Source organism: Salmo salar, chromosome 21 (genome assembly GCF_965601325.2).
Source record: "Salmo salar chromosome 21, fSalSal1, whole genome shotgun sequence".
NCBI classification, from domain to species: Eukaryota; Metazoa; Chordata; class Actinopteri; order Salmoniformes; family Salmonidae; genus Salmo; species Salmo salar.
In genome coordinates this window covers 23,550,406-23,838,763 of record NC_138311.1, presented here as the reverse complement: position 1 = coordinate 23,838,763, position 288,358 = coordinate 23,550,406, and the positions used below count along the sequence as shown (strand labels likewise).

The following is a 288,358-nucleotide window of genomic DNA, read 5'->3' as shown; positions in this document are numbered from 1 at the left end:
AGAGTGGCCAGCATGGAGTTTGCCAAAAGGCACCTAAAGGCCTCTCAGACCATGAGAAACAAGATTCTCTGGTCTGATGAAACCAAGATTGAACTATTTGGCCTTAATGTCAAGCATCATGTCTGGAGGAAACCTGGCACCTTCCCTAAGGTGAAGCATGGTGGTGGCAACAGCTTGTTGTGGGGATGTTTTTCAGCGGCAGGGACTGGAAGACTAGTCAGGATCATGGGAAAGATGAACGGAGTAAAGTACAGAGATCCCTAATGAAAACCTGCTCCAAATCTCTCAGGACCTCAGACTGGGGCGACGGTTCACCTTCCAACAGGACAATGACCCTAAGCACACTGCCAAGACAACACAGGAGTGGCTTTGGGACAAATCTCAATGTCTTTGAGTGGCCCAGCCAGAGGACTTGAACCCGATCGAACGTCTCTGGAGAGTCCAGAATATAGCTGTGCAGCAACCCTTCCCATCCAACTTGACAGAGCTTGAGCGGATCTGCAGAGAAGAATGGGAGCAACTCGCCAAATACAGGTGTGCCAAGCTTGTAGCCTCATACCCATGGAGGCTTGAGTCTGTAATCACTGCCAAAGGTGCTTCAACAAAGTACTGAGTAAAGGGTCTGAATACTTATGTAAATGTGATATTACAGTAAAAAAAAATATTAATTTGAATAAATGTTTAACCTGTTTTTGCTTTGTCATTATGGGGTATTGTGTGTAGATTGATGAGGAAATGTTGGTATTTTTAGTGCAGGGCTGATAGTTGGTTGCAACTTTTGGGTAGAGCAGACATTTCCATATATTTTTGTTAACTGCATGTCTGACAACTCCACCAGTCCTATTTATGATATCATTTACAAAGATTATACTGCTTTAAAAACATTTTTATCAATTAGTATATTTGAGTTGAACCATATTTGGGTTTTTTTCTGGTGGATTAAACTGAAATTGCAACCAGCTTTCTATGGCTTGTTTTAAAAATAGCAATATTTTGGAGATTTCATTTTCAAATAACCGAAAGTGAGACATTGTAATCTGAATAAAGGGAAGAAGGCCATTCTTGAACACTGGGTGAGCCATTCTTACTAATCTGCTAGAGAACCAGTTTGTATTTAAGTATAGTTTTTGTATGTCTGAAGCCTTTAGTGAGAGGTCTGATGCTTATATATTTAGTCATTTCTACCCTCTGGATTCATATTACTTATATAAATATGCCTGTTTAATTTTGTCTGGCTTGCCGTTCCAAATAAAGTGGAATATTTTTTTGCTCATTTAATAAAAATAAAAAAAACAAGCCGTTCGGTGTAGGCAGGGCCTTAAGAAAATAGGTAAACTGGGATATGACTAAAGAATTAATCAGGAGGATTTTTCCACAAATAGACAGGTGTTGTCCTTTCCATGGCATCATAATGTTATCTAATTTGGCAAACTTTCTATTAAAATGAGTTGAAGTGAGAGAATTCATTTATTTTGGGATATGAATACCGAGTATGAACACACTTCACCATCGGACCATTTCATTGGTAAACTACACAGTAATGTAAAAGTTTAATTTTTTTAGATCCATAATGTAATATGGTGCACTTATCATAATTCGGTTTTAATCCAGAGAGGTTAGGAAAATTATCGAGATCCTCTGAGGCTGTGCAGGGATCCAAATTGCAGATTTAAAAGAACATTTATCGTCAGCTTACAATGACACCTATGTTTTTAAGCCCTGGATTTCTAGCCCCTTGATATTATTGCTAGATCTCCTTTTAATAGCTAACATTTCAATGGCCATAATAAATAGATATGCAGATAGTGGACAACCTTGTTTTACTCCTGTTGACAATTTAATGCTTTCTGAGAAATAGACATTATTTACTATTTTACACCTGGGATTACTATACATAACGTTAACCCATTGTATAAGAGACTCTCCAAAATTAAAATAGTCCAGGCATTTATATATAAATTCCAGTCGTACTTTATCAAAGGCCTTTTCAAGGTCAGCTATGAATACCAGGCCTGGTTTCTTAGTGTTCTATTGTTTCCAGTAATTATTTTATATTATCTCCAATGTATCGTCCATGTAAAAAACCTGTCTGATTAGTATAAATAATATCCGACAATACCTTTTTTTTAAATTCTATGCGCTATGCATTTTGCATAGATTTTGGCATCACAACACTGAAGTGTAAGGGGTCTCCAGTTTTTTAGGTGGACTGGATCTTCATATTTACCATCTGGGTCCTGTTTCAGTAATAGTGGTTCAAACATGTTAATAACAGACCTTTTGAGTACATCTAAAAATATTTCATACACCTCAACTGGTATGCAATCCAGCCCTGGAGTTTTTCAAGATAATAAGGCTTTAATTGCATCTAGATGTTCCTCATATGTAATTAGGCCTTCACATGAGTCTTTCTGTATAGCTGTTCATTTTACACTATTAATAGAAAAAATCCTTACAATTAACTTCAGTTAGTGGAGTTGGAGGAGACTGAAATGAAAACACATGTTTAAAGTACTGTGCCTCTTCTTTCAAAATATCGTTTGCTGAATCATGGATGACTCCATCATTCATAACAAGTTTCTGTAAATAATTTTTGTTAGCATTTCTATGTTGCATTTTCCCCCATATTCCATCCAGTTTGCATTATTTTTATAATATATTACACTTGATATTTCTTGAATAAGTTCCTCAATTTCATTTTGTTTTCTAACTTATTCTGTGCCTCTGTTAGCAATAAAAACGATCTATCTGTCCTGTTAGTTCCTCTATTTCCTTTTTTAAGATTAACTTTTTTCACCTAAGTTTGTTTTAAAGGTGAGTATTGAAATGCATGGCCTCTAAAGTCACATTTAGAAGTGTCCCATACAATAAGGGGGTGGGAAACTATTGCATCTCAGAAGCCCCAAGTCTCCTCCTCCTACAATCAATTTCTCCAACTGGTCTTTATGTCTTCATATTGGACATATTTCCGTTAATAAGATGTGTGCTAGATCTTATTGATAGTGTGTGTTTTGTTATCCCCCAGGTGGCGTACTCGTACACCTACGAGCTGAGGCCTTACCTGGACCTGCTGCTGCAGATCCTGCTCATTGAGGACTCCTGGCAGACTCACAGGTAGGTCAGACCCGGGGGACAGCATCATGTCTTTGCTCCTCACTTTGATCTGGAAAGGGTCACTCGGTGGACTCAGGATATCTGTCCCAACCTAGTGTGAACTAGGGCTGTCAAAGTTGATAATGCGTTAATAACGCGTTAACATGTGACATGTTAATTGGCGTAAAAAAAAATGTGCGCCGTTCGCTACACGGAACCTTTTAAGGTGCATGTGTTTCCACGCGGAACACATCTACAATCAATAGCTGAAGACCGTGTGCCTCTAGCCAAAATCATGTAAAAGTTATGCCAAATTATTACCGGAGCTATGTTTTTTCTTTCTGCTGTGGATTTGTGCGCCTATCGCAGGCTTTTTTAACATACACACAGGACACAACTTTTTGGTTTGATAACATTGTTTAGCTAGCTAGTCATGTTACCTAGCTAGCTAGCTACCAACCTGATAACTTGACCACTGTCTAGGCTATGCACAAATTTGGATGGCACAGGAACAACTGAAAAGGAATAGGCTTCTCAAAGAGATGCTTTAATGGTAGGCTGCATATGCAAGAGTGGGAGTGAGGGTGTGGGAGGGAGAGTGTAGGCCAATGTGTGTAAAGTTATCTGAACAGTACAGATGCTTACAGGGTTTTCATAACATTGTTGGACACGTTTAAAATCTCTTTGTTCTTTCTATCCATAGAGCCAGTTCTTTTTTCCTATAGTTACACTCATTTAGAGTGCCTGAAGTTTTAACAGTACTTAAATGGGTGTATGTGTGTGCGCGCGCGCATTGATAAGAGGGTGTAGGCCTACTTAAACATTGGAAGCATTGTATGTTAGTGACTTATTTTGGTGTTTAATATGGTTAAAATGCTATTAAAACATAATTTTGTGTTTCCATCCATTACAATCAAAGCATAGTTTGCCTGTAAGTCAATGCACTGCTTTTAAAATAGAATAGATCTTTATCTAGGGCCGAATTTGAGCAAATTCAAAATTTGTGATTAACTAATACCATTACCTCGATTTTAAATGATTTGAATTGTTTGACAGTTCTAATGTCAACACATCTGATTCATCTCATCAGACTGCTTAGTGCTGGGCTGGGACAAAACATGGCACACCCTGTGGCCCTCTAGGAATGTCTGGTTTCCCTGGTTGGATTTTCGTCTCTTGTTGATTTTCTGTTGTGCCAACATCATCCCTGTTCTGTTTTTTCTCTCCCTGCTTGGTTGTGTAGGATCCACAACGTGCTGAAGGGTATACCAGATGACAGGGATGGCCTATTTGACACCATCCAGCGCTCCAAGAACCACTACCAGAAACGGGCCTACCAGTGTATCAAGTGCATGGTAGCCCTCTTCAGCAACTGCTCTGTGGCCTACCAGATACTACAGGTATAAGAGACACAACTACATTATGCTACCATCTGAATTAGGGATGGGCATGAGTAATCTAGTACTCGACCCGACTTCAAAGCTCCATCTTTAACCAACGATCTAAATGTTTTTAAACACAAACTATTTAGTGGAATGTGCATTGTGGCTGCCCGAACGGGCAAATGAAATTTTGTCTTGAAGACAACATTAATATGCTTTGACTCTAGTGTTCCATTTGTGCATTTGCGGGGCATAACAAAAAAGAAACCAAGCCAAGCATTGCACAATTTTTCTCCCGGAAGTCCCTTTCCCCTCCGTGTGTCATTCACTCAGTTGCGTTCCGACTGCTCCCTACACACTGAGGGAGCAGTGAGTGCACACCCAAGCTCCTGTTAGGCTTACAGAAATAAATGCCTATAAAAACATATCTAACTGATGGGATACACAAGCTACATTCCTTGCCAAATGACTACAAATTCAAAATGGACTGGTTGATTGAAGTAGGAAAATGTGTTCCAATAACGTGCAGCAGTTTTGGAATAATTGCATCCCGTCTATTTTCCACTTAGGCTACTTTGCGAACTGCTAGTATATAATTGGTTAGCCTAGGCTATAACCCCCCTAAACATAGACAGGTTCCACACTGAAAATACACAAAAACATTAGTTTATTAAGACAAAGAGCATATTTTCGTCAATCATTAAGCATAGGCCTGCTCACCAAACCGATGTCGCAGCTGTAATTAATCACCATGCAGTGTTCAATGTGGAATTGTTCATCCATTTTAGAAAATTCCAAAGAACGGGCAGAATGTACAAAGTTGAACGTCTGTATATGTAACCCTGAAAAAAAAAATCTATTCGCCAAATTGAGCCCCTTTTCAAATGATCACTGTTTGAGAATAACAGTTACAGATCCGAGATGTGTATCACTTTGCACTGGCAACTTTTTTCATTTTGAAAAATATTCTGTTATATTACATGTTTTTTTGCTATAATATAGTGCATTCAGAAGTAATTTATTCCCCTTGACTTATTCCACATTTTGTTACAGCCTGAATTCAAAATAATAAAAAATGGACATTCTCACCCATCTACACACAATACTGCATAATGACACTGAAAACATGTTTTTAGAAATGTTTTCAAATGTATTGATAGTGAAATACAGAAATATCTCATTTACATAAGTATTCACACCCCTGAGTCAATACCTTGGCAGCAATTATAGCCATGAGTCATTCTGGGTAAATCTCTAAAACCTTTCCACACCTGGATTGTGCAACATTTGTCTATTTATTATTATAAAGTTCTTCAAGCTCTGTCAAATTGGTTGTTGACCATTTTCAGGCCATGCCATAGATTAAGTCAAAGCTGTAACTCGGCCACTCAGGAACATTTACTGTCTTCTTGGTAAGCAACTCCAGTGTAGATTTGCTCTCGTGTTTTAGGTTATTGTCCTGCTTAAAGTTGAATTCATCTCCCAGTGTCTGGTGGAAAGTAGACTGAACAAGGTTTTCCTCTAGGATTTTGCCTGTGCTTAGCTCCATTCCGTTTCCTTTTTTATTCTGAAAAACTCCCCAGTCCTTAACGATTACAAGCATACCAATAACATGATGCAGCCACCACTATGCTTGAAAATATGGAGAGTGGTACTGAGTAATATCTTATTGGATTTGCCCCAAACATAACACTTTGTAAGGACAAAAAGTTACATTTTTTGCAGTATTGCTTTAGTGCCTTGTTCTGCACAGGGTTCCTTCTTTTCACTCTGTCAATGAGGTTACTGTTGTGGGGTAACTAGAATGGTGTTGATCCATCCTCCGTTTTCTAATTTCACAGTAATTAAACTCTAACGGTTTTAAAGTCCCAATTGGCCTTATGGTGAAATCCATGAGCAGTTTCCTTCCTCTACGACCACTGAGTTGGGAAGGATGCCTGTATCTTTGTAGTGACTGGGTGTATTAATACACCATCCAAAGTGTAATTAATAACTTTATCATGCTCAAAGGGATATACAATGTCTGCTTTTTATTTTTTACCCATCTACCAATAGGTGCCCTTCTTTGTAAGGCATTGGATAACCTCTGGTCTTTGTGGTTGAGTATGTGTTTGAAATTCACTGCTCGACTGAGGGACCTTACAGATCACTGAATGAGTGAGGGACAAAAATTAGGTAGTCATTAAAAAATAATGTTAAACACTATTATTGCACACAGTGAGTTCATGCAACTTATTGTGTGACTTGTTAAGCAAATTTGTACTCTTGAACATATTTAGATTTGTCATTGCAAAGGGGTTGAATACTTAATAAGTAAACATTTTGATACACTATACTTGCTTGTTTTGTCTCACAAACTCAAATTAGGCTAACTATTCTAATTTTAACAACCAGGAAATGGCGGAGCGAGTTCTACATAGTGTATCTTTAAATGGCACTTGCTTATTTATTGACTGAATATTCACTGAGTGTACAAAACATTAGGAACACCTTCCTAATATTGAGTTGCACCCCCTTTTGCCCTCAGAACAGCCTCAATTTGTCAGGACATGGACTACAAGGTGTCAAGCATTCCATAGGGATGCTGGCCCACGTTGACTCGGGCTCATGGCTTTCCCCTGGATTCACCTGTACAGTCCATGTCATGGAAAGAGCAGGTGTTTCTAATGTTTTGTACACTGTGTATATATGGGGCAATTACGATTTATCTGTAATGGTTAGACAAATTAGGCATTGTTGGCATAGGCCTATAGATAAATATAGATAATTTTATTTTTTTATTGCGGGACTTGTATTCTAAAAATACAGGCCTTGTGTTCTATACTAAACAAAAATATAAACGCAACATGTGAAGTGTTGGTCCCATGTTTCATTAGCTGAAGTAAAAGATCGCAGAAATGTTCCATACCCACAAAAAGCTTATTTCTCACAAATGTCTTTACATCCTTGTTAGTGAGCAGTTCTCCTTTGCCAAGATATACCAACCCTGTCAGGTGGATGGATTATCAAGAAGCTGATTAAACAGCATGATCAATACACAGGTGCACCTTGTGCTGGGGGACACACAATGCCACAGATGTCTCAAGTTTTGAGGGAGGGTGCAATTGGCATGCTGGCTACAGGAATGTCCACCAGAGCTGTTGCCAGAGAAATTAATGTATATTTCTCTACCATAAGCCGCCTCCAACGTCGTTTTAGAGAATTTGACAGTACGTCCAACCGGCCTCAGAACCTCAGACCACGTGTAACCACGCCAGCCCTGGACCTCCACATCCGGCTTCTTCACCTACTGGATCGTCTGAGACCAGCCACCCAGACAGCTGATGAATTTTTGTAAATAAAAATAATAAATGTATCCTTTATTTAACTAGGCAAGTCATTTAAGAACAAATTCTTATTTTCAATAACGGCCTACTCCAGCCAAACCCGGACGACGCTGGGCCAATTGTGCGCCGCCCTATGGGACTCGCAATCACGGCCGGATGTGATGCAGCCTGGATTCGAACCAGGGACTGCAGTGACGCCTCTTGCACTGAGATGCAGTGCCTTAGACCGCTCGGGAGCCCAGAAACCGAGGAGTATTTCTGTCTGTATTAAAGCCCTTTGTGGGGAAATCTCATTTTGTTTGGCTGGACCTGGCTCCCCAGTGTGGTGGGCCTGTGCCCTCCCAGACCCACCCATGGCTGCGCCCCTGCCCATAGATTAGGGCTTAATTTATTTATTGAATGTCAAATGCCCATCTCTAGTCTGAATCTAGGAGTCATTTTATGAAGCCAAATTAAGGCAGAGAGAAAATTCTGTAAATAACCCTTCATTGATCTTTTTTATTTATTTAAAAAAATGAAATCATATTTTCAGGATTCAGAATTGCAATGGAAGGAAAAAGGTAATCATAAGCACTCTTAGTAATAGTATGTGTTTCTCTGTCCTGCAGAGTAACGGGGACCTGAAGCGTAAGTGGACGTGGGCAGTGGAGTGGCTGGGGGACGAGCTGGAAAGGAGGCCCTACACAGGGAACCCCCAGTACACCTACAACAACTGGTCTCCCCCAGTCCAGAGCAACGAGACCTCCAACGGATACTTCCTGGAGCGCTCGCACTCCGCACGCATGACCCTGGCCAAGGCCTGTGAACTCTGCCCTGAGGAGGTAAGACTCACACCAAATGATGCACACACACATACAACACAAAGGTAATACAGTAGTATCTAACATGGATGGATGGCCGAAATGGTAGTAGTTGAAGTAGAGAAAGGTCAGTATTGGAAAGTCCCTCCAAAAAAGTGGTGTCTTTTTGAAGGATGCACCATTCTGACCTTGTTGGTTTTGACCTACAGAGTTAAATTGATGTAATGTGGAGACGCAGAGCTTGCCTGTTGTAATAATAGTGTTAATGAATTTGTAGAACAGAGCAGTGTTGATTATGTGGGACCTCAATATGCAGCAATACATAAACTATACTATTTTCTTTGTCATGTGATGTATGGTTAACATGTTGACGCTAACCATCTGTTTTTTTTTCTTCACTTTTCTCGGTCTCAAGTGTTACTGGAACTGAATGTTTTTAAAGCTCCAGTTGAGAGTTCCAAGTTAGCGCAAAGGTTATTTTGGATTAGTAAACTGTTATCTGCTGAAAAATGATTTCTTTAGTATTTTTGTAATCTTCAGAATTTATGCATGTTTTTACTATAGCTAGGTAGGGCTTTGAGTTTTCGACACATTTTATTTTCAGTTTATACGCCCGTAGTATATTGTAAGCCAACATTATTATAATAATTTTTTCTATCATTTCCCTTATTTGTGTTACAAAGTTGTATTTGCTGAAGCTCAGTGTATATTATGTTCAGCCTAATTGATCCTTATCATAAATAGCGATATGATAGAAATGAAATGATATGCTACTTCAAAACTTTTTTAAAAAACAAAGAAATCCACCTAAAAGCATCGTTTATTGACACTTGTATATATTATGCAATGATATCAATTATGCCATTTCAAACTAGTGTCACTTAACGAAGCACGGTGAGGCGGTGTCTGAAGAAGACGCTGCCATGCGGAAATCATCCTCGCCACAGCAGCTTTTACCAGGGGAAGGGACAGGACAGCAGCACACTGTAAGCCCTCATATATAACCCCCCAGCCACAGGCACCCTTCTCCTCCTCCACTCTGGCTTCTCTCTAGGTGTTCCATACAGGGCTATGTTACTGCTGTCTACTAGCACAGTGACACGAGGAGAGTAGCCTGGCAGTAACAACACATACACAGTCTGGAGCATAGGAGCAGGACAATAACAGATGGCAGTGACGAGATGTCTGCTCGGCTGTTTGCGTGCTGCTCCCAAAAGCGATTTTGAAAGCTAGTGATGGTGCAAATGATTCAACCAAAAAATCCTTTGAGTATCCAGTGACTGACAATGCAGCCAACTCCAGGTTCGTAGGCAGAGACTGGAGATGACTGTATCCTAGTAGAGAATGAATAGAGCCAAACTCCAACATGTCAAATCTAATGTTGAACCATCACCAACTATGAGCAGCAAACAGAGAGCAAACGTTTCCTCTTTCCAGTCCGGTAGGAGTGTCCCATTGGTTACCTAAAGCAGCACTGGCTTCCTGGCTTCCCTTGAGTTTTATTGGTTCTCCATCTCAACGTAACACTGTTTATCCAATCGAAACCGTTTGTTCCTCCTCCCCAAAGCAAACTCAACCTGCGGTGTGACCGGCCATATGACACAACTGATCGAAAACTCTTAGCCTTGGCTATAGTGGATGATGAGGTGCTAGCCTAGTGTTGATGACATGTGTAGTGTACTTACTGTGTGTTCAAGTGATGTTGTTTTTGTGTTGAGACTAGGTCTACATAGGGGCAACCTGTGGTTTGTGCGTCAGCCATGTAATGGCATGTGTTAATATATTGCTAATCAACAGGACTCATTGAACAGGCCACGTCTTAATGTTGATTTTTATATATATATACATTTTTTTAAACCCCTTTTTCTCCCCAATTTCGTGGTATCCAATTGGTAGTTAGTCTTGTCTCATCGCTGCAACTCCCGTACGGACTCGGGAGAGGCGAAGGTCGAGAGCCATGCCTCTGAAACACAACCCAACCAGCCGCACTGCTTCTTGACACAATGCCCAATTAACCCGGAAGCCAGCCGCACCAATGTGTCAGAGGAAACACCGTACAGCTGGTGACCGTGTCAGCGTGCACTCTGCCCGGCCCGCCACAGGAGTCGCTAGTGTGCGATGGGACAAGGATATCCCTGCCGGCCAAACCCTCCCTTAACCCGGACGACAGTGGTTCAATTGTGCGCCGCCCCATGGGTCTCCCGGTTGCGGCCGGCTGCGACGGAGCCTGGACTCAAACCCAGAATCTCTAGTGGCACAGCTAGCATTGCAGTGCCTTAGACCACTGCACCACTCAAGGAGGCCCATGTTGATTGTTTTTATCGGAAACTTTGCCTTGCATACAGTTAGAGTTGTAACCCATCTATATGCATGTCCAATTTTATAATACATCTGGACAGATGGAATCACTAGTTGAGAAAAAGTATGTCTTTGGCCCACAAGTTTAATTGACGATAGGCAGCACCTACTTTACCCACAGGTTGTAGTAGTATTGAGTGCATGTTTTAAGGCACATTTCCAGTACAATAAGTTTATCATCAACCTACCTCTACCCCACTTAGACTAACACACAAGCTGTTCTCTGTCCCTGGTTTGTCTGGTCACACGTTGTAGTGTGTCAGTCTGTCTTTATAAGCAGACCGAATCATGATAGACACAGGGCCAGTTGATCCAAGCACAAAGATGCTAGTCTAAAGATAACACTGGCCTAACCGCCACAGAACTATCATGGATCGAACAAACTGAAAGCAGTGTGTTTAAATCCTTCAGTTTTTCTCAGATCCAGTGCATTTGCATCTAGTATTAGACCCAGCAAATTAGCCCATATCAACATTAGAAGAACAGCTCTGGCCCCAGTCCCATTGGTGTTATATGGAAACATAAATGCATGTCTCCCACCACACTGTGGAGAAGCTCGCTAGCGGAGAATAACACCCACTCACATAATGTCTCTTTTCTATTTATACGTCTGTCACACTCTCCTACACAGCGTGTGCCTCGCTTTCATCTCATTCAGTTAAAATAGGCTAAAGTAGGACAACGTTCCCATCCAGTGCAAAGGCATATTTAAGAGACTCTTTGGTCTGCTTTTGGGTCCATAGACTTGAGCTGTGTGTGAATGTTGGTGTTAGGTAGAAAAATGCATTGGGAATAAAACTATTCTTTGACTTCATTTCCCAGGAGCCCGATGACCAGGAAGCCCCTGAAGATCAGGACATCTCCCTCTACCCTCATTCGTCTCCAGGGACTACGACACAGTTTCAGCAGGTACACAACCACACACTATATTGTAGAAGCAGCATGATATTTAGACTTTTAAAGATCCATGTAAACAGAGACTTCTCAACAATTGAAGAACCTATGGCAGACATTTTGTGTCAAGTTCCACCGCACATCAGTAGTTTAACAAAAAACTGATTGTTTTCTCATTCCCCAGCAGAACAACCACCCCCACGGGCAGCCGTACACAGGCCCAGCTGCCCAGCACATGAACAACCCCCAGCGTCCCGGCCCTGTCCCTTCCTCTGCCCCAGGCCCTGCGCCCGGCGCAGGCCCACAAGCACAAGACAACTGGGAGAGCACTGAGGAGGTCCCCTCCACCACCTCCTTGGCCCCTGCTCCGCCTAAGGAGTAACATCGGCCCTCCCCTCTGCTGTGCCTCCATCGTCCTGCTCTCTCGTCCTCCAGTCGACCGAGCTCCTGATCGGGACACTCTCTCTCTCTGGGGCCTCAAGGGCACGGCAGGGCAGGGCCAGGCTTCACAGCTCCTCCCCAGGCCCCTACTGTGAGTCTCTCCCCCTCCAGCCTGCTCCTGTGCTGCCTGTCTGGGGGGGGGTGCTCTCCCCTGGGTTCTTATGCCCTGCAGACTGGGGCCTGGCTGCTGTCGACAGCAGTGGGGTAGTGTTGTAATAAACATAATGACCCAGGCCTGATGATGCTGATGCGCTTGTCTACATGACGGAAAGGTGTACATAATATGTTCATGTTTTGACTGTTCAAAAAATTAATCCCCCGCAATAGGGTAACTTTGTCAGGTTTGCTGTTGGGAGATAACAAAAAAATAAAACGCTTAAGAGAACTCCTTTTTGTTTTATCACCCATGCGCAGCAGTGCGATTTGGTCTGACATCAGTTACTGGTCATTCACCTTTGGGAGGACACATTAAGCTCCTTGACAACCTCTTGACCCATGCCAAATCAACTCACGTGCTGGGGTTTTAGTGTGAGACATGGAATGGTTGGGTGAACTTTTACTGTGTTTTGGTTGATGTGAAATTGTTCTGGAACTCTCATTGCCTTTTAATTTTGTTCTGGTAATTTAATTCAATCCTTTCGGAAGCTATAGTTAATATGCTGTAACATTTAGCATGGCTTCTCACCAGAATAGCGTAGCACAAGGGAAAATGTCATCATACCAACTGACATCCTACAGAGGACACTTCCTTTATTAATGCTCATCTACCCCTTGTTGAACCAATGTAAGAATAAGTGGCTTTTCAATTGCTCATTGTTAAAATCCTCCAACTTCACATTCGGCAGTCAGTTTATCTATAGGAATTGAGAAAATTAAAAACATATGCAACAGATTTGCTCTGCCAGGCTACCTGATGTGTACTAGACGGTGTGGTTTGCTTCTGTCTCTTTTTGGTAGAGCCTAGTCTTAGACGACCGCTACCATTGTTTCATGGAGCTCACCGGGCGGCAGCATCGGAGACCTCCCTCCAGGGAGAATGGGAACACAGTAGGGTTAGAAGATATCGGCTGGTTAGTCATGTTGCAACGTAAACATCAGTAAATACTGTATTTAATTGGTAAGTTTAACGCGTGTATTTTTTGGATTTGTCAAATACCAAATACTCCTGCACACCGTATTATATTTAAATATTTTGCTCTTATTTTATAGAATTTATTTTGTTGTATTTCACACAAATATTTGATTTGAGGAACATTTGTCCGTGTTATTTTTAATGGAGATATTGACTGAACAGAGTTCTGCGCCCAGTTTGCCGACTTTTGTTTTGGCCATGGTGTGACGTTGAATTCTGGAGCTACAGTCGATGTGAACTTTCAGAGGTTTTGTGCACAGAAATATAAAATAAAAAAAGCATTTCCCTTAGCAAATAAAGAACATGGAATCTTGACTGTCTTTTGTATATATGCACTTTGAAAATTAACTAATTTCTGGGTGCTCAGGATGTGCCTAAAACAAATGGCCAATACCTATAGGTAGCTTGAGGACATGCAGTGTATTGAACTTGGGCTTATAAAATGCAGCGTACTACATCGGACCTTGTGATACCACAATCGAGGTCTACATGATTAAGCTCCTCATTTTATCCATTGTTGGGAAAAACTATTTGATAAACGCCATTATGGTGATCTGAACCCCATCAACCGCACATTCAAATCTACACTTCTATAAAATGTAACCCTCACTGTTAGAAGCTAGATGAGTGCTACCAAAAACAGCCAAATGTCCTCGGTTACAAACACTGACGCTACAAAAGGAGTCAAAGGTCAGCTTCCTTGGAACATTTTATTGTAAAGGGAGTTAGTTCTCCTTCTCCGTGACGGTCTTTGTTCCACGCAGTCTGCCTGTACGACGGGCAGCAATGAGACCGACCTTGCGACCGGCGGGTGCATCCCTCCTGATAGTTGAGGGTTTTCCAATATGCTGGTGGTTACCACCACCGAAGGGATGTTCAACAGGCTAGAAAGAGGGAAGAAACATGTCAGCAAAGGGCCATTTACAAACCTATGAGGTGCAGAGAAGATAATTATTTTTCCAGAGATTGAGGTGGGACGGATGAAAATACCTGAACTTAACCAAAAATAATTATGCATAAGATGAAATGTCCACTTACGTTCATGGCTACACCACGGACACGTGGCCAGGAGTTCCTCTTGGCCTTGTACTTGTGGTAGGCACGACCGGCCTTCAGGATGGGCTTGTCAATACGTCCACCTCCGGCAACCACACCTGATGCCCAGAGAGAGAACTATTAAGCAGTTGGACAGGATTTCCTACACAGCCAATATGCTCTGAAAGCAACCATGTCACGTGTGATGACCTGTAATCTGAACAGCAAATCAGAATTGTAGCCGCTTAAGTTTCTGGTCTCTAGCTTAACCATCTGCCTACAAACGACCAGTCATCAAATCGATCCAAAATACTGCATACAGTGCAGCTGGAAATCAGATTCCTCACATTTCAAGGATCCAAGAGAAGGTAGTTAATTTAACATTGGACCCAGTTTATGAAAAACGATCTACAGATTAACTTTTGGGAACGGGGGGCAGTATTGAGTAGCTTGGATGAATAAGGTGCCCAGAGTAAACTGCCTGCTACTCAGGCCCAGAAGATAGAATTTGGATAGAAAGCACTAAAGTTTTAAAATAATAACTCATGGCAGGCAAAAACCAAGGTTTGTAGTTTTTTTTATAAGTGATTGCCTATCCAATATACAGTGTCTATGGGGTCAGATTGCGCTTCCACTAGATGTCAACAGTCTTTAGAACGTTGTTTCAGGTTTCTACTGTTAAAGGGGAGCAAATAAGAGCTGTTCAAACATTTGTCATTTAGCAGACGCTCTTATCCAGAGCGACTTACAGTAGCGAATGCATACATTTCATATTTTTTTTTCTCCGTACTGGTCCCCCGTGGGAAACGAACCCACAACCCTGGCGTTGCAAACACCATGCTCTGCCACACGGGACCACGTCTGGCTGAAAGCCTTGAGTTGTTTATTGCGCGCGGCCATGAGCGCGAGCTCCTTTCTAAAGACAAAGGAGTTGTCCGGTTGGAGTATTATTGAAGATTTATGATAAAAACATCCTAAAGATTGATTATATACATCGTTTGACAAGTTTCTACGAACTATAATGGAACTTTGACTTTTCGTCTGGACTTTGAGCGCGCCTTAATCATTTGGATTACTGGACTAAACGCGAACAAAAGGAGTTATTTGGACATAACGATAAACTTTGTCTAACATGGAGACCTGGGAGTGCCATCAGATGAAGATCAAAGGTAAGTGAATACTTTCAACGCTATTTCTGACTTTTGTGTCACCTCTCCTAGGCGCTGACCTAACATAATCACATGGTGTGCTTTTGCCATAAAGCCCTTTTGAAATCTGACACAGGAGAAGTTAATCTTTAATCGTATGTTAAACACTTATCTTTCATCAATGTTTATGAGTATTTCTGTAATTTGATGTGGCTCTCTGCACTTTCACTGGATGTTTGTTTGAGACAATGCATTTCTGAACATAACACGGCAATTTCAAATGAGGTTTTTGGACATAAAGATGAACTTTATTTAACACACACACATCTAACATGGAGTCCTGGGAGTGCCATCCGGTGAAGATCAAAGGTTAGTGTTTAATTATAACACTTTCTGTGACACCTTTCGAAAATGGCTGTATGGTTTTCTGTGGCTAGGCGCTGACCTAACATAATCGCATGGTGTGCTTTTGCCGTAAAACCTTTTTGAAATCAGACGCTGTGGCTGGATTAACAAGAAGTTCATCTTTAATGGTGTATAATACTTGTGTGTTTGAGGAATTTTAATTATGAGATTTCTGTTTGAATTTGGTGACCTGCCATTTCACTAGACGCTAGCGTCCCACATATCCCAGAGAGGTTAACAGAAGGTACATCAAAACATTCCACTGATTTTCAAAGCATCACTGTCAAAGGTTTGTGATCAAAGATCAAAATGTAGGTCATGCATTCACCTCTCCCCATTAAATCAGGAAACATCTTCTGAAAGCATCAGCTAACATTCACATAGCAAACATGTCATATCCTGTGTTCTTACCAACGACAGCTCTGTTAGCAGAAGCAATGACCTTCTTGGAGCCAGAGGGAAGCTTGACTCTGGACTTCTTGGTCTCTGGGTTGTGGGAAATGACTGTGGCGTAGTTCCCAGACGCCCTGGCCAGCTTGCCCCTGTCGCCAGGTTTCTCCTCCAGGCAGCAGATGATGGTTCCCTCAGGCATGGTGCCCACGGGCAGAACATTACCAATGTTCAGCTGAGCTGAGAAGGGAACATTTATTAAGGTACCAGGTATTCACATTGTAGTTGGAGATAAGATCCTAAAAGAGATGACAACTGCCATCTAACCAGCATAGCATAAAATGTGTTAAACACCTGGTTGTTAACCCGTAGGCTGCCAAGTATGTGTCAATCTCCATTCCTTACCTTTCTTGCCACAGTAGATGAACTGTCCGGTGTGGATACCCTCAGCAGCAATGAACAGCTCAGTCCTCTTCTTGAACCGGTAGGGGTCACGGAAAGCCACCTTGGCCAGGGGAGCACCACGGCCAGGGTCGTGGATAATGTCCTGAGAGAGACAAAGGTCAGGTCCAAAGCAGATAGTGTTACACAAAATAAACTACCTAAAAGAATGCACGACAAACGCAACTTTGGACCTTGTAGAAAACGTATATTTGTAAGAGCGCTTACCTTTACGATTCCCTTGATGTAACCATGACGTTCTGCGAAGTCAATGTGTCTGAGTTTAGCGGCACCTTTTCTGTGCTTTACGTGGGCTTTGAACACGGAGCCGGCACCTTTTCTCTGTCCCCTGATAACACGTCCCATCGTGACTGGAAACAAAAAATGGGAGTTCTGTTAGAGCCAGGATCAAAGTATAGAGATTTCTACAGTTCAAGAGATGCACTAACAATAGCATACATGATAGCAAGTTACGCTACATTCATGAATGTGTAACGTTATGTAGCTACACATTTGTTCTACAAATACCTGCCACTTGCCGCAGTTAGCTACTGAAGAAATGTACAGTATCTACCTAGCTAGTTAACCAACGAACTCTTATCAAGTGGGGATCTTGTTCTGCAAGAAAGGTGAATTGATAACTGAAAATGTTATAATAAATGGACAATACACTTGCATGTAGTTGTAAGGTTGCTAGCCAGCCAACATGCGGATTTTCCTAGCATGCTAACACTAGTTAGCTACCTATAAAACTTCAGACGCCAACTCAATCACTACGCTATACAAGTTCATCCAACTAGAAACCATGCAAATAAACGTTGGGTAAAAGCGATTCTGAATTATTCTACAGCAACTACCCGGCGGCTCTACGGTCGTGGATAAATACAGAACGTCTAAACAAACCACTGAACCAGAAAAATCGAGCTACTAGCGGCTAGTGACCAACTAATTTGAGGTACACCGAAACGACAGGCCATGTCACTGCACACCCATAGACACACACCACTCATCCAATAATTAAAACGCAATAATCACATTTTGTCGCTTAAATAACAAAACGACTATACTTAGCAGTGTTTATTATATATGTTCTAGTGACATTTTCGAGAGGATGATAGTATCTTAAACAAGATTTAACTCGGATTATGTGAAGAGAATAAAATCGCCATTCCCCTACCTAAACCCCGATGACGGAAAGAGGAAGAGTCAGGCGACTTCTTCCGGTAAAATATACTGTGGGGCTGATGGGAACAGTAGGCACGTGTTTTTTTGCTGCTGTGAATTAGATTGCCCAGCAGATGGCAGCAGATCATTAGCAGACATCTATTTGTGTTTGATAACGCTTCCATTGCTTTACACACACGGAGTACAGAGCAGGACGCATCCAGGGATGTCTCATCATGTAACTTCACGATTTAACTCCTTTTCACCTCCGTAATTACACTCATTTTCAAGTTTTAATGTCATGTACAAAAGTACAGTGAAATGCCTTACTTGCAAGCACTAAACTCAACAATACCGTAATCAATATCAATATAGTACTAAAAAGAACATAAAGTAGAACAAAGAGCGATGTTCCACTCTTCAGAAAATATGAATATTTTTTGCCCTTTTTGAACTTTTTTTTAACACTGAGTTCACTGCCAGGTCAAATAAGGTTGTTGACATTCCCAAAAAGAGGTAGGCTAAATGTCTGGTCTGGAGGTTTGACCTGTGGGATAGACAAGGTTTGCGTTCTCCTGCTCAGATGTTGCTGATGAATGCCAAATCTTACAATGCCTGGATAGGTATTTTACGCATCAGCTAACCACATCATATGGTATAGCAATCTGGTGAGCAACTGCACATTCAATGACATGGCATGCAATCATTGGTTGATGCATGCAACGACTGATTAAGGGAACACAGCCAATGATTTCTTCTTCCCAACTCCTGCTACTTCCCTTCCTCCCTGTCTGTGGCTTGCTATTATGCAAATCTTCCACAGCCAAGCTCTGCCACACAGCCTATTACCTCTGATTAACCTGATCCCCTCAACACAGGGCCTGACTAACGCATTTGGGGCCCGAGGCACCGGCCTCTTTTTTTGTCTGGAAATCAGCTAACTTCCTGAATTTCAACACATTTTGCCATGGTGCAGAGAGAAAAATGTGCAGTTTTATAACGCTATTCTAGACATTTTCTACACAATTTTAAAACAAATTTACTGCTATTCTATAAATTTTGCCATGAGGCTCAGAGAAAATGTTGCAATTTTAAAGGTAATTTCCTGCAAACGACACATTTTTCTATCATCTGGTATCTGGGGGCCCCCCGACTTCCAGCGGGGCCCTAATCCCGTCCGTTTGGTGATCCGGCCCTGCCTCAACATATGCTCCAGCTGGTCTCCTCAACCCCCTGCCAACTGACTGACTTGGATTGTGGCCTACTTGGGCTGGCTCACTGGCAGAGCTGTGTCTCAGTACTGTGAAATGGCTTCCTTGATCCTTTTCTTATCTTCTTTCCTTATATCACTGAGCTAGAATATAGAAGGGAGGAAGGAAGAGGTGAAGAGAGATAAAAAGGGAGTGGCAGAGCAAGAGAGGGGTGAAGAGGGCATTAGGCCATGTAAGAAAATAGCCTCTTGTTGTGTTTCGTTCTCTCCTTATCTGTACTGACCTGGCAGGGTAAGGGGGAAATCAAATCAAATCAAATTGTATTTGTCACATGCGCCGAATACAACAGGTGTAGACTTTACAGTGAAATGCTTACTTACAAGCCCTTAACCAACAATGCAGTTTTAAGAAAAATACCAAATAAAGAAAATAAATAAAAGTACAGTAACAAATAATTAAAGAGCAGCAGTAAAATAACAATAGCGAGGCTATATACAGGGGGTACCGGTACAGAGTCAATGTGCGGGGGTGTAACAGTGTAGGTTCCGTCCCTCTCTTCGCCCCAACCTGGGCTCGATCCAGGGACCCTTGCAGACATCAACAACTGACACCCACGAAGCATCGTTACCCATCGCGCCACAAAAGCCGCGGCCCTTGCAACGCAAGGGGAACAACCACTTCAGGTCTCAGAGCGAGTGACGTCACAGGTTGAAACACTATTAGCGTGCACCACCGCTAACTAACTAGCCATTTCACATCGGTTACACTTAGCCATTTCACATCGGTTACAGGGGCACCGGTTAGTCGAGGTAATTGAGGTAATATATACATGTGGGTAGAGTTATTAGTGTCTTATGTATAGATAATAACAAAGAGGAGCAGCAGTGTAAAAGGGGGGGGGGGGGCAATGCAAATAGTCTGGGTATCCATTTGATTAGATGTTCAGTAGTCTTATGGCTTGCAGGTAGAAGCTGTTTAGAAGCCTCTTGAACCGAGACTTTGCGCTCCGGTACCGCTTTCCATGCAGTAGCAGAGAGAACAGTCTATTTATTTATTTTATTTCACCTTTATTTAACCAGGTAGGCCAGTTGAGAACAAGTTCTCATTTACAACTGCGACCTGGCCAAGATAAAGCAAAGCAGTGCGAGACAAACAACAACACAGAGTTACACATGGAATTAACAAACGTACAGTCAATAACACAATAGAAAAAATCTATATACAGTGTGTGCAAATGATGTAAGATTAGGGAGGTAAGGCAATAAATAGACCGTAGTGGCGAAGTAATGACAATGTAGCAATTAAACACTGGAGTGATAGATGTGCAGAAGTTGAATGTGCAAGTAGAGATACTGGGGTGCAAAGGAGCAAAAAAACAAAAACAATATGGGGATGAGGTAGTTGGATGGGCTATTTACAGATGGGCTATGTACAGGTGCAATGATCTGTGAGCTGCTCTGACAGCTGATGCTTAAAGTTAGTGAGGGAGACATGAGTCTCCAGCTTCAGTGATTTTTGCAATTCGTTCCAGTCATTGGCAGCAGATAACTGTAAGGAAAGGCGGCCAAAGGAGGAATTGGCTTTGGGGGTGACCAGTGAAATATACCTGCTGGAGCGCGTGCTACGAGTGGGTGCTGCTAATGTGACCAGTGAGCTGAGATAAGGCGGGGCTTTACCTAGCAAAGACTTATAGATGACTTGGAGCCAGTGGGTTTGGCGACGAATATGAAACGAGGGCCAGCCAACGAGAGGATACAGGTCGCAGTGGTAGGTAGTATATGGGACTTTGGTGACAAAACGGATGGCACTGTGATAGACTGCATCCAATTTGCTGAGTAGAGTTTTGGAGGCTATTTTGTAAATGACATTGCCGAAGTCAAGGATCGGTAGGATAGTCAGTTTTACGAGGGTATGTTTGTGGTGATTTCGGCAGGTTACCTTAGTGTTCTTGGGCACAGGGACTATGGTGGTCTGCTTGAAACATGTTGGTATTACAGACTCAGACAGGGAGAGGTTGAAAATGTCAGTGAAGACACTTGCCAGTTGGTCAGCGCATGTTCGGAGTACACATCCTGAATGTTGACCTGGGCTCCCGAGTGGCACAGTGGTCTAAGGCACTGCATCTCAGTGCAAGAGGCATCACTATAGTACCTGGTTCAGATCCAGCTGTCATTGGGAGTCCCATAGGGTGGCGCACAATTAGGCCAGCGTTGTCCAGGTTTGGCCGGAGTAGGCCGTCATTGTAAATAAGAATTTGTTCTTAATTGACTTGCCTAGGTAAATAATGAAATAAAATAAAGGTCTTAGTGATCACACAGTTGTCCAGAACAGCTGATGCTCTCATGCATGTTTCAGTGTTACTTGCCTCAAAGCGAGCATAGAAGTAATTTAGCTCATCTGGTAGGCTCCAGCTCTCGGCTGTGCTTCCCTTTGTAGTCTGTAAGTTTGCAAGCCCTGCCACATTTGAGGAGCATCTTAGTCCTGTATTGAGCTTTGCCTTGTGGAACCTACTTAGTATGGTATGCTTAACCTGTAAAACATTTAAAGGTCAGTGTTGAATTGCAGATCATTGATACAAGGAGAAGAGGCCATTTCAGACAATTAAGCAATACCCAAAGTACCGCGGCACAAGGTTTTGCTTCCTTTCCTTCACCTTGTCTCCTTTTCTTATGTCCTATCATAATAGATGTTTACTACGATTTAATATGTTTGCTATTAGCAATATTATTTCCTTTACTATCATACGCACTTCACCTGAGCAAAAAGAAGGCAGATTAATATTTCCGCGCGGAAATTTACAAAATGTGGAACATCGCGATGTCTGTTCTAAAATAGTGTTATCTCGCGGTACCTGTGCGCGTAATTTAGCTTCATTCCACCACGGAGAAGCCAGTGGAAGGTTACGGTTACAGCTCGAGTGGATACTTTAATTTACAACCACGTAAAAACTGACAGAAAGGAACATTTATTTACACAATACACTTGTTTTATTGACTGAAAGGACATAACGTTAGGAACATATTACGGACTGGAATCTAGGAAGGATTTTGTGATCTACAAAGAAACTAGCTAGTGTGCTAACAAAGAAAATACTTTCCCTTGACAAATAATCCTCTCTATTCTCTTTAGTTATGAGTCATGTGGTCGTCGATAATCAACACGGTCTAGATCAGCAGGTGAGTGTTTACTTAATTTATTTAATACAATTATAACTTAGGAAATATGGAGTTAGGACAGCTAAAATAACGTTCCGTCAGCTAGCGAAGCTAAAGTGGGTTCGTAGCCAAGCTAATGTTAGCTAGCTAACTGCGTGGATGTGGCTGGTAAAATGGTGGTTGGTGTGTCGCCGGTGAAATTCACTGTATGGTGATGGCGGAGTTGGCGAATGCTGCCTAGCAATATTCAGTTTTGATAAGACTTGGGTAGTTAGCAAACTATTTGTCTCAGCGATTACATATAGTGAACACTTGCGATCAATAACTGTATATTAATGTAGTTAGCTAGCTGACAGTCGAAAATACATATTTTAGTGTTTATGTAATTAGCCAGGCTAGTTGGCTACACGTAACAGGTCGGTATCGATTGCGTAGTTGATCTCGCGGCAATCTTATCCAGGCTTGGTTAGGCCTTAACTAATGTTGGCTATCTAGCTACAGAACCAATACTTGTTAGAATAGAACATAGTTAACTACCTAGCTGACAATTGATATTCAGATAAATTTAGCGTGCTAGTTTACGTTAGCTAGCTGGTTGGATTGATGCAATTTTACCGGCCGGTAAAAGTAACTGCTGAGTCTTGAAACGTGGCGCAGGAAATAACAATCGCAAGTACTGTAGGTGAATACAGTAACCTACTCCAGACTGCGTTTACAAAGCCAAACTACTATTGGCTAGTTAGTGAGTTAATGTCGGGTTTTAGTTATGTAAAACATAGCTAGTTAACTTGCTTTTAATAAATGTTATGTGGATGTTTGTCTAGATAACGTTACTTCGCCGGTATAATCGTGTTTGGATATAACGTTAGTCAGCAGAATAACGCTTCGATCACACCGACAGCATCATTTGGATTTGTATGCAGCAAAAGTTAAACATTCACCTTCTGCTACCGCTTCTGTCAAGCCACCTACTCATACAGTTTGACGCATAAGGTCGATAAATCCAACTTGTGCACCACAACTGCCTCTGCAACGCAATGCTGCAAGGCAAACGCAGCGTTTTATCGGAAATGAATGTAATTCTGGTGTACCAAAATGCTGTGTTGGAAGCGTTATTCTCGGATATTCTGCACTTGATTCACTATGGCGGTAAAGCCTTGATCACACCTTGTGTCACTACATTTTGTTACACCAGAAGTACATTCATTTCTAATGGAATGCTGCGTTTGCCTTGCAGCATTATGTTGCAGTGCGTTAGATTTGGTGCCTATGTTGTATTTATCGAACGTATGTAACAAACCATATGCGTGAACGGCTTGACAGAAACGTAATAGGTGAAAGTTCGATAAATCCAACATATGCACTACCTCTGCAACTTAATGTACTTCTGGTGTATCAAAAATGCAATGACCTGTTCAGTGCATGTGTTGATTTGTCTATCCCCACCAGACACATTCATGGCAAGCAGGTTAAAATGCCAAAACCAACTATATTACTTTGGGGACAGGTGAAAATGCACATGAAACAATGATGGAAATGTAGCTAGTGTGCTGTTGCTAGCTAATTTGCTGTGGCAAAACATTTGGGTTGTTATTTTAGCGGGAATGCATATGGCCCTTTTTTAGCTGGAACTTTGTAGAATTTTGACCCATATTGGATCATACAAAACCGTGTTTCCTCTACTCTGACAATTTATCCATAAATATAAAGGGAAAACCTAGTGTTTTTCTGTGGACTTTATATGGCGGTTGGAAGCAAACTTTAAGGTTCATTACCGCCACCAACTGGACTGGAGTGTGTACCTAGTTCATCTTTCAATCCCCCACGTTATGCTCCTAAAAACCAATGAGGAAATGGGAGAGGTGGGACTCACAGCGCCTAAAGCATCTAAAATAGAACCCATTTCTGTTTTAGCGCTTGGCAAGCAGTTTGGGTGAAATGATTGACTAATGTGTTAGTGTACATTTATTTTGCAGCACAAGCAACTTGGGTGGTCTGGTCAGCATTTAACAGGCTGACCAAACCTGTAGCATTCCGTGCGTCTGTGTAGCTAGGCGCTAAAATAGAACTTGGTAATGCGTCTTAGTTGTTTGCCAACTGCTGATAAAATCCACAGAAGAAAGATGAACGGGGAATAGAGCTGACCCCAATTAGTCGACTGGTCGATTGTTTGGTCGTTAGGCTGTTGGTCGACCAAGGTTGTTTTAGTCGAGCAGTAACCACTATGTATGCATGTATGTGCCCATCTCAGTGAACTAATCCATTGCGGAGGACTAGACTAAAGGCCAATTTATGCTTGATCCGTAAATGTTTATATCCAAGGACAAATTAGCTAGCAACAGCAAGCTAGGTAAATGTTCAATGCATGTTTCATGTGTGTTTCGACCTGTCCCCAAATTAATATAGTTGGTTTGGGTATTTTAACCGGAGTGTCATAAAAGCGTCTAGTGGGGGATAGACAAAATCAACATGCACACGCAAAAACAATTTGGTCATGTAAGCCAAGAACGTTGGCTGTAACTTTGAACTTTCCCACACACCGAATCACTTCAGTAATGTAAACATTCGATTCATTGACTTAGTATACAGCGCATTCGGAAGGTATTCAGACCCCTTAACTTTTCCCACATTTTATTTTAGACTTGTCTAAAATGGATTCAATACTTTTCCCCCTCATCAATACCACATACTGACAAAGCAAGAAAAGGTTTGTAGACATTTTTGCAAATTCATAAGAAATAGCTGATTTACATAAGTATTCAGACTTGAAATTGAGCACGGATATGCACCCTGTTTCCATTTATCATCCTTGATGTCTCTACAACTTGATTGGAGTCCACCTGTGGTAAATTCTATTGATTGGACCTGTTTTGGAAAGGCACACACCTGTATATAAGGTCCCACAGTTGACAGTGCATGTCAGAGCAAATACCAAGCCATGAGGTCGAAGGAATTGTCTGTAGAGCTCTGAGACAGGATTGTGTCGAGGCACAGATCTGGGGAAGGGTACCAAAAAAATGTCTGCAGCATTGAAGGTCCCCAAGAACACAGTAGCCTCCATCATTCTTATAACGGAAAAAGTTTGGAACCAACAAGACTCTTCCTATAGCTCGCTGCCCGGCCAAACTGAACAATTGGGGGAGACGGGCCCGTGTCCCAGAACCCAATGGTCACTGACAGAGCTCCAGAGTACTTCTGTGTAGATGGGGGGGAACCTTCCAGAAGGACACAACCATCTCTGCAGCACTCCACCAATCAGGCCTTTATGGTAGTGACCAGACAGAAGCAACTCCTCAGTAAAAGGCACATGACAGCCTGCTTGGAGTTTGCCAAAAGGCACCTAAAAGGACTGTCAGACCATGAGAAACAAGATTCTCTGGTCTGACGAAACCAAGATTGAGCTCTTTGGCCTGAGCGTCACGTCTGGAGGAAACCAGGCACAACTCATCACCTAGCCAATACCATTACTACGGTGAAGTGGGGTGGCAGTATCATGTTGTTGGGATGTTTTTCAACGGCAGGGACTGGGAGACTAGTCAGTAACGAGGGAAAGATGAATGGAGCAAAGTACAACGAGAGCCTTGATGACAACCTCCGGAGTGCTCAGGACCTCAGACTGGGGCGACGGTTCCCCTTCCAACAGGACAACAACCCTTAGCACATAGCCAAGACAATGCAAGAATGGCTTTGTGACAAGTCTCCTGAATGTCCTTGAATGGCCTGGCCAGAGCCTGGACTTGAACCAGATCCAACATCTCTGGAGAGACCTGAAAATAGCTGTGCAGCGACATTCCCCATACAACCCGACAGAGCTTGAGAGGATCTGCAGAGAAGAATGGGAGAAACTCCCCAAACAAAGTTCTGAGTAAAGGGTCTGCATACTTATGTAAATGTGATATTTCTGTTTTTTTTCTTCTGTTTTTGCTTTGTCGTTAATGGGGTGTTGTGTGTAGATGTAGGGGGGGAAACAATTTAATAAATCTTAGAATAAGGCTGTAACGTAACAAAATGTGGAAACGGGTAAGGGGTCTGAATACTTTCCGAATGCACTGTACAGGCTATCCTTCATACTGAACTTGAACCTGTCCAATCAGTGCTAGGATCAGACTTGGCACTTTGCACCATCAGATTTGGAAGCATTAATTCACCCCATGGTTGTATTTGACCATGCTTGTTGTAAATTCACTTGATGCACTCCAACAGTATTTGTGTGTTTTCAGCTTGCTGGCCTAGACTTGAACTCTGACGGGCAGGGAGGAGGCACAGGCAGTAAGTATTAACAGCACAATAATTTGCATTCAGTGTAGCTCATTGTGGCAATCTTCATTAATGGCTTTACCATACTATTTGTTTCTCATTGTGAAAACTGATAGTCCTAACATTTTCCACTGTTCCTAGGGCGTTACATTCCACCTCACTTGAGGAACAAAGAAGTTTCCAAAAACGGTAAGCGTCATCTTTGACACCCAATAAATCACATACAAGTCATCAGCCCTGATTTGTAGTACCAGAGTACAGACTCAGCACTGAGCGAGATCTTCTGCCGATTCAGTTACCAGTTCCAAATTCTATAGGCCTACCCTTCTGCGTGTTTCAGGCCTGCCTCCCCAAAAAAACTGCCATGTTCTCCATTTTAATATTCAATGCCGTTAGAAATCAAAGGACCTGTCGTTAATGAAGGTGTGCAATAAGTTTTGGCCAGTGTTTTAATGGGGTCGGGACGGGTTGAAATTACAACTTCGACCAGAAATCCATGCGTTTGTCAGTTAATCCCAAAATTATTTGAGGCACTGTTGCATCAATCTAAGTTACATAAATAAATAAAAAATCCCATCAAAATCAGTCAGTTAAAGCTAGAGGTATCTGCCCACTGCATCCTGCAGTGTCGCACTTTCTCATCTGTTGTAAAAGGTGGCAGAGCTCCAGCTGTGTTTGTCAGACCATGAGACAAACGATATTCGGTATTTCTCGCGTAAACGTCTAGCATCTGAACGGTCTGACCTACAGCGCAAATTTATGACTACTCTTTGAAAAGGGGAGACTCACTAACACGATGGTGTTTTGCTCTACGACCCCCACAAGTGTGAACCGTTTGGGCTACAAACTAATGGGACCACATGGAAAGGGGGAATTCTCACAAACATGATGGCGTTCTCCGTTTTGCTCAAGGACCCCCACAAGGGTCAAGGGACTCATCTGAAGATAACCGGTACCGCTTTAAAATAAATAAATTGAAGAATACAGGTAGTTTTGTGACACCAAAAAAGGGGTTAAACCTGTTTTTTATATTTTTTATGACGTTTTTAAAAACAAATATCCTAGGTTTAGGACACGTCAACCTTGTATCTTGTGATTCATTATCTGTGTCTATTTATGAATGGGTTTTCTATGGGTTTTAGTAATAAAGGCCAAAATCAATATTGTTTTGATACCCAATGGGGTCTTAACCTCTCTGGGCTACTCAACAGCCAGTGTAATCCCGTGGCGCGATATTCAAGTACCTCAAAAATGCAAAAACATATGACTATTTTACACCATTTTAAAGACAAGACTCTCGTTAATCTAACCACACTGTCCGATTTCAAAAAGGCTTTACAACGAAAGCAAAACATTAGATTATGTCAGCAGAGTACCCAGCCAGAAATAATCAGACACCCATTTTTCAAGCTAGCATATAATGTCACAAAAACCCAAACCACAGCACTAACCTTTGATGATCTTCATCAGATGACAACCCTAGGACATTATGTTATACAATACATGCATGTTTTGTTCAATCAAGTTCATATTTATATCAAAAACCAGCATTTTACATTAGCATGTGACTAGCATTCCGACCGAACACTGCCGGTGAATTTACTAAATTACTCACGATAAACATTCACAAAAAACAATTATTTTAAGAATTATAGATACAGAACTCCTCTATGCACTCTATGTCCGATTTTAAAAGAGCTTTTCGGTGAAAGCACATTTTGCAATATTCTAAGTAGATAGCCCGGCATCACAGGGCTAGCTATTTAGACACCCAGCAAGTTTAGCACTCACCAAAGTCAGATTTACTATAAGAAAAATGTTATTACCTTTGCTGTTCTTCGTCAGAATGCACTCCCAGGACTTTTACTTCAATAACAAATGTTGGTTTGGTCCCAAATAATCCATTGTTATATCCAAATAGCGGCGTTTTGTTCGTGCGTTCAAGACAATATCCGAAAGGGTAAATAACGGTGACGAGCATGGCGCATTTCGTGACAAAAAATGTCTAAATATTCCATTACCGTACTTCGAAGCATGTCAACCGCTGTTTAAAATCATTTTTTATGCCATTTTTCTCGTAAAAAAGCGATAATATTCCGACCGGGAAAGCGTGTATACGTACAAAGAGAGAGAAAATAAAAACATCTTGTGCACGAGCCTGAGTCTGAGTACTCTGACCAGCCACTATCCAAACGCGATAATGTGTTTCAGCCTGGGGCTGCCTCGATATCATTCAGCTTTTTCCCGGGCTCTGAGAGCCTATGGGAGCCGTAGGAAGTGTCTCGTTACAGCAAAGATCCTCAGTCTTCAATAAAAAGAGCCAAGATGAACAACAACTTGTCAGACAGGCCACTTCCTGTTCAGAATCTTCTCAGGTTTTTGCCTGCCAGATGAGTTCTGTTATACTCACAGACACCATTCAAACAGTTTTAGAAACTTTAGGGTGTTTTCTATCCAAAGCCAATAATTATATGCATATTCTAGTTACTGGGCAGGAGTAGTAACCAGATTAAATCGGGTACGTTTTTTATCCGGCCGTGTCAATACTGCCCCCTAGCCCTAACAGGTTAACATTCTTAATCAAATAGTATGACTATGGATCATTTAGCTGTATTAAAACAATTCCATATGTCAGCCTAGCACCCCACCTCCCCTCAATGTCTTAGGCTAAAGAATTTAAACAATTTTATTTTGTTAAATACATTTCCCTAGTGTAGGAGTTTTGGAAAGAAAATAAACCCAGGGGTAGCGTTAGAATTCCGAAATCTGCATTTTCAATATGCTGTCCAATCAAAAAGCGGAACTTTTTTGATAAAATAAAGTCCTAGTGGGTCTTGTGGTTATGTAAGGCTTATATATGTATTTAGCCTTGGTGTAATTTCACAAGCCTCAAATTAATTTGATTATTGTGGACTGTCAACTGTAGTGTATTTTATTTTTACTTGTACAACAACGCCTATTTGGAGAACAACAAAAAATCGAGATGTGTATTGTGAATCACCAATACATTTGGGGGAAAGAGTAGACTTTTAAGCCATATTGCCCAGCCCTACAATGACGTACAACCTGATTGTTGTGTCTTTCTTGTCTAACAACTCTTGGCTCACAGGCGTGGAAATAATTAAATTATGTTCACATGACCTGGAATACTTAATGTTGAAATGTCGCCCTTCTACCTGCATAAGGAGTTTACCGCAAGCAAATGCTTCTACAGCTCTCGATAAACGTAATAGCGTTCCTAACAAGTAAGGAAACGTGCCGCCTGATGTCCTATTGATCGTCGTGGAAAGCTGGCACTTGTTGACAAGTACTTTCTACATGTCACCTACATTGTCACCCGATCCAGGGGAATGGGGACCGTATTGCAATACGGTCCCCACTGGAATGGGGACCGTATTGCTCATTGTCAGTCACAACCCCACTTCAGCAATCAGATCACACGTCAGTCCTTCTACCTGCTGTTTATAAAAAAATATAAAAAAAACTGAACAGCACACATGCTACAGTTAGGAGTGTTGATCCGGTTAGTTGCAACTGCAAAGGTGCCTTACGCATTCAAATGGGGATATAAGGACTTGTACAAGATATTCCGGTATCCTAGAACAGCGATTCCAAACCTTTTCCTTCCTAAGGACCAAAAGCTCAATTATTTTCCACAAATTCTTTGTGGACCGCTGGTTGGGATCTGCTGACCTAGAGAACGTTGAGGTTGCTAAAAGACAGGGCATTTGACTGGTGCACATAGAAAGTACTTTTGACTAAGTTAGTGGAATTGCCAACAGGAATTGCCAACAATGACTCCTCTCTCCCTGATGAGCTGAACTACAGTTAAAGCTTCCAGCAGCTAATATTATAATTTGCTCAAGCGTCTATCAAAAGACAATGTTCTGTTGTCCAATATTTTAGTCTAGCAGTCGTGATTTGAAAATGGTGCCGCGAGAAACTTTTGGGGGTTGCGCTTGGTTCATACAGCTTTCGCCTGCTAAATGCGGTTGTGATAAAAAGAGCGGTGTCTGTTTTCTTCCTAGAAATGTGGATATAACGGTTTAAGCTACAAAATATTGTGACCCCATGACTGAAAGATGAGGCTCTCAGGAACACTGTCTTCTGTTTCCCTCAGAATGTCTTAGAACAGAGTGGGCAGGAGCAGGCTGTAAACCAGACTGGTGGGGGGAAAAAAACATCTATGATCTCTTTTACACAGAAGATCATACACAATTGCCTGTTTTCCTCAACCTCCCAATACATTTCTGATGCATTTTAAACCATAATTCCTTCTGATTTAAGTATTATTACTAATCAGTCAATCAATTTTACTGTCATAGCTCCAAGAAGAAGAAAAAAAGTTACCACTGGTTGTTTATTACATCACTTTTTTAACATGGTGGGGCCAGGAGATTTCTTTTATATATATCTATCAAAATGGGGCATCTGTCAAAAGTCTGGGAATCCTTGAGATGCATACACCAAAAATTGCAGAGGATACTGTACACTTGATTCAGTCGTGGCTACTTTTTTCCTAGACCGGGCCCAACAAAAATACTTCCAGTTAAATCACAAGAGAAATCATCGACATTCTCTGAATAACTTGCACACCATGATTGTTGGATTTGGAAATTTACCAGTTGGATTTACTGCTTGTTGCCCATTGGGTCCAATGGATCACAATATTCTTAAGGGAAAGACAAGCCGGTGTCCTAAGAAAACATTCTCATGCTAACTAGGCTAGCACTGACTTGCCTCTGAGAAGTTCTACAAAATATGAAATGCCGCAGTATATCTCAATGGAACATCTCATTAATCATGGTAAAGCGTTTCTTGGGTTAGCTTCATCTCACACTTTTGTGTCATTGTCTTTTTTTTTATTCCACAACAGAAAATGCTTATTCCTCTGGTAGACAGTACGGTTATTCAGTGCCACCTCCAGTGAACTTCTGTAAGTGCCTTCCGTCTCCTTTGCTGAGGGCACTCTGCATTTGTAGTTGCATGAAATGGCCTTTTACACACCTGAAACACCAATGTGGGTTGTTCCAGGTGCACAGATTCCACAAACTTAAGCTGAATCTGTGTATATGGAACCCAATGTGAAGGGGCTTAGACTTTTGAAAAACAATGCGACACCCAGCTTCAAACCTGAACTGATTTGCTTTTCTCTGCTGGTTTTGCTCAGATGCTGCTTACAAATTATATGTAAGAGGGAACAGGATATGATAGCTCCATCTAGGCCAATGCGTTACATATTTGCTGACATTGCACCACATCTAATTTTAACATCTTATTATAGCTGCTTTCAATGATGAGCTAGCCGTATCGGGCACTTGCATTTTTAATCTTGTTTTGTGTGTATGTTTTGGGATGCACTGTATGTGTGATCTTGCACATATTCTAACCAACAGTATTTTCCGTACTGAAAGCCTTTACAATGTGTAGTGTCCCTGAAAGTTTCTCTTGAGCAGTACCTTCAATGCCACCAAAGACACAAAAATAACTATACACCTGGATGGGATGACTGTATGGCCGGTAACTATTAGTGTCAACCTACTCGTATTGCATCAGACAACTTATGGAAGGAGAATCTGTTTTTATAGCCTCCTTCCCCTGTACCTTTGCTTAAGTTACCCAAGACTGGCTTCTCAGGAGCTAGACTTTTACCACTTTAACAATGGGGTCTGGTCAGACAGAAATGGTATACCTATGTACCTGCATGACACGTAGGCTATTCCCCTAAGAGAACACCACACCCAATTCCCACTATTGGGAATGGGGTATCACTTGAGAATATGCAGCCATGGACTGGTATTAAAGCTGTGTGTTCTAGTATGCAGTAGCTTGCTTCTGTTGCATGGTTGTTTAAAATTGATATTTTTAGTGAGATTCTGTCCTGTGTCACTAGAATGGCTGTATTACTAATGCCAATGGGAGCTGCAGTATGCTCAATGCTAACATCCTTATGTTGTGTATCTGCAGTAGGAATACAGCTGTATCAAAATGAACCTTTGGGATGTAGTATTTACTACCTTCTGGTCGTTCTAGGAGTATACAAATTGAATGGAATCAAAGCAGGGACGCCTGTATGAAGGAAATGTTGAACATTTGATGAGTTTAAATAGCTATTAGCATTTACTTGGAAGCATTCCAATAGGCACTGTAATTGACCAAGGAAAACTGGTGACTGATCTGAATCCTGATTGGTTATGATGTGATTCCTGTATCCTTCCACCTTAATTTGGTCCGCTGTGTTAATAACTCTACTGTCCAGAAATAGTCCCTCTATAAAGAATAAGTAGACCTGCTAATTTTACTGTCTGATTGAACATTGGCTAAGCCACTCTATACATTCATATAGTATATTGCTTACTGTTGGAGTCTTCACCTCAAGTAATTTCGACAGAATTGTCTTTATTAATGTAGCTCATTCAGCCTGCATCAATTTGAATTACACGTTATTGCATCCCTTGTGTTAATGCACAGTTTGCAGCAACAGAGGACTAGGCTAAATGAACAAGTATTTCTGGACCCCTTGTCAAACATGAAACTAGCTGACTCAGTTTCTTAGCAATGCCTCTGAATGGTAGTCTTTGATCCTACAGAATGTGGCTACTGGCTAGCGCTGTTTGCATAGTGCACAGGGATATGAACAGTGTGTGTTTGTGCACATTTCTAGGCCTCGTCTGAAGCCTCAGCTGGTGTGTGTATTCACCACATTAGGTTTGCCCTGTGTGTGAAATCTGGTGTGGAAGGAGCCCCTGAGGACCCACAGGTGGATATGGAAGCTGCTGCTGCTTACTACATATTTAGGATCATCTCTCCCTAGGCTACCTTTATCTAAAGCTTTACCACCTTGAAGTGAAAGAAAAACCCTTTGGGTTGGAGCTGTTTGTCACTTCTGGCAGTGGTGAAGCACTAAACTGTCCACTGACCAGCCTGCTACCTAGCCCGCACTCATAATGGTGTTGCCGCCAATGGGGAAAAATGAGACGGCCAGCATGCAGAGATGGGCAGATCGCTGTAGTAAATGTCCCCACCTCAGACGGGGGCCTGAGCTTGTATTTTGTAAAATTGGTTATTGTAGGATTCTTTTGAAGTATAGGTATTCTGCAGAGATGTTCTGTTGTGAACTCATACTGCCAAGTTCAGTCAGTTGGCCTCTCTTTTTACAAGGTTGAATCTCTAAAATATAGTTTTATAAGTCCTTTGATCAATAGTCACTAACTTTGCCAAATCTGTTTGATTTCTCATTGAAAGGAGGGTGATGAGAACTGATATTTTAAAAGTGATGGGAGTATTTTCCTTTGTCTGTGGGCTTGGGAGTCCAATCTATCGCCGTAGTCTCTGATAACATGACAACTCCATAGTACACTTTCTCTACCTCCGTCTCATCATCCCCCTCTTCCTTTCATTCCCCTCCTCACCCTGTCCATGAAGACTCTCCAGGAGGATGGGACAGCGGACGCAGCAACGGCTTTGCCAATGGTTACCATGACAACCGCAATGCGGGCTTCGGGGGACGCGGCGGGCCTCCCCGAAATGACAGAGGTGGGCGTGGCAGCTACCGCGGTAACAGCATGGGTGGCGCCTCGTTTAATCAGCCAATGCACATCGCAGGTGGGGAAACCTACTGTGCCAAATTGTATTTATCTATTACGCAGTAATACTAGTAATTACCAATACTATTAGACTGATGCAAGTAGTAGGTATTGTATTATGCTCTAGATCTGGTCCTCTAGGTCCTACTGTGCATATAGACACATTTTTTCTCGGTAATACTAGTAATGACTACTAATAGTAGACTATCTGCAGAGGCAGAATTTCCTTGAGTCACCAGCAATGGAAATAATTTAAGAATAAAATACTTAATACAAATCAGACTCCTTTACTTAAGACATTTTATTGATAAAATACGCAGACAATACTTGAAAGATATAGAAAAAAACGCCCCTGCAGATTCTGTCTATCCTATACTCCAATCATTCGATCCAATCAATCAAATCCATTTACCAAAATGGCTGTTTGATTCCAAAGCAATATTTTAATGGTGGTATTCACTAAGCTATCCACTCTCTCTCTCTCGCTAGGGTTTAGTGGTGGACAGGATGGTGGAGGCTGGGGAGGTACTCCCAGACAAGACGCGGCCTATAACAGCTTTGGCGGAAGGGGCAAGTCTTCTTTCTACAACGACCGTGGATCATCAGGGGGCAGAGGGTAAGTACCAGTCAGCGGAATATATTTTGCCATACAAGTAGGTGTGTGTTCAGACAGCTGATGATTGTGAAGTGTGTTGAGCAGTGTCTCTGTTGTAGTTATCAGCGTGGAGGTTATGGCGGTGGAGGCAACAACCGCTGGCAGGAAGACTCCAGGGATGATGAGGACTGGTCCAAACCCAGCCCCGCCAACGAACGCCTAGAAGCGTGAGTCTCACAACTGTTACATTGGCCAAAATCAGTGTATCTAGGAGTTCTGCAACTTTAAGTGTGCCATTTATATAAGCATACTCAACCATATTGATCTTAGACTCACTCTTACATCTGGGAGTGTGCAATAGGAGTGTTCAGCAATTTTGGGTTACTTTTTAAAGAGTCATGTTAGGTGTTGTCTGTGACGTCCTCTAACCCAATCTTTTTCCGCTCATCCAGGGAGCTGTTCTCAAGCGGCAACACGGGTATTAACTTTGAGAAATATGACGACATTCCTGTGGAGGCCACTGGATCCAACTGCCCGCCACACATTGATAGTGTAAGTCACATCACTGGCTTTACAGTCAACAATTGTCTTGTAGATCAAGGGTAACACTATATTGGACACTTTCAAGTAACTCTTATTGACAAAAGTTAAGAGTAGAAGTGATCCAAAACTAACAGTGCCTGTGTTTTGGTATTTCAGTTCCATGATGTGGACATGGGGGAGATCATCATGAGCAACATTGCCCTGACCCACTACACGCGGCCCACCCCTGTCCAGAAATACGCTATCCCGGTCATCAAGTCCAAGAGAGACCTCATGGCTTGTGCTCAGACTGGTAAGAGAATGAATGAAGAAGCTTTACTTTAAGGTGGGAGACGGTAGCGGAAGGATTCGCTAGAGGATAAAATGGAATTGAGCCTGTTTAGAGACTTTTTAATTTGATTCTCTTGCATTACAAATTGAGCTAAATATATTATGAATTTAAAACATGTTTTGGGATTTTCTTTTAGACCAGCAAAAACGAATGATTATTGTATTGAGTAAATGACTGAATGTTCCTCCCCTCAGGCTCGGGTAAGACTGCAGCCTTCCTGGTGCCAGTGCTGAGCCAGATCTACACACAGGGGCCTGGAGACGCTACAGCGGCTGGCAAGAACGGACAGGTACACTCACATACATGAGCAGCCTGTAACGTTGAGTTTTTCCATCAATCTGAAACGCTGCTTTTCTATGAAAGCAATTAAATTGCTCCCCCCCCCCCCCCCGTCTTGCATGTGTGCTATTTATTTATTTGGTGTGCTGAGGTTGACCAACACTTGTTGCTTCCCCCCACAGGACAGCGGTAAATATGGGCGCCGTAAGCAGTATCCTCTCTCCCTGGTCCTGGCTCCCACCAGAGAACTGGCCCTGCAGATCTACGAAGAGTCCAGAAAGGTGTGGGCTAAAACTCCACCCACCCACAGACAGACAAAACCATACACGATGGACAGACCATGAATGGTGTTGTAGTGACACCAGTATAGTAGAGTAGCCTTGTTGTGGCTAAGGAAGATGGTGAGCTGAAGGTTACTGATTCCCAACAGGCTGATTGATTGCAACTAGATAAATAAAATGTATTTTCTTGGCATGCACACTTTCCCTGTACTAGTGTGTGTTATAGAAGGGCGAAATGCCCAGTGCCATGTCTTCTGGTTCCATCTTCAATCACTGGTACAATCTTATATCATGTCAAAATGAGTTCTATGTAACATAAGTGTTCTGCAGTCAGATTTTTATCTCGGTAACATCTGTTATAGAACGATACTCCAAAGACAATGAAAGGGTGCTGGTTAATACTGAATTATGGCTGTACTAGTGTTCTGAACTGTCCTGTGCATCTCTTAGTTTGCGTACCGCTCCCGTGTGCGTCCCTGTGTGGTGTACGGGGGGGCTGACATCGGCCAGCAGATCAGAGACCTGGAGCGAGGCTGCCACCTTCTGGTGGCCACACCCGGGCGCCTGGTGGACATGATGGAAAGGGGCAAGATTGGCCTCGACTACTGCAAGTGAGTGGGGCAGGCGCTAACACTAACGAATTGGCTAACGCTGAAGAGTTTGCTAAAGCTAACAAGAGAACTTGTTAGCCAACTCATTAGCACTGGTTAACTAGTGCTGACGAGTTGCCTAGTGCTAATGATAATGAGTTGGCTAATGTTTTTTCCAACACTAACATAAGTGAGTGACCAGAGTGCTAAGTGAGCTGTTTCTGTCATCCCTGTCAGCTACCTGGTGCTGGACGAGGCTGACAGGATGTTGGACATGGGTTTTGAGCCCCAGATCAGACGCATCGTGGAGCAGGACACCATGCCACCTAAAGGCATCCGTCAAACCATGATGTTCAGTGCTACCTTCCCCAAGGAGATCCAGGTACACACGCATGCACCAGTAGTGACACAAGCTTGAGAAATAGCGTAAAATCCTGGGTGCACGTTTCTGACTGTGTTTCTGACTTAGATGCTGGCGCGTGATTTCCTGGAGGACTATATCTTCCTGGCCGTGGGCCGCGTGGGCTCCACCTCAGAAAACATCACCCAGAAAGTAGTGTGGGTGGAGGATGGCGACAAGAGGTCCTTCCTCCTGGACCTGCTCAACGCTACAGGTAAGGAACGCACACACAAACGAACAAAGACACCAACTCTACCCCATAACCCTCAAACCCTTTTACGCATGCTCACGTTCTCACACCAAACTCCATCATTCACACAGGTATAACGTTCAATCCAATGATGTATATTAGCCCTGGATTGCTGATGCTATGTTTTGGTCATTGAGAGGCTCTGAAGCCACCGGTCGGCCATATTGGCACTCCCCAGAAGAAGCAGTCCTCCACAGGAATTAATAGCATTCTACAGTATTTCAATTAATGTTTCTAGGACAAAATTACATGTTAAGTATTTTGTGTTGTAGTGGGCACAGTAACATTAGTAATGTCAAATGTTTAAGGACAATGTTAAGTCTGCATTAAGTTGGTCAGTAATAAAATACATTTTGTTGAAAACATAAATGTAGACATTAAGAAATGCATTTCTATAGCTTCAAATGTTTTTTACAGTAGTGGGACAGTGCCAAGATGGAGGCACGGTGGCTTCAACACAGTGCCTCGTATCAGTCAACTAGTGTGTGTATATCTAAATCATTGGTTCAGTCACAGATGTATTGAAACTAATTGATGATACTTGCTAAGGTGTTTATCTAAAAGGGTACATTTGTTAGCCTTTTCCCTTGCCCCCACCCCCAACCACCTGTTAGTCTGTATGCCCAAAGTAAATGAATTGCCTCATGGACATGTCTCCTAAACTGGTGAAGGTTCATCATGTCAACTATTCTCCCCTGGGTGAAATGGAGGGTGGATGATTGGGAAAGCGCTAGTTATTACATATCTGTTAAGAACTGTTAAGTTACTCCACACTGCCTTTGGTTTACTTTACTGGGCGGTTTGGTTTTATTTAGTCATTCCCAGTGATGCTCCTGATGTTCAGGAGGCTGCAGTGACACCCGGTAAGTATTATTATGGTACTATAACCCCCAGTCTGACCCTCCCAACTGGCAAACATCCCACTCCATCCTCTTCCCTTCCCTGGTCCCCAACCCTCTATTTCTCCTTTCATCATTTCTCTTAAGAGCTTTAGGGCCAGACATAATGGTTGCAGTTTCAGGGCCAGGGGAATCCTACCCTTAGGTCAGGGGTGGGCAACTCGAGGCCTGGAGAGCTGTGGTGTGCAGGCTTTTGTTCCAGCCCAACACTAAGACACAATTTTAGTCTAAATTACAGCCCTCCAGGACCACGGTTTGTTAACCCTGTCATTAGAACCAGCGGTAACGCTTACCATCCTCAAAGGAGGATGTTAATTGGAGCACAGCTTTGGTGTTTTTGGCTTGGCGTTACTGTCTGGGTGTTACACACAAGTGTGGGAGATTAAGGACACGTTGGGCTGTTGCCTTTGGAAACTGAGCTACACTCTGTTAGTCAACTGTCTAAAGGAGCTACGTCTCCTATAAAAGTAGTTTTAGTCCATCTATGTTAAAGGTGGAAAAAAGATGATAAATTAACTTCATATTCATCTCCACCATCAGCATATATGAAAATGTCGTTACTATGTTTTGTGGGGGAAAAGATAGACGATGAGTTTCCAATGACCTCATCGGTGTTTGACCAATTATGAGTAGGCATTGTCATTGGAAACACTTGCCTTCTATCTTTTTTTTACGACAAAACATGATGAATATGAAGTTAAACATTTTAGAAACAGCTGATTCAACTAATCAAATTTTGATGATTAGTTGATTATTTGAATCAGCTGTGTAGTGCTAGCGTAAAAACCAAAACGTGCACCCCTTGAGGTCCCGAGGACTGAGTTTGGTGAACACTGCCCGAGGCGCTAGACCTGCATGTAGATATCCAAGCCCCGATTTTGAATATTTAGAATAGACATCACGCCTTCTGTGACATTAGCACAGATATTATGACTGGATAGGTGAATATTCTGTTATATATTCTGGTATGAGGACGTCGAGTTATGGGACAGCTGGCTAATTCTGTTATGAGGACATTTGGCATAACTTTGCAAAACCGAACCAATTGCACGTAATAATTTGTCAGTGAAAGGGATGATGCTTCTGCTCCCCTAATTTCCATTTTTCAGTTTCCATTTGTTTCGTTGCTCCATGGTGATGAACTGTCACACCACCATCGAGTTTATAGGGTGACCACATTTAAAATACCCAAATGCGGGACAGCGGCTTGATTTTGTGGCACATTTGCGGGACAGTGTAGCCTACATTAATAATTTAAAAAAATGCCCCAGATACACAAATCCCCCTTCCGCTGCAACGAACAAGCTAATTGAAGCACCTACTCTTTTGCCTTGTGCAAAATTTGGTGATGCAGTAAGAGACTGTGGCTGTTAATGAAAATCTGGTACTATTTGGCCAAGGAAACCATTTCTGGTTGGTCTCAGGGAATGTAAAACAGTTATGCTGCGTATAGACGAGGGACGCAAAACCATCATACCGGTTGACATAGCGGGACAAGAAAGAGAAAAAAAGCCAGCATGCGTTGCTAGGGTGACTTCAGTAACCAAAGAATGCTAATGAACATCGGGTAGAAAACGCTACGGCAAAAGTTGAAATATTTGAACTTCGGCGGCAAGTCCTATCTACTGTGGCGTTCACTGCCAGGCTCTACAGGATTTACCATGGGTGTCGTAGCAGCAAATGCACTACATGGCCAAAAGTATTTGAACACCCCCGTCAAATTGGTGGATTCGGCCATTTCAGTCACACCTGTTGCTGACAGCACACAGCCATGCACTCTTCATAGACAAACATTGTCAGTAGAATGGTCTGTGCTGAAGAGCTCTGACTTTCAACGTGGCACCATCCTAGGATGCCAACTTTCCAACAAGTTAGTTTGTCAACTCTGCCCTGCTAGAGCTGCCCTGGTCAACTGTAAGTGCTGTTATTGTGAAGTGGAAATGTTTAGGAGCAACAACTGCTCAGCTGCAAAGTGGTAGGCCACACAAGCCCACAGAAGGGGACCACTGAGTAGGTAGCGCTTAAAAATCATGTCTCCTCGGTTGCTACACTCACTACAGAGTTCCAAACTGCCTCTGGAATCAACGTTAGCACAAGAACTGTTCGTTGGGCGCTTCATGAAATGGATTTCCATGACCGAGCAGCCACACACAAGCCTAAGATCACTATGCACTATGAGTGCCATAAAGCTTGCAACCGTTGGACTTTGGAGCAGTGGAAACACGTTCTCTGTAGTGATGAATCACGCTTCACCGTCTGACAAACAAATCTGGGTTTAGCAGATACCTGGAGAAGGCTCGGTGGTGAGGGAGGAATATTGGTCTGGGACTGTTTTTCATGGTTCGGGTTAGGCCCCTTAGTTCCAGTGAAGGGAAATCTTGACGCTACATCATACAATGACATTCTAGATGATTCTGTGCTTCCAACTCGATGGCAACAGTTTGGGGTAGGCCTTCTCCTGTTTCAGCATGACAATGCCCTCCGTACACAAAGTGAGGGCCATACAGAAACGGTTTGTCGATCGGTGTGGAAGAACTTGACTGTCCTGCACAGAGCCCTGACCTCAACCCCATTTGAAAACCTTTGGGATGAATTGGAACGACCGACTGCGAGCCAGGCCTAATCGCCCAACATCAGTGCCCGACCTCATTGATGGTCTTGTGGCTGAATGGAAGCAATTCCCGGCAGCCATGTTCCAACATCTAGTGGAAAGCCTTCCCAGAAGAGTGGAGGCTGTTACAGTAGCAAAGTAGGGACCAACTCCATATTTATGCCCGTTATTTTGGAATGAGATGTTCGACGAGCAGGTGTCCACGTGCTTTTGTATGCAGAAGTAGCAAGTTATGAGAATTGAGACCTTTCAGTATAATATGGCTATTTAGGCCTGGGCCCACCTACTTTTGTAGCTCTTTGTTAGAAGCACAAGTTAAGTAAACTGTCCACTCAAAGTTTAGCTGGAATTTAGCACGAAAGGTTTTGATAAATGTGATTGGTTGAAGATGACGTAGGCCTACATCCCATCTTGTGCTGCGCAGAATATCAGATCTCAACAACAATTGAAGTGTTTAACATCACCAGTATCACATACTTATGATATATATCTTGTAATAAGTGCAACGTGACTGCAAAAGAGACTAGTTGGAATGTCTGACAAGGGCCAAAATGCGGGACTGTCCTGCACCATCTGGGACATGTGGTCACCCTACCAGCACCTACTCTGTTAGCGCAGCACCATTTTTTGTTTCTGCTCCCATCGCCCCTCTCATTGTCTGAAGTCTTTATCCTGCTCATAGCCTGTGAGCTAAGTACTCAACGTTTGCTTGTTTTTCTTTTCATCTCTTTCGCGCACTCTCGCTACGTCTCTCTTCCTCACTCTGTCTAGGTAAGGAGTCTCTGACATTGGTGTTTGTGGAGACGAAGAAGGGAGCGGACGCCCTGGAGGACTTCCTGTATCGTGAGGGCTACGCCTGCACCAGTATTCACGGTGATCGCTCCCAGAGAGACCGAGAAGAGGCGCTGAACCAGTTCCGCTCTGGCCGCTGCCCCATCCTGGTGGCCACTGCGGTACGGCAACACACACACCCCTTCTGTCAACAGACATAGTGATGTCATTTCCCCCTTTTTATCCTACATGCATCAAAACGTATCTCGCTTTGTATTGAATAATGACGATCACCACCTGAAAGGTTTTTGCCATTGCTGGTTGCATCATGTTTCCCCTCTGTCTTCATCATGTTTCCCCCCAGGTGGCTGCGCGGGGTCTGGACATCTCTAACGTCAAGCACGTCATCAACTTTGACCTGCCCAGCGACATAGAGGAGTATGTCCACCGTATCGGTCGTACAGGCCGCGTGGGGAACCTGGGTGAGTGGGACTAGTGTTTGAGGGGGGGTTCTCCCATCATGACCCATTATCTGTGTGTGTGTGTGTGTGTGTGTGTGTGTGTTCATGTAGGATTTTGACCCAGCTCTAACACATCAAGATTGTGTTCGAGGGCATGCGAAGGAAAAAGTTTTATAACATTTTTCTACAAAAACAAGAATTCGCTTTTTTTTGTTTGCTGCATAAGTAACATGACTCAGACTAAACAGATAAATCACCAAATGATTATTGGATTCACATATAGTTAGTGATAGCTAGGTCACATGCGTCACTCACCTTGTGCATCAGGTTCTGTTGTCAGTCTGACATTCGGTTGGTGTATAATGAAAATGGTGTGCTTAGCTCTGCACAACAGTAGATTGTCCTGTTGTGTTGGAGAGTGCATTACCACACTGGTGCCGGTGAATAACGGTTTGTGTTGGACATGCGCCTCGGCGTATCACATCTGATACGACTGGCATGGTAGCTAGCCCGAACAGACTCGGCTACATGTTGTAGAAACGAGAATAACCCAGAATAAACAGTAAAACTACACTATTATATTACTTAAGATCTCACACGGCATGAATTGTCTTTTTAAGAAGCCTTAAGTCTTTCAAGAACTGAAGTTGCTCATTCCACCGCATGCCCTGGAGAGTTGCGCTGCGTGATCTGTGTGTCGAGTATTGAGAGCTGTCTGCGTTTTGTAGGTCTGGCCACGTCGTTCTTCAACGACAAGAACAGCAACATCACCAAAGACCTGCTGGACATTCTGGTGGAGGCCAAGCAGGAAGTACCGTCCTGGCTGGAGAGCCTGGGTTATGAGAACCAGCACAAGGGCAACACAGGACGCGGACGCTCCAAGAGGTGCACGCACAACTTTTTCAGGGATGTTAATGGCCCACCAATGGTTTTTGATCAGAAAGGAGCTGTGTGTATCAACTTTTGTTCTCTCGCTCCGCTAGGTTCTCCTCTGGTGGATTTGGTGCCAGGGACTACCGTCAGACACCCGGTGGTGGCGGCTTCGGCGGTGGCGGTGGGCGCGGTGGCCCACGCACCGGGGGTTATGGAGGCGGCGGAAGCCGTGGTGGCTTTGGTGGAGGTAAGCGCTCGGCCCTTTTCTGAACCGTTTGAAGAGCGACTCTAAATGTCCCTTAGGTTTTATTCATGATATTTTGGCATTCCTGATTCAATCATGTGTGAGGGGTCATCCATATAGATTAATTCAGTAACTCGCATACAGCTATCATAACAATCTACTGACGCTCGACCTCTGTCCTTCCCAGGTGGCTTTGGAGGCGGGAACTCCTATGGCGGCAACGATGCGGGCTACGGTGGCAACTACAGCCACTCCGGTAGTGGAACAGACTGGTGGGGCAACTAGTCATAGAAACCTGGTTGCCACGCCAACCAAACCGATCCCCTCACGGAAACCACATGTTGACTACGCCAGACTAAAATACCCCCACTCACTCAACCCTGTGTAGTTTTCACTGACACACAGTACATTACACACATTGCGATTCTCTGCCCCTTCGCTTCTCTCACATGGAGAACGACGCAACGCGAAGATATAACCAGCGTGATGCCAATCCACTGGAGAAGAGCAGAGATTTGCACACTTAAGATAAAGAGTGCGCATGTAAGGATGCTGACATGTATGGTCTGATATAGCAACTCTAGACTTTCGTTCAAAACAGCACATCCTTTTTTCTTTGTATAAACAAAAATAAGAAACTAAAAGAATAACCTGAGGATCATTTGTATGTTAATGTACTGTGCCTTTTGAATTTAGACAGGACTAATTCTGTTGTCATTTCACCAAATGAATGTGGCCAAGAGCTCTAAATTGTATTTTATTTTTTGGGTGAAAAAAGAAACATAGAAGAAGAAAAACAAGCTTATACTTAATCAAACCTTGGCAAACACTGGGGGCATTGTGGCTCGCTCGAGTCATGAATCCATTTGAACCGTTCAAAATTGTCGCAGGGTCATCATGTAGCCTTTTATCGAGTTCAAACAGCTAACTTCACTGTAGCGTCCGACCTCACTGGGCCGTACTAGTTTGGCTAATAACTGTATTCTAATCTTTAAGGGACGAAGAGTTCGATTACTTTTTAATTTTTTCGCTCACTCTATCCTGGATAGGCTCCTCTAAGGATACGGTAGTCTTTCCAATAGCCATTCCAGTTGTGATCTCTTAACACGGAAAGTCGTTAAAATCAGTGCTAACAAACACACACTAGGGTTTAATTCAAACAGAAACACTCAATGAATTGACTTGACAGTGTTATGGCAGCTAGTAAGTTACCTACCACTAGCTACATTAACTGGGCAGTGTTTTTTGGTTTGTTTACATTTGAAGAGCAGGCGCATGCGCGTGGTATTGTAAAACTGGCAGTTTTTTGAGTGAAATGTTTCTTCTACAAACATGTATCAAAACAAAAAATGCCTGCCGTCTTGGAAGTGAAGTTCAAAATGGCTGCACAAGGGCCACAGCGTCGGGGGGGGGGGGCACGGTGTGGCGCAGCGTTAACATTAAACAGTCTTACCGCTGACCGCCGAGCCGGTATTCTACGCATGCTAGTGTTTTGTTTTTTGGTCAAGGAGATATAAGACAAATGAACTGAGTCGCAGGCTTAACTTAATTACAAACGTTTTCTCTTTTCAAGCTGTGTTGGAGGGGCATGGTTCATCTATCAGAGACAAGCAGTAGGAGGTCCATCACTAAGGGTTAACCAGTCAGAAAGCAAAGGGACTGGACAGCAGGACAGTTGTCGCCGGGGTTATGGGGTGAAGGTCAAGGGTTATTAGTGCACCGCCATTGCTTTGGTTTCCATTGCTCCTTGCTGTGAAGGTGGCCAAAGACTGGGGACTGTTGTCCCCTTCCTTATGGTACATGCGTACTGTCAACTCTGGGAGGTAGTCAGCTTTAGATGTGTATGAAGCTCTGGTTCTGACCGGCCAGACAAGGCTTTTCCCCTCAAAGAGCAGCAGCCAACGAGAGGAGGAGAGATGGGGCATTTGAGTATCTCTAAGTGCACTACGTTTCTTAAGTGTATTGTGCCTTTTGAAAACTTTTTAAATGTATTCACTTTAAAAGCGGATGCACTGACAGTGAGAACTTGGATTGAAAGGTGCTACTTGAGTTTTGGTGTGTAGGCCCTTGTTTGTTGTCGTGCCCATCAAGTTTTACAAAAGTTATTTTATTGCACATCTAGAGTTTTATATAAATGTCTTGAATACATGTCAGTAAGCTTCCAAATATTGTGTGTGAGGAGATTGTGGGAAAAAAAACGCAGCTTGTTTACAAAGGGGAAGGGTTCTCAACATTTAAACAGGATTTATTTGGGACCAGGGGATTTAGCAGTTGGGAATTTAGCCATTTGCACACAGATTTCTAGATTCTACTTTTGCTGCTAGTTTTGTGTAATTTATTAAGCATTTCTGAGAGATATTTATTTTTGTAAGCCTCAAAGTGATTCTTTGAAAGTTACAAGAAACTTGACCAAAAGACGGTAACAAAAACACTGGCACTTGAATGTTGAATGTCACCTGTATGCGTGAAGAAAAAAAATATATATTTCGGGGTAGTGTGAGCTTTTTAATGTTTAAGACATATTGGACTCGGTCAAAAATAATAATATCCACAGATGTCAGGGCCTGAGGCCTTGAAATATCTCTAAATATTATATAGTCAAATTGGCCTTCAAAAAGAGAAATGGAATTAATCAAACATGCCAAGGTTTGGAATTAAAGTTGTTAAAAGAGCAAAATCTAATTTTCCTAAATCTATTGGTGCAGAACTGTTTGGGATTCTCAAATTGTGTGCATTGTTTATAATAACTCTTTATTCTAATTTGACCTGATTTATATATTTTTTTTAAATCCAGTGAATGTCTGGCACATGACAATGTGGTTTATTCTCTATTGTTGCATTTGCATATGGCACCTCTGGGGATTGTTCCCTCAGAGTATTGAGCAGGTCTCAGCTGCAGTAGTGTTACCCACCGTAGCAGCACATTAACTGCTAGCCTGAACACAGGAAGAATAGGCTACAAGCACCACTTGCTCAGTGCCCTGAGGAAGAACAACCCAGAGCTCTTTAGACTTAGACTTTGCTTTCTGTACTAGCTTAGAGGCTAATGCACAGCATGGGAAAAGACTCAGCTGTGTGATTTATTGTATGATTTTACCTAAATAAAGTTTGAATGCAAAAGTACCGTATTATAAAAATCAAGCATGTTTTTTTAAGACTTGTGTTATAAATGTAGGACAGGCTATTGCCTAGTGGCTGTGGAGAGGAGCAGCGAAGTTGGCGTTGAGATTTGATGGGCTTCAGTTCATTTGAGAGATTTCATTGTTAACACCATGTTTCACTTGTCTCATTTATGGAATTCTTCTCTTATCAAATCAGGGTTGTGTTCAATAGTGCACAATTTAGCCAAATGTTTTGCAATTTAAAATTAAGATGCGCATTCTTATTGGGCAAGTTTGGGTAATACACCTGCGCTCTGTTTCAACATTCCTACTGAACACAACCCTGTTGTGATCAAGTCACTGGTTGAGTTGAATACCAGAAGCATTTAGGATTATCTGACCACAAATCAGTGGTTGAGGTTAAGAGCATGCTGGATGATCCCTGCAGCACATACAGGTTTTAGTGAGGGTGGTTTTTTGTTTTTGCCCTTGACTAAAATTCAAAAGTTTTTTTCAGAACACTGCTTATAAACTGCAAATAAATGACTAAGTATTTTGTTAACCATTCGTGATACAACCATTAGATATCTTTAGTTCATGTATTCACACTTAATACTAAACTATCCAATAAGGTGCCTGTAGTCATGTCAATGAAAAACATTACTTTTATGATGAACAAACTCCATGTATATAACGCTATTAACATATGACTGCAACAACATTTATACGCGTTCTGAACCGTTTATAAACAGACCTAGCCTGCATTGTTGGTGTGTGCATGGTTTCAGATCTTTTAATCTGTCTGGTGTCAAATCCAAGTGTAGAATGAGCACTATAGGCAGGTAGGTGTCTAGAAACTTTTTAGATTGGGCAGTTTCACTGGAGTGACGGACGCGCTAACAAATTCCTGCCATAGGCCAATCCAGTGTTGTGATTGGCTATTATGAGTCTTCTGTTAGCGATGCGCTGCAGAGCGGTCGATTTTAGAGACACAGCAGCTTGATAACAAAATTATAATAGGTATACTATACCTTCCGTTTGAGTGGAATCTATCTGCTAAACGTAGCTAGATTACTTGTTAGCCAGCAAAACGAAATGCAGACAGTCAGCACTAGCAAACACTATAAAACGAGTCACCTCATTTCAGGCAGTAGCCAATATTCAGTGAATTTGAATAGTATTCAGACCCATTTGACTTTTTCACATTTTGTTACGTTACAGCCTTAAACAGGCTGACCACACCGCGGTTGCAAAATACATTTAGAAATCTGTTATTCAATCATTGCACCCACACTGCTCGCGCGCGTCAACGAGCATCTGCCTTGCCAAGGTCTAAAATAGAACTCCTTTCTATTTCTGATGCAGATCGCTCTGCTAGTACTGCCTCTCCTATCTCCTCATTGGTTTATAGAAGCAGGTACCACGTGCCATCTCCTCATTGATTATACACACGTGGGTGATTGAAATGCGAACTCTGTTGCTGGTCAGTGTGGTAATACTATGAAAGTTTAGATGCCAATCACCATATAAGTTCAAAGATGAAAAAGCCTGGAAGGAGGAGAGATGACTAGAAACGATTCGGTTGGCCGTTTTATGTGTGGATTAATTGTCGGACTAGAGGACCTTGTGCATTTCAGGTAAAATAACAACTCAGTGTTTATATCCCAGGACAAATTAGCTAGCAACAGCAAGCTATCTAAATAGGACAAATTAGCTAGCAAGTGCAAGCAAGCTAGCTAAATTGCCATAAATGTTTAATGCTTTTTGACCTGTTCCTAAATTAATGTAATTGATTCAGAGTTTGTTTTGATATTTTAACCTGCGTGTCGTGATCACGTTTGGTATGGGGGGACAAAATACATTTATGCACGATGGCGCACGCGCACAGCCGGTTTGGGTTCTGTTATTCTTAAATTGATTTGTTCCCCCCCCCCTCTTTGATCTACACACAATAACCTGTTTTTGCTTTGTCATTATAGGGTTTTAGAACATTTAGCAAATGTATACAAAAACTGAAATCACATTTACTTAAATATTCAGAACCTTTAATCAGTACTCAAGTGTTCTTGGGTATGACGCTACAAGCTTGGCACATGTATTTGGGGAGTTTCCCCCATTCTTCTCTGCAGATCCGCTCAAGCTCTGTCAGGTTGGATGGGGAGCATTGCTGCACCGCTATTTTTAGGTCTCACCAGAGATGTTCCATCGGGTTCAAGTCCGGGCTCTGGCTGGGCCACTCAAGGACATTCAGAGACTTGTCCCGACGCCACTCCTGTGTTTTCTTGGCTGTGTGCTTAGTGTCATTTGTCCTGTTGGACAATAACCCTAATGGAAGCCAATCCTCAGTAAAACGCTCATGACAGTCCGCTTGGAGTTTGCCAAAAGGCACCTAAAGACTCTCAAACCATGAGAAACAAGATTCTCTGGTCTGATGAACGCAAGATTGAACTCTTTGGCCTGAATGCCAAGCGTCATGTCTGGAGGAAACCTGGCTCCATTCCTATGGTGACGCATGTTTGTGGTATCATCCTGTGGGGATGTTTTTCAGCGGTAGGGACTGGGAGACTAGTCAGGATCGATGGAAAGAGCAAAGTACAGAGAGATCCTTGATGAAAACCTGCTCCAGAGCGCTCAGGAATTACCTCAGACTGGGGCGAAGGTTCACCTTCCAATAGTACAACGACCCAAACACACAGCCAAGACAATGCAGGAGTGGCTTCGGGACAAGTGTCTGAACGTCCTTGAGTGGCCCAGCCAGAGCCTGGCCGTAAAGCCAGCCGGACCTATCTATCCGGACCTAACTATCTGTCAGGAGGACCTAGCTATCTTGCTGTACACCTCTCTCTTGTCTAACATAATGTAATGGAGGGAGTTTATCATTGCATTTGCCTCTTATGTACCTGATTCCCCTTATGGACTATGGGCCCGATTCAGACTTTCATACGCGTTTTGATTTAAGCACTTCTCAGTATTGGTATTCAGACTTACCTTACGCAGGTGCGCAACGAGGTCTTTAGGAGTGGCTCCCTTACATGCACTGAATACATTTAATTCAATCACTGAAAACCCTCCCACTTGCTGGCCAACATATTTCCTTACGGAGTTTCATTCAGTCCGTGCAATCTGGGATCCTTGGGATGTCCCTACCCCATTGAAGTTGACATTTTAAAAGGGTTAGTTTCATGTTAGGGTTTAGGGTAGGGACGTCCCAAGGATCCTAGGATTGCACTGGCCGTTTTCATTCAAAGGTTTTTTCAGTTAAATTTCCATTCAATTTTGAAAGGGCAGAAAACTGTAACTAAGGGTTGACCAATAGTCCTATAAATCTACCCTAATCATGGAACTGATATGACAACGGTCCAGTCATCATAAATGTAAACCATGCTCCAGGTTTAAACTGCCAGGCTTAGTCTGTGTTCCATGATGATTCCATGAAGTGGGTTAGATGTGCAAAATTATTGAGCAACGTGTAATAAATTAAATATGATCCACTATTGCTAGCGACCCTCAGGATCAACCACACAGACATGAGCCGGCATTTGCATTGTTTACTGTGCATGCAGTCTCTGCAAACGTGGGAACATTGCCTTTAAATTTCAATCGAACTATAATGTGGATCTTCCGAGATACGGATTGAGTTGAGCCTGCTGTTAACTTTTTAATGTGAGATTAGGAGGAGGACTAGGGGTGACAAACCCCTGGGCTGGGATAGAGGCTGCAAGGCCATGGTGTCATATTACATAACTGTGATTTACATTATGTATTGTATTATTTAATGTATTTATGTGGTTGATCAAAAATATACACACAAACTAAGAATTAGGGATTATTATTTCCTTTTGGATTGCACCACTACTGATCTGAAAAAACTGGATGATGGTATGGCCTGACCGTGATAATGATAATGAGCTAGGAGTTTTCCCCATTTTACTTGCACCCATCCAGCTCTTTCCTACATAAGGGATGCGAGTGGCATTTCCCGTATGGTTGATGAGGATCTCCATATTGCAAATGTACAGTCCCTTACTAGACGTCCACGGGTGTTATTAAAATAGGCGGACGGTCTCAGGTCGTCACCCAAGGCCCGGTCTTCCGGGAAGTCATCAAATAAAGTCTCTCAGGCATTTGGTTTCCGCGTTACAAAATGTAACTTTTTTTGACATTTTTCCGCTGTACCAGAAAATTCCACTAGATGGCGACTGGCTACTTATTGCAAATGGACAAAACATCACCAAACGGACATGACCGTTTCTCGTAAATGGAAAAGACTTCGAAGACAACTCTGTAAGCACAGGTTTGGCCAAATGTGCTTTTAGTCCAGAAAAAAGATGGCGTCAAGGCCTCAACGCTCTTTGAGTTAATGCCCATTTTCTGGGATTAAAGGTCAAACGGTAATACAGCGCTAATTTGACCGCGTCACATCAAACTACATAAACCTACGGCGTAAGGAAAAAAATAACCAACCATTTATCTATCGTAATTTGGTGATGGTTAAAGAAATGTTTTTTTTTCAGAAAAGTTATAGATCCAGTTACGGCGTGTTCAGGCGAATCCGTTAAGGCGGATTTCGGAGCTCTGCGTGATTTCTGTGATTTTTCTGTACTAACACACACACACACACACACACACACAAAAACAGTCAATAGGGAGTGACACAGTGAGAGGTTTACAGACACACAGAGCCTGCAATAGTTACCTGCGTTCGAACTATCAAAGAACCGTCAGACCTAGAGCTCTGAAACATTATATACCTGTTCTAGAGCTTAAGTAGATAATGCGCGGTGAGTTATGTGGCTCTAGAATGTTCTCAAGCCGAGAAACAGCCTCGTCCATTTGCAATAACTTCAATTCATTTTGAACGTCGCGAAAATAACGACATTTAGAAAACTCCCAGAATCACAAGACTAAGTGCATTGAAACCGCCTCGGCCCATAGACAGACCCTAATGTTTCTGTCCGATAGCTCTTTCAGGAACCCCATAGCAACGCCCGGAAAAAGTACATTTTTTGCACTAATTAAGGTCGCTGCTCGGGCTTTGAATGACCTATCAAGTCAAAATTCGAGGTCGCCTCAGCTAGACCGACACAATGTCAGATTGTGTACCTGCAGCTAGAACCCGCAGCTGGACCCGCAGCTAGAACGTAACTAAACTTAGCAAAAAAGGAAATGTCCTCTCACTGTCAACTGCGTTTATTTTCAGCAAACTTAACATGTGTAAATATTTGTATGAACATAAGATTTAACAACTGAGACATAAACTGAACAAGTTCCACAAACGTGACTAACATGGTGGAAGAGTGGGGTAACATCTCACAGCAAGAACTGGCAAATCTGGTGCAGTCCATGAGGAGATGCACTGCAGTACTTAATGCAGCTGGGGCCACACCCGATACTGACTGTTACTTTAGATTTTAACCCCCCCCCCCCCCCCCTTTGTTCAGGGACACATTATTCCAAGGCACCTGCAAGTTCCCGGACATTTCTGGGGGGAATGGCCCAAGCCCTCACCCTCCGATCCAACAGGTCCCAGATGTGCTCAATGGGATTGCGATCTGGGCTCTTCGCTGGCCATGGCAGAACACTGACATTCCTGTCTTGCAGGAAATCACGCACAGAACGAGTAGTATGGCAGGTGGCATTGTCATGCTGGAGGGTCATGTCAGGATGAGCCAGCAGGAAGGGTACCACATGAGGGAGGAGGATGTCTTCCCTGTAACGCGCAGCGTTGATATTGCCTGCAATGACAAGTTCAGTCAGATAATGCTGTGACACACCACCCCAGACCATGATGGACCCTCCACCTCCAAATCGATCCTGCTCCAGAGTACAGGCCTCGGTGTAACGCTGATTCCTTTGACGATAAACGCAAATCCGACCATCACCCCTGGTGAGACAAAACAGTGACTCGTCAGTGAAGAGCACTTTTTGCCAGTCCTGTAGGCGATGTTGTTGCCGGTGATGTTTGGTGAGGACCTGCCTTACAACAGGCCTACAAGCCCTCAGTCCAGCCTCTCTCAGCCTATTGCAGACAGTCTGAGCACTGATGGAGGGATTGTGCGTTCCTGGTGTAACTCGGGCAGTTGTTGTTGCCATCCTGTACCTTTCCCACAGGTGTGATGTTCGGATGTACCGATCCTGTGCAGGTGTTGTTTCACGTGATCTGCCACTGCAAGGACAATCAGATGTCTGTCCTGTCTCCCTGTAGCGCTGTCTTAGGACAGCTACAATTCTTTTTTTTGCTGAGTTTACGTGTTTTTAGTTTTTTTCATGGTTTTAACAGAAGGCGCTGTGAATTTTGGGCCTGCTCTGCAATATGTGATAGTTGTTTTCTAAAAGATTTGGACAAAGTGGGTTTGGTGTCAGTATGTATCAGTTTGGTGTCAGAATGTTAACTTATTGACTGATGGACGCTGACTTTTGTCCGTTTCCATTAGGTTTAAACAGTTAACCATCCATCACCAAATGGACAGACTGAAATCAACACTAAAAGTGTCAGCAAATGGCGTCACCGTAGTCTCTAGGCAGTGCCGAGTTCAAGGAGATGCCTCCCTTGACCGCAGCTTGTTCAGTCTGACTGCAGTGACCGTGCAAATAGCAGGCCCGGAATGAAGCCTGACTAGTAGTGATTTAATGATGCTTTGGACATATTGCGGCCTCTGGGTCACACACAGACGCTGATTTCGATGGGCTCATCGGGGGGAGGTTGGGGTGGATAAGCCACAGATTTATTCTAGCTGCGCTCGCCGGTTCATGTAGTCTGACACGTGAGTTTCTCCCCTAAGGATAACATGGGTTTACAGGTTATTCTCCAACTCTGCTTCTGTGCAGGCCATTTTCAAAATTCCTTTTGCCACGTTCAGGGTCACCTGTACCTCTACAGATATCAACATGAAAATATTGAATGGTCCCCTTCATATCCTAAAGGGGAAATGTGAACTTTACCATCAAATAGGGCTGGACTCCCAAAATGTGGAGGCTTAAATCATCACAGAAAGGGAAACAAATGGCATCACCATAGTCTCTAGGCCGTGCTGAGTTCAACGAGATGCCCCACTTGACCGTAGCTTGCTCGGTCTGACTGCAGCGACCGTGCAAAAAGTAGGCCCAAAATGAAGCCTGACCTACATTTGAGGTGCTTTTGGGTGGCAGTGGCAGAACCGTTAAGGTTAGAAGCACAATTCAACCACAGGAACGTTCCTAAGGTCCTCCCGATCTGTGCAAGCCTAACCTTGGTCGTGTGGAATTAACCCTTAACAGTGAAAACAGGGTGTTTCCTTCTAACAGTTTACATTGACATCTCTCCCCATAGGAATACATTGTCTGCTCCCTTAACTTCAACCTGATGCCTATGTGGGTTTTGATTGCCAAATCAAACTGTCTTTGATGACAATCCATCAGGCCTCTGAGGATTACCTGTGTTGATTCTAAGCATCCTGGAGCAACCGGAAGTGGTTAAATTGACCCTAAAAGTCGTTTTGATTTCACAACCTGCAGTTAGCGAAAAACACTGCATTCAACCAGTCAGTTCTTAACATAACGACTTGAAACTCAGGATTCTGTAATAGCCTGCCCCAATGAGGATATGTGTTTACTTTCAGTTTCTAGTGACAACCGGAAGTGCCTTAAATTGGGGTCATAGGGGCTGTGTCGAAGGGTTAAAAAGGTCACATCTTTCCAACATGTCATATGTGTGATTAGACAACCCTTATGAACTGTAAATCAGTCAGTTCTCCCATCAGATGTCCAAGAAAAAACATTCATTTTGAACATCGCGTAAATGACGACATTTAGAAAAGTCCCAGAATCACAATACTAGATGCATTGAAACCGCCTCAGCCCATAGAGACAGACCCTAAAGTGTCTGTCCGATAGCTCTTTCAGGGACCCCATAGCAACGCCCGGAAAAGGAGAATTTTCAGAACGAATTAAGGTCGCTGCTCGGTCTCCGAATGACCTGTCGACCCGAAACTCGGGATTCGGGGTTGCCTCAGCTAGGCCTAGACATAATGTCAGAACTGGACGCGCAGCTCGAATATAACTATAACAGAAGGTGCTATGAATTGTGGGCCAGGTCTGAAATATGTGATAGTTGGCTTCTAAAAGAGTTGGACCAAGTTAGTTTGGTGTCAGTATGTATAATTTTGGTGTCAGTATGATATCTTATTGACTAATGGCTGACTCAATGGCAGTATAATATATTGGCATTGTACATTTTATATTGCAAATGGACAGTGTACATTTCCAATGTATTTAATGAGGGATCTTTCATCAGACAGGCTGAAATCAACACCAACAAGCGATTGGACAGTGTCCATCACACATATGCTATATTGTCAAGTTGACAGTGTCCATTGCCAATATATATCCATAAGGACTTCCCATTACGAAATGGACATGCTGAATCAACATCAACGAGAAATTCTTACTTCCTATGATCAAACATGTAGACCTTCTAGGTTGATTCAGGGCTTAACATAGTGATATATATATATATATATATATATATATATATATATATATATATATATATACATATATACATATCTATATCACTATCACTATGTGTATGTGGTCAGTATATATGCCATTTGGACGTGGTTCACTGACTTTTGGGTTCGGAAGCCGACTTCCTTGATCATATATGGCAAATGGACAAACTCAATAAAATAAGACAAATGTATGTCCATACGGTTATTACATATATAATTGACTAAATAAAATCAAAACAATTTTGAAAAACGGTCCATAAAGCAATTTTAAGGAGGTTTTACAATTTGGAAAAAATATATATTTTCACCCTTGGGACCTGACTTTGTGACCATTTGCCATATGAAAATCTGCGGAGGATCGCGCTCGCCATCTTTAGGCTTTTTGCAGTATGACACTTGGCATATGCCATGTTACGCTTGCAATATGGTTTTGATGAACTGCTGTCCATTTGAGTGGAATTTAAGATTGTGTACACGGTTCGCCCAATGCCTATAAGTTGCCATTCATTTTTGTCAATTTCATGGGGGTCTTCCCTTCCTGATCTAAGGGGTCTTCAGAAAGTGTCTAGGGTTTTGGGGTTAAGTGTGAGTGAATCACTGGCTTATCACACACCCCACAGCTCCTGGAAGGCAGGGGGGCCCAGAGGGAGTGTTAGATTTTTTGGGGTTGGGGTCCCCCGGAGGTCGGGCCCCCCAGATAGCATATGAACACATCATAAGCCATGACAGCATGTTTAGAATTACAGGAAATTAGCTTTAAAACGGCAAAAACCTCAGCCTCATGGCAAAATGTGTAGAATAGCAGGAAATTAGCTCAGGGATTCTTGAAAGTCAGGACAATCCTTGTCCTGCAGGGAAACTTTATTTGTACGTTTTTTTTAAATTTAGATTTATTACTTGAGCTTAAAATGTACATTTAGGGAATTTTATAAGGTAAAATATTTGTTTTGGATTTTACTAAATACCTTCAATATTATGAATTTCCATGTAGGCTCCATGCCTGGAAATACCTTTGTCCGGAGCAAAGGATCCCAATTTCAAACTCCAAAAAAATGTTTAAAATTCAAAAAATGGGTAATAATGGATATTAACTGAACTTTTCATATGTAGTTACTTGATTTTAAAGAATATTTCTCTCAAACTTGTGTCCGGAGATTTGGTCAACTCCCTCATTAAAATGCAAATCAATTTATAACATTTTTGACATGCGTTTTTCTGGATATTTTTGTTGTTATTCTGTCTCTCACTGTTCAAATAAACCTACCATTAAAATTATAGACTGATCCTTTCTTTATCAGTGGGCAAACGTACAAAATCAGCAGGGGATCAAATACTTTTTTGACCCTCTTATTCATGTCCTCATTTACAACAAGACCACTCATGGTCTGTAAAGTTCTCGATTTTGATAGATTTAAACAAACAATATTGCAGTCACCATGGTCACAACCATAAACTGTCAACTCTATCTACCTGATAGATTAAAATACATTTTGGTTCAAATATGTTACATTTAATTTGGTTTTAGAGTCATAAAGCAACTGAGGACAAAACTAAATCGCTACTGTGTATAACACTTGAAAGAAGAAAAACGCAATTATCGTCAACTCCGTCAGAGTGCTGAAAGATCTGATCGAATGGTTGTTTTTTTGGGGGGGATTTTTAAATTAATAATTTTCCATATTTTAAAAATGTTTGTACTTAACTGTTTTGAGTATCTGTTGTCAACTCCGCCATTGATGTTTAACCCCTTTAAGATCAATATTTTCTTTGTGTCAAAATTCTGAAAACATATTGAAATCACTGTTCTGCAATATGCACCAATATTGCTCCGCCATGTCCTGGTTGCTAAAATCGAATAGTTGATCTAATTTCATTTTGTAACAAACAAGCAATGTGAGTGTAGAGAATCATTCATTGTACCATCTAAACTGCTGTGAAATATATTTTCAATCACCAAAATAGTATTTTCAGCTGTTTGAAGCTGGTGTACAAAACCAAAAGTAAAAGACTCAAAAATGAAACTTATGAACTGGAAGCATAGAAATAGCATGCATAAAACAGATCTACCACTTGTTAGACTTGTTTTCAATGAGTGACAGATCTATAACTCACATTTCTATGTGAAAAAATAATTGTTCCGAAGCCTCCCCTGCTTTATCTAGGTTGTGTGCTTAGAATTGCTGTCCTGAACCTTTACCCCAGTCTGAGTTCCTGAGTACTCTGGAGCAGGTGTTCATCAAGGATCTCTCTGTGCTTTGCTCCGTTCATCTTTCCCTCAGTCCTGACTAGTCTCACCATACTTCACCATAGGGATAGTGCCAGGTTTCCTCCAGACATGACGCGTGGCATTCAGTCCAGAGTTCAATCTTGGTTTCATCAGACCAGTGAATCTTGTTTCTCATGGTCTGAGTCTTTAGGTGCCTTTTGGCAACTCCAAGCAGGCTGTCATGTGCCTTTTACTGAGGAGTGGCTTCCATCTGGCCACTCTACCATAAAGGCCTGATTGGTGGAGTGCTGCAGAGATGGTTGTCCTTCTGGAAGATACTCCCTTCTCCACAGAGGAACTCTGGAGCTCTGTCAGAGTGACCATCAGGTTCTTGGTCAACTTCCTGACCAAGGCCCTTCTCCCGCGATTGCTCAGTTTGGCCGAGCGGCCAGCTCTAGGAGGAGTCTTGGTGGTTCCAAACTTCTTCAATTTAAGAATGATAGAGGCCACTGTGTTCTTGGGGACCTTCAATGCTGCAGAAATGTTTTGGTACCCTTCACCAGATCTGTGCCCCGACACAATCCTGTCTCGGAGCTCGACGGACAATTCCTTCCACCTCATGGTTTGGTTTTTGCTCTGACATGCACTGTCAACTGTGAGACCTTATATAGACAGGTGTGTGCCTTTCCAAATCATGTCTAATCGATTGAATTTACCACAAGTGGACTCCAATCAACTTGTCGAAACATCTCAAGGATGATCAATGGAAACAGGATGCACCTGAGCTCAATTTTGAGTCTCATAGAAAAGGGTCTGAATACTTATGTAAATAAGGTATTTCTGTTTTTCATCTGTGTGCAAACATTTCTAAAAACCTGTTTTCACTTTGTCATTATGAGGTATTGTGTGTAGATTGATGAGGAAATAAATACATGTAATCCATTTTAGAATAAGGCTGTGACGTAACAGAATGTAGAAAAAGTCAAGGGGTCTGAATACTTTCTGTATGCACTATACCTTGGTCTATCAAAATACACTGAAAATTATTAATATTAAGACATATTTGTCTCGATTTAAGGAATCCCGAAGCTCTATAACAGCAATATTTTCTCTCAGCCTCATGGCAAAATGTCAGAGCCCTTGCACGGACCTTGCAGAGGGCCCCGCGAAACTGCGCTACGCCACTGGAGTGTGACTAGAAATGCACTGTGGGGATTACAGTAATATGAATGACATTACTGAGACATGCTGCTTATGAACCTGAATGTCATCTGGCTGAATAAACATGTTTTGAGACTACTTGAGTCTGCGCGTGCAAAGACAAGAGCCAGACACAGGTTACTTTTTCCAACACATAAAAGGAAATATATGTGAAAAAACTGTTCATACTGAAGAACTTTATCATTGTAGACTATTTTACACTGGGGCAATCATATCATCAGTCATATTTCATATACACGGTTATTCAGATGCACAAACTACCTCCTATTCCTTTGCAAAGACTTCACCTTGCAAAACGTAGTGTAAATATCCTTTCCATATAGTTATACAGTTGCAGAATACAAATCAGCATTAGTCTTTCATTGATTAAACTTAATTGAAATACTCTCAGACAACACATTTCTGAAATGGCAAATCAGCAATCAGTTGTAATTTTATCCCCTCCCCTCTTGATTATCTTATACAACAAATCACAGACAATTTTGGTAGAACTTTATATTATCTACACGTGATAAAGCATTTAATGGATTAGTAAATAGTTTATTCATCATTAATCCATTCATAAGCTGTTTTAATATAGGTCCTTATGAACTTTAATAATAATAATTTGTCTTTTTGTGTGGCCTCATCTAAAGTGGGCTATTTATACTTTATAAATACTTTAATGTTTTGAGTGCAGTATAATTTCTCACAAGAAGATGGACATGCCATTGGTAGAGACATTCCAGCTGTATCTGATGCTCCTTAAGGCCTTAAAATGGCCCCTAGAACATATCAATGGTAGAAGAATAGGCATAAAACAAAGGGATGTTAAAAGAACTATATTGAACATTATTCACAAAAAACTGTTGTGACACAACTGTTGCAAGGACTTGAGGAAGAATTGTATTGTGAATGTTTTGCTAATGTTGTTAACCTTGCGAATGCAAACCGAGTTTATTTTTGCGAGGGTGGAGACTTTGCAAACCGGTACTCCCAATTTCTAATACATATGGACCCAGAACTTATTCACACAGCTGACGAAATTACACAATATTTAATACGTGGTTGGATAAATAGATGGAATAAAATGTTCAACATATTTTCTCTATTGTGTGCTTATTGTTTAACCATTGATATGTTCTAGGGGCCATTTTAAGGCCTTAAGAAGCATCAGATACAGCTGGAATGTCTCTACCAATGGCATGTCCATCTTCTTGTGAGAAATTATACTGCACTCAAAACAAAGTATTTATAAAGTATAAATAGCCCACACTTTAGATGAGGCCATGCAAAAAGAGTTACTAATAATTAGTAAATGGTTTATAAGGTCCTATTTTAAACAACTTATGATCTTATGAATCATGAAATACTTAGTTGTGTATGAATAACTAGGTTACTTTATTTGTGAATCATTACTCCCACCTTTAAACTATTTACTAATCCATGAAATGCTTTATTACGTGGAGTTATTATAAAGTTCTACCACACATTTGTTTTTACAAACACATTGATACCATGGTCGATTTGGAAAAATCTGTTTTTAGAAATGTCATCTGAAATGGCAAGGTATGTGCATAGGTGTCAAGGTTCTTTTTGTTGGTTATTTCCTGTTCCCCTTGCTTCCTCCCTTGGTCAAATGGAGTCTTCCATACGTGTGGAATGTTGGTTTTCAGTTGGGAGGATGTTACAGCAGAACACTGGGGGAACATGGACAGACGGCATGGAAGCTTGCGAATGTCCAACATGCATGGGACCTCATTCAAATGTCTAAAACATTTATGGATTCATTTAGAAGAGACAGTACCCCGTCTGAGTGTGTGTATGAAGGGGAGAAGGGGGTGGGGCTAGGGTTTTTCTATATATATATATATTTTTTAAGGCAAGTCAGTTAAGAACAAATTCTTATTTACAATGACAGCCTAACCCGGACGATGCTGGGCCAAATGTGGGCCACCCTATGGGACTCCCAATCACGGCCGGTTGTGATACAGCCTGGAATCGAACCAGGGTCTGTAGTGACGCCTCTAGCACTGAGATGCAGTAGCTTGTGCCACTCGGGTGTAATAACATGTACAGTCAAAATGAACCAAGATGAAACTGAACTACATGAACAATAAGACAGAGAAAGATTATGTGAATGAAGTAGACGATAATGGCTAATAAAGGAGAGGAGTAAAGGTGCAGATAAATAAAAGGTGTTGAGGATGAGATCCAGATAAAGGGAGGCTGTGGTGTTTCTCTTCAGTCTGTCCAGAGAGAGAGGAAGAGAATACCCACAAACAGCAATTGTAGTGCAGGGAAAGAACTACAACAGAGGGACAGCTAAGAACTACAACATCCATGATGGATGGGCTGATGGGGGCACAGACAGTCACATGATGTAGAAGGCTGCAGTGCACTACTGGGGAGGAGATACAGTACTGTCTCTTTAAAACAAACATCTGCAAAAATGTTGCCTCCTAGATAATACAGACATGACAATACTTATTTGTTTATACAACACTACGGCTAGGTAGTCTGTAAGGGCAGAGTTTGATTGGCTGCTGAAGGTCATGTGCAGTACACAGAGGTTTCTGATTGGTTGAGGTGCTTTTCTTTTCCGAAGGAATGATGGGAGTTTTCACAGAGATGCATCGCCAGTGAGACAGGGAGGAGGGAGGAGAGAAAGAGAGGAGTCATTGGAGGGGAGAGGGAGGGGGTGGTGTCTGTACAGGTACAGTGGACCCAGAAAGACACAGAGGGGAGGAGAGAAGGTGTTCTTTCCTATCCTCAGTAGACCCAGGACACAGGGATCCACTGTGCAGTGGTACAGACCAGGTCTATAGCCTCCTCTAGGTGTCTGATGGTCTCGTCTATCTCGTTGTTGATTATGGTCTGGTCAAAGTAATGGGCATAGGTCTTCTGAAGAATCTCTGACTCCTTCTGAAGACGCTGCAATGACTCATCCTACAGAGAGAGAGAAGGAGGGGTGAGAGAGACATATGTCTTACCAATAAAGCACCATTAAATGAATCTGACAGAGAACGAGGGAGGGTATAGAGTGGATGGGTAGGGATTCAGGACAGTTCTTTGCTTGGCCTGGTGTTAAAGAAGGAATAGTAACCCTCATTCAGAGAAAGGAGTGAGCTGGTTTACTGAGGCAATATACTGTACAACACAATAGAGCACTACTGACTATGGCCGGCGTTTTCTCCACTCATACTTACTGGCAGCTTCCTGCACCACCTGGGGAGCTGAGAGCCATGCAACGGAACGCAAGAGAAACGGAAAAACTGAATCTCACACACAGCATGCAAAATAAATGAATGAAGAAAGTGATGAGAGAAGAAAATGGAGGAGTGCAGAAAAAAGAAGAGTGGCTACAGCTGCAGACCGTTCCAATATTACAACAAAAAGGTTGACTTTGTGTGTGTGTGTGTGTGTGTGTGTGTGTGTGTGTGTGTGTGTGTGTGTGTGTGTGTACACGTCTTACTTCGTTGATGCCAGGGGTGATGGTTGGCGCGGCGATGAAAACAACATATGGAGCAAACTCTGCTGTCCGCAGGACCTTCAGGGCCTAATGGAGAACAGGTTACAGGTCAGCTGGCCTGTGTGTTTGTGACTGTGTATTATGCCTGAGAAGACCCTCTGTGTTCACAAGTGGAAAATACGCCCTCCCACCCACCTGTGGCTCTACGTCCAGTATGGAGATGAGTCCCTGCTCGTGGATCTGGCGAATGGTCTCTAGCCGCGTGCCGTACATGGCGTCCTCGTGACTACCGTACTCCAGGTAGTCATTGTTACTGATGTCCTGCATCATCTGGTCATGTGACACAAAGTAGTAGTTCTTCCCGTTCTCCTCGTCCTTCTTAGGAAGTCTGGTCGTATCTGGGGAGGGAGGAAGGGAGAGATGAAATGGAGGAGGGGGGGTTGAGTAAAAACGATAATCACAATGGATGGTCAAAGTGAGTCAGTGACTGTGTCGTCCGTGAAATGGGGTAGGCAAATCTGTGTGTGTGTGTCTTACGTGGGATGGGGTAGGCAAATCTGTGTGTGTGTGTCTTACGTGGGATGGGGTAGGCAAATCTGTGTGTGTGTGTCTTACGTGGGATGGGGTAGGCAAATCTGTGTGTGTGTGTCTTACGTGGGATGGGGTAGGCAAATCTGTGTGTGTGTGTCTTACGTGGGATGGGGTAGGCAAATCTGTGTGTGTGTGTCTTACGTGGGATGGGGTAGGCAAATCTGTGTGTGTGTGTCTTACGTGGGATGGGGTAGGCAAATCTGTGTGTGTGTGTCTTACGTGGGATGGGGTAGGCAAATCTGTGTGTGTGTGTCTTACGTGGGATGGGGTAGGCAAATCTGTGTGTGTGTGTGTCTTACGTGGGATGGGGTAGGCAAATCTGTCAGGGTGTTTTGTGATGAGTGTGTTCTTGATGTGTCTTCTGCCCACTCCATGGGCACCTTTGGAAGAGAGAGCAGTCAGAACGCAATAGGAGCACACTACCTAGTACCGTTAGCCAATACGTCACAACCCTCTGTAGTATGCTAGTATGGATGCCTCTACTTACCTAACAAGACTAGTGTTTTCCTCTTAAACGCAGGCAGTTTCACAACCTCTTCATACGTGACGAGATCTAGTTGGTCGAATACTGGAAAAAGAGGGCGGAGGAAAGAGAGAGGGGTAGTGAGATACTGTGAAGGAGAGGTGCAGACAGACTTCCATAGTAGTGGTTTACACTGGGAGAACACAGGACCCTAACAGTGAGGTGGAGCTATGGGACAGAGAGAATGTCTGTGACAGTTAGTTGTTAATGGAGAAAATTATAGCCTGGGTACTGTTTCAACAACACTATATCAACATCTGGGAATGACAAGGACAAGGTGGCTAAAAGAGGAACAGACTAGCACCCAGGCTAGCCATGAGATGAAGGAGTAGACATATTGTCTCTGACAGCTGGGAGATAATGAACTATGATGTTACAAGGATAGATAGAACCGGAACTTCTCCTTGGAGTCGTATAAGTTCAATGGCGTGTATGTCCTTAAACCTGACACCATTAAATCAAATAGCTAAATCTGAGGAGTAATTTATCCTAACCCAGGCTAATGCCCTAATCGAATGAGATGGAGAGATTTGGGATAAGACTGTTTACATTTGGCAAACAGGAAGGGAGAATATTCAATGTTTTGCTTCTACTCTGAGGCTACTTTGTAGCTGTTAGGGTGAACGACCATTATGTTTAAGCGAATAACGCAGTGACACCACAATGTATGTGTGTGTTACGTTTTTACATTTTTGGAAATAAACAATGGGATAGATGGGACAGATGGAAGGGGGTGAGCTGAATAAGATGGAGGAGAGAACAAAGCACAGTAGGACACAGTACTGGACACTCCTGGGAGTCTGTACAGCATTAGCATGTGTCCTTACCCTACCTACAGTGGAGGGTACTGCACACAGGGTACTGCTAACGTCACCTCTACGGTAACATGAACCTAACAGCTGTGTGTGTGTGTGTGTGTGTGTGTGTGTGTGACATGGGAAATACAACACCAGGAGCACCATGTATTCTCTCTGGGATAGAATGGTCTCTCCTGCTTTCTCTCCACTCCTTTTTCTCTTATCCTTGTTCTTTCATCCCTCTCTCTCTCTATATATATATATCTAATGGCTGAGGATGGCTCACTCTCTCCTGCTTCCTGCTTTCTCTGCTGCTCTGTTCTTATTGTCTGGCATGTGTCATTGACCTTAAGCCAACCTATAACCTTGTGCACCATGTGTCACATTCTGAGAAAGATATTCAGGGATATCAAATGGGGACTCTTCCCTGGGGCAGATGCACCATGTTAAAATACAACTGACTAGATCTGAAACACACAACACCAAAATAAACTAAATGTATGGGTGAGGAAGAAAACCAGAAAAAAAATGATCTATGTTCTTTCCGTTTTGTGCTGGATCTCTGTTGCTCTGAGCGGGAAAACAGAAACAAAACGGAAACGTTGGGACTGACACCTGGTCAACTAAAGGGTTAATAACAACGCAAATGGAAAAAGAGAAACAGAGTGAAAGAGAATCAGACCAAACCAAAAGAGGCGTTAGCTAGCCAGATACCGTCACTGGTTGTTACTTACATGCAGAGAGGCCATTTTGAAGGGGACAGCGTGAGAGATGGACAGGGTCATAACATGGTTCAGTTACACAATACAGTAGTTACTACACATACAGCAATACTACACTGCAGCAGCAAAGCGCTGATGCACTGACTTCTTTAAATTAGTCACCCAACGGAGTAGGATGAAGTTGCTCATAGACGATGATCTAGGGTCAGTATTGTATTTCTCCCCTTAATGGTTAAGGATTCGGATTTGGGCAGGGCATACTGACCTGAGATCTGTGTCTAAAGGGCAACTTCTACCCAGAGCACCACACTCTGGCCTCTTGAGGAGGGAAAGTAGGAAAGACGCATCTTTCTAGAATTAGAATGGGCCTGGAGTCATAGGCCTTGTACTATGAACATGCTGCTAGCTATCCACCACATCACTTCTCATCCTCACACCAACTGTACCTGAGGAGAATGAGACTACATTCAAAATCAGTCTATAGTTCATGCAAAAAAAAACTATATGAGCGACTCCGATATGAATGCTTAGAGAGCAAGCTAAAAATGTAAAGCAAAATGATAGCATGCTTTGCTGTTACTAGGAGAAGCAATATGAACATTCACAGTTGGTTCTTTACACATACAGCTTGCATGCATTTCTGGTATCATCCACTTGTAAGTTACAGATGCACAAAGATCATGCCTCCAAAACAGGCTAACCTCAAACCACCAATAACAGGGGAGGTTAGCATTCTTTTTTTTGGGGGGGGGGAGTTGATATTTTGTCTTTCTCACTCTTTATTCACCATTCATTCATGATTATCTGAAATCATGGTAGCATCCACATTAATGTAAAAGGGTTCAGAAACATATTCTGTTCTTATTTACAACAAAAGTGCCTCCAAAATGACAAAACATGATTTACTATTAATTTATTCTGGGCACAACATAATCCTAAACACAACCAAAACAAACTGCAAATGCATGTGTGAAGTCACAAGCTTGATGTAGTGCTAGGACTACGGGACCGAACACTTAAAAGGTTTAGCTTCACTGTCCAAATAAATACGGAGGGAAGTTTAAGTCAAGAGAAGTGGTCTTTATCTAGATCTGGACCTGAAACACTAATCCAGGTTCCCAGCTACATTCATCTGTGTGAGCCTGAGTTGTTCTGGGAGTGCCCAGGCTTCACCATCATTTGAAACCCAGTTAAAGGGCAAAGCCTGAGCACTCATGAAACTTAATGTGGGTCAGGTAGGTCAGGGCTGTGTCTATCTGCAACAGCTTAATGTGGGTCAGGTAGGTCAGGGCTGTGTCTATCTGCAACAGCTTAATGTGGGTCAGGTAGGTCAGGGCTGTGTCTATCTGCAACAGCTTAATGTGGGTCAGGTAGGTCAGGGCTGTGTCTATCTGCAACAGCTTAATGTGGGTCAGGTAGGTCAGGGCTGTGTCTATCTGCAACAGCTTAATGTGGGTCAGGTAGGTCAGGGCTGTGTCTATCTGCAACAGCTTAATGTGGGTCAGGTAGGTCAGGGCTGTGTCTATCTGCAACAGCTTAATGTGGGTCAGGTAGGTCAGGGCTGTGTCTATCTGCAACAGCTTAATGTGGGTCAGGTAGGTCAGGGCTGTGTCTATCTGCAACAGCTTAATGTGGGTCAGGTAGGTCAGGGCTGTGTCTATCTGCAACAGCTTAATGTGGGTCAGGTAGGTCAGGGCTGTGTCTATCTGCAACAGACAGTTCATGCTGCCAACTACACCGGTGGCCTGATACTCCTCCCCCTCCCTCAACCCATCTCATCCCAGCTCTATAGCTCAACTTCCAGGCTCCCACCTTCCTCAGTACCTCCCCCAGTACCTCCCCTAACCCTCTCTTTCCTTCTCTCAACCCCTCTTAACTCTGCAAGTCCTCTCCATGGCCCCTTCCCTTCCACCTCCTTTTCACCCTCCCTCCGCCTCTTACTGGTGTCACTTGAGCCGCTGCAGTCCTAACACAGACACACATGGCAGTGTCAGTTTCTCCTGCACATTGGCCTTGGCCTGGTCTGTTGAGACAGCCACCTTGCGATCACGGACACCCGAGATCCACAGACACAATGTTTGCTGCCCTCTACATCTCACACACTGTGTTCAACTATCCATAGGAAACAAGAGGCTTTGGTGGAGACACGAAGTAGGTTTGAGGCATTCAATGTGGGCTACTGTCTTTAATGTGGTGAGTGTCTAAGGCACTTTGGAACACACTCTCAATCCCAAACCCTCTCACACATGTATATTCACATGCAAACAAGACATTAATGTGCATGCACGCCACAGGGGGCTGCTGAGGGGAGGACGGCTGGGATGGAAAAAAAATCGAATGGCATCAAACACATGGAAACCATATTAAGGTGCCACCAACCTCCTGTGATACACACACTCGTACTGTGCATGCCAACTTGATAACTGCACACTCGCCCTCATATTTAAGCTTGCCCTTGTGCCCTAGCACCAGGTCTCACTGCTATGACTATGTCACTGGAGCCAGCGGAGGTTACAAGGTTCTGTTACCTGAATTCCCTACTCTCCATGCCCTCCCTGCCCCCAGATTCCCTCCCTCTCCCTCATACCCGCATGCCACCTTCTCACACATGTGAGACTCTCACAATCCATGCAGTAACAGCTGAGGAATGGATGTGAGTGAGTATGTACCTTCTTTGTGCTTGGTCAGGTATTTGTGAGAGTGAGTGAGTGAGTGAGTGAGTGAGTGAGTGAGTGAGTGAGTGAGTGAGTGAGTGAGTGAGTGAGTGAGTGAGTGAGTGAGTGTGTGTGTGTGTGTGAGTGTGTGAGTGTGTGTGTGTGTGTGTACCTGCGTTGTGCTTGGCCAGGTACTTGTCTTTGTACTGTTTCTTCTTCTTGCCAAACCAGGTACAGCTGGCCTGCTGCTCCTGCTTAGTCTTCTCCATGGCTATACATGCCACACGCCTGGAAACACACCCAATAAAACTCAATCATCTGCTCAAACATTCCAGGCTTTCTTTGGGTTCTTCGAGGGTTCATTCTGGGAGCTTAGATCAGGTTCTCTCTAAATATGGGTTCTGTGTTAAATTACTCTACATCCTAAAATGCTCTAGCTCGTCAGTTCTGGGGCTGGTTTCTAAGTCTGAATGATTCTCTAGATGGAGATCTGGGTTATATCACGATGTGTGTGTCTACTCACCACTCCTGGAGTTCTGGTGAGGGTATGAGCCCTGCAGTTCCATTTTTGGTGTTCTCCAGTTTGCCCTGCCACCAGTTGTGGTCGTCTTTACTGATGATCTGGATGATGTCACCGACCCGGAAGGGAATCCCGGCCTCCTTGCATGGGATGAGGTCATCTCTGGAGGGGTCATACTCAAACTGGGCCCTCACATAGATCTGTGACACACAGACAGGGGTAAGAGGTTAGAGTTCACAACGGAATGGGGTAAATGAGTCACTGATGAGGTAGGGGCGAGGGTGAGGGAGAGAGAAAGAGGGAGGTAGAGAGGGCTAGAGAGAGACAGAGAGATACAGCGAGAGAGAGCAGTTGTGTTGAGATGGGATGGGCATTATTTCCTGTGACGCCCGGTCGCCAGGTTGGAGACCTGGAGACGGAGGAGTGGCGTGTGGCTATATAGACTAATGGGTTGTCAGATTGGAGACCTTTCCCTATGGGTAGTTCTACCTCACTGGGGACAAAATATATAAATAGCTGAGTGCTATAAATGAGCCTCTCTCTCCGGTTGCCAGGTTGGACACCTGTCCCTATGGGCTGTGGGCAGTAGTGTGCGTATGTCGCTGCCTGTTCGTATCTCACAGGGGAATAATACAAAACATAAGTTGTGGTATAAATGAGCCTCTCTTTTCTGAGGCAGTATCCTGATATACAGTGCCTTCAGAAGGTATTCACACCCCTTGACCTTTTCCACATTTTGTTGTGTTACAGCCTGAATTTAAAATGGATTAAATTGAGATTTTGTGTCTCTGGCCTACACACCATACCCAATAAAGTCAATGTGAAATAATGTTTTTTGAAATGTTTACTAATTAATTAAAAATGAAAAGCTGAAATGTCTTGAGTCAATAAGTATTCAACCCCTTGGTTATGGTAAGACAAAATAAGTTCAGGAGTAAACATTTGCTTAACAAGTCACATAATAACTTCCATGTGCAATAACAGTATTTAACATGATTTTGGAATGACTACCTCATCTCTGTACTCCACACATACAATTACCTGTAAGGTCCCTCAGTCGAGGAGTGAATTTCAAACAGATTCAACCACAAAGACCAGGGAGGTAAAATAAAAATCAGACATTGATTATCCCTTTGAGCATGGTGCAGTTATTAATAACACTTTGGATGTTGTATCAATACACCCAGTCACTACAAAGATACAGGCGTCCTTCCTAACTCAGTTGCCCGAGAGGAAGGAAACCGTTCAGGGATTTTACCATAAGGCCAATGGTGACTTTTTAAAACAGTTACAGAGTTTAATGGCTCTGATAGGAGAAAACTGAGGATGGATCAACAACATTGTAGTTACTCCACAATACTAAACTAATTGACTGAGTGAAAAGAAGGAAGACTGTACAGAATTCAAATATACCAAACATACATCCTGTTTGCAACAAGGCACTAAAGTAATAACGCAAAACATTTTGGCAAAGCAATTCACTTTTTGTCCTGAATACAAAATGTTATGTTTGGGTCAAATCCAATCTAACACATTACTGAGTACCACTCTCCATGTTTTCAAGCATAGTGGTGGCTGCATCATGTTATGGGTATGCTTGTAATCGTTAAAAACTGGGGAGTTTTTCAGGTAAAAAAGAAATGGAATGGAGCTAAGCACAGGCAAAATCCTAGAGGAAAACCCGGTTCAGTCTGCTTTCCACCAGACACATTCACCTTGTAGCCAAATCGACACTGGAGTTGCTTACCAAGAAGACAGTGAAAGTTCCCGAGTTACAGTTTTGATAAAATCTACTTGAAAATGTATGGCAAGACCTGAAAATGGTTGTCTAGCAATGATCAACAACCAATTTGATGATTTTTGAAAATAATAAATGGTCAAATGTTGTACAATCCAGGTGTGGGAAGCTCTTAGAGACTTTACCCAGAAAGACTCACAGCTGTAATCGCTGCCAAAGGTGCTTCTACAAAGTATTGTGAATACTTATGTAAATTAGATATTTCTGTATTTAACTTTGAATACATTTGCAAACATTTCTAAAAACATGTTTTCATTTGTCATTATGGGGTATTGTGTGTAAATTGGTAAGAAATCAATTGAATCCATTTTGAATTCAGGCTGTAACACAACAAAATGTGGAATAAGTCAAGGGGTATGAATACTTTCTGAAGGCACTGTAAATGGCACAGGGATCGTTAACATGGGATTGTCTCTTTTAGAATTAGCCACAGGTCATGTTAAATCAAAATCTACATTTTCTGTATCCCTGACTGATTTAGCACACCTTTACGATCTGACTACCAGTCGTGTGTTACCGTTCTTGTCTGATAAAGTAAGATGTATGAGGCAATATGTTGATTTCATTCATTTTCTCAGAGAATTGTATTGAGACCTTATGATAATGCATTTTGAATACAGTTTGACTAGACTTTTTACAACAATCCAAACACTATGGTTTTGCATTGTAGTTTTAGTGGTCTTAGTTAGATTGTACTGTATGGGATGGTCTTTTGTTTACAAACTATTGCTATTACAGTCATCTAAAAGGAATATCTATGGTTTAGCCATAGAGATAAACATTTCCTAGGATGTCTGCTGTTTTTATCTCTATGGTTTAGCACTATGGAGGCTCCATTATATCTTACCTTGATGGACATTTTATCCTTGATTGGAGGTCTGGGTACGACCATCTAGGATGTGAAAGCATCACACACACATCATGCAGTAAAACGACTACGGAGTGTCTACACACACAGTATGGTGAGCAGAGCGCAGGGGAGATGGAGATTGTTAAGCCTTAACTCTACTTTGGTGATGGTGATGGGAGGGGATTGACATGGATGATGCCACTTCAGTGTTGGAGATCAATTCGACTTTACTTCAGTTCATTGCGATGAATTGAAGTTTTCATTTCTATTGCTGTCGATGAGAATTGTACAATTCAAATAAAAAAGTTCAATTCATCCCCTGAAAGGAGTTGAAATGGAATTGACCCCAACCCTGGTTATGACGACGAGACACGTCCGTTGGAATGCTTTTTAACACGCATTTCTTCTTTCTTCCTGGCTTGATTTTAAAAGATCTGAAATGACTGGATTGGACATGGAAGAGCTTTAACCTATCCAACACTGTCAAATCAGTGATCTATGTTATGGGTTTCAAACATAATGGTCATAATTGATGATTATGTCACATAGTGATGGGCGAGATTATAGGAGGCTTGGGGGGTCGGCACCCCCCCCCCCCCAAAACTCTCCAATCCCGCCTATGCATGCATCTTAGTTATCTGAGTAGAGAATGACTGTGTAATGCTGTGTAATGTGTGACTGTGCAGTTCAGTGCTGTAACTGCAGCCATGTCTCTGTGAGACAGTGCTACCGTGGGCGGCCTGTACCGGTGGAATCTACACACTGCATGTACGCAATGTCACTATCCTTGGTTAGGTTCAGCTTTGGTTAAGTTTATTAGATTAAGCTAAAGTCAAGTTGTTTGTTGGGTTTCCGTTGGTATATGGGTTTAGGATGGGTGTTTGAGTCTACACAGACAGACAGTGATGGTGTTGCTATTGGTTTGGGGTTCACAAAGACGACAATAGAGGAGGGTGATGGAGGGTTATGACCACTGTTTTAACAAGGCCTCTGTCCTTAGTTTACAGCTAGGATTTGATTTATCCTTACTAACTGGGTGTATACTCTTGAGTTACACAGTTACAGTTAGTCACCAGCTATCGTTCTATAGGCCCACAGGGTGAGCAGACATAAATCCCAAACCAGCATGTACTATATCTACTGGCCATCAACAATAATCATAGACACCTTGATAAGTAGAGTCAGGGGTGTTATTGCTGGGCTGGAACTAAAGCCTGTACTACCCTATAGCCATCAAGGACCAGGGCTGGTGATCACCAGTCTACTAAGTGATCTGATTTTGGGATGCCAATCACAATCTGTTATGTGTTAAGGGGAGGATCTGGGTGTTGGTGAGTAGAGGGGGACCACACAGCACTGAGTCCCTGGGCTAGGCAGGGGCGCTGGGGAGCGAGAGGAACCAGGGTGGGGGTAGTACTGGATGTCTGAAGCTCTGGCTTATTTTATTAAGGCTGTACATAGAACATAGACAGACAGACTGATGGACAACTCACTCCTCCATGCGACTATATTATGATCATTTCATTGGAAGGTAAAATAATATCCAGGAGAATATGAATAGAATGTGAATAGAATATGAGAACTGATTTAGGGAAAAAAAAGCTGGATTTTAATATTTACATTTACAGTCAGGTCCAAAATGTCTTGCAACATTTGAAAAAGACTATAACATAAACAATATAAATACTGATCTATATTATGTATGCAAAAAAAAAAAGGACAATTATATTATAAAATTGCTCAGAGAAAGAGATTTGTTTAACAATTAATACAAAAATATATTGGCACCCGTTTTCAATACTCCGCCACCCTCCCATTGTGAGTATAATGGCACTGAGCCTTTTTCGAAAAGGCTTTATGAGACTGGAGAACACATTGGCAGGGACCATTCCTCCAATCACAGGTTATTGATCTTGCTGGAAGATCTACTTGCGGCAAAGTTTCAGCCTTCTAGCAGAGACAACCAGGTTTGTGGCTAAGTTCATGATGCCGTTGACCTTAAAAGGGCCCCATGACCAGTGGAGCAAAATAACCCCATAACATCAAATTCTTTTGACGCCAAACCCACTATTGGTGTGCGTGACCAAAGAGCTGTATTTTCATGTAATCTGACCATAGCACCGGTTCCAATCAAAGTAACAATGCCGTTTAACAAACTCCAGGAGTTTACATTTGTTGGTTGCTCACAATAAAGGCATTTTTTTCTGGCATCCAAAGAGCCTATTGGCATAGAGGTGGCATCTAATTGTAGATTTGGAGACCCGAAGATGTGACTAAATTCTGTAATTCTCCAGCTATGGCCCTTGAACTGTTCTATGCCTCGCAAACCATATTCCTCACTGTGCGCGGAGACAAGATAAACATGTGTCCAATACCAAACCATATTCCTCACTGTGCGCGGAGACAAGATAAACATGTGTCCAATACCAGACCATATACCAGACCAATACCAAACCATATTCCTCACTGTGCGCAGAGACAAGATAAACATGCGTCCAATACCAGACCATATACCAGACCAATACCAAACCATATTCCTCACTGTGCGCGGAGACAAGATAAACATGTGTCCAATACCAGACCATATACCAGACCAATACCAAACCATATTCCTCACTGTGCGCGGAGACAAGATAAACATGCGTCCAATACCAAACCATATTCCTCACTGTGCGCGGAGACAAGATAAACATGCGTCCAATACCAGACCATATACCAGACCAATACCAAACCATATTCCTCACTGTGCGCGGAGACAAGATAAACATGCGTCCAATACCAGACCATATACCAGACCAATACCAAACCATATTCCTCACTGTGCGCGGAGACAAGATAAACATGCGTCCAATACCAGACCATATACCTCACTGTGCGCGGAGACAAGATAAACATGCGTCCAATACCAGACCATATACCAGACCAATACCAAACCATATTCCTCACTGTGCGCGGAGACAAGATAAACATGCGTCCAATACCAGACCATATACCAGACCAATACCAAACCATATTCCTCACTGTGCGCGGAGACAAGATAAACATGTGTCCAATACCAGACCATATACCAGACCAATACCAAACCATATTCCTCACTGTGCGCGGAGACAAGATAAACATGCGTCCAATACCAGACCATATACCAGACCAATACCAAACCATATTCCTCACTGTGCGCGGAGACAAGATAAACATGTGTCCAATACCAGGCAAGTTTACCCCAGTTCCAGTGGTTTTAAACTTCTTAATTGTTGCCATAATAACGGTAAGTGGTATATTTGTTTTTTAGCAATTGTTTGTACCCATTGCCTGATTTATGAAGGTCAACAACCATTTGTCTCTGTTTTTTGCCTTTTCCCATGGTGATGAAGGAAAAAGGGATTTTACATGCATGTTACCTCATTTTTATACCCCAGTGACACAAGAAGCCAAGGAAGGACATTTTACAGTTCCATAAACTGAGATTAATAAAAAAAAAAGTAGAATGTTAACATAGATGTGTTTTTATTAATAAGAAACTTTAGGGGTTCCAATAATTTTCACACCTAACTTTGAGGAAAAAAAAATACTTTGAGCAATTGTATTAGTATAAAATGATATTATATATATATATATTTTGTAGCGTACAATATTTTTTTTAAACGTTATTTTACCAGGTAAGTTGACTGAGAACACTTTCTCATTTAGAGCAACAACCTGGGGAATAGTTACATGGGAGAGGAGGGGGATGAATGAGCCAGTTGTAAACTGGGGATGATTAGGTGGCCGTGATGGTATGAGGGCCAGATTGGGAATTTAGCCAGGACACCACTCTTACGATAAGTGCAATGGGATCTTTAATGACCTCAGAGAGTCAGGACACCCGTTTAACGTCCCATCCGAAAGACGGCACCCTACACAGGGCAGTGTCCCCAATCACTGCCCTGGGGCATTGGGATATAGAATATAGCTCAGTATTGTATTATTTATGGTCACGGCAAATAGCAGTATTTGCCATATGACCAATGAATTAAGTGCCACATTTTAATGTTATTTAACAAAGATTTTTGCTAATCTTTATCAAGGGTGCCAATAATTATGGACCTGACTGTATATTTGAAGTCTAGTTCCATTCAAATGTATCAGCCTTTCCAGACAGAACATTTTCTCTACCACAGGGGAGTTCAACTGAGAGTTATGGGACCAGGTGGAATCTTTCAAAATCTTAATAACAACTCGGCAAAAAGCATCGGATCGGATTGAATCAATTTGAATTCAGCCTGTGCTCTTTTTAGGTCACATGTCTGAGCAGCTGGAGCAGATTCGGAGTCTAATGTGTTTTGGATTGAGGCCAATATCCAGTAGTCTTTGGGAGAGGTCATAGTTTACAGTAGTTCTACATATTTTCCACTACCCAGTCTAACAGACACTATTCTTTAAAAATATATATTTTGGGGGGCATTTTATTGTTTTACAGACAGTGAAAGTTGGAATGTAGAGGGGTAGACAGATACAGAGGGAAACAGAGATAAAGGGCTTAGACGGGATTCGTACCCATGTCGCCGGGTGTATATGTGGTCCGGAGTCTGGTGGGCTAACCACTACGCCAGACTCCGACACAGCAGGCACTATCCTGCTCTAAACACATGCAGGAACAGCTTGGAGATCTGTAGCCACAGAATATTAACAACACTGGAAGTGAATGGAGTGTACTCATATGGGTTGATCTTGGCAATTAGTCAATGGAGGGTGGCTGGTGAGCATGTGAACTCGCAAGCACACTGCGCGTGTGCACAAATGCTTACTTACGCACACACGCACACACGGGTGACACACACACAGACACAAAGAGGTGTAGAAGTTAAACGAGGGGGAAGGGATGGAGGGGTTGTGAGTTACAGTTCAGTGTGTGTATGTGTGTTTGTTTTACGGGGTAGAGAGCACTGGTATTCACCTGTCGACCCTTGGGTTGGATGGTAGACGGCAGATCCTGTAGAGAAAAGCCCACCAGTGACAGAGAGAGTTTACACCAGACACAGGCATGTAGACAACCATAACACTGTATACGGAACACAACAACACACAGACATGAACATTCCCTCCACTCCTGTCAACGCTTTAAAGAGAGAGAGGGTACAGTCAAACAGAGTTGCGCTTTAATGAGTGTTCGAGAAGAGCATTGGCAGTCTCTCTCCCTCACAAAGAGAGAGGAAGCAGAAAGCAAGCAAAGCAGCTTCAATACCAAGGTATACAGCTAGTAGGTAGGTAGGTAAGTTCGTAGTTATATAGGTAAGAGGTAGGTTCGTAAGTAGGTAGGAAGGTAGGTAAGTAAGTAAGAAGTAAGTAAGAGGTAGGTAGGTAAGAGGTAGTTAGGTAGGTAAGAGGTAGGTAAGTACGTGAGTGAGTAGGTCGTTAGGTAAGTAGGTCTAGCAGTGGATAAGGGTGGAGGTAGTTGTATAGGAACAGAGTTGTAAAGGACCTGAAACTTTTCTGTGACTGACTGAGGATTCCCAGTTCCTTTGCGTACTAAAAGGCTGTCAGCAGAAAGGCACAGCACACAGCAGCATTTTTACAGCACATGGCAGCGTTTTACAGCACACCAATTTGTAAACAGAGATATCGGAAATGTGGCTATAGTCAAAGGTTGGTCTGAACAACCAGTATCATAACTGAATGTGATATACAACTGAAAAGAAAAATACATAAAATATGGGAGAGGGGTTTCATCAAACTGGAAAAATATATACAGTACAATGATAACAGACAACAGCTGGGAAGGGAGTGAAAGGTCTGGGTTGGTCGACTTGAGGGAGAAGGGGACAGTTTCGGTGTTTGGTTGGGTGTTTAGGGGTTGGGGTCCTTACCAAGATAGAACTGTTAACACTGGAGTGGCCAGTGCCATTGGCAGGGGATTGCCTGGAGGTGGAGGGGGACTCTCTCTGTAACAAGACACACAGGTCAGACACACACTCACAAACGTGCGCGCACAGGGGCTTCATGCACCCATTATTTTAGAGGGGACAAGAAGTACGTGAGGATAAGGGGGGGGGGTGGTCCAGATTTAGCAGGTATATTCTTCTGCATAGGTCACCTCTTTACCTGTTCAATGGTCACGTTAATTAATGATGTACACTGATTCTTTAAGAACTGTTATGGCTTAGGAGTTTAAAAGAAACAAAAAATATTTGACACATGCTTCATAAACAACAGGTGTAGTAGACTAAATGATGCATGTCTATGGTGCATGTACTATGTAGGCACCTGAGCTGAACCATGAGGAAGACTCGGCATCAACCAACCCACTACCACAATCAGACTGGGGGGTGTAACCTGATACTCAAAGAACAACTTTGAATATCAAAATCGAATGATTTTGGCCATTGTAAAAGTGATTGCTGTCCACGTTGTGAAATTATCAAGCAAAACTACCAAAACTATTGCTGATGGTGAACCTGAACTCGACTCATAAGGCCTAATATCACGCTAGCCATTTCAGCATTTGAATGCTGAAGTTGTCGTGCAGATGTGCAACATCAGGAACAGTGTGTTGGTCAGCGTGCGAAGCTGGGCACTGTGAGCAGTTTGACCATGCAAAATTACTTGTAGAGCAGTGACTGTCAGAAAATGCATTTCGACACTGAAGGAGAGAGAGGACGCATCGGTTGTCACAAAAGATTAGGTGTTTTCGGAAGGTAAAAATAACGTCATATTTGTGCACCGACGATTCATAACGTTTGAATTTATTTTGTGACCGATGCATGCTACATTTGGATCGGTCTGGCGTCCAGGGAAAGTAGCACTTTTATCTTAGACATTAGAAATGGGGACCAATGTGTATCAATTAATCGTTACATCCCTACTTCATTGGTATATAGTATCATAACCCAAGAAGTAGAGCAATTTTCCAGCAGGCATGCCAGCTAAGATAGTTAGACAAGCTACTCTAACTTGGGATAGGGCTGTGGCGGTCATGACATTTTGTCAGGTTATTGTCACATAAAAGACTGCGCGTCTCACAGTAATTGACCTTTAATTAACGTAAACAGGTTCATCACCTCCAGGGCTCCATGCATACAAGCCACTGATGCACGCCTTTGGAACATCTACATCTAATAAATAAATTTAAATTACACCATCACAATAAATCCATGATGTGTTTTAGTCAGGTCTTAAGAAACATTATGATATGAAGAGAATGTATTTCAGAAGAACAGAATATAAGTAGGCCTATGTTACCTGGCTATGGTCCATGCTATTGGCTTGTTCATTTAGTTGACAAGATATGCTTGTAAGTCCCATGCCATTATTTGACTATAAATGATTTTAGTAAGAAGAATGAATATAATTGAACTTAGCTGAATAAAACTGAAATGTTTATTTTTTATTTTTAAGCGAGTGCACATATGAAGTGGCAATGTTGAGCATAAAAGTGATCATTTGAAACAGGTCCTATATGCTAGATTTGGAGTTTTTTAGCAACTTTAGTTGTGAATGATACAAACCTTAGAATGTCTTAGAAAATCAAAACATATACAGTGCATTTGGAAAGTATTCAGACCCCTTCCCTTTTTCCACATTTTGTCACGCTACAGCCTAATTCTAAAATGGATTAAATACATAAAAAATGTTATTTTCTAAAAACCTGTTTTTGCTTTGTCATTATGGGGTATTGTGTTTAGATTAATGAGGGGAAAAAAACAATTGAATCAATTTTAGAATAAGGCTGTAACGTAACAAACTTTGGATAAAGTCAAGAGGTCTGAATACTTTCTGAATGCACTGTATAAATATAAGAACACTTATTTCACTTCACGCATCAACCACTGTTTGAGGAGCATGCGCTCGCTGCCCGACAGGTGATATTCCGCCCCAACTCTGTGTGCCATGGGCTCTCCAACCTTGAACCTTCAGCTACCCGAGTGGGCTCCCGAGTGGCCCAGCGGTCTAAGGCACTGAATCTCAGTGCTAGAGGCGTCACTACAGACCCAGGTTCGATTCCAGGCTGTATCACAATCGGCCGTGATTGGGAGTCCCATAGGGTGGCGCACAATTGGCCCAGCGTCGTCCGGTTGAAGGTTTAACCAGGGTAGGCCGTAATTGTAAATAATTTGGTCTTAACTGACTTGCCTAGTTAAATAATAAATTAAATAAAAAAATACCCAGTGCTTAATTTGGGAAACCAAGTGAAATCTGTGCGGTAACATCAATAGTAACATGCAACAACGAAACATATTTCACTAAACTGTTGACAGCCCCTCTGCACGCTCCAGAAAGGAATACAGGAGAGAGAGGAGATGGAAATGCATGGTGGTGATGGTCTGTATAGCTGAATGTAATGAATGAATAATTATGAAAATACTAAAAATTCCCTATTACTAGGCTATTCAAAATCAAATACACTACAATTGTAGGCTAACTGTAAGCTGCCCTGCACAATCAATGAACCAACAGCATCGCCTAGGGCTATACGTTCTCACCCAGACTCATGGATAGACATTTCATTTACATTGATGTCAGAGTGGTTAGAGGAAGAATAGAGCCCTGAGTACCAGGCCATTAGAACCTGTTGGTAGTTAGCTAGTTGGGTACTACAAAGGCATGTCCAGAGGATACAAAAGGAGATTATGTGGAATTTTTCTGCGGTCATTACTGCCGGTGTGATGGTAATACAGTCACCGCAACAGCACTAGGGGGGTACTCTGCTTGCCTGGTCTAGTAGTCAGTGTGCCCCCTCCGCAAAATACAGTAGTCAGTGTGCCCCCTCCGCAAAATACAACTTTTATATAAAAAATTATGATAAAACTTTCATTTTATGTCTGAAAAATATAAAAAAGGACAAATCTGAGTGGTCATGTGCCCTTGAGCACCCTATGGGCATGAGGCCTCTGCGCGCACACACACACACACACACACACACGTCATAACTATGCCTACTGCATACACAGACAGACAGGTGCCAAAGCCACCATAACATAACAACTGTTGCTATTTCAGGAGAGGAGTGTGGGGGGGGGGGGTCACAAGTACTACACATCGACAACAGCCTTACATTAGAGATGGTGTTACACATCATCTAGTTACTATATAGTAACACCAATACAACAAAAATCACATTTCACACTCCACAATAAACAAGTTCAAATTACCGTCATCAATGTCTTCAATGAGCTCATAGACTGTGCAATCAAATCAAAATGATTATCCTACTTACTAATCGTAATAGCAATGATCCCTGCACATCTCTATCTCGCCACAGAGGGGCAGTAGACTCACAAAGACTTGCTCATCAAGGTCATGCTGGAATGTTATTTGCCAGGCTAAAATCATCACTAGCTCCCACTTGGCATTACAGAGTATAAACAGGGAATTCTGGTCTCTGTGTGACTGACTGGCCAGCGGGGTGGGGTCTGTGTGTGTGTGTGTGTGTGTGTGTGTGTGTAGTCGGTGCCAGATCACAGAGTTCCAGGGTTCAGGGGTCAGGGTGGGGGGCATTATGGGGGGGTTCCAGTATCTTGGTTGTGAAATTGGTGTGCAGCACGTCTGACCCAGCCTTGAGCAGAACACAGTAGAGCACACAGAACCTCACCCGAGAGAAAGCGTTAACACACACAGCCACCAGGCAGGCGGTTGGTTAGTCAAAGGGTCAGGAGTTTAAACATTCACAACATCAACAGAGGATGTGGTAAGGAGAGAAGGGAGGGGGAAATTGCAGTGCGTTACCTCACAGGAGGATCCTTGTGTCCGGTAGCTTGGCACTATCTTAAAGGTGATGCTGCCTCGCATCTCTTTCTGTGGACACAAACACACATACTCAGCATTTAAGTACACACGCACGCAGCACCCACACGTACACGCACGTGCATACACAATGTCCACTCACCAACATCCTCTGTAGTTGCTCTACGGTCTGGTTGGCCACACTGATGCTGTTGATCTCTCTGATCTCGTCTCCTACATGCAGTGTTCCTACAACACACACGGCATAGTCTTTGTTCCAGGTTGTCCTTATTGCAGTATTCATTATGATTCTCAGAGTGCTGATCTAGGATCAGGTTCCCACTGTCCGTATATTCTTATTTATTATTATCTAAAAAGGCAGAACTGATCCTAGATCAGCACTCCTACATGTACTCTGAATATACAGTGCCTTTGGAAATTATTCAGACCCCTTGACTTTTTCCACATTTTGTTATGTTACATTCTGATTCTAAAATTGATAAAATACTTTTTTTTCTTCAGCAATCTAAACACAATACACCATAATGACAAAGCGAAAACAGGCTTAGACATTTTTGCAAATGTATTAAAAAAAAACTGAAATACCTTATTTACATAAGTATTCGGACCCTTTACCTCATCATTCTTAAATGGAAGAAGTTTAGAACAACCAATATTCTTCCTAGAGCTGGCCACCAGGCCAAACTGAGCAATCAGGGAGAAGGGCCTTGGTCAGGGAGGTGACCAAGAACCCAATGGTCACTCTGAAAGAGCTCCAGAGTTCCTCCGTGAAGATGATGGGAGAACATTCCAGAAGGACAACAATCCCTGCAGCACTCTACCAATCAGGCCTTTATGGTAGAGTGGCCAGACGGAAGCCACTCTTCAGTAAAAGGCACATGACAGCCCACTTGGAGTTTGCCAAAAGGCACTCAGACCTTTTGGCAAAGACTCTCAGACCATGAGAAACAAGATTCTCTGATCTGATGAAAGCAAGATTGAACTCTTTGGCCTGAATGCCAAGCGTCACGTCTGGAGGAAACCTGGCACCATCCCTACGGTGATGCATGGTGGTGGCAGCATCATGCTGTGGGGATGTTTTTTAGCGGCATGGACTGGGAGACTAGTCAGGATCGAGGCAAAGATAAACGAAGCAAAGCACAGAGAGATCCTTCCAACAGGACAACCCTAAGCACACAGCCAAGACAACACAGGAGTGGCTTTGGGACAAGTCTCTGAATGTTCTTGAGTGGCCCAGCGAGAGCCCGGATTTCAACCCGATTGAACATCTGTGGAGAGACCTGAAAATAGCTGTGCAGCAAGCTTGAGAGGATCTGCAGAGAGGAATGGGAGAAACTCCCCAAATACAGGTGTGTCAAGCTTGTAGCATCATACCCAAGAAGACTCGAGGCTCTAATTGATGCCAAAGATGCTTCAACAATGTACTGAGAAAAGAGTCTGAATACCTATGTAAATGTGATATTTCAGTTCTTTATCTTTAACAAATTTGCAAAAATTTCTAATAACTTGTTTTGGCTTTGTAGTTATGGGGTATTGTGTGTAGATTGATGAGAGAAAAAAACAATTTGATACATTTTAGAACAAGGCTGTAACGTAATAAAATGTGGAAAAAGTAAAGTGGTCTGAATACTTCCCGAGTGCACTGTAGGCCCAGATTTCACAAAGTCTGGAGAAGTGTTTGACTTCTCAGGAGCCACATTAGTATGATCTAGCAATCTACAGAGACCGTCTACAGAGAACACCATGGGCCACGCAGCTGTCATACCGCTCAGGAAGGAGACGCGTTCTGTCTCCTAGAGATGAACGGACTTTGGTGCGAAAAGTGCAAATCAATCCCATAAAAAAGCCAGACTACGGTTTGCAACTGCACATGGGGACAAAGATCGTACTTTTTAGAGAAATGTCCTCTGGTCTGATGAAACAAAAATAGAACTGTTTGGCCATAATGACCATCGTTATGTTTGGAGGAAAAAGGGGGAGGCTTGCAAGCCGAAGAACACCATCCCAACTGTGAAGCACGGGGGTGGCAGCATCATGTTGTGGGGGTGCTTTGCTGCAGGAGGGACTGGTGCACTTCACAAAATAGATGGCATCATGACACAGGAAAATTATGTGCATATATTAAAGCAACACCTCAAGACATCAGTCAGGAAGTTAAAGCTTGGTTGCAAATGGGTCTTCCAAATGGACAATGACCCCAAGCATACTTCCAAAGGTGTGGCAAAATGGCTTAAGGACAACAAAGTCAAGGTATTGGAGTGGCCATCACAAAGCCCTGACCTTAATCCTATAGATTTTTTTTGGCCAGAACTGAAAAAGTGTGTTTGACCAAGGAGGCCTATAAACCTGACTCAGTTACACCAGCTCTGTCAGGAGGATTGGGCCAAAATTATTGTGGGACTTATTGTGGGAAGCTTGTGGAAGGCTACCCGAAACGTTTGACCCAAGTTAAACAATTTTAAAGGCAATGATACCAAATACTAATTGAGTGTATGTAAACTTCTGACCCACTTGGAATGTGACAAAATAAATAAAAGCTGAAATAAATCACTCACTACTATTATTCTGACATTTCACATTCTTAAAATAAAGTGGTGATCCTAATTGACCTAAGACAGGGAATTTTTACTAGGATTAAATGTCAGGAATTGTGAATAACTGAGTTTAAATGTATTTAGCTAAGGTGTAAACTTCCGACTTCAACTGTATGTGTGCATGTGAGGTGTATGTGTGTGTAAGGTAGACTGGTGCCAATGCTTCAGTATCGGGACAATGCAATGTATAGTTGGGCGATATGGACAAAAAAAACATATCACAATAAATTGACTGAATTATCACGATAACGATAAATTGAACGATACATTTATAACATTAATGTGCACCACAGTTGTTTTTTATATCACCCTTAAAACTACTACTTTGAATGTTGTAGCTATTGTGAACCATCCCGAGGGGCGGGGATCAATGGGAGTCAGAGGGGTGGGGGGAATCCTGGCCGACGTCACAGGACTCCCCAAACACACCCCTTACTAAAAAAGGCACAGGGCAATTGAAACAAGGGAGACGCGGGAGGAGAGGAACACATGGACAAAGAAACAAGGAGAAATATAGAACAAACAAGAAGAGGACATTGAGAGACAAAGAACGGATTAAGAGACAAAGAACGTGCATGAATAATGCCCGTAGCGAAAAGCCAAAGCCTAGCCTAGCCACAAAAGAGTATTTCATTGGTTATCTAAAGACTCTTTGGTATATAAGTGAAGTGCTCTAAACCAAGCTAGGATTTTGTTTCCCCTTTCTTGAACCGGCCGAGTGCCATTCTGTGAACAGTAAATATAACATTTTTATTTTTGCAACTTAAAAAAGACGACTCTTCCTCTGTTTATGCCAGACCTCGCTCCTGCACAGATCAGAACCTCTGGACTGATCACACTATCAATTGTCCCATTAACAATCCCATATTAGCAAACTTATTTCATGTAAACACCTTCTTCTAGTAGGGCCCTATAGGTTATTTATCGTGATGAACGATATCAGCGAAATGTTGACGATAAGTGGTCGGTGTGGTGTCCATTATTTTCGGTTTACCGTCCCAGCTCTAACGTAATGTCCAGATATCCCCTGCTACGTGCACATATTGGGGAGACGTTCTGAACAGTGTGTGTGATAATATGCAGTAATAATGTATATTAGTATAGTCTGATAACCAGTAATAATGAGAAGAGCTGCTAGTGTAATAGAAAGAGATGGCTGGCTACCTTGTCTGTGGATCATTCCTCCATGCATTATCCTGGCTACGATACAGTGGTTCAGATCGTTCATCTTCAGCGTGATGCCCTGGAGAGAGAGGACAGGGGTCAGAGGTCAGCAAACATTGAGGTCATAGAAAGGTCGTATAGGGTTAAGCTCAGGTTCAGGGACTGAGGCGCTAGGCTGATCTCACACAGACAAGGAAGAGAAGGGAGAAACAGCCACAGTCGATAGAGTGTGTGTGTATGTCTGTGTGTAAGAACAGACTGTGTATGACTATGCTTGTGGGACTGCTGTGCGGGATAATAAATACAGTCAGCGTTTGAGCGTGTAATTGCAGTGTCTAAGGTTGCAAAGCTGCCGGTAATTTACCAAAGTCACCAGAATCTTCGGTAATTTTGGTAATGAACAGAAAATCTATGGTAATATATGGTAACTTTGGTCATTTATACTTGTATAACGTAAAGGTTTTCATATATAGTATTAATTGTTTATAGATGTGTTCACCTTGTTCTTGAGTTAAGCAGAGTTGTGGACTCAAGTCACATGACTTGAACTCGATTTGATAGACAATAACTTGAGAATTGACTAGGACTTGGAACCTCAAGACTCGACTTTGACTTGAAATTATCTGGCCATATTTTGTACATTTTTGTCACTCATTTTGTGGCACAGATTCGGTGGATTACTCTCCACGCAGCCAGAGACACTAGTCGCAAAATCACCCATGCAAAAAAATGTATAATTCAACAACAGATTGGCTAGTGAAACGCACACTTGGCCCTCTCATTGCAAACTGTCAATCAACACAGGTCATGTAAGCTAGCGAACAGATTGCTGATTTGCTGTACACACACAAAAGTTTGGGGTCACTTAGAAATGTCCTTGTTTTTGGAAAAGCACATTTTTTGTCCATTAAAAAAACATCAAATTGATCAGAAACACAGTGTAGACATTGTTAATGTTGTAAATGACTATTGTAGCTAGAAACGTCAGATTTTATTTTTAATGGAATAGCTACATAGGCGTACAGAGGCCCATTATCTGCAACCATCACTCCTGTGTTCCAATGGCACATTGTGTTAGCTAATCAACGTTTATAATTTGAAAAGGCTAACTGATCATTAGAAAACCCATTTGCAATTATGTTAGCACAGCTGAAGACTGTTGTTCTAATTAAAGAAGCAATAAAACTGGCCTTCTTTAGACTAGTTGAGTATCTGGAGCATCAGCATTTGTGGGTTCGATTACAGGCTCAAAATGGCCAGAAACAAAGCATTTTCTTCTGAATCACGTCAGTTTATTCTTGTTCTGAGAAATTAAGGCTATTTATTCCATGCGAGAAATTGCCAAGAAACTGAAGATCTCGTACAACGCTATGTACTACTCCCTTCACAGAACAGCACAAACTGGCACTAGCCAGAATAGAAAGAGGAGTGGGAGGCCCTGGTGCACAACTGAGCAAGTTGTTAGATAGTTTCAATATGGTTTCTCAAGGGGAGACTACAGTTTTGCCCTCTACCTGTTTCCGTTCAGATAGGACAGGTTAAGCCTGATATAGAGACTTTTTCTTTTGGGCTATTCTCTGTGTATATTTGGGAAATCTACTTGAATATTTTGTATGATATGGAGCTTTCATCAGTGGATCATCAAGACTAGTAAATATATCTACTCACTGAGCACGTCAACTCGAATTACCCAATGTGTGTGTATATAGCCCGTGCATGTGCACGTGTTTGTGTGCGTGTCGTACCATAGGTTCGTCAGTGTTCTTCTGGAACTGCACCAGGCGTACTCGAGTCACGTTCTCCAGGTCCATGTCTCCGTTGGTGCTCTCGGGCGATTCTCCGTTCAGGTAGGGCGAGGTGGGCGGGGGCGTGACCCTCAGAGCCTCGTCACTGTACACCTCATGGGCCACCACGTCATGGGTCTGGAGCAAGGCCTGGAGGCAGGGGAACAGAAAAAGGGGGATTGGGAGATGGGGGGGGGGAGGGAGTGAGAGCAAGACAGAATATCATCAAGGGTCTGCAGCAAGGCTCACCTAGACACACAGCAAGTAATAGATTCTCACACACAAACGGTATATTCATGAAGGCTTCATAGCATACTATAGACAGGAGAAGACACTCCCTACAGCCTCCTAAAAACCTACATACAGACACCCATCACAGACTGCTAGCTTTAGTCAATGACAGAGAGAATTTCTGAGAGGCACTTTACCAAAAAACTAGGAACGTCCTAATGAGAGCAGGGTCATGGGTTTGAAGATAATTAATCCCCCCCACCCGAAGATAGAGGCTTTAAAGTGACAGTCCACCACTAACTTTATCTCAACACCCAGGTCTGAGGTGATTTCAGCACAGTTATAAAGTGCATGCTACCTTCAGTCTAACAATGCTATGGACACAACATAGACGTAACAGTGTCATAACTACTTTATATTAGGCAAGATTCAGGTAAGCAGAAAATGATTATACCTTCAGCAAACTACGCTACTACAACAGGTACTTAAAAGCTAGACTCTCCTGTACTCCAGTTACAAGAGAAAAAAACGGAATTCCCAAACAGATGCATTCTGAAGTCAACCCCAGAGTTCTAGAATATCTGGTCAAGAGTAAAGTTTGAGAAAAATAGAAAAATGTAATTCAACAGCTAGAATGAGAATGTTAGTTCCTCACCAGTCTTAGTAGCTGGTAGACAAGTGAGAAATCTGGGCTGTCTGTAGCATGCTCCTGAGAGACTGGTGGCAGGCTGGGGACACACATACCTTTCCCTTTGTGTGTGTGTGTGTGTGTGTGTGTGTGTGTGTCTCTAGGAATGTGGCTGCTTGTACCTAATGGTGCCTCCCTCCCTCCCTCGTCTCACCTTCTCTGCCCCCCCACCTCTCCTTTCCCTCCACCTATCCCCTCTCCCTTCCTCCATTCTTGTCAGACTGGGTAAAGCTTGGCCCCAGATCAGATACGACTCACTGACCGCTCCGTTCCTCACAGAATCTCTCCCTCTTTCCAAAACGTCCCTTCCGTCTCTCCCTCCACACTACAGCCTGTAGTGCTAGGCCCCAACGTTCTCCCTTCCTCCCTCGAAGACAGGCTCCGCTCTACATGGATACATTACATCAGACTCATTCTCCCCCTTTCTCTGTCCAGATTTACCCCTCAAAATCTCCACCCCTCTTTCTCCCCATTTCTTTCTCTCACTCTCTCTCCTGACTAATCGCTCACTCTACCCCCGTTCCAACTGCAATCTAATGTTCTTCTCCTCCAAATGTCCCAATACAACTCCAACATATACACCGCTCTCTCTCTCTCCCTCTCTCTCTCTCCTTTCTCTATCCATCCTGTGGAAGTGTGTGATTAATAATGCCTCGGTGATAAGAGGACGACTCCTCCCTCCTTGTAGTGTTGACCTCTTCATTGATCAGAGGGGAGGATAAGACACAGTGACGTGATGTGATGAGATTAACAGTGAAGCTTTTAAAGCACCTTGAGAAGTGAGACTGTTTTTCTGTCTTTAACACTGGGAACAAAAGACCAGGGAGGTCACTGATCTCGCACACACACACACACCCCTCCCTATAGAGTCTTCCTATCTCTTCTGTTCCCCTCTTTCTCTGTGAGGGTCTCTAGAGATGTAAAGGACCTGATTTAGAACACTAGTCTGTCTGGAGTTTCAGTCTTGCCTACGGCATCCCACAGGGGGATTGACATAAATAAACTAAAATAAATCTACCTCTTCCTTTTTTATTTTCTCTTTCTTTCGGTCACTCTACCACCTTCCCTCTCTGTCCGTCTTCCTTTATCTGCTCCCCCCTCTCTCTGCTATAGCTTCAGTCATGGCGCCTAAACACAGCCAAGTCGAGGCGTGTGTGTGTGTGTGTGTGTGTGTGTGTGTGTGTGTGTGTGGTTTCACTGACCATAAAGTGTGGCTGGGTCAGTATCCGCCTGAGCTCCTTGGCGTCGTGGTTCTCCGGGTAACAAGAGATCTCTTCCAGTACCTGTAAGGTAGAGACAACAGCGCAGGGCGTCAGTCAGGTGGCCTATCTGTAGAGTTAAAGTAGTCCTGCTCAATGCCTGTTCCAACCACACAAACACAGGAGAGTATGTGTGGACTATTGAGTGACACAGTACATCAACCTCTGACCTGATTATACACACATACATACCCTCTCACAGTTCCTAAAACACACCCCTTTAGAATCACTTCAACCAGTAAAAACGTCACTTTGAAATCCGTCAGCCCATGAACTCCCCCCTCATGGCTTCTCTTAACCAATCAGAGTCCACCTTAGGGCTTCGTCACGCCCCCTGCCTCTCTGAGTGACTTGATTTGGCATCAGGTTCTGCTATGTCCCATCTGCCTGCTGAATGAGGCGACGGAGAGGCCTGGCGCATAGAGGTGTGTGTGGCAAATGAAAGGTGTATGAAGTGTGTATTCATCGCAAAACATGAATCCAGTGCCATCGCCATTGATCAATCAGTATGTGTGTGTGTGTGTGTGTGTGTGTTCAATACTGTTGTATCCATTGCCTCATCATCTCTGATCAATGTAAAGACATTCACACCTCTCAGACCCAAACCTAAAATCATCAGATACAAACAGTTTACATACAGTACTAGTAGGATATTACCAACTTTCTGAGTTAAAACATGAACAGACCCCGAACTTTACGTCTTTTAGAGAGAACACACTCACAGCCACACTACAGACTCCTTTATAGACTCACACACTGAGCTACAGCCTCATGTATGCATAGTCACAGACAGCTCTACGCTTTGCCCAGTCTCCCACTGTCAAATACTAAAATGCTTTAAAACAAAACCAACTGGATTTCCTGTCTGTTTTGTTTGTGTGTGTGTTGGGTTGTGAAAGACGTCAGGGGGCTTACATATTCCAGGTGTTTCAAAGCGGCACTTGCGTCGTCTTGGGTGGAGCTCTTTAGACCAGGAGGAGGACACAGGGAGGGACAGTTATACATGTGACCTCTGATGATGTTGTTGGTCCTCATAGGAGGAGTCAGGGGTCATTAGGTCAAAGATCAGGGGATGTCAGGAGGGTCGGGGGGGTAAAGTTTGATAAAGGTAAAAGATGACGGCATCGGGGGGGTGAAAGGTTAGTGTCTATACGCTTAGTAGAGCCACAGAGACGAGGGTCAAATCTGTGCTAGTATAGTATCATTTTAAAGCATTTCAGTGTCGCCAGTGGGGATCAGTAGCAGGAAGCCAAGCAGAGTATTTCAGCGGAAGTCCCTTTAAGTCAACGGTGGGAAAGAAAGAATAGAGGTTTTGTTCTGTGGTGAAATACTGGATCAATGTGTCTAACTCAGGAAAAGAGTAAGGATTTCAGCAGAGACAAAATAAAAGGACCCAGTACTAGAGGAAGTATGGCAACTAAAGAAACATTACACGCACGCATGCACTCGCCCACACATCTGTTCAGTCTCCCTCCATACAACCTAATCCAACTAGACTAGTTTAAAAAGGGAAAACTACGACCCAGACACACCGATAAGTAGGCATGACTAAGTCCCCTCCAGGACCAGACTGGGTCAACTGGAGTTGGTTCATTACTGAAGTCCTTTAGACTCCAAAGCCACATAAAGAGTCCTAACACTACTCTAAAGGTCTTTTCCAGTGTTAATAGAACTGTGTTAGTTTTTCCACCCACTCCCTCCCTCTCGCTTCTTCTTCGTCAGACCTACATTTAAATTGCCCTCCACATACAAAAGAGCCCAATACAAACATTTCACACTTACGCTTGTTATGTCAAAGTCCATACACACGCTAACGATGCATGTCAATTTCCTGTTAAGTAGCTACTTCCACTCTAGGCTGGTTCATTGAGAGTGTGTGAGTGCAGCTAGTTGGCTTGAGGTAAACACTATGTACCAGAGTATGCGAGGCCACTGGGCTGTTTGGTACCAATGGTGCATAAAGGAAGTAATGGCGCCAGAGGTCACACAACAGCCCTCCCCAATACACTCCACTGTTCCACAAACAACTACAGCATAGACAACAAATAACGGGGAAATGTGTGTGTTGGTGTCCGTTTGATGTATATGCGTGTGTGTGTGTGTAGTTCTGACACACACACACAACTGAGAAAGTGTAAATAAACAAGCACTCTGAGCTCGTTATTATTTTAATATGGTCTATAAATGCTCAAACAGACTGTGGAATTGCTTCACTAACAATGGGTGTGGAAAACCCCCAAAATTAATAGGTCTTTTACGTTTGTGGAAAAGGCTACATACAGTGCCTTCGGAAAGTATTCAGACCCCTTGACTTTTTCCACATTTTGTTATGTTACAGCCTTATTCTAAAATGGATTAAATAAAACATTTTCCTCATCGATCTACACACAATACCCCATAATGACAGAACAAAAACTGGTTTTTAGAAATGTTTGCAAATGTATAAAAAATAAAAACACCTTATTTACATAAGTATTCAGACTCTTTGCTATGAGACTCAAAATTGAGCTCAGGTGCATCCTGTTTCTATTGATCATCCTTGAGATGTTTCTACAACTTTATTGGAGTCAACCTGTGGTAAATTCAATGGATTGGACATGATTTGGAAAGGCACACACCTGTCTATATAAGGTCCCACAGTTGACAGTTCATGTCAGAGAAAAAACCAAGCCATGAGGTTGAGGGAATAGTCCGTTTTTGGTGGTGAAGCATGGTGGTGGCAGCATCATGATGTGGGGATGTTTTTCAGCGTCAGGGACGGAGAATAGTCAGGATCGAGGGAAAGATGAACAGAGCAAAGTACAGAGAGATCCTTCATGAAAACCTGCTCCAGATCTCTCAGGACCTCAGACTGGGGCAAAGGTTCACCATCCAACAGGACAACGACCCTAAGCACACAGCCAAGACAACGCAGGAGTGGCTTCGGGACAAGTCTCTGAATGTCCTTGAGTGGCCCAGCCAGAGCCCAGACTTCAACCCGATCTAACATCTCTGGAGAGACCTGAAAATTGCTGTGCAGCGACGCTACCCATCCAACCTGACAGAGCTTGAGAGGATCTGCAGAGAAGAATGGGAGAAACTCCCCAAATACAGGTGAACCAAGCTTATAGCATGAAACCCAAGAAGACTTGAGGCTGTAATCGCTGCCAAAGGTGCTTCAACAAAGTACTGAGTAAAGGGTCTGAATACTTACGTAAATGTGATAGTTTTTATTTGTAATACATTTGCAAAACAAACAAAAAAACTGTTTTTGCTTTGTCTTTATGGGGTATTGTGTGTAGATTGACGAGGGGAAAAAACTATTTAATCCATTTTAGAATAAAGCTGTAACGTAACAAAATGTGGAAAAAGTCAAGGGGTCTGAATACTTTCCAAATGCACTGTATTCTATCTAATAGAATGCATTCCATTCCAAAACTGTTATCCCCCACTCTGACTGCCCTTGTCTACTTTTCTTTCAGGGTAGAAACCTTTTGGAATGAAACACAGGGCCTCACTGTTTGACAGTTTAGTTTAGTAGTTTCCAACTGTCTTGATCAAATGACTACCTCGCATATTGACTAGCTGTTGTTCCTTCAATCTTCTTAACAAATAAGCCATGTTGGCTGACCTACTATAGACCCAGTTTATAAACCCACCTGACCCCTAGAATCTGATTCAAGATCAGAGAGACCCTTCTAGTCAATACCTTCTTAATCTGTTTCTTTCAAAATCTGACCCCAGGCCAGATCGACCCAATGTTAAACAAACAGCAGATACCCAAAGAACGCTTAGGAAGTAGATAGGATGTCTCAAATTACACCCTATTCCCCATATCGGGCACTACATTAGTGCACTACATTAGTGCACTACATGGGAAATAGGTTGTTATTTGAGATGTGAACATAATGAATAGCAGAATGATGAGAGATGTGTTAATAACTAGAGCCGTGTTGTTAAAGAAGACTGATCAGGGCAGAGGAAGCAGCATGTGATCCATAGAGTTGATCATGTGATCAATCATATAGGTCTTCACAAGCATGGTGACAAGCACACAACATTATATCAGTGTGTGTGTGTGTGTGTGTGTGTGTGCGCGCTCACCTCTTTGGCTCTCTGCACAGCATCGCTAGAGGGGTTTCTGATCTGGGGGGAGGACTTGGTGTTGATCTTGTCGTAAAGCTGAAACAACACGACACACAACACTGAACAACAATGAATGGCTCATGGTGAATCATTTCAATGGCTGAATGATACATTTTGTTCCTTCTCTCTGTACTCAGAATGACCGGTTGTCTTTAGTGCCAGGCTCTCGCCAATGTGGACAATTGCTTGCTTTCATTTAAGCATTACATAAGATTTACAATGTAGGGAACATTTATTATATAGTTTATGATGCAGCCTGAAAGAGGAGCAACACTTTGGTTCTGTTTGCAATGAACCAGCTGACTATACAAGATCAACTGTTGAGGTTGTGTGCGTGCGTATGAATCAGTGCGTAAACACAATGTACACACAGTGAGTAGTCTCCACTAACCAACCAAGACAAGCAGAGGAGTTGTGTGTAAGACACAAAGAAAAGTCTGGTTCATTGTTCACACTATTGAGAGGAGAAAAAGGGAGCACGGTTGAAAAGTCAGAGATAAAATAACTTAGGATAGAAAAATGTAACTCATGATCTTCATAAGAATGTGTGTTGGATAATGTACAAATTATTCTGGACATCAAAGGAGAGCAGCTGACATCATGAGACAGCACGTACATGTACAGGTGCGCGCGCGCACACACACACACACACACACACCTGTTTCAAAAGAGGCATTTCCCCATAGCTCCTGACCAGAGACACAAGGCGAACCAATAGTACCAATAGTACAGTTCTCAGCCGCTGGTTTAGGCAACAATCAGAAACATGGTATGAAACCAGCTAACAGCGAAGCAGCTAACATTTAGTTAATGTGTATTTCTCATTTAGAAGTCGAAACTACAGCTGGGAACGGTCCCGTTTTTCCAGAAATGGACATTCTGTGGCTATCCTTCCGTGAACTTATTTGACTAAATATATGTGTTATTTGTAGGAACACTAACACAGTGATATTCAGACAGTATTATCATGCTAAGTCTGCTGTGTGTGTCATTTCTGAGTATGTGATGGGAAAAGGAGGAGAATATTCTGAATGTTTGAGATGTCTGTGGTGCCTGGGTCTGCAGTGGGAGATAGAGTCAACCATGTTTGGACAGATGTCTGTGTCATGTCTGTGTGTGTGTGTGTGTGTGTTTGTATGTGTGGGGAGTGCATGGGGAGGCTGAGCACTAGACACCTGCTGTTCCTGGGAAAGTTCAGAGGCTCTGTCTCTCTCTGTCTGCTCCTATTGTGGAAGGCTGACATGATAACCAGGGTCCAGGGTTTTTTCTGCATAGAAAAGTCTTGGGCGGTCCGCATAAGTGTTTTTTTCGGGCCGCCTATGTCCAAACAGTACGGTGATGGAAAAACGTTTTCAGTGTAAACTTAAACAACTAAAACCCAGATATAAAGTATATAGAAAGGATAATGGACCTATATATTTTTTAAATAAGATCTTTGAGAACTAACAATAACCAAAACAAAAGCTAGAATCTAAAATGTAAAACAATTCTGCATTCGGGAGTATTTTTGTCATGACATGGGGCATAGCTGCAGGAAGTAGGGGTGCTGAGGGTGCTGCAGCACCCTCTGAAAAATCTGAAGTAATAAAAAAAAGCAGACTGATATAGCCATCTGCAGGGTCATGGAAACCACACAATGACACCCACCAAGACACACACAGTGCCTGCTTAATTTGGGTAGGTGTGTGAAGTCTCGGTAGCTAACAGGAAATGCTATTTTCAGATCTGCTTGCTATGTTCAGATGTGATGATAAAAACTGTCTTATAAAACTGCCTCAAGTATAGACTGTAGGACATACTGTATGAACTTTACACTTGGCACTTTCTTCATACTACTAATGCGGCTACGTGCTACCATTATCAAAGATCTTACAGATTGCTTATTAAAAATTGACATTTTCAGAAACAAGTGTATATACATATCTTAAAATATTGTCATTTAACATATCACTCATTTGCCTAACTGTCAAACAGTTGTCTGAAGTTACAGTCAACAATGTTCTCCCTAAAAGGAGAGAAACAAAGCCTTACTCCATCCCAAGTAAGGACCATTGACACACACACACACAAATGTGTGCACACGCTCACACACACACTGAAACAACAAGACTTACTCACCAACCAGATCCCAAGCAGTACCCAAACACCCTAACCCAGAAGAGAATATGCACAACAAGCACTAAACTAGCTTAGCATCCAGACTAGGCTACTGTTACAGTACATCCATTCCGTTTCCTGTGGATCTGTAGTTTCCCTGAGCCTCTCTGTGTGCGAGTGGAGAGGATGGTAACATCAGCCCTACAGATGTACTCACAGATACCCTACTGCAGGAGTCTGGAGTCACACAGCAGTGAAAGGGGCTAAGGCCTGACAATAGCACCCATTGTTCACTCTCTTTTCAGTGCAGAACTCTGGGTCTCTCTCGCTCTCCTTGTTTCTGTCGCTTTTCAGAGCTGGATTGTGGGGGTCTCTCTTTTCAGTGATGGAGTCTGGGTCTCCTCTTTCTTTCAGTTTTCAGTGCAGCAGTGTGATCTCTCTTGCTCTCTCTAATGGGCATCGGCAGCAACAGGTTCCTAGTGAATGGCCTTCCCAGGGAGAGAGAGTTGGAGACAAGTCTTCCTCTCTTTCTCTTCTTGACCCATTCAGCCCCTGCAAATGGGGCAGGGTCCGTAAGCAACTGCCCCATCCTCCCTTTTCCACTCACCCTTTTCTAACACTCTATTCGGTAACTCCCTTTCCCAACACCCCTCCAAACCGCACATCCTCAACTTAAGATATTGTAGGCCTTATAAGTTCAGAAAACGCATGAATGCGCTCGCACACACACAACCAACCTAGATAACAGTTTGTGTTATGACTGTCAAGTCAGTTGCAAGAAGCTGCATAAGCTGTTATACTTTGTGATGAAGGGTGTGATTGAAGTGTTACCAAGACCCCTTCAGGATTAAGATAAGAGTCAACAGGCCTCAAGTAAGCCCTTTAGTAAAACCCAGTTTCCCCCAGCCAGATAGCCTTCAGTAACACACACACACACAGCTTCTCTCCTAATGTGGCATGAAATCATGAGTGCAGCATAGTTTCCCTCCGCAGGGTGTGTGTGTGTGTGTGTGTGTGTATGTGTGTGTGTGTGTGTGTGTGTGTGTGTGTGTGTGTGTGTGTGTGTTTTGGCAGTGAACTGCTGGTGCCTTCTGGAGCAGAGAGGTTTGGTGTTTGGCTGGCTGCTATGAGTTCTGGGTGACAGACAAAACACAGAAAACACTGGCAAGAGAGAGGGACAGGGAAAGAGAGAGAGAGTGAGAGAAATAGCGAGAGAGAGAGAGAAATGGAGAGCGAGACTAAACTATCCATCTTCCACTTCTCTTTCTGTAAGAACAACATGACAATATGTTTGTAACTCCACATAACCCTCTGATAAACTATATGGAGTTTGCACAATCTTTCTCCCACCTAAATCCACTTATTTTCATGTCAACGAGGGAAGGTGTCTACAGATAGCTAGCTAAAGGAAATGAGCAGTTAATGTAGTCAGCTAGGACCTACAGACAAATGGAGTTAAGAGCATTGGGATGCAGCAGTAGCCTAACTGTCAGAGGCAGAGCCATGGGAGTCAGCTGTTCAAGTTTCTGAGTGTCTGACCTGCAGCTAAACTCCCCTCCGCCATGAGTCAGTCAGAGAGAGGAGGTTAAAGATGACTCAATGACAGCTGGTGCCGATCGTCATCTAATGACAGAAACACCACATTTGTCTGACTTACATTTTAGTGGCCTGACTAGCAGCATGTCTGCCGATGTGTTGGTCTCATCCTGTGTGTGTGTGTGTGTGTGTGTGTGTGTCTACTCACGTCTAGTAGTGTGTGTAGATGCTCGTCTTGGAAGACGCTGTGTAGGAAGTCCATATCTTTCTCACTGCAGTCTGTCAACGCATGGATCTCCTCCAGACTGTCCAGCACCTGAGACACAGCCCCTGTATACACACACACACACACACACACACACACACACACACACACACACACACACACACACCGTCAAAACAGACAATCCATCATCAGTAAGGCAGTTATGTAGGCAACGCAACAGTACAATAAAAGAGAATACATTGAACAGGAAATGGAGAAAAAGGGACAAATAATGCAAGACAAAACAACAAATGGACAATCACAAAGCACACGCAGGCAGGATCTAGGTGTGTAAGAGGTGATTGCTAGAGAACTAGGGACAACACAGACAGATACAGAACACACACACAGAGCAGTATATACCTAGAGGAGGGATACCTACTTTCTGCTGCAAGTAGTCCTATCAGGAAGGCAGCATTAACACAAACACAGAGTTTAAGTTTAGACAAACTGACTAAGTTATCAGAATTATATGGGGACTACATGGACACAGCAATGGTAAAGAATAACTAGAATTGTGGCTGAAACATTCTCTGAAAACAGTGCAGCCCATCCAAAGATTTCAGAGGTGCTGAATTGACTTGTTAGTCCAACAAAGAGAACAGCAGTACTGTTTCAGAGGTTAGAGAAATTCTCAACTCGGTGTGTATGTCTTCAGTAGAGTCCATGTTTTACAGATAATGTTTAATCAAGTGTTGGGCTGGAACAAAAGCCTGCAAGCCCAGTACAGTCGGTCTCCAGGATGACGTTTCAGAAGCCGCTGTAAGAGTTTACAGCACTAGAGAAGATACTTTCTTTGTGAAAACAACACCTTGAAAAAGACATAAGACAAAGGGGGATACCTAGTCAGTTGTACAACTGAATGCATTCAACTGAAATGTGTCTTCCGCATTTAACCCAGAATCAGAGCGGTGTGGGCGACTGCCTTCATCGACATCATTGTTGCCCGGGGAACAGGAACCCAGAGTTGTAAATAATTGTGTGTGCGCTCGTGCAAATGTGTGTGTGTGTGTGTGTGTGTGTGTGTGTGTGTGTGTGTGTGTGTGTGTCACGACTTCCGCCGAAGTTGGTGCCCCTCCTTGTTCAGGCGGTGTTCGGCTGTCGACGTCACCGGCTTTCTAGCCGCCACCGATCTACGTTTCTTTTTCTATTTGTTTTGTCTTGATTGTACACACCTGGTTTCCATTACGTTATAATTTATTCCCTATTTAACCCTCTGGTTCCCACATGGTTTTGTGCGTGTTTGTTCTTTGTTAAGTGGTCGCTCTTTTGTGTCGAGCTGGATTGTTTTCCCTGTATGGAATTAGTTTGTGATTTATTTCGAGTAAAGTACGTTTTTACTCAGTTCTGTGTCCTGCGCCTGACTCCGTCCTACCCGCTGCACACAGACACTTGACAGCATGTGTGTATGTTCCTCCTACCTGAGGATGTGGGGTCTTCAGAGAAGTCAGGCATTTCCTCTGGTGGATCTCCGTAGAAGGAGTTAAACTTGTGGCTGGAGACTGCTGCCAGTACGGCTCCCTGAGACAGACAGACAGTTAAACTTTCTTCCATGTCAGAACCAAATGTTTTTAAAACATCAACACTCCTATTGTCATTCCAACCAGAAAAGGAGAGTAGAATTTGGGGAGCTTACCTTGAGCTTTCTCCTGGAGTTGAACTTCCTCAGCTGTTCCACCGTCTCTAGCAGGTGGATCTTGTAGGCGTAACGGTCTCTCTCCTGATCAACACAATCACAATCTCACTTTACTAGCCTTTCAGTATCCCAAGAAGACAATGTGTGTATGTGGACATGTTTAACTATTCTTGTGGGGACCAGAAGTCCCCACAAGAATAGTAAACTAACAATAATTTCACCAACTGGGGACATTTTGTTAGTCCCCACGAGGTCAACATGCTATTTCTAGGAGGTTTAGGGTCAAGGTTAGAATTAGTGTTAGAATTACTTTACGGGTTAGGGTTAGGAGCTAGGGTTAGTTTTAGGGTTAGGATCTAGGGTTAGGGGTTAGGGTAAGAGTACAGGTTAGGGTTAGGATTTTGAATGGGACTGAATTGTGTGTCCCCACAAGGTTAGCTGTACAAGACTGTGTGTGTGTGTGTTTGTACACTGTAAAGGGGTTGCGGTGAATTTGACCGTAACTTACTCATTGGCAAGTGACTGTATTCCATATTACAGTACCAAAGCAAGTACTGTGTAATGGCACAGTACAATACCTGTGAATTTACTGTAAAAACATCAATGCTCCCATAATACAACATTCCAGTTAAATTTGTACAGCCCTTTCACGAATGGGTGCAACAGATACAGCCTCTTACAAGGCACACCTCAAAATATGTTAATGAGCCAGACACAACAATACTATGCATCCACTCGGGGTCAAAACATTTTTGCCACTGTAAAAATACGGTACTGTATTCTGTGGGATGGAATTACAGTACCATTCGAAATACAGCCAATATCACCCCCCCCCCCCCCCCCACACACACACAAAATGTTCACATAATGCACCATCATTTACAGTATGCTGTGATCCAGTGGAGGTTGAGGCAGACAGTGTGTGTGTGTGTGTGTGTGTGTGTGTGTGTGTGTGTGTGTGTGTGTGTGTGTGTGTGTGTGTGTGTGTGTGTGTGTGTGTGTGTGACCTTGAGCCAGGGGTGGTTGAGTGCCTCGTAGACAGTGATTCTCTCTGCAGGGTCCAGCATGAGCATCCGTCTCACCAGGTCCTTAGCGCTCTCTGAGATATGGCCCCATTGCCTGGGGTTTAACTGCAGAGACACACGCACACGGAGAGAGAAAAGCACACACACATTTTCAGGTGGGGTAAGGCTACTAATACCATAGGCACAGACTGGAGTTATTATTGTACACATCATTGTGTGGTGGCGTTTTGTAAATCAACTACTACCTTGTATTTGCCTCTGCAGATGGCTTCAAACAGGCGTTCCTTTGTGCCGTAGAAGGGCAGGCAGCCAGAGAGCAGGATGAAGAGGATGACGCCACAACCCCACACATCTACTGGCTTACCATAAGGCTCCCTCTTCACCACCTCTGGGGCCATGAAGTGGGGTGTTCCTACACGACCTGTAGGGAAGAGACAAAGGGTAGACACACATTCAGTCATACACACGTGTGGACGAGTGGCCCTCCTCTGGGACTGTCACCTTGTCGTGGTGAGGGGGCTTATGTACCTCAACGACCCCTCAGAGCTATGCCGGTGGGAGGTAACTCCCAGCAAGTCTAACCAAAACGGGACAGGTCTAGGGCGAGGGGTCAGACGAAGCGCAGTCCGCCTATTGATCATGGAGCCTTACAAAGGAAAATTATCTACGGCCACTGCAGATAACAGTGGGCACAGCTGCCTGGGAAGGGTTGCGAAGCTACTGGTAATTTACCAGTTACCGGAATCTTTGGTTATTTTGGTAATTAACAGAAAATCTATGGAAATCTATTGTAACTGGTCATTTTTTGTATAATCTTATTTAATTACTTATTATATTTTACATGTGAAAAGGCCACAGAGGGTCAGAGATAATTACAGACACCTGTGAAAATCTGAAGTACCCGTCTTGTGATAGATTGCATAAAATCCTTGAAAGTTACCAAATATCTGGTAGTTTGAAAATTCCTAGTCACCCATTCAGTTGTTCAAAAACAATTTCAGAAAGCAAAACTATGGAAACACAACATCACTAAAACCTTAGCCGAACAGACTACTCTAGAAGGTGCCCATGAATCCCCTGGCCCAAACTCAACTGAAAGTCCAGGGGAAGAAGAGTCTTCTATAGCTCAAGTCAGGAATGAGAATTGGATGCTGGAATGTCAGTACATTTTACCACACAGGAAAGCTGTCACAACTAGCTAGAGAGATGAGAAGATACAACCTGAGCATTGTTGAAGTCTGAAAGCAGATGGAACACCTTTGGGGAAATGACAACCACCACAAGTGAAACTGTCCTCTTCCTCTGTGCTATGCTCCAACCAACTCAGCTGACTTAAAAGAGAAAAAGATGCCTTCTATCAACAGCTACAAGCAGTTATTCAAAAAGTACCCAAGAGAGACTGTGATCTAAATTGTACTGGTAGACATGAATGCCAAGATTGGAAAATAAAACGACAACTGGAGAAGCACAATTTTATTTCACCTTTATTTAACCAGGTAGGCCAGTTGAGAACAAGTTCTCATTTACAACTGCGACCTGGCCAAGATAAAGCAAAGCAGTGCAACAAAAACCAACACAGAGTTTTGGAGTTAGAGCAACAGGATGCACATTTCTGTTTGAAAAAGCTAGCCTTTGCTTTCCTAACTGACTGTGTGTATTGGTTCTTGACTTCCCTGAAAAGTTGCATATCGCGGGGACTATTCGATGCTAGTGCAGTACGCCACAGGGTGTTTTTGTGCGGGTCGAGGGCAGTCAGGTCTGGAGTGAATCAAGGGCTATATCTGTTCTTAGTTATACACTTTTTGAAAGGGGCATGCTAATTTAAGATGGTGAGGAAATTACTTTTAAAGAACAATTGGAGGTAGGCTCTTCCCACACAAACCCACCCACAAAGCCACATGGGTATGCCTGGCCCACAGAAAACCAGATTGATCACATAACAATAACCAGGAAATGGAGGAGTGTGCTTCTGGATGTCAGTTAAAAGAGGGGCCAACATTGACTCAGACCATCACCCCCTGATAGGAGAATTCAGGATGAAGTTAGCAGTAAAGAGGAAGGTTGGCAGTAGGACGCAGGGGCGATTTGAGACGAGAAAACTACAAAATAGCCAGATACAGTATTCCCCATTCCTGGCGTATCTCAAGTATTTTGAGTATTGAGAGAAAACATAGATGACAAGTGGTCAAGATGCAAGAATGCCATCACAAGAACTGCTGAAGAAGTACAAGGCCACAGGGAAGTTTGGAGAAAAGACAATCACAGGTACATTTTAGTCATTTAGCAGACGCTTTTAGAGACAAGTGACAGATGACACCTGGAAAGAAATAGAGGCAAGGAGGGAGACAAAATTCAAACTCAACTGGGAAATGGATGACACCAAGAGAGGAAGTCTGCAGCAGGAATACCAACATAGAAACAAGGTGGTCAGAAAGAGGGAAAAGAAAGCACACAAGGAACAGCTTGCTAGCGAGGTGGAGGCAGCAGCCAAAGCAACACAATTCCAAGGAGCTGTACAAGATCACCGGACAGCTGGCTGGGAAGAACAGGAGCCGAAGCCATCCCATTAGAGATAAACGGGAAACCCTCTGACAAAAAAATCCCAAGAAATGGAATGCTGGAGATAACACTTTGAGGAAATCCCAAACAAGCCTCCACCTGACTTAACCACAGACATTGTGGCAGCAAAAGACCTGCAAACAACAATTATTTGCTAGGATGTCCCCGGAACATCACAAAATGATCACCTAAACTGGTCAGGAAGTTATCAAAACACTTAGTTTAGAAAATCTAAATTCAGCAATTGCATTCTTCTCATATTACTCTGTAGGCTACTGACCTATTCAAAACTTCTTCTGGCATCTCACCATACATCTGTCAGTAGTTACTGAACTCAACTGGCAGGAGGTTTGTGTGCGTGTGGTGTTTTCTGTGATTGAGTGGGGGGAAACAGCTGCGGGCAAGGTTCTGACAGATGGGTGTGTCTTGGTGGTGGCAAGGATTTCTTGCTGGCCGCCCCCATTTCTTGAGGAGGAAGCCAACAAAAAAATGAGGCTAAATCAGCGGGTGCAGTTCCACTTTAAGTCAAGTAAGTCACAAGTGTGGACACATGAATACGCACACACATGCTCACACACAGGATATCACTTCTTATTTTTTCTGAACAGAATGTCACTTCTACTGAATATGAAAGAAGAAGTGGTCTTTCTTCTGGCTTCAGAAGTCACAAACTACCAAAGAAACCGGAACATCATTGATATTCACATTCTACTACAACTCTTTACTACGCTTTTGAGTGTGTGTTTTCAAGTTTGAAGTTATATGTCACATGCACACCTGAAGATGACGCCGAAGAACATGGCTGACATTTTACATTCTCCCAACCAATTGTGCAATTTGTAATTTTTTGTGTGTTTTGTGTAACTTATTTTTTTACTTATTGTGTACATAATGTTGCTGCTACCGTCTCTTATGACCGAAAATTAACTCTAGACAGAAAAGCAATTACTCACCGCGGACTGGAAGAAACTTTTTCCTTTAATGAGTCCGATGAGAAGGATATCCTGTTTTCAGTGGAACAGGCCCAGATCCACACCTTCTGCGTGAATAAAAGACGCTGGAAAAGGGGACGCAGAGCAGGAACTCCTGAGAATCCGTAAGCGAGCGAGTAAACTCCCAATGACTTTCATTCTTCTTGCTAACATGTAATCGTTAGAAAATAAAATTGATGACCTACTATTAAGACTATACTACCAACAGAACATTAAAAAACTGAAACATCTTATGTTTCATCGAGACGTGGCTGAATAAAGAAACGGACAATATACAGTCGTGGCCAAAAGTTTTGAGAATGACACAAATATACATTTTCACAAAGTTTGCTGCTTCAGTGTCTTTAGATATTTTTGACAGATGTTACTATAGAATACTGAAGTATAATTACAAGCATTTCATAAGTGTCAAAGGTTTTTATTGACAATTACATGAAGTTGATGCAAAGAGTGAATATTTGCAGTGTTGACCCTTCTTTTTCAAGACCTCTGCAATCCGCCCTGGCATGCTGTCAATTAACTTCTGGGCCACGTCCTGGCTGATGGCAGCCCATTCTTGCATAATCAATGCTTGGAGTTTGTCAGAATTTGTGGGGTTTTATTTGTCCACCTGCCTCTTGAGATTGACCACAAGTTCTCAATGGGATTAAGGTCTGGGGAGTTTCCTGGCCATGGACACTAAATATCGATGTTTTGTTCCCCGAGCCACTTAGTTATCACTTTTGCCTTATGGCAAGGTGCTCCATCATGCTGGAAAAGGCATTGTTTGTCACCAAACTGTTCCTGGATGGTTGGGAGAAGTGTTGAGGATGTGTTGGTACCATTCTTTATGGTCTCAGGATGCTTTACTGTTGGCATGACACAGGACTGATGGTAGCGCTCACCTTGTCTTCTCCGGAAAAGCTTTTTTTCCAGATGCCCCAAACAATCGGAAAGGGGATTCATCAGAGAAATTGACTTTACCCCAGTCCTCAGCAGTCCAATCCCTGTACCCTTTGCAGAATATCAGTCTGTCCATGATGTTTTTCCTGGAGAGAAGTGGCTTCTTTGCTGCCCTTCTTGACACCAGGCCATCCTCCAAAAGTCTTCGCCTCACTGTGCGTGCAGATGTACTCACACCTGCCTGCTGCCATTCCTGAGCAAGCTCTGTACTGGTGTTGCCCCGATCCTGCAGCTGAATCAACTTTAGGAGACGGTCCTGGCGCTTGCTGGACTTTCTTGGGTGCCCTGAAGCCTTCTTCACAACAATTGAACCGCTCTCCTTGAAGTTTTTGATGATCCGATAAATGGTTGATTTAGGTGCAATCATACTGGCAGCAATATCCTTGCCTGTGAAGCCCTTTTTGTGCAAAGCAATGATGGCACGTGTTCCCTTGCAGGTAACCATGGTTGACAGAGGAAGAACAATGATTCCAAGCACCACCCTCCTTTTGAAGCTTCCAGTCTGTTATTCGAACTCAATCAACATGACAGAGTGATCTCCAGCCTTGTCCTCGTCAACACTCACACCTGTGTTAACGAGAGAATCACTGACATGATGTCAGTTGGTCCTTTTGTGGAAGGGCTGAAATGCAGTGGAAATGTTTTTTGGGGATTCAGTTCATTTGCATGGCAAAGAAGGACTTTGCAATTCATTGCAATTCATCTGATCACTCTTCATAACATTCTGGAGTATATATAAATTGCCATCATACAAACTGAGGCAGCAGACTTTGTGAAAATTAATATTTGTGTCATTCTCGAAACTTTTGGCCATGACTGTAGAGCTGGTGGGATTTTCCATGCACCGGCAGAACAGAGACGCTACCTCTGTTAAGACGAGGGGTGGGGGTGTGTGTCTTTTTGTCAATAACTGCTGGTGCGCGATATATTAAAGAAGTCTCGAGGTATTACTCGCCTGAGGTAGAGTACCTTATGATAAGCTGTCGACCACACTATCTACCAAGAGAGTTCTCATCTGTATTATTCGTAGCTGTCTATTTACTACCACAAAGCAAAGCTGGCACTAAGACCGCTCTCAACCAACTCTATAAGGCCATAAGCAAAGAAGAAAATGCTCACCCAGAAGTTGCGCTACTTGTGGCCGGGAACTTTAATGCAGGCAAACTTAAATCAGTTTTACCAAAATTTACCAGCAAGTCACATGTGCAAGCAGGGGGAAAAAATCCTAGCCCGCCTTTACTCCACACACAGAGATGCATACAAAGCTCTCTCCCTCCCTCCATTTGGCCAATTTGACCACAATTTTATCCTCCTGATTCCTGCTTACAAGCAAAAACTAAAGCAGGAAGTATCAGTGACTCGGTCAATACGGAAGTGGTCAGATGGCGCGGATGCTACACTACAGGACTGTTTTGCTAGCACAGACTGGAATATGTTCCCGGGATTCATCCAATGGCATTGAGGAACACACCACCTCAGTCATCAGCTTCATCAATAAGTGCATCGATGACGTTGTCCCCACAGTGACTGTACATACATATCCCAACCAGAAGCCATGGATTACAGGCAACATCCTCATCGAGCTAAAGGCTAGAGCTGCCATTTTCAAGGAACTGGAGACTAATCCGGACGCTAATAAGAAATCCCGCTATGCCCTCAGATGAACCATCAAACAAGCAAAGCATCAATATAGGATTGAGATTGAAACTACACTGACTCTGACGTTTGTCGGATGTGGCAGGGCTTGAAAACTATTACGGACTACAAAGGGAAACCCAGACACGAGCTGGCCAGTGACGCGAGCCTACCAAACGAGCTAAATGCCTTTTATGCTCGCTTCGAGGCAAGAAACACTGAAGCATGCACGAGAGCACTAGCTGTTCTGGATGACTATGTGATAACGCTCTTGGTAGCTGATGTGAACAAGACCTTTAAACAGGTCAACATTCACAAAGCCACTGGGCCAGATGGATTACCAGGACGTGTACTCAAAGCATGCACGGACCAACTGTCAATGGGCTTCACTTACATTTTCAACCTCTCCCTGACCGAGTCTGTAATACCTACATGTTTCAAGCAGACCACCATAGCCCTGTGCCCAAGAAAGTGAAGGTAACCTGCCTAAATGATTACCACCCCGTGGCACTCACGTCGGTAGCCATGAAGTGCTTTGAAAGGCTGGTCATGGCTCACATCAACAGCATCCTCCCGGACACCCAAGACCCACTCCAATTCGCATACCGCCCCAACAGATCCACAGATGACGCAATCTCAATCGCACTCCACACCGCCCTTTCTCACCTGGACAAAATGTACACCTATGTGAGAATGCTGTTCATCGACTACAGCTCAGCGTTCAACACCATAGTGCCCATGAAGCTCATCACTAAGCTAAGGACTCTGGGTCTAAACACCGCCCTCTGCAACTGGATCCTGGACTTCCTGACGGGCCACCCCCAGGTGGTAAGAGTAGGCAACAACATGTCTGCCACGCTGATCCTTAACACTGGGGCTCCTCAGGGGTGTGTACTTAGTCCCCTCCTGTATTCCCTGTTCACCCACGACTGCGTGGCCAAACACAACGCCAACACCATCATTAAGTTAAGTTTCAGGTTCCTTGGTGTCCACATCACCAACGAACTATCATGGTCCAAACATACCAAGACAGTTGTTAAGAGGGCACAACAAAACCTTTTCCCCCTCAGGAGACTGAAAAAAATTGGCATGGGCCCCCAGATCCTCAAAAGGTTCTACAGCTGCACCATCAAGAGCGTCCTGACCGGTTGCATTACCGCCTGGTATGGCAACTGCTCTGCATCTGACCGTATGGCGCTACAGAGGGTAATGCAAACGGCCCAAGCTTCCTGCCATCCAAGACCTATATAATAGGCGGTGTCAGAGGAAAGGCCATAAAATTGTCAGACTCCAGTCACCGAAGTTATAGACTGTTTTCTCTGCTGCCGCATGGCAAGCAGTACCGGAGCGCCAAGTCTAGGATCAAAAGGCTCCTCAACAGCTTCTACCCCCAAGCCACTAGACTGCTGAACAATTCATACAAATCGCTACCGGACAATTTACATTGACCCCCCTGTACACTGCTGCTACTCACTGTTTGTTTGTTACCTATGCAGTCACTTCGCCCCCACCTACATGTACAGATTACCTCAACTAGCCTGTACCCCTGCCCTGCACACTGACTCGATACCGGTGCCCCCTGTATATAGCCTCGTTATTCTTAATGTGTTACTTTTTATTATTACTTTTTATTTTAGCCTACTTGGTAAATATTTTATTCTTGAACTGCACTGTTGGTTAAGGGCTTATAAGTAAGCATTTCACGGTAAAGTCTACACTTGTTGTATTCGGCGCATGTGGCAAATAAAGTTTGATTTGAAGTACAGTGAAATGCTTTACTTGCAACCCCCCCCCCCCCCCCCCCAAAAAAAAGGAGATAAGAAAGAAAGAAAACATATAGACAGTGTAAGCTATATACAGGGTGAGTACCAGTACCAAATGTGCAAGGACACTGGAGTAGTCGAGGTAGATACAGTAGATACTAATATATACATGTAAACAGGAATAATAGTGACCAGGAGCAGGATAAATAGATAGGAACAATTGTAATGGCAATCAATAATCAATTACCAGCAGCAAAATGGTAGTAATACATCTAATCAATAATCATTTTAGCAGCAGTGTAGGTGTAAGGGGTTGTGTGCGTGTGGTGTAAGCAGTGGTGGAAAAAGTACTCAATTGTAATAGAGTAAAAGTAAAGATACCTTAAAAGAAAATGACTCAAGTAAAAGTGAAAGTCACCCAGTAAAATACTACTTGAGTAAAAGTCTAAAACTATTTGGTTTTAAATCTACTTAAATAGATTTTAGTGATCACATTTACTTTTGATACTTAAGTATCTAAAGTAAAAGTATAAATAATTTCAAATTCCTTCCTCTACGGGACAGTTGAGCTAATGTTCGCAAATGTGATTAGCATGAGGTTGTAAGTAACAAGAACATTTCCCAGGACATAGACATATCTGATATGGGCAGAAAGCGTAAATTCTTGTTAAACTGCACTCTCCAATTTACAGTAGCTATTACAGTGAAAGAATACCATGCTATTGTTTGAGGAGAGTGCACAGTTATGAACTTGATAATGTATCAATAAACCAATTCGGCACATTTGGGAAGACTTGATACAACATTTTGAGCAGAAATGCAATGATTCATTGGATCAGTCTAAAACGTTGCACATACACTGCTAATTGCGTCTAAACGGCAATAATAAACTCAGCAAAAATAGAAACGTCCCTTTTTCAGGACCCTGTCTTTCAAAGATAATTCGTAAAAATCGAAATAACTTCACAGATCATTGTAAAGGGTTTAAACACTGTTTCCCATGCTTGTTCAATGAACCATAAACAATGAATGAACATGCACCTGTGGAACGGTCGTTAAGAACTAACAGCTTACAGACGATAGGCAATTAAGTTCACAGTTATGAAAACTTAGGACACTAAAAGAGGCCTTTCTACTGACTCTGAAAAACACCAAAAGAAAGATGCCCAGGGTCCCTGCTCATCTGCGTGAACGTGCCTTAGGCATGCTGCAAGGAGGCATGGGCAAAAAATTGTGGCCAGGGCAATACATTTGCCATGTCCGTACTATGAGATGCCTAAGACAGCGTTACAGGGAGACAGGACGGACAGCTGATCGTCCTCGCAGTGGAAGACCTACGTGTAACAACACCTGCACAGGATCGGTACATCCGAACCTCACACCTGCGGGACAGGTACAGGATGACAACAACAACTGCCCGAGTTACACCAGGAACGCACAATCCCTCTATCAGTGCTCAGACTGTACACAATAGGCTGAGAGAGGCTGGACTGAGGGCTTGTAGGCCTGTTGTAAGGCAGGTCCTCAACAGACATCACCAGCAACAACGTCGCCTATGGGCACAAACCCACCATCGCTGGATCAGACAGGACTGGCAAAAAGTGCTCTTCACTGACGAGTCGTGGTTTTGTCTCACCAGAAGTGATGGTCGGATTCGCGTTTATCGTCGAAGGAATGAGCGTTACCCCGAGGCCTGTACTCTAGAGCGGGATCGATTTGGAGGTGGAGGGTACGTCATGGTCTGGGGCGGTGTATCACAGCATCATCGGACTGAGCTTGTTGTCATTGCAGGCAGTCTCAATGTTGTGCGTTACAGGGAAGACATCCTCCTCCCTCATGTGGTACCCTTACTGCAGGCTCATCCTGACATGACCCTCCAGCATGACAATGCCACCAGCCATACTGCTCATTTTGTGCGTGATTTCCTGCAAGACAGGAATGTCAGTGTTCTGCCATGGCCAGCGAAGAGTCCGGATCTCAATCCCATTGAGCACGTCTGGGACCTGTTGGATCGGAGGGTGAGGGCTAGGGCCATTCCCCCCAGAAATGTCCGGGAACTTGCACGTGCCTTGGTGGAAGAGTGGGGTAAAATCTCATTAAGAACTGGCAAGTCCATGAGGAGGAGATGCACTGCAGTACTTAATGCAGCTGGTGGCCACATCAGATACTGACTGTTACTTTTGATTTTGACCCCCCTTTGTTCAGGGACATATTATTCCATTTCTGTTAGTCACATGTCTGTGGAACTTGTTCAGTTTATGTCTCAGTTGTTGAATCTTATGTTTATACAAATATTTACACATGTTAAGTTTGCTGAAAATAAACGCAGTTGACAGTGAGAGGACGTTTATTTTTTTGCTGAGTTTACTTTGTGGCCTTTCTCTTGCATTTCAAAGATGATAATAAAAATAATATTTTTTTCTTTGTATTATCTATCTTTTACCAGCTCTAATGTGTTATTTTTTTTAACCTTTATTTAACTAGGCAAGTCAGTTAAGAACAAATTCTTATTTTCAATGACGGCCTAGGAACAGTGGGTTAACTGCCTTGTTCAGGGGCAGAACGACAGATTTGTACCTTGTCAGCTCGGGGATTCAAACTTGTAACCTTTTGGTTACTAGCCCAATGCTCTAACCACTAGGCTACCCTGCCACTAGACTACCCTATTCTCCTACATTCATTTCACATTTACACAAACCTAAAAGTGTTTCCTTTCAAATGGTATCAAGAATATGCATATCCTTGCATTAGGTCCTGAGCTACAGGCAGTTGGATTTGGGTATGTTATTTTAGGTGAAAATTGAAAAAAAGGGTCCGATCCTTTTAAGCAACCCAGACGGCACAGTTTTCTTGTTTTTTTTAATTTATGGATAGTCAGGGGCACACTTCAAAAGTTAAACTTAATCTACAATCCGAGCAATTGTGTTTAGTGAGTCTGCCAGATCAGAGGCAGTACGGATGACCAAGGACGTTCTCTTGACAAGTGTGTGAATTGTACAATTTTGTGTGTGAATTGTACCGTTGTCCTGTCCTGCTAAAGCATTCAGAATGTAACGAGTACTTTTGGGCGTCAGGGAGAATGTATGGAGTAAAAAGTACATTATTTTCTTTAGGAATGTAGTGAAGTAAAAGTATAAAAAGTAAAGTACAGATACCCCCAAAAAACGACTTAAGTAGTTCTTTAAAGTATTTTTACTTAAGTACTTTACACCACTGGGTGTAAGCATGTGGTAATTAGTAATGAGTCTGTGAGTGAGGGTGTGTGTATGTGAGTAGGTGTGTGTGCGTGTGAGTAAGAGTGGCAGTGAGTGGGTAGAGGCCTGTGGATGGGCATAGAGTCAGTGTGGATAGTCTGTGGGAGAGGGAGAGCAGAAGTTGTTAGCCATTTAACAGCCTTATGGCCAGGGGATAGAAGTTGTTTAGGAGTCTGTTGGACTGAGCCTTGATGCACAGGTACTGCCTGCTGGACGGGAACATGGTGAACAGTCTTGGGTGGCTGGAGTCTTTGACAATTTTTTTGTGTGTGCTAACATGAGGCGTTGACCAGACACAGTCAGGTCTTATTCCTATTCTAAGGTCAGACCATGTACACAGGTGTGTAGTTTCAACGCCCTGTTAAAACACACGTGTCAGCATTGTTGGTTAAGGGCTTGTAAGTAAGCATTTCACTGTAAGGTCTACACCTGTTGTACTTGGCTCATGTGACAAATACAATTTGATTTGTTAGTAAGAGGAAATTTGATTATTGGGTCAAACCAATGTGTGAAGAAAGCTGATAGCTGAAGTGTCAAAAACATGAGTAATGCATTACAATGCATCAGGGATGAAGATAAATATCTATTCCTCCCTGATTCAGGGTGAATGGATAGCACTGGGGAGCATAGTTTGTTGGTTTATCTTGTCTGCTGTGAAAACACTCATTCAAATGAAATGTTAACCTAACAATTCATTCATACATCTGGTACCCTACATGTGGCATTACCCTTGGAGCGACTGAACACACTGATTACGCATGTGTTTCTCTGTTGCTCATTAAGAACAACTTGATTTAAGTCTTGGTGTGGTTCAATGTGGCAGTTACTGATATTTGTCCCCCATGAGACACCATAGGAACAAAGCCAGTATTATTTCCACAAAATATTCAGAATGAATCTAATTTAAGAAATCTGTAATTCATTTGAACTTTTTCGCAGAGGTTTTAGCCATGCAATTTTACATATAGCTAAGGTGTTGGTGCAGTATTTCTCAACTACTGTAAGCCGCTCTGGATAAGAGCGTCTGCTAAATGACTAAAATGTCAAATGTCAAAAAAATGTGAGACCTGTTGTCCTATGTAAACAAAGTGTGATCCTCTGCGCTGATGGGCAGGTTTGTCTCACTGTCTGCGTGTTCTGCGGTAGGATTGGATAGAGCACAACAACTGCCGCTGTGTATCATATGTTAGTGGGTAAGAGAGCATTGTCGAAATCAAAACCAAACCATCAAGTCATGACAAACTCACTTACAAAAGACAGTTTTGTGAGGGAAAAACTGACTTTATGAACAAAATGAACCTATTTACACTGTAGTAAATTTTGACACTAGAATAAATGTTTCTGACTAATAACGATGCCACATAGAAAACAGCATATCAGATCAGTTGTTTATGGCCTTCAGTTGCGCTTTAAGGGGATAGTTGACCCCAGAAATCTAAGTCTGTCCAATGAAATGGTGCCAATCTTTCCCAATTATTTGATTGTATTATTAATTAACTATTTGAATGTATGAATAGCAGAAACAAGCTGATTGCAGGTACTAGTTACAAGTACCGACTACAGTACATTGATAAAAGTTGTATCCTTCCTGTGTGAGAGAGCAAAGTGAGAAGAGAGCGGCTACGCTCCAATAGCCACACTAGCATACCACATGGAATGAAGCAGAATGTACTGGCCATGCATTCTAAATGGTATGCTAGTGTAGATATTGGAACATAAACTCGATATAGCCTCTTTTCCAATATCCATAGTAGGTTACCATTTAGAATGCATGGCGAGTACATTCTGCTTCATTCCATGTGGTATTCCAGTGTGGATATTGGACGGGGCCTGACAGCCAGTCCCAATTCAGATCTTCAAACATCTGAGTGATGCACAGGGACATTCCCAGCATGCAGTGTGTTGTGTACCTCCAGCCACCAGTCCTGACTCGCCCAGTTGGATGGCCACGCCGAACCCTCCCAGCTTCACTGGAGCGCTGTTCTCTTTAGACGCCAGGAGGACACAGTGGGGCTGGAGGACAAATGGAAAGAAAGGAAGAGAGAGAACAATATATTACATTTTTGATTAAATAACTAGTATAATATTTAAACTGCATCCAATGGCTTATCATAGTGATCTACGCTTTATTATGGGCAATAGGTTCAGTACACATCATTGCATTCTGTATCAGAAAATAGGCTGGCCCTCGCTTAAGTCTCGTAGATCATGCACTGCTCTCTTTTTGTTTATAAAGCCCAATTGTGCAAACTTCCGCCATATTTTACTTTACCTTAAATTACAGACATACGAGCCACCAGACCTGATCACAGTGATGGCTAACTCTAGGAGGTCCCGTTGACCACTACAGAATTAGGGAAATCAGATTTTTTTTGCACTCCGTATATGGAATGATCTGCAGAGGCTCTGGCGCCTCTAGGGCAGTTCAAGTTGTTAATGAAGGACCTCATTGTTGAAGAATGTGTTTGTTCTTATAATTGCTTGTAGTATGTTCTATTTTAAACCATTAAAGGAGACACCCACCAATAAAATATAATCTAAATACGAGACACACCCTCACACCCAGCCTAAAACCCAGAAGTACCCCACTACAGTGGAAAGTCAGACATAATATTGTACATCGGGAAGCAAAGAAAAAAGTGTGAGTGAATGAGAAGCTGTATAGGATCTAGGTATAGGACTTGCTAAGAATTCTGTCAGCTCTTGTCAAGCTGTAAGCGGAATCTGCAAGTGTATCTGTAGGGTTAACATTTTACTTCCAATAAAATAGGCTCTTTTAATATGAGCATATTAAAACAACAACATAATCATAAACACTGCAAAACACCCTGGTAAATCCATTATCCCTCCACCCTGTGTCTGACAGACTGACTCCTGTGCTGTTCTGTGGTGTGTGTGTGTGTGTGTGTGTGTGTGTGTGTGTCTATCTAACTAACTAAATCCTTTGAGTATGTACACTACATGACCAAAAGTATGTGGACAACTGCTCGTCGAACATCTCTTTCCAAAATCATGGACATTAATATAGAGTTGGTCCCCCCTTTGCTGCTATAACAGCTTCCACTCTTCTGGGAAGGCTTTCCACTAGACGTTGGAACATTGCCGTGGGGACTTGCTTCCATTCAGCCACAAGCATTAGTGAGGTCGGGCACTGATGTTGGGCGATTAGGCCTGGCTTGCAGTCGGTGTTCCAATTCATCCCAAAGGTGTTCGATGGGGTTGAGCTCAGAGCTCTGTGCAGGCCAGTCAAGTTCTTCCACACCGATCTCGAAAATGTCTTTATCGGCCTTGCTTTGTGCACAGGGGCATTGTCATGCAGAAACAGGAAAGGGTCTTCCCCAAACTGTTGCCACAAAGTTGCAAGCACAGAATCGTCTAGAATGTCATTGTATGCTGTAGCATTAAGATTTCCCTTCACTGGAACTAAGGCCCAGGCCCCAACCATTATTCCACCTCCACCTAACTTTACAGTTCGCACTATGCATTGGGGCAGGTAGCGTTCTCCTGGCATCCACCAAACCCAGATTCGTCCGTCGGACTGCCAGATGGTGAAGCGTGATTCATCACTCCAGAGAGCGCGTTTCCACTGCTCCAATGGCGGCGAGCTTTACACCACTCCAGCCGACGCTTGGCATTGCTCATGGTGATCTTAGGCTTGTGTGAGGCTGCTCGGCTATGGAAACCATTTATTGACGCAGTTCTTCTTGCTTCCAGAGGCAGTTTGGAACTCAGTGAGTGTTGCAACCAAGGACAGATGATTTTTACACGCTACGTTCTTCAGCGCTCAGTGGTCCCTTTCTGTGAGTTTGTGTGGTCTACCACTTCGCGGCTGAGCTGTTGTTGCTCCTAGACGTTTCCACATGACAATAACAGAATTTACGGTTGACCGGGACAGCTCTAGCAGGGCAAAAATTTGACAAACTGACTTGTTGGAAAAGTGACATCCTATAACAGTGCCATTGTTGAGTCACTGAGCTCTTTGGTAAGGCCATTCTACTGCCAATGTTTGTCTATGGAGATTGCATGGCTATGTGATCGATTTTATACACCTGCCAGCAACATGGGGGGAATAAAAGATTTCCCTCTACTTCTCAAATTAGGGGTGTCCACATACTTTTGTATATATAGTGTATGTGTATATAGTGTATGTGTGTGTCTAATTTACTATGGTCTGGGTAGGGCTACAGCCATGAAAACATCATTACAGAAACCTACACATCAAAGACAGTTTGAAGACTTGCTCCAATGAATCGCTGACACATACATGTGTAAATCTGTTAACAAGAATTGTACATGACGCCACCACCACCACCAGACTCTTGCATTTTTCTCTTTAAAAGACAAGTTCCTGTCTCATTCTGAACACATTCTGAAGTTACTTTTGCCTCCATCTATTACTAGTTTTCAGTTTTACCCAAAATGCTGGGTTGGGCCAAGGGTTAGGCCAAAGATAGTTCTCCTGAGTGGTAAATTAAAACTGGGTTGAAGCTTGAACCATAGTGCCTACAGATTTTTTTTTGTTGACAACCTAATAAAAATGAGAAAGCCTATACGTGGGTCTACCGCTGTCCTGTATAAGTAACATGTATACTTCAGGTATGCTATATAATCAGTGTATACATTTTATAAATTGTGTTAAAGCAGGGTTCCCTGTATACATAGGCGGTCTATGCTCTGCGGTCCTAGCGGTTGCTCTAGCATGTGTAATCAGCAGTGGGCTGGGCCCTGCCCTGTGTGTGTGTGTGTGTGTGTGTGTGTGTGTGTGTGTGTGTGTGTGTGTGTGTGTGTGTGTGTGTGTGTGTGTGTGTGTGTGTGTGTGTGTGTGTGGTGTGTGAGCAAAAGTGTGCGCGCGCTCTGCCCTGTCTCTCGTTCTCTGTGTAGTCACCCCCCCCCCCTTTTCCTTTAAGTTTTCTCAGTTAATAAGACTCAGATTCTGTACTTTGGAATTTCACAGCTTTCGAGAGTAGATCGCAGCTGAAGGGAATGCAGAGAAGGAGAGGAAAGAGAGAGAAAGTGAGAGAGGAAGAGGGGAGAGAGATTCTGAGGCTTTTACGACCTGTTAGTCACAGCTCTCCAGAGAATAGTTGAAGTCGTAGAAAGGCAGATACTGAAAACCTAGAGACCTGGAACCTTCATCTACAGGCATCGATTTATGGCAGCTCCAACTTTCTATGAAACGGGGAGAAAAGCTGGAGCAAAACAGACTGGATTAAGAAAATACAATTTATGCTAAAAACAGAACTACAAATCTGAGAGAGAAAGAGAATGAAAGAGAGAGAGAGAGAAAGAAAGAAAAAAGGAGAGTTTTCATTCTCTTTTGCCACACAAGCACATTCACAAAGAGTGAAGAGAAACAACATCTCCAATGGTCACAATTCACAGGGTGAGTACAGTGTGTATTCAATGAAAAGCTGTTTCCAGATTAAGGGTAAGGCAAAATCCTTTTTATGTGCTGTGAGTGATTGTATTGTGAATTCTTGTGTTGCCATTTTTGTTTCAAACCGAACGCATTGATTATGTAAATTCAAATTCATATTCTCACAGTGCAAAGAGCAAATTATTTCCATATACTGGATAGAGCCCAGAGTGATGGAATTACAAAATACCACCCGCAACATTTCCAATCATGGTTTAACTGGCAGGTCTCTGAAGTATTTTGCAAAGGAGAAAAGTATCACTGAGATAATTTGAGAAGTAAAGGAAAATCTATGTTATTCCCCGCATGTGCCTCTATACTGTAGGCCAGGTAGTGTAGTCTGTCGTTGTTTGTCAGGTGGTCAATCAGCTGGCCAGAGATTTGTACAGGACCTGAGTAATGTACAGTATAATTAATTATTAGTGGATTAGGTGCTGATCTGGACCTAAATCATCCAGCTTGGCCTCCTGCCATCAAAACAGACCAGAACTAATTAGAGCGAATAACTTTCCCAAGAGAACATTCTGGAAGAACCAAGAAACACTTTTGGTTGATTTAAGGAAGTAGATAAAAAAAAACATGAGCTGTCTGACTTTCTTTATTTTGATAGTTTATGATTTGAGGAAGTAGACAAAGTTTCTGGATGAAACGTTATTTTCCCTGACTTTCTCCCTTATGCAGGACTAAGGATTGAAGAGGGAAACCGATGCTATGACAACCAACTTCCCTGCCAACGTCACATTCTTTCCCTTTCCCAAGTCCTCCCACTCACACATCGCCACGGAGACTACCTTCAAGAACCTCTTGACAGCCACAACCCCTGACCCCAGGGAACACTGTCAACTTGACGACAGCTCCCTCCAGATCCCTCTAGCAGTCCTCTACTCTGTCCTCTTCGTCTTGGGCCTGGCCGGCAACATACTGGCTCTCTGGGTCTTTCTATACGTCCACTCCAAGAAGAACTCTGTCCGAGTGTTCCTCATCAACATAGCGTTAGCTGACCTGCTACTGGTCATCTGTCTCCCATTCAGAGTCCTCTACCACAGTAAAGGGAACCACTGGGACATGGGCCCCACCCTCTGTAAGGTCGTGGGAAACCTCTTTTATATGAACATGTATATCAGTATCACCTTATTAGGGTTGATCAGTGTGGATCGCTATCTGAAGATCCAGCGTAGCGCCGGGGGGCAGTATCGCCTCCAGGCCACCAGATGGAGCTCCACCGTCTGTGGGACCATCTGGATCCTGGCCCTCACCGCCGTCATACCCATGATCCTCCTCTCCGAGGGCAACGAGGAGTCGAACAAGTGGGTTTTATTTTTCAAGGAGAACTTTGTTGATATGCTTTATTTGAGTAGGGTCCAACATTTTGAACAATTACACTAATAGTAATTTTATTTTCTCCCAATCCCCCAGGTGTTTCCAGTATAAGCAACGAAAGCATGCACAGGGGAAGGCCTATTTCAACCTCTTCCTGGTTGCTGTGTTCTGGTTTGTGTTTGTCTGCCTTGTGGTGTCTTATGGGAAAATTGCACTCAAGCTGCTGAGGGCGTCGAGAGATAAACCGGACCTCCCCAACGCGACCCGCTACAACCGTACTGCCAGGAAGTCCTTCTTCGTCCTCTTTCTGTTTACCATCTGCTTCGTCCCCTATCACATGGTCCGGGTGTTCTACGTCGTCTCCCAGATCAGGGAAACTTCCTGCTTCTGGAGGGGAGTGGTAGACCAAGCCAACGAAGTGGCGTTGCTACTCTCTGCCCTCAACAGTTGCCTAGACCCCGTGATGTACTTCCTGTTGTCGGAGTCCGTGAGGAAAGAGACACTCCGATTGGTCAATAACATGTTCCGACTGAGTGACTCGGGTGGCAGTGGGAGTGCCTCCAGTGTGGATTGTGGGAGGAGCCTTGAGGAGCAGCCAACCGTTAGTTTCATCAGTAATCTGAGAAGAAAAATAACTGTCCAGCCCTCCCTCCATCAGATATAAATAAGATGAAGTTGTCACTAGACACTGATCCGAGGTCAGTTTTGGACTTTGTTGGGCCACAAAATAGCAGCAAAGTCCATCCTCCTTCTGGTATCAGGACCAGCCAGCATAAGCCATTTTGTGCCAAGAACAACTTGAAGAGGGACAGTCCGGGAGAGCATGAACACGACTCCATGGAATTGGGGCATTAACTATTAGAGTTTTATATCATAAAGGAAGCATTAGCATCCAGTCAGATGACAGCCTTTGCAGGGTATATGTCATGTTAAAGGACTGCACAGACAATGAGAGGACCATACAGACACCACAGTGATATTACTTGGTCATGACATGCTGGTGGAAAACAACAAAGACAATACCCAATCTCACTTAGAAAAGCCATGAAGGCACGCTATGCTAAAATAAAATATGTGGGACTGTGATGACAAAACATGAAATATTACTATTCATTGTGAATAGGCTACTGGATGGTTGTTGAGTGGTTTTGTAACAGCTTTTTGCCTGTTTCAATGTTTCATATATTGCCTGTAACAGAGACATTTTGAGACATTAGAAACTATATTGAATAAATAACATGAAAAAATGAATAAATTGAACAATGTAATGAAAATGGCATTGTTTTTATACTACTGGTAAACTGTACATATTGCAACATTGGGCCTTGGTTGGCCCTCAGTAAAAACCAAAGCATCGATTTGTCATATACTCATATGAATGGATTTATAAAGACTTGTTACACCAGACAATGCAAATGACAGACTACAACAAGTAGACACTCAAAGTGCTGAATAGCAAAATCCCAAGTTCAGGCAGGTCTAGCATGGACAGGGACGAGCACAACAACCTCTGTATGAAGCCACTATAGGGTGCCCTCCACTTTATTATTCATTAAGGTGGAGTGTGTAGCACTGGTATTACCAAAGATGATAAGAAGATTTAAAGTCTTTGTCCACAGTAAGATAGGATGTGTTCTATGCCCATAGTAACACAGGATGCATGCATGAATGAGAGAGAGAGAGAGACAGAGAGAGAGAGAGAGAATGCTACAGTGGTTCCTCATTATATCATTAACAAAATGTGTTTATTTGTTTATTAGGCTACTGTGCAGTCTACAATACATACTGTAGTAAACATGGGAAACTTCCTAATTTCTTACATAAAAGGGAGAGCAGGCCATGTCTGTACTACAGAATGCAGGGCACGCAGGAGACCGGTGTTATTTCATAGTTGTGATGTCTACACTATTATTCTACAATGTAGAAAATATAAAAAATAACGAAAAATCCTGGAATGAGTAGGTGTGTCCAAACTTTTGACTGGTACTTGCTTAATTCATTTGATTAATATTATGGTGTTTCTATTCCATGAAAAATGAAAAACGTGACGCTCATAAATTCAGAGTGTTGTCAGTTTGTAAATTCAGACCGTTTCGCTCTCGGAGCGCATACTGGACGTTCGAGCCGAGGAGTAGGGTTGATTTGAGCGTTCTGGCCTTACAATGGCAGTCAAGCACCCAAGCTAACGTTGGCTAGCTACTTCCAGACACAAATGAGACCACTCTGACCATTTTACTCGGCCTAGCAGAGGTGGTAAGGCAGTTTTCATGTTAACCAGAGCGTTGGTGACTGTAACTGTGCTGCTGGAAACAATTTAATTACCCTTTTTCCCGATGTTATCTGACACCGGCCATATTCAATGGGTGTTGGGCGCTCGTAAATGAATTATTCTGCGCTCTGGTACACTCAGACGAGAGTGCTCTGAAATCCGTGTAGATAGTAGGCTGGACACATGAAATGTTTTTTTTTTTTCCTGATAAAAACGAGTTCATTGCATCCGCCGTGGAGCCCAGTTTCATAATATGACCATATTTCCCAGCTGCTTGCTGTCGTTTTGAAGTAATTGCGAAAAACAGGCCTTATTTTAGAGCATTTTTCACCCTGCCAGCTCCTATTAGTTCTATTGAGCAACATGGCACCAAATCACCTTCCGAACGTTCTATTCCCAGTTTATTGTTCAACGTCACAATGCCTGCTTCGCTATTGTTGGCAATGGTGTTCACGTCGTTATATTTTTTTCTTTATTTCACCTTTATTTAACCAGGTAGGCTAGTTGAGAACAAGTTCTCATTTGCAACTGCGACCTGGCCAAGATAAAGCATAGCAATTCGACACATACAAAAACACAGAGTTACACATGGAATAAACAAAACAGTCAATAATACAGTAGAACAAAAGAAAACAAAAAGTCTATATACAGTGAGTGCAAATGAGGTAAGTTAAGGCAATAAATAGGCCATGGTGGCGAAGTAATTACAATATAGCAATTAAACACTGGAATGGTAGATGTGCAGAAGATGAATGTACAAGTAGAGATACTGGGTTGCAAAGGAGCAAGAAAATAAATAAATACAGTATGGGGATGAGGTAGGTAGATAGATGGGCTGTTTACAGATGGGCTATGTACAGGTGCAGTGATCTGTGAGCTGCTCTGACAGCTGGTGCTTAAAGCTAGTAAGGGAGATATGAGTCTCCAGCTTCAGAGATTTTTGCAGTTCGTTCCAGTCATTGGCAGCAGAGAACTGGAAGGAAAGACGACCAAAGGAGGAATTGGTTTTGGGGGTGAGCAGTGAGATATACCTGCTGGAGCGTGTGCTACGGGTGGGTGCTGCTATGGTGACCAGTGAGCTGAGATAAGGTGGGGCTTTACCTAGCAGAGACTTGTAGATATCCTGTTGCCAGTGGGTTTGCCGACGAGTATGAAGCGAGGGCCAACCAACAAGAGCGTACAGGTCGCAATGGTGTGTAGTGTATGGGGCTGTCGTGTCTTTGGGGTACCATTAAACTGAAGACATGTTTATCAATTAACTCCCTGTAATTATTATCACACGATTAAACTGATTAATCGTTTAATTGTAATTAACTAGGAGATCGGGGCACCAAGGAAAATATTCAGATTACAAAGTTATAATTTTCCTAATATAACTTTCCTATATTATAACATTATATATTATATTCTATTATAGTATAGGCCGATTATCTTCTGGTTTAAATGGTGTATTTTACCTCGCGTCCAGTCTCATTCCAAACGTCGTAAATTGTTGTATCTGCGCGAACCCAGCCTTTACTAAGAGTCATCCATAAATCAATTGTCTTAAAATCATTTATTTACTAAACTAAGTAATTCACAGAAAGCATACAAACAGTAATTATCGTCACAAAGAATTGGTAGAGGAATGTGCCCTAGTGGGCTAAACAGGCATGGCGGCCTGTTGAACAAAGGGTCATAAACGGTCAGCTGAGGAGACACACAGAGTTCATTAATATTAACAATTGATATGCTAAACCTTTGTACATGAACGCTCACTCATTCGGGAACAACTGCAATCAATTTACGCTCAGTGTGTCATCGGGATCCTTGTTGAAGAGTCGTTCTGTTGGAGAGTTCTCTCTCTCTCTCTCTCTCTCTCTCTCTCTCTCCGGTTAGAATGGATCTTTCAAAGCGACATTCATTAATGTCGTTATAGAATGGATGTTTCGTTGGTCTTCGCGTTCAATGATATAATTTCCAGCCGCAGACTATTAATTAATATCAAAGACTTGTTCTTATTCTGTCGGTATCAATAGTCTAAAAGTTAACCACGTGGTATAGTTCACTTTCAGTATAGGAATTGGATGGTCAAACCTATTGGCCAACTCACAATGGAGTGGAGGCCTGGTCTGTTAGAAAGTAAATCAGGGTGGGGTTTTATAGTGAACATAGAACAGGCTTGTCACATGACGCCTGGTCCTGTCTGTGTCCCTGGGGGGCGTGCCGATGACTGATTTAATCTTTGAACATAAATACATTCTATCACATTAACATCAGTACACAGCATCTCAATGTATCACAAATAGCTTTATCCTTATTAATACATTCTATACAACCATTTGGATGCAAGTCCGATAGCTGAGGCTATTATATAAACAGTTTTATGGTAATATGGCTATATCGTCTCTTCTGAGTATCACAAAATTGTACCAAGCGGACCAGTTCGTAGCTGGATTCTTCATCAATCTTCCATACCTTCTCCAGAACATACATGTCATTCGGTTCTGTGAGTTGGAAGAATTTCCTGTGTCTCTCTATGAACCATGTGGCAAGAGATTCTCCTCTAGAATTTTACAACCCTTCACACAGGGCCTGGGTGGGGGGAGGTAGGTTGGGGGATGGTGCAAGGGGGGAGGGGGTCAACTGTCCTCCCTGTACTCAAAGAGGGTAATGTCATGACAGGGCTTTGGTGACAAAACGGATGGCACTGTGATAGACTGCATCCAGTTTGTTGAGTAGAGTGTTGGAGGCTATATTATAGATGAATCACTGAAGTCGAGGATCGGTAGGATGGTTCAGTTTTACGAGGGTATGTTTGGCAGCATGAGTGAAGGATGCTTTGTTGCGATATAGGAAGCCGATTCTAGATTTAATTTTGGATAGGAGATGCTTAATGTGAGTCTGGAAGGAGAGTGTACAGTCTAACCAGACACCCAGGTATTTGTAATTGTCCACGTTTTCTAAGTCAGAGCCATCCAGAGTAGTGATGCTGGACGGGCGAGCAGGTGCGGGCAGTGATTGATTGAATAGCATGTATTTAGTTTTACTTGCGTTTAAGAGCAGTTGGAGGCCACGGAAGGAGAGTTGTATGGCAATGAATCTCGTCTGGAGGTTAGTTAACACAGTGTCCAAAGAGGGGCCAGAAGTGTACAGAATGGTGTCGTCTGCATAGAGGTGGATCAGAGAATCACCAGCAGCAAGAGCAACATCATTGATGTATACAGAGAAGAGAGTCGGCCTGAGAATTGAACCCTGTGGCACACCCATAGAGACTGCCAGAGACAACAGGCCCTCCGATTTGACACACTGAACTCTATCAGAGAAGTAGTTGGTAAACCAGGCGAGGCAATCATTTGAGAAACCAAGGCTGTCGAGTCTGCCAATAAGAATGTGGTGATTGACAGAGTCGAAAGCCTTGGCCAGGTCGATGAATATGGCTGCACAGTAATGTCTCTTATTGATGGAGGTTATGATGTCGTTTAGGACCTTGAGCGTGGCTGAGGTGCACCCATGACCAGCTCTGAAACCAGATTGCATAGCGGAGAAGGTACGGTGGGATTCGAAATGGTCGGTAATCTGTTTGTTAACTTGGCTTTCGAAGACCTTAGAAAGACAGGGTAGGATAGATATAGGTCTGTAGCAGTTTGGGTCTAGAGTGTCACCCCCTTTGAAGAGGGGGATGACCGCGGCAGCTTTCCAATCTATGGGAATCTCAGACGATATGAAAGAGAGGTTGAACAGGCTAGTAATAGGGGTTGCAACAATTTCGGCAGATAATTTTAGAAAGAGAGGGTCCAGATTGTCTAGCCCGGCTGATTTGTAGGGGTCCAGATTTTGCAGCTCTTTCAGAGCATTAGCTATGTGGATTTGGGTGAAGGAGAAATGGTGGGGGCATTGGCGGGTTGCTGTGGAGGGTGCCGGGCAGTTGACCGGGGTAGGGGTAGCCAGGTGGAAAGTATGGCCAGCTGTAGAGAAATGCTTATTGAAATTCTCAATTATGGTGGATTTATCGGTGGTAACAGTGTTTCCTAGCCTCAGAGCAGTGGGCAGCTGGGAGCAGGTGCTCTTATTCTCCATGGACTTTACAGTGTCCCAATGGTTTTTTGAGTTAGTACTACAGGATGCAAATTTCTGTTTGAAAAAGCTAGCCTTAGCTTTTCTAACTGCCTGTGTATATTTGTTCCTAACTTCACTGAAAAGTTGCATATCACGGGGGCAATTCGATGCTAATGCAGAACGCCATCTATTCCTAGTTCAACATTTTTTGAGTGGGGCATGCTTATTTAAGATGGTGAGGAAGGCACTTTTAAAGAATAGCCAGGCATCATCTACTGACGGGACGAGGTCAATGTCATTCCAGGATACCCCGGCCAGGTCGATTAGAAAGGCCTGCTCGCAAAAGTGTTTTAGGGAGCGTTTGACAGTGATGAGGGGTGGTCGTTTGGTCGCAGACCCATTACGGATGCATGCAATGAGGCACTGATCGCTGAGATCTTGATTGAAAACAGCAGAGGTGTATTTGGAGGGCGAGTTAGTTAGGATGACATCTATGAGGGTGCCCGTGTTTACAGATTTGGGGTTGTGCCTGGTAGGTTCATTGATAATTTGTGTGAGATTGAGGGCATCAAGCTTAGATTGTAGGATGGCCGGGGTGTTAAGCATGTCCCAGTTTAGGTCACCTAGTAGCACAAGATAGATGGGGGGTAATCAATTCACATATGGTATCGAGGGCACAGCTGGGGGCAGAGGGAGGTCTATAGCAAGCAGCAACAGTGAGAGACTTGTTTCTGGAAAGGTGAATTTCTAGAAGTAGAAGCTCAAATTGTTTGGGTACAGACTTGGATAGTAATTCAGAACTCTGCAGGCTATCTTTGCAGTAGATTGCAACACCGCCCTCTTTGGCAGTTCTATCTTGGCAGAAAATGTTATAGTTAGCGAAGGAGATTTCAGGGTTTTTGGTGGATTTCCTAAGCCAGGATTCAGACACGGCTAAGACATCCGGGTTGGCAGAGTGTGCTAAAGCAGTGAGTAAAACAAACTTAGGGAGATGGCTTCTAATGTTAACATGCATGAAACCAAGGCTTTTACGGTTACAGAAGTCAACAAATGAGAGCACCTGGGGAGTGGGAGTGGAGCTAGGCACTGCAGGACCTGGATTAACCTCCACATCACCAGAGGAGAAGTAGGATAAGGGTACGGCTAAAGGCTATACGAACTGGCCGTCTAGCACGTTCGGAACAGAGAGTAAAGGGAGCAGGTTTCTGGGCACGATAGCATAGATTCAAGGCATAGTGTACAGACAAAGGTAAGGTAGGATGTGAGTTAATTGGAGGTAAACTTAGGCATTGAGTAATGATGAGAGAGATATAGTCTCTAGAGACGTTTAAACCAGGTGATGTCATCACATATGTAGGAGGTGGAACAACATGGTTGGTTAAGGCATATTGAGCAGGGCTAGAGGCTCTACAGTGAAATAAGACAGTAATCACTAAACAGGACAGTAATGGACGAGGCATATTGATATTAGAGAGAGGCATGCGTAGCCAAGTGAACATATGGGTCCAGTGAGTGTTTGGGCTGACTGGGGACACGGCAATTCAGACAGTTAGCAGGCCGATGCTAACAAGCTAACAGTTTGTAGGCCGGGGCTAAACAAGCTAGCAGTTAGCAGACCGGGGCTGGCAAGCTAGCAGTTAGCAGACCGGGGCTAGCAGTTAGCAGATCGGGGCAGGCAAGCTTGCAGTTAGCAGACCGGGGCAAGCAAGCTAGCAGTTAACAGACTGGAGCTAGCAAGTTAGCCTTTGGGGGACGTCGCGATGGGGGTAAGTCTGTTTTTGCCTCTTCGTGCGGTGACGTCGATAGACCAGTCGTGGAATTAGTAGGGTTCCAAGTAGCTCTAGGTAGCTAGTAGGCCGCTAGTAGTTAAAATGTAAACACAAAAACATTTGATTGGAACTCTGCGGTCTTCCCATTGTTTCCTATGGGGATAATATAGGCATGTCTGTCTATTTCGCCAAATATCTCGCAATGTGTATATTTCGATTTTTTTCAAGTCGGGCGCCATTTTAATCATGAGAATCTCTTCTTTCTAATTATGTAAGCCTGCTAGCTCAGTTGTCATCAAATGCTAGCTCTAATATACTTTTTGCCCTTGGAACGCTGAGCGCCCCCCATTGTTTTCCTATGGAGAGGCATGCTGGTCTATTTCGCCAAATATCTCAGTGTATATTTCGATTTTTTCAAGTCGGGCACCATTTTAATCAGGAGAATCTACTCTGTAATTATGTAAATTTGGGCAGCGATCGCTAGACCAGAAATAGTCCATTTAAATTTTTTCCCTACTTTCTCATTACGCAGACATAAGCACAGTTGACACCATCGAGGTGCGAATGTTTACTTTCTACACAAGTTGTTTTTTTCCAGTTTTGTCCAACGAATAGATTGTAGTGGTAAAATAAAAAGGGATACATTATTTTGTGCCATTTAGGCAAAATGGAATTCTAAGCACCACTCCAATCAAAACAGGCTCTGTGAACGTTCGATCCCATTAATTTGCTATGGGCTCGCGCTAGTGTTCCAGTTTAGTCAACGTTCTTAAGCCATTTTTCAGCCTTGGGTGAATTTTGACTCGTTCTACTGTCCAGCCTATAGATAGCCAGAGCAAATTTACAATAGCACCCAGATGTCCATTGAGAAAGCACAACGACTGCACCATTTAACCTGTCTGGGCTAGGGGGCAGTGATTTTCACGGCCGGATGAAAAACGTACCCAATTTAAACAGGTTACTACTCTGGCCCAGAAACTAGAATATGCATATTATTAGTAGATTTGGATAGAAAACACTCTGAAGTTTCTAAAACTGTTTGAGTATGGTGTCTGTGAGTATAACAGAACTCATATGGCAGGCAAAAACCTGAGAAAAATCCAAGCAGGAAGTGAAAAGTCTGAGAATTGTAGTTCTTCTTTTGATTCTCTATCGAAGCTACAGTGTCTGTGGGGTGACGTTGCACTTCCCAAGGCTTCCATTGGCTGTCTAAAGCCTTCAGAAAGTGGTTTGAGCATTTTCCTGTCACTGGGCAGATAATAGGAGCTCAGTTACTGAGTGGTCTGCCTGGCAACAAAGGGATTGGATATGCTCGGTCCCGCGAGCGCGCCCCTCCAACTTTTTCTTCTTGAATGAATATGCTATTGTCCGGTTGGAATATTATCGCAATTCTACATTAAAAATACCATAAAGATTGATTTTAAACTGCGTATGACAAGTATGGTAATGGAACATTTTGACTTTTCGTCTCTCGTTCCGCCCTCGCGCGTTATGCCTTTGGATAAGTGATCTGTACGCACAAACAAAACTGAGGTATTTGTACATAAATATGGATTATTTCGAACAAAAACAACATTTCTTGTGGAAGTAGCAGTCCTGGGAGTGCATTCTGACGAAGATCAGCAAAGGTAAGAGAATATTTCTAATACCAATTGTGAGTTTAGATTGCCCCGAACTTAGCGGGTGTCTGAATTTCTCTGTAAAGCTATTTTAAAATCTGACACAGCGGTTGCATCCAGGGGTAGTCTATCTATAATTCTTAAAATAATTGTTATATATTTTGTCAATGTTTATGATGAGTATTTTTGTAAATTGATGTGCACATTCACTGGACGTTTTGGTGGGAATACATTTTCTGAACATCAAGCGCCAATGTAAAATGCTGTTTTTGGATATAAATATGAACTTTATCGAACAAAACATACATGTATTGTGTAACAATGTCCTAGGAGTGTCATCTGATGAAGATCGTCAAAGGTTTGTGCTTCATTTAGCTGTGTTTTGGGTTTTATTGACATGTCCTTGCTTGGAAAATGGCTGTGTGATTATGTTTGTCTATGTACTCTCCTAACATAATTTAATGTTTTGCTTTCGCTGTAAAGCCTTTTTGAAATCAAACAATGTGGTTACATCAAGGAGAAGTGTATTTTTAAAACGGTGTAAAATAGTTGTATGTTTGAGAAAGTTGAATTATGACATTTTGTTGTTTTTGAATTTTCCGCCCTGATATTTCACTGGCTAGCGTCCCACCTAGCCCATAGAAGTTAACTAAGCCAAGAATGACGAGAATAATCAAGTCAATAAACGTTGGGTTAGCCTATAGCTAATATACTGGCAAGTTTGATGTATAACTACTAACGTTAGGTAGCTAACATACCGGTACATACTGCTGTAATGATATGCTATGTGGTTCGTAAGGACAGCGCAGCTAACAAATTGTCAGCCAAAATAACGTGTAAGGTCATTTATTTGAAAAGCCATTATATTGACTAGCAAGCTACCCCTTGGTCGTTAGGGCAAATCTGGTCTGTGATGGGGGGGGGGGTTCACACCTAGCTCGGCTATTCGACTATTCTTTAGTAAAGGTTGAATAGTCAATTCAGCTATTAGCCCCCCTCCCCAACTTGCAACAAATTGTTGTTGTTCCCTTTTTTTATTTTTTTTATTAACAAGAAATCAATACAGGAAGTACATGTGGGAACACAAGTGTATATATAAATAATATACAAAGGACAATTGGGCTAGGGGGTACAATATCACATTACACAAGGACCTTAAGGGACATACATAGAATTATAATTCTAACAGCTTTTTTGTTAGTAGAGTATTTAATTGTCTTAAAATATAGTTAGATTTATTTTTGTAAAGGTAAGAAAATGTGTGGTTTTGTTTGTAAATTTACATTTGTGAATATGAAATTTGGCCTAAAGAATAATGAAATGAATTACATGAAATAGTTTCATCTTATTTCTATCGTAGGTAAAGAATCCAAGCAGTACATCTCTCCACAATTGTAACAGCCGTCGTTGAAGAGAGAAGGGGACCAAAGCGCAGCGGGTATGTGAATACTCATACTTTACATTTATTTAATTAAAGTGAACACGAAAACAATAAACAAAGAACGACAGACCGACAGTTTCACATGCTAATAATAACAGCAGTGCAAAATACAACTACCCACAAAACCAGGTGAAAACAAGCTCCCTATATATGACTCAATCAGGAACAACGATGTACAGCTGTTCCTGATCGAGAGCCACACAGACCAACAAAGAAATATACAAACTAGAAAAACCTAGAATACCAAAACAAGAACATACACCAAAACCCTGGGACACATAAATAAAACACCCCTCTACATACACATAACCCCCGAACCACATAAAACAAATACCCCCTGCCACGTCCTGACCAAACTACAATAACAAATAATCCCTATTACTGGTCAGGACGTGACAACAATGGAGTAAAATCTTCATAAATGTGTTCAATTATAAATCTACTGATGTCTTGCCACAGATTCCTTACATGAATACAATGCCAAAAAAGATGCAACACTGTTTCTGGGTGGTCATTATAAAAGGTACAATTAGAGTTTGTTTTCCTTACATTTCTTCATATAGTGGTTGGCAGGATAATATTTATGAACAATTTTAAAGGAAACTTCCTTAATTTTGTTAACAAGTAGGTATGTGTGTGGCAATATCCAAACTTTTCCCCAACAGATATGATCAATAAATCCGTTCCAATAAGGCATGACATAAGGTATAGATACATCCTGCTGAAACAAGGTTCGTATCGCTCTGTTGTTGAATGGACCTAAAGAGAAACAAATCTTTCCTACTGATGAGTCAACAGGGTCAATAGAAGGTAGGCTCTGAGGTTCAGGTCTTGACACGTTCCTGAATAATAAAGCAACACCTGAGGGAAAGGCATCTAAAACAATTGCAAAATCTTTAGGTGTTACAGGGACCTGTGATAAGTGATAAGAATTCCTTATAACTAAGTAAAAAACCCTCTGCATTTACCAGTTGGCTCACCAATAGGATATTATTTACCAGTTGGCTCACCAATAGGATATTATTTACCAGTTGGCTCACCAATAGGATATTATTTACCAGTTGGCTCACCAATAGGATATTATTTACCAGTTGGCTCACCAATAGGATATTATTTACCAGTTGGCTCACCAATAGGATATTATTTACCAGTTGGCTCACCAATAGGATATTATTTCGGAACCAATATTCTAAAAACAAATAACTGTTTTTATACAATATATCCCGATTATTCCATATATAATATTTGTGTAGAGAATAATTCTGCTTATAAATTAAGGACCATGACAAGAAAACCTGCCGATGAAAAGCAGGAAGTTTCACTGGAACTTTGTCAATATTATAATTGCAAACCAACATGAAGTTAAGGCCACCAAAAGTAGAGAAGACATGATGAGGAATAAAATTCCACATAGAAGTGGGTCTTCTTAGGAATTGTTTTATCCAACTGATCTTAAAAGTATTATTTAAGGTAGTAAAGTCCAGAAAATTCAGCCCACCATACTCATAAGTGTTCATTACAACAGTTTTCCTAATGTAATGGGTACGGTTTCTCCACAGAAAGTTGAAAAGCATCTGGTCTATCTCCTTGCTTATTTTACCGTCAAGATATAAAGATGGAGCGCCAGGTCTCATTCCATTCCCTCTTCCAGGCATCATCATTCTGTGCCGGGGTGGCTCGCTTGTGGGCGTGCTGGCAGGATGTGGCAGCATCTTCGGTTGTGCGTCAAGCATTCTACATACAGTAGCACGTTTGTATGAAGGTGTGGTTATTCACGGGCAAATTTTTATATGCTATGGAGGTACATGTGTCTTTTTTGTCGAGAGCAAAACCTTTTTTATTTTCAATCAAAAATTATTGTTCTGAAAGCAACTTTTTTCCGACACAAAGGAAGTCATAGCGGACCCCTACAAAGGACTGTGTGATGATGGCATCTCATGTAAGCAGCACTGGGCGTTCTTCCGTTCAACTTCTACATAGCTAGTAGTTAGCTCTTACGATTCAGTGTCGGTTCATAACATTCTACTATATTACATGCATACATACCGTAGAATGATAAATCATGCAATTATTATTCTCAAGCTAACCAAAAGCATTTAGCTTTCTCGGCATTTTCAGTTGAATTAATCTAACTTTCTTTCATGGCAACTCATAAGCAGGTCATGTCCTATTTGTTTCATAGTCGATATATAGTCATATTTCATAACAGTGTAACGGTTAGCTTTTTTACAGAAAGATGAAAGAACACAATGTCTGTGTGTCTGTCACGAAGAGTTAGGGAGTCTTTGCAGCGTGTAGGTGGTGCAGGTATCATTGCATATTTCCCATCACCTAATGAACAACCACAATACCAGTCTGGTGTTTCTGTGCTGTATTGATGTATCCTGAAAATGACATCTGCTGCTTTAGTTATTGTTTTCATATCTACAAAAAATAAGCCATTTTCTTTACTTTCAGAGAGCCAGCTGATCAAGGGGTCAAAAATGTAGATATTGCCAGATGTTCACTGTCCGAGGAACAGGCCGTGGAAGCTGTATTCCTGGCAAAAGTGTCCATAACTAGAGGTAATTAACTTGTTCTGTGTTCTTTTTCTCTCTTCCTCTCTGCCTGACCTTGTTGTACATGGAACCTGTCTCACATGCATTAATTAAAAAACCCTTAAGATGTCAGCTGCTAATTTTCAGATTTACAACACATAAACACAGCCATTTTCACTGGACTATGTGTTGCTGCCAAGTCATGATTTCCCTGGGGGTTAGCCTTGCAATAACCAAGTGGTGAGACACATAGCCCTCTATATTTAAATGTTTCAGGTACACTCCGATAGGTGTCAGCGTCACATACAGTATCTTCTATTGACATTATCTTCTATTGTTTGTCCTCATGTGTCTGTTTTTCAGCATAAAGTACTCTAGCCACTTAGTGTGGACACCAGGTGAGACAATACACACACAATAACAGTCTCTCTTCTTCACTTCATCCCTCTCCCCTTCTCCCTAAATCCTCTAGGTTATATCAGCCGTTTTGGTGAACCAATCCCTCATCTAAACTGGCTGACACAGAGGACACAGCATGATCATAGGTGAGAGGTCACTTGCTTGGATCAACAGGAAGTATTATTAAAGAGATGCTTTACATTGAAATACAGAGATGTAGTAGTCCCAGAGTTAATGATGCAAGGTCAGTTTTCCATTTCACCTCCTGATGATTATGATGACTGACCGTGTTAGAATAAAAAAACAAGGTTTAATCATGCACTGTCTCTGTCCATCTGTCACTCGTCTGCAGGTATGTTTTGATGTGAGAGGAAACCAGTTCCGTTATCGCCACCTCACCCGCTCTTAAGATAACCTTCGGGCCAACTGGGGGCCCAAGGCTGGTTAGGAGTCACCGCAATTGTGATGAACTGAGAGAATATTAGGGTAGCACTAATTCATGAATCATATGCTGTCTGCCGCTGTTCTTACCTCTTTCCCTTTCTGTCTTCTACACCTCTCTCCCCATCTCGTCTTTCTTCCTTGTTTTATAATGCACATCATATGTGCATTGAAGTACAGATTGAACTTGTATTTATTACAATTATGATAATTATAATGCATGTATTATGTATTTATAACACCTGGATAATGAACTTATTTCAACAAAGCGTCTCACATTCTCCACTGGTTGAAATTAAGTATCTCATTGAAATAGTATCCTGTGTCCTCAGATTAATGCAGATGAAGGGAGTCAGATATGCATATTTTTTTTGGGGTAAATATGAATTACAAATCAATCATGTTTATAGTCTATTGCATAGTTACAATGTGTAATCATTGATGTCCCAGGAGCAGGAGTGGTAAACACTGCTGAAGTGTATAATTTTCAGGACCCTGTCTTTCAAAGATAATTTGTAAAAATTCAAATAACTTCACAGATCGTCATTGTAAAGGGTTTAAACACTGTTTTCCATGCTTGTTCAATGAACCATAAACAATGAATGAACATGCACCTGTGGAACGGTCGTTAAGACACTAACAGCTTACAGACGGTAAGCAATTAAGGTCACAGTTATGAAAACTTAGGACACGAAAGAGGCCTTTCTACTGACTCTGAAAAACACCAAAAGAAAGATGCCCAGGGTCCCTGCTCATCTGCGTGAACGTGCCTTAGGCATGCTGCAAGGAGGCATGAGGACTGCAGATGTGGCCAGGGCAATAAATCACAATGTCCGTACTGTGACATGCCGAAGACATCGCTACAGGGAGACAGGGCGGACAGCTGATCGTCCTCGCAGTGGCAGATCATGTGTAACAACACCTGCACAGGATCAGTACATCCGAACATCACACCTGCGGGACAGGTACAGGATGGCAACAACAACAGCCCGAGTTACACCAGGAACGCACAATCCCTCCATCAGTGCTCAGACCGTCCGCAATAGGCTGAGAGGCTGGACTGAGGGCCTGTAGGCAGGTCCTCAACAGACATCACCGGCAACAATGCCGCCTATGGGCACAAACCCACCGTCACTGGACCAGACAGGACTGGCAAAAAGTGCTCTTCACTGACGAGTCGTGGTTTTGTCTCACCAGGGGAGATGGTCGGATTTGCGTTTATCGTCGAAGAAATGAGCGTTACCCCGAGGCCTGTACTCTAGAGCGGGATCGATTTGGAGGTGGAGGGTCCATCATGGTCTGGGGCGGTGTATCACAGCATCATCGGACTGAGCTTTTTGTCATTGCAGGCAGTCTCAATGCTGTGCGTTACAGGGAAGACATCCTCCTCCCTCATGTGGTACCCTTACTGCAGGCTCATCCTGACATGACCCTCCAGCATGACAATGCCACCAGCCATACTGCTCGTTCTGTGCGTGATTTCCTGCAAGACAGGAATGTCAGTGTTCTGCCATGGCCAGCGAAGAGCCCGGATCTCAATCCCATTGAGCACGTCTGGGACCTGTTTGATCGGAGGGTGAGGGCTAGAGCCATTCCCCCCAGAAATGTTCGGGAACTTGCAGGTGCCTTAGTGGAAGTGTGGGGTAACATCTCACAGCAAGAACAGGCAAATCTGGTGCAGTCCATGAGGAGGAGATGCACTGCAGTACTTAATGCAGCGAGTGGCCACACCAGATACTGACTGTTACTTTTGATTTTGACCCCCCTTTGTTCAGGGACACATTATTCAATTTCTATTAGTCACATGTCTGTGGAACTTGTTCAGTTTGTCTCAGTTGTTGAATCTTGTTATGTTGATACAAATATTTACACATGTTAAGTTTGCTGAAAATAAATGCAGTTGACAGTGAGAGGACATTTCTTTTTTTGCTGAGTTTACATGCAGACACAGCATCATTCAAATAATGAATGAGTTTGATATGACTGAAAAAGAATGTCTCAGAGATTCATACCTGAACCGCACCAAGGAAGAGTACATGATCAGTGAATATATTCAATGTACAGGCTACAATGTGGGAATCTCATGCGCGGTAATAACTACTGTACATGTATATAGGACTTGCATCCTTGGCACAATAAAGTTATTATATTCTACTCTATCCATAGGCTTCATTAACCTCAATAGGGTAGGGGGAAGCATTCGGAATTTTGGATGAAAAGCGTGCCCAAAGTAATCTGCCTGCTACTCAGGCCCAGAAGCTAGGATATGCATAGAAAACACTCTAAAGTTTCAAAAACTGTTAAAATAATGTCTGTGAGTATAACAGAACTGATATGTCAGGCGAAAAACCTGAGGAAATCCATCCAGGAAGTGCTTTTATTTTGAAATGCCTGTTTTTCCATTGAAAGCCTATCCACCATACAAAGACTTAGGACCCAGTTCACGATCTCTATGGCTTCCTCTACATGTGGCCAGTCTTTATGCATTGTTTCAGGCTTTTACTCTGAAAAAGTAGGGAGAAACAGCACTTTCAATGAGAGGCCAGTGGAAATTTCCAGACATGAGTCCAGCGCGTGACCGGGAGCGCACCTTTCTTGTTTCTCCTTTTCTATTGACGAAGCTTTTGTCCGGTTGAAATATTATTGATTATTTATGACAAAAACAACCTGAGGATTGATTTTAAACATCGTTTGACATGTTTCTACGAACCTTTATGGTACTTTTTTGATTATTCGTCTGTCTGTTGTGACCGCGCTTTGTTCCAATGGATTACTGAACAAAACGCACCAACAAAACTGAGGTTTTTGGACATAAAGAGGGACATTATCAATCAAAACAAACATTTATTGTGTAACATGGAGAGTGCAACCATATGAAGATCATCAAAGGTAAGTCATACATTTGATCGCTATTTCTGACTTTTGTTAATGATGATTGTTAATCATTACTGTTTGTAATGATTTGTCTGCTGGGCGCTGTTCTCAGATAATCGCATGGTTTGCTTTCGCCGTAAGGCCTTTTTGAAATCTGACACAGTGGTTGGATTAACAAGAAGTTTATCTTTAAGCTGGTGTATAACATTTGTATCTTTTATGAATGTTTATTATGAGAATTTCTGTTTTGTTGAGTTTCACGCTCTGCAATTTCACCGGATATTGTTTGAGACAGTGGATTACTGAACAAAACTGAGGTTTTTGGATATAAAGAGGGATGTGATCGAACAAAACAAACATTTATTGGGTAACTGGGAGTTCTGTGAGTGTAACCATATGAAGATCATCAAAGGTAAGTGATTAATTTTATCGCTATTTCTGACTTTTGTTACTCGTCTACTTGGCTGGTTACTGTTTGTAATGATTTGTCTGCTGGGCGCTGTTCTCAGATAATCGCATGGTTTGCTTTCGCCGTAAAGTCTTTTTGAAATCTGACACAGTGGTTGGATTAACAAGAAGTTAATCTTTAAACCGATGTATAACACTTGTATGTTCCATGAATTGTTATAATAAGTATTTCTGTTTTTGAATTTGGCGCTCTGCAATTTCACTGGATGTTGGCCAGGTGGGACGCTAGCGTCCATAGACATTCAGTTATTTTTATCCTCCACTACACAATAAGCAAGCAAATAGTTAGCTAGCTATGTTACTTCAGCTGCATTGCAAGGCAAGCTTACACAATTGTACATTCAATTTGCAGCAAATGCTTTAGCTAGTTTGATTCTTTACATCCACTGTTTCACAAGATGACAGCCTGGTTTGCTGGGTTTCTCAGGAGTCCCTACAACATTAAACAACACAAATTACAAATTCATTCTCCTGTCATAACACTAGCTAGCTAGCTGGCTAATGTTAGCTAGTCATAACTTGCTAAAGATCGATTTTCGTAAATTAACTTTATAACAAAAATATGCACAAACGTTTGTCTACATTAACTAACATATTCCTCTCAATTGTACATGTTTTTGCTTGACTCGTTATGACATTTTAACTACTTACATTTGGTTCCACCATAATGTTTTGTCAGCCGTATTGTTGAAGAACGCCACCAGGGATGGATGGCTCGCGTCAAAATTCGTCATTGGAACCACTCGATATGATTAGTCAAATAAAAACCGTGGGACCCAAATGCATAATGAGTGCTCTAACTCCCCCTTGTGGTGGTATGGAGCAATGAAACCGTGACGCTGGGTACCTCTAAGTCCCGCGGTGCAAGCTCGCAACTTTTAACCTGTTATGGCTAGGGGGCAGTATTTTCACGGCCGGATAAAAAACGTACCCGATTTAATCTGATTATTACTCCTGCCCAGAAACTAGAATATGCATATAATTATTAGCTTTTGATAGAAAACACTCCAAAGTTTCTAAAACTGTTTGAATGGTGTCTGTGAGTATAACAGAACTCATTTGGCAGGCCAAAACCTGAGAAGATTCCATGCAGGAAGTGCCCTGTCTGACAATTTCTTGCCCTTCTTGATTATCTCTATCCATTACAGGGGATCTCTGCTGTTACGTGACACTTCCTACGGCTCCCATGGGCTCTCAGAAGGCGGCAAAAAGCTGAATCGTGGCTTTGCAGGCTCTGGCTGAATAAAAGTAGCGCGTTTGGATAGTGGCTGGTCACAGTACTGTGAGACTCAGGCTCGTGCCCGAGTCGACCCCATGCTTTATTTTCTTTCGTCTGTTTACCTAAACGCAGATTCCCGGTCGGAATATTATCGCTTTTTTACGAGAAAAATGGCATAAAAATTGATTTTAAACAGCGGTTGACATGCTTCGAAGTACGGTAATCTTTTGTCACGAAATGCGCCATGCTCGTGACCCTTATTTACACTTCGGATAGTGTCTTGAACGCACGAACAAAACGCCGCTGTTTGGATATAACTATGGATTATTTTGAACCAAACCAACATTTGTTATTGAAGTAGAAGTCCTGGGAGTGCATTCTGACGAAGAACACCAAAGGTAATCAAACTTTTCTAATAGTAAATCGGAGTTTGGTCAGGGCTAAACTTGGTGGGTGTCTAAATAGCTAGCCGTGATGGCTGGGCTATCTACTCAGAATATTGCAAAATATGCTTTCACCGAAAAGCTATTTTAAAATCGGACACCTCGATTGCACAAAGGAGTTCTGTATCTATAATTCTTAAAATAATTGTTATGTTTTTTGTGAACGTTTATCGTGAGTAATTTAGTAAATTCACCGGAGGTTTGCGGAATGCGCAAACAGTAAACCGATAATCTCATAGATAACCTCACCTGAATACCATATTCATAATGTATCAAATATTGTTATGATACATTCTGAACGTCACATCCTAATGTAAAAAGCTGGTTTTTGATATAAATATGAACTTGATTGAACAAAACATGCATGTATTGTATAACATAATGTCCTAGGTGTGTCATCTGATGAAGATCATCAAAGCTTAGTGCTGCATTTAGCTGTGGTTTTGTTTTTTTGACATTATATGCTAGCTTGAAAAATGGGTGTCTGATTATTTCTGGCTGGGTACTCTGCTGACATAATCTAATGTTTTGCTTTCGCTGTAAAGCCTTTTTGAAATCGGACAGTGTGGTTAGATAAAGGAGAGTCTTGTCTTTAAAATGCTGTGAAATAGTCATATGTTTGAAAAATTGAAGTTTTTGTATTTTTGAGGAATTTGTCATTCGCGCCACGCCTATCATTGGATATTGGAGCAGGTGTTCCGCTTGCGGAACGTCTAGATGTAAGAGGTTAAAGGAGGAACCACTCCAAACTTAAGGAAATCTTTGACTATGTACAGACTCAGTGAACATAGCCTTGCTATTGAGAAAGGCCACCGAAAGCAGACCTGGCTCTCAAAATGAGGTGGAATCTGAGCTGCACTTCCTAACTTCCTGCCAAATGTATGACCATATTAGAGACACATATTTCCATCAGATTACACAGACCCACAAAGAGTTTTAAAAAAAATCACATTTTGATAAACTCCCAAATGTATTGGGTGAAATACTAGTGTGCAATCACAGCATCAATATTTGTGACCTGTTGCCACAAGAAAAGGGCAACCAGTGAAGAACAAACACCATTGTAAATACAACCTGTATTTATGTTTATTTATTTTCCCTTTCGTACTTTAACTATTTGCACATCATTACAACACTGTATGTGCACATAATATTTGGAACTTTTTGAAGTGTAATGTTTACTGTACATTTTTTTATTGTTTATTCCACTTTTGTTTATTATCCATTTCACTTGCTTTGGCATTGTAAACATACGTTTCCCATAACAATAAAGCCCTTGAACTGAATTAGAGAGAGAGACTGAGTGACAGTTTTAGGTGAGAATCTGAGGTTAGTAACAGGAAATTAGATATAAGCATCGAGAGAGGGTGACAAAGTTAAAAGGAAGTGTTTATGTTTGACGCTAGTCAAAGATGGCTCTAACAACAGATAATACACAACACATGTCCTCTGTCAATCTCTGTTCACAGGCTCAATGGAACCAGCAATCATCCACTGGTATGATTTCTTCAGTGCCTTCAGAAAGTGTTGCTACCCCTCGACTTATTACACATTTTGTTGTATTACAGGCTGAATTCAAAATTGATTAAATTGATTTGTTTTCTCACCCATCTACACACAATACCCCATAATGACAAAGTAAACATGCTTGAAAATATGGAGAGTGGTACTCAGTAATGTGTTGTATTGGATTTGCCACAAACATAACACAAACAAAAAGTTAACTGCTTTGTCACATTTTTTGCATTATTACTTTAGTGCCCTGTATTCTGTACAGGCTTCCTTTTTTTCACTCTGTCAATTTGGTTACTATTGTGGAGTAACTATAATGTTGATCCATGCTCAGTTTTTTCCTATCACAGCCATTAAATTCTAACTTGTTTTAAAGTCACAGTTGGCCTCATGGTGAAATCCCTGCGGTGTAATTAATAACGTCACCATGCTCAAAGGGATATTCAATGTATTTTTTACATTTTTACCCATCTACCAATAGCTGCCCTTCTTTACGAGGCACTGGAAAACCTCCTCGGTCTTTGTGGTTGAATTGGTTTGAAATTCACTGTTTGACTGAGGGACCTTACAGATAATTGTATGTGTAACGAGTGCGCTGAGAGTCGGGAAGCAAGTTCAGGGAGTGTGTTTTTGTCACGCCCTGACCATAGAGAGCCCTTGTTTCATCTATGGTGTAGTAGGTTAGGGCATGACGAGGAGGGGGTGTTCTAGTTTCAAATTTCTATGTTGGTGTTTTGGTTTGGTTCCCAATTAGAGGCAGCTGGTAATCGTTGCCTCTAATTGGGGATCATATTTAAGTAGCTATTTTTCCCACCTGTGTTTGTGGGATATTGTTTTGTGTTTGTGCACCACGCAGTCACGATTCGTTGTTCGTTTATTTATTTGCTTTTGCTTAAAGTTTCAATTTGAAATAAAATATGTGGAACTATACGCACGCTGCGCTTCGGTCCTGTCCTTTTGAAGAACGTGACAGAATATCCCACCAAACCAGGACCAAGCAGCGTGTTCACCAGGTAAAGGAGTTTTGGACATGGGAAAAAGTGATGGGTGGATGCGAAACCCTTCCTTGGCGGCAGACGGAAGGTAATAAGAGAGGACAGCGACGAACGCCAGGGTTCGCGGCCACAGAAAGCCCAAGGACAACCCCAAGATTTTTTTTGGGGGGGGGGGCAAAAGGGGTGGCCGGTCGAGCCGAGGAGAGTGCCAGAGCCTGAATGGCAAACTCTGGAGGAGCGTGTCGTCAGACCACGGCCACAGAAACCCCAAGATTATTTTTTTGGGGGGGAACATGGAGTTGGCGGCTGAGCCGCAGGAAGAGCCAGAGACTGTCAGGGAGGCAATGGAGAAGTTGGGGGAGAGAGAGGTGAGAGAGTTGTTGTGCAAGTGTGTTCTGCTCAACATCCGACCAGAGGATCCGGTTAGCAGTCTGGTGCAACCTGGGCCGGATCCACGCTTCTGGCCTCCAGTGCGCCTCCTCAGTCCGGTACGTCCTGTGTCTCCTCCTCGCACTCGCCCTGAAGTGCGTGTTCCCAGTCCGGTACGTCCACAAACACAGGTGGTTGGATTAACAAGAAGTTCATCTTTAAACCGATATAACACTTGTATGTTTAATGAATTGTTATGAGTATTTCTGTTTTTGAATTTGGCGCTCTGCAATTTCACAGGATGTTAGCCAGGTGGGAAGCTAGCGTCCATATGCATTCAGTTATTTTTATCCTCCACTACACAATAAGCAAGCAAATAGTTAGCTAGCTATGTTACTTCAGCTGCATTGCAAGGCAAGCTTACACAATTGTACATTCAATTTGCAGCAAATGCTTTAGCTAGTTTGATTCTTTACATCCACTGTTTCACAAGATGACAGCCTGGTTTGCTGGTTTTCTCAGGAGTCCCTACAACATTAAACAACACGAAGGGCAGGAGCCTTCCTCTGCGCCAGTGCCCAGTCCAGGCACGGTGTCCAGTCCCGCTCCATGGCCGGCGCCTTCTTCTGCGCCGGTGCCCAGTCCAGGCACGGCGTCCAGTCCAGCTCCATGGCAGGAGCCTTCCTCTGCGCCGGTGTCCAGTCCAGCTCCATGGCAGGAGCCCTCCTCTGCACCGGTGTCCAGTCCAGGCACGGCGACCAGCCCAGCTCCAGGGCCAGAGCCTTCCTCTGCGCCGATGCCCAGTCTAGGCATGTCATTCAGCCCGGCGCCATGGTCGGGTCTGGGGGGGGGGGGGGGCTACGACCCGCCACTGACACTAGTCACCCCCCCAAACCCTCCCACTTGGTTTCAGGTTTTGCGGCCAGAGTCCGCACCTTTGGGGGGGGGGGAGCACACGTGACAGTAGCCCCTCCCCGACGCACGGCTCCAGCCGCAGGACGCAGACCAAAATGACGATCCCGGGGATCAGGGAAACCTGACAATCCAGCTGAGGCGCGGAAGCATGGCGACCTAGAGCGTCAGAGAGAGAGCATACGTGACAGTACCCCCTCCCCGGCGCGTTTGGCTCCAGCCACAGGATGCCAACCACAGGGACGATCCTGGAGATCCGGAGCAGACCGGTCGCCAGAATCCTGACGAACAGGTAATCAAGGAGGTGATGGTGTGTGTCATAATGCGCAATTACACGTAACAATGGTGACAAGTGTGCGCCATGACGAGCAGACAGGTGACCTAGAGACCGGAGAGGGAGCACACGTGACAGTATGTGTGGGGTACAGAGATAAGGTAGTCATTCAAAAATCATGTTAAACACATTGCACACAGAGTGAGTCCATGCAATGTATTATGTCACTTGTTATAACAAAGGGGTTGAATACTTATTGACTCAAGGCTTTTCATTTTTAATTCATTTGACATTATGGAGTATTTTGTGCAGACCAGTGACAAAATAATCCTGCCATCAATAGTTTTTGAGCTATGATACTTTTGATGCTGATATTTCTGTGTGATCTTACAAATCTATGAAACGTGAGAATATATATATATATATATATTTTTTGGTTCATAAAAATACAGAGTTCCCCATGTGGAAGTTATCTACATGCAGTGTGATATTGTACTGGATGCATTGTTTACTGTACATCTGCTACCTTAATTCCTCGATATTACTAAATGAATGATAATTCCAAAGAAACCTATCCTGGGTGTTTTCACCAGATCTTAATAAGTGGAGAAATTTATTTTAACTCGTTTGTAGGCGTTTGTGGCGTCATGTCAGATAAAAATGTGATGTGAGAACTCATACAAGCATGAGCACGCACACACACACACGCACGCACTTTTTGCTCATCTACCTCCCTACTCTCTCCCCTCCCTCCAACTCCATCCTCCTCCTCTCCTCTCTCTCAAATCCTCCTCCTCCCTTCCTCTCTCTCCTCTTCCAGACAGTGTTGGCTACACCCTGACCCCTTCGACACACAAGTTAAACCCTGGCTCTACCTGGTCCTGTCACTCCTGGGTTTCCTAGCCAACGGCCTGACCCTGCGTGAATTCAGAAGTTCGGGGAGGACCCCTACCGTCATCCTGACCCTCAACATGGTGACCTCTGACCTCTTGCTGTGCACCAGCTTCCTGTTCCGGGTGGTATACTACCGGAGGGGTCACATCTGGTCTGGAGAGGACAAGGCGTGTCAGGCCGCCATGCTAACATGATGCTGCTTCTCTGGACCAGTGTGACGCGCTACGCCACCGTGGTATGGATGCCTACAACAACAAGTCTTCAAACCTAAATTGATTGATTTTGAATGAGGTTATTTTAATTGACCTCTTGTTTTAAAATACATTTTTTTAATTTATAAATTACTCAACCACTCAATTTTGCCCTCAAATTTTTCCCTGGTTATAGGTGCGGCCTCGCCCCGCCCTCCTTACTCCCCTCACCAGGCCCAGATGATGCTGGGTACTCTGCCTCGTCACGTGGGTAACTGTGGCAACGGTGGTGAGTGCCAGTGTGGTACTTCAGATCGAAAGAGGAGGAGACAGCTGCTTTGACATGTTGGAGAATCACCACAGAGAAGAGTTCAACAACCAACACTGGCTGGGGGTGGTGCTGTTTTTCATGATTCTCACCTTTATTCTGGTCAGCTATGGGGAACTAGTGTTGCATCTACAGAGTGTCAGGGGGGCCAGGAACAAACACACCGGTGATGGTGGGGGTGAGTTTCGGGGGGGAAGAGGGGTGTGTTTAGGGGAGAGGGAGGGCAGGGGGGAGAACATACAGGGTGTAGACTTGGGGGTGCATTCAGGGGCAGGAGAGAGGCAGGGGGTGAAGAGTGGTAGTCTGAGAGTACGAAGGAAGATCCTAGCTGTGGTTGTGGTGTTTGTGGCATGTTACCTGCCCTACCATGTCCAGCGTGCAGTGACCCTGCTCTCACCACATGGGGGAGACTGTGAGAAGTTCAGAACACAGTGGAAGGTGACAAACGCAACCATAACCATAGCAGCGCTGAGCTGCGTTGTACATCCCTTACTCCATCTGGCCCTGCGCCACCTATCCTGCTGCAGAAGACTACAATAAGAGATGCATGCATAGACACACACCACTGTGGGCAACTGTAAGAGGCTGTGGACCACAAATTCTCCCTCTGCATTCAGTACTGCTTCTCACCGATATAGCCCACAAACAGCTGATAATAGCGGTCACATCGCACAAACGTAACACTGATCTACCAATAAATACATTTTCAACACAACAATATGCTTTATTTTCTCTTCAGCTATATGAGTGTTTCTCAGCAGAAGTCAGTGGGTGAGCATTCAGCTTGTAAGGTGGTCAACCAATGCATGCACGCAAACAGACAAAGACCTGCACATTGACACACACGACCTGTTACATCATAGAATGAGAATACAATAAGTAGACACTGAACCAAAGTGCTGAATAGCGCAGTAGCAGTAGCAATACTTCTGGATTTTGGCAATTAGGCCCTTTATCTACTTCCCAGAGTCAGATGTACTTGTGGATATGTTTTATGTCTCTGTATCCAGTATGAAGGAAGATAGAGGTAGTTTCACGAGCCAATGCTAACTAGTGTTAGCGCAATTACTGGAAGTCTATGGGTATCTGCTAGCATGCTAGTAGATACCCATAGACTTCTAATCCTTGCGCTAACACTAGTATTGTCATTGGCCTTGTTTCACGGTGGAGCTCATTAGAATGAAACTCCACACGCTTTGCAATTGTTCATTTTTACAGACACTTATCACACCATAGTGCCATCAGACTTTTGATACCAATGTAGTGAAAGGGGGCCACAAAATTGTGAACCACTATAAAGAAATGGTATAGAAAAGTATTTTGCATTTTGAAAATATAAATTACGGCTTTTGAGATGATCTTGTTACAAAATACATTAGAAGTAATTAAAACATGTATTTCTAATACATGCAACAGAAGTACTGTCCATCTGGTCATAGCTCAATAACCCAACTGCTGGGTCAAAAATAACCCAAAATGTGTACTGTCCACTATTTACCCAGCACTGGGTTGCTTTTTAACCCAGCATTTTTTGGAGTGTAGTGGGTGCACATTGGTGGTGGATGAGGTGATTTTCCTCCACTTACAGAGCTTTGAGCATCTGGAAAGGCACTATATAAATGCAATAAATTATTATTATCAACACAGGATGCGTGAGAGAGAGAAAGCGACCCTGAGTGAGGTAGAGAAGTCGTAACAGGAAGAGAGGTGCACAGCCAGAGAGGTAGACAAAAGTGAAAGATGAATATAACAACAGATGATATACAACAAATGTCTTTCGTCAACGCATCTGTTCGCTGGCTCAATGTAACCAGCAACAATCCAGAAAGGTAAGATTTCTATATTCAACACATCTACAGTAGGTACCAGGCATAGCAGGCGCATGAGTGTCACGTTTGGGGAACTTCATTTTCACCATACACCTTTATAATAAAGCTTTCCATGCATCATCGCATTTTCAGACTTATGCAAGATCGCCTACTATTTGTAATATGATGAGTAAATTGGATAGTCATAATTTAGGCTAATAATAGGGGTCGGTATAATTTGTGGAACGTTCCAACAGGAATCTGTTGTAGAAACTTCGTAAATAACAAGGTTGCCAACAACAACGCATACAAAGTTGTATAGCGGCAGAATAAGATACCAGTTAGGGAGTGGGCTATATCATAAAATGTGTCACTCACCACGTTTATTCCGAAAAATGACGGTCTTCACTCTGTTAGCCTATTGACAAACATTAAGAATAAGCTACGTGGTGGGTTGATGCCTATTCGGCAGCTAGTTAGCTAGGTGAATTGATCAGGCAATTTTGTATGCGTTGTTTGTTGGCAACCTTGTACTTTACGTTTTTGGAACAGATTCCTGTTGGAACGGTGCACAAATTATACCCACCCTAATAATATAACTCAAACACTGTTCGCAAAAAAATACATTTCAATACATAGCTGAGCACGTGTAGAGTAGAGTAGGCCTAGGCTAGTATAGGCTATACCAGATATGTTTCTTCTTTCTTTGCACAGGAAAAATGTGGCATTTTAAAAACACATTTCATGAAATTCTACTACACTTTATATGACCGGAGACATTAGCAGACATTTTCTTTATACGACGAATGACTGGGTAGCCAACTCCGCTGACAATTACAAACATATCAATAAAACAAAACGTTGTCCATATAATAGGCCTACGAGAAGGGGAGACACAAATAGAATATGACGTCCATCTAAACTAGAGAAGGAAATTATTGGACAAAAACTTACTTAACTGGCACTAACCAATCAATGATAAAGAGTGAATATGCGCAGTGCGCACTCAACCGGGATATTACCGATGTTCTCCGCTGGTGCAATTGTCTTCTCTTTACAGCAATAACCATTTGATTTTCAAACTATGTTTTCCCGCAATTGTATTTTGAAATATTGTGATATTCCTGGCCGGCCTCTACTTTTCACTAACTTAACAATCATGTATTTGGTATTTGCTGCGCGTGCTGCCCAAATTGCGAGCGCTGCCTTCTGACTGTAACCAATTGTTTTTTTAATTTAAAAGAAGCTAATGATTCTCTGTGGCCAAATCATGCTTTTGTAGCCTATTTTAATAATTGTAATTATTTCTGTATAGACAGGAGTAGGCTAATTAGGCTATATCATTTTGGCAATTCAATTTAAAGTTTAGCTTGCCCTGCCTATGGTACCAAGGTGTCATGCACCTGAAACATGCTTTTCCTGCAACCTAGAGCCATAATCATTATGCCTAATTCTATGTAAATAAATATGTACATTTTTCTGCATATGTTATCTAAGCATACCTTTTAACCTGTTCATTTGTCATTTGAATGTAGGATGCACATTGGTTCTTTAAGAACTGTTATGCCTTAGGAGTTTAGTACAACTGGTATATAGTATCATAACCCAATAATTAAAGCAATTTTTGTATTTTCTAAAGTCTATCAACCTTGCCAGCAAAGATACTGTAGTTGAGGTTGGGAACCTGTTCAACAGCAGTAACAATCATCTGACAGAGCGCGACGTATGTTTGCTGTTGAACGCTGAAACCTGAACTAAAGACCTCGGTTTAAAAGCTGGCAGTGTTTTCATATACTTTTATTTTGAATCCTGAGGCTCTGTTGGGCTAAATTGCTGTGAGCGCTACTATCTGTCCCGGGATCCTACCAGATTCTGTATAGGGGGAGAGACGCGGAAGCCCAGCTAGCCTAGCTGGCTCGGCGTCTCAAATGGAGGCCGCTATTGAACGTTCCCAACGTTGCAGGAGCTGCGTTTACTTTGCTTTGTTCCGAGACAATGTGGACCGCGTTGACTTTTAATGTAGCAACTGCTTGCGGAGGACTACAGGAGTGAAGTACCTACTCTTAGCAAGCAAGTAGCAAACCTACACAAGCTACTGGGGAACCCACGCCCACCTACTTTTTATTTTTCTTCCACCCCAGTAGCTGGATGCCGCTTTGGTCTGGTGGAAGTTTCACCACCGTGTCGACTGGCCGGTGCTAGGCAGGGTTCCATCCCCGAAGGGGTCTCCCCCTTCCCTGGAGAACGGAGCTGATCTCGACCCAACCAATCAGCCATGAAGGTACGTCACTCGCCGTGGAAGTCGAAGAAGGCGTCCTCTGGCAAAGGGGGTCTCCGTGGAGATGTTGAGCCCGGAACTGACACAGACCAGAAACAGCTTTGCCGCCCTGGGTCCAGAGGTTCCGGCGCCTTCGTCTGTGGTGGCTTCCCAATCAAGATCGGATCCGGAGGTACCTGTGTCTTCATCCTCGGCTCTGTCTCCCTCTCCGGTAGCTTCTTCCTCGGGTTCAGATCCTCGGAGCTCGGCTGCCTGAGAGACTGGCCCATTCAACATCACCAGCTGTCATCATAGGCAGCTCTATGGTGAGAAACATCTCGGTCCCCAAGGCAAAAACCCTGTGCTACCCAGGAGCACGAGTACAGGACATAACAAGGCTGCTTCCGACTGTTCTACCACAGATGCCGGGAGCTGACACTGTCGTAGTCCATGTGGGGTCAAACGACATCAGGAGGGCTAGCTCGGAACATTTAAAAATGGATTTTAAAGAACTGATTTTAGCATTAAAAGACTCCCAAAAAACGGCCCATAATTTCAGGTCCGGTACCATTGTTGGGCCGCGGGTGTGAAAGATTCAGCAGACTACTGGCATTACACATTTGGCTAAAAGACCACAGTAGCTCTGCTGGAGTCACTTTTATTGATAACTTTGACAACTTCTGAAAACAGAAGATACTCTACAGGAATGACGGAGTCCATCCAAATCGTCTTGGTTCCTGGACTCTGTCCACGCATTTCAAGGCTGCGTTGAAACAATGACTGGTAAATGATCCAAGACCAGCTCAGTTAATCCCTACCATTGTGACAATGAGTCATCATAATGCTGCATCAAATGTACATGATCTTAGGGGCATTGGCAAACACAATGTAAGTCATTTCATTTATGTACCCCTAATTGCACCGAATACATCTGTTTATCCTCCAGCTATTGTAAGCAGTAATCATGAGCCTATAAACCAGAGCTACACTGTTAGCACTGAGGCGGTGTGCAATAGTAGGAAGACCACTTTATGCAGCTCACCCTGCACTATCAGCTCCAATGTAAATAACATGTGTAAGTCTACCTCTGATAAGCTTCCCAGTAAAGCATTAAAAACAATCAAGCAACCCAGAAAGGTGCTAAAAAATAGCCCATATTAACATATGTAGCCTAAGAAACAAGGTCCATGAAGTCAACTTGCTTGTAACATATTCATATTCTGACTATCTCTGAAACTCACTTTGATAATACCTTTGATACAGTGGTAGCAATACATGGTTATAACATCTACCGAAAAGACAGAAATGCCAACGGAGGCGGTGTTGCGGTCTATATTCAGAACCACATTCCTGTAAAGCTTAGAGACGATCTAATGTTAAATACTGTTGAAGTAATATGGCTACAGGTTCATCTGCCTCACCTAAAGCCCATTCTTCTGGGAAGCCGCTATAGACCACCAAGTGCTAACAGTCAGTATCTGGATAATGTGTGTGAAATGCTTGATAATGTATGTGATATCAACAGAGAAGTATATTTTCTGGGTGATTTAAATATTGACTGGCTATCATCAAGCTGCCCACTCAGGAAAACACTTCAAACTGTAACCAGTGCCTGCAACCTGGATCAGGTTGTCAGTCAACCTACCAGGGTAGTTACAAACAGCACAGGAATTAAATCAGAAACATGTATTGATCACATTTTTACTAACACTGCAGATATTTGCTTTAAAGCAGTATCCAAATCCATAGGATGTAGTGATCACAATATAATAGCCATATCTTGGAAAACCAAAGTTCCAAAGGCTGGGCCTAATGTAGTGTATAAGAGGTCATACCTGAAGTTTTGTAGTGATTCATATGTTGATGATGTAAAGAATATTTGCTGGTCTGTGGTGTGTAATGAGGAGCAACCAGACGCTGCACTTGACGCATTTATGAAACTACTTATTCCAGTTACTTGTGCTCTTTGCTTGGTCCAGTCAGTGTGCCTCCTCTGCAAAATACAGCTGACAGATCTTTTTATGAACAATTATTAAAAAATGAAGTTTAGTAATTAATTTAACACCTGAACATTTTAAAAACAGGACACATCTGAGGGGACATTTGTGCGTGCCTAAGGTAGGCAATTAAATTATGCAATGTGTGTTTGTTTTGTTTGTGTGGTTGTTTGTTAATAACAAGATTAAGTTCCCCATGTGGAAGTTATCTAGTCTGATATTGCATTGTATGCACTGACTTGCCTAGTTAAATAAAGGTTACTGTATATCTGCTTCCTTTATTCCTTGATATTATTAAATTAATGTTAATTCCAAAGAAACCTATCCTGGGTGTTTTCACCAGATCTTCATAATAACTAGAGAAATTAATTGGAACTCTAACTGGCTTTCGTTTGTATGTTTTTGTGGCTTCATGTCGTAGAAAATGTGATGTAAGAACCCATAAGCACACACACAAAGTTATCATTACTGTTTATGCCCCCATCTCACGTCGCTCATTCCCTTCTCTCTCCTCTCCCTCTCCCTCCAACTCCTTCTCTCCTCTCTCCCAAATCCTCCTCCCTTCCTCTCTCTCCTCTTCCAGACAGTGTTGGCTACACCCTGACCCCTTCGACACACAAGTTAAACCCTGGCTCTACCTGGTCCTGTCACTCCTGGGTTTCCTAGCCAACGGCCTGACCCTGCGTGAATTCAGGAGTTTGGGGAGGACCCCTACCGTCATCCTGACCCTCAACATGGTGACCTCTGACCTCTTGCTGTGCACCAGCTTCCTGTTCCGGGTGGTATACTACCGGAGGGGTCACATCTGGTCTGGAGAGGACAAGGCGTGTCAAGCCGCCATGCTAACCGGGATAACAGTCTTCTACGTCAACCTCTACTGTAACATGATGCTGCTTCTCTGGACCAGTGTGACGCGCTACGCCACCGTGGTATGGATGCCTACAACAACAAGTCTTCAAACCTAAATTGATTGATTTTGAATGAGGTTGTTTTTCATTTTTAAAATACATTTTTTAATAATACGTTTCTCAATTAACCACTCGATTTTGCTCTCAAATCTTTCCCTGGTTGTAGGTGCGGCCTTGCCCTGCTCTCCTCGTGCCCTTCACTAGGCCCAGAGGATGCTGGGTACTCTGCCTCGTCACCTGGGTAACTGTGGTAACGGTGGTGAGTGCCAGTATGGTACTTCAGTTTGGACGAGGAAAAGGAAGAGGAGACCGCTGCTTTGACGTGTTGGAGAATCACCACAGAGAAGTGTTAAACAACCAACACTGCCTGGGGGTGGCCCTGTTTTTTGTGATTCTCACCTTTATTCTGGTCAGCTATGGGGGATTAGTGTTGCATCTGCAGAAGGTCAGGGGGTCCAAGAACACAAACACCAGGGGGGTGAGTACGGGGATGACCGCAGGGGATAGGAGGGTGAGTTGTCGGGTGGAAGAGGGGTGTGGGGTGAGTTTAGGGGAGAGGGAGGGCAGGGGGGAGAACATACAGGGTGTAGACTTGGAGGTGCATTCAGGGGCAGGAGAGAGGCAGGGGGTGAAGAGTGGTAGTCTGAGAGTACGAAGGAAGATCCTAGCTGTGGTTGTGGTGTTTGTGGCATGTTTCCTGCCCTACCATGTCCAGCGTGCAGTGACCCTGCTCTCACCACATGGGGGAGACTGTGAGAAGTTCAGAACACAGTGGAAGGTGACAAACGCAACCATAACCATAGCAGCTCTGAGCTGCATTGTACATCCCTTACTCCATCTGGCCTTGCGCCACTTGACCTGCTGCAGAAGACTACAGTAAAAGATACAGACCGAACCCACCCACCCACCCACTCACTCACTGCTGTGGGCAACTGTAAGAGGCCTAGCTGGTTGAGAGAATGCCAAGAGTGTGCAAAGCTGTCATCAAGGCATAGGGTGGCTACTTTGAAAAATCAAAAATATATTTGGATTTGTTTAACACTTTTTTGGTTACTACATAATTCTATATGTGTTATTTCATAGTTTTGATGTCTTCAGTATTGTTCTACAATGTAGAAAATAGTAAAAATAAAGGAAAACCCTGGAATGAGTAGGTGTGTCCAAACTTTTGACTGGTGCTGTATATATACACAGTGCATTCGGAAAGTATTCAGACCCCTTGACTTATTTTATTACGTTACAGCCTTATTCAAAAATGTATGAAATAAAATGTTTTCCCTCATCAATCTACACTCAATACCCCACAATGACAAAGCAAAAACAGATTTTTTTTGCTAATTTATATAAAATAAAATGAATACCTTATTTACATTCAGACCCTTTGCCATGAGACTCAAAATTGAGCTCAGATGCATCCTGTTTCCATTGATCATCCTTGAGATGTTTCTACAACTTCATTGGAGTCCACCTGTGTTAAAATCAATTGATTGGACATGATTTGGAAAGGCACATACTTGTCTCTATAAGGTCCCACAGTTGACAGTGCATGTCAGAGCAAAAACCAAGCCATGAAGTTGAAGGAATTGTCCATAGAGCTCCGAGACAGGATTGTGTTGAGACACAGATCAGCGGAAGGGTACTTATTTTTTATTTTTTTATTTCACCTTTATTTAACCAGGTAGGCTAGTTGAGAACAAGTTCTCATTTACAACTGCGACCTGGCCAAGATAAAGCAAAGCAGTGCGACAGAAACAACAACACAGAGTTACATGGAATAAACGAGCGTACAGTCAATAACACAATAGGGGGAAAAAGAAAGTCTATATACAGTGTGTGCAAATGGCATGAGGAGGTAAGGCAATAAATAGGCCATAGTAGCAAAGTAATTACAATTCAGCAGATTAACACTGGAGTGATAGATGAGCAGATGATGATGAGCAGATGATGGTGTGTAAGTAGTGATACTGGTGTGCAAAAGAGCAGCAAAGTAAATAAAAACAATATGGGGATGAGGTAGGTAGATTGGGTGGGCTATATACAGATGGACTATGTACAGCGATCGGTTAGCTGCTCAGATAGCTGATGTTTAAAGTTAGTGAGGGAAATGTAAATCTCCAGCTTCAGTGATTTTTGCAATTCGTTCCAGTCACTGGCAGCAGAGGACTGGAAGGAAAGGCAGCCAAAGGAGGTGTTGGCTTTGGGGATGACCAGTGAGATATACCTGCTGGAGCGCGTGCTATGGGTGGGTGTTGTTATCATGACCAGTGAGCTGAGATAAGGCGGAGCTTTACCTAGCATAGACTTGTACATGACCTGGAGCCAGTGAGTCTGGCGACGAAAATGTAGCGACGGCCAGCCGACTAGAGCATACAGGTCACAGTGGTGGGTGGTATAAGGCGCTTTGGTAACAAAACGGATGGCACCGTGATAGACTGCATCCAGTTTGCTAAGTAGAGTATTGGAAGCTATTTTGTAGATGACATCGCCGAAGTCGAGGATCGGTAGGTTAGTCAGTTTTACTAGGGTAAGTTTGGCGGCGTGAGTGAAGGGGGCTTTGTTGCGAAATAGAAAGCCGATTCTAGATTTGATTTTGGATTAGAGATGTTTGATATGAGTCTGGAGAGTTTACAGTCTAGCCACTTAAAAATTATTCAGCATTGAAGGTCACCAAGAACACCGTGACCTCCATCATCTTTAAATGGAAGAAGTTTGGAACCACCAAGACTCTTCCTAGAACTGGCCACCCGGCCAAACTGAGCAATCGTGGGAGAATGGCCTTGGCAGGGAGGTGACAAGAACCCAATGGTCACTCTGACAGAGCTCCAGAGTTCCTCTGTGGAGATGGGAGAACCTTTCAGAAGGACAACCCATCTCTGCAGCACTCCACCAATCAGGCCTTTATGGTAGAGTGGCCAGACAGAAGCCATTCCTCATTAAAAGGCACATGACAGCCTGCTTGGAGTTAACAGTATTTTCTACAAGATTCTCTGATCTGATGAAACCAAGATTGAACTCTTTGGCCTGAATGCCAAACGTCACGCCTGGAGGAAACCTGGCACCATCCCTATGGTGAAGCATGGTGGTGGCAGCATCATGATGTGGGGATGTTTTTCAGCGGCAGGGACTGGGAGAATAGTCAGGATCGAGGGAAAGATGAACGGGGCAAAGTACAGAAAGATCCTTGATGAAAAACTGCTCTAGAGCACTCAGGACCTCAGACTGGGATGAAGGTTCACCTTCCAACAGGACCATGACCCTAAGCACACAGCCAAGACAACGAAGGAGTGGCTTTGGGACAAGTCTCTGAATGTCCTTGAGTGGCCCAGCCAGAGCCCGGACTTGAAACTGATTGAACATCTCTTGAGAGACCTGAAAATAGCTGTGCAGCGATGCTCCCCATCCAACCTGACAGAGCTTGAGAGGCTCTGCGGAGAAGAATGGGTGAAACTCCCCAAATACAGGTGTGCCAAGCTTGTAGTGTCATACCCAACTCAAGGCTGTAACCGCTGCCACAGGTGTTTCAACAAAGTACTGAGTAAAGGGTCGTAATACTTCGTAATTTTTTTTGCAGACATTTATAGAAACCTGTTTTTGCTTTGCCAGTATGGGATATTGTGTGATGGAGGGAAAAAACTATTTAATCCCTTTTAGAATAAGGCTGTCACGTAACAAAATGTGGAAAAAGTCAAGGGGTCTGAATACTTTCTAAACTCACTAGATGTAATTATTACTATTTAAAGATGTTTGCCTGTTCTGTGTGTTATTTTGCCATTAATACGTGTCACACATCATTTTGCAAACATTGTAAAAAATTATAATAATTGAGCTAATAAAGCCGCATACAAGCATGGTCCGTTATAGTGCAATTCATGTTTTGTTTAGTGTTGTGTTGTGGCTTTGCTGGCATGCATCTAAAGAAATTGGGGAAGTCTGCCCAATCAAGATTTACATGCTAAAACCACCACCACAAGCAACTATCCTGCACCATTCCCAGAAAGTTGTATGATGTTTGTATGCAAAATAACCATAGGACAACCACACTCTCATCAAGCTCTAAGAAACATATGGTTCTCAGAACGTTATGTGCTGGCTGGGAGTACTGCCTCTGACCGATATATAGCACAAGCACAGCTGATAATAGCTGTCACATCACAAAAACATATTAGAATGTAACACTAATCTTTTAACAATAAATACATTTTCAACACAACAACAACATGCATTATTTGGCTATATTTTCTCTTCAGCTACATGAGTGTTTCTCAGCAGACGTCAGTGGATGAGCCCTCGGCCTGTAACTCGGTTCCCTGTGGTCTTCCTCTCACCACCTCTCACCCAGACAACTGAAAATAACTCCCACAAATCACGCATGCAAACAGCGTCAGACACACTCAGTCACAAACTCAAACACACCAACTCGCACTCTACACTTTCTCACACACTTCCCCTCCTCAACTGTACACCATAGAATCACAGTCAATATCACAAACGCAAAAGCGACAAACAGGAAAATAGATGCTACACATACACCTTCCTCATTTCATACCAACATATCATACAACTACAGTGCCTTCAGAAAGTACTCACACCACTTGACATTTTTCCACATTTTGTAATGTCACAGCCTCAATTTTAAATGGACTAAATTGAGATTGTGTGTCACTGGCCTACACACAATACCCCATGCATGGACTCACTCTGTGTGCAATAATAGTGGTTAACATGATTTTTGAATGACTACCTCATCTCTGTACCCGACACAATTATACAATTAAGGCCCCTTAGTCAAGCAGTGAATTTCAAACACAGATGCAACCACAAAGACCAGGGAGATTTCCCAATACCTCGCAAAGAATGGCACCTGTGGGTAGATTATTAAAATAAAGAAAGCAGATATTGAATATGGTGAAGTTATTAATTACACTTTACAGGCGTAGTTCCTAACTCAGTTGCCAGAGAGGAAGGAAATCACTCAGGGATTTCACCATCAGGCCAATGGTGACTTTAAAACAGTTACAGAGTTTAATGGCTGTGATAGGAGAAAATTGAGGATGGATCAACAACAGTGTATTTACTCCACAATACTAACCTAAATGACAGAAGAAAGCCTGTACAGTATAAAAATATTCCAAAACATGCGTCCTGTTTGCAATAAAGCACTAAAGTAAAACTGCAAAAAAATTGGCAAATAAATGAACTATGTCATGATTACAAAGCATTATGTTTGGGGCAAATCCAACATATCATGGAGTACAGCTTCATATTTTCAAGCATGGTGGTGGCTGCACCATGTTATGGGTATGCTTGTAATCGTTACGGAGTGGGGTGTTTTTCAGGATAAAAAAAGAAACAGAACAGAGCTAAGCACAGGCATAATCCTAGAGGAAAACTTGTTTCAGTCTGCTTTCCACGTGACACTGGGAGATGAATTTACCTTTCAGCAGGAAAATAATCTAAAACACAAGGCCAAATATACACGAGTTGCTTACCAAGACGATACTGAATGTGATTGTGTCAGCTGAGTGGCCTAGTTACAGTTTTGACTTAAATCGGCTTGAAAATCTATGGCGAGACCTGAAAATGGTTGTCTAAAAATGATGAACAATCAACTTGATATAGCTTAAAGAACTTTAAAAAGAATAATGGGCAAATATTGTACAATCCAGGTGTGCAAAGCTCTTAGAGACTTACTCAAAAACACTCACAGCTGTAATCACCGCCAAAGGTGCTTCTACAAAGTATTGACTCAGGGGTGTGAATACTATAAATTTGCTAAAATTTCTAAAAACATGTTTTCACTTTGTCAGTATGGGGTATTGTGTGTAGATGGGGGAGAGAAAACAAAATGTATTTATATTTTGAATTCAGGCTGTAACACAACAAAATGTGAAATACAGTGCATTTGGAAAGTATTCAGACCCCTTCCCTTTTCTACATTTGTTACGTTACAGCTTTATTCTAAAATGGATAAAAAAAATGTAAAAAATCCCTCATCAATCTATACAGTGATGAATTACGCTTCACCATCTGGCAGTCCGATGGACAAATCTGGGTTTGGCGGATGCCAGAAAAACGCTACCTGCCCGAATGAATAGTGCCAACTGTAAACTTTGGTGGAGGAGGAACAATTGTCTGGGGCTGTTTTTCATGGTTTGAGCTAGGCCCCTTAATTCCAGGGAAGGGAAATCTTAACGCTACAGCATAAAATTACATTCTAGACCATTCTGTGCTTCCAACTTGGTGGCAACAATTTGGGGAAGGCCCTTTCCTGTTTCAGCATGACGATGCCCCGTGCACAAAGCGAGGTCTGTACAGAAAAGGTTTGTCGAAATCGTTTGGAAGAACTTGACTGGCCTACACAGAGCCCTGACCTAAACCCCATCGAACACCTTTGGGATGAATTGGAACGCCGACTGCGAACCAGGCATAATCGCCCAACGTCTGTGCCTGACCTCATTAATGCTTATGGCTGAATGGAAGAAAGTCCCCGCAGCAATCTATTATCTTAATGATACAAGAAGTGGCACTGTGTTTATAGTCATATTGGTTATCTTTTCTATCTCTGGTGCAACATTCGTATATAATACTTCCAGTCTCTGTTAGTCTCACAGATCGATGGCGAACACATCCCAACCCTTCCCATCTGTGTCTAACACCTCCTACCTCTTTTCCACCTCCATTTCCCCCTCCTCCCGCTTCACACTTCGTTCTCCCCTCCCAAGCTTTGTCCTCCCCTCCCTCTACGCGCTCCTCTTCCTCACAGGTCTCCTGGGCAATGCTCTCTCTCACTGGGTGTTCCTGAGGTGTATCCTGACCCAGACTTCAACCCACTCTACCTGTCCCACCTAGGCCTGTCCAACTTACTCATCTCCCTCACCACCCCCTTCCTGGCCACCTACTGCTCACAGGTACATCCATCTTTTACTGACATTTGGATTGATTCATATTTTTCTCATCTCATCAAAAGGGGATTGGTCATATATGTGACAAGATACGAAAATAATAATCTTAAAATGTATTTAAAGAAAAAAAGAGCCAAAAGATCCCTCGTCAATTCCTTCCCAGAGTCTGGTCTGCCTAGTCCTCCCCGGGGTCACACTTGTCCAGAATATCAATATCTACGTCAGCGTCTTAATCCTGACCTGGGTGCTGCTCACCCGCTTCACCACCCTCATCTAGCACACCCATGCCAACCGCCCCAGCACCTGCCCCAGCCCCAGCACCTGCGCCGACCCTGCTTCCCCACGCCTTCTTCACCAGACTGAGGAGAGTGGGCTTCACCAAGGCCGTGTGCGCCGGGTGGTGGTGCTGGCCAGAGTACCCGTTGCAGTTTACTATTTAGTGAGAGAGACAGAGGTGGGGGGAGGGGGCGAGGATGGAGGGAGAGGAGGAGGGGAGGGGAATATGTTACAGTGTGGCGGTGGAGGTGCGGGGCAGCCTGTCGATAGGGACGATTGTAGCGGCCATCGTGATCTTCTTTGTGTGTTTCCTGTTGGAGCTGACTTTGTACGTGGCCAAGCATATGGAGGTTGCGGCGGTGCACCATCGTCAATGACTCCCAGAGGCTGCTGGGAAAAGTGTTCCGGAACATTGTAGTGATCCAGGTGGGAGTTCTGCTTTCTGTCTGTTTTGGTTTTCATTTTTACGAATGAAGTAGACTTCAATTCATGTAGTTGTTCAGTTTATAACTTGTTTTATCCAGGGTTTTTACCTCTCATCTAAACCCTTTTCTCCTTCCTCCTCTCAGTTGGTTCTGATAGTGTGCCTGCTGCCTCATCACAAGTTCATCTTTATCTCTATGGTCCAGCACCAGCACAAAGTTGACCCAGCCACCACCACCACCACCACCACCAGGGGGCCCTGCCACCCCCTCTCTGCCATCATCTTTTATCCTTTAAATGAAAGGTGCACTATGCAGCATTTTCAATAGACTATTTGATAACTATAGGCAATATGTCAATTTTTTTTCGGTTCAAGAGCACTTCCAGAAGAAAATCATGTTTTGTGGAGTTAAGTTATCATCAGTCATTGGTATACATGAAGGAAAGTTTGAAGCCGTCAAACATCGTAACAGTATGTTGATTTTTGTTTCAGGTCAAGAACTTCCTGCTTTGTCTCGCTGCGCTGCGGAGTTCCACCGACTCGTAAATGTATTTCCTGTTGGACAAGACCCGCCCACAGAAGCCCAGCAAACAATCATCAGGCAGGCCTACCATGCAGGCCACAACCAGAGTCAATCCTGATTGTGTGAGGTTGGAGGTGACTGTGTCATAAGGGTCAGGGGCCATGGAAAGAGTCACCCAGGGGGAACTGGAGTCTGGGCAGTGCTCTGTAAAGGCTTCTTACATTGACCACCTTCATCACTTCAGGAGAAGTGAGTCCAATGTATTCATCATGTGCTGCTGTTTTTTCTTTCCTACTTTATTCAAAGAGCACCTTGTATATTTATGAGGGAGAATAAATGTGTAACTGATACTGTAAGGCCCAACGCAGGAGATGAGAAGCAGGTACAGGGAGTGAACCGTTTAATACAGACGGACATGCAGCGGAACAGGGACAGCGTCTGGACATGAACACGACAAACAATGCCACTACAGGGAACAACACAGAGGAGCAGACGTATATGCAGGGGCAATCGACAAAGTGAGGGAGTCCATATGAGTCTAATGAGTGCAGCTGCGCGTACTGATGGTAACAGGTGCGTATGATGACGGGTAGGCTGGCGCCCTCGAGCGCCAGGGAGGGGGAGCAGGAGCAGGCGTGACTTATACATTATGTGGTGTGCTTGTGTAATACATATGTATAAATGTATATTATAAATCTTATAGGTGTAAAGTGGTGTGTGTTTAATCCTGCAGGATGTGTGTGTGTGTATTGTTCTGTGAAGTGTGGGTCTTGCAAATGGCTGTCCCCCGGGAGGACTAGACAAGGGCAGACAGGCGAGAGAATCTGCCACACTCCACTGTATGTACGCACACACACACACACACACACACACACACACACACACACACACACACACACACACACACACACACACACACACACACACACACACACACACACACACAGAGAGATCGAGAGAGAGGATGAGAGGAAGGGAGGAAGAAAGCATCACTGGTATTGCCCAGAGGCAGCAATTATTGCTAACCTACACTAGCTTCAACAGGAGACTTCTACCTTCAATCTTTAACCTTTTCTCTTTATGCAGAGTGCAAACTGTTTGTATTTCCTTGTCTGAATATAATAGTCAAAGTGCTACCTTTCAAACAACAATAATCATGTCTCTGAGTTTATGCTTAAAAGAGTGACTACCACATTTACATTTAATATTTTATTCATTCAGCAGACACTTCTACTGTATATCCAGAGCTACTTACAATATGTGTACGGTTGCACGCGTGAGTGTGTATGCACACAAGCATGTGATTTTTTTTTAAATAGAAAAGTGTCCTTCAGTCAAGCATATGCACTTTCACACATATTAAGCTCAATTAAGGTAACCAACACAGCATTTTAATCAAAGGCATTTATTTTGGCTCCACTTTAAACCTGATTTATCCTGGCTGTTTATAGCAGATTAGTGCTGTAATTCACAATATCTCTACCATGGCTCACACTCATTAACTATGCCAGTGGTCCGGGGGATGGAGGGAGGGGGAGAGGGAGAGAGAGAGAGAAAGAAAATGTGTGTGTGCACTAGGGCTGGGCGGTATACCGTATTTTACTATATACCGGTATTGATGCATGGACAGGTTTGGGTTTTTACTTTACCTTCTATAACAGTGTTTGGTTTGTTAAAGAAGATACGCCGTGTGTAACGTCCATTTTTATAGTTTACTCTGCTACTTGAGTCATCTCTCGCCACTCTCTCTCTCTCTCCATTCCGCTTTCCACACAGACCTAGTCCCACCCCTGTCACTCAAGGAGCGTATTTGTTGTTGCTTGACCACGTGATACTTTCGTTCAGTCTGCATGGTCAATGCAGCACATGTAATAATGTTGATGACAACGATGTTGTTTCCACTTTAAATCCACAAGCATTCTATAATTACAATATTAGTTTGTTTCTTACATCTGCAAACAGCTAGTTTGTATTTTCTTAGCAAGTTAAGCTAAATCGTGGTAGCCACTAATGCTAATCGCTAGTTAGCTGGCTAGCTAAGGTAACCAACACAGCATTGTGTAGCTAGCTAGCTAACTAGCTAATAAAAGTACTGAGTCAGAGCAAACGTAGCTAGCTAATCAAATCAAAGTTTATTAGTCACGTGCGCCGAATACGACAGGTGTAGACCTTACAGTGAAATGCTTACTTACAAGCCCTTAACCAATAGTGCAAAAAAGGTATTAGGTGAACAATAGGTAGATAAAGAAATAAAACAACAGTAAAAAGACAGGCTATATACAGTAGTGAGGCTATAAAAGTAGCGAGGCTACATAAGGACACCGGTTAGTCAGGCTGATTGAGGTAGTATGTACATGTGGGTATGGTTAAAGTGACTGCATATATGATGAACAGAGAGTAGCGTAAAAGAGGGGTTGGCGGGTGGTGGGTGGCGGGACACAATGCAGATAGTCCAGGTAGCCAATGTGCAGGAGCACCCCTAGGAAACACTGAACATCACTTTGGTTCTTACCCTGTCACAATAACTCGTCCATGGCATTTTCATTCATTGTCATGTCAAACAACACTCTATTCAAAGTGCCCACTATTAACTAGAGAATTAGAATAAACATTATATTGCCATGATTCCAAAAGTTCACCCAAGTGTTTTGATCTAAATCGCAATTGCCACATTTGGTTAAAAATAAGTCCTAGTATTTTTGCCCATATCATGGCAGTGTGGAAATTATCTCAAATGAGTGCAGGAAATGCAGAAACTGATGGAAATGCAGGAAATGATTTTAGGTTGAAGTTGAATTGAACAGTATAAACCAATCAGAATGGAGAAAGACCCATTGAAATAATTTATAATATATGTGATACCACCCTAGGGTCACACACTACTCATAAAGCAAATGTACAACTTTAATTAATCAAAAACATAAAATACCGTCAAATACTGTCAAAAATGTGAAAAATAACATGATATGATATGTTGGCCATATCGCCCAGCCCTAGTGTGCAACACTACAGTGACTGTTGCCCATTTTCAGAGCTGGATTGTCTATATCCAAACGCCAGGAACCTTGGTTCCCATTACATGATAGTTATCAGTAGACACACCCCATTCCACTCAGTCATAAACAACATGAATCATACTATTAAGAAGAAGCTTCTGTGGCCACTAACACACATAGACCTGAGAGGGTCAATCTCACTGTACCAGCTAATGTATACAGTAGGAAAAGGAAAAGCCTATTAAGATCACTCTGCTAGTGCTGCCGCTTTTGTCCCTCCCTCGTTCTCTTTCGTCCCTCCCTCATTCTCTTTCGTCCCTCCCTCATTCTCTTTCGTCCCTCCCTCATTCTCTTTCGTCCCTCCCTCATTCTCTTTCGTCCCTCCCTCATTCTCTTTCGTCCCTCCCTCATTCTCTTTCGTCCCTCCCTCATTCTCTTTCGTCCCTCCCTCATTCTCTTTCGTCCCTCCCTCATTCTCTTTCGTCCCTCCCTCATTCTCTTTCGTCCCTCCCTCATTCTCTTTCGTCCCTCCCTCATTCGCTTTCGTCCCTCCCTCATTCTCTTTCGTCCCGCCCTCATTCTCTTTCGTCCCTCCCTCGTTCTCTTTCGTCCCTCCATCCCTCTCACGGTCTCTTTCTTCTCTCCATTCATATGGAGAATGTGACATTTCCTCCATATTGAGCTATCAGCCGTTACAGATAAGACCCATCTCTCTTCAATTCACTGTCTGGTTGTTTATCAGAGTGTAGACAGGACAAACACACAGGCTGCCATTAGTCCCACTGGCCCCTCTTACAGCCTAGTGAACAGAAAGAACATGACTTTCGGAAGCAGCAAACATTCACTTCTCTCTGTTGCTACAGTTTGAAGTAGAGTTCAGTTTTGTTATGTATTTCATGCCCAGCTCTTGCAAATAATTGTGTGTGTGGTGCTTGTGTGTGAGAATGAGAGCATGTGGTTGCTTGTGTGAGTGTGTGTGTATCAACAGAGCTCTTTTGCCTACCACTGTATTGCTGATCCAGTAATTACCTGTATAGTCTATGCCTCAGTGGCACACTGCCCACAGTGCTGACACCACACATAGCGAGGTGAAGGCTTTGTTATGTGTGTGCGTGTGTTTGGTCTTTGTTAGGAGATAACACCACACACACAAAGAACACAAACCAGAGACAAAATACAGCTTCGACAATAAACTATTCAGTTCAGTGGACATAGCGAGTATGCAGTATTTGAAGGGAAATATACAGTGCTTGCCATGGAACAATGCATATGGCTTGTTTCTGCATTACTCTACAACAAATAGAGCTTGCCAGCTTGTAGTCCTAAAACCCGGAAATGAGTTACTTCTGGTTTGTTCAGCCATCCCGATGAAAATGATTGTGGAAAGTATAGAGTTTTGGGATAAACGCTGAAAATCAGGTCTGAGGTTAACACAGGCTTAGGAGACCTAATACGTTTTGTTCTATGAGATAATATCAGTTAATTAACATGAGCCTTTTTGTGCTTTTTTTTAATTACATAAATGCTTCACAATTACGTTAGCTGGTGAAGATTATCTCGTAGAACAAAACATATAAGATCTCCTAAGCCTGTGTTTACCATAGACCTTATTTCGCCGTTTATTCAGAAACGGCATTCATTTCTCTATAGACTTTGTCCAACGAACCATGGCGGAGTTTGTGCCTACAAAAAATACGCTGTTACTATTTCTCTCTGTAGCCTGGAGTGCACACGGAAAGCAGACGTAGCTACTGGTTGATTGCAAGAGATACAATGCTTTCATAAAGTATTCATACCCCTTAACTTATTCCACATTTTGTTACAACCCGAATTCAAAACCCATAATGACAAAGTGAAAACAAATTTACTTAAATATTCACACCCGAGTCAATACATATTAGAATCACCTTTGGCACCGATCAACTACAGCTGTGAGTCTTTCTGGGTAAATCTCTAAGAGCTTTGCACACCTGGATTGAATTTGACATTTTTTTCAAGCTCTGTCAAGTTGGTTGTTGATCATTGCTAGACAGCCATTTTCAAGTCTTGCCATAGATTTTCAAGATGATTTAAGTGAAAACAGTAACTATACCACTCAGGAACATTCAATGCCGTGTTGGTAAGCAATTCCTGCAAAATGTGGCCTCATGTTTTAGGTTATTGCCCTGCTGAAAGGGGAATTTATCTCCCAGTGTCTGCTGGAAAGCAGACAGAACCAGGTTTTCATCTAGGATTTTGCCTGTGCTTAACTCTATGACAAGCATACCCATAACATGATGCAGCCCCCACCATGCTTGAACATATGAAGTGGTACTCAGTGATGTGTTGGATTTGCCCTGAACTTAATGCTTTGTATTCAGGACAGTTAATTTCTTAGCATACGTTTTTGCAGTTTTACTTTAGTGCCTTATTGCAAAAAGGATGCATCTTTCTTTTTTATTCTGTACAGGCTTCCTTCTTTTCACTCGGTCATTTAGGTATTGTGGAGTAACTACAATGTTGTTGATCCATAATCAGTTTTCTCCTGTTACAGCCATTAAAATCTGTAACTGTTAAAAAGTTACCATTGGGCTCATGGTGAAATCCCTGATCCGTTTCTTTACTCTCCGGCAACTAAGTTAGGAAGGATGCCTGTATCTTTGTAGTGACTGGGTGTATTGATACACCATCCAAAATGTAATAAAAACTTTGTATTGACACACCATCCAAAATGTAATAACTTCACCATGCTCAAAGGGATATTCAATGTATGCTTTAAAAAAAAGTTTTATCTACCAATATGTGACCTTTGCGAGGCATTGGAAAACCTCCCTGGTCTTTGTGGTTGAATCAGTGTTTGAAATTCATTGGTCGACCGAGGGAACTTACAGATAATTGTGTGGGGTACAGAGATGAGGTAGTCATTCAAAAATCATGTTAAACACTATTATTGCACAAAGAGTGAGTCCATAGAACTTATTACGTGACTTGTTAAGCACATTTCTACACCTGAACTTATTTATGCTTGCCATAACAAAGGGGTTGAATACTTACTGACGCAAGACATTTCAGCTTTTCATGTTTTATTAATTTGTAAAAATGTCGAAAAACACAATTCCACTGTGAGATTACGGGGTATTGTGTGTAGGCCAGTGACACAAAATCTTAAATGTAATCCATTTTAAAATTCAGGGTGCAACACAACAAAATGTATAAAAAGTCAAGGGGTGTGAATACTTTCTGAAGACACTGTGTCTGATAATTCTTTTGCACCATTCCACAATAAATATACAGTAAGGCATCCCTCCATCTACAGCGCCTATCTGAAACAGCTAGACATTTATCTGAGGTCTACAAGTGTTAATAGTCTGTAGTCTAGTCCATTATCAATCTGACATTCCAAACTGCCTTATTATCTCTGCTTCCAGAACTAGAATGAAAACAACATTCCAGAACTAGAATGAAAACATCAACATTTCGGAACTAGAATGTAAACATCAAGATTCCGGATTCTCTCCACAAAATTCACATTCCCATCATTTTGTCAACATTCCTTTTCAGAATGCCTTATTCGTTGTAATCAGGCATGTGACAGCTCGTCTGTGGTTCCAATCTCTCACTCGCGCACACGCGCAGCGTGATGAGTAGAAGGGGTTATTGTGAATAATAGGAGATAAAAGAGAGGCTCTGTGATTTATGCTTCTTGCGATTGAAATTAATTCAATGACTTGACTTTCACACATGGGGGACACACACGATACACCGAGGCACACAGGCTGCTCCCTATTCAACAAGGACAGCGTTGCCATACAACCCATGTGTGTGACCCCTGTTGAGTTAACCCGTAATCAGAGAGTAAGCTACATATGATAAAGTAAGAGCTACTCGATACCAATCTCCACCAATGAGAAACCAGAGATAGGCCTTGGTCTCTGATCTGTGCTCTTCCGGCATTAATCACAACCCATAGCCATTGAGCCAAAAGCTGGGTCACCCTCAAAGCATAGTTACAAACCAAGAAATGTATGTATATAACATATCTGAGCATCTTCATGCAGAGTGGGTACTGATGTAGCTGACTAACTATGCTGTGATCTTGTAAACCCCAACGTTTTATCAGTGCTGATATATAATGGCCAATGTGTGATAGTGAACAGTGTTTGTCAAGCTCTTAGAGAGAGAGAGAGAGAGAGAGAGAGAGAGAGAGAGAGAGAGAGAGAGAGAGAGAGAGAGAGATAGAAGGGGGGATCTATATCTGTACCCAGCAGTGTCTGGTGTGAAAACTGTCAGCAGTATTTTAACAGCCAGTGCTTTATATTCAGAACAGAGCTATTTCCGCCTCACTCTGTCTGTGCCTGCTGAGAAAAACACTTCTTTCTCTGAAAGGGATATACACCGAGTATACAAAACATTAATAACACTTTCTATTCCATGAATTAGAGTGACCAGGTGAATCCAGGTGAAATCTATGATCCGTTATCGATGTCACTTGTTAAATCCACTTCAATCAGTGTAGATGAAGGGAAGGAGACAGGTTAAAGAAGGAATTAAAGCCTTGAGACATGGATTGTGTATGTGACATGACAGGGTGAATGGGCAAGATAAAAGATCTAAGTGCCTTTGAACTGAGTATGGTAGTAGGTGCCAGACGCACCGGTTTGTGTCAAGAACTGCAACGCTGCTGGGTTTTTCACTCTCAACAGTTTCCCACGTGTATCAAGAACGTTCCACCACCCAAAGGACATCCAGCCAACATGACAACTGTGGGAAGCATTGGAGTCAACATGGGCCAGCATCCCTGTGGAACGCTTTATACACCTTGTAGAGGTGGGTGCAACTCAATATTAGGAAGGTGTTCCTAATGCTTTGCACATTCAGTGCATATGATAAGACTATTTGGGGTTTCAAACATAACTACACCAGCTTCAACTCAGAGGCTCGTACAACTCTGTCAAATAACAACGACTACACACTACTCATAGTTAATGCAATTTATCTCCAAAGATACTCTGACGTTGACTCATGGTTATGGAGCAATATAGAGTCAAGGTTGGAAAGTTTATCATCTAACCATTGCCAGGGCAACAATAACAACAAAACCTCCACCATATCATCAGCTCACATGAGACGTAAAGGAAGCTGTGGCTTTTAGCAGCTACATTTCAACGCTAATAAAACCACTGCGTCTTCAAGTTCTCACCTTGGGTGCCAGCTAGCTGCCTGGTTTCTCACAACTTCCATCCTAACCAGATAACACCAGCTGTGTGGTTCACCATTAACGAGCCTGATCAAACTAACACTTTTCTTTTCTGTAATAACATGAATATTGTCACAGAAGGTTTTTTATGAAATGAAAACAGAGAGAATTCCCTCCTTAGCTGTTGTAGTCTGGGTCATGATGGCTGAGGAGAGGACTGGGGTGAGCTGTGCACTGTCAGTAAAATCAGAACTAGTTCCCAACTCAGAGTAAACACACACACTATCAAAGACACACTCCGGCCTACCTTCACGTCTCGATGGATGACGTTGTTGTCATGGCAATATCGTAGTGCCTCTAGGATCTGTCTCATGTAGTGACTGGAGAGGGATAGAGAGCAATAAAACACCATGAGTGTTGATTTGATACAACATTGTTGTAATCAGTGGTTTATAGTACTTACAGTTAGTAAAAATACTTCAAAGTAATACTTAAGTTGTTTTTTGGGGTATCTGTAATTTACTATTTATATTTTGGACAAGTTTTACTTTTACTCCACTACCTTCCTAAAGAAAATAATGTACTTTCTACTCCATACATTTTCCCTGACACCCAAAACTAATCGTTACATTTTGTATGCTTAGCAGGACAGGAAACTGGTCCAATTCACACACTTATCAAGAGAACATCCCTAGTCATCCCTATTGCATCTGATCTGGAGGATTCACTAAACATAAATGCTTCGTTTGTAAATTATGTCTGTGTGTTGGAGAGTGCCCCTGGCTATCTGTAAATTGAAAAAAAAATAAGAAAATTGTGCAGTTAATATAAAGAATATGAAATTATTTATACTTTTGAAACTTAACTTAACTTTTACTCAAGTAGTATTTTACTGGGTGACTTTCACTTTTGTCATTTTCTATTAAGGTATCTTTACTTTTAATCAAGTATGAAAATAGGGTACTTTTCCACCACTGGTTGTAATGTCAACACTGTAATAGCAACAAGTGGATAATGTTGTTTTGGTATCGTGTGTGTTTTTCTATTCTTCTCTGTTCTTTTTCACTAGTGTTGTGTTTTGAAATGCCGAACGCCACATCGAAGTATGGCCTTGAGAGGAGGAACTCTTCAAGCAGAGAATCATGGGAAGTGGTCTTACCTGGCCACTGCTTCACTGTACACAAAGCCAGCATCTGCCCTCTTCACGATCTCAAAACACAGGTCTGCTCCATCCATACTGTAGGAGAGTGAGAGAGGCCGAGGGAGATAGAGGGGGAAGGAGAGGGAGGGAGAGAGAGCGAGAGAGGGGAAGAAGAGAGGTCAGTTTAGCATAAAGGTCAATGTAAACGTCCAGATTCAGGAGGTGAAAAGGCTATCCTTATTAGTTTGATGTGTGTGTTACTGTCTTTACTTTATCTATCCAATACTCCATAGACACCACTGCTATGGGCCGGGTTGAAAGCTGTGTGTCTGTCGCATGTGTTTGTGGGTCTGCATATTTGTGTGTGATAAAGCTATGAAAGTTACTCGAAATGAAACTTGTTCGTTTTTAATCGAATCCTTTGACGCACATGAGAGAGATGTGAAACAGGACATTTTTTGATATCTGATTTCACATAAAGGAATTTGTCATGGTGTGTGTTCGTGCACGCGTGTGTGTGTGTGTGTCTGTGGAGTCTTCAGGGACCTAAGGGGAGGTTCCTCTGGTGTGGAATCTTTGTCTTATCTCTGCCTCTTCATATTCCACATTGGTTGTGCTTTTTTTAATCATTCTCTCGTTCTCTCTCTTTCTAATTTTTCACCGTACACTGTCTCTTCTTCTACAGCCCGGCCTCTCACTAGGGCTGGGTGGTGTCCAGATGTTCATGCCGTCAGACTGTTCCTGTACCATACCGAGGTATACGCTATTAGTGGAAGTGCCCACAAGGGGTGCTATTTAAAACAAACTGCACAAGACAATTTAGGCAACAGGGATCTTGATCCAGGAGGGGATAGAATGTCTCTGACGTAACCAAGAAGCTTAATCTTGACATCTAGACACTTCGCTAGCAAGTTAGCAAACCAAATGCATAGCTGGAGCCCTGAGCTGGATATCATTTATTTGACCCATCTTAGATTTCTTATAGTTATACTTAACTTCTAAGAAATGGTATAACCCCCCAACCCACAATGTATATATTCTTTAAACGGTATTGAAAATCATACGGTCTGTATTTTGAAATAACCCGGTAATATGGCATTAACGCTCCCTCCCTTTCCCTCTCTCTCCATCTCTCACTCTATCACTTCTTCTACCACCTGGCCGCTCGGGCTCCTTCATCCTTTCAGCGCTCTACCATCTCTTTCTCCCTCTTCTTCTTTCGTCCATCTCTCTGCTTTCTCCACACCTATTATCACAAAAGCTCTCACTTCAACACATTCTAGAACAGCTTCCTACACTGATACACACACCCCTTTGCCCTGTACCCATATTTTGGCCTGATAACTAGCATAGCTACGCTAGCGTTAGCGAGCAGTAGGAATCCCATTACCAGCTGTCACATCAATAATACCATTCTAGCATGACTGCGCTGCAACAAAATAAAATACTTTGATATAAAAAAAATGCTTGCAGACTATATAAGTGAATGAGTGTGTGTGTGTGTGTGTGTGTGTGTAATAGATAAGTTACAGAGTGTGTGACAGACTTACAACTCGAAGACCATGTAGAGCATGCCATCTGAACTGTAGGTCTCCACCAGCTCTACGATGTGAGGGTGCTTCAGCATGTGGCAGATACTGGCCTCTCTCTTCAGATCTGTGGAGGTAAGTGAAAGAGAGAGAGAACGGTTCGCGGTCAGGGGTTAGAGTTCATGGTCTCTGGCTTTCTAGAAAAGCTTTCGAGAAAAGCATCAGAAGAACTCATGTGGGGTAAATGAGAGGAAAAAACTAGATCAGTAGACACGCCTCCTTGTCGCTAGAACTATTCAATCTGAAAAATACATGTGGTGAATATCATGTGAGAGCTTGAGTTTTGGGGAGAGTGATGTGCATGGGGAGAACATTTGATTGCTTGAACAAATCAATATTCTGAGTCTTCAACAGGGATGCAAATGGGGTATTGCACTGTCATCCTAAACGAGATGAATCGAAGGTAGAAACTCAAACAGGTATTATAAACCTGGTGGTTCAAGCCCTGAATGCTGATTGGCTGAAAGTCGTGGCATGTCAGACAGTATACCACGGGTATGAAAAATATTTATATATTACACTGGTAACCTGTTTATAATAGCAATAAGGCACCTCGGGAGGTTGTGGTATATGGCCAATATACCACGGCTAAAGGTTGTATCCAGAAACCCAGCGTTGTGTCGTGCATAACAACAGCCCTTAGCTGTGGTATATTGGCCATATATCACACCCTCTCGTGCCTTGCTTACATAAGCCTGAGTGAGTGAGTGAGTGTGTGTGTCTGCTGTTAAGACTAGCCAACACTAGGGGAGCTATCAGGAGCTTACATGAAGCTTCATCCAAACAGGCAATGTGTGTTACTGTTACTCTCTCCACTCCTTCCCTCTGTCCAATGTGAGGTCCTACCGTGCCATCTCCCATCCCCATCCTGTGTTTATATGTGTGACCCAGTTGGCAAACAGAAATACCTCCAGCCTTTTATACTTACATTTCAGTCATTTAGCAGACGCTCTTATCCAGGGTGACTTACAGTAGTGAATGCATACATTTTCATACTTTTTTTTCAGTACTGGTCCCCACTGTACTGCACTACACATTGTACAAAATATTAAGGACACCTTCCTAATATTGAGTTGCACACCCCTCCCCCTTTTGCCTTCAGAACCGCCTCAATTCGTCAGGGCATGGACTCTAGAAGCCGTCCAATTCGTTCCATAGAGATGCTGGCCCATGTTGACTCCAATGCTTCCTACAGTTGTGCCAAGTTGTCTGGTTGTCCTTTGGGTGGTGGACCATTCTTGATACACATGGGAAACTGTTGAGTGTGAAAAACCCAGCAGCGTTGCAGTTCTTGACACTCAAACCGGTGCGCCTGGCACCTACTATTTTGTCTTGCCCATTCACTCTCTGAATGGCATACATAATCCAAATCTTAATTGTCTCAAGGCTTAAAAATCCTTATTTAACCTGTCTCCTCCCCTTCATCTACACTAACTGAAGTGGATTTAACAAGTGACATCAGTAAGGGATCATACTGTAGCTTTCACCTGGATTCACCTGGTCAATCTATGTCATGGAAAGAGTAGGTGTTCCTAATGTTTTGTACACTGTGTATCCTGCAGAGTGAGAGAACCAATAGATCAACACAAACATGCTGCATGTTGTTTTGACTACAGCACTATCTTCATCAAGCACCGGAATGTTACACTTGCTTCTTGGTTCTGCAGACACATTGGACCAGCGTTGCTCTGATCTATTTTCCTCTCTCCTCTTTCCCTCTCCTGTCTTTGCCTCGCCCTGGGCTCTACGCTAACCTTTTTCTACAGGGAGCATGTGTGCGCCTACATTGGAAAAAGCAGGTGCAACACAAAGATATTTAGGAGCACAATGGAAAATATTTGAGGTAATAAAGTTAAAATCCTTAAAGGTACTCCTAAATAAAAATGACAGGTTGCACAGCATTATATTTAGGCGCATATGCGGGTGAAAATTGTGGCACTGAAGAGCCCCGTCTCCTCATCCATCCATCCCCTTCAGCAGGCACTTACCTTAACACCCACCTCCAGGCAACAGCTATTCTGGGAGGGAACATTGGAGCTAGACGAGTGAGATATCATATGTAATCTTACACACACACACACACACACACACACACACACACACACACACACACACACACGAGTGCGTGTATGATATACCTAACTTTTCGGCTTTATGCACACACTCCAGGAAAACACATTACTCCTCAATCTTAACAGCATTCACTTTTAATATCCTTCTCTGCAATATCACACACATAAAACCAAACTATGCAGGCACACAAATACCGCTACACACAAATACCGCTACACACAAATTCTCATTCATACAGTGCAGCCAGAGGACATTTAACATTCATCAGCAGTGCCAATGTCAGAGCGCCAGGAGAAAGAAAGAAAAAAAGAAAGAAAGAAAGAAAGAAAGAAAGAAAGAAAGAAAGAAAGAAAGAAAAGAAGGAAAAGAAGGAAAGAAGGAAAGAAGGAAAGAAAGAAAGAAAGAAAGGAGGAAAAGAAAGAAAGAAAGAAAGAAAGAAGGAAAAGAAAGAAAGAAAAGAAAGAAAGAAAGAAAGAAAGAAAGAAAGAAAGAAAGAAAGAAAGAAAGAAAGAAGAAAAGAAAGAAAGAAAGAAAAGGACGCAATGTGAAAGGAGATATCGGAGAGTGTCTTCCTCACACTTCCAAAAGAGTGTGGGTGGCATTCCGTACATGGGAGAAATAATAAGCCAATATCACAGCCAATCACAACACTGGCGGGTAATTAATACTGTGAAACACTATCCTTCCACTATTACTGCAGATATACTGTATTATGAACATTTTCTGAAATTACAATGCAAAAATATGTGTAGCACCTTTATGGGCAGGCAGGAGGCAAAGGATAAAGTACATAAAATAGTGATTTTGTTCATAGAAATAATGGCAGTGCAATGGCACTTAATGTTAATGTTGGCAAGTAGTCAAAAATGACTTACCAAAACAAACAATGAACAAAAATGTAAAACAATCCAAAATTGGACTTAGGTAACAGGCTACAGGTACTGAGAAAATAAAATACGGCCAACGTGGACACGCTCCCCTTCCGAGCTTACAGAACTCTGGCAAAGCCAGGTAGAAATACCTTGAGCCATGTTCTAGGCTAAACCATAGCCACAATGCGTAGGGGTGCACACTGCACATAACCAATTAACTGGTTAAAAATGTATTTACACAACACAGAGGCTATAGAAACATCTAATAACAGACCATCATAACATCACATTATTCATAGGCCTTCAAATCAAAACTGGTTCACATCTTCAATAGCAGTGATCTCAATCAACAGATAAACAAAATGACAGAACTCGCAGGAAAGAGGGGCGCACACTTCTTCAGCAAACCCATATCTACAAGGAAATGGCAGTGGGCGTGCCTTGTGTTGAGCGCGGATGAGCATGAGCTCAGAGAAGCGGCAAGAAACAGTAAGCACTGAAAATAAATCCCAAACTGAAGGAAAAGAACTTCACTTGATTAGCAAACGTAGGCTAATGATAAGAGGGGAATTTAATAGCAACCAATACCGCTCAAAAAATATCCTTTGGTATTTGTTTCATTAGTCCACTGTTGATACAGTCGCAAAAATGTTTTGCATGTCAGCAATCAAGATTTCCAGATATAGAACCTACAAAATAGAGAAAGTGTCAACAGTATGATGCGACTAATGAAACAAATACCAAAAGATACAATGTTTCAGCTCCCAGTAGAAGCTCTCAGGCCTCGTGTGTGTGTGTGTGTGTGTGTGTGTGTGTGTGTGTGTGTGTGTGTGTGTGTGTGTGTGTGTGTGTGGGGGGGAAGTGACTGAATGGAAATGATTCTCAGATCACTGCATCAGTATTACAGCTGACCTCAGAATAGAGGCAATAAATGAGGAGGGAGAAAACGTGAGAGAGAGAAAGAGAGATTGCATAAGTGTGGTTGAATGAAAGAGATTAAATGAATGAAAATTGGGAGGGAGAGAGGGAGATCGACATAGATCACACACAACAAGGCCATGTACTTTCTTCAAAGTCAGATCAAAACCCATAGCAGGAAAGCACACACCTCCATATGGCTTTGACACGCATGTACACTGCAGGGGGCATGTCAAACAGTGCCATGTTCAATGACTCACCACAGATAAAGCAGTTAGGAGGGGAGGGGAGGAGAGGGGGAGAGAGAGAGCTCTCAATAGAGGTCCCCGTTTCTCCAGCTGGGAGCTAAAGCCTGCTCTGGAGGAGGCCCTGATCTGTGTGTCTGTGTGTGTCTGTGTGTGTGCGCGCATGCGCGCTGTGTGATGTTTCTGCTGCTGGTAGTCAATGCCTGCTCCAAAGGGGCAGCAAAGAGAGGCCTCGGTACATGTAGTGGAGCTCTAGATGCCAGGTGCCCCATTACTATAGCTACCACCTGGAGAGGAGGAGGAGGGAGGGAGGGAGGGAGGGAGGGAGGGAGGGAGGGAGGGAGGGAGGGAGGGAGGGAAGGAGGGAGGCAGAGAGGGAGGGAGGGAGGGAAGGAGGGAGGCAGAGAGGGAGGGGTGGGGAGAGGGAGGGAAGGAAGGATGGGGAGAGGGAGGGATGGGGAGAGGGAGGGAGGGAGGGAGGCAGAGAGGGAGGGAGGGAGGCAGAGGGGGGGGGGGTGGGGAGAGGGAGGGAAGGAAGGATGGCGAGAGGGAGGGATGGGGAGAGGGAGGGAGGGAAGGAGGGAGGCAGAGAGGCAGAGAGGGAGGGGTGGGGACTCAAAGTGATGAATCTCTATGGTTCTCAGGGCTGCTTTTCTCTCTTATCTCTCGTGCAGTCTGACCTATTCATCACACACCACTGGGACAGGGGGCCTCGGCAAGTGTGTGTGTTTGTAGATGGAGAGAATGTGCAAGCATGTGTGTGTGTGTGAAAGCTTTAGTGTATGTGTGTGACCCCTGCTGGCCAATAGATCACCGGCCCACTCCATTTCTGGGTCCTTCAGGCCCGTCCCTAGGCGTTGTGCAGCAGTGTGTGTGACTACTCTCCTGTATTAAAGCTGCTCGTTCAAGAGTAACTGTTCTATTTTCTATCACCCAACAAATGTGAAATATAAAGACAAATCAACAAAGGGAACAGTGTTGCTGCCATCTAGAGTTTGTGTGTGTGTGTGTGTGTGTGTGTGTGTGTGTGTGTGTGTGTGTGTGTGTGTGTGTGTGTGTGTGTGTGTGTGTGTGTGTGTGTGTGTGTGTGTGTGTGTATCGGTTGATAGATTTCTCAGCGCTCCAGCCAAGGCCTGTGATTGGATACAAACAGGTGGGAGGGTGATGGAGAGGAATGGGAGGCCAAGGGAAAGTTTAATTTGTGTTTTTCCTCGGTCGTTTTCCATCCCTCTGTTTCCATCCCTCGCTTTATGAGAAGGGAGGGATGACAGAAATCCCTGGCTCTGGTAGAAAGGAGATATTTCTCCTCCGCGGAGCGGGGTACATGATCCCTCGTTCAGAAGGGGTTTGTAGGGGATTGTCTGTGGAGTCTGGTAGGAAGAGAAGCTAAGCTCAAATACTCATGCAGACTTAGAAAAGGACTTAACCTGACAGTGAGTTTTCATAGAATGCGCACACACACACGACTACAGAAGTAATAAATAATACTAGTAATAATAATTGGAACTGTTATGCCAAGCCGACTAGCACGGAGGGGGGCAGTGTTGTCTGGAGAAACCACAGATGTGTCCTGTGTCAGGGAAACAGGCCGGATCAGCTACCTAACAACACAGTCACATATCATACTTCACTGTACTGAAATCTACCACTCAACACCCATCTGTGACTACACCTAGCCACACACATATCTCTTTGTCAAATCTCCTGCTAGTCCCTATACACTCCAGTGGGAAGAAATGAGAATGGAGATGGAAACAAATAGAAACGTGAGACTGAAGTGACAAACTGTACAACTGTATGACACTCAGACAACAGACAAAAGACAAGAGGACAGTCCCAGTTTTACTCTGCAGATATTGGTCAGTGACATTTTTACTGTTGTCAGTATTCACACATATGAAAGCTTAAGTCTGACACACGCAGACCACACACACACGCAGACCACACACACACACACGCAGACCACACACACACACGCAGACCACACACACACGCAGACCACACACACTTAGAGATGGCATTTCTGATCAACTCGATTCATTACTGAAGGGCCAGAAATAGAAATCGATCTCCTTGTTTCACTTTTCTCATTTTAATTGTTCAGCAAAAAATGATATTTTCCAGCAATGTAAAAACATAGCAGCTAGTACCAATATAGCCTACATGAATGTGGAATGTGCTTTGAGATCAGAATCAGGCATTAAAAGTCAATATTTTTCAAGAGGGTTCCTAATGACAGAGCAGAGAGGATGTGATCAGCGGACAGGAAAGAACAGTCTCATTAGACACCCTTCATAGAGCACAGAAAGACCGATCTCACAGAACCTCCCTCTTTCTTTCCTTTTCTCTCTCTCCCTCCAAATTCACACCATTTCTCCCTCGCTCTCTTTATCCATTTCCTAATCGCTCACTCTACAGGTTTGCCTGCCTGTCTCTCTCTCTCTCCTTCTCATCGAAGGTAGAGCTGTAACGGTCACTAAGTATAACGTGCCAGTGGTTGAGGTAAAGGTAAGGCAGAGTTGGTAATGTAATATAATGTAGATGTATGATTCTCCATTGCAGATGAGATGCCATCAGTTACCTATGTGTGTGTTAGGCAATTATGCAAAGAATAGGCCCATACTCTGCTGCCAATTTACCCTCAATTGTCTCAGTGTGTGTGTGTGTGTGTGTGTGTGTGTCTTTGCCTGAGACAAGAAAAGGAAGATATATCATAATGGGTGGTTGAAGTAACTACAGTCCATTCACTGAGATTGAACCCTGCAATCTTCCCCTCTTAAAAACAAATACAACTCTATTTCTCTCTCTTTCAGAGTGGACGAATGGTGCTGCAATGGACAGCTGTAGTTTTACGAGCTGCTGACCAATTCTGATATGTTGTGGTGTTTTTTTCCACTGGTCTGAACTGTTTTTGTACATAATGTTTCCGCCAGTTTCCTATGACCGAAAAGAGCTTCTGGACATCAGAACAGTGGTCACTAACCTGGATGTGGATGAGGATTTCTACTTCAATGAGTCGGCGGCGCAGGACATACTGCTCCCCCCGGATTAGGCTCTAATCCCTGACACTCAGAACAGGAAGTGACGGTGTAAGAGAGGCCGACGTGCGGGCACCCTGGCGAAACTACGTCGGCGAGTAAATAAATCGCCAACGTAGGATCACCGGAGAACTGAACGAGCTCCGTTCATGGGACCTGAAGAACTGTAATATTGTGGCTGAACAAGGACATGGATAATATACATCTAGCTGGTTTTTCTATCCGCCAGCAGGACCGAACGGCAGCCTATGGTAAACTCAAGGGGGAGATGTGTCTCTTTGTGAACAACAGCCGGTGCGCAATATTTAATATTAAGGAAGTCTGGAGGTTCTGCTTGCCTGAGTTAGATAAGCTGTAGACCAGTGGTTCTCAACTGGTTTTGCCTGGGGACCCACATTTGACAAGGACAATTTATTCACAAACCAATATTATGGACTGTTAATGATTGCATTTTGTAATGTTGTATTGCAGCTGCCTTCTTGGGCAGGCTTCACTTGCAAAATAGACTCTGTCTCACTGGGCTACTATTATGGTATTAAAGACAGTCATTACACAGACATATTAGCTGAGAAAACATTTATGATCAATTCAAGAGAATAAGCCGTTGAATTAGGCGACCAGTTCAGGGGTGGGGTGTAATAAATGATCAGAATCAGAACATGATATCAAAACCAGTCCAATAATGTTAATGAACAGTAACACATACCAGTCCAATAATGTTAATGAACAGTAACACATACCAGTCCAATAATGTTAATGAACAGTAACACATACCAGTCCAATAATGTTAATGAACAGTAACACATACCAGTCCAATAATGTTAATGAACAGTAACACATACCAGTCCTATAATGTTAATGAACAGTAACACATACCAGTCCAATAATGTTAATGAACAGTAACACACCAGTCCAATAATGTTAATGAACAGTAACACATACCAGTCCAATAATGTTAATGAACAGTAACACACCAGTCCTATAATGTTAATGAACAGTAACACACCAGTCCTATAATGTTAGGGGCTAGGGGGCAGTATTGAGAATGTTGAAAAAAATATGTGCCCATTTTAAACTGCCTCCTACACCAACTCAGAAGCTAGGATATGCATATTATTAACAGATTTGGATAGAAAACACTCTGAATTTTCTAAAACTGTTTGAATGGTGTCTGTAAGTATAACAGAACTCATATGGCAGTCAAAACCCTGAGACAAATTCTTACAGGAAGTGGATATCTGATGTGTTGAATTACTTTTAAGCCTATGCCATTGAAACACACAGGGACTTATTAATCATTGAGCAATTCCTACGCCATCCACTAGATGTCACCAGTCTTTACAAAGTGGTTTGAGTCTTCTACTGTGAAAACTGCCCGAACAAGAGACTTGGAAAGTTGGTCATAAGCGGATGGCCTATACTACTCTGGCGCGCGAGTGCATGTTTGGGTACTCTCGTTCCAATACGTTTTAAAAGAGAATGCAATCGTCCGCCTTGAATATTATTGAAGTTCTGATTGAAAAAGGCCCTAATGATTTATGCTATACAACGTTTGACATGTTTGAACAAACGTAAATATTTTTTTCCCCCTCTTTGGTGAAGACAAGTCCGGCGGGCGACGTTCATGTTTTTGAGTAGCCTACAGGACGCGCTAACAACACGGAGCTTTTTGGACATAAATTATGAGCTTTTTCGAACAAAACTACATTTGTTATGGACCTGGGATCCCTGGAAGTGCCTTCTGATGAAGATAATCAAAGGTAAGGGAATATGTACATAGTATTTTTGATTTTAGATCTCTCCAACATGGCGCCTAGTCTGTATCGCCAAGCCTATTTTTCTGAGCACAGGACCTCGTTTATTGCAAAGTGTGATTTCCCAGTAAAGTTATTTTTAAATCTGGCAATGCGGTTGCGTTCACGAGATGTTAACCTGTTAGGGCTAGGGGGCAGCATTTGCACGTCTGGATAAAAAAAATGTACCCGATTTAATCTGGTTACTAATCCTACCCAGTAACTAGAATATGCATATACTTATTATATATGGATAGAAAACACTCTAAAGTTTCTAAAACTGTTTGAATGGTGTCTGTGAGTATAACAGAACTCATTTGGCAGGCAAAACCCTGAGACATTTTCTGACAGGAAGTGGATACCTGATGTGTTGTACTGACTTTAAACCTATCCCATTGAAAAACACAGGGGCTGAGGAATATTTTGGCACTTCCTATTGCTTCCACTAGATGTCACCAGCCTTTACAAAGTGTTTTGAGTCTTCTGGAGGGAGATCTGACCGAACAAGAGCCATGGAACGATGATGTCCCATTAGACACCTGGCGCGCGAGTTCATGTTGGGTACCCTCGTTCCAATACGTTATAAAAGAGTATGCATTCGTCCACCTTGAATATTATTCATGTTCTGGTTAAAAAAGGCCCTAATGATTTATGCTATACAACGTTTGACATGTTTGAACGAACGTAAATATATTTTTTCCCCTCGTTCATGACGAGAAGTCCGGCTGGCTTAGATCATGTGCTAACAAGACGGAGATTTTTGGACATAAATGATGAGCTTTTTTGAACAAAACTACATTCGTTATGGACCTGTGATACCTGGAAGTGACATCTGATGAAGAGAATCAAAGGTAATGGATTATTTACATAGTATTTTAGATCTCCCCAACATGACGTCTAGTCTGTATCGCAACGCGTATTTTTCTGGGCGCAGTGCTCAGATTATTGCAAAGTGTGATTTCCCAGTAAGGTTATTTTTAAATCTGGCAAGTTGATTGCGTTCAAGAGATGTAAATCTATAATTCTTTAACCTCTTGGGGCTAGGTGGGACGCTAGCGTGCCACCTGTGGTGCACTCCATCAACAGCAGGTGCATTTCAAGAGCGGCAAATTTGAATCCAAATAAATGTCAAAATTCAAATTTTTCAAAAATACAACTATGTTACACCATTTGAAAGATAAACATCTCCTTAATCTAACCACGTTTTACGATTTCAAAAAGGTTTTACGGCGAAAGCATAAATTTAGAGTATGTTAGGACAGTACATTTACAAGAGTTGTGTGTAATGTTTTGTCAAGTCAAAGACAGGGTCACCAAAACCATAAAACCAGCTAAAATGATACACTAACCTTTTACAATCTCCATCAGATGACACTCCTAGGACATTATGTTAGACAATGCATGCATTTTTAGTTCTATCAAGTTCATATTTATATACAAAAACAGCGTTTTACTATGGCATTGATGTTGAGGAAATCGTTTCCCTCCAATAACCGGCAGTCAAGTCAGCGTCACAAATTAAATAATTAAAATTAGAAAACATTGGTAAAATATTATATTGTCATTTAAAGAATTATAGATTTACATCTTTTGAACGCAATCAACTTGCCAGATTTAAAAATAACCTTACTGGGAAATCACACTTTGCAATAATCTGAGCACTGTGCCCAGAAAAATACGCGTTGCGATACAGACTAGACGTCATGTTGGGGAGATCTAAAATCGAAAATACTATGTAAATAATCCATTACCTTTGATTCTCTTCATCAGATGTCACTTCCAGGTATCACAGGTCCATAACGAATGTAGTTTTGTTCAAAAAAGCTCATCATTTATGTCCAAAAATCTCCGTCTCGTTAGCACATGATGTAAGCCAGCCGGACTTCTCGTCATGAACGAGGGGAAAAAATATATTTCCGTTCGTTCAAACATGTCAAACGTTGTATAGCATAAATCATTAGGGCCTTTTTTAACCAGAACATGAATAATATTCAAGGTGGACGAATGCATAGCCTTTTATAACGTATTGGAACGAGGGTACCCAACATGAAGTAGCGCGCCAGGTGTCTAATGGGACATCACCGTTCCATGGCTCTTGTTCGGTCAGATCTCCCTCCAGAAGACTCAAAACACTTTGTAAAGGCTGGTGACATCTAGTGGAAGCAATAGGAAGTGCCAAAATATTCCTAAACCCCTGTGTTTTTCAATGGGATAGGTTTAAAATCAATACAACACATCAGGTATCCACTTCCTGTCAGAAAATGTCTCAGGGTTTTGCCTGCCAAATGAGTTCTGTTATACTCACAGACACCATTCAAACAGTTTTGGAAACTTTAGAGTGTTTTCTATCCATATATAATAAGTATATGCATATTCTAGTTACTGGGTAGGATTAGTAACCAGATTAAATCGGGTACATTTTTTTTATCCAGACGTGCAAATGCTGCCCCCTAGACCCAACAGGTTAAATGACAATATAATATTTTACCAATGTTTTCTAATTTTAATTATTTAATTTGTGACGCTGACTTGACTGCCGGTTATTGGAGGGAAACGATTTCCTCAACATCAATGCCATAGTAAAACGCTGTTTTTGGATATAAATATGAACTTGATAGAACTAAAAATGCATGCATTGTCTAACATAATGTCCTAGGAGTGTCATCTGATGGAGATTGTAAAAGGTTAGTGCATCATTTTAGCTGGTTTTATGGTTTTGGTGACCCTGTCTTTGACTTGACAAAACATTACACACAACTCTTGTAAATGTACTGTCCTAACATACTCTAAATTTATGCTTTCGCCGTAAAACCTTTTTGAAATCGTAAAACGTGGTTAGATTAAGGAGATGTTTATCTTTCAAAGGGTGTAAAATAGTTGTATGTTTGAAAAATTTGAATTTTGACATTTATTTGGATTCAAATTTGCCGCTCTTGAAATGCACCTGCTGTTGATGGAGTGCACCACGGGTGGCACGCTAGCGTCCCACCTAGCCCATAGAGGTTAATCTATAATTCTTTGAATGACAATATAATATTTCACCAATGGTTTCGAATAGTAATTATTTAATTTGTTGTGCTGATTGACTGGCGGTATTGGAGGGAAAATATTTTCTCAACATCAACGCCATTGTAAAATGCTGTTTTTGGATATAAATATGAACTTGATAGAACAAAAAATGCATGTATTGTCTAACATAATGTCCTAGGAGTGTCATCTGATGAAGATTGTCAAAGGTTAGTGCATAATTTTAGCTGGTTTTCTGCTTTTGGTGACGCCTGTCTTTGCATTGACAAAACATTACACACAGCTATTTTCAATGTACTGTCCTAAGATAATCTAACTTTATGCTTTCGCCGTAAAGCCTTTTTGAAATCGGACAACGTGGTTAGATTAAGGAGATGTTTATCTTTCAAAGGGTGTAAGATAGTTGTATGTTTGAGAAATTTGAATTGTTTTCAAATTTGGCGCTCTTGATATTTCACCTGTTGTTGATAGGGTGTACCAGGGGTGGGACGCTTGCGGTTGACAGGGACACTCGGAGGTCATTCTGGCTGTCCAGTTTGTTTCTTCTTTTAGTTTTCAGCACGACCATAGCAGAGAAGCCACTTTCACACTGATATGTAGTGCTGAACGATAGCATGGTTCTGATTGCACGACAGACGAGAGCAGGATAGTCTCCCACTACGCTGCACCAGAACTGTGGCAGTGTCATTTCCTGCGCATGCTCAGTCCGCGATCAAATGACAGTTCCAACAGCTGTCATCTTAATTGCTTGGCAACATGACGCATCCCATCTCCACTCAAAATGGGGTCGCGTACCCAGTGATCTTGTCTCCTGTTCTCCTCCGGGGAGTAGTTGCAAAACCTTCCCTGCAGCTTGACAAGATACTGTTTAATGTTTTTTTCAGTGTGCCGCTGTGCAACTTGTTCATCAGATTCTGAATCTCAAAATCAGCATTGGGAAACATGTCAATCCTCCCGTTAGAAACATGCTTTGACAAAACGGTAAGCTTCATCTTAAAGGCATCGACTTTATCCATCTGTTCAAAACGATTGGCCCCCTCCCTTGCATTGACGCATTGAGAGAATTCAGATGATCAAAAATATCCGCCAGGTAGGCAACCTGCACCAGCCATTCCTCACAATTGAAATGTTCGGCCAGAGGTGACTTGTTTTCCGAAAGATACGCAGCAATCTCCGCTCGAAGCTCATAAAAGCAACCCAACACTTTACCCCTGGAAAGCCAGAGGACCTCTGCATGATAAAGCACCTGCTGGTGCTCGCTCCCCATATAACTGCAGAAAGCCTGGAAACACCTGCTTTTCATGGAACTCTTTTTGATATAGTTGACACACTTGATCACATCCTGGAGAGTGGCATGAAGGTCAGGCACCATGTATTTCGCTGCCAATGCCTCCCTGTGTAGGAAGCGGTGGTTCCACTTTGCACTTGGTGCTCTCTCCATGATCCGCTTTACTACTCCGGAGTGCTTTCCCATCATGGCAGCTGCCCCATTAGTGGTCACTCCAACTCACCCATCCCAGGCCAGTCCCACGGAGCCCAGGTACAGTACATGTCCATTGTGTTCAAGACAGCCTCTGCACAACTGAGCAAGAGGACAAGTACATTAGAGTGTCTAGTTTGAGAAACAGACGCCTCACAAGTCCTCAACTGGCAGCTTCATTAAATAGTACACGCAAAACACCAGTCTCAACGTCAACAGTGAAGAGGCGACTCCGGGATGCTGGCCTTCTAGGCTGAGTTCCTCTGTCCAGTGTCTGTGTTCTTTGCCCATCTTAATCTTTTCTATTTATTGGCCAGTCTGAGATATGGCTTTTTCTTTGCAACTCTGCCTAGAAGGCCAGCATCCCGGAGTCGCCTCTTCACTGTTGACGTTGAGACTGGTGTTTTGCTGGTACTATTTATTGAAGCTGCCAGTTGAGGACTTGTGAGGCGTCTGTTTCTCAAACTAGACACTCTAATGTACTTGTCCTCTTGCTCAGTTGTGCACCATGGCCTCCCACTCCTCATTCCATTCTGGTTAGCGCCAGTTTGCTCTGTTCTGTGAAGGGAGTAGTACACAGCGTTATACGAGATCTTCAGTTTCTTGGCAATTTCTCGCATGGAATAACCTTCATTTGTCAGAACAAGAATAGACTAATGAGTTTCAGAAGAAAGTGCTTTGTTTCTAGCCATTTTGAGCCTATAATCGAACCCACAAATGCTGATGCTCCAGATACTCAACTAGTCTAAAGAAGGCCAGTTTTATTGCTTCTTTAATCAGAATAACAGTTTTCAGCTGTGCTAACATAATTTAAAATGGGTTTTCTAATGATCAATTAGCCTTTTCAAATGATAAACTTGGATTAGCTAACACAACGTGCCATTGGAATACAGGGGTGATGGTTGCTGATAATGGGCCTCTGTACGCTTATGTAGATATTCCATTAAAAATCAGCCATTTCCAGCTACAATAGTCATTTAAAACATTAACAATGTCTACACTGTATTTCTGATCAATTTGATGTTATTTTAATGGACCATTTTTTTGGCTTTACTTTCAAAAACAAGGACATTTCTAAGTGACACCAAACTTTTGAACGGTAGTGTATGCATTGAGCTTGTCTGATGCTTTAAGCACACTGTTTGATGAAATAAGACACAAATGACTCAAGAGTGAGCCAGAGATCAAGACAACCAGAAGAAATAAAACTTTACCTGACCATCCTCCTCCTGCTCCTACTGGCTTTCGCAGATTCTGCCATTACTCTCCTGAAGTTTTCGGTAATAGGCTACACGAGGAGTCTGCGATCTTTCTCATGTGGAATGCCAATTTATCTTACCATTTCTACCGATCCGCCTGCCAGTTATGGTTTTCATATGCACATTTTCGTGGAACAGCTTCATTTCATTTATATCCATTGTAATTAATCAAAATGATATCCAAACCTAAATGAAAATGATTACAAACCTAAAAAGTGACTTTTGTTGCCAACTATGTAAAAATAGCCTATAAAGCCAACAAATGAAAACATTTACAGCCTGCAGGTAGAAATTATCCTGATAAAAATTAATTTCCTATAAATCACATTGGCTTTGCATGGCCTGTCTGCAACAAACTTGAAATATTGTATAAACTATTTACTAATTGGTCCGGCCCAAAGCTTCAACTAGCAAACTTGCAATATTGTATCAAATATTCTGCGCCCTCAGAGACTTGGAAAGATTCTCAAATACATTGAGGAGGAAAAAACAGACTTAGTTTGCTTGATGTTTGAGGTGAAGAAAACATTATTTTGAGAAGCGCCACAGCTCATTAGTGGTGGGGCGTTAAGCCAATCAGAAATACCATCAGATCCCCAAATGGGCTCATTTATTATCAGTCCCTCAGGATTCAGCGATTCTGCGATCGCATAATTCGATGCAAAATGAACCAATCAGCGCATATTGTGAGAGGGCTCGCAATTTTGACCAATCGCCGCACTTTTAGCGCATAAAAGGGTCCAATCAAAAGTGGGCTCGTAATTTTGACCAATTACTGCACTGTTCACGTGCGAAGATGGGTGATATTTGAATGATTTCTATTAATTGTACTGTCTGTCAGCAATCTCATTTTCCAACAAAAATAACAGCTAACGACCGTGCAAAACAATTTCCAAATGCAAAGCATATGACAATGCCAGAACAGTTCCCATGACTGAAGTGGTAGCAGGGAAGACTGGGGCAAGCGCATAAAGAATCAAGGTGAGTGGTGTTTTACTCAAACTTTTACTCTGCTAACCTTGGCTTTAGTAGGGTGGTCGGCACTCTGCTCTCCCCAGTCTGTCTATGGAGAGCGCTGCTCAAAGCACTGAGTGCAATTTGTCAGCTTTGCCGTTTTAAACTCTGTAAAACTTAATACGGATCACAAAAGCACAAGCTCTCTGGATTTTTTAGAAATGGTAATACTGTTTTAAAAAAGTACATATCAACCACAATATTACATTTTTACGTTTTCTGTTCTTTATCTCCCTTATGACCCTTTCAGAAAAAAATCACAATCTCAAGCAAGTTGAAGACAACTTATTAGAAAGAAATATCGATCCTCATCCATCTCTGCAGCACTCCACCAATCAGGCCTTTATGGTAGAGTGGCAAGACAGAAGCCACTCCTCAGTAAAAGACACATGACAGCCGCTTGGAGTTTTCCCAAAAGGCACCTAAAGACTCTCAGACAATGAGAAACAAGATTCTCTGGTCTGATGAAACCCAAGATTTAACTATTGGGCCTGAATGCCAAGCGTCACGTCTGGAGGAAACCAGGCACCGCTCATCACCTGGCCAATACCTTCCCTATGGTGAAGCATGATGGTGGCAGCATCATGCTGTGGGGATGTTTTTCAGCGGCAGGGACTGGGAGACTAGTCAAGATAGACGGACAGATGAATGGAGCAAGGTACAGAGAAAACCTGCTCCAGATTGCTCAGGACCTCAGACTGGGGTGAAGGTTCATCTTCCAACAGGACAACAACCCTAAGCACACAGCCAAGACAACGCAGGAGTGGCTTGGGACAAGTCTCTGAATGTCCTTGAGTGGCCCAGCCAGAGCCCGGACTTGAACCCGAGCGAACATCTCTGGAGACCTGAAAATAGCTGTGCAGCAACGCTCCCCATCCAACCTGACAGAGCTTGAGAGGATCTGCAGAGAAGAATGGGAGAAACTCCCCAAATACAGGTGTGCCAAGCTTGTAGTGTCATACCCAAGAAGACTTGAGACTATAATCGCTGCCAAAGGTGCTTCAACAAAGTAGTGAGTAAAGGGTCTGAATACTTACGTAAATGTAATATTTCTGTTTTTTATTGTTGATACATTTGCAAAAATGTCGTAAAAAACTTTTTTTGCTTTGTCATTATAGGGTAAAGAGACACCTAAGAAAACAACATAGCATGGTAGCAACACCACATGACAACAACATGTTAGCAACACAACATGGAAGCAGCACAACATTGTGGGAGCACAAAACATGGTACAACATTTTTTGGGAACAGACAACAGCACAAAGGCAAGAAGGTAGAGGCAATAATACATCACGCGAAGCAGCCACAACTGTCAGTAAGAGTGTCCATAATTGAGTCTTTGAATGAAAAGATGGGAGATAAAAGCTGTCCAGTTTGAGTGTTTGTTGCAGCTCGTTCCAGTCGCTAGCTCAAGCGAACTGAAAAGAGGAGCAATCCAGGGATGTGTATGCTGTGGGGACATTTAACAGAATGTAACTGGCAGAACAGATGTTGTATGTGGAGGATGAGGGCTGCAGTAGATAACTCAGATAGGGGGGAGTGAGGCCTAAGAGGGTTTTATAAATAAGCGTCAACCAGTGGGACTTGCGACAGGTACACAGAGATGACCAGTTTACAGAGGAGTATAGAGTGCAGTGATGTGTCCTATAAGGAGCATTGGTGGCAAATCTGATGGCTGAATGGTAAAGAACATCTAGTGATGCAGCCAGTCAAGATTCTCTCAATGGTGCAGCTGTATAACTTTTTTAGGATTTGAAGGCCCATGCCAAACCTTTTCAACTTCCTGAGGGGGAAGAGGCTCTCTGTCTTGCCTTCTTCATGACTGTGCATGTGTGAGTGGACTGTGCGTGTGTGAGTGATTTGTAAACAGAGGAACTTGAAGCTCTTGACCCACTCTACTCTGGCCTGTCGATGGGTGAGGGCAGTGTGAAGTGCAATTGAGATTGGGTCGTCTATTGATCTTTCGGGGCGGTATGAAAATAGGAGTGTGTCCAGTGTGTCTGGGATGAAGGAGTCGATGTATGCCATCACCAGCCTTTCAAAGCACTTCATGATTACAGATGTGAGTGCTACAGGGTGGTAGTCATCTTGAAACGTGGGGATTACAGACTTGGACAAGGAGAGGTTGAAGATTACATGCTCTGAGAACGTGCCCTGGAATACCGTCCGGCCTTGCAAGTGTTGACCTAATTAAAAACCTTACTCACGTCGGTGTCGGAGAGCGAGATCACCCAGTCCTCTGGGCGGTGGGGGCCCTCACGCATGGTACAGTGTTGTTATTGTTGAAGCGTGCCTAAAATGCATTGAGTTCACCTGGAAGAGAGGCATTGTTTGACATATCACGGCTGGGTCTTCCTTTGTAATCCGTAATGGACTGTAGCCCCTGCCACATTCCGCGGGCGTCGGAGCATGTATAGTATGATTCCACTTTATTCCTATATTGTCCTTTTGCTTGTTTGCTGACTCTGCGGCGGTCATAGCGTCACTTTTTGTACTTGTTCCTGTCCTCAGCCGTAGCTTCAGGATTGTCTGCGATGGACCTATGTGCAGCAGCCCTCTCCTTTAGTTTAGCGCTAAACTGTGTGTTAATCCAGGGCTTTTGATTGGGGAAGCAGCTTCACTGTGGGGACAACGTCACCAATGCATTTGCCTTATGAAGCCGGTGACGGAGGTGGTTAGCTCGTTGACGTTATCGCCGGTGTCTTGGAACATATTCCAATCAGCGCTAGCAAAGCAGTCCTGTAGCATAATCTCTGATTCTCATGTAGATTTCTCGTCACAGCGAGTCACGGGTACTTCCCGTTTGAGCCTCTGCTTTTAAACAAGAAGCAGGAGTACAGAGTCATGATCTGATTGGTCGAATTGCGGACGAGGGAGGGCCTTGTATGCTTGCTTGTGGGTAGAGTAACAGTAGCCTAGGACTTTTTTGTCCTTAGTGGCAAAGGAGACGTGTTGATGGAAGTTGGGCATCGCGTGTCTTAATGACGAGAAACAAGAAAAGGCGTCAAGAAAAGCAGCCTACAGAATGTACGTTTTCCTGCTTGTTTATAGCTTTGTACAGTTAGTTAAGTGCCAGCTTGTTATATTTATTGAGGTGGAATGTATACCCCAGTCAGGATAACAGCTGAAAACTCCCTCTGGAGGTAGACTGGTCGGCATTTAACAATCAGGTATTCCATTTTCAACCTCTCCCTGACCCAGTCTGTAATACCTCCATGTTTCAAGCAGACCACTACAGTCCCTGTGCACAAGAGTGTGAAGTTAACCTGTCTAAATGACTATCGCCCCGTAGCACTCACATCTGTAGCCATGAAATGCTTTGAAAGGCCGGTCATGGCTCACATCAACACCATCATCCCAGACACCCTGGACCCACTCCAATTCGCATACCGCCCCAACAGATGACACAATCTCTATTGCACTCCACACTGCCCTCTACCACCTGGACATGAGGAACACCTATGTGAGGATGCCGTTCATTATCTACAGCTCAGAGTTCCACACCATAGTGCCCTCCAAGTTCATCACTAAGCTAAGGACTTTGGGACTGAACACCTCCCGCTGAACCTGGATCCTTGGGCCCGAGTTCCCTGCCATTCAGGACTTCTATCCTAGCGGTGTCAGAGGAAGGCCTTAGAAATTGTCAAAGATTCCAGACACCCAAGTCATAGACTGATCCCCTTCCTACCGCAAGGCAAGCGGTACCGATGCACCATGTCTGGAACCAACAGGACCCTGAACAGCTTCTACCCCCAAGCGATAATACTGCTAAATAGTTTGTTAAATCGTTAACCAAATAGCTACCGGACTATATGTATTGGTCTTTTTGCACTAACTTTTTTTACTCATCACATACGCTGCTGCTACTGTTTATTATCCATCTTGTTGCCTAGTAACTTTATTCATAGTTATATGTACCTCAATTACCTTGTACCCCTGCACATCGACTCGGTACTGGTACCCTGTGTATATAGCCAAGTTATCATTACCGTAATTTCCGGACTATAAGCCGCTACTTTTTTCCCACGCTTTGAACCTCGCGGCTTAAACAATGACGCGGCTAATACATGGATTTTTCCCACTTTCAAAAAAATAAAAAAAATAAAAACATTCTGTGACGTGCTCAGTTTTTTGGCGGCATGAAGCTTTCATTAGACCAATAAAATTGCTGAACGGGTTAAGGTCAAACAACTTTTTTGTTTACTGTTTAGATTAAATCGAGCGCGCTCAAACTTCCCATCATTCTGATAACGGTAGTCATTTTGTCACCCTCATCATGGCAAAGACACGGAGGAATGCATATGATGCAGCTTTCAAGTTGAAGGCGATTGATCTGGCTGTTGGAAAAGGAAATAGAGCTGCTGCACGGGAGCTTGGTCTAGAGTAATGACTTTCTTGGTAGGCTACTGTTTACTGCAAATTTTTTATTTTTTGTTACAAGCCGTGTTTCGTTAAAGCCTATTTATTTTTGTTACAAGCCATGTTTCGTTAAAGCCTGTGTAAAGTTCATTTGTTTCAATGTACCGGTAGGCACCTGCGGCTTATAGACATGTGCGGCTTATTTATGTTCAAAATAATATATATTTTTTAATTCAGTGGATGCAGCTTATATTCAGGTGCGCTCAATAGTCCGGAAATTACGGTACTCATTGTGTATTTATTATTACTTTTATTATTATGGGTTATTACTTTTCTATTATTTCTCTATTTTCTCTCTCTCTGCATTGTTGGGAAGGGCCCGTAAGAAAGCATTTCCCTGTTAGTCTCCACCTGTTGTTTACGAAGCATGTGACAAATAATATTAGATTTGATATGAGGCCTGTGCGCTGCGTCTGGTGCTTTGTGCAGACAATTTCATGACTCACTGGCCTCTTTGTGATTAGTTTGCTTTCGGAAAAAACAAAGTACCAAAATGTCTATCGTGATAGTTTTTACCTCAGAGGCAGGGCTAAAGGGTTATTTGGAGTACCGATTCAGAGTGAGGAGAACACACACACACACACACAGGCCTCCCACATCACCTTACACCCAGCTGATAGTGCGTATATTTGTCTCTATAACCATCAGCATCCACACACAACAGAGAGAGAGTGATATATAGTGTGTGTGCGTGTGTTTTATTACCCTCTGTGCTGAGTCCAGGGCTGGAGGTAAACTGGGCCACGTCTACAATCTTCACAGCAAACTGCTGTCCTGTGTCTCTGTTGATACATCTCCTCACCACGCTGAACGGACCCCTGCACAGGAAAGAACACACACACCTTAACATCTCATACCTTCATACATAGGACAGAACACCTTAACATCTCATACCTTCATACATCTCATACCTTCATACATAGGACAGAACACCTTAACATCTCATCATTTAATACAAAAGAAACAAATAGTGGGTTGTTCCATTTTGTATATATTGTAATAACTTTTTAACTGTACCCATTTTGATTTACAGTACCAGTCAAAAGTTGGGACACACTTACTCATTCAAGGGTTTTTCTTTATTTCTACATTGTAGAATAATAGTGAAGACATCAAAACTATGAAATAACGCACATTGAATCATGTAGTAACCAAAAAAGTGTTAAACAAATAAAAATATATTTTATATTTGAGATTCTTCAAAGTAGCCACCCTTTGCATTGAGGACAGCTTTGCACACTCTTGGCATTCTCTCAACCAGCTTCACATGGAATGCTTTTCCAACAGTCTTGAAGGAGTTCCCACATATGCTGAGCACTTGTTGGCTGCTTTTCCTTCACTCTGCGGTCCAATTCATCCCAAACCATCTCAATTGGGTTGAGGTCGGGTGGTTGTGGAGGCCAGGTCATCTGATGCAGCACTCCATCACTCTCCTTCTTGGTCAAATAGCCCTTACACAACCTGGAGGTGTGTTGGGTCATTGTCCTGTTGAAAAACAAATGATAGTCCCACTAAGCACAAACCAGATGGGATGGCGTATCGCTGCAGAATGCTGTGGTAGCCATGCTGGTTAAGTGTGCCTTGAATTCTAAATAAATCACTGACATTGTCACCAGCAAAGCACCCCCACACCATCACACCTCCTCCTCCATCCTTCACGGTGGGAACCACACATGCAGAGATCATCTGTTCACCTACTCTGCGTCTCACAAAGACACGGTGTTCGGAACCAAAAATCTCAAATTTAGACTCATCAGACCAAAAGGACAGATTTCCACCGGTCTAATGTCCATTGTTCGTGTTTCTTGGCCCAGGCAAGTCTCTTCTTATTATTAGTGTCCTTTAGTAGAGGTTTCTTTGCAGCAATTCGACCATGAAGGCCTGATTCACGCAGTCTCCTCTGAACAGTTGATGTTGAGATGTGTCTGTTACTTGAACTCTGTGAAGCATTTATTGCCAGAACATTTAGGAGATAGATGTGCTCAAAGCTGACCCATTTTGCAAACCCCACCTTCCCATGAGACATCCATGTCTTCAACACTGGAAAAGAGAAATGTTTGAGTTTGAAGGGGTGCGGTCAAAAAGTGATTGAAATCAAATAGAAAGACCCTAGTACAAGTCTAATCTTTAACAGACTAATGTATTCATTCAATTGTCCCTTAACGTATCTGCAGTACCCCAAAGCAAGACATTGAGGCTGAATATGATTACACTATATAAAAACACACACAACCCAAGCGCTCTAGTTTAGCTACGAGAGTGGAGGTCAGTTCCATCAACTTCAGTCAGTTCTGATATTGAATCATTCTAAGATGAGGAAAATGTAAACCACAGCAGTGACCTTAACACAGATGGAGTTGACCCTGAGTCAGTGAGAGGTGTTTAGTAAATACAAGGTTTCCGCTGCCCTCGCAGACCTCTCACAGTAGCTTGGCAGTTGGCACAGAGCAGAAGGCACACACACACACACACACACACACACACACACACACACACACACACACACACACACACACACACACACACACACACACACACACACACACACACACACACACACACACACACAGAGAGAGAGAGAGACACACACACATTCCTTGGAAAGCAGAGCCTCTCCTGCCTCAGGTGTGTGTATGCTAGACAACGTCTGATTAAAGATGACCCAGTTCACACACACCCTCAGAGAATACAAAGAGACTGAATGGGAGTGTGTATGGGTGGGTGGGTGCGTTTGTGCATGCGTGTGGGACAGTTTGAGTGCATTGCTGTCGCTCTCCTTTCATATTCCCTCCCTGTCTCCCTCCCTGTCCGACTCCCCCATCTCTCTACCCCTCCCCAGCTTTCTCTCCCTCTCCCCACTTCTCTCCTCCTCCCCATCTCTTCAATTCAATTAAAAGGGCTTTGTTGGCATGAGAAACATATGTTTACATTGCCAAAGCAAGTGAAATCGACAAAACAAAAGGGAAATAAGATAAATAAACAATCAGAAATGAACAGTAAACATTACACACACAAGTTCTTAAATAATATAGACGTTTCAAATGGTATATTATCGGCTATATACAATGCGCAATGTAACAATGTGCAAAAGGAAAGGGAAAATAAGGGGTCTCTCTCTATGCCTCACCATCTCTGTCTACCCCCATCTGTCTGAACTGTTAGTGAACTGAGGGAGAGCTGTGAGCTGAATTCACCAGGAGAGCAGCTTTTAACCAGGAGACAGAGAAAACCTAGTCACACATACTTCCCGTTGAGCATTGGGAATATTCTACTAAACACACACAATCAGTGTCATCACCAAGCGGCAGTCAAAACTAGTGGTTATATATAGATGAACATCTCTCCAGCCTGTGTGTGTGTTTTACCATCTCTGGGCAGTGTTTCTCTGTACATCACCCCTCTGAAGCTAAGCAGCTTTAATCTGATCACCATCTGCTATACACACACACACACACACACACACACACACACACACCACACTTAGACAGCAATAACGCTGAGTAAAGTGTAATCATTTTGACCTGGCTGCCTGTCATTTTTTTTATGGAGGTCAAAATCCATTCCAATAACCAAGCTCACACACTCACACGTGCACGTTCAGGCACACAGGAACACTGTATATGAGAAGTAGTGTAGTGCATTTGTTCAAGTTCTTTATTCTCTGCTGGAGTTCCCTTAGAAACAAGGCAGCACCTTCTCTCTTAAGGAGTGAAACCCAATAGCATACAGTTACAGCTAATGAATAAACAATGACTCCACAGCTTCCCCTCCAAGAGAAAAGGAGATAGAGTCTACAAGAGAGAGGAAGGAAGAGAGAGAGAGAGGGGAAGGAAGAGAGAGAGAGAGAGAGAGAGAGATGGGGATTAGTGTATAGGATTGCTCCTTTTGGACGTTGGACATGGAGCAGAGACAGAAACACCTAAATCTTCAGAGGAAGCGGGATAGTGAAGTCTACATTTGTGTTTGTTTGTTTGTTTGTGACAGCAAGAGAGAGCTAGTGAGACAGAGGGTACTGCAGAAGTCTCTCTGAGCATAACAGGGACATTTATCATGCAATAAATAAAGAATATAAATACACACACAGCATAACTCCTGGCACAGCATAACTCCTGGCATAGCTCCTGGGTCAACAGCTTAGCGAAAGGAAACATTCAGAGGTTTCCACGGCTGAAGTCACATGAAAGACATTTAGATTTAACGGTTGTTTGATCGGTAATTAGCAACGGTGATAGCCACTGAAAACACACACTGTAAATTCCTCCTCAGCCCAGCTCATGCATCTGAAACCAGGCAGATGTGCTCTGATGTTGTGGCCAGAGAGAGGAGAGAGAGAGAGCTATACTTAAACTCTAACATCATCCTCAGCTCAAAACGGAACAAACGTCAAATTGAGACTGCATGCATAATTCTTCAAAAATATCCTCCATGTACAACGTAAATTCTACAACCACCAAAAAGGAAGTGATTCCCAAACCATCAGCTTCAGAGAGATGAACCTGGAGAAGAGTCCCCTAAGCAAGCTGGTCCTGGGGCTCTGTTCACAAACACACCCCACAGAGCACCAGGACAGCAACACAATTAGACCCAACCAAATGATGAGAAAACAAAAAGATAATTACTTGACACATTGGAAAGAATTTACAAAAAAACAGAGCAAACTAGAATGCTATTTGGCCCTAAACAGAGAGTACACAGTGGCAGAAAACCTGACCACCGTGACTGACCCAAACTTAAGGAAATCTTTGACTATGTACAGACTCAGTGAGCATAGCCTTGCTATTGAGAAAGGCCGCCGAAGGCAGACCTCGTTCTCAAGAGAAGACAGGCTATGCGCACTCTGCCCACAAAATGAGGTGGAAACTGAGCTGCACATCCTAACCTCCAAATGTATGACCATAGAGACACATATTTCCCTCAGGTTACACAGACCCACAAAGAATTTGAAAAAAACATCACATTTTGATAAACTCCCATATCTACTGGGTGAAATACCACAGTGTGCCATCACAGCAGCAAGATCAGTGACCTGTTGCCACAAGAAAAGGGCAACCAGTGAAGAACAAACACCATTGTAAATACAACCCCTTTTATTGTTGATTTATTTGCACATTGTTACAACAATGTATATAGACATAATGACATTTGAAGTGTCTCTATTATTTTGGAACTTGTGTGAGTGTAATATTTACTGTTCACTTTTTATTGTTTATTTCAGTTTTAGTTTATTATCCATTTCACTTGCTTTGGCAATGTAAACACGTTTCCCATGCCAATTAAAGCCCCTTGAATTGAATTGAGAGAGAAAGAGATACTTTTGACTTTTTGTCTTTCTTTAATGATACATCCTCATTTCATTACAACCTCACCCCCCCGTCCCCCCCCCCCCTTAAAAAACAAATATCCCCTGTGCTGCATACCCACCTTGCCCTCTACCCTGCGATATAACACATCACACATCACAATAACCAGACCCTCACCACTTCTACAACAATATATCCACCCATCTTACCCAGCTATACAGATGGCCTCCCTAAGACACCATATCTCCTGAAACATCTCCACAATTCTATCATTTTATAGAACTCAAATTCAACCCTAAGGCGCGCAGAGCCCATCCCATTAAACATTAGTAAAGGGTCTGTTATCCCTCCACCTTTGACCCTGTTCCTCCTTGTTAGCCAAATAGACAACTTTGCCTGAGCAAACAGAAAATTCAACAACACACATTTGGCCTTTTCCTTATTCGAATACCTGCACCCCATTATAAACACCCCAACAGTAAAAACCTCCCCCAACCTCTCACACAGACATTCCAACAGAGACATTAACCTGGCGCACACATGAAACACATGATGCACAGTTTCTCTCATAACACAGAAAGGACACCCCTGTCTGACTCCTGGTTCAACCCGTGCCAACCAGCTGTTAGTGGCCAGGGCTCCATGAAGAACCCTCCACTGGAGGTCCCCTGACCTCTTTGGTACTGGTGGTTTGTAGAGCCCCCTCCATCTAAAACCCACCATACTCTCCTCCCCACATACCCCCTGCCACTGATGTGCCTTCACTCCTGTTAGGCTCCTAATGTTCCTAACCTTAACACAGAGGTTGTAGAGGGCTTTACCTCCCACCCCTTCAAACTCTCCCAGGCTCGGAGTGTTAAAATCTAACAAGTCCTCCAGACCCCCTGGCCAGTCCCCAGTCTCTGCCGTCACCTGCAGTGGCGGAAACATTGGTGGCACCTCCACCTTTGGCAGCTCAAACACCCCCCTTACCAGCTCAGACAGTGCCTCCTGGACCTCCCCCAGGAATCTCTCCAACAGCCTAAGAAACATTATTCCTGTTTGTTGTGCCAGGACTTCCTGGGTTTTCCACCCCTCCCCCCCAGCAGCCACAGGTTACCCGGCCTTAGTAAACCCGCTGCCATCAGTCGCTTCTGCAGGGTGGCTGATTGAACCAATCTCAAAAAATGGGCTGGATTGTGGAAGATTATAGGCTCCTCCCACATCCACAGCCCAGGCTCCACACCCCCTTCTGGCAAAGAACTGGCAAATCTGGTGCAGTCCATGAGGAGGAGATGCACTGCAGTACTTAATGCAGCTGGTGGCCACACCAGATACTGACTGTTACTTTTGATTTTGACCCCCACTTTGTTCAGGGACACATTATGTCTGTGGAACTTGTTCAGTTTATGTCTCAGTTATAATATTTACACATGTTAAGTTTGCTGAAAATAAACGCAGTTGACAGTGAGAGGACATTTCTTTTTTTGCTGAGTTTACATATTACCTCAATTACCTTGCCTAACCTGTGCCCCCGCACATGGACTCTGTACTGGTAACCCCTGTATATAGCCTCACTATTGTTATTTTACTGCTGCTGTTTCATTATTTGTTACTTTTATTTTTATTTTTATTTTACTTATCTATTTTTTACTTAACACTTATTTTTCTTAAAACTGCATTGTTGGTTAAAGGCTTGTAAGTAAGCATTTCGCTGTAAGGTCTACACTTGTTGTATTCGGCGCATGTGACAAATGAAACTTTGTTCTCCCCCTTTTTCCTCCCCCACTTGACGCCCTTCCCCACTATACTCTCTTCATCCACTAGCATAACCTGAATAGACCCAGCCTCATCTACACCACCATCTATAACCTGACTAGACCCAGCCTCATCTACACCACCATCCATAACCTGAATAGACCCAGCCTCATCTACACCACCATCCATAACCTGACTAGACCCAGCCTCATCTACACCACCATCTATAACCTGACTAGACCCAGCCTCATCTACACCACCATCCATAACCTGACTAGACCCAGCCTCATCTACACCACCATCCATAACCTGAATAGACCCAGCCTCATCTACACCACCATCCATAACCTGACTAGACCCAGCCTCATCTACACCACCATCCATAACCTGACTAGACCCAGCCTCATCTACACCACCATCTATAACCTGACTAGACCCAGCCTCATCTACACCACCATCTATAACCTGACTAGACCCAGCCTCATCTACACCACCATCCATAACCTGACTAGACCCAGCCTCATCTACACCACCATCCATAACCTGACTAGACCCAGTCTCATCTACACCACCATCCATAACCTGACTAGACCCAGCCTCATCTACACCACCATCCATAACCTGACTAGACCCAGCCTCATCTACACCACCATCCATAACCTGACTAGACCCAGCCTCATCTACACCACCATCTATAACCTGACTAGACCCAGTCTCATCTACACCACCATCTATAACCTGACTAGACCCAGTCTCATCTACACCACCATCCATAACCTGACTAGACCCAGTCTCATCTACACCACCATCCATAACCTGACTAGACCCAGTCTCATCTACACCACCATCCATAACCTGACTAGACCCAGTCTCATCTACACCACCATCTATAACCTGACTAGACCCAGCCTCATCTACACCACCATCCATAACCTGACTAGACCCAGTCTCATCTACACCACCATCTATAACCTGACTAGACCCAGCCTCATCTACACCACCATCTATAACCTGACTAGACCCAGCCTCATCTACACCACCATCTATAACCTGACTAGACCCAGCCTCATCTACACCACCATCCATAACCTGACTAGACCCAGCCTCATCTACACCACCATCCATGACAGGACTGGACCCAGTCTCATCTACACCACCATCTATAACCTGACTAGACCCAGCCTCATCTACACCACCATCCATAACCTGACTAGACCCAGCCTCATCTACACCACCATCCATAACCTGACTAGACCCAGCCTCACCTACACCACCATCCATAACCTGACTAGACCCAGCCTCATCTACACCACCATCTATAACCTGACTAGACCCAGCCTCATCTACACCACCATCCATAACCTAACTAGACCCAGCCTCATCTACACCACCATCCATAACCTGACTAGACCCAGTCTCATCTACACCACCATCCATAACCTGACTAGACCCAGTCTCATCTACACCACCATCTATAGCATGACTAGGCCCAGCCTCTGCTGCCTGCGTTTCATGGCCCCCTGCACGGTGACCTCGATTTCCCCCACTGGCGCTTGTACCCTCACCTTGTCTATGGCCTTTATATGGGCATACAAAGCTCTTATGCCCCAAATCCCCACACTCAAAGCACCGTAGGCTATCTGTGCTGGCAAACCCCACATAGAGCCGCTCCCCATGCCTCACTTTAAAATGCACATTTAGCTGTTGCTCATTGTTATTCAGAAACATGAACACTTGCCTCCAGAACGAAACAACATGCTTAACAGCACCTGCCTGAAAACCTGGCGACAGCACACGAAAACCGCTAGCAAACTTACCAAACCGACTCCGCTCTTTCCGGATTTGATCATCCGTAATAAACGGAGGCAGTTTTGCAACTACCACCCTAGACAAAGGTGTCGAAAGAGGAGAAATCGGCACCATCATTAACACAACCACAGCCTTGTTCACTCTGGATGCGGAAAGTATAAATTCAGCTTCTACCTGTTCGCCGACCGCGAGCAGAACCTCCTCCACCTTAACTCCATTCTCAGGAACACACCTGAATCCATGCCGTATCGACAGCATCTCCCCCGCGCTATGCTGCGAAGCCAACGCGCACACCACACCGTTCAAACCCCAGGAAACTAAAACTCCGTCCTCTTCCTTCCTAACTTAAAAAAAAACATCTGTGGGTACCCCTAAACCAACAGTAAATAAGTAAGGACAGAGCCCTCCACACGGCCTCTCAACTACAAAACACTCCCAGCATGCACTGAAAGAGAGAGAAACCAATGCTTTATGATCAACCTGTAACTCGTATCATGCTTTATTGAGACACACAGAAAACAGGCAATGTTTCTGATATCTCACTGGGATCTTACGGGTCATGTCCAGCACATTTGTGGAGCAGCTTCGTAAGACAGATGCTGTGTCCTCCTTCCTTATCTGATGCAGTCTACCTTTACAGGCACGTCTCACCCCTTCTCTGTCTCCCTCTCCCGCCGTCCCTCGCTCGCTGTCTGACTGTGAGGTCTGCTGGAGCTACACGCTAAAATGTCAACTCTAGACAGAAAAACAACAGAGAAAAGAAAGAGCGCACAAGAGAAACCTCAGCATACCAATAAGGATAGAATTGTCTTTGGGAAAGACACCCGTAGCGTTAGATCTCTTATTCATGAGAGAAGTAGGCCAGACAAAAAACTAAGATGACTGAGTGATATACAGACAGATAAGAGTGTGAGTTCACACGCAGACCCAGAGAGAAAAGTGAAACGGTAAACCGCGTGTGTCTGTTTGTGTGTGTGTGTTGAGTGAAGATCTGTGAAAGCGGAGGAGACGAGGACTCAAGGAGAGACGCTCTCGTGTAACTGTCTTCAAAATGAAGATGTCTCTCACTTCACATTCACACACGAGTAGCCCGACTTTCAAAATTGGTCTGTGGAGAGGAAATCAGAGAGAGAGAAGAAATAAACAAAGGAGGGAGAGAATGAGATGGAAAAAGAGAGTCTTAAACAGATTGAGAGGCAGGAACTCTGTATCTTTGAGACTTTGAGACTGACTGTACATAGAAGCCGCCATTATGTGTCTGAATGGGGTTCAGCTGCACAGAAAGTCCACCACTCTGGGGTTGAATAGAGTGCAGCTGTGTACAGAGCCAGCCATTAGAGGTCTGAATGGAGTTCAGCTGCACACAGACTCAGGTCTAATTGATGCAGTATAACTGTTATCAGATGGAATTATACTCTTTCTCCTCCTTCACATAGGAGACAGGAAGGGAGGAGAGTGAGAGTGAGGAGAGAGAGAGAGAGAGAGAGAAAGGAGAGGTGATGTGCAGCTGCAGAGAGGAGTGTGTGCGTATGTCTGTTTAAATGTAAACATAATAGTGTGGGACAGGACATATGTTTGACAGGTTGAACCAAAACCCACTTTAACCTCCCGATGACCTTTGTAATGACCCCTGACCCGACCTCACAGGAAACAGACTCCTAGAACGACAGAACAGAGCCAGTAAGAAGTGTGTGTATGTACGTGTGTGTGTGTGTGTGTGTGTGTGTGTGTGTGTACACGTGTAGTGAAGGTGATTTGCAGTCAGTACTCCTCACTTACTTCAGAGTGCATCAATCACTCTGGGTCTCATTCGGTAAATGTCAGCAGTTTTACAACACACACACACACACACACACACACACACACACACACACACACACACACACACACACACACACACACACACACACACACACACACACACACACACACACACACACACACACACACACACACCCTCAAATGCACACAAGCGTGACCAACATCACTCACACACACTCATTACTTCACATAATGGGCTAACCCCTAGGGAAAGAATGACCCTCTGTGTATGTGTGGAAGAGAGCTTGTTTCAATATGTGTGAGAGGGGTAAAATATGTATAAACGGCATGAGCATGTTATTATGCGTGTGTGTGTGTGTGTGTGTGTGTGTGTGTGTGTGTGTGTGGATCCGTGATACTGCAGTCATTCAGTCACGGTTGTTAAACTCTTCCAACTGAATCCCTCTCTGACACAGAGTATAGGATCAGTCTATCAATATAAAGAGAAGTTATACATTATAATAGATCTATGGTAGGTTGGGGCTATCGAAGTGTCTCTGTGTGTGCGTGTGTGTGTGCGAGATAGACATGTAGTAGTAGAGTGAGTAGCGGCTTGAGGGAACAAGCTTAATGTGTTGTGAAAAGCGTTATTAAAATGTAACGTCATGTAATATTTGCAATTGTATTTAACTGCCTTAATGTTGCTGGACCCAAGGAAGAGTAGCTGCTGCCTTGGCAGGAACTAATAGACATCCTTAATAAATACAAATTCAATTGATAGAGTATGATTTCTATTCAAGCCCATGTGTGTATGGTCTCTGCCAGTAAAGTCCATGTGATCCGCTTTACTTTCTAAAGCCAACATCAGTTAAACTTATTCTATGTAGATGTTAAGTAGAGAATATTGTTACACAACTATGATAAGGTCTGATTCTGTGGATATAGAGACAGACAGAGAAGCCCAGGTGGCTTAACCCTGTTGTTGGTGGTGGCATCGACTGTGTGTCCTGTATGTGTGTCCTGTATGTGTGTCCTGTATGTGTGTCCTGTATGTGTGTCCTGTATGTGTGTCCTGTATGTGTGTCCTGTATGTGTGTCCTGTATGTGTGTGTGTTTCTCAAGTGTCATTCAATGCATTATAGTATAATTCCCTCTTGTTCTCCCTACCCTTTAGAAAACACTGGAGGTAGAGACAAGAGAGAGAGGGAATGAGGAAGAGAAAGAGAAAAACGAACGAGAGCGAGGCGAGATAGCAAGAGAGAAAGAGAGAGAGAGCGTGAAAGGGATAGAGTAAGTAGTGGTATTGTGAGAGAGATAGAGTGAGAGAGAAAGAGAGAGAGAGCGTGAAAGGGATAGAGTAAGTAGTGGTATTGTGAGAGAGATAGAGTGAGAGAGAAAGAGAGAGAGAGCGTGAAAGGGATAGAGTAAGTAGTGGTATTGTGAGAGAGAGATAGAGTGAGAGAGAAAGAGAGAGAGAGCGTGAAAGGGATAGAGTAAGTAGTGGTATTGTGTAAAGGCTGTTGGTTAGGAGTGTGTCTGAGATGTGATCCAGAGGGATTTGGTGGGAAGCAGTCAGACGTCAGGTTTCAGTCAGCTATAGCCTGACTAAGCCATGCCGAGGAGCGCGCACACACACACACACACACACACACACACACACACACACACACACACACTATAAAATGAGTGCGTTTGGAAAGAAATTTAAATTGACAGAAGAAAATACTTATTTCACTACAAAGGAAGACAGGAAATGGGCAAGTTGTTTATGAACTAAAAGGAACATAAAACAATACAAGCCTTTAATACAGTCTGTCAAGTCCTCGCCATTCACAGATGTTAAAGGAGAGAAAGAGGCAGGGAGAGAGAGGACTGAAGAAGAGAAGCGAGACAGGAAGAGGGTACTGTAACTTGGTGATGGGGACAGACATTGATGTAAGATGAACCCTCTAGTTACTATTACCATAACTCCACTGTAGAATAATGACTCCGTATGACTAGGCTAGGGCGATATATCGTTTATACCGTATACTGGGACATTTCGAAATACGGCGGTATGATTTTCAATACCCGGGGGCTGTGGAGGTGCGTGCTACTTAACTGCTTCTAACTATACTTTAAGTATAACTATAAGAAATCTAAGATGTGTCAAATAAATGATATCCAGCTCAGGGCTCCAGCTATGGATTTGGTTTGCTAACTTGCTAGCGAAGTGTCTAGATGTCAAGATTAAGCTTCTTGGTTACGTCAGAGGCATTCTGGCCCAGGGTCTCCCAAACTCGGTCCTGGAGACCACAAGGGGTGCACGTTTTGGTTTTTACCCTAGCACTACACAGCTGATTCACATAACCACCTCATCATCAAGCTATTATTGTATCAATCAGCTGTGTAGTGCTAGGGTAAAAACCAAAACGTGCACCCAGGCGGGGTCTCCAGGACCGAGCTTGGTACCAGCAATTCCAACCACAAAACCTCTTTGATTTTAAGCCTGAAAATACAACAACATGCCAAGCTAACAGCTAAATGTTTCTTTTTGACTTTGTTATAATTCTGATTCTATTTTCAAGGCCCTATAAATTGTCATGGAATATATTCATGTTATTTTCAACAACCAATGAGCAACTCCGCCCCAAATCCAACTGCATATTGAACATTGAGATTGCCGAAAGGCCAGTCTGTTTGGAATGGCAAGGAGAGGAATGTTAGCTAAAAGGTCTGTTACCCAGACTACAGACACAACCTAAATAGTATTGGGCGTCCAACATTTTTATTGAAATAGCGCCCTTACTGTGCACTTCTGGTAATACCATATACCCCGGTACAGTACAGAAACGGTATGTTTCCTATGTATGACAACTCTCTCCAATGACCTACACTTGATCCTGTATCATATTTTGTGCGTGTGTGTGTGCTGCCCTCTCTCTTCCCTTCGCTCTTCAGATAAAGGTCACGACCATGTCAGACTGTGATGATGAGCCGTGTTTGTGTGCGTGTGTGTGTGTGTCCTCAATTCTCAGAGCTGCATTTCTAATGTCATTCTCACTAGGGCTACAAAATGAATAGAATTCCCATCGAAATCACAATATTGACATGTGCAATATCCATATCGCAAGAGATCCATATGGCATGCAATGTTTTGAAACAACCACGTTCGTTTTTATAGTTTATTCTGATTGTCAGCTCTCTCCCCTCACTCCTCTTGCGTCTGCTTTCCACACACAAAGCCCCAGCCCCCGCTGTTAGATTCACTGTAAATTTGCATGCTGTTCTGTTTGGAACAATGCAGTCAACAGATTGTTCCAACCAACCAAGCTCCTTTCCACTTTGCTTCTTAATATAAATCATATTATTCATTTGATTCCAACAGCTCACCCAAGTGTTTTGATCTATATCGCAAGTCAAATTGCAATCGCAATATTTGGTAATACAAATAAAATGCTATTTAAATTTTTACCCATATTGTGCAGCCATAATTCTGCCTCCTACTGAGATGTTATTGCGGGTGCAGCAAAATCCTTAAGTTACTAGCGCCTAACAATGCAGCGAAATGTCAAACAAGTACACAAATAATACAAAAAAAATATTGAAAACGTCGAAACTAATCCAATTAGCACTGTAACAGTAATCCAAATGCCATACACTGGATGATTTAAAACAAGACATACTTATAAGTACAGCAGTAGATATTAGAATGAGCCATGTCAAGAATCCAGTATATAAATAAATATGCGGTGTGTATAAACAGTATAATTAAAATGTACAATAGTAGAAATAATAAAAAGTGAGCTATGTCGAAAATATAGTATTTAAATAAACAGTACAAAACCGCTGGCAAAATGGATAGAATTGTAGGTAATTATATCTGGACCAGAGTCCGGAATATAAATCTATATGTATGTGAATGGTGTGTATACTGCAGACAGTATGTCAATAGAAAAGCTGTGTACAGCAGTAGTTACAGTTGAAGTCGGAAGTTTACGTACAATTAGGTTGGAGTCATTAAAACTCATTTTTCAACCACTCCACAAATTTCTTGTTAAAAAAATATAGTTTTGGCAAGTCGGTTAGGACATTTACTTTGTGCACAATAATTGTTTACAGACAGATTATTTGACTTAGAATTCAGTGTATCACAATTCCAGTGGGTCAGAAGTTTACATACACTAAGTTGACTGTGCCTTTAAACAGCTTGGAAAATTCCAGAAAATAATGTCATGGCTTTAGAAGCTTCTGATAGGCTAATTGACATAATTTCAGTCAATTGGAGGTGTACCTGTGGATGCATTTCAAGGCTACCTTCAAACTCCTTGCCTCTTTGGTTGACATAATGGGAAAATCAAAAGAAATCAGCCAAGACCTCAGAAAAATAAATTGTAGACCTCCACAAGTCTGGTTCATCATTGGAAGCAATTTCCAAATGCCTGAAGGTACCACGTACATCTGTACAAACAATAGTACGCAAGTATAAACACCATGGGACCATGCAGCCGTCATACCGCTCAGGAAGGAGACGCGTTCTGTCTCCTAGAGATGAACGTACATTGGTGCGAAAAGTGCAAATCAATCCCAGAACAACAGCAAAGGACCTTGTGAAGATACTGGAGGAAACAGGTACAAAAGTATCTATATCCACAGTAAAACAAGTCCTATATCGACATAACCTGAAAGGCCGCTCAGCAAGGAAGAAGCCACTGCTCCAAAACCGCCATAAAAAAGCCAGACTACGGTTTGCAACTGCACATGGGGACAAAGATCGTACTTTTTGGACAAATGTCCTCTGGTCTGATGAAACAAAAATAGAACTGTTTGGCCATAATGACCATCGTTATGTTTGGAGGAAAAAGGGGGAGGCTTGCAAGCCGAAGAACACCATCCCAACCGTGAAGCACGGGGGGTGGCAGCATCATGTTGTGGGGGTGCTTTGCTGCAGGAGGGACTCGTGCACTTCACAAAATAGATGGTATCATGAGGGGGGGAAATTATGTGGATATATTGAAGCAACATATCAAGACATCAGTCAGGAAGTTAAAGCTTGGTCGCAAATGGTCTTCCAAATGGACAATGACCCAAGCATACTTCCAAAGTTGTGGCAAAATGGCTTAAGGACAACAAAGTCAAGGTATTGGAGTGGCCATCACAAAGCCCTGACCTCAATCCTATAGAACATTTGTGGGCAGAACTGAAAAACCATGTGCGAGCAAGGAGGCTTACAAACCTGACTCAGTTACACCAGCTCTGTCAGGACGAATGGGCCAAAATTCACCCAACTGATTGTGGGAAGCTTGTGGAAGGCTACCCGAAACATTTGACCCAAGTTAAACAATTTAAAGGCAATGCTACCAAATACTAATTGAGTATATGTAAACTTCTGACCCACTGGGAATGTGATGAAAGAAATAAAAGCTGAAATAAATAATTCTCTCTGCTATTATTCTGACATTTCACAATCTTAAAATAAAAGTGGTGATCCTAACTGACCTAAGACAGGGACTTTTTACTAGGATTAAATGTCAGGAATTGTAAAAAACTGAGTTTAAATGTATTTGGCCAATGTGTATGTAAACTTCCGACTTCAACTGTATATGGGATGAGTCATGATTAGAATACAGTATATACCTATAAAGTGGGTAAAACAGTATGAAAACATAATTAAAGTGACCAGTGTTTAACGACTATGTACATAGGGCAGCAGCCTAAGGTTCAGAGTAGAGTACCGGGTGGTAGACGGTAGGGATATGCATCTTTCCCTTTCAAGAATATTCGATACGCATCTAAACACATGGTCTACGATACGATTCGTTTTAGTTTGAAACGATTCGGTGCGATTCAGTTGGTGCACTAACATTTGTTGCATAAACACATTCATTTTCCATTCTAAATTCTAATATGCTGCTGATGGAGCTCATAAACTGGGCCTCTCTGAGCTGGATCTGTCTGAGCTGACTTGTCTCTCTCTCTGTGTATCCATGTGTGTGTAAATGATGTATGTAGGCACCTGAGCTGAGACATAAGGGAAACTAGGCATCTGCCACCACACTATCAGATAAGGGGGGCAATGTTTGCTTTTTCGACCCCAACTTTTGATCTGAAATCACCATCACCCACTAAATGAATGTCATTTTTGCAGATTCAAAGTAGTGAGCAAGCAATGTATCAATATTTATTTATTTTTTAAATGACATAGCCAATGAATATATAGCACAACTTGGGATTTCACCCCTCCTCCCCAAATCAAAATCGAATGGTTCAGACGTTTGGAAGTTCTTTTCCACCTGCTTCAACAGTGCAGGGCGGGTAAAAAAGTGATTGTTGTCCTCATTATGAAATGTATCAACTTTATCCTGTATATCTAAAAAATGACCATATACACTGATTGTTTAAAGCAAAACTACCAAAACTATTGCTGATGGTGAACCTGAACAACTGAAATAAGATCTAATGCAGCCTGTTGGCTACGTAGCCAGATGACAGTCGTGTCTCAGGCGGTTGTTTAGGCCATTTTATTCTGGTAAAACATCCTTTTCAACAGGGCATTTGATAATAATAACCCAGCAAATTACACTGGCTGTCACTCAACTAATAAAGCCTTATATTGCACAAACCCTTTGACAAACATTTGGATGTTGAAGGTGACGTGCGGCCTACCTCACTGTGCAAAGCAGTGCAGTTTGTGCAGTTTCATTAGGCTACTGACATTGCCTGGGTGGTTCGGCATGCCAAATGACTTGTTGATCAATGACTGTCAACACAGTTATATGCTTAGTTCCACACTGAAGAGAGGACATATCATTTGTCACCAAAGATGAGGTATTTTCAGAAGTTAGAAAGAAAGTAATATGAGCAAAACATTTGAATGAACCGGCGATTTGTAACACTTGAATTGATTTTCTGACCGATCCATGCTACATTTGGATCGGTGTGGGGTCTGCGGCCGATGCACTTACAACTTAAACATTTGAACCAGGACCGATGTGTATAGGTGAATCTTTACATCCCTAGCAGCCGGAAAGTGACAGTATCTAAGGTTCTGGGCAGGGTACTGCGCAGAGGCCGACTAGTGATAACTGTTTAATTCTCACTATGCAAAGTTCAAACTTTCATCTCTGCCTTCCCCAGTACAGCTATCAAAGAGTTCCCCATCTTGAGATTCTGCCTCAGTTCAAATCCTTTATGAGCTACTCCCAGTGATACACACCCCGTCCAGTATGGAGGGATATTTCTGCACTTCTTACAAGATATTATATAACTGTCATATCTCTTAGCACTACCCCATAGTAACACAGGTAGGAAAGGCCATGACCTTTCACCTTGAGGAACACAATGTAGCAGGGAACATTAGCTGGTCATAACACCTGGTCATAGGTAGGCATCTGTCTGAACTGTAACCTCTAGTTCTAAGGCCCACCACTCACCCCGTCTTGATTATGATGATGATAATGATGTGTGTGTGTGACATCTATCCAGCAGACAAGGTGAAGGTTAACATACTTCCCTGTCAGTGAGCGTAGTTCTTGAACACCATTTGAGCTATCTAAGATCCAGCCAGTACTACTAACACATTACAGAAGGCCAAGGGTTAATGCCCCAGCCCCCAAGCCCCCTCTCTGTCTGTCTAGCTCACAGGTCACTGTCCATTAGAGGTCAGATGCTAATGAGCAGAGGAAGTAGAACGAAGTCCCATTAACACAGAGAAGATGAGGTGGAGGAAGGGGAGGTGGGGAGGAGGGAGGTAAGCAGGTCTACATTGAGAGGCCTTGGTGTTTGTGTACTGTGAATTGCAAGTAGCACTTAATCAAGTAAGGTAGGATACCTGGTGTAGAGCTCTGCTACATGACCCGAGCCCTACGGGCCCCATCATTATGCATCGGGTTAGAGCCGGGTAGGGCCTGTTTTTTCATCAATAACTAGTGTACGGATAGGGCTCGGATATCACTAAATTGATCAGCTGAGCCATTTGCTTGTGCTCTTCTGCGCAGTACAGTAATATCCGACTAAGTCCATCACATTGTGTCAGAAGTGCTTCAACCTTGTCAAATATTTTTTATTATAATGTTCCTTGAGTTTTGTCAGCATTTACCAACCAAAAGTAGCTAACAGCTATCTCGTGTCTATTCGTTCATTGAGCAGAGTCAGAGATACTTTTGAGGAGATAGAAAACTCCATTGGAATCGTAATAACACCCATTGTGTACGTTACCCATGCTATGACAATGGGCCACGTGGTGCATTCTTGCTAATTTCCGTGCTCTCCTTCAAGGAGTGAATGGGAGTCAGGCGCTAACTCAAAAACCCAACATTAGCATGAATTTCGTCAACAAGAAGCACATTATTACACATTTTTTCCATTTGAGATAATTAAATTGCTATCTGTAATATTGTATAGCTTTGTAATCGTAACATTACGTACTTTAGAGGAAAATAGACACGTTTCTCGACGCATACCCTGACTTTGAGATGGGATTGCGTGACGATTAGCTTAGCAACCGCATGACACAGTATGATAACGTGAATGTGATTGGTCGACTGTCTGCTGGATGGAGCGTTATACGTTCCTTCATCATTGCCCAATGGGATTCCTATCTCCTCCTGTCTCTAATATCTCTGGCAGAGCAGCCCAAGTGGAGCTGATGCTATGGATACACAGATTCAGAGCCGCCATGAGCAGAGTGCATGCACAGCGAGCTGCCTGCGTGCAGGGAGTGATTGAGTGACAGACAGAGATAAGCAGCTAATGGGTTTACTATCGGAGGAAGATATTTCTGTTTCGGGTTTCGGCAAGCTTGGGCCTTTAATTTTGCAGAAGCAAATGGTAGTATATCACATCAGTCACTGGCTTCATCAATAAGTGCATCGATGACGTCGTCCCCACAGTGACCATACGTACATAACCCAACCAGAAGCCATAGATTACAGGCAACATCCACACTGAGCTAAAAGGGTAGAGCTGACGCTTTCAAGAAATGGAACACTTATAAGAAATCCCGCTACGGCCTCTGACGAACCATCAAACAGGCAAGATTGAATCCTACTACACCGGCTCTGAAGCTCGTCAAATGTGTCAGGGCTTGCAAACTATTACGGACTACACAGGGAAACCCAGCCGCGAGCTGCCCAGTGACACGAGCCTACCAGATGAGCGAAATGACTTCTATGTGCTTTTCGGGGCAAGCAACACTGAAGCATGCTTGAGAGCACCAGCTGTTCTGGACGTCTGTGTGATCATGCTCTCCGTAGCCGATGTGAGTAAGACTTTTAAACAGGGCAACATTTACAAGGTTACAGGGCCAGATGGATTACCAGAACGTGTACTCAGAGCATGCGCTGACCAACTGGGAAATGTCTTCACTGACCTTTTCAACCTGTCCCTGACCGAGTCTGTAATACCTACATGTTTCAAGCAGACCACCATAGTCCCTGCGCTCAAGAACACCAAGGTAACCTGCCTAAATGACTACCGACCCATAGCACTCACGTCTGTATGAAGTGCTTTGAAAGGCTTGGCATTGATCATATCAACACCATCATCCCAGAAACACTAGACCCACTCCAATTCGCATACCGCGCCAACAGATCCACAGATGACGCAATCTCTATTGCACTCCACACTGCCCTTTCCCACCTGGACAAAAGGAACACCTACGTGAGAATACTTTTAATTGACTAATGCTCAGCGTTCAACACCATAGTGCCCTCAATGCTCATCACAAAGCTAAGGACCCTGGGACTAAACACCTCCCTCTGAAACTGGATCCTGGACTTCCTGATCCTCAACACAGGGGCCTTTCAGGGTGCATGGTTAGTCCCCTCCTGTACTCCCTGTTCACCCACAACTGCGTGGCCAAGCACTGACTCCAACACCATCATTAAGTTTGCCGACGACACAACGGTGGTAGGCCTGATCACCAACAACGATGAGACAGCCAATAGGGAGAAGGTCAGAGACCTGGCAGTGTGGTGCCAGGACAACAACCTCTCCCTCAACGTGATCAAGCCAAAGGAGATTATCGTGGACAACAGGAAAAGGAGGGCCGAGCACACCCCCCCCCCATTCTAATGGGGCCACATCACCAACAAACTATCTTGGTCCAAACACACTAAGACAGTTGGGAAGAGGGCACGACAACGCCTATTCCCCCTCGGGAGACTGAAAATAATTAGCATTGGTCCTCAGATCGTCAAAAGGTTCAACAGATGCAACATCGAAAGCATCCTGACTGGTTGCATCACTGCCTGATATGGCAACTGCTCTGCATCCGACCGCAAGACGCTACAGAAGGTAGTGCGTAAGGCCCAATACATCACTGGGACCAAGCTTCCTGCCATCAAGGACCTCTATACGAGGCGGTGTCAGAAACAGGCCCTACAAATTGCCAAAGACTCCAGCCACTCTGGTCATACACTGTTCTCTCTGCTACCGCACAGCAAGCGGTACCGGAGCGCCAAGTCTAGGTCCAAAAGACTTCTTAGCAGCCTCTACCCCAAGCAATAAGACTGCTGAACAGCTAATCAAATGGCTACCCAGACTATTTGCATTGACCCCCCCCCCTTTTTTTTTTACACGGTTGCTACTTGCTGTTCATTATCTATGCATAGTCACTTAACCCCTACATACATGTACATATTACCTTGACTAACCTGTACCCCTGTACATTGACTAGGTACCGGTACTCCCTGTATATATAACCACGTTATTGTTATTTTATTGCGTTTTCTTAACTCTTATTTTTCTCTGCAATTAGCATGGGGTTGTAAGTAACAAGAACATTTCCCAGGACATAGACATATCTGATGTTGGTAGAAAGCTTAAATTCTTGTTAATCTAACTGCACTCTCCAATTTACAGTAGCTATTACAGTGAAAGAATATCATGCTATTGTTTGAGGAGAGTGCACAGTTATGAACTTGAAGTTATTAATATTCCAAATTAGTGACATTTGTGCAGTCTTGATACAAAATGTTGAACAGAAATGCAATGGTTCATTGGATCAGTCTAAAACATTGCGCATACACTGCTGCCATCTAGTGGCCAAAATCTAAACTGCGCCTGGGCTTGAATAAAACATTATAGCCTCGCTCTTGCATTTCAAAGATGCTACAAAATAAAAATGTTTTTTCTTTTAAATTACCTTTTACCAGATCGAATGTGTTATATTCTCCTACATTAATTTCACATTTCCACAAAGGGTAGGGTCTGAACATCGCAGGCATGGGTAGGGCTCGGGCTTAAAATTCATGCCCGTGCAGGGCCCTAACCGGGTGGTAGCCGACTAGTGATGACTGTTTAATTCTTATCATGCCTTCCCCAGTACAGTCAAGAGACTAGCCTACTTAAATCAAAGAGTTCTACATCTTGAGATTCTGCCTCAGTTCAAATCCTTTATGAGCTACTCCCAGTGATACACACCCCGTCCAGTATGGAGGGATATTTCTGCACTTCTTACAAGATATTATATAACTGTCATATCTCTTAGCACTACACCATAGTAACACAGGTAGGAAAGGCCATGACCTTCCACCTTGAGGAACACAATGTAGCAGGGAACATTAGCTGGTCATAACACCTGGTCATAGGTAGGCATCTGTCTGAACTGTAACCTCTAGTTCTAAGGCCCACCACTCACCCCATCTTGTTTATGATGATGATGACAATGATGTGTGTGTGTGACATCTATCCAGCAGACAAGGTGAAGGTTAACATACTTCCCTGTCAGTGAGTGTAGCTCTTTAACAACATTAGAGCTATCGAAGAAGCAGCCAGTACTGAGCAAATCCACGATAAAGGAATGCGCTGAGATTCACAAAAACATGTATGCCAAATAAAACCTATTGATTTCAAAGTGTAACAAATATATAAAAATAATTTATGGCACACCTGTCTGATTCACGCCTGTCTGAGTGGAGGCTGCACATCAGTATCGCCAGTAGTACATTTACTCTTAATTACCATAATTTCTCATCTACAATGTTTGTTTGGTTACGGTCATTTCTGTTAATGCATTCAATATACTATTATGACAGTCCTACCGTTTTCATTGTAGGAGTGGACACGTTGTTTGCAGCTACACGTGCGAGAAGAAAGTTGTGGTTTATTTCACTCCATTTACGAGTTGTCAATTTATTCATTGTCTTTTGTTTGGAGCACTCCTGTCAATCTTGAGTAAGGACGCGCTCCTGATTATGCATAGAAGTAGGCCTAGGCTACCTGGCCTGCATGCAAATGTAGGGCTATAAATGTCCCCATTTGTGGATCTGATACTATTTCTGATTGTCTTAACTCACCATCACTGTGGAGCTTCTCAAATATATTTTTTATTCGACCTCAAACAGCAAGTAAACAAAGTCTGTTTTTACATCCATTGAAAATAGTTCCTCAATGTAGCCTATTTGAAAAATCTATCCAGCTCTTTCCCTTTCAATAACCACTCAGCATGAAAGGGGGGAAAAAATTCCTGTTCCGGTGGAAACATCATAAAATAAGCCTACCTAATTCTTATCCCTTGCTCAAATAGCCTACAGCTCTGTCTGTTTGTCCGGAGCTCACTGGTGCAAGAAACTGAGGCCCAAAATAGTTTATACAATGTTGCAAATTTGCTAGCAGGAGCTTTGGGCCGGACCAAGTTAATAGTTGATAGAATGTTTCAAGTTCCTTGAAGACAGGCCATGCGTAGCCAATGTGATTTATAGGATATTTATTTTTATCAGGATATTTTCTACCTGCAAGGTTTTTATTAATTTGTTGGCTTTATGTAGGCTATTTCTACATATTGGAAGTTACTTTAAGATTTCATTTAGACGGAATTTAGTTATCTTATATGACGTTGATTTTGAGATAAAGACTTTATTATAAATGAAATGAAATAATTTTAGAAATGGTATGATAACTTGGCACTCCAAATGGAAAAGGTTGCCGATCGCTGGTGTAGCCTATTACCAGCAACTTCAGCAGCATAACGGCAGCATCTGCAAAGGCCAGCAGCAGTGGGCTGCGAGAGGAGGAGGGTTGGGAAGAGGTTTTTTTCTTCTGATTAAGCTATTATTCTTCAGTAATTTGTGTCTTCATTTTTAATCACATTGCTTAAAGCATCAGACAAGATTTTATTCAAACATAGGTTGTGTCTATATATAGAAAAATACATGTAGATTTTTTTTTTTTAAACGTTAAAAAAAAAAAAACTCTCAGTTGACTATTATTTTTTTGTGGTCAGGGACAGCCCTAACTTTTACAAAAAACGCAAAAACGCATTCACTGGAAGTACTCTGCAGATGCAACTTTTGGTAACATAATTTCAGTAAAATCTCCCTCAGATCTTTACACGACCACGTTTTCCAAAACCTTTGTTAAATATCTGCTCCAAATGAAGATTAAATGATGTCTGCAGAAAGAATGGCGTGTCAGCTATGGCAAGACACATTGACATTGAAAAAAAACACTTTTTGGTGATTGAACTACAGTAAGTGAAAGTGGATTTACACCCAGTAACGGAATTGCGGTAACATCATTTTATCATGGGTCCGTGATATGTACTTCACAGAAATGCATAATTATGGATATGAATGTAATTCTCTTCATGGTGATGTCTCCTAAATATTGTATGCACACACAAATACAATTGAAGTTAACATTAACCTCAGCCAAATACATTTAAAATTCAGTTTCACAATTCCTGACATTTAATCCTAGTAAAAATTCCCTGTCTTAGGTCAGTTAGGATCACCACTTTCTTTTAAGAATAGGAAATATCAGAATACTAGTAGAGAGAATTATTTATTTGAGCTTTTATTTCTTTCATCACATTCCCAGTGGGTCAGAAGTTTACATACACTCAATTAGTATTTGGTAGCATTGACATTAAATTGTTCAACTTCAGTCAAACATTTCGGGTAGCCTTCCACAATAAATTGGGTGAATTTTGGCCCATTCCTCCTGACAGAGCTGCTGTAACTGAGTCAGGTTTGTAGGCCTCCTTGCTCGCACACGCTTTTCCAGTTCTTCCCACAAATGTTCTATAGGATTGAGGTCAGGGCTTTGTGATGGCCACTCTAATACCTTAACTTTGTTGTCCTTAAGCCATTTTGCCACAACTTTGGAAGTATGCTTGGGGTCATTGTCCATTTGGAAGACCCATTTGCGACCAAGCTTTAACTTTCTGACTGATGTCTTGATATGTTGCTTCAATATATACACATAATTTTCCCTCCTCATGATGCCATTTTTTTTTTTTTTTTTTTTACCTTTATTTAAGTAGACAAGTCAGTTAAAAACAAATTCTTATTTTCAATGACGGCCTAGGAACAGTGGGTTAACTGCCTTGTTCAGGGGCAGAACGACAGATTTTTACCTTGCCAGCTCGGGGATTCGATCGTGCAACCTTTCGGTTACTAGTTCAACACTCTAACCACTAGGCTACCTGCCACCCCATTTTGTGAAGTGCACCAGTCCCTCCTGCAGCAAAGCACCCCCACAACATGATGCTGCCACCCCAGTGCTTCACGGTTGGGATGGTGTTCTTCGGCTTGCAAGCCCCCCCCCCCCTTTTCCTCCAAACATAATGATGGCATTATGGCCAAACAGTTCTATTTTTGTTTCATCAGACCAGAGGACATTTCTCCACAGATACACATCCAATTGACTCAAATGATGTCAATTAGCCTATCAGAAGCTTCTAAAGCTATGACATCATTTTCTGGAATTTTCCAAGCTGTTTAAAGGCACAGTCAACTTAGTATATGTAAACTTCTGACCCACTGGAATTGTGATACAGTGAATTATAAGTTAAATAATATGTCTGTAAACAATTGTTGGAAAAATGACTTGTGTCATGCACAAAGTAGATGTCCTAACCGACTTGGCAAAACTATAGTTTGTTAACAAGACATTTGTGGAGTGGTTGAAAAACGAGTTAATGACTCCAACCTAAGTGTATGTAAACTTACGACTTCAACTGTATGCAATATCCTCCTTTGCATATGTGGGTATTATTCTACATATTGGCTATTATTTTAATGAGCTCTGCCCCCAAACAAGACCAAATTTTGTTTGTCCGGACCAAATCTGAACCAATCATATAAGTCTATGTTTCACAAGTTTGGACATCAAAGTACAGCACAGTAGAGCTCAGTAGAGTACAGTATAGTTTAGTACAGTACATTATAGTGTACGCAACTCCAGTGTGCTCTGTGTACTGTACTATACTTTTGTTTACTGTATTCTACTGTGCTGTAATGTCCAAACTTGTGAACCCAACTGTGGTTTGTGACTACAATGATTCCCATTATAGCCAATTCAATTGCAGGAATTCCGTTACCAATTTTCAGCAAATTCCATTGCCGATTTTTGGTAACAGAATATGTTTTAATCATAAACACAATTGATATCAGTAAAAACAAAATAACTCATTGATAGGTTTACCTTTACTTGTTACTTCTGTGAAATTTCATTATCCTCCCTCCTCATGAGAGAGAAAAATTTGAAAACAACTTAAAAATATGTGGGTTTTTGGTAACGGAATTTCAAGGCCCAAGGCAATGTTTCTAATGAATTAAGAACAGAAAGAGAGAAAAAGAAGAGAGAGAAGAGAGAGAGAACTTTGGTAAGGTAAGGTCTAAATTAAGAGGCCTTGGTGTGTGAATACTATGCATTGCAAATATAACATTCATAATCCAGTGAGGTCATTGAGTACAGTCCACACAGTAGGGTATCAGAGGAAGGAGATTTTGTGTGCACACAAGTGCGTAGGGAACATCAAAGCAGCAGAACAGCATCTGAGGCTGCATGGAGAGTCTCTATCTCTTCTCCTCTCCTCAGTTTGCCCTTGACTGAGTGAATAGTACAAACACGTTTCTCCTAGGTAACAGTGGCGGAGTAGCCTTAAGATTAGTCATATCACACACGCAAGGCTGTTGAGGGGTGTTTGATACCATTCCATTAATTCCATTCCAGCCATTACTATGAGCCCGTCCTCCCAAATAAGGTGCCACCAGCGACACACCCACACACACACACACGTCACGTCACTCTCTGCCCATTCAGATACACACGTACACACTTAGTATCACGTCACATCTATCTGATGTGTGTGTGTGTGTGTGTGTGATGCAGTATGCTGCTGCTGATCAGCCTAAGTGGATCCAACAGTGCTACAAATTCAATTAAACACCCGACACTCACCAGCATCTGCCCAGATCTGCCCAGATATTATTTCAACTATCTTGTTGGGTAAAACAACAAGTGTCCTTTTTATATGTAAAATGTGCCTGTTTGATTCGGAACATTTCTGAATAAATAAAAAAATACAGCTTGGGTTCATCCAGTGGACTAGCATACCAAGTCTGGACAGCACAGTAACTCACAAAAGCAAAAACCCCACAGAGCAAACCAAACTCAACCAAACTCAAACAAACACTGGAGAGAGATGGGAGGGGGCAAATAACTGCCATTCAGACGCAGTTACGTGTATATCATTTGTTTTCATTATTTTTTCAGTCTTCTCTGGAATTAAAGCCCGAAACCTCAAACCAACTCTAACCCTGTCTGATCCTGCCTCTATCCGACCTGTCACACACGCTGAGGAAGTGGGAGATTTCCTGTTGGAATGGGACCAGAACAATAACAACACACAATTAGTGAGCGCCAGGGCCACGGGGGTCCAGAGCTGGCCCCTAACCGCTCTGTTGGCCCCCAGAGGGAACACAGAGGGGGAGAGAGGGGACACTGTAGCCTCTATGGAATGTGACAGGGTCTTTAACCCCCCACCCACCCCTACCCTGTCTACCCCATCCTCAGTGCCCTCCTCTCGCTCTGGCTTCCCCCTCTGATCTAGACTACAGTGGTGTACTCAAACCCTTAAACATATTTGGCATTTTAATATGAAATGAATCTCTTCCTAAACTGACAAGGCAGCATTACTTAGAGTAATGAACTAAACTCATATTCAGCTAGGCCCATAATAGACGTGTATGAATTTCTAAGGCGCCTGGTACTAAATAGCTCAGTCGCATTCATTCATTTAATTAATTAATTTATGCAATCTCTGCTGAGAACAAAGCAGTGGGTTTTAAACATCAATAAGAACGCATTCCCTTGTTTTCCTCCAGAGAGAGAAATGGAGCTACAAGCCATAGAGGATGCATTGAGATATGGTCCCTCTCCTTAGCCAACACATTTCTGTGCTTCCGTTAAGGAGTCAGTCCATCGGATGGATTTATCAGCTAAAGGTTCCCATCAGGCATATGGCACGACGCTAACGGAACAGAGCGTTGGCTGAGAATTGATTAGCTATTTGGCTAATGTAAGGTACCAAATCAGCTAGCTAATCCACCGAGTGCCTCCTGTCTGTCTGTCTGTCTGTCTGTCTGTCTGTCTGTCTGTCTGTCTGTCTGTCTGTCTGTCTGTCTGTCACTTAAAAACAGCAAGACAGCAAATTCTGCAAATGTACCCCCACACTCAGACAATGCCTTGCAATGCATTCTTTCTTTTCCTCCCCTTTCTCCCTCCCTCTTTCCTGACATTAGTGTTCTCCAAAAATTGTCCCTAGCTGCCATTTAATCACATTTATCATTCCCACGCACACCAACAGCTCCAAGTTGCACTACAGTATCTCTGCTACTCCACCAGTGTGTATATTCACCAGTACAGTATATAGAAGTGCAGATATTCAGAATCACAAGTGATTGCATAGACATTGTAAACCGTGTTAACGCTAGAATGCTGAGACTTTGGCCTAGAGACCTCAGCAGTGGACTGGATGGAATCTGGAAGGCCATAAAAGAAAGAATGCTGGTGGATTTCATCTTCCATTCCAAGTCCCACGCATCAGACAGTTGGCACAATGGGCACTACTGTTCCTCTGTGACTAGTAGAATAGATTCTCACACCACACACAAAGTCTGAGGGTCACTGGTATATGTCGTGATTGAGGGGGAAGAGCCGGAGTGGGGCTTGAAGCAGCAGTCCTGCTGTCGCAATGCAAACACACAGCCTCCTGTGCCATAAAGGTCCAGACCTCCATTCATCAGCAGTACTGCACATAATGTCAACAACCGCAAGACATAATGACAAAATCAACTAGGGGGTTGCTGACATACAGTAAGTTGACATTTTGCATTTAGTAAAGTGTTACCAGGAGAACAGTGTACAGTCAGTGATACAATAACACCAGTCAGATTCTCCTAACTCTTCAGTGATTTTACCAGTGTTGCTGCTAGCAGATGAAACCTTAATGGTTTAGAATAGACAATGCTCCATTAGTTCCCCTCTCAATCCTCCCCCTCCTCCCTTTCTCCCCCTAGTAAATCATTGATAAGCTGCAGGCCCACAACCACGGCAGAGCAGCAGAGAGCATGTGGGGGCGGGGGGGGGAGCATTAGAAAGCATTTAACTCCACACAGAGAAACAACATGATTATGTTAAATAGGCGATGATCTGCAATACCATCCATCTACTATCCATACGTCACAAATCCTCCCTACAGACAAGAAACACACACACAGATACACTCCATCTCTCCCGTTCCCTACTCGTACTCAATCTTTCTCTATCCAGGGAGCATATCAACATTAAAAAGATAAGCACTGTGCTGCATGAATGTGTGTGTGTCTCTAAAATACACTGTGGTTGGTTGCCATAATGAGACACCTCTCTGTGTTGCGGGAGAGAGGCAATTAGGCTGGGGATTCTGGCACAACCACACCCACGAGGCTTGGGTGGCGTCCCGATTGTGAACATTTTATACAGTCTCTGACCTAAACTATTTGTAGGACAGGCATCGCAGCTCATAACGTTATACAAGTAACAAAAGAAATGCTACTCACACTTTGCTGCACACACAAAACAAACATTCTATATTGATCTAGGAGGGGTCAAGAGTCTTGCAGGTCTTTCGTCCTTGTGTACTTGTAAACAAACACCATGTGACTGGAGACTACAGGGAAGCTTCATAATGAAAAATGGGACAGGTGAAAAGAAGAACGCCATCGTCTTTATCTCCTAACGTATTGACTACAGGTATTTACTTAAAAAGTAGTTACAAATATATATTTTTTTTTAACATTTCAACAGTATTGAAAAACCATCCCGTGGCTATTTCCGAGAGAGAAACAAACCTTGATGAATGGTATAACTGGTATATTGGGTTTGTCTTCTGACCCAAACAGAACTCTGGCAGGTGACAGGTGAGGTGTGAGTAACACATGGTGGGAGAGTTGAGAAAAGAACACACACACACACACACACAGATCCAACTAGAAAAGTCGAGTTTCAGGTAAACATCATTTGTTAAACAGCTATTACAGGATTTCAACTCAATGCACTACGGTGCTTTAACGTCAAATGTAAAGCAGTATTGCATAGTAGAGCTAGCTCGCATTAGTGTAGCAAAGATACTATAGAACTTGAGGCCTGCTACCACCCAGTAAAATGATTATTCTACCAACAGTTTCCTTTGTGGGTTTCAACTATGATGTCATTGGATTACTGTGGGAGGTCAGAACTAGAATAGCACTGACTGTAGAATTATACTGGCATGAACTCTCTCTCTCTCTCTCTCTCTGTACAAACTCCAAACCACTGGTCAACGCCAGGCCAGCCATGCAGCTGCAGTCTTAGAGATAAATACAGAGTTTTTTTTTATAGAGGTTTATAGAAGTTTAAATTGCCTGTAGATGTTTGTTCCTCTGACTGGACCTCCCAAAGAGAAGTAAAAGTAACCATTCCACGTGTCCTTCTCAGTCCCCAAATGCTCTGCTCAAAGCCAATGTAAAGCAAGCAGTTTACAGCAACTCAAGATGGCTGATTCTGCAAGTCAGAACGGATGGCATGTCTGTCAGCTAGTATGGCTCCCTGGTCTTCCACTCCACGGACCTTTGCACTAATCGTAACATTGTGCTTAACCTTAACCATAAATCAAAAACGAATAGCCGATTTAGTTCCTCATCAATTCTGACGATATAGCCCATGTTGACTTCGCAGTGAGATCTAGTGAGAACCCTTTTCCAAGCCTGGCTCAGTGACTGGATGTCTGTGGGGAGGGAAAGTACCAGTTCCAGCTCTGTGGTTTCTGTTCCTGACTAGTGGAAGGCTGCTCAGGCCAGTGCCTTGGAGCTGGCTAGGAGCAGGAAGGGACAGCATGTGGCAACATAGAGTATGAGTCAGAGTTTCCCCAGATTCTGCCGAGTCAAGTCGTAAGCTTAACCCTGAGGTTACTAGAAGCCTAGGCCCGTTGTCACGTTCTGACCAGTAAAAGGGGTTATTTGTTATTGTAGTTTGGTCAGGACGTGGTAGGGGTGTGTTTGTTTTGTGTTGTCGGGTTTTTTGGGGTATTGTTCTATGTTTTGTATTTCTATGTTTGTATTTCTAGTATTTGTATTTCTATGTTAGTTTTGGGAACGCCCTCCAATTAGAAGCAGCTGGTTGTCGTTGCTTCTAATTGGAGGCCATATTTATATGGGTTTATTTTCTCTTGTGTTTGTGGGGGATTGTTCCATGTATAGGCAAGGTTACCTTACAGGACTGTCGTGCGTGTTCTTGGTTTGTTTCAGTGTTCACGTTTAAATAAAAATATAAGTATGGACACTTACCACGCTGCGTATTGGTCTGATATTTCTTACTCTTCATCAGAAGACGAAACGTATGACACCCGTAGCCATAAAGTGTCTCCTACTCGGGTAAAAATGAAAGCTATGCATGAAACCTCTCCTAATCATAAGAGTCCCACCTAGTCAACAGATATTTAGGAGCCCTCGTGAGCTGTCCTAACTAGTTAAGAGTTCCCAGCAGGTGTCTTGATAATAGAAAAATGCAGGGAGTCAGTGGTTCCTTTGCCACATGCAATTTCTTTGGAGTTGTTAAAATAACGTTTTGATAGTTCTAGACCTACAGTACATGCAACAGTATCTCTAGCGCTATCTCTAGGCCAATTTCACATGATATGCATAAATACTTAGAACCACTTGGCTAACAAATAAACACGTTTTTCTTTCGATTATTTAATTACCTACATCATGTTATTTCAAGTTATCCCTTTGGAGTGCAACCTCACATTGTTAAAAAGATGACTAAATTGGACATGGCTATCAGTTTGGAAGTTGAAGGCATCTAGAGCTTATGTTAACATTGATTGTGTTCAATGAAAATGACACAACCTTTCAAACATTGTTTGCAACATTATCGGCAAGTGACTTGATGCCTACTGTGCCAAACAAGGGCACTGCGTTCATCCACCTCTGGCCTGCTCGCCTCCCTACCTCTGAGGAAGCACAGTTCCCGCTCAGCCCAGTCAAAACTGTTCGCTGCTCTGGCACCCCAATGGTGGAACAAGCTCCCTCACGACGCCAGGACAGCGGAGTCAATCACCACCTTCCGGAGACACCTGAAACCCCACCTCTTTAAGGAATACCTAGGATAGGATATAGTAATCCTTCTAACCCCCCCCTTAAAAGATTTAGATGCACTATTGTAAAGTGGTTGTTCCACTGGATATCATAAGGTGAATGCACCAATTTGTAAGTCGCTCTGGATAAGAGCATCTGCTAAATGACTTAAATGTAAATGTAAATGTAAAGTGATTTAGAGTAGTTAAACGCAAGTGATGAGTGTGTTGATATAACGGTAATATTGTCAAAATTCTACTTTTAAACACCCATTAGAATTGGTCGAAAAGAGTGATCGTATCAGGAAAAAATGATATCAAACGTTTTACCATTGAGTCATTCCATGTCATTTCAACAAGCCATGAAACCCACTATCTCAGATTGTTCTGAAAACGTTTCTGTAGTTACAAACAGGTAAGACTGGCATTCCTGAAACATCATTTTGTTGAAATGTAATATCTGAGAAATTAAGCTAATTAATTGTACCCAAATTGGTCATTTTAAATGTATAGGATTCAGATAATATTCTATAAATATAGTACCAACATCCAATCTGGACCAAACCAATTCCTGAAAATGGGTAAGATGAGGAATCCAAAAAGTTTTGCCAAAGCCACCCACAGAACCCCACACTCCATACTGTACCAATCTCACCCCAACTACCAGTATACAGTATCAGTTCTCCATGTTTGACAAGTAGTATGAAGCTGAGACTTGAAGTATTGCTTTTCCATACTATGTAATGTATTCCCTGTGAATCTGGTGAGGTTTTTCCCCCCTGTGCAGCGAAATTAGTAATTGAAGTCGCTTGCATTATTTACCATCAAATTATTCTCTGCAGATCCTCTCAAGCTTTGTCAGGTTTAGTTCAAAAAATCATTTTTGTTTTAGTTTTGTTTTCTGATGGGATTTAAGCATTGTCATGGATTCAGAACATCAATTTGCATTGTTTCTCTGTGAATAATTGCAATATTGAGAGTAAAAAAAAAAGGAACCTATAATGGGGTCCCATAAAATTTGAGTTGTTTATTATCCATTATTGTACCAGGTATACTGGGGGAAGGGTATAGTGACAGAAAACATATCTCTTGAACACCAAGGACCCGGGGAAGAGAAGCAGGGTAGAGGAGAAGAGAAGAATGTGCCTAAATGAAAGCTATATTAAAAAATATATATATGAGTATCTCTCATGCTAGAAAAGGTTGGAGACCCCTGTGGTAGACACTCTGCTCTGCTCACACTCTCACTGACCCAAGTCAGCAGCCCCCATCAATACACTACATCAACTGCTGAACAGCTAATCAAATGGCTACCCAGACTATTTGCATTGCCCCCCCCCCCCCCCCCCCCCCCCGGAACACTGCAGCTACTCTCTGTTATTATCTATGCATAGTCACTTTAATAACTCCATCTACATATTACCTCAACACCAGTGCCCCCGCACACTGACTCTGAACCAGTACCACCTGTATATAGCCCCGCTATTGTTATTTACTGCTGCTCCTTAATTATTTATTATTCTCATCTCTTACTCATATATGTTTTTGTAGGTATTTTCTTAAAACTGCATTGTTGGTTAAGGGCTTGTAAGTAAGCATTTCACTGTAAGGTCTACACCTGTGTTTATTTGCGTGTGTGCATGAGTATATGTTTTTCTGTATGAGTGAGTTTGTGTGTTTGTGTTTAATAACCTGCTGGTTTAGACTCAGTATCCCAGCAGGACATCAGGGTGATGGGAAAGACATGACCTTTAGGTTGTTAAGAGGGAGACAGACAGACAGACACACACACAGACGACGATACAGGGGCGAGACCTGTAGTAATAGTCCCTTCAGCTCTACACAGACGTCTGGACTAAGAGAGGAGAGAAACCCATCAATACATACGCTCTCTCTCCAAATCTCTCCCTCTCTATTCTCCTGTGTCCTTCATCAGGTCTCTCTTCCTCTCCAAACTCCCTATCCCTTTTTCTCTTCCCTTTCCACCCCCCCTCTCTCTCTAGTAGGAGAGGCCTGGGGGACTGGTTTTCCACTGTTAGTCAGTGTATCTATAGGATCCCATTAAAGCCATACAGTAACAGTAGGCAGACTTATCCAGGATTACTCCATATGTTAATATTACTGTATGGTCAGCAGGGCACACTGGGAGAGACTATACCGTAGCTAGCTAGTGTGGCCATACATCAGCTAGAGAAGCAATAAACAGGGGAGAGAAACAGAGCGAGAGAGAGCGAGGGGGGGGGGGGGGGGGGGTGCATATAGTGTGTGAAAGAAGGGGGGAGAGAGGGGGAAGATGGATAGAGAATCACATTTTCATACCATCCATTCTGAGAGAATCATCGAAAAAGGATTTGCTTCAAAGCAGAAAACATCTTCTCCTAGAAAGACTCAGCCAAGACAAGAAGATCCCTTGCTATGAAACTGACGGGCTTTCTCCGAAAACTCAAATTTCCCCTGAAACTTTATTTGTTCCAATACTGATGACTCCCAGTAAAGTTTCTGAGATTCAAAGAAACACCCCCCATAAATCTGCATGGTTCAGTCCGCACCCCAGTGTTAGCTGGGGATAAATGAGTCCATTAGTCAGCTATAGGGGGCTGGTGTTGTTGCTGTGGGGAGTAAATATGTCAGACAAAAAGAAGCCACCTCATACATAACGAGAGCGAGAAAGAGAGAGAGGATTGGAGGCTGGAACAGGGGAGTGTAAAAGCAGGTCAGAGGACGGTATACAGAAAATGGAGAATGGAGATGTAGTAGAGAATGAATGAGTGACTAATGGAGCTGAGCTTCCTTTTATCAATGTCGTTAATGATCAGTTCTAGCAGGAAGTCATTATTCTACAGTATAACAAAGCGAAATGAGATAAAGAGAATTAGTCATTCCATCTCAAAAAGCACAAGAAAAAGGATTTTGACAACCACCATCTCAGATTATCCTGAAATTGTTTCTGTAGTTAGAAACAGATAAGATTAGCATTCCTGAAACATTATTTTCAACTCTGAGAAAGTAAGCTAATTGATTGCGCAACAAAATCAATTTTCCTCATGAGCAAAAGCTATTGGTTTTCTACCCAAAGTTGTTAAGAAAATGTTGTGATCCATTGAATTAAACACAAGAGACCAGCAACATGGGTAATAGGGTGTGGTGACAGTAGCATGAAGAGCTGTATCTATTGGGCAAAACTTGGTACCTTCACACTCATTTATGGTATAGAATGCAAGACTTCAATGGCTAATTTCTCTGAACATAAATAAATAAACAGCACCAGAATCACAGGGAGCACATCAAAGGTTGAAGAAGCAATACTCCAAGCAACAGCTCCATACGACTTGTCAGACATAGAGAACTGATACTCTACCGTGCACTCAAAAAGTATTCAGACCCCTTCACTTTTTCCACATTTTATTACGTTACAGCCTTATTCTAAAATGCATTAAATAGACTTTTCCCCTCATCAATCCGCAAACAATAGCCCATAATGACAAAGCAAAAACAGGTCTTTAGAATTTTTGCAAAAAACAAACAAAACGTAAATATGACATTTACATAAGTATTCAGACCCTTTACTCAGTACTTTGTTGAAGCACCTTTGGCAGCGAATACAGCGAGTCTTCTTGGGTATACGACAAGCTTGGCACACCCGTATTTGGGGAGTTTCTCCCATTCTTCTCTGCAGATCCTCTCAAGCTCTGTCAGGTTGGATGGGAAGTGTCGCTACACAGCTATTTTCAGGTCTCTCCAGAGATGTTCGATCGGGTTCAAGTTCAGGCTCTGGCTGGCCACACAAGGACCTTCAGAGACTTGTCCCGAAGCCACTTCTGCATTGTCTTGGCTATGTGCTTAGGGTTGTTGTCCTGTTGGAAGGTGAACCTTCACCCCAGTCTGAGGTCCTGAGCGCTCTGGAGCAGGTTTTCATCAAGGATCTCTCTGTACTTTGCTCTGTTCATCTGTCCCTCGATCCTGACTAGTCTCCCAGTCCCTTCCGCTGAAAAACATCCCCCAGAGCATGATTCTGCCACCACCATGCTTCACCATAGGGATGGAGCCAGCTTTTCTCCAGGCGTGACGCTTGGCATTCAGGCCAAAGAGTTCAATCTTGGTTTCATCAGACCAGAGAATCTTGTTTCCCATGGTCAGAGTCCTTTAGGTGCCTTTTGGCAAACTCCAAGTGGGCTGTCATGTTTCTTTTACTGAGGAGTGGCTTCCATCTGGACACTCTACCATAAAGGCCTGATTGGTGGAGTGCTACAGAGATGGTTGTCCTTCTGGAAGGTTCTCCCATCTCCAGAGAGGAACTCTGGAGCTCTGTCAGAGTGATCATCTCTGACACCTCTCTGACCAAGGCCCTTCTCCCCTGATTGCTCAGTTTGGCCGGGCGGCCAGCTCTAGGAAGAGTCTTGATGGTTCCAAACTTCTTCCATTTAAGAATGATGGTGGCCATTGTGTTCTTGGGACCTGTGGGACCTTACATAGACAGGTGTGTGACTTTCCAAATCATGTCCAATCAATTGAATTGACCACAGGTGTACTCCAATGAAGTTGTAAAAACATCTCAAGGATGATAAATGGAAACAGGATGCACCTGAGCTCAATTTCTAGTCTCATAGCAAAGGGTCTGAATATTTATATAAATAAGGTTTCTGTTTTTTTTCTTCTAAAAACCTGCCACAATTGAACTGTTGTATATATATATATATATATATATATATATATATATATATATATATATATATATATTATTTCTTAGGATGATAAAACGTTTTTACTGTAAACTTAAATGACTAAAACCAGATATAAAGTTCGTAAAAAAGAAAATGGTGCAATATATTTTTTGAAATAAGATCTTTGAGAACTAACAATCAATATGTATAATTGCAGGAAATTTGCTTTAAAACAGCAAAATGTATTCTCTGCTGCCAAAAGGAGGGCCTCTAAAACCGCCCACTACCACCCCCCACCCCACCCGGCTAACTTTGCCACCGCTGCTGAAACAAATCCTAAGGAAAACACTGAGCTGAGTGGGGAAGCGAGGTAGTTAGTGGGATCCATGTTTGAATAAGGGAATACCTGGCAGACAGACCCATTGCTCGCTCAGTCTGTAGTACTGTATGGAAGCAGAAGTCTGCCTGCTTGTTTGTTTTAATCCATTCTAGTTGGCTGGAGCTAGCGCCAACGATTACTCATATACTGACATATAGGCTCTCACACACTGGCCAACGATAACATAAAACACGCACGTACACACACACACACACACACAAACACACGCTTGAAGTTACTGGATTCGAGGAGATTACATAATATGTCAATCAAAGTCAGCAACTAGACTGTAGCTGTCATGATCTGTCCACACCTTAGTCTACTAAACTTTTCGAACACGGGGACTGTCCTTCTCTAAAGCAGGGTTTCCCAACCCTCTCCTCAGGCCCCTCAGACGTTTCACATTTTTGTTTTAACCCTAAACTGTTTGGGGATAGAACACATCTACCATAGAAAGTCTTAAAAGGTATCAGAAATACATCAAAACACAATAATGTTGTTGTAAAGACCCATGCCAACTAATATCAACAATTCTATTTAGTTTTACCTTCTATACGTTTAAGAAATATTGCCTTGTAATCCAGTTACCAAAAACCCACATATCTATAATGAACGCTGTTTTATTTCACCTTTATTTAACCAGGTAGGCCAGTTGAGAACAGGTTCTCATTTACAACTGCGACCTGGCCAAGATAAAGCAAAGCAGTGCGACACAAACGTTCACAAAAGTAACAATTAATGGTAGACCTAGATAGTGATTTTACTGATATCAATATTGTTTTTGAATTATGAACAGATTAACGTAAATGTAAATTAAAACTCGTAAATTCGTTAGAAAATTAGTAACGGAATTACAAAAAACGAAGGGAATTACTGCAACTGAATTGGCAACAACAGGAAATCATAAGCCACAAACCACAGTTGGTTCACCTGCTACTGTCCTCCTTTCTACTGGCATGCTGTTATGTTCAGTACTACTGTCCTCCTTTCTACTGGCATGCTGTTATGTTCAGTACTACTGTCCTCCTTTCTACTGGCATGCTGTTATGTTCAGTACTACTGTCCTCCTTTCTACTGGCATGCTGTTATGTTCAGTACTACTGTCCTCCTTTCTACTGGCATGCTGTTATGTTCAGTACTACTGTCCTCCTTTCTACTGGCATGCTGTTATGTTCAGTACTACTGTCCTCCTTTCTACTGGCATGCTGTTATGTTCAGTACTACTGTCCTCCTTTCTACTGGCATGCTGTTATGTTCAGTACTACTGTCCTCCTTTCTACTGGCATGCTGTTATGTTCAGTACTACTGTCCTCCTTTCTACTGGCATGCTGTTATGTTCAGTACTACTGTCCTCCTTTCTACTGGCATGCTGTTATGTTCAGTACTACTGTCCTCTCTTCTACTGGCTTGCTGTTATGTTCAGCTCATAGCTGTTTTCTTTGTCTTGCTGTTGTCTGGTGGTCAAACCAATAGTGGTAAAACTGGACAACCCCTCCCTCTCTCTCTCCAGTTAATATCACATCTCCCAGCTCTTATTTAGCCCCCTATCTTTCCATTTACTGTAACCAGCATCCTCACCCACTGAGCACCGACCAACACCGGACGTTGAAAAGTGTACTGAACAAAAATATAAAACGCAACATGTAAAGTGTTGGTCCCATGTTTCATGAGCTGAAATAAAATATCCCACAAATGTTCCATATGCACAAAAATATTATTTCTCTCAAATGTTGTTCCAAAATGTGTTTACATCCCTGTTAGTGAGCATGGATTACCTTTGCCAAGATAATCCATCCATCTGACAGGTGTGTCATATCAAAAAGCTGATTAAACAGCATGATCATTACACAAGTGCATCTTGTGCTTGAGACAATAAAATGCACTCTAAAATGTGCAGATGTCACACAACACAATGCCACTAATGTCTCAAGTTTTAAGGGAGCGTGCAATTGCCATGCTGACTGCAGGAATGTCCACCAGAGCAGTTGCCAAAGAAATGTAATGTTAATTTCTCTACCATAAGCCGCCTCCAACCTTGTTTTAGAGAAGTTGGCAGTACGTCCAACTGGCCTCAACCACTGACCAACGTTTATGGTGTCGTGTGGGCGAGTGGTTTGCTGACGTCAACGTTGTGAGCAGAGTGCCCCATGGTGGCGGTGGGGTTATGCTACGGACAACGAACACAATTGCATTTTATCTATGGCAATTTGAATGCACAGAAATACCATGATGAGATCCTGAGGCACATTGCCGTGTCCTTTCATCCGCCGCCATCTCCTCACGTTTGCATGATAATGCACAGCCCCATGTCGCAAGGATCTGTACACAATTCCTGGAAGCTCAAAATGTCGCAGTTCTTCAATGACCCCCAGTTCTTCAATGACACCCCATTCTTTCTGCAGACATCGTTGAATCTTAATTCGGAGCAGATATTTAACAAAGGTTTTGGAAAACATGGTCACATAAAAACTTGAGGGAGATTTTACCGTAATTCCGTTACCATCTGCACTGTTCTGCACAGTTCTTCCACTAAATTCGTTTTTGGAAATGTTTCTGTGGAAATTGTTAAAAGTCGTCATTGTGCAAACTTTAAAATTAATGTTTTTTGTTTAGCATATATTTTAAAGTGAAAAAAAACAGTTAAGGCGTAATTCCGTTACCATTGAATAGCCATTTTCAAGTCAGTAGTGCTCTGGCTGATGAGAGGGTAGAATTCCTCCACGTTCCTTTAGCAACGTGACCCTTTGATGAAATGATTCGTAAAGATACACACATACATGCAGGAATGCATACACACACTCTCTCTCTGTCTCCCTCTCTCACACACACACACACACTAGGCTTTGTCGGTATACCGTATACCGGGATATTTGGAAATAGCTACAGGATGGTTTCGCAATACCGTCAATACCATTGAAACTATTTATTTGAAGTGTTCCAATTAATTTTGTATTACTTGTAGCTACTTTTTAAGTATTGACCTGCAGTCAATTTGTGCAATACGTTAGAAGATAAAGCAGATCATGTTCATTTCATCTGTCACATTATGAAGTTTACATATACTAAGTTGACTGTGCCTTTAAACAACTTGTAAAATCCCCCAAAAATGATGTCATGGCTTTAGAAGCTTCTGATAGGCTAATTGACATCATTTGAGTCAACTGGAGGTGTATCTGTGGATGTATTTCAAGGCCTACCTTCAAACTCAGTACCTCTTTCTTGGCATCATGGGAAAATCTAAAGAAATCAGCCAAGACTTCAGAAAAAAAGATTGTAGACTGCCACAAGTCTGGTTCATCCTTGGAAGCAATTTCCAAATGCCTGAAGGTACCACGTTCACAAGAGCACGCATGTATAAACACCATGGGACCACACAGCCATCATACCGCTCAGGAAGGAGACCTGTTTTGTCTCCTAGAGATTAACATACATTGGTGCGAAAAATGCAAATCAATCCCAGAACAACAGCAAAGGACCTTCTGAAGATTCTGGAGGAAACGGGTACAAAAATATCTATATCCACAGTAAAACGAGTCATATATCGACATAACCTGAAAGGCCGCTCACCAAGGAAGAAGCCACTGCTCCAAAACCGCCATAAAAAAAGCCAGACTACGGTTTGCAACTGCACATGGGGACAAAGATTGTTCTTTTTGGAGTAATGTCCTCTGGTCTGATGAAACAAAAATAGAACTGTTTGGCCATAATGGCCATCGTTATGTTTGGAGGAAAAAAGGGGAGGTTTACAACCCGAAGAACACCATCCCAACCGTGAAGCACGGGGGTGGCAGAATCATGTTGTGGGGGTGCTTTGCTGCAGGAGGGACTGGTGCACTTCACAAAATAGATGGCATCATGAGGGAGGAAAATGATGTGGATATATTGAAGCAACATCTCAAGACATCAGTCAGGAAGTTCAAGCTTGGTCGCAAATGGGTCTTCCAAATGGACAATGACCCCAAACATGCTTCCAAAGTTGTGGCAAAATGGCTTAAGGACAACAAAGTCAAGGTATTGGAGTGGCCATCACAAAGCCCTGACATTTGTGGGCAGAACTGAAAAAGTGTGTGCGAGCAAGGAGGCCTACAAACCTGACTCATTTACACCAGCTCTGTCAGGAGGAATGGGCCAAAATTCACCCAACTTATTGTGGGAAGCTTGTGGAAGGCTACCCGAAACGTTTGACTCAAGTTAAACAATTTATAGGCAATGCTACCAAATACTAATTGATTGTATGTCAACTTCTGACCCACTGGGAATGTGATGAAATTAAAGCTGAAATAAATCATTCTCTCTACTATTATTCTGACATTTCACATTCTTAAAATAAAGTGGTGATCCTAACTGACCTAAAACAGGGAATTTTTACTAGAATGAAATGTCAGGAATTGTGAAAAGCCGTTTAAATGTATTTGGCTAAGGTGTATTTAAACTTCCGACTTCAACTGTATGTACAACTTTATGAGCTAGATTGCCTGTCTTTGCAATTAGTTTATTTTCGTTTGCACTCGTTAGCATAATTAGTTAGCAGCCTCCATGGAAATGCACTATTACTTGTGCAAATTTAGTAAGCATTCTGGTAATAGACGCCCAATGGGCGTTTTTTGCTGGGTTATGGCGCCCCCTTGTGTACTTATCCGGTAATACCGCAAATCCCGGGATGAGAGAAAGACGGTATGATGAAATCTGGATACCGCCCAACACACACAGCTATGTCTTACTAGACTTTTTGAGGACCAACAATTGATTCCCATTCAAACCCTTACCACTAACTCTAACCCCTAAGCCTAAAATACCCTTTTAACAAGTGAGAACTGGAAAAATGTCCTCACTTCTCTACATTTTTGTTGGTTTACTATTCTTGTGAGGACTTCTGGTACTTCCAAGTTTAGTAAAACGTGTACAAACACACACACACACACAAAGTAGTGGTGGGACCTAGCACGTTTAGCAATGCTAATGAAATGGAGCCACAGCAACATCAATAAACAAAACGGCAGTATAGCAAAACACCCCCAGTGTGATTCCAACACATACACCATCAGAAAGTTTGTCTAGTGGCACTGCCATCAGCACTATAAACTGTCAGTAGAGTCATTAGATGATTCCCACAACCAGGGGTGTGTGTGGGTGTGTGTCAGTCTGGGTGCATAATGAAGACAAGACAGTCATTCTCCTCTGTTCCACATTATCCCGGGAACATTTAGTGCAGTGCCAAGACTTTCTCTCCTGTGTGTGTGTGTGTCGCTGTCACAGCACTCTCTGTCCTGTCGCAAAGAAGAGGTTTTCAATTCTAGCCCAGAGCGCGAAGCCATCACACTTTCCGATCCATCCTGTCTAGCGCCTGCGTCAGCACTTGCACGCGCACATGCACACGATGACATCCGAGTCAACATAAAGGTAAACGAGATGTAATGAGGTTGCCAGGGCAACCATTTGGAATCCGGTGTTGGTTTAAACTAATTCAACAGAATGCGTCTGTTGTTTACTTTCTAAATAAAGAGAGGGGGAGAGGAAGAGGAGAGGAGGTTGTAAAGAAGTGTGTAAACCAAACTTGACCGCTTAGTCAACTCAACATCCACTCAGCCTTCAGTTTCACTGGGTTTTTACTATGTGTACTTTTATACACAGACAGCCATATGTTCAGACTAGGCCTACTGTAAGCTGCTAGCACACAGCACATGTAGGAGTGACTGGAAATTACATTGAAATATAAGGAAAAGCAGGAAGTGTGTGTGTGTTGACAGAGCGTTGAGCTTGGCATGGTGTATTGCTTTGGCAGAAGGTAGCAGAGAGCTCAGTATGCTGTTATAAAGGGGCTTGTGAAAACTGCTGAGGAGCTGTTATCACTGTGTATGTGTGTGTGCGTGCGTGTTGCTGTTATCACGGTGTTATTGTTGCTGAGTGTATAAAACACTGACCCTAGCATTTTACCCTCTGTCAAAGGACCAGATTTAAGTGGCAACCTAAACAATACAACACTGTACTCCTACTACACTCGGGTAAAGGCTGCAGGGTTGGATGAAGTTACCCCTAGACACTGATCTAATGTCAGTTTTTGCCCTAATAGATAACGTCAATTGGAGTAATTCAAGCCTGGTCCCAGATCTGAACTGTCTTGCCATCTCCTATGGCCATTGGCGTGACAATGAGCACAGAAGTTGGAAAGACAGCACTAGCAGATCTGGGACCAGGCTAGAGTCCTTCCATCACTCATATCAATACCACGGAGCAGTACAGGGAACCAGGCATGCATGATGTCCTATGTAGCAAAGCCATCTCTATGCTATTAATGCCACAACAAAACCAGACCTAAGCTGTTCTACTTCCTGCTTGGCTGCTGGAGGAGATTTCTACAGCCACTATTCCTTTCCTTGAGCCCTCGGGAAGGTCTAACACTATGACCAATGGAGAGAGAGTTACAGCATTACACACATGGCACATGGCTAAGCTGTGCCACTCACCACTCTAGATGAATAAGCCCAGGCTTGGGAGCTGCAAACAGAGAAAGGGAGAGGGAGTATGTATGTATGTATGTATGTATGTATGTATGTATGTATGTATGTATGTATGTATGTATATGTGCTTGTTTATGTCAGGGTTTCTGTTAACGGCAATTGCCGGTGTTTGGCTAATAAAGATAAATAAGAAGTAGATAAATAAAACTGTTTCCTGCCAAAATCACCGGGAGAAAAAAAATCCCATTGCTAAATAATGGTTCTTATTCATTGATGGAAATACAAGTCGATGTAAATACATTATCGGTCTATAGCTTAATTTGTATAATTTAGTGGAATTAAATTGGACTGTGTATTCTCGTTAGTCATCATGTATCTTATTTATCTAACACAACTATCACATGTGCACAGAATACAGAGTCTATTTTGAGGGGGATTTCTCCTGCAGCTCCTCAGCTGGTTGCTGCTGGAGTAAAACATGTGCTTTTATAAACACATTCATTGCGCAACAATTCTAAATGTAATTGCGTGTTAAAAACAGTTCTGGTGCACGATTAAAAATAGCTACCATTTTTATTTCTCAACTGGTCATTGAAGCGCCCCTCCCATTCACCAATGTCCTTGAGTGGCCCAGCCAAAGCCTGGACTTGAACCTGATCTTACATTTCTAGAGACCTGAAAATAGCTGAGCAGCGATGCTCCCCATCCAACCTGACAAAGCTTGAGAGGATCTGCAGAGAGGAATGGGAGAAACTCCCCAAATACAGGAGTGCCAAGCTTGTAGTGTCATACCCAAGAAGACTCAAGGATGTCATTTCTACCAAAGGGGCTTCAACAAAAGTACTGAGTAAAGGGTCTGAATACTTATGTAAATGTCATATTTCAGTTTTTATTTTTTATGAAATGTGCAAAAATGTATATAAACCTGTTTTTGCTTTGTCATTATGAGGTATTGTGAGCAGATTGATTAGGGGAAAACACAATTTAATAAATTTTAGAATAAGGCTGTAATGTAACAAAAAGTGAAGGGGTCTGAATACTTTCCGAATGCACTGTATTTTAGATGATTTTCACTGATAGCCGCAACGGAGTATTCAGTTAGGCCTATTGCCATGCACACTGCCCAAATTGTGGGCTTTCCAAACAGGCATAGGCCTACAAACTTGTGATTTGAAACAATCCACAGAGGCTAATAATCTTAAATTCCTCTGTGGCTAAGTCAAAGTTTCTAGTGAAGTATTTTATTTATTTCTGTATAGACTGGATGTATTATATAATTTTGGCAAATGTATTTCCATTTCCTTCCCTATTGGACCCACCGCTATGCCATTTCTCTCCTGTTCTATTGCTTTTCATATCAACTTTCTTTTGTTGTCCAGAAGCCAGAGGCACAATCCTAATCATATTAGCAACCCATCCTAGTTGTTGCATCTTTAGATCCCCCCTCTTTCTAAGTTTCTAAAAGAGATTTTCATCTCAGTCACATATGGAACCGCTATCAGGTGCACTGTTTAGAATGGTGTTTTCCCAGGGGCACTGTTTAGAATGGTGTTTTCCCAGGGGCACTGTTTAGAATGGTGTTTTCCCCAGGGGCACTGTTTAGAATGGAATGGTGTTTTCCCAGGGGCACTGTTTAGAATGGTGTTTTCCCAGGGGCACTGTTTAGAATGGTGTTTTCCCCAGGGGCACTGTTTAGAATGGTGTTTTCCCCAGGGGCACTGTTTAGAATGGTGTTTTCCCAGGGAAACTGTTTAGAATGGTGTTTTCCCCAGGGGCACTGTTTAGAATGGTGTTTTCCCCAGGGAAACTGTTTAGAATGGTGTTTTCCCCAGGGAAACTGTTTAGAATGGTGTTTTCCCCAGGGAAACTGTTTAGAATGGTGTTTTCCCCAGGGGCACTGTTTAGAATGGTGTTTTCCCCAGGGAAACTGTTAAGAATGGTGTTTTACCCAGGGGCACTGTTTAGAATGGTGTTTTCCCCAGGGAAACTGTTTAGAATGGTGTTTTCCCAGGGACACTGTTTAGAATGGTGTTTTCCCCAGGGGCACTGTTAAGAATGGTGTTTTCCCAGGGGCACTGTTTAGAATGGTGTTTTCCCAGGGGCACTGTTTAGAATGGTGTTTTGCCAGGGACATTGTTTAGAATGGTGTTTTCCTACTAATTGCATTTTGGAAAAAGTTTTAAAATTACATTTTATTGGCTGCTACATTACATGAGTTGCATGTTCTGTTAAGATCCCGAGTGGAGCAGCGGTCTAAGGCACTGCATCTCAGTGCAAGAGGCGTCACTACAGTCCCTGGTTAAAATCCAGGCTGTATCACATCCGGCCGTGATTGGGAGTCCCATAGGGTGGCACACAATTGGCCCAGCGTCGTCCGGGTTTGGCCGGGGTAGGCTTGTGAATAAGAATTTGTTCTTAACTGACATGCTTAGTTAAATAAAAGGATAAATTAAAAAAAAGATGAATTACCATAATGTAAATGTGATTTCTGTCATTCTGAGCCCCGTGGGTAGACGCCCTAATGGGTTATGCACCCAGTGCCTAAGTGTAGGACCGACGCTGGAGACGAGAAGCAAGTACAGGGAGTGAACATTTAATGGAAAACGGACATCAAACAGAGGAAGTACAGGGGGAACAAAATGACATTACGACAATAATGCTGACACGGGGAACAAAACTGAGGAACAGACAGATATAGAGGGGGGAATCAACAACGTGAAGGAGTCCAGGTGAGTCCAATGAGCACAGATGCGCATAATGATGGTGACAGGTGTGCGTAATGGGCAGCCTGGCACCCTCGAGTGCCAGAGAGGGAGAGCGGGAGCAGGCGTGACAATATGGGTATGGTAAATTTCTCAAATGGCCGGTAAATTTAACATCTTCCCAGTCACGTTGTCCAGCGCCACATTTTTCTAACGGAATCCCTGGTTTGTGTGTGTGTCAGTAGACAGTACCTTGCTCTTACAATATGAACAAGTACACAAGTCAAGGATTCAAAATGTGCCCAAACAACTGGAATAGCTGGCTCATAACCCTCTCACCCTCCCTCTCTCATTCAGTCCCAGAAACACACACATAGATGTCCATCCGCAGAATTGGATTGTAAATATTTGAGGCGGCTAAGTGTTTGTGTGTGCGTGTGTTCATACAATAATGCAGAGTCGACCAGGCCTATAGTACACACATTCCTGCATGCTGTTGGCTGACCGTCTGCAGTGTGGGCTAAAACCCAACAGAAAGACAATACTAGACAAAACATACACTGCTAAAATAACACACATGCGGGCACACACAGACACATACCCATATGCTCGCTGAGGCCAACAACAACTCGCCCCCTCTCCCCTATAGTGACACAGATGGTGGGAGGGGCAGAAATAGCAGAGAGGTGAGAAGAGTTCCTCTCCTCCTTTATCCCTCCATTCCTCCCCCATTGCCCTTTCTTCATCCCTCCATCGTGAGAGAAGGATGGCCGTGTTGTCCTGAGAAACAGAACACAGCTTGCAGGCTGTCAAGGCCCAATCAATCACATTTCTATCTAGCTCTGTTTACAACATTTGTCACAAAGTGCTTTTCAGTAACTCAGCTCAGATCCCCAAAGGGCAAGCAGTCAGCACACTGACAACGTTGACAAAGAATACCTAGGAGCCCTGGAAGAAAGAAACCTGCAGAGGAACCAGAGGACTGCAGGCTAATAAGACATGACCCATCACTTGCATTAACCTTTAGACTGGATTGAGAGGCCCAATCTTTAGGGCTCCCTCCACAGAGTCAATATGTCACTGGAACTGTGTGTGGAAAGACTGGAATGCCTGTCCAAGTCCTAACTCTATGTGTGGGTGGCAGAGAGAAGACTGGCTGTAGAGACGTGGCAGTAGCCAGTGTGTGGGAAAGACAGTAATAAAGAGAGAGAGAGAGAGAAAGTGAGAAAGAGAGAGAGGCTGCTATTAGTAAATAAATACAGTAAAGACTGCATGACCTGTGTGTGTAGAGAGAGAGAGAGAGAAAAAGAACCAAAAGGTCTGTGTTCTGTCTGACTGTAAGCAGCCTAGAAGCATATCCTGTTTCTGTGGCGTGATGCAGCTTGATGTACACCACCTGGACAGGACACTAGTCTATCGCAGGGCTCTACACCCATTCGATTTCCTTAATGCTGAGTGCCAAGCAGAGATGCAACGGGTCCCATTTTTACAGTCTTTGGCATGACCAACCTTACAATCTCAGGGCAGACACAAGTCTGTCTACGTACAGTACATTTATTGTGTGTTGACACAGGGTGGAAAGCGATAACACTAACTGGGTGTGTGAATTGACCAATGTGCAGGCATGGGTGTGCGTGTGGGCAGTGCTATCAGCACCAAGATCAAAGGCACAGCTCTGCATGGTCATGACAGGAACAGCAAAGGTGGCCGTGCAAACACACACTGCAACTCGTCAGAGGCAGGGAGAGGGGGCCTAGGAGAGGGAGAGGGGGCCTAGGAGAGGGAGAGGGGGCCTAGGAGAGGGACCTGGGAGCAACTCACACAGATCAGAAATAGCATGCTATGCTCGCACACACACACACACACACCATTGTCTGCATGGATGAACTGTGCCTGGGGCTCTGCAACAACTCAACAGGAGAGAGGAAAGGAGGAACGAGTGGAAGAGTGAAAAAGGGAATGAAAAAGGAGAAGGGGGAGCAGAGAGAAAAGACAGGAGATGAGAGCGAGGTGAGAAATGGGCTCTCTCTCTCTCTCCGTCTCGGTCTCTCAGTCTAATGATGCTGATATGGTAATACAGAGTTAGGGTTTCACTGCTCAGATGAATTAATAAAAGGCAATATCAGAATAATGTTTACATTCCACCTAATGTACTCATAAACAAACAGGACATTTATTCTGGAGGGGCGGAAAAGATGCACGAAAGAGAGAGAGAGAGAGAGGGCGAAAGAGGCAGCGACAATAGAGTGCTAGGGAGACAAAGAAAATGGGGAGATGGAGAGATAAACACAGAGAGTTGTTTCCAGTCTGTAATGGATTGTTGTGTGAAGCCTGTGTGGTTTCTATTGTGACTTCCCTCTCAGCTCACCACTGAGGAGCCACATCAAGCCCTGCGTCCATCTGTCTCTCTCCCTCTCTGTCATAACGGCCTGTCACATTACAATGTAACTACAGACCTGGTAAACAACGTGTGTGTGTGTGTGTGTGTGTATGATGTGTGTCGCACTGCATCGGATAGAGGCTTACACCGTAAATATAACTCAGTTCCCTGCTCGATCCCGTTTTGTCATTCCTGCTGTTGGGAACTTCTTAGAGGGATACGTACCATCAGCGATGGTACGGATAACCACAGAGACAATAGAGCAGGGATAGGAAACTTTGAAGGGGGTAGGGGCCACAAAAGAATTTGAACTCATGAGGGGCTCTCGGGTCTGCGTACCCACATCCATACAGAGTCGGCCCTAGCCTTTTGGGGGCCCAAAGGGAAATTTTATTTGGGAGAGAATGCGGGGACAAAATGATTACTGTCTGCAATATTCTCAGCTCATTCCCACATACATCTCCCTGCCACACACGCACATGGCCTGTAGTAATGTGTGCATGGTTCAATATGCAGTCATGAGTGAATCAGCCACAACAAACCCAAAATAAAACGGTTGTGTAACACTGATTTAGGAATTGTGTGTGTGTGTGTGTGTGGGATAAACCTCAAAGTTCCATAATGGGACAAAAATGGCAGCCATCTTGGTCAGGGAGAAATCCAAAACCAGTCTAATTGGAATAAATGGCAGTAGAGACATAGGTGATGCATTTCGCATTTCCTGCTTTTACTTATGCACGAAAATAAAAAGGTATGTGATGTACCATAAATAGTGTAATGGAATTATAGTCAACCTAAAAAATTGTCATAGAATGATATACAGTTTATACGAGTTTTATACCAATTTCCTGTATAAATAGCCTCTAAAATATATGTAAACAGACTATAAATGTCTCAGATGTAGTTTTTTGTAAAGCTGTGAGTGCTATTATATGATACATTATATTATCAGTACTTGTTGCATTTACAACTTGTCTAAGTTCTATCATCAACTGATTTGAGCCAGTGTGTACAGCTGTGGATTGACTGTGGATTAGTTCTATTAGCTATGCTGACTATGATGTTACTTTAGCTAATATGGTGACAGCGATTTATGCTGTTTATAGAGGTTTGGCTTGGAAAGGTTTTTTTTGCCTGGTCACATATAGCTGACTTGTTGTGCGTTGAAGTCCACAAGTGAAAGGGAGAGAAGGAATACAATGTGGCTGTTAGGAGAGTGTATTCTGTTAAGGAGTGATCAGAGGTGTATTCATTCCGCCGATTCTGTTGAAAAACGTTTCATAAATGGAAGCAAATGGAAAAAGAACGGAGATAAACATACCTGAATTTGTCCAATATAAACTCTTGTTTGCTACTGTTGGACTAATGATTACACCCTATATCAGCTAGATGCAGGCAAGAGTGTTCAAGGCGGTATTGAATGTGTCACTGTCTGTCCATGTGTCCCTGTCACCTCAAATTTGTCTCTCGACTTATGTGCACCTACGTTGTAAACTTTTATTCGTAGGCTAGATTGTATCAACCTCATGATGGCTATAGGGAAAATGAGAGTATCATGTAGTAGCCTAAACCTATCGATGTTACATTGAGCTGGGTGAATGGAATATGAATGACAGTCATCCAATATGCTGTAATAGAAATAAGGCCATGTTCATAAAAAAAATGTTGTGTCCTCCCTCATCTTAAACGGCACTGACCGATACTGGTAGTATGCCTATTGGTCATAGTATGGATATAGGTAGTATGCCTATTGGTCATAGTATGGATATAGTTAGTATGCCTATTGGTCATAGTATGGATATAGTTAGTATGCCTATTGGTCATAGTATGGATATAGTTAGTATGCCTATTGGTCATAGTATGGATATAGTTAGTATGCCTATTGGTCATAGTATGGATATAGGTAGTATTCCTATTGGTCATAGTATGGATATAGTTAGTATGCCTATTGGTCATAGTATGGATATAGTTAGTATTCCTATTGGTCATAGTATGGATATAGTTAGTATGGCCTATTGGTCATAGTATGGATATAGTTAGTATGCCTATTGGTCATAGTATGGATATAGTTAGTATGCCTATTGGTCATAGTATGGATATAGTTAGTATGCCAAAAGTTCCCAGATGTCATACAACATTCGCCAAAATACGTAGTATACAAGTGGACACTATTTCCGTGCTTTTTTTAAGCGCATAATGCAATTCTTCCGAAAATGGCCATAGCTTAAGAACATTTTCAGATTTAAAGAAAATGGCGGAAAGTATGCAGCCGATGTCCGACAAGAGCGGATACAAATTTATTGCTTTCAATAATTATGACAAATGTTAAGAAAATATTGAGCAAAGTAATAAAGTAATGACTTTTTAAATAAGTTACATGTTATGTTGGCTGACAATTTGTTATCTACGCTAGCCTTACGAACCACATAGCATACTATTACAGCAGTTGCTTGCATGTGTAACCGGTGTGAAATGGCTAGCTAGTTAGCGGGGTGCGCACTAATAGTGTTTCAAACGGTAATGTCACTCGCTCTGAGACCTTGAAGTAGTTGTTTCCCTTGCTCTGTAAGGGCCGCGGCTTTTGTGGAGCGATAGGTAACGATGCTTCGTGGGAGGCAGTTGTTGTGTGCAGAGGGTCCCTGGTTCAAGCCCAAGTTGGGGTGAGGAGAGGGACAGAAGCAACACTGTTACATATGTACCGGTATGTTAGCTAGATACCCAACGTTAGTTGGCTACTAATACATTGAACTTGCCAGTATATTAACTTGATTATTCACATCATTCTTAGCTTAGCTAAGCGGTATAGTTGTAAGATGTCGTAAGATACTTGCCTAGTAATTTGTTATGCTAACAAGCTAGCAAGAAGTAGCATAGCAACAGCATCAACTTCCGGTAGACATGCAAAGCGCTAGTACACTCAACTGAAAGGATACCGTTCGTTTGCATTATACTAAAATTAACTAATAGTATATAGTATGTAGTATATACCTATTAAGTATGTAGTACGTTAGTATGGGTATTCGAACACAGCTAGAGACTTTACAACTACTGGATGAAGTATATAGAACTGAGTAAGAGGATCTATGGGCCTCATACACACGCAAAGGTCTGTGGTAGTAGTAATTACCAGGCAATATGAGGTTTAATATGAGCCGTAATGGAGTAATAGCTTCTGACAGACAGGGAACTTTTATGAGGTTGCTAAAGAGGTTATTGGCAGACGTACAGGGGACAGGAAGATAGGATGGGGAGAAGAGAGGAGGGAAGAGGAAAGGAGATTATTGCCTGATAACTGGAGGGAGTTTTGTCTTGTCCCAGCCTACTGCTAACACAGATGTGTGTGTGTGTGTGTGTGTGTGTGTGTGTAGAGGAGAGGAGTGGAGAGGAGAGGAGTGGAGAGGAGAGCACATTGAGTATCTTCTCTTGGTGTGATGATGACATATTGGTAGGAGAGCTCCTTAAACTACAGCCCTGGCGAGAGAGAGAGATATGGGAGACAATATTCATATGGAGATTAGGGATGAGTCTATGTATTTATCTACCGAAGCCTATAGATATCAATCACATTTATTAATAAAGCCCTTCTTTCATCAGCTGATGTCACAAAGTGCTGTACAGAAACCAGTCTAAAACCCCAAACAGCAAGCAATGCAGGTGTAGAAGCACGGTATATAATGTTATGTAAACCTCATTGAGCCTTTGTATAAATGCCATCCATTATAACAATCCACTACTGGATATCTGGCTGCCAGTGTAAGAATCAGGCCTAGGATGCAGCAGCTAGTGTGATGTGCTGCTGTGGATACACTGCTAGCACTTCCTTCCCTGGAGGCAGTTGCAGACAGGCTGCCACTGTGCAGCCAGTCAGGGGTTAGGGACAACTAGCATCAGGACAGGATTCTGTCAAACCTGTTTAGGCAGTGGCTTTGTTTACACCAATACAACACACACACACACACACACACACACACACACACACACACACACACACACACACACACACACACTTGTGAAGGCACGTGTCATGACTCTCTCTCTCCTGGGTGAGGATCAAAGGTGCCGGATCAACCAGGCCAATGGCTGACAGATAGCCAAACTCTCTCTCTCTCTCTCCTGGGGGAGTTGGCCCGGTTTTATGACTTAACAACCAGATCGTAAATACCTTGCAGAAACTCTGCCTTTGGCTCTGCAGTATTGAGAATGGAATGTCAGAGTGTCACAGAGAGACTGTGCCATCAACATCAAAAGATTGTACATTGGAACATTAGTTTTGAAATCCAAACATTTGGAATAGTTGGTGGGGATCCAAACAATAATCATGTCATATCATTTAGTATTTTGTGATGTCATTAACCTGTTAGGGCTAGAGGGCAGTATTGACACGGCCGGATAAAAAACGTACCCGATTTAATCTGGTTACTACTCCTGCCCAGTAACTAGAATATGCATATAATTATTGGCTTTGGATAGAAAACACCCTAAAGTTTCTAAAACTGTTTGAATGGTGTCTGTGAGTATAACAGAACTCATATGGCAGGCAAAAACCTGAGAGGATTCTATATGGGAAGTGGCCTGTCTGACAAGTTGTTGCTCATCTGGGCTCTTTTTATTGAAGACTGAGGATCTTTGCTCTAACGTGACACTTCCTACGGCTCCCATAGGCTCTCAGAGCCCGGGAAAAAGCTGAACGATATCGAGGCAGCCTCTGGCTGAAACACATTATCGCTTTTGGCAAGTGGCCGATCAGAGTACTATGGGCTTAGGCGCGTGCCCGAGTCGACCGAATGCTTTATTTTCTTTCGTCTGTTTACCTAAACGCAGATTCCCGGTCGGAATATTATCGCTTTTTTTATGAGAAAAATGGCATAAAAATGTATTTTAAACAGCAGTTGACATGCTTCGAAGTACGGTAATGGAATATTTAGAATTTTTTTGTCACGAATTGCGCCATGCTCGTCACCCTTATTTACCCTTTCGGATAGTGTCTTGAACGCACGAACAAAACGCCGCTGTTTGGATATAACTATGGATTATTTTGAACCAAACCAACATTTGTTATTGAAGTAGAAGTCCTGGGAGTGCATTCTGACGAAGACAGCAAAGGTAATAACATTTTTCTTATAGTAAATCTGACTTTGGTGAGTGCTAAACTTGCTGGGTGTCTAAATAGCTAGCCCTGTGATGCCGGGCTATCTACTGAGAATATTGCAAAATGTGCTTTCACCGAAAAGCAATTTTAAAATCGGACATATCGAGTGCATAGAGGAGTTCTGTATCTCTAATTCTTAAAATAATTGTTATGCTTTTTGTGAACGTTTATCGTGAGTAATTTAGTAAATTCACCGGCAGTGTTCGGTGGGAATGCTAGTCACATGCTAGTCACATGCTAATGTAAAAAGCTGGTTTTTGATATAAATATGAACTTGATTGAACAAAACATGCATGTATTGTATAACATAATGTCCTAGGGTTGTCATCTGATGAAGATCATCAAAGGTTAGTGCTGCATTTAGCTGTGGTTTGGGTTTATGTGACATTATATGCTAGCTTCAAAAATGGGTGTCTGATTATTTCTGGCTGGGTACTTTGCTGACATAATCTAATGTTTTTCTTTCGTTGTAAAGCCTTTTTGAAATCGGACAGTGTGGTTAGATTAACGAGAGTCTTGTCTTTAAAATGGTGTAAAATAGTCATATGTTTCAAAAATTGAAGTTTTTGCATTTTTGAGGTTTTTGAATAACGCGCCACGGGATTACATTGGCTGTTACGTAGGTGGGACGATTTGGTGCCACCTACCCTAGAGAGGTTAAGGATATAACAAGATAACTAACTCTGAAAGTGTACACGTCCGAGTTGTCAGGTTTACATCTAAATGTTGTTTAAAATAAATGATTAACCTGTCTGGGCCAGTGGGACGCTTGCGTCCCACCCTAATCAACAGCCAGTGGAATCGCGTCGCGCTAAATGCAAAACCTCATAAATGCTATAACTTACATTTCTCAAACATATGACTATTTTACACCGTTTTATAGATACACCTCTCCTGAATCGAACCACGTTGTCCGATTTCAAAAAGGCTTTCCAGCAAAAGCAAAACATTAGATTATGTCAGCAGAGTACCCAGCCAGAAATAATCACACAGCCATTTTCAAAGCAACTAGCATGCATCACAAATACTCAAAACACAGCTAAATGTAGCACTAACCTTTGACAACCTTCATCAGATGACACTCCTAGGACATCATGTTACACAACACATGCATTTTTTGTTCGATAAAGTTCATATTTATATATAAAAACAGCATTTTACATCGGCGCATGACGTTCAGAAAATCTTTTCCCTCAAATGCTTCCGATGAATCAGCGCTACAATTTACAAAATTACTATTCGAAAACATTGTTAAAATGTAATATTGTCATTCAAAGACTTATAGATTAACATGTCTTGAATGCCATCTCTTTGCCAGATTTAAAAATAACTTTACTGGGAAATCACACTTTGCAATAAACGACGTGGTATGCCCAGACAAAAAGTCTAGGCTATAAATGTTGGAGCCATCTTGGAACGATCAACCATCAAAAATACTATTGTAAATAATCCCTTACCTTTGATTATCTTTATCAGAATGCACTTCTAGGAATCCCAGGTCCCTAACAAATGTAGTTTTGTTCAAAAAAGTTAATAATTTATGTCCCAATAGTGTTAGCGCGCTCCGAAGGCTAGTGAAAATCTACCGTGTGCGTCTGACTTGTCGTCAGGAATGAGCAAAAAATATATATTTAAGTTCGTTCAAACATGTCAAACGTTGTATAACATAAATCTTTAGGGGCTTTTTCAACCAGGGCTTCAATAATATTCCATTGGGATGGTTGCATTGTCTTTCAAAACGTTTTGAAAAGGGAGAGTACCCATGGGCGCCGACGTCACAATGGTAATGGCCCATCCCCTGTGACCAAGATAAACAGCCTCTCTTTCAGTCAATTTTGATAGTAGGAGACTCAAACCACTTTGTAAAGACTGGGGACATCTAGTGGAAGCCATAGGAAGTGCTAAATGATTCACAAGCCCCTGTGTGTTTCAATGGCAAATGTTTGAAGTGATATCCACACATCAGATTTCAGTTTCCTGTCAGGATTTGTCTCAGGGTTTTGACTGCCATATGAGTTCTGTTATACTCACAGACACCATTCAAACAGTTTTAGAAACTTTAGGGTGTTTTCTATCCAAAATCAAGCAATTATATGCATATTCTAGTTACTGGGCAGGAGTAGTAACCAGATTAAATCGGGTACGTTTTTTTATCCGGCCGTGCAAATACTGCCCCCTATCCCCAACAGGTTAACCTCTTCACTATAGGGGGGCAGTATTTTCACGGCCGGATGAAAAACGTACCCAAATTAAACTGCCTCCTACTCAGACGGGAGGATATGCATATTATTAGTAGATTTGGATAGAAAACACTCTGAAGTTTCTAAAACTGTTTGAATGATGTCTGTGAGTATAACAGAACTCATATGGCAGGCAAAAACCTGAGAAAAATCCAACCAGGAAGTTGGATGACCTCACATGGTTGTAGTAATTTCAAATGATGTTCTATCTAAACTACAGTGTCTGTGATGTCATTTTGCACTTCCTAAGGCTTCCACTAGATGTCAACAGTCATTAGAACCTTGTTTGAGGCTTCTACAATGCAATTTTTATTCTGTAATGAATCTGCTATTGTCCGGTTGGAATATTATCGAAATTCTACATTAAAAACACCCTAAAGATTGATTGTGAACATGGTTTAACTTTTTGTCGACGGTGGATAGATGCATTTTGGAATGGTGATCTGGACGCGCCATCAAAACGGATTTATTTCGACATAAATTATGGACTTTATCGAACAAATGAACATTTCTTGTGGAAGTGGGAGACCTTCCGAGTGCATTCAGCCGAAGATCAGCAAAGGTAAGATAATATTTTTAACATATTTCAGCATTTTGTGGATGCCGTGGCTGGACGGCTAACTGAATAGCTTGGGGTTCAGTACTCAGAATATTGAACAATGTGCTTTCTCCGTAAAGTTATTTTGAAATCTGACAAAGCGGTTGCATAAAGGAATAGTTCATCTATACTTCTTTAATTAATTGTTATATATTTTGTCAACGTTTATGATGAGTATTTCTGTAAATTATGGTGCCCATTCACTGGAAATTTTGGGGTGAATACATTTTCTGAACGTCACGCGCCAATGTAAAATGTTTTTTTGGGATATAAATATGAACTTGATGGAACAAAAAAATGCATGTATTGTCTAACAATGTCCTAGGAGTGTCATCTGATAAAGATCGTCAAAGGTTAGTGCATAATTTTATCTGGTTTTGTGCTTTTGGACGACTACCCTTGCTTGAAAAATGGCTGTCCTTGCTAGGAAAATGGCTGTGTTGTTGTTTTTTTGCTGTGGTGGTATCCTAACATAATCTAATGTTTTGCTTTTGCTGTAAAGCCTTTTTGAAATCGGACAACGTGGTTGGATTCAGGAGAGGTTTATCTTTCAAATGGTGTAAAATAGTCGTATGTTTGAGAAAACTGAATTGTGGTATTTTAGTTGTTTTTGTATTTCGCGCCATGCGATCCCATTGGCTAGGGGTTCCGCTGGCGGAACGGGGTTCCGCTAGCGGAACGTCTAGATGTAAGAAGTTTAAGTATAAGAATACTTTTGTGAAGATAAATGTGATTTTAGCCTTTCAAATTAGATAATTGTTGTCATAAAGTTTTATCCAGTCAGTAACCACACCCATGTGAGCACAGACATTGTGTCACCGTGATGGAACACCCCCCTTTGAACCAGAGTGCTTAAAAGGAATCGCTGAAGAATTTACATTAAACCAAAACATGCCGAGTTGCTGCCGGTGTGTAAAGTGGTTCTAGCTGTACCCTGAATAATCAACCATTGAGACCAGTCTACGTGCAGTGCGAGCTGAATACATTACCAATGGTTAAATCTCTACAGACCAGACACTGTGGAGCGGTGGCTACATGGCTGGAAATGGTTAAAACTATAAGACCAGAAAATGGTAAGACCCTCTGAAGGCGAAGACTATACCAAACATTCTCAGTCTGCAGCTGGGTAATGTAAAGTTGTCTAGAACAATTGACCCAGACAGGAAAGAAGAACAGTTCCCTATCACCACCGTGTGATACACCTCTGATGGATCCATTCTAACGAACACTCCAGAACAAAAGAAGCCTACAACTACGAATGACATTGTGACCTCTGGTGGACCACCAGAGACTTACATTGAACCACCACACTGAACCATCGAGTTCAATAGAGATATGACAAAGACATCTACGCGTAAATATGTATTGCATTCCTTTGCTGAATGAGCAGTTGTTAGGGTGCTAAATATCCATATTTATGGTGAGTGTATTTTTCAACTGTATGTACGCTAAGTCCACTCTCTTCCTCTCTCCCGCTCCTAGGTCCCATGTGGCTCAGTTGGTAGAGCATGGTGTTTGCAACGCCAGGGTTGTGGGTTTGATTCCCACGGGGGACCAGTGCCAGAAAAAAAAGAAGAAAAAAAAAAGTATGAAATATATGCATTCACTACTGTAAGTCGCTCTGGATAAGAGCGACTGCTAAATGACTAAAATGTAAATGTTATCTTTCCACACCCCCTTTCTATTGTGTAACAAGCCGTGATATCGGGTTAGTCTACTAGGGACTGTGTTTCATTGCATTATGTTAGTAAATCAACCATCTATACTGTGTGTGTGTTTATGTATTTCTGTGTGATTATTTAGTTAGTAAATAAATAATTAAGCCAATTAGTGTATCGCTGAATCATCACTAAGGCTAGGGTTTGTGCAGATTTACGAGGTCAACGACGTTCAGAATGAGACTGATGAGGTAATAATACATTAATAAGTGACTGTTATCTATAGATATGAATATTAGAGGTCGGCCGATTATGATTTTTCAACGCCGATACCGATTATTGGTGGGCCAGAAAGCCGATACCGATTAATCGGCCGATAGTTGTTATGATTTTATATATATATATATATATACACAGCTCTGAAGTGACAACGATACTGAAGAGTCTGCTTAGGAGACAAATACTCTCAACTGTTTGAATAATAAAAAATAGAGTTTAAGTTACCTGTGATGAATGCTGAAAACAAAAACTGTAATTTCTATATGCAGGAAATCCTATTTTAATAATGGACATGGTAAGAATTGACTACCAAAGTGCGAGTCATAATTCCCATGACACCTTCTAGCAAAATCTGAAAAGCGGTTCCTTCATTTATTCCATAGGATATTTTTAGATTAACTTAAAATAAGGTCTGTGTTTGGTTTAGGCTTACACCACCTTGCCAATTTTATAACTGTGTAGATATCCATAGGATATAACTCTGATAACTTTTTTGGTAGAGTGGATTTATGAAAATATGTTGACAAACATTACCAAGTGAGATTTACACGGGTATCAAAACGCCGTGTAGTCTGACTGAGTGCCTACCAGCGCTCAGTCAGACTGCTCTATCAAATATCAAATCATAGACTTAACTATAATATAATAAACCTTAGGTCATTAATATGGTCAAATCCGGAAACTATCATCTCGAAAACATTCTTTCAGTGACATACGGAACCGTTCCGTACTTTATCTAACGGGTGGCATCCATAAGTCTAAATATTCCTGTTACATCGCACAACCTACAATGTTATTTCATAGTTCCGTAAAATTCTGGCAAATTAGTTCACAACGAGACAGATTCTGTATACCCTGATTCTGCGTGCAACGAACGCAAGAGAACTGACAATTTCACCTGGTTAATATTGCCTGCTAACCTGGATTTCTTTTAGCTAAATATGCAGGTTTAAAAATATATACTTCTGTGTATTGATTTTAAGAAAGGCATTGATGTTTATGGTTAGGTACAGTCGTGCAACGATTGTGCTTTTTTTTGCAAATGCGCTTTTGTTAAATCATCCCCCGTTTGGCGAAGTCTGCTGTCTTTGTTAGGAAGAAATAGTCTTCACAGTTCGCAACAAGCCAGGCAGCCCAAACTGCTGCATATACCCTGCCTCTGTTTGCAAGAGAAGTGACACATTTTCCGTAGTTAAAAGAAATTCATGTTAGCAGGCAATATTAACTAAATATGCAGGTTTAAAAATATATACTTGTGTATTGATTTTAAGAAAGACATTGATGTTTATGGTTAGGTACACGTCGGAGCAAAGACAGTCCTTTTTCGCAAAAGCGCACCACATCGATTATATGCAAAGCAGGACAGGCTAGATAAACTAGTAATATCATCAACCATGTGTAGTTAACTAGTGTTTATGATTGATTGATTGTTTTTTTATAAGATAAGTTTAATGCTAGCTAGCAACTTACCTTGGCAACGTAAAGCAGGTGGTTAGAGCATTGGGCTAGTTAACGTAAGGTTGCATCCCCAAGCTGACAAGGTAAAAATCTGTCGTTCTGCCCCTGAACAAGGCAGTTAACCCACCGTTCCTAGGCCGTCATTGAAAATAAGAACGTGTTCTTTAACTGACTTGCCTAGTTAAATATAGGTAAAAAATATAAAAATAAACAACAATAAAAAAATATATATATAAAATATATATATAAAAAATATATATATATATATATATATATATATATATATATATATTAAAAAAAAAACAAAAATTATAAAAAAATTAATTAAAATATATAAAAATATAAATAAAACTACAAAATCGGTAAATCGGTGGCCAAAAATTCCGATTACCGATTGTTATGAAAGCTTGAAATCGGCCCTAATTAAATCGGCCATTCCGATTAATCAGTCGACCTCTAATGAATACATCTTAAGAGTTTAATTCGGAAGATAGTAACTCGTTAAATACGTTTTTCGGTGGTGCCCCAAGTTACTAATGAGTTAATTGTTACATGATTAATGTAATCACGTAATAATGCAACATCGTTAATTGATTTGATGAAATAATTAATGATAGTCATGTCACGACACACGCATACCCTATTTTAAAACACCTTTAGCTTATCACTTTAGACATTGAAGTAACTCTAAACAGAGCTGAGGCTATGCAGATGGACTTGTTTCATTTCTTCCCAGCATCTGAAAGTCACCATCACTAGTGTGGGAACTGGGAAGCCTCTCTCAAACACAGCACATATTTTCACTTTCCTCTTCTCTCTCCGCATAAACAAATAGCTCTCTGATTGGAGCCACATGCTGTTTTTTGTTGTCCTCAGAAGCCTTTACTGACACGGGTGACAATGACGACTCACAAAAAACAACTGAACTTGCACAAAACTTTTAATTCACTGCCTTCTTACTGACAGCTCTTCCTGCAGCTCACTCCAACACTGGGCTTTCGAGCGGGGTGGCCGCCAGCCGGTTGTTTTTCCAAGATGGCCAATCAATGACAATAACACAGGGAACTCATGATGTAGGCTACACAATGAATGTCTTGGAGTGTTGTGAATGTGAGTAAACTCAATCCGATTACGCAGATATCAGGAGTAAAAAAATACAGTTGAATTGGGAATGCACTTAAACGTTCTTTATTCCATGTGGATTTATAAGGAGTGGTCTGAATGTCCTCCAAACTCTGTGTGGGTGTAGGGATGGTGATTTGGTGTTTTTGTGTTTTTGCAGGGGAATTATAGCTCCAATCCTGAAAAGTGGTGCTTTCCTTGGAAATGGCCCCATCGAGGTTAGTTAGGGTGTGTGTGCGTGTGTATATGCAGCCAGGGACGTAACCCAGGTTACTGTGTGTTTTGGCAGAGAGGGAGGAGGTGACTTGAGATTCAAAAGGCCCACCAGAAATGAAATAAAGAAAATAAACAGAGAGAGGGATGGAAGAAGGGAGGGGAAATTATTCCTAAAATACAATTGGCTGCAGATTGGACAGATGGATGTCTTGCCCTGTTTTACTCCGAGTCAGACACCACCAGAATCACTCAGGATAAAGAGCCGTTTTGGTCCCAAATGATTATGTAATTTTGTCCATATGGACGAGGCGTCAAAGTCTAAGTTGTCATTGAGGGACGATGAGGCCGGACACGAGAGAAGGGAATGATCTCAATGTTTGAGCCAGGGGAGGACAGCAGGCATGGGATAGATAGCATGCAAGGAGCTGGGAGGAGGTGGTCCTTAGAGACACAGTGTCTGTCTGTCTGTCTGTCTGTCCGTCTGTCCGTCCATCCATTGGCATTACCTTAGGTGGTGGGTACGAGTGTGTAAGTGTGTGTTTATGGGAGGCAATGTGTGTAATGTGTGTGTTTTCATTCCCCACATTTTACTCCTGGTATGTGGGTGATCTGCTTGTAGATTATGCACGTATGACACACTGTTAGAGCAGCTGGAAGATAATGAATTAATAATGCATGAATAAATGAATCACCTCGTCAGACAACAGGACCTGCTGGGCATGCAGTCTCTGGACCACACATCTCTGGACCACACACACAGAGACACAAAAGAGCACTGGCCTGTTTCTGCCTGCCACCGTCTTCCATGCTTCACTGGTCTGAATCAGTGACAATGGCCCATCCTTCATCCCTTCCTTGAGGATAAATCTATTTGAATTCAATCACTATGACAGCACCCCTTTTGATTTGAATGGAACCTACCATACATATTTGCCCTTTGTAGAAGTGCTCAGAAAGTGACTTTTTGTACCTGAATGACAAAACATTCAAGAGATAAAGGTGACCTATTTTCAGTGGTGTAAAGTACTAAGTAAAAATACATGAAAGTACTACTTAAGAGGTTTTTGGGGTATCTGTATTTTACTATTCATATTTTTGACAACTTTTACTTCACTACTTTCCTAAAGAAAATTATGTACTTTCTACTGCATACATCTTCCCTGATACCCAAAACGTACACATTACATTTTGAATGCTTAGCAGGACAGGAAAATCGTATAATTCACACTCTTATCAAGCAAGAGAACATCCCTGGTCATCCCTACTGCCTCTGATTTGGCGGACTCATTAAACACATGCTTCGTTTGTAAATGATGTCTGAGAGTCGGAGCGTGTCCCTGGCTATCCGTAAATAAATACAAAAGTTGAAAATGTGGCCGTCTGCTTTGCTTTGAAATTATTTACACTTGTCCTTTTACTTTTGATACTTAAGTATATTTTAGCAATTACATTTAATTTTGATACTTACGTATATTTTTAACCAAATACTTTTGGACTTTTACTCAAGCAGTATTTTACTGGGTGACTTTTACTTGAGTCATTTTCTATTAATGCATCTTCACTTTTACTTAAGTATGACAATTGGGTACTTTCTTCCCCACTCCCAATTTTGCATACCCCACCAGACCATGAGTCTTTATCACCGGAAAAGATAAACGGTTGAGATTGATATCATTTAAAAGCTTACAAGCAGGGTTGTGAAACTATTTTCACAGTTCTGAAGGGAAAAATAATTGTTAAGTAAAAACAAATGTAACTTTTAAAGTAAATTATCTAAAAATATCTAAAAACGCTCCTGGTGCGGAGGTGCAACAAAGAGCGAGTGAAAGGAGCCTAGGCTACTGTTGATTGCAAATGTGGAGGCGTTTTTCATTTAAGTAAAACAAAAGTTAGAGGAGAAAGAGTACAGTGCAAAGAAGCCGAAAAGGGGATGTCTTCGGGAACAAGTTTTAAGATTGTAGTGGACAAAGATGAGAAGAATGTTGAAGGGCCAAATGGACTGTGTGCAACTTGCTATTCAGGTTTAATGTGTTTATTTTGAATTTATTATCATTTATTTAATCAATATTATTATTAGGGTTGTCCCTGACAAAAAAAAACCTTGGTCGACTGAGGAGTCTGTTATTTCGACCAATCGATTGGTCAAATTTTTTTAAACGTGTATTTTTCCACATACAGTAGAAGTCGGAAGTTACATATACCTTAGCCAAATACATTTAAACCCAGTTTTTCACAATTCCTGACATTTAATCCTAGTAAAAATTCCCTGTTTTAGGTCAGTTAGGATCACCACTTTATTTTAAGAATGTGAAATGTCAGAATAATAGTAGTGAGAATGATTTATTTCAGCTTTTATTTCTTTCATCACATTCCCAGTGGGTCAGACGTTTACATACACTCAATTAGTATTTGGTAGCATTGCCTATAAATTGTTTAACTTGGGTCAAATGTTTTGGGTAGCCTTCCACAAGCTCCCACAATAAGTTGGGTGAATTTGGCCCATTCCTCATGACAGAGCTGGTGTAACTGAGTCAGATTTGTAGGCCTCCTTGCTCGCACACGGTTTTTCAGTTCTGCCCACAAATGTTCTATGGTATTGAGGTCAGGGCTTTGTGATGGCCACTCCAATACCTTAACTTTGCTGTCCTTAAGCCATTTTCCGACAACTTTGGAAGTATGTTTGGGGTCATTGTCCATTTGGAAGACCCATTTGTGACCATTTGCAAGCTTTAAATTCCTGACTGATGTCTTGAGATGTTGCTTCAATATATCCACATAATTTTACTTCCTCATAATGCCATCTATTTTGTGAAGTGCATCAGTCCCTCCTGCAGCAAGGCACCCCCACAACATGATGCTGCCACCCCCATGCTTCACGGCCGGGATGGTGTTCTTCGGCTTGCAAGCATCCCCTTTTTCCTCCAAACATAACGATGGTCATTATGGCCAAACAGTTCTATTTTTGTTTCATCATACTAGAGGACATTTCTCCAAAAAGTACGATCTTTGTCCCCATGTGCAGTTGCAAACCGCAGTCTGGCATTTTTTATGGCGGTTTTGGAGCAGTGGCTTCTTCCTTGCTGTGCGGCCTTTCAGGTTATGTCGATATAGGACTCATTTTACTGTGGATATAGATTATTTTGTACCTGTTTCCTCCAGCATCTTCACAAGGTCCTTTGCTGTTGTTCTGGGATTGATTTGCACTTTTCGCACCAAAGTATGTTAATCTCCAGGAGACAGAACGCATCTCCTTCCTGAGCGGTACGGTGGCTGCGTGGTCCCATGGTGTTTATACTTGCGTACCATTGTTTGTACTGATGAACGTGGTACCTTCAGGTGTTTGGGAATTGCTTCCAAGGATGAACCAGACTTATGGAGGTCTTAGCTGATTTAAAAAAAAAATCTTCCCATGATGTCAAGAAAAGAGGCACTGAGTTTGAAGGTAGGCCTTGAAACACATCCACAGGTACACCTACAATTGATTCAAATTATGTCAAGTAGCCTATCAGAAGCTTCTAAAGCCATGACATCATTTTCTGGAATTTTCCAAGCTCTTTAAAAAGGCACAGTCAACTTAGTCTATGTAAACTTCTGACCCACTGGAATTGTGATACAGTGAATTATAAATGAAATAATATGTCTGTAAACAATTGTTGGAAAAATTACTTGTGTCATGCACAAAGTAGATGTCCTAACCGACTTGCCAAAACTATAGTTTGTTAACTTCTCTAGGGCCGGCGGGACGAAATCGTCCCACCTCCGTAACAGCCAGTGGAATCCTGTGGCGCGTTATTCAAATACCTTAGAAATGCTATTACTTCAATTTCTCAAACGTATGACTATTTTACACCATTTTAAAGACAAGACTCTCGTTAATCTAACCACACTGTCCGATTTCAAAAAGGCTTTACAAAAAAGCAAAACATTAGATTATGTCAGCAGAGTACCAAGCCAGAAATAATCAGACACCCATTTTTCAAGCTAGCATATAATGTCACAAAAACCCAGAAGACAGCTAAATGCAGCACTAACCTTTGATGATCTTCATCAGATGGCACACCTAGGACATTATGTTATACAATACATGCATGTTTTGTTCAATCAAGTTCATATTTATATCAAAAAACAGCTTTTTACATTAGCATGTGACGTTCAGAACTAGCATACCCCCCGCAAACTTCCGGTGAATTTACTAAATTACTCACGATAAACGTTCACAAAAAGCATAACAATTATTTTAAGAATTATAGATACAGAACTCCTCTATGCACTCGATATGTCCGATTTTAAAATAGCTTTTCGGTGAAAGCACATTTTGCAATATTCTCAGTAGATAGCCCGGCATCACAGGGCTAGCTATTTAGACACCCAGCAAGTTTAGCACTCACCAAAGTCAGATTTACTATAAGAAAAATTTTATTACCTTTGGTGTTCTTCGTCAGAATGCACTCCCAGGACTTCTACTTCAATAACAAATGTTGGTTTGGTCCCAAATAATCCATTGTTATATCCAAATAGCGGCGTTTTGTTCGTGCGTTCAAGACACTATCCGAAAGGGTAAATAAGGGTTACGAGCACGGCGCATTTCGTGACAAAGAAATTCTAAATATTCCATTACCGTACTTCGAAGTATGTCAACCGCTGTTTAAAATCAATTTTTATGCCATTTTTCTCATAAAAAAAGCGATAATATTCCGACCGGGAATCTGCGTTTAGGTAAAAAGACGAAAGAAAATAAAGCATGGAGTCGACTCGTGCACGCGCCTAAGCCCATTGTCCTCTGATCGGCCACTTGCCAAAAGCGATAATGTGTTTCAGCCTGAGGCTGCCTCGATATCATTCAGCTTTTTCCCGGGCTCTGAGAGCCTATGGGAGCCGTAGGAAGTGTCACGTTACAGAAAAGATCCTCAGTCTTCAATAAACAGAGACAAGAAGAACAAGATCTTGTCAGAGGGGGCACTTCCTGTAAGGAATCTTCTCAGGTTTTTTCCTGCCATATGAGTTCTGTTATACTCACAGACACCATTCAAACAGTTTTAGAAACTTTAGGGTGTTTTCTATCCAAAGTCAATAATTATATGCATATTCTAGTTACTGGGCAGGAGTAGTAACCAGATTAAATCGGGTACGTTTTTTATCCGGCCGTGTCAATACTGCCCCCTACCCCCAACAGGTTAACAAGAAATTTGTGGAGTGGTTGAAAAACGAGTTTTAATGACTCCAACCTAAGTGTATGTAAACTTCCGACTTCAACTGTATAGACACATCCTATGCGTTTTAATCAAATCAACTATATTCACTGAGCTTGTCTGATGCTTTAAGCACACTGTTGGATGAAATAATTAAGACACACAAATGACTAGAGGGAGTCCGACCACAATTGGTTTGATTGTGCGCTGTGTTACATTTTTTTTTCTACTGTGAGAATAGCACCCGTTGTCTCTGCCTCCTTCATGCTGCAGCGACCACTACAGAACTTTAACTGTGTTTATCGCAATGTCCATGTTGCTAAAGCTGCAACATAATTACAGCCATTTTTGACTACAAAGTTCTGTTACCAAAATCCCTAATTTGTTTAGGAAAAACATTCCCTATTCCCTCAACCCTTGCTCTCTTTACGTGACCAATAGGGCCTGATTTATATCATAATCACATCAATAAATTGGTTTTAACAAACTCCGAACACGTAACAGCAAAATGGATGCAGAGGACGTGACAAATAAACTCAAAACGGAGGAATGTTTACTGGTTGCTCAGGAGGTAAAGGGGAAGTCGGATGTGTGGAATAAATTTGACTAGTTGTGCAAAAATACTGGAGATCAAGAAAAAGAAGGTAAGGAGCCAGTTCTGCGTGCATATTATGTGTGCCAAACAGGTGCTGTTAGATTACAATATCATTTTTCAGACCGTTTGGAACAATGTAAACAGCATGAAATAACTTATAAGAGTACCAGAGAATCTGTTGTGATGTTTTTTGTAAAGCCTTTACTACAGCAAAGACTGAAAACAGTTGCATTTATTTGTGAATGCAATTTCCGAAATGGAACAGTTTATTTATTGTTTACGCTAATTATTATGAGCCTGCTGGTGCCTACCACCGCTCAGTCAGACTGCTCTATCAAATCATAGACTTGATTATAACATAATAACGCACAGAAATACGAGCCTTAGATCATTAATATGGTCGAATCCGGAAACTATCACGTTTATTCTTTCAGTGAAATACGGAACCGTTCCGTATTTTGTCTAACGGGTGGCATCCCTAATTCTAAATATTCCTGTTACATCGCACAACCTTCAATGTTATGTCATAATTACGGGAAATTCTGGCAAATTAGTTCGCAACGAGCCAGGCGGCCCAAACTGTTGCATATACCCTGACTCTGTGTGCAATGAACGGAAGAGAAGTGACACAATTTCACCTGGTTAATATTGCCTGCTAACCTGGACTTCTTTTAGCTAAATATGCAGGTTTAAAAATATACACTTCTGTGTATTGATTTTAAGAAAGGCATTGATGTTTATGGTTAGGTACAGTCGTGCAACGATTGTGCTTTTTTCGCAAATGCGCTTTTGTTAAAGCATCCCCCGTTTGGCGAAGTTGGCTGTCTATGTTAGGAAGAAATAGTCTTCACAGTTCGCAACGAGCCAGGCGGCTCAAACTGCTGCATATAGCCTGACTCTGTTGCAGAGGTGACACATTTTCCCTAGTTAAAAGAAATTCATGTTAGCAGGCAATATTAACTAAATATGCAGGTTTAAAAATATATACTTGTGTATTGATTTTAAGAAAGACATTGATGTTTATGGTTAGGTACAAGTTGGAGCAACGAAAGTCCTTTTTCGCGAATGCGCACCGCATCGATTATATGCAACACAGGACAGGCTAGATAAACTAGTAATATCATCAACCATGTGTAGTTAACTAGTGATTATGATTGATTGATTGTTTTTTTATAAGATAAGTTGAATGCTAGCTAGCAACTTACCTTGGCTTCTTACCGCAGGCTCCTCGTGGAGTGTAATGTAAAGCAGGTGGTTAGAGCGTTGGACTAGTTAACCGTAAGGTTGCAAGATTGAATCCCCAAGCTGACAAGGTAAAAATCTGTCGTTCTGCCCCTGAACAAGGCAGTTAACCCACCGTTCCTAGGCCGTCATTGAAAATAAGTATGTGTTCTTAACTGACTTGCCTAGTTAAATAAAAGGTCAAAAAAATAATAATATGTAAATAAAAATAAATGAAGTACTTTTTTTTTTTAATTTAAAAATGTAAATAAATAAATAAAACAACAAAAAAAATGTAAAAGAAAAAATTATTATTTTTTTTTTTTTAGCAAATCGGTGGCCAAAAATACCGATTGTTATGAAAACTTGAAATCGGCCCTAATTAATCGGCCATTCCGATTAATTGGTCGACCTCTAATCTAAACCACTGTGAAAGATCTTTTCGACAACCAGAAATAGTGTATTTTCAGTTGTCTGAAGCTATTATACAAAACCAAAAAGCAAAAAGATGCAAAAACAAAACTTAATTACAGGAAGCATAGAAATAGAGCACACAAACCAGATCTACTGCTTCTCAGACTTGCTTTCAATGACAGATCTATAACTCATATCTCTATGTGAATTTGGTTGGGCTTTAAGAAACTTTTGTGAAGGTTTGGTGTGGTATGGCTATTATTATTATCCAACTTTTTGGACCTGTGAAGGCCTTTAGCTTCTACATTACATCAAACTCAACCGTTATATTTTCCAGTGATGAAGACATGGATGTCTCATGGTATGGTGGAGTACGCAAAATGGGTCAACTCTGAACACCTTCATCAACTAAATGTTTTGACATTCAGGTCCAAAAAGTCACTTTCTGATCACTTCTTCCACAGGAAAACATGAATTCACTTCTTCCACGGGCAAAAAGTGACTGAATTCAACTGGATTTACCCTTGAAGTAATCCCTGTCCCTTCCTAAAAAGCCTCCTTTCCTTTCTTTACCTCCACTGAACTATGATGTACTTGGGTAGAAAGACAAAGTTTTTTTCACTCAGCAGACAAGTGAGTAAAAACATATTACAATATCAGGACACAACCCTGTCACTTCCCTCCCTCCTAACTAGTACTGTGATGTTATTGTAAAATACTTCTGTAAGTTCCGCTGGAATCCAGAGAATTTCAAAAAATTATAAACATTCAAAATTCCGATTATGTCGGTGAAAAGCAATCAGACAGTGTGTGCCGTTATCTGTAATGAAGCGTTGAGGTTAGTGACCTGAAAAAGTGCTGCTGTCTGTCTGCATTAGCCTAGCATTCAGTTCAGCCTGGCTAGACGGACAGTAATGATTGTGTCTTCTTCACTGAAACTGAAAGTAGGGGGAGAGGGGATTTCTGTCAGACTGTCTCAAACATTATGATGGGAATTGGAAAAACATTTAATCAATGTTAAAGGCCCAGTGCAGTCCAAAACTTGATTTTACTATGTTTTATATATACACTATATTATACAAAAGTATGTGGACACCCCTTCAAATTAGTGGATTCGGCTACTTCTGCCACACCCCTTGGTGACAGGTGTATAAAATCGAGCACACAGCCATGCAATCTCCATAGACAAACATTGGCTGTAGAATGGCCTTACTGAAGAGCTCAATGACTTTCAATGTGGCACCGTCATAGGATGCCCCCTTTCCAACAAGTTGGTTTGTCAAATTTCTGCTCTGCTCGAACTGTAAGTTCTGTTATTGTGGAAACATCTAGGAGCAACAACGGTTCAGCCGCAAAGTGGTAGGCCACAGAAGCTCACAAAACGGGACTGCCGAGTGCTGAAGTGCGTAGCACGTAAAAATCATCTGTCCTCGGTTGCAACACTCACTACCGAGTTCCAAACTGCCTCTTGAAGCAACGTCAGCACAAGAACTGTTTGCGGGGGCTGCATGAAATGGGTTTCCATGGCCGAGCAGCCGCAAACAAGCCTAAGATCACCATGTGCAATGCCAAGCGTCGGCTGGAGTGGTGTAAAGCTCACCACCATTGGACTCTGGAGCGGTGGAAACGTGTTCTCTGGAGTGATGAATCACGCTTCACCATCTGGCAGTCCGATGGACGAATCTGGGTGGGGCGGATGCCAGGAGAACGCTACCTTCCCCAATGCATAGTGTCAACTGTAAAGTTTGGTGGAGGGGGAATAATAGTCTGGGGCTGTTTCATGGTTCGGGCTAGGTTCCAGTGAAGGGAGATCTTAGTTCCAGTGAAGGGAGATCTCAACGCTACAGCATACAATGACATTCTAGACGATTCTGTGCTTCCAACTTGTGGCAACAGTTTGCGGAAGGCCCTTTCCTTTTTGAGCATGATAATGCCCCCCGTGCACAAAGTGAGGTCCATACAGAAATGGTTTGTCGAGATCAGTATTGAAGAACTTGACTGGCCTGCAAAGAGCACTGACCTCAACCCCATCAAACACCTTTGGGATGAATTGGAACGTCACCTGCGAGCCTAATCGCCCAACAGCCTAATCGACCTCACTAATGCTTGTGGCTGGATGGAAGCAAAAAACATAATGGCTACATTGAACATTTAAGTTCCTAATATGTTCCTAAGAGGGATGTGTGAACATGATGGAAGGAGCATTTTTCTTGTCACTACACACATAGAGCTGCAAGAGATCATGTTTTCATGGACTTGACATGAGGGATAAAGATTTCAGGAGCTAAATGTGAGAACACTGCACTAGTGTCTATGGGTAATTGTGGTGCCAAAACTACCCTCTCAGGAGAATTCTCCCCTATCCCATCAGAAAAAAACTAAGAGAGGCTGTGCTTGACACATACAGTTGAAGTCGGAAGTTTACATACACTTAGGTTGGAGTCATTAAAACTTGTTTTTCAACCACTCCACAAATTTCTTGTTAACAAAATATAGTTTTGGCAAGTCGGTTAGGACATCTACTTTGTGCATGACACAAGTAATTTTTCCAACAATTGTTTACAGACAAAATATTTCACTTATAATTCACTGTATCACAATTCCAGTGGGCCAGAAGTTTACATAGACTAAGTTGAGAAAATGATGTCATGGCTTTAGAAGCTTCTGGTGACATAATTTGAGTCAATTGGAGGTGTACCTGTGGATGTATTTCAAGGCCTACCTTCAAACTCAGTGCCTCTTTGCTTGGGAAAATCAAAAGAAAATCAGCCAAGACTTCAGAAAAAACATTGTAGACCTACACAAGTCTGGTTCATCCGTGGGAGCAATTTCCAAATGCCTGAAGGTACCACGTTCATCTGTACAAACAATAGTACGCAAGTATAAACACCATGGGACCACGCAGCCATCATACCGCTCAGGAAGGAGATGCGTTCTGTCTCCTAGAGATGAACGTACATTGGTGCGAAATGTGCAATTCAATCCCAGAACAACAGCAAAGTACTTTGTGAAGATGCTGGAGGAAACAGGTACAAAAGTATCAATATCCACAGTAAAACGAGTCCTATATCGACATAACCTGAAAGGCCGCTCCGCAATGAAGAATCCACTGCTTTAAAACCACCGTAAAAAAGCCAGACTATGGTTTACAACTGCACATGGGGACAAAGATCGTACTTTTTGGAGAAATGTCCTCTGGTCTGATAAAACAAAAATAGAACTATTTGGCCATAATGACCATCGTTATATTTAGAGGAAAAAGGGGAAGGCGTGCAAGCCGAAGAACACCATCCCGACCGTGAAGCACGGGGGTGGCATCATCATGTTGTGGGGGTGCTTCACTGCAGGAGGGACTGGTAAACTTTACAAAACAGATGGCATCATGAGGGAGGAAAATTATGTGGCTATATTGAAGCAACATCTCAAGACATCAGTCAGGAAGTTAAAGCTTGGTCGCAAATGGGTCTTCCAAATGGACAATGACCCAAGCATACTTCCAAAGTTGTGGCAAAATGGCTTAAGGACAACAATGTCAAAGTATTGGAGTGGCCATCACAAAGCACTGACCTCAATACCATAGAAAATTTGTGGGCAGAACTGAAAAAGTGTGTGCGAGCAAGGAGGCCTACAAACCTGACTCCGTTACACCAGCTCTGTTAGGAGGAATGGGCCAAAATTCACCCAACTTATTGTGGGAAGCGTGTGAAAGACTACCCAAAACATTTGACCCAAGTTAAACAATTTATAGGCAATGCTACCAAATACTAATTGAGTGCATGTAAACTTCTGACCCACTGGGAATGTGAGGAAATAAATTAAATCTGAAATAAATCACTCTACTATTATTCTGACATTTCACATTCTTAAAATAAAAGTGGTGATCCTAACTGACCTAAGACAGGATTTAAATGTATTTGGCTAAGGTGTATGTAAAATTCCCGACTTCAACTGCAGTGTGGATGAAGGCCCCTTATAAAGGCCTGTGTGTTTGAGGATGTTGGGCCCCCGAGTGGCGCAGCGGTCTAAGGCACTGCATCTCAGTGCAAGAGGCGTCACCTGGTTCGATTCCAGGCTGCATCACATCTGGCCGTGTTTGGGAGTCCCATAGGGCGGTGCACAATTGGCCCAATGTCGTCCGGGTTTGGCCGGGGTAGGCCATCATTGTAAATAAGATTTTTTTCTTAACTGACTTGCCTAGTTAATTTTTTATTTTATTTAACCTTTATTTAACAAATTCACCTGAAGTCTAGGCTAAGGGCCATATGTGACCCACCACCAAAATTCGGTACTATGCAGCAAGATTTTAAATGGTGTTTTTTTACTTTGCATACAAGTAGAGACTCAAAGCTAGAAAAGTGTACATCATACACTGCAGTTGGGGAACAATGAGAAAGTAATTCTGCTTTGAAAGTTGATAAACTTGTGACCCCACTTTTGAGAAAATTAGCCTTGAATATTTTGGTACACCAACTGGAGAGCTCTTCTTTGTCTCCACCCATTCAGCGTCGTTCATACCCGCTTAAGCCTTAGCCCCACCCATCTCTTTAAGGATTCACATGAGAGGCCATGTGCTAAACAGAGTGAGAAGTGTAGTAAACAACCAAAGATTTCAAGACTAAAAGTGGTAAAAGTAGTAGCCTACAATAAGGAAAAACTCCAGATAAAAAAATATACTTTTTCTAGTCCTTGGCCTATATCCTAATATGACTTTGGTGCAGGTCATGTTGTTCTTCACATTACCATCTCTGGTAAACACACACTATATCAAATAAAATCGATGTTTATGTGTCACATGCACAGGATACAGAAGGTGTAAATGGTTACACGCATAGTGCAATATCAAAAACAAAGTGTCCAGAAAAATATTTTTTTAATATTTTATCATTATTAGATGATGCTTACCCAGACACACTTGTCTAAATTGATGGGTCATGTGAAGGAAATACTATAACCACCCTCCAGCCACATCTAGCTAGGTGGATGGGTCACTATTGTCTAGACTTGTACACGTGTTCATGAAATACAATAGATGGCTGTAATCACCCACCGACACACCTGGCTAACTTGATGGGTCATGTAATCACCTGGCAAAGTGAAACAATGAACCGGCATAATCCCAACTAACACTACTACCAATATAAACATTGTCATAGCTGTAGTATGAATCTGCAGGTATCTAAAGCTGACAAACTAGGTTCAATGTTAGCTAGCTATGTTAGCTAGATAAAGCGTACTGTTAGCTAGCTAGCGAGCGTTAACTTGCAATGAAAACAACTTTCACAAAATTAGAAACTTATAATATCTGAAAATGTTGCTAGACTCTTACCTGTATACATGGATGAACGCGTCACGGCAGACTGGAACCATCTCTGTTTTGTTTGTAGCTACATCTTCTTTGGCCAGTATTGTGCCAAGTCACTCCGGTTCACACTGACCGTGGCGTGTGCAGAAAGTAGCCCACCACAACCTTTTCCAACTTATCTGTCGATAGTGCCTGCTAAATTCAGGGCATCAACATTCTTGAGAAAAGTAGTAAAACTTTTGTAGTTCTCGATGGCTAACGCTATATCTTTCAATGCCTAGCTTCTTGAAACGGGTCACATATTCAATCAAATCCAATATGGGCATGTTAATTGGGCATGCATGGCAAATAATAGATGCACAACACAAGAAATGTGCATTGTTATCAATGCAAGAGACGTTTGGTTTCTCTTAACTATCATGTGATTATCTGAACACTGTAGGGCCTCTGGATCCCAGTGCCAAAGAGCCTTGGGGCACCCTAGTGACATCCGTCAATGAGCTGTTCACTGCTTTCCTGCTTTCAGCAAGGAATCTTAAATGCATTCAATGGGGGACACAAGTCTGCTTTGAGTCATAATATTGTTGCTAACCTAATCGCCTACACTAATGCTAATGCAAATGGACTTCTGCTCTTCCATAACACTGTTTATACCAAGCTAACCTCTAACCCTCCACCTGGCACAGGAATTGCAGGAAATAAGCTTTAAAACCACAAGATAATTATCTGCGCTACATGGAGAAATGTGTAGAATTGCACGAAATTGTCTTAAAAATGCAAAAATTCCTCTACACCGCTAAGATTGGGGCTACTAAAAATCTCTCAAAAATGTAAGCCCACCACCTAAGCCCCTTTTTGATCCCCCAAAAATGTTGATGTGTGGGTGTGTTTTATTTTCATTTAAAAAAAATATTTTTTTAAATGGGCGAGAGGTCAATTTTTAGGGGGATTCTTGCAATGAAATTATATTGAATTCTGCTTATATAATCACACTATACCACAAAAAAAACTGATTCATGTCCATAGGGGGAGTAGCAGGGGGAGGGTGGAGCAGTAGCTGACTAGTGGTGGCTATTCAGCAGCCTGATGGTCTGAGGGTAGAAACTATTGGCCAGTCCATGATGCTCCTGTACTGCCTGTGTCGGAGTGATTGAAGTGGGGAGAACAGGGCATGGCTTGGGTCCCTGATGATCTTCTTAGCCTCCCTGCGACACCTGGTGTTGAAGATGTCCTGTAGGGCAGGCAGTGTGCACCCAATGGTGCGTTCAGCTGCAGCATAAAGTTCAAATGCCGAGACTCCGAGATCATTGAGTGCTTTTGAAATCTGTAGCCTATCTCTGCTGCGCTGTACCAGCACAATGGACAGCGTCCTACAGCAAGGCCACTTTTGGTAATGAATACGTGACCCGTTTCAAGAAGCTAGGCATATGTCGCAAGTCACTATCTCAACCCAGCCCAGCCCAGCTCCATCAAGCCTCTTATCCATCTCTGCATGGGCAGCTTCAATGGAGACTGAATAGGAAGTAATATACTCCTCTCAATGGATCAATGCACTCACAAGCCTGCCTACAGTCTCACTGTATATTTAACAATGTCCTCACTGTGGATTTAACAATGGGGCTTGTCCTTTACCGCACAACAAAGTGGGTCTACTTTAAAATGAATAGAGTGAATTACTGTCCATTTGCATTACCTTAGTCAGGGACTCAGGCAGGCTTAATAAAAAAGCCAATATGTAATCACTGTGCAGGGTGTGGGCACGAGTGTGACACGAGTGGGGAAGTGTGTGTTAATGGTAGGAAGTGTGTGTTAATGGTCTGTCAGTCCTGCCCTCGGGCCCGACTCCACAAGGGGCTAAAGGGTGCTTACTCCCTCAGTTCAAACGTGAGCCCCCTCAGTTTTTTGTCCCTATATAAAAATAGCAAAAAAGTGACATTGATTGAGTGACAGGCTGGTGCAACACCCGTCTCTGGATTACATCTTCAAACTAAGGGCAACCATGGCATCTAATTTAGTCAGAAAGTTGTTTTTATTGCAAGTTAAAGCGCACTGCCAGCTTGTTATCTAATGTTGATCTGTATGGTAATTTTATTAATATCTTAGAAATCTATTTGCATTGCTAGTTATAGCCTAATGTTAGATAGCTAGATAACATTGAAACTAGTTGGTTAGCTTTAGCTACCTACAGACTAATGCATGGTGGCTAGCTATGACAATCAGTTTGTATTGCTAGTAGTATGGGTTGGGATTATGGTTCCTTGTTTAGCTAGCTAACTACTTGTCTAGACAAAAGACTCCACTATGCAAGTAACCATTTCCCTGTACCGTTTACACCTTCTATATCCTGTGCATGTGACAAATAAACGTTGACTTTATATATTGTGTGTTTACCAGAGACGGTAATGTGAAGACAAACATGTCCTGCACCTAGGTCAGATTAGAATATAGGCCAAGGACTACATCAAGTGTACTTTTAGCTAATATTTTCAACACTTTTAGTCTTGAAATATTTTGATGTTTACTACAGTACTTTACTCTGTTTAGCACATGGCCTCACATATGAATTCTTAAAGAGATGGGCGGTGCTAAGGCTTAAGAGGGTGTGAATGATGCTAAAAGTGGTAGCCTAGTTATTCATGCGTGGAAACAAAAATACTGAGTAGCAGTTTGGCTTAGAATACTGACAACTGCGAATGTGAACGAATGAATGAGAACAGAACAAAACAGCGGTATCAAGTAGTAGTCCTAGTAAACAAAATATCAAATCGATAAATGCATGACACAATCTATATGTAGGCTAGTTACATTAACAATAAACAAACGCAGTAAACAAAAAGATGAATGGAGATCCAAACAGCCTACAGCCTACTACAGTGAGATGTAGCCATGCACAGCTGCTTGCCAAATAAACAAGCCTATAAAGGCAAACATGGAAAATCATTCAGCTCGCTCATGAGTTCAACAACATGTTGTGATACGGCACAATACACTTATGTGAATCAAATTCGAACCACCTAATTAATTAAGCAATGCCAGCCTACCATAAACACGCTTCGAAGACGTACAGAAACTAAAACCAATAGGCTATCAAATAAACCATAATTGAATGTATCTATTTCTATAATGAAACATACGTACATATGTAGCTACACCCAGGGACATCATTTGGGTTCTTCATTGGAATTATACTGAATTCTGCTTATATCACACTATACCACAATAAACATAAAAGTTAAAATGCTTTTTGACCATGATGTGACAGGTTCAAGGGCAAGAAATCGCCACTGCGCTCTATTAGCACCATGGACATCACCCTACACACTAAAGCAAGATTTTCATAATAAACAACCAGCTAGATTGTTTCAATCTTACCTTTTCAAAAGAGTTGCAGCCTCCTTGATGCTCTGTGGAACTTTCTGAGTAATCAATCACTCCATTTTCCCTGAGATCTTCTTGTAAGATCCCCCTCAAATGCCAGTTGGGTTAGTTGAGCTTTCCTCGGGTGTAGCATGCTTCTTCTGTGCTGACTGAACACGTTTGTCAAAGTGGAAAATGAGTTCTCGCATGTAGCTGTGGACGCCCCAAAAGTCAGTCCATGTTTCAGTGCAGTAAGCACGGTCGGCATAGAGGAGAGAGGCTCAGAGAATTGTTGCAGCATATCAAGTGGGGTCCATTTGTCCTCATCGGAGCCAGAGCGGGTGAGCGACACCAATCTCAGCTTCCACCAAATCTATTTTGCTTAGATCCAGCAATGGTTTCACCTTTTTCACATCTGGAAAGTCATGGCTCTCGGGGTCAAGGGCACACGTGGCCTACACCAGTTGGGTGTTGTGTTCGCTGAATCGTTCTGACATTTCACCGATGACAGCATCCAAGAACAGTCTCTAAGGCTCTTTGCTTGATGCGTGCATAGCAAATCCTTTAGTACTATCAACAGCATTCTTCCAGTTAGAACAGCCAGCTTGGGTGAAGGCCTTGTCTGCGTTAGCATTGGGAAACACAGAACTTTCGACATTGGGAAACAAAATGCTGCATCAGCAGTAAACAAGTATTCCAGTCACTCTCTTCCTATGACCCAGTTGTTATTAAATGATCGTATTTGGACAGAAAACCTGTGGGTAGGGTAGGATTTAACCTGGGCTGGCTCCTCTGTTCCAACATCATCATGAACAGTCGGAGATGGAGGCGGCTATGGAGCCATTATCCTGGCGGCGCTTGTGGAAGGGTGGGTAGGCTCTGCACACACAGCATCATCGCTGCTGGGCTTGGCGGCAGCCTCAGTGGTTTGATGCTGCTGCTGTTGCTCGTCGCTCTCCTTTTTTTGGGTACTTTGGTACAAAGTTCATTTCTGATATCCATCGTGGCAGATTAGCTGGTTTGAGCTAGCTAAATAGGCTAAGGCTAATAACACGAACACTTTTTACAGTTAGCCAAGAAGCTAACTAAACTCGGCAGTGGCGGGGTGTGAGGCAGAGTTGAGTGAAGCAGCTTCAACGGTAAACTTCACAGCGCGGGCCTGCCCTTATAAATCAAAATATTACAGGTGGGGGCATATCACGTTATTCACTTTGCCAACCACAGAGATGAGTAGCACCCCCCCCCCCCCGCTTTTTATGGAAACCCAAAGGAGTCATACCTATGTGTGTCACAGAGGCGCGCCCTGTCCATTGTGCTGACACACTCAATCATGTAAACTTTTTTAGCTTTTTTATTGAACTAGGCAAGTCAGGTAAGAACAAATTCTTATTTACAATGACGGCCTACTTGCAAAGCCCCCCCGGCAAAACCCTCCCCTAACCCGGACGGCGCTGGGCCAATTGTGCGCCGCCCTATGGGACTCCTGATCACGGCCGGTTGTGATACAGCCCAGGATCGAAACCGGGTCTGTAGTGACACCTCTAGCACTGCGATGCAGTGCCTTAGACCACTGTGCCACTCGGGAGTCCTTAAATAGGGACATAAAACTAAAACTGAGTGGGCTCAAGTTGAACTGAGAGGGTAAGCCCCCTTTAGCCCCTTGTGGAGTCGGGCCTGAGGGCAGGCTATTGTAAGGCCTCACACACACACACATTCCTGCCTCCCATTACACACACTTCCCCACTCGTGCCACACTCGTGCCCACACCCTGCACAGTGATTACATATTGGCTTTTTATTAAGCCTGCCTGAGTCCCTGACTAAGGTAATGCAAATGGACAGTAATTCACTCTATTCATTTTAAAGTAGACCCACTTTGTTGTGCGGTAAAGGACAAGCCCCATTGTTAAATCCACAGTGAGGACATTGTTAAATATACAGTGAGACTGTAGGCAGGCCTGTGAGTGCATTGATCCATTGAGAGGAGTATATTACTTCCTATTCAGTCTCCATTGAAGCTGCCCATGCAGAGATGGATAAGAGGCTTGATGGAGCTGGGCTGGGTTGAACTACACTGGATTATAGTGTACTGTACGAGGCCTGAGACTACTGCATGGCCTACTGACTACTGTCTCTCTGTGTGTGTGTGTGTGTGTGTGTGTGTGTGTGTGTGTGTGTGTGTGTGTGTGTGTGTGTGTGTGTGTGTGTGTGAGAGACAGAGAAAAAGAGAGAGTGTGTAGCATGTAGGCAACACTTGTAAACAAAGGCTGTTCTAATGGAATAAGGCTGAGGTTCAAACAGCAGGATAGGCAGAACTGTAGGCAGCTCTTATTCTATAGTCCATATTGACACTGACACCATCTGCCTGAGCTGTCATATGCAACTGGCCCACCCACGACCAGACACACACACACACACACACACACACACACACACACACACACAACAATATTCAAGTAGCACTAGGCTTATATCATTACAGAGCACTAATTATGGCCCCTCACTACACAACCCACACATGTGCACGCTCACACACATACACACTCACACCCATCCATTGTTCTGAGTTGATCAGAGGCCTGATAATAAAAGAGAGAAGCCTGAAGGTAGAGCACATCTCAAAGTAAAACTATTGGACTTCTTCCTGCTACAAACTCCCAACACATCTCCCTTTCCCCTCCCTCCCAACTTCCTTCTTCATCTCCCATTCCCCTGCAGTCTTGGGAACAGAGTGAATCAATATAACAGCAACATGGCACATGCACACACAAACGTGCATGCTCACATACAAACACCAACACACTCGCTGACAGACAGACAGGATTTGTGCCTGAGGTCAGTGTTCTAAAATTGAGAGCTTAGGCCTAAATCCCGCTCACACACACACACGTGCCAAAATCTCGTTCACACACATACTCTGGGACAGCACACTGCAAAAACCCTACTCTTCCCCACACAGTCCAACGTTAAGCCGACCTATATATAGGCCTATATTATCACTGTGCATCTAGCCTCGACATTAAACCCTGACGATCTGGACCATTAGGCTTTTAAAGTGACGCCTTTGCAAACCACTGTGTTGTTGTTTGGTAGGGTTTCCCCATTCCCTTTGTCTTTTCTCACAGGATCAAATCAACAGTCTACTTCACCGCTCCGTTAAACAAAACTCTGTAGTCTACTAGGAACCAAAGACTGATGGTGCTTATTCAAATGTTGTTCAAGTGTTGTAAACCACACTGGAATTGACAGAAACAAAATGAGTGTGTCTATGAGTGCAGCCAACAGCGGCGATTTGAAGTGTTCGACTTTACTATTGTAGTCCTGTCTCTTTCGATATCTGTTCTGACCGATCGGCCGTTGGGCTGGATTGGGACTAGGCTGGTATGATAGCAGCTGCCGCGAAACACAGATCGTGGATCAGATAACGCTATCCCCAATCCTGACCTTAACCATCAGGAGTAAAATGCTTAACTGACCATCTACCAGTGTCTAGGGGAAACTTCATCCTACAAATGTTTGTTTTATGTGTGTGTACCTAACTCCTCCGGATGTATGGTATCAAGTACAGAGAGAGGTATTTTGTCGGTCAGTGTCTTTTACATTTCTCACACAGGTTTCAGGCCTGCCTAAACATGTTACAGTAGGCCCAGTGCCCAGTCAGTACACACCAGGGTTGGGTGTTATACAGTAAGCCGGGCATTTTGAAATACCCTCTGTATGACTTTTCCAATAACGTCGTTGACGTTAATATTACTTTTTACAGAAATACCTGCAGTCAACTTGTGCACTAGGTAATACATAAAGTAGATTGCTTTCAACATTTCGCCTGTTAGATTATTTTTCATTATGAAGCTTTCCGTTACTAGTTTCCCAAAACAGATGTTTGAGCCAGTCACATGTGGGGTTTTTTTTACAAAGAGGGACAACAAGCAAAACAGGAGCTTTGTGAGGCGAGTCACTCCTGCAGCGAGGTGATCAAGTTACATTTGTCTGAAATTCACTACTAGTGTTTGCCAGCTATATATCGTATAACCATTAAGTTAACTATCTAAGATGTGTATAATAAACTCTCTACAGCTAGGTTTTGCTAACATAAGTGGCTAATGTTAGCTTGCAAGATCAAGCTTTTTCGTAACAGCAGCAGAGACAATCCCCTCCCGGATAAAGATCCTGCTGTCTAATATATGTTTTGTGCATGGTGCAAACGGCGTTTTTATATACTTGCATAACTTTAGAAGCTGGGTTGTCTCTCTTAGTGGTAAATGTTTGCATGCGCTCGGTAGCATTTACCTTGCATCCGCTATGGGGATTCCTTAGTACTTGTTAGCATGTTGTTAGCATACCGGTAAGTGACTTTTTTGGGGGGGGGGGGGGGGGGGGGGGGGGTACTTTTGGGGGAAAAATGCACCCCTTGTGTGCAATACCGGTAATAACGTATAACCCAGGATGGCACAGTCACAGTATGAAGGTATGGAAATCTGGATATCGCCCAACCCTAAAACACACAATGTCAGTACACACAAAACACACACACACACACACACACACAGTGGCCACTGTCAACAAAGCCAACCCAGCCCTGATCCCGTCAATATGATGATTAATGTGTTTCTGCCTTTGGTTTTACACCTGATTTTCAAGACCTGATTTTCAGGGAGAGGCTCTTGCTAACTGCCTGAAAACCTACTATCCAATGTACTAAATCTAATGCACGGATAGCCTTCTGTATAGTGTATTTTTTGAACACGCGCTTTGCTGTTGTTTAGAGTAATATAAAATTCCCTTTCCAATTGTGTAATTACACTCAACCTAATGACTATGTAATTACAGTTCAACTATTATGCAAATGCTAGAGTGGAGTAGCCTACATCTAAACAGGACACCAAGGCCATGATTGACTATACAGACTGAGAGGGTTGTAATGCATTGGGACTTGAAGCCTGCCGAATCCCTATTCATTCACCATAATCATCATTCTGATGTGTCATCATCATCCTAGACTGAGAGAATCAGACCCATACAGCGGCTGTGGTGGAGGCTCACTTACAACATGCAGAATAGAATAAAGAACATAGAAAAGACATGTGCTGTCACTGCAGGAAAAAAGTATGCACCCACAACATAAGGAGGAAGACAAATTCATCCACAGAGAAGTAATCATGCATTTTCATTGGCTCTGAAATAATTGGATTTCCTGGGAGTGACCAAATGAGGAAAGATTCTATTGTCACATTTGCATGTAGCCTAGTCACAACTGCAAGTGACAATATGAAGATAGCCTTTTAGTACAACATGACACATTGATTGCACATGACTCATGCGATTGTCTCATACCTGTAAGATATCACAGGCCATGACTTATCTGACATTGCTAATAGAGGAATGTGTAACATGGGAGACTTGCATCTTGTACAGGAGATTGAAGGCTATGAATTAAAATCTGTAACTCAGACGTGGTAATATGCACTACAGCTCAGCTGTCATGACCGATACAGGGTGTGTGTGTGTGTTCACTCTCCACCACACCATGATGAACTGTGAAGTGTCTCCTGTGCATGTTGTCACACAGACACACACAGAGAGAGAGAGAAAGAGAGAGAGAGAGGAGAGAGAGAGAGAGAGAGAGAGAGAATACTCTAGACAGGGGACACATTCGAGGAGATACAATGTAACCGCATCGTGTAATAAAAGGCAACAAACATTACACGTACTTTCCAATGACCTCACACAGCTCGTACACATCTTCAAACAGTACGTCGTCGTCCGCCATGGTCCAGCGAGGCTGGGGAAATAATTCCCCCCAAATCCGTCCTGAAACGTATGTTCCAAAGCAAATAACCACAACAAACGGACGTTTTTGTGAATACAAACTGTTCTGCTCTCTGTAGCCTAGGCTACTTGAAGCGTAGACTAATCACCAAGGAGTTGGGAATAAAGCTTCCCCAATTCCAATGGGTTAGAAAAATATTTTTCCCCCAAAACGCTGCGCAGCTGCGGTGGTTCGACTACGGTGCCAATGCTTCAAGGCAACTTGAGTTTTTCAATAATCCCGTTGTCGGTCTCCGGTTCTGCCTCACCTTGCCCAAGTTTCCCGGTTTCCTACTTAGGCTACTCCTCCTCGAAGCCTACCGTGGTATTGTAAAACGTTATAATAAACAACTCGAGTCGCGTGCCCCCGTCCGCTGATCCACGTTCGTCAACCGTCCAGAACGCACGTAGGCTACAACCCGCTGCAAAAACCACAGCTATACTCTGTGTATCTTGCAGAGTTCAACAAAACGAACTATTTACTCAAAATACTGTTTCATCTAAATAACACATACGAGTAGTCTAACTACATTCTTCACATCCCAAAATATGTGAAAAGGTTAGTTTCGTCCCCCTTGAAAAGCGCGCATGGTTCCCGTGCACACGCGACTTGATCGGGAAGGTAAAACTATTAACTGAAAATGGGCTTCAGGGGCGTGCTCTAATCCTCTCTCTCTCTCTCTTTTGCTTTATCGTTGCTCAAATGTTCCTCTCTTCCTTCGTCGCTCCTTGTCCAGAATAACCAAGCTCCTCCCACCCAAGATTATAAAACTGCCCCGCCATCCACCATTATGGTTCCGCAGGAGCGGCTGCGTTCCGGGATCCCACAATTGAAACACACGGTGCTTGAGCCAAGATGACGTGGCGGGAGCGCCTTTGTGGTGGTTTTCGAGTCGCAGTTTCCCGATTCACTTTAAATTAACAATAAATCACAACAAGGTGTACTTTTTCAATGTGCAAATGACACCCCAGCATGCACACGTAGGCATTTAAACCTGCAATATGTAACTTTTTGGGCGACGCAACCAAATAGACATAGAAAGGTAGATCTGTCATTCTCATTGAAAGCAAGTCTAAGAAGCAGTAGAGCTGTTCTATGAGCACTATTTCTATGCTTTCTCTGCTTAAATTACGTTTTTGTGTCTTTTACTTTCGGTTTTGTACACCAGCTTCAAACAGCTGAAAATAAATATTTTTGCTTATGGAAAATATATTTCACATATTTTAGATGGTACAATGATTCTCTAAAGAATACTTGTCACATTAACTGAAATTAGGCAACCTATTTGAATTTTAGCTACCAGTAAATGGCAGAGCAATTTCTGCATAGTGCACCCTTAAAGCCCCGCTTATTAATTATTTAACTCAAACAGAACTCATTCTGTGCTATTGAATGGCAGTAGTGGTGTGTGGGTAAAGTCTCTGAGGAAGGCAAGCCAGAAAAAAATTGCCATATTACAACCTATGTGTTGTGATAATTGCGTTGTTTGCTCAATAACTGTTAGTTAATATGCCTTGCGACCGTGATATATGGGCCTAAGGCTGAGACAATAAGAAGACACAGTGGCAGAATAAATTCAACCACACCTTTGTTTCATCACAAAACCGGAGAGCAACATCTGTCCGGTGGAGTCCACAAAGCATATTGCATGTTACAAACAGTTACATAACTTACAGCATGGTCAATCAAGTTAATGTTTCGGACATTTTTGGACTACTAAACCCCTATTGATTTAGAACCACAGAGAGTTACAGCAAGTCGCAAAGAAAACAGGAGCTGCCTCCACTATTCCAGCACCATTTGAACTTCAACATTTCAACATTATCAAATCACCCAAGTTTAGTCTAATACTGTGACAACTAAAAGATACCACAAACAATTCAGTCCAATCAAAGTCAGTTAAATATGATGTGGCTGTCCATGGTTCTGATTTATCTGTGCGTTTGTGTTAGTGTGCGTGCGTGCGTGCGTTCGTTCGTGCAAGTAGAAAAAAACATGTTGACTCAATATACTTGCAATCCTCTGTCATAGAGAACAAGCTTTTAGATTTTGTTGTCCTAGGCTAGCTGGCTAAGATGCTTGCTCATTAGCCTAACTTCCTTTTTTTTGGCAACGATGAGCCAGCTAGTTAACATTAGCCTACTATAGCGATCTACATATTGAACTTGTATCCTCTCAGGCCAGAGGAACAACCTATGAATTTATGGTTGGATCAGAATCACCATTATAATCATTGGCCAGTATGGAGTATTAGATAAAACCACAAGTCCAAATCCCTCTCACCATCCATGGCTAATTTCGGAAAGGGACACTTTTAGCTAGCTAGCTCGCCAGCAGAGGACAACAACACAACAAGATGCAACAATTCAAGTTTTTTCTGTCAATGACGTTTTGCTCTTGATATGATGTGATTGGTTTCAAGCCAAATCCCTTGACCCTTTCTTTTGGTGTGCCAGTACGATTCACAGTTCAGCTCACTCAGTTTATCTCAATGCTGATTGGTTATTCTTTTTTGCTTTTTGTTATCAAGGGAGGCCAAATTCTTTCTGGCTTCCCTTGCATTCAGTGCTACAGGCGGCACCAATGCCATACTCTTTAGGACTATACAGCATCAGATACATGGGCTACACATACAGAGACAAGGGGGCGCTGTTTCACGCACTCGGATGCTTTGTCTGGTGAGATACATTCAGCCTCTGCGAATTGAAGGAGAAAGATAAATAATTTTTGTCTCTCTCTCTCTCTGTGGTTTCCCATGCTATAACCTTGCTGCCAATTCTGAATTACTAGTCATTTGTGGGCAAGACGGATAATGTATACCAGTCTAGGCTCCTCAGAGGAGGAAGGGGAGGACCATTTCATAACAATTAAAATGGTAAAACATTTAAAAATGTATTCCTTTTAGTTAAAACTATACTAAATATAATCACGTCACCAAATAGTTGATTAAAGCACACTATTTTGCAATGAAGGTCTACAGTAGCCTCAACAGCACTCTGTAGGGTAGCACCATGGTGTAGCCGGAGGACAGCTAACTTCCGTCCTCCTCTGAGTACATTGACTTCAATACAAAACGTAGGAGGCTCATGGTTCTCACCCCCTTCCATAGACCTACACAGTAATTATGACAACTTCCAGAGGGCGTCCTCCAGCCTATCAGAGTTCTTGCAGCATGAACTGACTTTTGTTGTCCACCCAATCAAAGGATCAGAGAATGAATCTAGTACTGAAAGCATAAGCTACTGCTACCTAGCACTGCAGTGTGGTGAGTAGTTGACTCAAAGAGAGAGAAAGACAATAGTTGAACAGCTTTGAACAAATTAATTTCTTCAAAAATGAAAGAGAAGCAAGAGAGAAATAGAGAGCGAGAGATTTCGTCATTTCTTTTTGCTTTCAGTTTCACTTACTTGGCCAGCAAATGAACCTAGCTAGTCTAGCCTACTGAAACACCCTGCTCAAAGAGATGAAACACCCTGCTCAAAAGGATGCTATGTTAGCTAGCTGGCTATGACTATCGAACACAACACTGGAACTCTTCCAGGTCAAGGTAAACTTTTGGTTTTATTAATCTATTGAACCGGGGCCCGCCGGTGTAACTGCTTACTGACTTTACACTGTAACGTTACTGCATGATTGTAGCGAGTTTACTATTGCGTTAGTTCTATTAGCTATGCTGACTATGATGTTACTTTAGCTAATATGGTGACAACGATGTAGGCTGTGTAGTGGTTTGGCTTGGAAAGGTTTTTCGCCTGTAGCTGATGTCTTGTGCATTGAAGTCCACATTGAAGTCCACAAACGAAGGGAAGAGGTGAGAGGAGGAGAGAGCATAGCAATACAACGTTGTTTCAGTATGATATTTTGGATAAAGGAATAAAGACAGACACCAATGTCAAGTTCAATAGCCTTGTTCATGCATTGTACAAATCCCTACACGCGGAGTCCGGGGAACAGTCCGGCTAATCGATTACCTATCAACTAGACTCCGTAACAAACGTGGCTGCTATGAAAGTGAACGTTGTATTCATTCCGCCAATTCTGTTGAAAAAAAAATCTTAAACGGAAGCAAACGGAATAAAACGGAGATAAACATACCTGAATTTGTCCAATATAAACTCTTGTTTGCAACTGTTGGACTAATGATTACACCCTATATCAGCTAGATGCAGGCAAGAGTGTTCAAGGCAGTATTGAATGTGTCACTGTCTGTCCATGTGTCCCTGTCACCTCAAATTTGTCTCTAGACTTGTGTGCATCATGTACTAGCATAAACCAATCACTGTTACTTTGAACTGGGTGAATGGAATATGAATGAGAGTCATCCAATATGCTGTAAAAGAAATAAGGCCATGCTCATGAAAAAACATTTGTCCTCCCTCATCTTAAACGGCACCGGTTATGTATAAAGCTGGAGAATTTAGGTCACTGCTTCCTGTGTTGAATTGCCTGTGAAATTGCGTCTGTTTCCTCAACTACCATTGTCCCGAAAAACAAGCCTATATCACCCCTCGCCACACACACACACACACATTAGGAACCAAACAGAAGCAAACAAGCAGAAATTGTGATGGACCTACTTAAATTTGTCCAATAACAGACGCTTACTAGATAAAAACAAAGTTTTATTTTGCTGTGGTGTGCACTGATGAATACACCCCAGGTGAAATGCTCAGGATGGAGCTTTTATTAACAGTGGGAGGAATAAATCTGGGAGCTGTACAAAATATATACAACAAAAATAACAAACAGCACATTGTATAAAGGACATCAAATCTTAATAGTGCTCTCAAAAGAAAACCCAGGCTTTTTCATGCCATAAACCTGGCAGCACACCAACCTGTCCCCCTGTCTGGCAGACACAGGAATGACCAAGGGCCCTATTCAATCTGTAAAGCTGATGTGTTACAGATTGCGCTATAGAAATTCATAGGCAATTTCCGATTAAGTGACTTAAGCAGCGTTTACCATGGATGCAGTCTTCGCTAAAGCGGGAACATTGCTTTTAAATTTCAATCACGCTGTAAAGCTAAAATTCCCCAATTAAGACTGAAAAGAGCCCAAAGTTAAGTTGAACACCTGAGATAGGCCTTCTTCTTCTTCTTGTGCATGGATCCACCTACTGTGCGGGAGTGTGTGGTCCATCACGTTACATTTTGTGAAACAAAATTGAAAAATAATGGGTAAATGAAAAAAATTGCACCACCAACTAACCCTACAGCCATACACCACTATTTCATAAAACATTTAAATTAAATAAAGAGATAAAACAGCACCCCATTCCACTACTTTGACCCTAACTGATCCTACACCAGGGCGACGGCCTGGAAGGACGGGACTATTTAGTTCAAACACACCTTGTAACTCTCCTGCAGTAAAATCTCGTACACCCGAGTACTTCTCTGCAGCTGTCACCACAACATCTATTTTCTGGGATTTACATTCCATTTCTGCGGTACAGTTGATAACCAATACAATGAATGCTAAGAAGCCAAACTTATTGAAGCACAAATTCGTATCACTCTGCTAACAGTGGAGCCCAACCAAATCAGGTAGACCGACCTCATTAACCCCTAATTCTTCATCTTGTGTTGATTTTTTTTGCTCTCTGGTGCATTATCCTCAGGGTAACTGTGAACTTGTTTAAATACCTTATTTTCAAATACAGATGATAAGTGCACAAAAGTAATTTGTACATTATATTTTGTTTTTCAGATGTGACCTTCCAGTGACTTTCTGAGCTCACAAAGGGAAACAATAAATTTTCGAGTCTTAATTGTCTGTGATGTGTGCCTTTTTTCTGTTGCACTTGACATGCATTTCATTACATTTCTTGCACATATTTCACCATATATTATGAGCTATGTTTTACTCATATATACAAATATATGTATTATTCATATATAAATAATCATGCATACTGTTAAGTATAGTTTAAAGAAATACATGTAAATATATGAATAGCACATGTATATAAAATGCATACTACCACATACAGTGCCTTCAGAAAGTATTTATACACCATTACTTATTCCACATTTTGTCATGTTACAGCCTGAATTCTAAAGGGAATTCATAATAATGACCCCATAACCCCATAATGACAAAGCGAAAACATGTTTTTAGAAATGTCTGCTAATTTATTGAAAATTAAATACAGAAATATCTCATTTACGTAAGTATTCACACCCCTGAGTCAATACCTTGGCAGTGATTACAGCCACGAGTCCTTCTGGGTAAATCTCTAATAGCTTTACACACCTGGATAGTCCAACATTTGCCCAGTATTCTTTTCAAGAATTCTTCAAGCTCTGTCAAATTGGTTGTTGATCATTGCTAGACAACTATTTTCAGGTCTTGCCATAAATGTTCAAGTAGATTTAAGTCAAATTGTAACACGGCCAGGTAGCCTAGTGGTTGGTGCGTTGGACCAGTAACTGAAAGGTTGCTGGCTCGAATCCCCAAGCTGACAAGGTAAAAATCTGTCGTTCTGCCTCTGAGCAAGGCAGTTAACCTGGATGCTGAAGCTGTTGATTAATGCAGCCCCCCACACCTCTCTGATTCAGTTAGAAGACACATTTCAGTTGTACAACTGACTAGGTATCCCACTCAGGAACATTTACTGTCTTCTTGGTAACCAACTCCAGTGTAGATTTGGCCTTGTGGTTTAGGTTATTGTCCTGCTAAAAGGTTAATTCATCTCCCAGTGTTTGGTGGAAAGCACACTGAACCAGGGTTTCCTCAAGGATTTTGCCTGTGCTTAGCTCCATTCCATTTCTTTTTTATCCTTAAAAACTCACCAGTCCTTAACGATTATAAGCATACCCATAACATGATGTAGCCACCACTATGCTTGAAAATATGGACGGTGTATTGTATTTGCTCCAAACATAACACTTTGTATTCAGGACAAAAAGTGAATTGCTTTGCCACATTTTTGCAGTATTACTTTAGTGCCTTGTTGCAAACAGGATGCATGCTTTGGAATATATTTATTCATTTCACGGCTTCTTTCTTTTCACTCTGTCAATTAGGTTAGTATTGTGGAGTAACTACAATGTTGATCCATCCTCAGTTTTCTCCTATCACAGCCATTAAAAGTAACTGTTTTAAAGTCACCATTGGCCTGAGCGGTTTCCTTCCTCTCCGGCAACTGAGTTAGGAAGGACAGCTGTATCTTTGTAGTGACTGGGTGTATTGATACACCATCCAAAGGGTAATTCATAAATTCACCATGCTCAAAGGAATATTCAATGTCGGCTTTTTATTTTTACCCATCTACCAATAGGTTCCCTTCTTTGTAAGGCATTGGAAAACCTCTGGTCTTTGTGGTTGAATCTGTGTTTGAAATTCACTGCTCAACTGAGGGACCTTACAGATAACTGTATGTGTGGGGTACGGAGATGAGGTAGTAATTCAAAAATCATGTTAAACACTATTACTGCACACAGAGTGAATTCATGCAACATATGTGACTTGTTAAGCACAATTTGTACTCCTGAACTTATTTAGGCTTGCCATAACAAAGTTGTTGAATACTTTTTGAATCAAGACATTACACATTTTCAATTAGAATTCATTTGTAAAAATTTCGAAAAACACAATTCCATTTTCACATTATGGGGTATTGCGTATAGGCCAGTGACAAAAAATATACTTAATCAGTTTTGAATTCAGGCTTTTAACACAACTAAACGTGGAAAAAGTCAACAGGTGTGAATACTTTATGAAGGTACTATATGGATAAGTAATACATGTAAATATATTTACATACACAACCAGTCAAAAGTTTTAGAACACCTACTCATTCAAGGGTTTTTCTTTATTTTTACTATTTTCTACATTGTAGAATAATAGTGAAGACATTAAAACTATGAAATGACACATATGGAATCATGTAGTAACCAACTAAATGCACACTCTTGGCATTCTCTCAACCAGCTGCATGAGGTAGTCACCTGGAATCCATTTTAATTAACAGGTATGCCTTCTTAAAAGTTAATTTGTGGAATTTGGCGTTTGAGCCAATCAGTTTTGTGACAAGGTATGCAGAAGATATCCTTATACTCAACATCAACTGTTCAGAGGAGACTGTGTGAATCGGTTCTGTAACAACAGATGCTGGGAGACGAGAAGCAAGTACAGGGTGTGGACTTAATAATAAATACACATGAAACAAAACAAGAACAGCATTTGGACAGGAGAAACATAACAACATCAATGCTGACTCGGGAATGAAACTGAGGAAGTGACAGATATAGGGGAGGTAAATGACGTGATGGAGTCCAGGTGAGTCCCATAATTAAGCACAGGTGCGCGTAACGATGGTGGCAGGTGTGCGTAATGATGAGTGAACTGGTGACCTCGCGCACCGGAGAGGGGGAGCGGGAGCAGACGTAACAGTACCCCCCCCCCCCCCCACTCTAGGGGCACCACCTGGCGTCCTACCTGGGCGAGCTTGGCTGGCCGGCCGAGGCATGGGAGCCTGATGAGCCAGCTGAGGCATGGAAGCCTAATGAGCCAGCTGAGGCGTGGAAGCCTGACGAGCCAGCTGAGGCGTGGGAGCCTAATGAGTCGGCGGAGGCGTGGTAGTCTGACGAGCCTGCTGAGGCGTGGGAGCCTGACGAGCCAGCTGAGGCACCCTGATTGCTTCGGCAGAGGCACCCGGACCCGACGTCACCAACAACAACAAAAAACTCCCTGATGCTTCCAATTGTAGAGTCAGCATTCTGTAGAGGTTTTGTAACGGCAGATGCTGGGAGATGAGAAGCAAGTACAGGGTGTGGATTTAATAATACATAGACATGAAACAAAACAAGAACACCGTCTGGACAGGAGAAACTTAACAACATCAACATCAAAGCTGACCCTGGAATGAAACTGAGGACAGATTGCAGTGACTGGGTGTGTTGATACACCATCCAAAGGGTAATTAATAAAAAATAAATGACGTGATGGAGTCCAGGTGAGTCCCATAATTAAGCCCAGGTGCGCGTAACGATGGTGGCAGGTGTGCGTAATGATGAGTGAACTGGTGACTTCGAGCACTGGAGAGGGGGTGCGGGAGCATACGTGACACTTCATGGTCGAATTGCTGCAAAGAAACGTCTACTAAAGGACACCAATAAAAAGAAGAGACTTGCTTGGGCCAAGAAACACAAGCAATAGACATTAGACTGGTGGAAATCTGTCCTTTGGTCTGGAGTCCAAATTGAAGATTTTTGGTTCCATCTGCCGTGTCTTTGTAAGACGCGTTGTGGGTGAACGTATGATCTCTGCATGTGTATTTCCAAACGTAAAGCATGGAGGAGGTGCCGTTATGGTGTGGGGGGGCTTTGCTGGTGACACTGTCAGTGCTGCATCAGATGACCTGGCCTCCACAATCTCCCGACCTCAACCAAATGAGATGGTTTGGGATGAGTCGGACCGCATAGTGAAGGAAAAGCAGCCAACAAGTGCTCAGCATATGTGGGAACTCCTTCAAGACTGTTGGAAAAGCATTCCAGGTGAAGCTGGTTGAAAGAATGCCAAGAGTTTGCAAAGCTGTCCTCAAAGCAAAAGGTGGCTACTTTGAAGAATCTCAAATATGAAATATATTTTGATTTGTTTAACACTTGTTTGGTTACTACATGATTCCATATGTGTTATTTCCTAGATTTGATGTCTTCACTATTATTCTACAATGTAGAAAATAGTAAAAATAAAGAAAAACCCTTGAATGAGTAGGTGTTCTAAAACTTTTGACTGGTAGTGTACATGTCAAAAATCAAAATGTAATATGTAAATATATTTATGAAATATGTGGCATAAATGGACATACAGTATATGAGTAATACATGTAAGGTATATATATATATATATATATCTTATATATATATAATATTAGTACATATATTACATATATGTTTTTGATATATACAGTATGTCAATATATTAGGCTTATGGTCTGGGGAGAAGCAGCTTTGATATGGTTGTGGTTTGTTATGGTTTTGTAGACAGGGAAAGAGTATTGCTTGCCAAGTTTAAAGGTATGCACTTTTGACATTGTAATGTGAATTGAGTGTATTTAATAATGTTGTGTATTTAATAAAATATAAACGTTTTGAAATGATCCGCATACACTACCATTCAAAAGTTTGTGGTCACTTAGAAATGTCCTTGTTTTTGAAAGAAAAGCAATTTTTTTGTCCATTAAAATAACATCATATTGATCAGAAATATAGTGTAGATATTGTTAATGTTGTAAATGACTATTCATTAAATAGTACCCGCAAAACACCAGTCTCAACATCAACAGTGAAGAGGTGACTCCGGGATGCTGGCCTTCTAGGCTGAGTTGCAAAGAAAAAGCCATATCTCAGACTGGCCAATAAAAAGAAAAGATTAAGATGGGCAAAAGAACACAGACACTGGACAGAGGAACTCGCCCTAGAAGGCCAGCATCCCGGAGTCGCCTCTTCACTGTTGACGTTGAGACTGGTGTTTTGCGGGTACTATTTAATGAAGCTGCCTGTTGAAGACTTGTGAGGTGTCTGTTTCTCAAACTAGACACTCTAATGTACTTGTCCTCTTGCTCAGTTGTGCACCGGGGCCTCCCCTTCGTCTTTCCATTCTGGTTAGTGCCAGTTTGCGCTGTTTTGTGAAGGAAGTAGTACATAGCATTGTACAAGATCTTCAGTTTCTTGGCAATTTCTACAATGGAATGGCCTTCATTTCTCAGAACAAGAATAGACGGACGAATTTCAGAAGAAAGTACTTTGTTTCTGGCCATTTTGAGCCTGTAATCGAACCCACAAATGCTGATTGTAACGCCGGTTGACAGGAGAGGACCAAGATGCAGCGTGGTGAGCGTACATATTATCTTTATTAGACAAGACGCCGAACAAAACAATAAACTCTACCCAACAAACCGTGAAGCTAAAGGCTATGTGCCCTAAACAAAGTCATCATCCCACAACCCAAGGAGGGAAAAAGGGCTACCTAATTATGGTTCCCAATCAGAGACAACGATAGACAGCTGTCCCTGATTGAGAACCATACCTGGCCAAAACATAGAAAATAAAGAACATAGAAAAAGGAACATAGAATGCCCACCCTAGTCACACCCTGGCCTAACCAAAATGGAGAATAAAACCCTCTCTATGGCCAGGGCGTGACACTGATGTTCCAGATATTCAACTAGTCTAAAGAAGGCCAGTTTTATTGCTTCGTTAATCAGAACAACAGTTTTCAACTGTGCTAACATAATTGCAAAAGGGTTTTTATCAGTCTTTTAAAATTATAAACTTGGATTAGCTAACACAACGTGCCATTGGAACACAGGAGTGATGGTTGCTGATAATGGGCCTCTGTACGCCTATGTAGATATTCCATTAAAAATCAGCTGTTTCCAGCTACAATAGTCATTTACAACATTAACAATGTCTGCACTGTATTTCTGAACAGTTTGATGTTATTTTAATGGACATAAAATGTGCTTTTCTTTAAAAAATAAGGACATTTCTAAGTGACCCCAAACTTTTTAACTGTAGTGTAATTATGTTTGTATTTTTCAGAGAGCTCTGGAGAAGCCTTCCCAAACTAAACCCTCCTAAGGTTTAGTTCGTGTCCCTGACATTAAGGCGGTAGGATTGAGTTTTTTTGTCTAGTCCCCTCGAAGCAAATTAGATATATTCAGTCAAAATATTTGGGGTTGCCATGGCGGACATGCTAGTTTAATTTTCTTTGTTATGTGTTTGTTTGTATGTCTTATTTCGTCACCACTTCCTCAGAGACCTCCAGAGCTGGCTTTTCTCAGGAGGGAACTATTTGGTTAGAGAGCAGAGGCATGTCTTATGAATTCATGTGTGCTTTCGCATGCTAATTATCACAAGTGTGTTATCATCTTACAAAGAGTGTTTCCTCGCAAACGTACCGTCTTACAAAGAATGTTTCATCACACGTGTGCTATCTTATAAAGACTGTTTCATCACAAATTTGCTATCTTACAACTTGCCCTTCTACTAATTCATTGTGTTTGCCCTAGTGAATATTAATAGCTGGTGTAGTACAGCTTACGTTAGGGCACGAGAGAGTAGCCTAGCTCTGTGAGTGTGTGTCTGATACTGATTCATCACAAAGCCATGTATTTCCGTCTATATACAGTACATGGCTCTGATACAGCCTAATCTCGCAAGTAGGAACCAAATTCTAACCTGAACACTGGCCTCTGCCCTGCTAAGGATTTTTGGAAAGATTCAATACAGCCAGGCCCTAGGGGATGTACAGTTCAGTTTTTCACTGTGTCATTTCTGCATAAAGGGTGATATTAAAAGTCCTTCCATCTGGCGCTTTGCCAAATGTGATATTATTCTGTGAAATAAAGATGGAAACAACAAACTAAGGGAAGTGAGACAGCAATTCTACCCTGGGATGCCACTGGCTGTGGTGTGTGTGTGTGTGTGTGTGTGTGTGTGTGTGTGTGTGTGACCACAGGGGGAATTAGAAAAAATGAGAAAGATCTGGGACATCGGGGAGAAATCTTATCTCAGCCTACACCTTCCTAGACTCATCCGGCGGTATGTGTGTACGTGTGTGTGTGTGTGTGTGTGTCTGTGAGTGTGTGTTTTCTGCCCTCGCTATGCTTCACCTTGAAAAGCTTAAGACATGCCCAAAGTTAAGGTGAGAGAACAGCCACACAGCAGAAATTGCCTACATGTCAGATTTTTTTTATTAAACCATCCACACAATCATGAACCAAAGAAACCAGCTTCATGAACTTAAGAAACACTGTTTGTGAGATATTCAGCCATTTTGGAAGACAATTGAAGCTCACCAGAGCCCACTGTGTTATGGTATTACAGATCTGATTCTTTGATCTTACCTGCGTTGCAGTCCTCCCTGGAGGTGCGTCTCACAGGGGGAAAGAAGCAGAGCAGGCCCCCCTTTGGTGCTCTGCCCCTTGGTTCTCTCTTCCCTGGCTCCACTCTTCTCTCTCTTCTCTTGTCTCCTTTCTCCACCTCTCCTCTCTTCCACAGGAGCTGATCTGCTGTGCCTTCAAGGGGTGAATGTGCTTGGGAGGTGTGTGTGTGAGAAAGAGAGCGAATGTACAGTATATGTGTGTATTTGTGTGTGTTTGTGTGTCTGTATCTGTGTTTGTATGTGCACTGTGTATGTGTATGTATGCAGTGGTGTAAAGTAACTAAGTAGAAATACTACATAAGTAATTTTTTGGCGTTTCTGTTCTTTACTTGAGTATTTCTATTTTTGACAACTTTTACTTTTATTCCACTACAGTCCTGAAGAAAATATGTACTTTTTACTGCTGTACCTTTTAACACCCAAAAGTACTCATTACATTCCCGAATGGTCAGACAGGACAGGAATATGGTCCAATTCACACACCTATATATAACATGTTGTCATCCCTACTGTCTCTGATCTGGCAGACTCACTAAACACAAATGCTGCATTTGTAAATTATGCCTGACTGTTGGAGTGACCCCTGGCTGTCCGTAAATGAATAAAAAACAAAAAAATCATGCCGTGTGGTTTGATTAATATAAGGAAATTAATGTATAGTATTAACTCTTACTTTTTACTTTTACTCAAGTATGACAATTTAATACTTTTTCCCACCACTGTATTTCAACTACAATTAAAAGTAGAAACGTTTAGACTTTTACTCTAGTAATATTTTACTGGATGACTTTCACACTTACTTGAGTCATTTTCTATTAAAGTATCTTCACTTTTTTCTTCTACCACTGTATGTGTGTGAGTGTGTGAGAGAGCGAGAGCAAGAGAGAGTGTATAATATGCGTATGTGTGTGTCTGTCTGTGTGTGTGTGTGTGGTGTGTGTTTGTATTTGTGTGCAAATACAATGTGTGCTACTTTCAGGGTGTTTCATAAAGTAGGTTACCCTACACCAGAGGGGACTTATATCTAACCCAAGCCCCAAACACTCCAAAACCCACATTACCTCGCTACTGTTTACTTAACTGTCTACACTAGAGATATTGCTTGAGTTATTCTACATAACATATCTTCTTAGCGCTTGCAATTAGCTTATATCAGATGTACAATTCATTTTAACCAGGCTTATTTCAGATCACAGGATTGGATGACGCACTACTTGGCATAATGATAATCACAAATGTTTCTTGGTTGGGTGTTTCAATCTCACCCCTGGGTGAGACAAAAAGCCTTTGTCATTTTTCATGAGCGGAGTTGTTCTTCTTTTCTACTAAGAGGATTGGGAAAACCAGGGTGCGTCTCAATCGTATTTCCTTAATTCCTTGTGTTCTCTCTCCTTGACTCCTCAAAACGCATTGGAGGAGAACATCTGAGGGGAGGAACCTCGGATCTGCTGATCCAATGTACTTTGAGAAGGAGACGAGGAGGGAGGATGTGAGGAATCAAGGAAATACAATTGAGATTCAATTCAAGAGTGTTGCATAGGGATGCATCATTCTTGACTTGAGGAAATACATTGTGGGAGGGTTTTATATTTTGCCTATTGGACTGCGCCCTGCAGTCACCTAGTCCTACACAAACTTGTCATATCTAAAGGTGATTGTGTAATGGCCAGATTACCTACCCTTCTGAGAAGTCTCTCTCTCTTTCAATTCAATTTGCTTCATTGGCATGACGTAACAATGTACATATTGCCAAAGCATACTTTGGAGATTAAGTGAGAAATGTATAATATTAACATAATTAAAATTATAATCAATTTTGTCAATGGGACAATCAGTAACAACAATAATCAAGGGTCAAAATAACCATACAATAGACAATAACAATGGCATAGAGGACATGTGCAGGTTGGCTGATCTGTCAGACACTGTCCCTCATTTTATGGCAGGCAGCAATGTAGTGCGCTGCCAACCCACAGCTCTCTGCGTCTTCCCTCAACAGGACGGGTAGCCTGTTCTCATCAGAGAGGTCTTTGAAACCACGAATAAGGGTTTCAAATTTGGTGATATGACACTAATTAAAAAATATATTTTTTACATTTTGTCAGGAAATGCATCTCTGTCTTGGGTTCTACTGTGGTACAGTGGTTGCACAGCCTTTCCTCTATAGGGAGCCAGGTTTTCCTGTGTCTACCCTTCTCAGTGGTAGACACTGAGAAGTGGTGCTCACTGAGCCTGTAGTTTGTCAAGGGTTTTCTAAGGTTTTGATCAGTAACCATGGTCAAATAATTTGCCATGGTGTACTGTCGATTTAGGGCCAGATAGCACTTGATTTTTTGTTGAGCTTGTGCTTCCCAATTGGTAATATAGTTTTGTTTTGATTGTGTTGTAATTTGGTTTAGTCTGATTTTTAAATGTTGTATTCTGTTTATTCTCTCTCTATCTATCTAGTTCTCTTCTGCTGCCCATACTTACCATTGACCCATATATTCCATTTAGTACAGTATTGACTGCTATGAACTTCCCATCTATTCAGACAAATGCCAGACCCCAGATGTCCAGATAGCTCCAATAGCTGCTATTCTGCTACTATAGTATTGACAAAGCCTGTCAATGAAAAAACATGCACCATCATCAGCCATCATATTTCAGGATCCAGGGGAGAAACAAAAAACACAGACCAGCACATAGAATCCAATTATTAGGCCAACCTTTCTCCCGCAAACACCAGAAACCATGCATCTTCCCGCGTTAGATTCCCCCTAATGTTATTAGCGGACAAGAAATCAATGCCGGTTAGCATTAAGCGAATCGATGCATGTGCGGCGTGCCGTGGAAGAACGGATTAATAATTTGGTTTACTGGTGGAGCGAGTGAAATGAGGAAGGCATCTACCGGAGCGGGGCTGTGTATGTGTTGAGGTAGCCCAGCTGTCTAGCTCACAGTGGAGCTCCTGTCTTAATGGAGTGCTTTTCAGGGTAAGGAGGGGGAGAGAGAAGAAGGGAGGAGGAGAGGAGCGGAGGGAAGGAGAGAGGAGACTGATACATTTGTGTCGGGTTTAAAAAAAGACTGTTGCTGATGCGTTACAGTTCTGCTCAGCTCTCTCTCTCTCTCTCTCTCTCTCTCTCTCTCTCTCTCTCTCTCTCTCTCTCTCTCTCTCTCTCTCCTCTCTCTCTCTCTCTCTCTCTCTCTCTCTCTCTCTCTCTCTCCCTGTCTCCCTGTCTCCCTGTCTCCCTGATACTAATTCCCACATCTGACATAAATACATTCAGAATGTCAGAAGAATGTTCAAATACTTGAGTGGGGAAGGAGATCAGCTACCGACTGACCAGATATTTAGCGACTGTTTGACACATTCAGTGAGTAGACAGTATTGTAGAGATGATGGCTTTCTCAGTACTCAGAGAGGCTAATACAGGGGCCTGATCAGGAGAGCACAACATCACAGAACCTTCACAACTAAATACATTGCATAGAACAGATACAATGCCCTTTGTCATTATTGGGACAGTGAAGCATTTTTTTCTTATTTTGGCTCTATACTCCAAAAGTTTAGATTGGAAATCAAACAATGACTCTGAGGTTAAAGTGCAGACTGGCAGCTTTAATTTGCTGTTTGTTTTTGGTTGTGTTTCAAATTATTTTGTGCCCAATAGAAATGAATGATAATTCATGTATTGTGTCATTTTGGAGTCACTTTTATTGTAAATAAGAATAGAATATGTTTCTAAACAGTCCTACATTCATGTGGATGCTATCACAAATATCATACCCCCAAGACATGCAAACTTCTCACAATTACAATACCAGGGGAGGTTAGTCTTTTTGTGGGGGTCATTTTTTCATTCCTCATTATGCAACTTATTATGTGACATTTTTACTCCTGAACTTATTTAGGCTTGCCATAACAAAGGGGTTGAATACTTACTGACTGAAGACATTTCAGCTTTTAGTTTTTTATTAATTTGTAAAAAAAAATCTATTCTGTGTAGGCCAGAGACACAATCATGGGCTTCACACTTATATCATCAAATTCATGAAAACATGATCACTTAAGATATTTGATGACTTTCATGAAGCCTTTTGATTGCGATTTTCCCCCCATAATCGAAAACATTCATAAAATACATTGGTTAAAGGTAAAATAATCCATGAATATAATTATAATTTTACATCTTTAATGACCCCATTTTCATGAATTCGATGATATATGCTTTACGCTAATTCAAAAACAGTACGGGACTTGAACCAGGAAGTAGGCAGGATTTTCATATGTTATTCCCTTGTGCAGCGAACCCAAACCACTCTGTGTCTCCTCCCACAAGTGTCTGTGTGTTAAACCTCATCCCCTATGTAGCTCTTGCTCTTCAACAAAATGTGCTGCCTTGAAAAATTGCTATTTTTGCTGTATGCTCAATTTCATCTGACCTCCAGAGTTTGGTCCCCAAACAGCCCTGGTTGAAAGGATAGCTGTAGGAATGTAATGGACACATTTTTAATGGATGTTGCTTCTCGCTAGCTGGAACACAATTATTCACTCGCTCCATTCTTCCATTAAGACCAATCCCTGTGAACAAACACGCACACGCACACGCACGCACACACACACACACACACACACACACACACACACACACACACACACACACACACACACACACACTCACACACACCAGGGGAGGCTGCTGAGGGGAGAACGGCTCATAACAATGGCCGCAACAGAGCAAATGGAATGGCATCAAACATCTGGAAACCATGTGTTTGATGTATTTGATACCATTCAACTGATACACACACACACACACACACACACACACACACACACACACACACACACACACACACACACACACACACACACACACACACACACACACACACACATTCTTGCTTGGTTTGGGCTAAACCA

At 42.4% G+C, this 288,358-nt stretch overlaps 6 protein-coding genes and 1 long non-coding RNA gene across 41 annotated transcripts in view; 5 read left to right on the top strand and 2 right to left on the bottom strand.

Moving 5' to 3' along the window:
* The window catches only part of LOC106581949 (ubiquitin carboxyl-terminal hydrolase 9X), a 91,225-nt gene extending 77,484 nt beyond the window's left edge, over window positions 1-13,741 (top strand). For 5 of the 9 annotated variants that reach the window (XM_045704551.2, XM_045704550.2, XM_014164512.3 and 2 more), the window contains 6 exons: window positions 3,026-3,114; window positions 4,337-4,493; window positions 8,410-8,622; window positions 9,477-9,587; window positions 11,782-11,868; window positions 12,038-13,741. In XM_045704551.2, coding sequence (XP_045560507.1) covers window positions 3,026-3,114; window positions 4,337-4,493; window positions 8,410-8,622; window positions 9,477-9,587; window positions 11,782-11,868; window positions 12,038-12,235 — 855 coding nt within the window. In that variant the 3' untranslated portion in view covers window positions 12,236-13,741. The remainder of the gene's footprint in view (window positions 1-3,025; window positions 3,115-4,336; window positions 4,494-8,409; window positions 8,623-9,476; window positions 9,588-11,781; window positions 11,869-12,037) is intronic. The other 4 variants (XM_014164515.3, XM_014164514.3, XM_014164508.3 and 1 more) reach the window with 3 other exon arrangements.
* A 381-nt stretch (window positions 13,742-14,122) lies between these two features.
* On the bottom strand, window positions 14,123-18,083 carry rpl8 (ribosomal protein L8). 3 transcript variants are annotated; one of them, XM_014164517.2, is made up of 7 exons: window positions 18,023-18,040; window positions 17,420-17,463; window positions 17,074-17,216; window positions 16,810-16,951; window positions 16,426-16,644; window positions 14,465-14,580; window positions 14,123-14,310 (listed from the first exon to the last, which is right to left on the bottom strand). In XM_014164517.2, the coding sequence occupies exons 3-7, from the start codon at window positions 17,209-17,211 to the stop codon at window positions 14,152-14,154; spliced, it is 774 nt and encodes a 257-aa protein (XP_014019992.1). In that variant the 5' UTR covers window positions 17,212-17,216; window positions 17,420-17,463; window positions 18,023-18,040; the 3' UTR covers window positions 14,123-14,151. The 3 variants fall into 3 exon arrangements, with proteins under 3 accessions (XP_014019992.1, XP_014019991.1, XP_014019993.1); XM_014164516.3 differs by lacking the exon at window positions 17,420-17,463 and having other exon boundaries at window positions 18,023-18,083; XM_014164518.2 differs by lacking the exon at window positions 18,023-18,040 and having other exon boundaries at window positions 17,374-17,458.
* Window positions 18,084-22,078: 3,995 nt separating this feature from the next.
* On the top strand, window positions 22,079-46,469 carry LOC106581947 (putative ATP-dependent RNA helicase Pl10). 9 transcript variants are annotated; one of them, XM_014164503.3, is made up of 20 exons: window positions 22,079-22,396; window positions 26,596-26,644; window positions 26,774-26,821; window positions 31,509-31,568; window positions 34,058-34,168; window positions 34,708-34,834; window positions 34,933-35,040; window positions 35,266-35,365; window positions 35,513-35,648; window positions 35,882-35,976; window positions 36,149-36,247; window positions 36,698-36,858; window positions 37,075-37,219; window positions 37,307-37,451; window positions 38,303-38,350; window positions 41,769-41,950; window positions 42,133-42,250; window positions 42,958-43,114; window positions 43,213-43,349; window positions 43,534-46,469. In XM_014164503.3, the coding sequence occupies exons 1-20, from the start codon at window positions 22,352-22,354 to the stop codon at window positions 43,629-43,631; spliced, it is 2,169 nt and encodes a 722-aa protein (XP_014019978.1). In that variant the 5' UTR covers window positions 22,079-22,351; the 3' UTR covers window positions 43,632-46,469. The 9 variants fall into 9 exon arrangements, with proteins under 9 accessions (XP_014019978.1, XP_014019975.1, XP_014019974.1 ...); XM_014164500.3 differs by having other exon boundaries at window positions 34,058-34,189; XM_014164499.3 differs by having other exon boundaries at window positions 34,058-34,237.
* Window positions 46,470-58,480: 12,011 nt separating this feature from the next.
* Window positions 58,481-271,251, bottom strand: LOC106581943 (peripheral plasma membrane protein CASK). 16 transcript variants are annotated; one of them, XM_014164474.3, is made up of 29 exons: window positions 270,458-271,251; window positions 188,104-188,216; window positions 167,222-167,327; window positions 165,690-165,767; window positions 164,838-164,910; window positions 111,446-111,548; window positions 98,633-98,811; window positions 98,373-98,495; window positions 97,366-97,449; window positions 97,151-97,250; window positions 96,112-96,129; window positions 95,673-95,794; window positions 91,790-91,867; window positions 88,622-88,669; window positions 87,650-87,730; window positions 85,490-85,678; window positions 83,745-83,823; window positions 80,129-80,214; window positions 79,969-80,037; window positions 76,113-76,187; window positions 75,203-75,238; window positions 70,267-70,311; window positions 67,625-67,821; window positions 67,274-67,389; window positions 62,893-62,973; window positions 62,705-62,785; window positions 62,010-62,212; window positions 61,818-61,901; window positions 58,481-61,291 (listed from the first exon to the last, which is right to left on the bottom strand). In XM_014164474.3, the coding sequence occupies exons 1-29, from the start codon at window positions 270,514-270,516 to the stop codon at window positions 61,115-61,117; spliced, it is 2,883 nt and encodes a 960-aa protein (XP_014019949.1). In that variant the 5' UTR covers window positions 270,517-271,251; the 3' UTR covers window positions 58,481-61,114. The 16 variants fall into 16 exon arrangements, with proteins under 16 accessions (XP_014019949.1, XP_014019950.1, XP_014019957.1 ...); XM_014164475.3 differs by having other exon boundaries at window positions 98,636-98,811; XM_014164482.3 differs by lacking the exon at window positions 76,113-76,187 and having other exon boundaries at window positions 270,458-271,250.
* Window positions 100,356-117,545, top strand: gpr34b (G protein-coupled receptor 34b). 2 transcript variants are annotated; one of them, XM_014164494.3, is made up of 3 exons: window positions 100,356-101,478; window positions 115,633-116,258; window positions 116,368-117,545. In XM_014164494.3, the coding sequence occupies exons 2-3, from the start codon at window positions 115,663-115,665 to the stop codon at window positions 116,933-116,935; spliced, it is 1,164 nt and encodes a 387-aa protein (XP_014019969.1). In that variant the 5' UTR covers window positions 100,356-101,478; window positions 115,633-115,662; the 3' UTR covers window positions 116,936-117,545. The 2 variants fall into 2 exon arrangements, with proteins under 2 accessions (XP_014019969.1, XP_014019968.1); XM_014164493.3 differs by lacking the exon at window positions 100,356-101,478 and adding an exon at window positions 114,417-114,918.
* On the top strand, window positions 129,327-132,779 carry LOC145862564 (uncharacterized). Its single transcript, XR_014382015.1, has 3 exons — window positions 129,327-129,971; window positions 130,417-130,489; window positions 130,696-132,779. It is a non-coding gene; the product is annotated as an uncharacterized LOC145862564 (long non-coding RNA).
* On the top strand, window positions 142,814-152,083 carry LOC106581946 (putative G-protein coupled receptor 82). The gene is made up of 3 exons (XM_014164496.3): window positions 142,814-143,092; window positions 147,909-148,254; window positions 148,400-152,083. The coding sequence occupies exons 1-3, from the start codon at window positions 143,004-143,006 to the stop codon at window positions 149,111-149,113; spliced, it is 1,149 nt and encodes a 382-aa protein (XP_014019971.1). The 5' UTR covers window positions 142,814-143,003; the 3' UTR covers window positions 149,114-152,083.
* Window positions 271,252-288,358: the final 17,107 nt, after the last annotated feature.

Bases quoted from the DNA above. Each gene is read 5' to 3' on its own strand.
- rpl8 (XM_014164516.3), bottom strand. From the start codon at position 17,211: ATGGGACGTGTTATCAGGGGACAGAGAAAAGGTGCCGGCTCCGTGTTC. The intron at 16,952-17,073 runs GTAAGCGCTCTT...TGTCTCTCTCAG, and splicing joins ACATCAAGGGAATCGTAAAG to GACATTATCCACGACCCTGG. The intron at 14,581-16,425 runs GTAAGAACACAG...TCTGGGCATCAG, and splicing joins TGCTAACAGAGCTGTCGTTG to GTGTGGTTGCCGGAGGTGGA.
- LOC106581946 (XM_014164496.3), top strand. From the start codon at position 143,004: ATGAATATAACAACAGATGATATACAACAAATGTCTTTCGTCAACGCA. The intron at 143,093-147,908 runs GTAAGATTTCTA...CTCCTCTTCCAG, and splicing joins ACCAGCAACAATCCAGAAAG to ACAGTGTTGGCTACACCCTG. The intron at 148,255-148,399 runs GTATGGATGCCT...CCCTGGTTGTAG, and splicing joins TGACGCGCTACGCCACCGTG to GTGCGGCCTTGCCCTGCTCT.
- LOC106581943 (XM_014164474.3), bottom strand. From the start codon at position 270,516: ATGGCGGACGACGACGTACTGTTTGAAGATGTGTACGAGCTGTGTGAG. The intron at 75,239-76,112 runs GTAAGGACCCCA...TTTTCTCTACAG, and splicing joins GTGTTAACAGTTCTATCTTG to GATCTGCCGTCTACCATCCA. The intron at 62,786-62,892 runs GTAAGTAGAGGC...TCTCTTCCAAAG, and splicing joins GAAAACACTAGTCTTGTTAG to GTGCCCATGGAGTGGGCAGA.
- LOC106581947 (XM_014164499.3), top strand. From the start codon at position 22,352: ATGAGTCATGTGGTCGTCGATAATCAACACGGTCTAGATCAGCAG. The intron at 36,859-37,074 runs GTGAGTGGGGCA...CATCCCTGTCAG, and splicing joins ATTGGCCTCGACTACTGCAA to CTACCTGGTGCTGGACGAGG. The intron at 37,452-38,302 runs GTAAGGAACGCA...GGTTTTATTTAG, and splicing joins GGACCTGCTCAACGCTACAG to TCATTCCCAGTGATGCTCCT.
- gpr34b (XM_014164494.3), top strand. From the start codon at position 115,663: ATGACAACCAACTTCCCTGCCAACGTCACATTCTTTCCCTTTCCCAAG. The intron at 116,259-116,367 runs GTGGGTTTTATT...CCAATCCCCCAG, and splicing joins GGCAACGAGGAGTCGAACAA to GTGTTTCCAGTATAAGCAAC.